Raw genomic sequence first — 288358 nt, forward strand, 5'->3', positions numbered from 1 at the left:
CACCAAAGGCACAAATCTTCGTCCTTTTCTCGCTCTGTGTTTCGAAAGAAAGATTCCTTGGAAATACTCCCTAGATCACTCCCATTGGTGGCGGAAGAAAGACTCCCTCGACCTCTCTTGTACAGAGTCCTGAGGAAGATTCCATGGACTAGTCACACACTGAGTAGCCGGAGAAAGAATCCCCAACGCTGTCGTAATGATTCCATGTAAAGATTCAGTGGGCCTTTCAAACACTGGGTCCAGAGAAAGATATCCTGGATCTCTCATGTACAGAGAAGAATTCTATGAATCTTTCACGCACTGAGTCCAGAGAAGGGTTTCATTGTCCCGTTACATGCGGAGTGTGTGAAGAAAGATTCCCTGGAGTCCGCGTAAAATGAGAATCTTTATTCTCTGGGCCATTTGAATACTGGGTTCATAGAAAGATTCCAGAGACCTCTCACACACTGAGTCCGGAGAAAGATTTCATGGATTTCTCATGATTAGGGCCCAGAGAGGGGTCTAAGAACCTTGCGCATACTGAGTTTTTGTAGTTAGGAGGGCAAGGTCAGAAGTCATTTAGCTAGGAGATAAGTACTTTATTCCATGTTAGGTCCTGAGGTTACAGTCACAGCAAGTAGGTCTTATTAGGGCTCCATTCTCCCTCCAGCTGTCATCAACTCCCAGGCTTCAACTTGCACATGGACACCAAGATTCCAGGCATCCTCACATTCTCACAGCATTCCCATTCCACACTCTACAACAGGCCCACTCTCTCCATGCAATCCAGACACAGAATGTCACTACAACATCCCTTTTCCTTACGCACAGGACAAAACAAACATACCACGTCACAACACCATTCTCTTTGCTTACACATGGAAAAGTTGTCAAACCAATGAAACAATGACCAAGTGACAACAAGCCAACTCACACACCTTCTTCATCTTCCACAAGCAATGCGCACATGCCCACAAGGACAGTACAATCCATCACACTCTCTCTCACACACAAAAGTGCAGCCTAGCACTTCAACACTCCCAACAACCACACACCAGCTAACCAAACCAGCATGACCAATTAGCCACATGGAAGAAGTCACCAAAATCTGCACTCAGCATGACGTACTCCAGAAGCCGTCCAAACATTAAACGTAACGTCTTCCAGATCCAGTGGGACAGCGTCCAGTATGTGCTGGCTGAAACGTCTGGAAACACAACATCTTAACACCTGGTAGGCTCCAGTACCTGCAGTCGCATAGACAAACAAGGCAATCACCAATGTACCCTGCCTGCAGCACCACACCCCTGCTAAATCCTCCCAATTATGTGGAAAGAATCCAGGTGCTTCAGTGAAGCAAAGAAGTGACCTAGAGAGTGAGCAAGAGAGGTACGTTTTGTATCTAGTTAACCTTTTAGTGCAGGATGATCTTCTTTTTTTTATTAGGAAAAATCTTAAATCCTGGCTCTTTTCCTCCCCTCTCTAGTTTCCTTCAATTTCATTTCATCACAATACTGTTTCTTACAGACATCCGCGCCAAGATGCCCAAGGGCATTCGTTGCCATTTATAAATGTTTATGAATATCAATTTGCGCAACATAGTGACTTGTCCAGACCAAATATCGATGAAACAAGCGGAATAGAAAACAAAGACGCACTATACCTCACACTGCTGTACTCTGCCTGGAGTCCCACACACCAGTCAAAACTTTCCAATCATGCACAGTTACGACTGGTCCAAGAACTCGCTTAAGCACAAATTGTAGCTTCAGGCCACAAGACTCTGGGTACTTGGCTTCCTTGCATTTAGTCTTGCAACACAGTGGTCCTGTTGCCCATTTCTCACACCACATGGTATTTATTCCTCAATGCAACTTTTCTTGACAGGGTACTACTCTGCCACACATTTGCACAACAGTGGGTACTCTCTCATGCATCCTCATGCTACGGGGTACTGCTCTTCCCCAATTTGACAAGATCAGCAACCGAGGTGCTACTCTTCCCCCAGCTGCACACCAAACCCCGTGTGTTGGTAGCACCATACAACACTCCTTCAGGCAAGGTACTCTGCTTCCCTGCTTTGCGTACTAGATTCCACACTACCAGGACGTGATTCCACAACACACATTTGGGAAATACATACAATTTCCACAGTTTTCTACCCAGACTCCACTTGTAACCCATGATGTACAACTTCACACCATGTATGTACATCTCACCAGATACTGTAATTACCAATTAAACTGCAAAGGTAGCAAGACTGTCAACAAAAAACATGACATTAAAAATCATCCTTCTCCCTTTATCATAAAAGGTCTTGTACACATGTTAACTTGATAAATATTCTTAAACCTCACGAAAGACTTTTTAGATCAGTGTTTCTAATATTGAAGTTACTTTCATCAAACTGTACTAAACACAAAAAGAAGCCTACCAGCATATTACAAGCATAACATAGTATAATAAAACAATAGTGCTGGGATCCTCCATACTCAGAGCCCACACTGAGCTTGACGCACGCATGCATAATTGCACGACGTTCTTTTCATTCACATCCATGTTGAAAGTAATTGTTCCACATTTCTCCCTTTTGTTTTTGGAAGTCCCTCATCCATGTCCATGACCTTGCTGAAGCACTCTTCTTCTTATTACTCCCTCTACTCGGGACACAATTACAAAGGCTGCTACCAGCTGATATTGCACATGGTGCCAAGTTCTCACTATCTCTGATGGCATTTCCTCACTACCTTCAAAAGTGCAGTTTGTGTTGGCACGCGCCAATTTTCCCTTTCACGCACTGACTGACATGAATTGGGAGACCCAGCCCCCTTGCTCAGGAGCTTATTTGACCCTTACTCGGGACACCAGATGATTGCGCACTGGCCACAAAGATCCCCCTGCGCTCAGCGCCTTTAACTATGTGTTGTAAGTAGGGTATTTATTTTTTTAACATTTCCGTCAGTATTTATCCATATTAATTTTTTGTCCATCTTATTGGTATTTATCCATATTTATTTTGTGTTTTGTGAATATATGGAGTTTTAAAATGGTATATTTCCACATTTATTTAACAGATGCACATACACTCATACTTTGCTGCCTGTCACATTTTAGCAAATTAAACAGCCAAATGTAGCAAAACACTACACCTACAGGTAATTATCAGCATTATTAATATAAATATATGTTAACATATGCCTCCATTTAGGGAAATCTCCACTTGTTTCTAACTTCCCATGCTGTCTATCTTCTCAGCTGTTGTCCTGGAAATTACGAAAAACAGCATGGAGAGTCGCCAAAAAGAATCACAATTTCCCACATTTTTCCGCTTTTAAAAATAAATACAGACATGAAACACATTGTTTTCTGTCTATATTTATCTGTAAAAATCTGTAAAAAAGGAAAACTGGGAGCCCTTGTAAGTAAGCAATACTTCTGTTAACAACTCACTGTGACACAGACTTGGTGCTGCTTCTTACCGTCTCATATTAGGGACCCGGGATACCCCTCGGGGTGATTAGCGTGCTCTACAAATACTGATTGATTGATGATGTGGACTGTTCATTGAGAGTCGTCACCGCAGTTTTCATGTGAGTCAGCTGTCTTCTTGTCCACTCCACCTGGAGCTTGCCCACCCTCCTCACTGGGCTCCTCCTGCCCGACAGCCCGGCTGACTCCACTGTTGATTTGGAGGGTTGGCCTCCCCAAACTATCTTTCCCTGGTCCCAGGGCCTCTCCCCATCACTAGACAGAGACATCCTTCTCTGTCAGGGCCAACAACCAACTTCCACCAGAGTCCCTCTGCATCTCTAGGCAGGTTCATATAATAGTTCATAGCCAAAATCGTTTAGTTGGAGAGCAGGGCCTTCATTCAATTGCCAGGAGTCACAAGGAGTTATCTTCATTATTTCATGTTTGACCCTTATTCTCCAGCAACAACAGGTAGGTCACGTCAGGCATCCATGCTCCCTCCTTCTGTGTCTATTTCCTAACCCACTCCACACCAGCATTTTATTATATCATTCATTTGCAGCATTCCAGACACCATCTCAGACATACAGGGAATGGGGACACACAGGATACTACATGAGTGCAGCGGAATATTCACTGAATCCCTCACTTTCCAAGTACAGAGATGGGTTCCCTCATCCTTTCAAATACTGAGCTCCTGGAGAAAAATCTCCCTTGATCTCCTGCAAACCAACCGAGAGGATATATCCTCATTTACTGACTCCAGAGGAAGATTCCCTGCTTCCATCACTGAGTGACTGGAGAAAGATTCCCTAGACTTCTCACACCCAAGGTACACTGAAAGACATTTTCGACCTTTTATATACTGAGTCACAAAAAACTTTCCTGAAATATTTGCATACTAACTGGCTAGAGAAAGATTACGTGGACACTTGCATACCAAGTCCAGAGAAAGATTCCCTGAATCTCTTGTATACTGAGTTCCTAAGCCTTTCACACAAAAAGTGCCTGGAAAAACATTTCCTAGAACTCTCGCATACTGAGTGCCTAGAGAAATATTCCCTGAGCCTCTCTCGTACGAATTTTAGAGAAAGATTACTTGAACACATATACAGGCAATTTATGGAGGAAGTTCCTGAACGTCTCACATAAAAAGTGTCTGGAAAAAGATTCCATGACCTGTCTGAGTGTCTGTAGAAAGAATTCCTGGATCTGTCACAGACCAAGTACAGAGAAAGCATCCCTGGACCTCTCACATTCTGAGTGTGTGCAGAAAGATTCCGTAAACCTCTCACAAATCGAGTCCAGACTGAGAAAGATTCCTTAAACCTGTCACATACTGAGTGGTTAAGGAGGGGATCATCTGTGTCACATACATGCTGATTGATTTGAAAGACACACGCACACGCACTAACATAGGCACAAATATTCTCTCTCCCAGAGCCTCTCACTTTCCCCAACCCCCGAGGTTAATTCCAGTAGGCACATGGGGGCTTCAAGGAGAAAGAAAGAGAGAGAGGTGGAAGTAAAGAGATTGGAAAGAGAGGAGAGAATGAGACAGAGTGGATGGACGGCAAGAGAGAAACAAAGTAAGAAAAGGAAGGGAGTGGGCAGAGCATTTCGGTCAGCACTGCTTTTGGTTCCCCTGTCTGGCCCTGCTATACAGTGGACAAAACCATTTCACGTAAAGGAAGCTTTCTTAGAAAGTTTGTGATGAGTACTTGAAGGGAGATCTCCCTTTATAGGCTCTATAAGGATGAGAGCTAGGGGAAAATAATGCCCCCCTGCAAAGAAGCACAAAACTATTTTAGGGAGTCCGTGTACCAAATCATGGTATTTGGCAAGATTGCGTTTTTTAACTGCCAATTCCAGTGTGGTGTTAGTTAAGTTAACATAAACACCCCGCACTGAGGTGAGAGTCCCTAGTTACAAAGGACCAGAACCTTGGTAGTTCTGCCTTGACCCTGCAAGGCAGCCTAGTATGCTGTTCCTGAACTGGGACATACAGATGGGACCGCCAATGCACAGCCATCATGCCCAGAACCAGGAACCTACAGCTCGGCTGATGAGCTTTGATGCTGCCAGCAACACTGATGCTGTGTCAGTACTAAAAGAGCTTTGCAAAACCAATAGGTCTTACGTTTGACATTAATATGCATCAGTAGCAAGATACTATGCAGCAGGGCCAAAGTAAAACGAAAAAAACGAAGCCAAAAAAAGTGGAATGACGTGGCTACAAAGGCTGTGTTACTTTGGAGATTCCATGACGCATGTGCACCTACTAAATAATGAAGCTGACATTTGTTTAGGTCAAGCCTACCAAACAGCACAATCTGTATGGCTGCAAAATACCTATTTTTGGCAACTGAGAACTTACAGGGGAATCCAGTCCACCTATTGCTTATTTTTGGTTGGCTTTATTGTCACTCATATTTGCCTTCTTATGTTATGTTATGTTATGTTATGTTAAATTGTGCTTATATAGCGCTCGGCTACTCTAACAGAGTGTCCCGGCGCTTTCCACAGGCAGCTCAAGTGTAGAACAACATAACAAGTAAAAGCTAACTCAAAGAAGAAAACACCCACTAAACAGAAAGATTAAAAAGCCAGGTCTTCAGATTTTTCCTAAATTGAAGCAGATTGGGGGTACTGCGTAGAGCCAACGGAAGCGAATTCCACAGCTGGGGGGCCTTAAGGCTAATTCACTGTCTTTCCTTTTCCCAGCTCATTTATCTTGTGTTTGCCCTCCAGTTCAGCGTAGTCTCTTTACCATCTCTCTCACTGACTGGTGTCTATCCTTCCACCTCTCTGCTCACTTTTAGGGAACTTTTTTTCTTTTTGGTTAAGTACTAAATGAGAGTGCAGTATTTTCCAGCTGTCTCCCTCGTGTGCTCCACCTTCCATCAACAAGTACCCCTCCAACCTGCGTTTGCATCTTTACCCGACACTAGTGCTTACCGAGAGTCACACCCCAAACACGACAATCATGTCATTGCCAAGAGAATACTTCATGTGTGGCAGTGCAAGATGAACTCAAGGTGTCCGAGTTTTGTCTCACATTGGTTATTTGTTTGATTTGAGAAATCTGCTACTGGATGTTACCTGTCTGGGAACTATTGACTTATGTTTCAGAGGTGTGCCCTGCTTACTGCTGTGCCTCAATGAGTCTTCGACTCTGAGCTGTGCAAGGGCCACATTGTTTGACACAATTGCCCCCTGGACCATCATCTTGCGCAGAAGATGAGATATTCTGGTCATCCCTGTTTTGATGATCTATTCTAAGACAACACACTCTTTCTGGCATTAGGTTAGCATGAGCGTGAGGCAGCAGAACTGATTGACAGTTGAAGTCTAGGAACTGGGCATAGATGGCTTCGAAAAAGATGGAAGTTCAGGATGGAAGATCCAGTGGTAATCTGCTGCCCCAAGCCTTTCCACTGCAAGCCCTCTGGGGATCATCTTCAGATCCCGCACTTGTAATGCACATACGATACACGTGAACCCAGTATTCCACCCATGAAGGACATCTTTAGGATCCTGCTCTGAGACCTTTGCCTTACACCTGGCTGTCTTTTGCGGCAACAGCATTGTGGAAAATGAAGCCATTCATAACGAAGCCATTCATTGGGCATTAAACTTTCTTACCAATGCGGAATCAGATGAAATGGAGCCAAATGCCACTCCAGATGAATGCTCACTGCTTGTATAAGCTAGAAAACCGTCTCAAGTGGAGGGCAGCTAGGGCTCTTTGCAATGCCAGCTAAAGATAAAGAAGGGTCCATTTCAGGTCAATACATGTAGCCCCTCCATTGCTATATCTGACCACAATAGAATGGCAGATGTGTGCTACACATATGCTATTAAATTAAAATAGCATTGAAACAAACAGTGAAACTAAGTCATAAAGTACTAGCACAGTGGGAGCATCCCTTGTAGGGAACAAAGCATAACATGAATGGCATGAGATGGCCTGTGCTGGTCATTGGCTCTTTGCCCTAGTCCACCTATTAAATAGGGACCCTTACTCATGTGACAACATCTATTTGCATACTTAAAGACAGACCTAACTGCTTCCTTCCTAATGCAGCTAAGGCTACAAATCTCCTTGGTGACATCAAATACTATTAGCCCTTTCGTGACCATACCTTTCCCCATAATTATGGGTTGCGAGTTGCTACTTGAATAGAAACCAATAAGGGCCTCGTACATTTGTGGCCTCCTTCCACAAAAGCTTCCAACATGCCTAAGCTGAGAGTTGCGGGTAACAAACTTTGAATCCTTGTAACTCCAGTGCTGTCTCCCATCCCTTCCAGGTTGGTGAATTGAGCACCATCACATTTGGTGACTGTAAGACATTTTGTGCACAGAGATCAGAAATGGCAGAGATGTTATCTGAAGTAAATATGAAAACACATTATTATTTATTGTCTCCCAATACGCTTCTTGGTGTCACTTATGTATGTGTATACACTTATTCTGATTTTGTAACTTTTGTTTTGTTAGGTGCAAAAGCTTGTGTTTCGTACTTGAATGGCATCATTGGTGGAAGCTCTGTCTTAAGTAAGCTGCTTGATGACAAAAAGGATGATGATAAGCTGAAGGAGGATTGAGACTTCATCCTGAGAAAATCGAGGAAACCACAGGCTATGTTCTCATTAAGAAGACACTGCGAATGAGTTGAATTTATCATCCCCCCCACCCACTATTATTATGAGAACCGGCCATTGACTGTAATAAAGTGTGAATTTACTATTCTAACTCCACCCAAGCATTGATAGTAGGGTAGGTTATAAAACGGACGAGGCAAATATAACTGCATTATTTTTTTTTTGATATACTCACTCAAAAGTACCTAAACACACTACTGGGACCGGTCCTCCTAACGCACCAGTCCACACAAAGATAGAGTTTGTCAGGTTCTCGCAGAGTTTGCCCACACTATGAGGACCGAACTGGTCTTCACAGCGTGGGTTATACATACATGCACACACAAGTGTTGCTTTGGAGATATCATGATGCATGTGCACCTACAAAATAATGAAGCTGCCCAGACCCAGGACGATGAGTTATAATGTACACCGGCTGCCTCTGCCTCTTCGGCCTTTGACCTTGACTAGTGTCAGTATTTTTCCTACAAACGCAGAACCGCTTGGATAACCAATATGGCTAGGGGGCCATTTCCAGGAACTAGTACCTACCTGAACATTTATGGCTATGTATAGTATCACCGAATAATTATTTACACGTTGATTATTGGCATTACAGTGAATGTATTTGCATTGAAATGTTTTCATTATTGCTTCACTTACAGTGGCCCCTGAGGAAGGGACAGGACGTCCCGAAATGCATTGAGCCAACAATCACCAATCGCCGGCAATTATGTTTATATGTTAACGAAAGTTATGTTGCATCGCATGTATTGACAGAAACAATCAATTGATTTATTGTAAAAGTCATGAAGTAATGACTTGATGCAACACAACCTAAATGTGTAATATGTGGAATAACAATTATCAATGAGGACCAGAATAATAACTCCATTGAGAAACAAATGATTACTTATACTTGTGTTTCTTTCTATCTAAAAAGTTTAATTTGTTTGTAACAATTTGCATATGTTGTTGAAATAATATTCATCACAGCTGTGCTCTCAGTCAGGTCTAGACAGCGAGTCTTGCACCTACATTCTTCAATTTAGACAACCTAGGAAAAGGCAGCCCTATGACACTGAGCAGCACGCAAAAGACAGAGTAATATCTGTTTTACTAAACGATTAGTTTGAGAACCATTTAAACCGATGTGCTAGTGACTATTTCTTCAGTAAAATGTAATCTGACTGGGCCGGGTCTTGTCCTGGAGCCTCCTGTTTGACCCTAAACTGTTCTTTCTCCATAGCACCGAAGGGATTGGCGGGAACTGCTACAAACAACATTTATAGTTTGTCGGCCTCACGCTTGCTAAACATTGCCCAACGTGGAAAGGGACTTCCCTGCCAAAAATGGGAGATCGCGGTCATTCAGGCATGGGCTGCCCACAGAAAGATAGGAAGATTTGGTCTGCTGGGCGACATACCGGGGCATAGATCTACCTCCCATGCCATCAACTGACCTTCTATAAATTTGGCCCTTACATCTATCTAACTGTTAAGATGCCCAAGATGAGTAGCTTTGTCGTCAGTATATATAGATCTAGATATACTGCGTTTAGTGAATTATGTGGTAGCCTGTGTCAAGATACAGTTGTCGGGCCGGCTGTTTTGCAGGCTAGTTTGATGTTTAAAAATAATTGGTACTTTCTAATCCGAATTGTATCTATAATGTATGCTTTGGGCTCCGCCCACCATGTGCCATGGAAACTTAATAAAAATTGTTATGAACAAAAAAATAACAAAGCTGCCATTTTTTTTAGCTCTTGCCTACCAAACAGCAAAAACGTGAATGGTTGCAAAATACCTATTATTCACACACTGAAAAGATACAGGGAAATACAGCCCACCTAATGCATATTAGTGGTTGGCTTTATTGTCACTCAAATTTGCTTTCTTCATATTCAATGTCTTTCCTTTTCCTAGCTCATTTATCTTGTGTTTGGCCCTCCAGTTCAGCGTAGTCTCTTTACCATCTCTCTGACTGACTGGTGTTTATCCTTTCACCTCTCTGCTCACTGTTAGGGAACTTCTTTTCATTTTGGTTAGGGACTCAATGAGAGTGCAGTATTTTCCAGCTGTCTCCCTCGTGTGCTCCACCTTTCATCACCAAGTACCTCTCCACCCTGCATTTGCATCTTTCCCCCTGATGCTAGTGCCTACAGAGAGTCACCCCCACACAAGAGAATCATGCCATGGCAAAGAGAATACATCATGTGTGGCAGTGCAAGATGAACTGAAGGAGTTTAAGTTTTATCCCACATTGGTGATTTGTTTAATTTGAGAAATCTGATACTGGATATTACCTGTCTGAGAAATATTGAACAGCAGTACCTTACGGTTCAGAGATGTGCCCTGTTTAGTGCTGTTCCAAAATGTGTCTTCTTCTCTGAGCTGTGAGAGAGCTACATTATTTGACACAGTTGGCCCCTGGACCATCATCTCGGGCAAAAAATGAGAGATTCTAGTCATCCATGTTTTGAATAATTATTTTAAGATGAAACACTCTTTCTGGCATCGTCTGAGCATGAGGCAGCATAACTGATTGATAGGTGGCGTCTAGGAACTGGGTGTAGAGGAGCTTTGGAAAAGATGGTGATCCAGTGGCAATCTGCTGCCCAAAGCCTTTCCACTACAAGCCCTCTGGTGAACATCTTCACACCCTGCACTCGTAATGCACATATGATACACGGTCCTGCTCTGAGACACATATCTTACTCTTAGCCGTCCATTGGGTGCAGCAGCCAGTAGCGGTCGCTGTACTGGACAAGCGGCAGGTCGAGCAGGATAGGGGTCAGAAGAGGCATAGGGGTCGCAGGTGTGAACAATACAAAAAAACAAAAAAACTTACCTGCAGCCGGCCACGTGGCGCTCTTCTGGTCCTCCTCTCCAGGCGGCACAGCTCCCAGAATGCCCTGTTGCCAATCCTGAAGCTGCTCTCATGCATGACAGCAGCTTCAGGATTTTCCTGAGCGCCCTCGATTTGTGCTCCAAGACTGACTGGGAGTCTGTGCCTGCCCTATCCAACCCCGCTGTGTTGCTAGGTTGGAGAGAGCTTTCACTGCGTATGACGGTTTGGACGGCCTGAGACAGCCGGCCAAACCGTCATGCACAGTGAAGGGAGTGCACCTACCACTACCCTCAGTGCCTGTTATGCCCCAGGCCCGCCCCTAAGACTCAGCAAGAAAGGGAAAAATTGTTATTATCGTTTTATATTTCATTTCTGTTAGAAAGGCGATTCCAGGGGAGACAGAAGATGTCTGACTGCTGCCCCGAAACCCACCTTTCCGTATGGAATTGGCCGAGCGCCGTCGAGAGGCCTCCTTGGCGAGGCTCCTCTCCTACTATCGTAACAGCCAAGCAATCACACCACCACAGAGAGACACCACACAAGAGTAGGTTTAAGAGTCTTTATATAAAGAATAAAGGCAAGATTCCGCAGCAATAGGTACAGGGGGATCGTGGGATCCCAACAAAGTCTCAATGTCCGGGGAAGGGGGTAGCGGGATAGTCTTGGTACCAACTGGTACTAGGAAACCCTGCGCACAGCTCTCAATCCTCGAGCTGGGGGGTGCCGGGAGCCGCGACAGCGTCAGCAGGGCTCCGAAGATGGTTCAGCTTGGTAGAGCCGCGACAGCGTCAGCAGGGCTCCGAAGATGGTTCAGCTTGGTAGAGCCGCGACAGCGTCAGCAGGGCTCGGCGGATGGTTCAGCTTGGTAGAGCCGCGACAGCGTCAGCAGGGCTCGGCGGATGGTTCAGCTTGTTAGAGCCGCGACAGCGTCAGCAGGGCTCGGCGGGTGGTTCAGCTTGGTAGAGCCGCGACAGCGTCAGCAGGGCTCGGCGGATGGTTCAGCTTGGTAGAGCCGCGACAGCGTCAGCAGGGCTCGGCGGATGGTTCAGCTTGGTAGAGCCGCGACAGCGTCAGCAGGGCTCAGAGGTTCCAGGTTCCAGAGTTCTTATCAGGATCAGCCGCGACGAGGTCAGCAGGGCTTCGACTCCCAGATACAACTGAACTCCTGATCCAGGGCTGGCCCAGATATAGGACTGGAGTCCTTTGATGTCCGGACCCTCGCGCCTGGGGGTCAGAGGGACCGGGATGAAGGTGTCCAGACACCCAGCAGGGGGGTGGAGCCAGCGCCCAGGGAGGCCGGAGGGCGATCGATACCAGGCGTCCGGGGACGGCTGGAGGGCCATCGAAACTCATCTCCTCCGGGATCTGTCAAGTGGCCACTTTACCACCTGGGTTGATCTTGGTGCCACGATGTTGGGGCTTGGCTGGGGCCGCGGCTGGGGTCGGGCCGAGGCCACGTGCTCGGGACGTGATGGGCCCAAGATGGAGTCGGCCCTGAGAGGGTGGCCCGGGGTGGTGACCGGACCTGCAGAGTTGGGGCGAGCCGGGTTCCAGAGGGGGAGAGCCAGGGTTTGCCAAGGGCGGCTCTCGTCGAGAGTTCGTTGCGGGTCGTGTCCGGCGGGGCGACAGCGGGTCGAGGGCGGGCCGATGTCGCCCAGGGTCCGCCATGCGGGAGGGGTAGGACCACGCCACGAGGCCGGGTCCAACACACGTCCCCTCCAGCTGAAGGCGGGGAGAGTCACCCATCTTCTTGGGGATTCTCCTCGTCGAGGCGGAAGAAGCGGGACAGGCCGTCAGCGTTGGCGTGGTCGTTGCCAGGGCGATGTTCCACAGTGAAGTCCATCCCCTGCAGGGAGATGGACCATCGCAGCAGCTTCGGGTTCTCGCCACGCATCTGCATCAGCCACCGCAGGGGCCGGTGGTCGGTCTGGACCCGGAAGTGGGTGCCGAAGAGGTAGGGCCGGAGTTTCTTTAGGGCCCACACGACGGCGAAGGCTTCTCTTTCTATGGTGCTCCACCGTTGTTCTCGAGCCAGCAGCCGCCGGCTGATGAAGGCCACCGGTTGGTCAACCCCCTAGGGGTTGACTTGCGACAGGACCGCCCCGATGCCGTGCTCAGAGGCGTCGGTTTGGACCACAAACTCGCGGCTGTAGTCGGGGGCCTGGAGCACAGGGGCGGTGCACATGGCAGTCTTTAGAGTCTCGAAGGCCGCTTGGCACTCGGGGGTCCAGTGCACCTTCTGTGGTAGTATTTTGGAGGTCAGTTCAGTGAGGGGCCCCACAATGCTCCCGTAGTCCTTTATGAAGCGCCGATAATATCCAGTGAGCCCCAGGAAGGCGCGGACTGCGGTCTGGGTGACCGGGGGCTCCCAGGCCACGATGGCGTCAATTTTGGGTTGGAGGGGAGCCACCTTGCCGCTCCCCACTTGGTGCCCCAGATAGGTCACGGACCCTTGGCCTATCTGGCACTTGCTTGCTTTCACTGTTAGTCCGGCCCGCTGGAGGGCCGTCAGGACCTCCCAGAGGTGTCTCAAGTGTTCGTTCCAGTGGAGGCTGTACACCGCAATATGGTCCAGGTATGCGGCACTGTACTCTTCTAACCCTGCTAGCACCCTATTCACCAGTCTCTGGAAGGTAGCGGGGGCGTTTTTCATGCCGAAGGGCATCACCTTGAATTGGAAGTGGCCATCGGGGGTCGAGAAGGCGGATCGTTCTTGGGCCCCGGGGGTGAGGCAGATCTGCCAATATCCGGCCGTGAGGTCGAAGGTGCTGAGGTATCTGGCGGCCCCCAGGCAATCGATCAGTTCATCCGCCCGGGGATGGGGTGGGCGTCGGCCCTGGTAACGGCATTCAGTCCCCGGTAGTCGACACAAAACCAGAGCTCTGGAGGGGCGCCGGGGGCGGCGGCTTTAGGGACCAGGACAACTGGACTGGCCCAGGGACTGTCTGAGGGCTCGACCACTCCCAGGGCTAGCATCTTGGCAACTTCGGACTGGATGCAGGCCCGGACCCGGTCGGGAACTCGGTAGGCCCGGTGTCGCACGGGCGGGCTGTCCCCGGTGTCGACATCGTGGACACACCACTGTGTGACCCCAGGAGTGAGCGAAAACAGGTCCGCAAACTGCCCCAACAGCTCTTGGCAGTCCTGGCGCTGTTCGGGGGTCAGGGCGGAGGAGAGGGGAACTCCCTCGACGGAGCCATCTTTCTCAGAGTACTTCAGGAGGTCGGGCAGGGGCTCGGAGTCGTCTTCGGCCCCATCATCCGTAGCTAGCAGCAGGCTCAGCTCCGTGCGGGCAAAGTGAGGCTTGAGCCGGTTGGCGTGCAGGGCCCGGAGGGGGTTCCTGGGGGACTCCATGTCCACCAGATAGGTGACGGGGCTCTTGCGCTCCACCACTTTGAAGGGCCCCATCCATTTGTCCTGGAGGGCACAGGGCTCGACCGGGGACATGACCCAGACTTGTTGACCCAGCTCGAACTCGATGGACGAGGCGTTCTGGTCATACCAGCGTTTCATCTCCTCCTGACTGGCCTCCAGATTGGCCTCGGCAAGTTCCTGGAACTTCCGAGTCTGGTTCCGGAGAGTCAGGAGGTACCGGTAGACGTCTGGCGGGGCATCTTGGACTGTATTCTCCCAGCCTTCTTTGACCAGGCTGAGGGGACCTCGGACAGGGTGTCCATACAATAGTTCAAAGGGGCTGAACCCCAGGGACTTCTGAGGTACCTCCCGATAGGCAAACAGGAGGCATGGTAGTAGGACGTCCCATTTGCGGCGGAGGGGTTCTTCTAGGCCCTTGATCATCCCCTTGAGGGTTCTGTTAAACCGCTCCACAAGTCCATTCCCTTGGGGGTGATACGGGGTGGTGAACTTATATGTGACCCTGCATTGTTGCCACAGGGACCGCATATACTTTGATATAAAGTTTGTGCCCCGATCACTCACGACCTCTCGGGGGAATCCCACTCGGGAGAAGATTCCCATTAGTGCTCGGCCCACCACGGGGCCGTTATGGTCTGGAGGGGGATGGTTTCTGGGTAGCGGGTGGCGTGGTCCACCAGGACGAGGATGAAGCGGTGTCCTTGTGAGGTGCGGGGGTCCAGGGGCCCCACGATATCGATCCCCACTCGCTCGAAGGGGGTTGTCACCACGGGAAAGGGTTGGAGCGGGGCCTTGGCTTTTCCCCCGCTCTTCCCGCTGGCTTGACAGGTCGGACAGGTCCTGCAGTGATTGCTCACATCGCTGCGCATCTTGGGCCAGTAGAAGTGGGTCACCAGGCGGCTGTATGTTTTGTCCTGCCCCAGGTGCCCGGCGAGGGGCACGTCGTGTGCAGGTTTAAGAGGAAGTCTCTGAATCGTAGGGGGACCACCAACACTCGGCTGGCCCCCAGTTCAGCAATTTTCTGTTCACTGTATAGGAGGTCGTGGTCCCAGTAGACCCAGTGGGACCCCAACGTGTCCCCGGCGGCTTGAGCTGCGGCTTGCTGCCGGGTCCCCTCGAGGGAGGGACAGGTCTTCTGTTCCTGCCGGAATTGTTCTCGGGTGGGACCACCTTCCTGGCGCCATTGGCTTAGTTCAGGGATGTCGCCGAGTTCGGCGATGTCTTCGCGGTTGGGCCCCGGTGGCCCGGGCTCATGGCCGGTTTCTTCATCGAGGGCGGGTGGCGGATGCGCGGGCCATTCCTGTTCTTCGGTCGGGGCGGCCTCCGCCGGCGCCGGGGCCCGGGCTGCCATGGATCGGGTTGTCACACAAACCCACTCGGGTAGTCCCAGCATCCCCAGATGCTCTCTCCGCTCGACTTGGGCCCAGGGAGAACTCTCGAGATCGTTTCCGAGGAGGCAGTCCACGGGGGCATCGTCCCGGACGGTTACCTTTAGCATGCCCGACACCCCTCCCCACTCAAAGGGGATGCGGGCCATCTGGCACAGGGTCTCGGAATTGTCGGCGGCCAGCACGGGGCACAGCACATTCGGTAGGATCTGTTCGGGGGTCACCAGGTGGCAGCGGACGGCTGTCACACTGGCTCCAGTGTCACGGAGTGCTTCGGTCCGGCACCCATTAATGTTGACCCACTGACGGTACTTTTGGGTGTTGCTCGGGAGTGGAGCCTGGGGAATCATGTCTCGCTCGCCCAGACAGACTAGGGCCATGGCAGCTGGCTCCCACTCGGTCTGGTCCTCGTTGTAGACCTCTTCTTCTTCCTCGCCTCCTTCTCCCAGGGCAGCTGCAGCGATCTGGCGGGTCGGCGGTCCGGCAACGCCGGTGCGCTGGTTCATTGGGCACTGGGGGTCACTGGCGAAATGACCTGGCCGCTGGCATCTGTGGCAGGTAAAGTTCGGGCGGGGCCCCGGTCGTGCTGAAGGGGGCCCTCTCCGGGTCAGGGACGGTGAAGTGTTGTTCTGGGGCGACCCCCGGGGTGGACTCCGGGGCGGCGCAGGCGGGAAGTCTCGGCTCCGGTTCTGGCCTCCTCCGCCGCCTCGCTGGCGGGGGTGTCCTTGCGTGTTCCGTCCGGATTCTCCTATCGGGGCCCGGGGGACCCGGGTGCTCACCCATCGATCGGCCTCGACGGCGAGTTTCCATTGCTCGGTCAGCTTGCTGTCGAGTAGATGCTGTCTGAGCTCGACAAAGCAGTTGTTGGAGTGGTGCTCCCATACAATGAGGTCGAACAGCTGTTCGTAGGTGGTCACTTTGCTGCCCTTTATCCACCCTTCTAGCGCTCTGCTATAAAAGTTCACGTACTCCACCCACGTAGTACCGGGGATCTTTTTACAGTCTCTGAATCTTTGCCGGTACATCTCAGGGGTGAGTCCATACCGGGTGAGCAGGGCGTCCTTCATGTGATCATAGGAGGACATCACGTCGTCGGCCAGGTCCAGCAGGGTGTCTCTTCCTTCGCTGACGAATCTCCCCCATAGACCGGCACCCCAATCTTTTCGGGGTATGCGGTGCGCTGCCATGGCGACTTCGTAGGCCTTAAACCACTGCTGGATGTCGTCATTTTTGTAGTACTCTTTGACGACATCCTTGGGGATGTTGACCTTCGGGTCGGCAGGAGGCCGGGGGTTTCGGAGCACCGCGGCGCCAGCTTCTTCGCTCTTGGCCTTGATCTCCAGCTCTTTGAGGCCACGCTCGTGTTCGAACGTGAGTTTCTTTTCTTCTAGTTCGCTCTGTCTCCGTCTTTCCTCCAGGTCTCCTTGCAGCCGTAGTTGCTCCAGGGCGATTTTCTTTTCCGCTAGCTGGAGTTCTCCGTCCAGCCGGAGTCGGGCGAGCTCCAACTCGTGGAGCCGGCTTCTCTCTCGTTCTCGGGCATCTTCGTGGGAGAGGCCCGGATCTCGGTTGGTGTTTCTTTCCTCTACGGGGGCTGCTGAGGTCCCCTGGTGCACGTCTGGGACCGGTTCACCTCCGGTCGGGGGTGGTGTCTCTCGGGCCTCCACCCATGTTTGCAGCGCTTCTTTAAAATCTTCCTTTGTACTTAGTCCGGTGGTAGCGATACCTAAGTTTTTGCAGAACTGTTTGAGTTCTTTATGTGTGTACTCCTCCAGTAGTTCCTTCTGGAACTCTGCGGTCGTTCCGGCTTTTTTATCGCTCATGGTTGCTGTCGTCTCTGTTAGTAGTGGGCGAGTTGCTCGCTGTACGATATGCGTCGGCTCGGATCCCGTCGCCTGCCACCAATGTTAGAAAGGCGATTCCAGGGGAGACAGAAGATGTCTGACTGCCACCCCGAAACCCACCTTTGCGTATGGAATTGGCCGAGCGCCGTCGAGAGGCCTCCTTGGCGAGGCTCCTCTCCTACTATCGTAACAGCCGAGCAATCACACCACCACAGAGAGACACCACACAAGAGTAGGTTTAAGAGTCTTTATATAAAGAATAAAGGCAAGATTCCGCAGCGATAGGTACAGGGGGATCATGGGATCCCAACAAAGTCTATATGTCCGGGGAAGGGGGTAGCGGGATAGTCTTGGTACCAACTGGTACTAGGAAACCCTGCGCACAGCTCTCAATCCTCGAGCTGGGGGGTGCCGGGAGCCGCGACAGCGTCAGCAGGGCTCCGAAGATGGTTCAGCTTGGTAGAGCCGCAACAGCGTCAGCAGGGCTCTGAAGATGGTTCAGCTTGGTAGAGCCGCGACAGCGTCAGCAGGGCTCGGCGGATGGTTCAGCTTGGTAGAGCCGCAACAGCGTCAGCAGGGCTCGGCGGATGGTTCAGCTTGGTAGAGCCGCGACAGCGTCAGCAGGACTCGGCGGGTGGTTCAGCTTGGTAGAGCCGCGACAGCGTCAGCAGGGCTCGGCGGATGGTTCAGCTTGGTAGAGCCGTGACAGCAGGGCTCGGCGGATGGTTCAGCTTGGTAGAGCCGCGACAGCGTCAGCAGGGCTCAGAGGTTCCAGGTTCCAGAGTTCTTATCAGGATCAGCCGCGACGAGGTCAGCAGGGCTTCGACTCCCAGATACAACTGAACTCCTGATCCAGGGCTGGGTCAGATATAGGACTGGAGTCCTTTGATGTCCGGACCCTCGCGCCTGGGGGTCAGAGGGACCGGGATAAAGGTGTCCAGACACCCAGCAGGGGGGTGGAGCCAGCGCCCAGGGAGGCCGGAGGGCGATCGATACCAGGCGTCCGGGGACGGCTGGAGGGCCATCGAAACTCTTCTCCTCCGGGATCTGTCAAGTGGCCACTCTACCACCTGGGTTGATCTTGGTGCCACGATGTGATGTCGGGGCTTCCCTGGGGCCGCGGCTGGGGTCGGGCCGAGGCCACGTGCTCGGGTTCGTGATGGGCCCAAGATGGAGTCGGCCTTGAGAGGGTGGCCCGGGGTGGTGACCGGACCTGCAGAGTTGGGGCGAGCCGGGTTCGCCGGGTTCCAGAGGGGGAGAGCCGGGGTTTGCCAAGGGCGGCTCTCGTCGAGAGTTCGTTGCGGGTGGTGTCCGGCGGGGCGACAGCGGGTCGAGGGCGGGCCGATGTCGCCCAGGGTCCGCCATGCGGGAGGGGTAGGACCACGCCACGAGGCCAGGTCCAACAATTTCCTGCCATTTTTGGGGGGGCAACACTCCTCTGACACAGCAGAGGAGTCGCCACTGTGGGAAATGAAGCCATTCATTGACCATTAAATTCCCTTACCAATGCAGAATCAAATGTAATGGAGCAAAATGCCACTCCAGATGAATGACTGACACATCAACCACCGAATGGTGGATCTGTGACCTGATATAAAATGGAAATGGCACTTCCCACTGAGCAATGAGTGAAGGATTGGTGCATTGCTCCACTGTAGGTATGCGAATGTGTGGGCTTTTGTAAGTGTGAATAACACTGCAACAAATCAGTGGCTGAAGGGGGCTGACCCAAAGAGAGAGAAATTAATTGATTCATTAGGCCAAGGTGCTGTCTCTAGCCCAGACCTAAAAATAAAGTTGGCTGAGACCCAAAAGTCACACAAATAATTCAGACTAAACGGGTTTCCTGTAGCTATGCAGTAACAGTTCCTGTTGTTTTGGATCACCCAACAGTCCATTTAGCACCTAGCTATGTCTTCTCTGGGACAATGCCCACCGCTCAGTGTTCCATTGCTCTTGAGCTCAGTTCGTGCTTTAAAAATACGAACATATACATGGATACACATATACTAGGCATGGGAGATCTGTTTTCGTGCTGGTCTTCGGTGTGCATGACAGCGGCCCATCGATGACTGCACAGTTGTGGGCCGTTTGACTGTACATCTGTTGTTTTATCCTAGCTCACTGAGTTAATCGCTGAGTCACTGCCAGTGTCAGCTAGTATTTAAGGTCAGTACAGGGGGAGGGGAAGAGGGAATTAAAAAAATGTAAACACCTGTTGACTCCACAGCCTCTCCTCCCTCTTCGTCTGCTTCCTGGCCAACAAGCACCCGGCTCCCAGGCTCCCCATAGCCAATCACAATGCTGCAATGCAGCGTTGGAATTGGTCTGAGCGCCGTGGTTAGGAGCTCAGCCAGGGAATGGGAGGCTGGGCAAGTTCTGAACCCAGGCTGTAATGCAGCCTGGTGCAGAACATGTAAAGTGCACATGAGGGTTTGGCCGGCCCAAGACGGCTGGCTAAAGCGTCTTACACACTTGGAGTGGGCAAACCACTCCTGCCCTGCTCTATAAGCAGAGCAGCCCCACACTGCCCTCACCCAGCTGAGCAAAGATGGAAATGAAAATTATAATAACAATGGGTTATTGTCATTTTATTTTTTCCTTGTTGGCCTTCTCAGTCGGGCAGCATTCCTCCGCCTTAGAGGAGAAACCGCCACTGGTCACTGCAACTATCAGCTGAGAAAGCCGTCACAAGGGCTGTTTGCAATGCCAGCTAAAGATAAAGAAGGGTTAATTTCAGGTCAACGCATGTGGCCCCCTTTGACTATATCAGGGTCATATTAGAATTGCAAACGTGTGCTACACATATGCTTTTAAAGTTAAATAACATTGAAACAAACAAATAGTATAACTAGGCCCTAAAGTACTAGCACAGTGTGAGCATCCCTTGTGGGGAACAAAGCATAACATGAATTCTCCCAGGGGTCGGAGACAACTTTCAGTTGAAAGGCATGAAATGGCCTGTGGCTGTCATTAGCTCTTTGCCCTGGTCTGCCTACTAATTAGGAACCCCTTACTCATGTGACAACATCTATCTGCATACTTAAAAGCAGGTCTAACTGCTTTGTTCCTGAAAGTCCTAGCCCCTTGATATACCACTGCAAAAAAATTGTTACCCAGAGATTTTCATTTGGATTTTTTTGTATCATCAAAGAAGTAATGTAGCTTGAGTAGACATTACTAAGCCAGGCTGAATTTTTCTGGCCGCATTTTTACAAATGACAAATGTGTTGCAGTGATGATGGTGTAATATTTCAGGAACCATGAGACCTATATACTTAATTTTGTTGTAAAAAAAGTTTTGGGGGTCATGTAGTCTTACAGAGACAGAAAATAACATCTCAGAGGAACCCTTCCACCATTTTCCAAAATGGCGGCTTTATAAGTATGTGTTTAGCTCTCATATTGGTAATTTAATTTAAAATTGTTTTGTTTCACGTTTTCCATTTATTCAAATTCATATACATGAGCGGAGCAGGTGGAAGCAGAGGATCTTTACTTCATGACAGAGTGTTGCTAACTACAAAATCTGAGAACTCCTTCAACAAAGAAAAGTGTGTGATATGCTAAACTAATCCAAAAGAAAAGCTAACATCAATTGCGGCTGGACAGAAAAGGGTTCAAGCTGCTGCAGAAAAACTGCAAGACAAAGTTCACAAAAGGTTGAAACTGATGGGTGTAGAGGATCAAATACTTTATCATTGTAACAACAAGTGCTATAAGTCGTATACAATGGAAAAAAGCCTGGAAAAAAAATTGTCAAAAAATAGCAGAAAAAAACAGTGAATCAAAACAAGAATCTGAGTCTTCTGAGAAAGCGACAACACCTAACCCGACTGCCCATCCAATTAGGAGATTGATGGCTACACCTCGTCCACCTCCAGAAACTAATCAGAAAGCAGATAATCTTCAATGTGTTATCTGTGATTTAGCCAGAGCAAGGGCCAACGGGATCGACGAAAGAACAAAGTATGTGAGTCTCAAAGGGTAAACATGTTTTTATCTGCAGCTAGTTTCTTCCAAGATGAGGTTGTCAGCCAAGTAGCTGATCTAAACAGAAAGGTGAATGGATTTGCTGTGGATTTGAATTCCCACCCGAACTGCATGTGCGCATACATTCAAAAATATGACTGTACAAGGAGTTACCAGCAGCAAAGTAACCTCCATCCTTCAGTTAAGTTTGCTCTTTTTGAAAAAGCAAATTACATTTTAAAGCCACTCTTGAGTGCTGGCAACGTGTTCACAATCAGTGATATCAGAGAAATAATGGTCAACATTGATGAAACTGTATTGATCCATAATAATATAATGAAAGTAAGATTTTTCTTGTGAGAATGTACAATAACAGAATTTGTTTCTGTCAATCTAACAAAATGAATGAGCCACTTATGGTGTTCTCAGCTGATTTGACTCCTAAAGTTCTTGCTACCAAAATAAGGTCACAGGATGCAGTAAAATCCAAAGCAACCATTTTAGGAAACATCCTGAAAGAATTAGATGTTAGCCTTAATGACCTATTTTGTGATGACCCACCTCCCCAAATCATGAGTCAACAAGAATGCTTGATGTTGTCTTAAAATTTTTACATCATTGTTTAATATCAGCAAAGCAAACCTGTTACAAACTAAAGTTCTTGTGTTCGGAACAGAAGTCGACAACATTGATGATGACTTTGAAGATATAAGCGAAGAAGTGCAAGACAATCCCATGAACTGACAAGCTTATGCTGTGCAAATGTACTGTCTTCCTAATCATGTTTGGTCAATTACATCAAAGGCAAAAAGAAAACTCTGCTACATATGATGACTGCCAATGCAATCTATGACAAGTGCAAAAGTAGAGAGCAAATCACTTACTGAATAGGACTGGTGTATTAGCAAGTTACAATGACATAGTACAGAGCAGAAACATGTTAGCAGCTCATGCTGTAAAATCTTGTGAATCCAAAAGCATACCACTTCCAAGTCATTTTACCATGAAAGGATTTACAATTGCTGCTCTTAATCATTTTGATTTTGAAGACAGCTCTTCTTTGTCTGGAACATCCAGCACACATAATAGTGATGGCACTATTATGTGTGCTGGATGTTCCAGACTGTCCCAATGAAGTAGCTGTTGGAAAACAAGCTGTGTCAACTGTAGGCATAAACAAACGAAGCTGCAAACTTATAAGCGAACTACCTTGCCAATGTGTGCAAAATCACTACAAGCCATCAACACGTTCCAGTCTACCAGAAATTTTCAAAGTGGCTGTGGACATGGATCTTCTTCTATCTGATGCTGTTGTCTGCAAAGCTGGTTTAACCAAATTAATCATTTTGCTTATTCAGTGTGTCTTGAAGGATGAAGAAAATACAGTCCCTCCGTGGACTGGAATTCATGCTCTGATCCCCCAGAATATCGTCCCACTGAAGAAGGTTGGGTTTTTACCAGTAATACCATCTCCAGTCACAAACTACGTTAAAGTACACACAGCTCTAAAAAATGCAAAAAATGTGTGTACTCAGCTTGAAGACCAGTCTATCCAGTGGCATAAAGAAAGTTGAGGGTGCTCTCAGGCCAGGGGCCTCTGCACAGTGCCAGAGAGAACACCCTGGAGCTTACAACCCCCCCTACCCCCTGCTGTCCACCCCCACACCGTGGGGGCTAATATTACGCCACTAAGTCTATCCTGCCAATTTTCTGTGACTAATGTGTTTTCCTTATTATAGCTGACATTTTTATGAGCAATGCAGTAGAATTTGATGATCGTCATCCAACGATTGTTTTTTTTGCAGATGACAAAAGTTGTGTTGCAGTGTGAAGGAAGTTACCTCAGTGGATGTGGCATAGACGATACACTTATTGAGGCTGAAATTTTAAGAAGCAAAACTGTGCAATCAGTATTGAGCGAAACTCATGTTCATTTGTTACAAGGTTTGCTCAGCATATCAAAGGCCATAAAAACAGTCTGTTGGAATTCTGTCTGGAACAAGAATGACAAATTAGGTATTGCATATCTTATCTCAGAAGTGAAAAAGGCACAGGGTGAACTTCACTCAAAAGACCTAATGCAAAGCCCGGCAATGTTCAGTACACTCAGTTCAAAATCAGAAAACCTAAAAACCAAGTTTGTAGAGTTTGTCAAAGAATGTTAAGAAAAGTGTGAAATTTGCAAGTCCTGGGAAAATGTTTTACACATGATAGCTTTAGTGAAAAACTTGGTGTATGCTGATCGGGAAGGAGCTGCACGTTAAGACTGTGGAGTCACTGATTACTGTGTTTCGCAAATTTGATTGCATAATCTACCTGGGATATGGGTTCTGGTATTTTAAAAGGGTGAAGAAGCTAGAGGTGGAAAAACCACACCTCTACAGAAAATGTATCCACAGACATTTTGTAGTGAAAGACAGGGAGAGAAGGTTCCATTCTGTGGCTCCAGATATGAAACTGAAACAGATGACTCAGAGATCACAGAAAAGATCCAAGGGAATTGTCGGTCAGACACGTATATGAATATGTTTCTTAATGGCAGCTAGTCTACCATGAAGTCCTTTCTATTTGCAATGTTTTCAGAGAGATAACAAATTCAAAATGAATGGACCATCGTGAAACTGTTCCTTAGCACAAACTTGTGGGAAAGAGAGGGGAACATTTTAACTCATTAACCGTGCCGCGAATTCCGCCGCGGTGCAGGAGTGGGCGGGGTTGTGTCGGCCAACGGACGTGCGCAGCACCAGCGAGGTAGTGCTTGCGACAGCCGTTGGCCGACGCGAACACGGAACGGGTTAATAAACATGTTGACAGCCTTCTTCATTTCATGCAGCAGCAAGGAAAACCCTTTGAAATGATGGAGCCTATGTGACTACACAACTTCGTGACCAAACAATATATGGATAATGATAGAAAGACATGTCTACTAGATGTCCTGGAACATGGTTCGAAATTATACGCAGAAATGAAGAGATTTTTATTGAAAGAGAAAAAGCTGTTTGACATAATCACTAAAGCTAAATGTCCATGCATTAATTGCCATAGTAAGAGTTTTGCCTAACCAGCCACTATAAAAGAGTTAAAAAAAAAAAACTTTTGCAAGCACATAGAGAGATGGATGTAGCAAAAGAAAGGTGAATTTGTCAAGGACATTCTGTTGCACAATCTTCTTTCAACAAACGCAGTATTGGATGGAGATGCTGCAACCAAACCAGTAAAGCACAAACTCATACAAGAGCTTCAATTAAACCTTTCACCTGAAGAATTTCAATTAAAAAAGGTGTCCTCATTGAAAACTGCTGTTGTTGTTAACTATATGTCAAAATTGCGAATGATCAAGATTTTATCCATGCAAAACATTGGAGAGGTCGTTCAGACTGTTCTACAGATATTAAAGTCAGTGCGCCCTTTGCAAGAACTGCACATTGTCTTCAACAGTTATCTTGAACTATCTGTCAAAGAATGTGAGAGAATCAGATGAATGTCTACAAGTGGAACAATTGACCTTGCCTGATAAAATTCAACAACTATCCATGTGCAACTTGATTAATTCTGGCCATTAACATCGAACACGATGAGCATGGAGATGATAACTCATCAAAACATTGCTGATGTTTCAGTGAACACTGAATTTCCAATTATTGCAAGTGGAATGATTGTCAATGAGAAGTTGGTGTCTGCAAAGATGTAATCAAAAGGTATGGGCCATATTGTTCAAGAACGTAACAGCAAATTGAAGAAAGCTGACCTTCATGTTGTGCTACATGTTGAGTGGGCTGTTCGAAATAGTTTCACTCGAGTCATTGTACTGTCAAATGACACAGATGTTATTATTGTGCTACTTAGATTTGTTGCAATGTTCAAAAGACAAGGATTGTGAGAGATATGGAACAGGCAGGGGAATACACTTAATCCTGCTTCATTTTCCGTTCAAAAAACTTGACACAGAGATGCCCAGTGTTCTTATCAAGACACATATTCTTACGGGTGATGACACTATGAGCAAAGTTGGAACAAAGCTTGGAGATTTAAGTGCTGAACCTGGCAAGTTTCTTAGAGGATTTGCATGAACAGAAGAAGAATGTGGCTTTAAAGATGTAGAAAAATACCTTGTGCGTGTGTGAAAAACAAATTCTGACTGTCACACGTTTGACTTCGGTACAGTGAGTTCAAGAGATTAGTCCCACTAGGTGACCTTCCACCGTAATCATATTCTGTACGTGGACATGTTAAAAGAGTGTTCTATTTAATCAGAAGATGTATAAATGTTTTGGATCATGCATATGTAGAGGAAGATCTGTGTAAGCTTGGTTGGAAAGATATTGAAGGGATGCCAAAACCTACACATTTTTGGAAATCCTCTATCCACAGAACTTACACGTACATGTACTTGCAAAACCTGTGCTACAAAAAGATGTCCCTGTCGATATGCTCTTCTCAATTGTTCAACATTCTGCAAACCTACCACGAGTAATTTCTGAAAAAAATAAAGTGAACTATGAAAATGTGTCTAAAATAGGAGTGATTCTTTTTTTTCACATTCAGATCATAAACATTGCTTGGTGTGTACATAAAAGGTTAAAAACATATTATTTATTTCATTTCAATATATGTCTCTTCTTACTCGGTTATAGCTGCCATTTTGGAAAATGGGGGAAGGGTTACTCTGAAGAGTTATTTTCTGTCTCAATAGGACTACTTGACCCCAAAACCTTTATTTTCACCCCTACAGTCACCCACAGACTACTCACTCACCCATACAGTTACTCATACACCCCTTCACTTACTCATACATATACTAACCCATGTACTCACTCACCTATACAGTGACTGACACAAACACATACTTTCCAATACAACCTCTCTCACACTCCCCAATACAGCCACTCACACACCCACTTACCCATACAACCACTTGCACACCCATACATGCACTCAATTACCCTCTCTGTCATCCATACATATACTTATATACCTGTTCAGTCACCCATACAGCCACTCATGCACCATCTCAATCACCATTTACAGCTACTGACACAACTGCACACTCACCCATACAGCTACCCATTCACCCTTACTGTCACTTACTCACCCACTCACTCTCCCATAGAGATTGTCACATAGCCACTCATTACTAATACACCCAAAGACTCACCCTCTCACTCACCCATGCAACAACTTATATACCCACCCACTCATGTATACAGTCTGTGACATACCCACTCATTATACACCACTTGCACACCCACTTAGTCACCCACACAGAAACTCCCACAGCCACTTAACTTGGTATATATGTGTGACACCTAGTTTCTTTTAGAAAATAGATGCAATCACTGGATGATGTCATCCGTGATGTCATTTGAGTTGTCATCAATGATGTCATGAGTGATGTCACTGACCATGTCATGAGTCATGTAATATGTTAGGTCATGAGCAGTGCATTGCGAGTGTAAGTTATCGTTCGCTCAGGTAACTATAACTGCTGAATTTCTATGGTTTTGTGTGGGTAAAATCTGATCCTAACTACAGCTTCCCTGTAACCTTTGTTTTTTTCAGTGAATTTTTAAGGTTTGTTTATTTCTATTTCCTAACTATAACATCCCTGTAACCCCAGTTTTTTTCAAGTAAATTTCTACGCTTTTTTAACTACTATTTTTTACAGATAAAGTCCTTGCAACCCTTGATTTTTTAGTGAATGTCACAGTTTTTCTTTAAATATAAATTGTACTGCAATTTCAGGTATAAGTTTAATTTAGTAATCTATATCTTTACAAGTTTATAAATAAATGTTGTCTTCACACGTTTACTGTTTTTACATTTTAAAATTAACAATTAACAAATTAACATAATTTATTAAACTTTTCACAAATGCAAAACACAAACTCTTTCTCAGTTTTCTATTCATTTTATGGATCCGTGGATCCGCCACAGTGCCACCACTAATCTGTCCACCCATTCACATTGAAAATCATAACCTAAATCAATGTGGTTTCTCATCTCTCTGGACATAGTCTTGGAGTCAAAGCTCCATCGTGATTTTGCCTTTATTCCAAAAGAATAGAGTTTAAAAGTTAAGAGAACAGAAAGAGCAAGACGAAGAAGAAGACTAAGCACCACTGAAGAATTCCTCCAACGTTTGGAAATATTGCCTATCCCTTCAGGAGAAAAGTAACTCCTTGCAAAATTTGTCTAATGCAATCTATGCAGCAAAAAACCTGTCGAGAGGTACTGTGAAGAAGTATTCACATGGCATATCCTCTGTTTCAAAACACATGAACACAATACATACAAGGACGTATCACAGGATGATAAGAAGGGAAGGTGGTGCATCATCTTCAGCAGTTGTACCATCTGTGGGACCCTTACCACCTGAGCAGATACTTACCATCCCCGCTGTTGCACCAAAACTGCAAAGCATGGTCACTCGTACCAAATGCCATATGCCAGTTACACTAAATATGTCATCTGTCGCCCAGTTTATGGATGCTGTCAAGAATCATAATTGTTAATATAGTTTCACCTCATCCTTATATCTTCCATTCCTCATTAAACACAAGTAGATATCTGGAAAGCTAGTATAGAATACATTTAATTTGAGATTACATACTATCAGATTACATACTATAAGTAAGTGCGTAGCAGTTTGAGTGGTTATGTCAGTATGTAAGAGGCTGTGTAAGTATCTGAGTATGGGTGTATAAATAGGTATATGAGTGACTGTATGGGTGGGTGACTGGGTGTGGAAGTGGTTGAGTGGATATGTGAGTGAGTGTATCAGTGGCTCTGTGGGTTGTCACTGGATATGTAAGTAGCTGTGTTGGTGTGTAACTAGGTGTGTTAGTGTCTGTATGGGTGTCTAAATGGGTACGTAAATTGCTGTATGCAGCCGCAGTCCCTGCAGGTAACAGCGGTGGGGCGGGAAAGCCAGGTAAGGGGGGATTTTGAAGGACGATGCAGAGGAATTTATTTTTATTTATTTAATTTTCCCTCTGCATCGTCCCTCAAAATCCCTCCTTACCTGGCCCCACAGCAGTTACCTGCACGGACAGCAGCTGGTAGTATGGATTGGTAACTGGCTGTGTTAGTGGATGTTTGCATGTGTAACTGTGTGCGCAAGTGGCTCTATTAGTGGTGGATATGTAAGTGCTCTGTGGGTGTGTGAATGTACACGTAAATGTCTCCTCTGTCGCTGTCGGGGTGTGTGAGTGTTGTATGGTTTTATGGATGAGAGACTGGGTGTATGGGTGTGTAAGTGACTGAATGCTAGGTACATGAATAGCTGTATAGATGTGTCAGTGGGTGTGACAGTGCCTGTATTAGTGTGTGAATGACTAAGTGGATGTATAGGTGAGTAAATTGGTGTCTGAATGGTTTTACGGGTGTATAACTGCGTGTCTGTCACTGTCTGAGTATATTATTGGTGGGTAAGTAAGTGCGTTTGTGGGAGTGTAACTGGGTAAGTGCCTCCCTAAGTGTGTGCAAATTACATAGTATTAAATTACATACTTTAAGTAAGCACCCACATTTAATTTCTAACACATTCATTCATACTGACTTAGTAAAATAACTATATGTTAGGTATAGCATTTCCTCTTACTCACTATATTTTTAGTTAATGTTCTCATCTAAGCTCCCTTCTATTTTGCCTTTACAGTAGTCTAGAAGCTACACATTTTCTTTCAGCTTATATAGACTCTTTTTTTTACATATAGTTTTTTCATAGTACAACCTAATTAAAACACCTGTAAAATCTCTTCAATGTTGTCCACCTTTTATTGTAATATCTGTTAACATCAGTTTTCCACTGCAAATCTCAAGTCAGAACTACAGCAATCTTCCTTCACTCTCAATAGAAAAATACCTAAAATGGCTAGCTTTACCCATGTGTTCTTACTCCTACTCCTGTACACAGACTTCCTTTCAACTTTCATTTTTGTCATACCACTTCTAAAAGGTCACTATTTTTAAACCTTTCTATGTTTCCAGTAAAAAAGTGCAATTTAGTAGTCTTTTTGCAGATCCACTGCTGCACGCTGAGCCCTGTGTAAATCTGCAGTGAATCCGCAGAGCCACACGAAAGCCTTAAAAAGCATTAATCTGCTCTTAATGCTTTTTATTTATGTTTCATTTTGTAAAATATTGACACATTCCCTACTCACAAATGTATGTACACCGCTCTGTTTTTCAGTTTTACACTGCAGTCTCTTGTGTTCCTTTCCCGCCCACATTCTTTTAGCTCTGTTTTTATAGAAACAATGTTTCCAATAGTCTTTGCTTACCAGAAGGTGAAAAGTTCACAAGACTTTCTCTAAACAGCATACTAGCTTCACCTTCACTGTAGCGCGTGTGGTTGACTGTTTGCAATTCTAAGCATATCCCAAACAACATATGTATTTTTTTTATTTTTCCAAACCAATCAAAGAGTTAGTTGCTTTTATTTCTTAAAGTCACTACCTAATTTTAGCTCCCTGTGCATCTCCATTATCCAATCAAATGTGTTCTTTTATATGTTACTTGTGCTACTCTTGCTTATCTCCAAAATAGTCAGAGTCTGGATTATGGGCCATAGTTTTGTGTGTTGGGCCAGAGAGAGTGCTAGAAAGAGTGGCATTGACAGGGACCTGGGTTTACCATATGTAGACATTACTTGTGTTGGACAGAGAGGGTTAAAGTGGAATCAATTTCTGACATTGTTTGAAAGCATTGCAGATTGCCAACATCAAGACCACATAATTATGCACTGTGGTGGCAGTGACCGAGGCACAATTACTGTGGTAGGACTGGAAAACCTAATGAAGGATACCCTTGGCAAATGTTGGAGAACACCAAGGCAGTCTGTGGGAAAAGTGTAATCAATTTACCAAAGACAAAGGTGGCAGTGGTCAACCCAATGTTAGCCACAGATGGAGAAAAACAGGAAACATGTCAATAACAGTGTATCTCCATTTCTCCAAGACCACAACATGGGCTCAATATACCGTAGCAACTTATGCTTTGACATGGACGGAATATATTGAAAAGACGGAGCCCATTTCACAAACACAGGCAACAGGGTGTTCCTCTACAACTTAAAAGACTGCATCCAGCTCTATGTGTAGTTATCATTTGCACACCATAAACACAAAGGATCTTTTCAGAGACAATCCTTTCGCTAAACACAAATACTTTTTCCTAATGTCTCACTCGGATCCGCTGATCCACTGTGGATCCTAGGTCAACTAAGGGGCCTGCTGACTATGTTGCAGGTGGATCCGCTATGGAACCGCTGATCCGTCACCAACCAAAAGCACACTTTCAATACAAAACAACAACACATTTCATACAGTGGGTGTATGAGCAGTTGTGTGGGTGGGCGTGTGAGTGCCTGTATAGGTATGTAGTGGCTGTGTGAGTTGTTCTCTGAGTGGATGTATCAGTTACTGTATGTATGTATGAGAGGGTGAGTAAGCGGCTGTATGATTGTGTAACTGGCTGTGTGAGTATCTATGGATGTGTGAGTGGTTTTCTGGGTCTCTGAGCGGGTGTATGAAATTAATGTGTGAGTGGGTATGAGGGTGTGTAAGTGAACATGTAAATGTGTGATGAATGGGTTTATGACTGGGTGTGTAATTGGCTGTGTGGGTCTCTGAGTGGTGTTTGAGTTGCTATATGGGTGTGTGAGTGGCTTTGTCAGCTGATTTCCTGAATGGGTGTGTGAGTGGTTGTGTAAGTGGCTGTGTGGGTCTGTGAGTGGCTGTATGAGTATGTACGTGGGTGTGTGAGTGCCTGTGTGGGTGCGTGAGTGGTTCTCTAGGTCTCTGAATACATGTATCAGTGATTATCTATGTGTGAGGGTGTGTGGGTGACTATATGGGTGTGTGAGTGGATGTGTGAGTGGGTGTGTGAATGGGTGTGTGAGTGGGTGCATGTGGATGTTGTTAATTGAGGTCTGGATTCCCAGATCTGCTGCGGATTCACACAGGGGCCAGGATGAGCGCCGCAGTGGACCTGCGTCTCCTCAAACACCTCAAAAATGTTTATGGCCAATTTCGTGCCTATGAGGGTTCCCTCACAGACCCCTCCATTGGTCGCATGGGATCAGGACACCTATATCCTGACTCCTTATAACCTATTTACACTTTATTCCCCCCAACCTGGAACCATGTCCCGAATGACAAAATGGCAGCAGCAACTTTTCTATCAGGTTGTGGCTAGACAGTCATGGCATTGCTGTTAGTGCTTATATCTGTGTGGTAAAGACATATGCATGGTAAAAACTTGTGTGGTAAAGGCATGCCTGGTTAAGACTTATGCGTGGTAATAGACATGTGGTAAAGGCATGCGTGGTAATGGCATGCGTGGTTCCGTCATTCATCCTTTTTAAAAGTATGTAGAGGAAGAGATGAGAGCATTCAGAACCCTCTCTCCTGATTTCACTGATGTTGCTGAAGGCAGTTATCCAATTCTCTGCATATTGCAGAGAAGCCTATCACATCGAGAAGTACATTAATAAAATGTGGCAAGAGAGGTGTTGAATAAATCACTCACAAACAGAGCCTGGGTTTATCAAATAACTTACCTAGAGTCACTCCTGGAAGCCATAGCAAGCCGTGTCCTGTCCAGATATGTGATCTGACAGTAAGGAGGATCTATGAAGTGGATCGCTTTTTCCTCTGCAACAGATCCCAGGCAGTCCGCATAGCCAACTTCTCCTCCAAGGAAATGAAACTGACCTGAGGGGTCCCCCAGGGCTCATCCCTCTTGCCCCTGCTCTTCAACTTGTATCTGCTACCATTGATCTGCTCCCTGCGCAAAAGAAAGGTCAAAACCTTTGACTCCTCCACCTCCTCAGTCTCCAATTTTCAATCCACTAGGAGCTCTATTAGTGAGTGGATGTACACAAATCAATTGTAACTATACCCTGACACAACCGAGCTGATCCTCACTGGAGGAACTGCCAACCTGTGGAACTCTAGCTTCTGGTCCCCGCTGCTGGGCAGCCCTCTATGACCAGCAGGCTCCGTAGAGAGCCTAGGAGTCATAATCAGTAACGATCTGTCCATGAAAGCCCAGATCAGCTCAGTGGTCTACCTGCTTTTTCCATCTACGCAGAATCTGCAAGATCAGCAGATTCTTAACCACTGAGGCCTTGACTCTAGTCACCTTAGCCATGGTAATCTCCTGAATTGATTATGCCAACTCTCTCTATGCTGGCATTCCTGTTTATCAACTCCATCGCCTGCAGCTGGTACATAACCAAGTGGCGAGGTTCATCTATCGTCAACCCAGACATCATCATGTCAGTCCTCTGATGAAGAACCTCCATTGGCTTCCGGTGGCTAAACACTGTGCCTTCAAGCTGGGCAGTACCATTTTTAAAGCCCTTATCAGGATCAGCCCAGCTGTCATCTCATCTAGGATTCAGTGCTATAACCCTTCTCGGGAATTACACTCATCCTATCTAAATCTGCTGACTACCCCCGCCTACAAACGGAAAAAACATGGAGGACTTAGCTTCTCAGTCTTGGCTCCACAATTTTGGAACTCGCTCCCCGTAGGGCTTAGGTTTGTGACTTCCTATACTCAGTTCAGAACATATCACAAGACCTTGCTATTCTCCCAGGCATATGAGTAAGCTAACTATCCTGTGGACGCCGCCTTCCCACCTGCTCTTAGCGCCATGAAACGCTTGGTGTACGCGTGCTTTACAAAACGTTTAACATAACATGGGCAAGATAGCAATGTGTGCATTTACATTTTCGATGCAGTCAAATAGTAGAGAATCCAAGCACTGTGACATGCAAATAAATGGGGAAAAGTGTATTTACAGCGTCTGTGTTTTGATAAAATATACAAAAAAACTGCCTAGCAAATAGAAAAATAAGCTCCAAAGCCATATGGAATATTTTATACATTATTTTATACTTATCACATAAAAAAAAGATACGCTCCCTTTAAAAAAAATTAAAGCGACAGGGTGAACAAATGAGAAAATTAGCAATTTAAAGACAGGAAGTCTAGCTATATTCATAAGATGAAAAATAGTGAATGCTTTTGCATGTTGAGGGGTAAGATGTGCATCATTTTATCAGGTTATATGTGGAAAGATGAAGGCCTGATTACTAGTGGGCTGTAAAATTCTTATACGTGCAAATACCTATATGTGCAGGAATCGAAACTCAGTAATGAGCAATCCACCCAGTAATTACTTTGTTATTTGGTGGATATTTTGGGGATCTTCTCAGGCAGGTGTTGGGTGGTGGGCACTTGTGAGCACAGAGGCTTTACAATCATGGTTCACTCAAATATTTTATAGCCTTATAGCCCGCCGTAGCGGGCTATACCGGCTATTAAAGGCCCGCTGCAGCATTAAAGACTTCAACAAGACAGCAGGTCTTTAATAGCTGGTATAGCCTTGCTATGAAGGGCTATAAGTCTATCAGAACATTCTGCCACTAGAGAGCAGAATGTTCAAACAAATTAAACAAAGGCTTCAGGAAGCGTGAGGGGATTGAAATCCAATAAACAAAGAGAGGAGTACCACCATAGAGAATCAAGAAATATTCCTAATGGGGTGTGTAAATGACAAAAGGAAAGAATTTATCCTTTTGTTAAAAACCCCTCACTCACCAACCTAGTGGTGACATGCTTCATCATCGGGGTCCACCCTGGTGGCCTAGTGTCACCAGGGTGTGCTACAACACCTGAATTACAGTGGAGCTGGTTGTGGGTGTAAGTGCAAAAAAAGGTGTGTTAAAAATTGTCCTGGTTTAACTTAGTGAGAAGATACATTTTATTTACAAGCAACTGGACAATGTTAAAAAAGTGTGGTGAGATACTAGGAGGGTAGTTACGACCAAACGTATCTCTGTATGTGATCTGGTCTACATGTTTCAACCTTAGATGGGATGTACCAGGTTTTCGTCAGGACCAAAACAAAGAAGTGGACGGTCTGCTCCCCTACAAGGCGCACCCAATCCTAAATCCTCGTTACCAAGTTAGCAAAAATCGCTACTGGTGAAGGCTCTAACCTCAGTGGGCGAGCATGTGAAGTAAAAATCAAAAGACTCCTATTCTAGTGTCTGTTGCATCGGAGGGCAGGGGGTGGTATCACCTCGTATAAAATGTATTAGTTTTGTCGTGGTGGAAGTGGCCAGTTACCTACATCCCTCCTCCGCTGCCCCGCTCAGGTTCCCTGAAGCCTTTGTTCACAGCCACAAAGAAGCATTGGAATGATGGAGCTCCGAGCCTATACCAGCCATTATAAGCCTAGAGCACTCCATTGTTTTCAATGGAGCTCCCAACATTCCAATGTTCTAATGTTTATTAGGGCAGTCATACCGTCATATGTATGGCTGTTAGGTATTTTTCCCACAATCTCATTCTACTCCCCTTTGGTTGCTTTGAATCTTCCATTCCCTAGGGATTATTCTGTGCCATGCATCTTCTTCTTGACCTGGCAGAAAATACAATGGTCAAGATAGTAAATGTGTCCTCTGATTCTTCACCCTCTTTTATTTTTCTCCCTTTTTCTCCTTCTTTGCTTGTGTTTTCTTATCTCACCACCCATACACTGTGTACTTGCCTAAACAGTGTATTGGTCTCCTAGTTCTTCTTACTGACTATATGGAAAATTTATACAAATGCAACTCAAACTGTCAAAAGTCAATTAAAAGGGCAAAAAGAGAATGGGGTAAGAACGGAACCAGCTTATTTGTTACTTAAGTTATTTAACCATACCTTGATCCGGAAGCAGGTGCTCCTCCGTGTTATTAACTGATATTGAATTCTCTCTATGGAGCAGGTTCCTTGAATATTACTGCTTCGACATCCTCAACAGTGCAAGAAACAGATCCAACGAAGGCCAACAGAAACAAGGCAAAAGCAAAAAAGTCTGTGAGGATAAAGAAGAAAGCAAACTGCAGAATTACTAAGAGGAAGTCCCATGGGAAAGGGCCTGCGAAAGTCTTACGCCTGCTGTGAGGCAGGCGTAACATATTGACGCATTTGTGTCCTAGAAGTGGTGCAGTGAAATCTTCTAGATGCTGGTGCATCACAAAAAGTGATGCACCCGCAGCGTAAAAAAGAGACGCACGGCCTCATAAATAAGGCCCTCAAATTTACCATCTAGTCGTAATGGCCATGAGTGCAATAATACACTTGTGGGCACACTCACAATACAAATTGATCAAGCAGTTAGACAGATTTAGAACCAAAACTTGCCATAAGAAGATAACGTAAAAATGGATGACATATGGTCTTACTTCCAGAGGAACTTAAATAAAAATAAACTAAGAAATGGCTCTAAACTTCCCTTTGAGCAATAAGCTGTCAATTATTTCTTGAAACCTGGCTGGATTAGAAATCTCAAAATTGCAGAACCTGACGAGATTTTTCGCAGCAATCATCTGTCTTCAAGCGATCTGGTCTGTAGCAAAATGTGTCATTGATGTCCCTTCCATAAGTGTTCGGGAATGTCATGTCAAGGGCGGCCTTGCTATCATCCTCACTGTTGAGCTACTGTGGGACTTATTATACAACTGCCGTGTAATAACATACATTGTATCAAAGTTACATTTCCCAAAGTAAGTGTTAATTCCGTAGACTTTCTACTCTTATTTAAGATTTATGTTCCCCCGACGCAGAATTCAATGTATTGATTTATAAGATACTTGATTTAATAGAGTCCATTTTCGAGTCAGAAGGAAATTCTCAAATGATAATAATGAGCAACTTTAACGCAAAGATCTCAAATGCTATGTTAAAAGCATATCAAAATAAGAACCTGGAAGAAGCCTGGTCCATTCCCAATACTGTTTTCGGCGAATGATAAAGGCTGACAAATGCAAAAGAATGCTAATGGAATCGCTAAACGGAATAAACGGCGTGATTTTAAATGGAAAAACAGATATTCCGACTGCCTTTAGCAGAATCTGGGTTTCTGGCTACTCCATTACTGATTATATCACATCCAGTCAAGACCAATGTCAGAAATTGCTGCTTCTTAATGCTGAGTTTGTTCAAGGCAGTGATCTACATATACATATAATCTCGACTTGCTCCTTCACAGAAGAAAACAGGGAGGCTCTCAAAGCCTATAAGCCGGGTCACATTACATGGAATTCTAATGACTTAACTAAGATAAATGCAGCAATCTTGCCACCACATTTTTTTCAATCTTTTGCAGAAAGAAATCTTATTCAGTCATTTGAAGAGACAAATATGAAAGCTGTCTACATGATTCAGAGGAGGTGTGCAACCCGCAAACACTCTGTAATTTCAAAAAAGAGTTCAAGGAAGCCAAACATTTTCAAAAATCCAATAAATTCATACAGCGCCAATTCATCTCTTTCTCAGACTCAAGAGGTAAAGAAATCCAAACCCTGCAAAAGAAAAGGAGGGAAGTACGCTCTTTAAATACCTAAAACATCACAGAGAAGAACTGGGAAGAATTACAGCAAGCGGCCCTACAAAAAACAGCAAAACCGTTTGGCAACTTATTTTCAAGTTCAAGTTCCCAGGCAGTAGGAAAAACATCTGCAATTCCCATCCCACAGCATGAATGGATTAAATATTTTTCTGAACTGTGTGGGAGTAATCGTGCCCCGTTGATTGGTGAGGAGGCCTCTAAGTCTACTCCTGAACTTGATTATCATATAACAGCTCCCAAGGAGAAACAGATAGAGTTGTAGATAAGGAAGGCGAGATCTTCTGCAGTGATGGGCCTTGATAAGATAAAATTACAGTGTGACCCTGGAGGGTGGAGTAGGCTCCTCACTCCGCTGTTTTCCTACAGTTATGCAATGGGCCAAATTCCAAGTTCATGCACTGGAAGTGTAGTAATCCCCCTTCACAACAAAAAGCTTTTGCCTTTCACCCTGCAGCTATCTTCAAATCACTCTTCTTGATGCATCAGGGAAGATCTTTGCCTCAAGTATTCTGGACCATCTCAAGGACTGGTCTTTGTCAGAGGGTGTGATACCTGAAGTCTAAGCGGGCTTTCGGCCAAAACACTCTATGACTGATAATATTGCACTAATGCAAACTGTAATTGATAAGTATGTGGTGACCAAATCACAGGTAGTTTACTGCAAGTTTGTTGACTTCTCTACTGCCTTTGATAGGGTTGATAAACCCACCCCATGGAGGGAACTAGTGAGATTGGGGATTCCTTTTGCCTTACTACGGTTAATCATTGCACTTCATACATCTTCTTAGTGCAAAGTCTTAAAAAGGGAGGACACGGGGTTGACTGCTAAGATTTTAATTCCAAATGGCCTGAAACAGATACAGTTTAGATCAAATTTTGTTTTCCTTTTTTTCTCAGTGATTTAACTGCCTTTTTTTTAACTCTTTTTATTAACAATCATCGATTCCAATCAGGAAATAGAGCACAGTATAATCATGCAGACAGTTCAATTAGGTACATAGACTTTTGGTAACAATATAACACATCACAGCCAGTGAGACAAATCAAGGAGAGTGCATCTCTTCAGAGGTTGGCTGCAGTGGTGGGGTACAGATGTCACCTCTATATTGGTTCCACTGCCCCCATATCCGGGTCCACTTCCTAGGGTAACCGCGGGCCACATAAATAGTTTTCTCACGGAACATACTCCAATCCATGTTAGTCTTCCAGCTGTTTAGCCATGGAGGGGTAACTGCCTCCCAAGCTTGGGCTGGGTTCCTTTTGGCCACCATAAAACTAAGCGTGGCCCATTGTGCTTGGTGCGTGTTCAAGTCTGTGGGCTCCCACACGTTAAGCAAGCACCTACGTGCCTCTAAGGGCAGTGGGACTCCCTGTCCCCATTACTCAGTGGATCTCCCTTCAATAGGACTGAACAATTGGACATTCCCAGATTATATGTAGGAACGTTTGCAGCTGACCACACCGCCTGCGACAGTCCCCCGTGGGTGCCCTGCCCATCAACACCAGTCTAGGTCCAGTCATGTATATTCTGTGCAGGATTTTAAGTTGGGCCAGGTGCAGTCTAGCAGAGATACCCACCACTCTGGGAGAGGACACTGCCTCCTGCCAGTCCCCATCATCTAGCTCTATACCGTCCGCCATCCATTTTTGCGGGAGCTGTGTGAGGGGGTCATCCATATTATGTATTTGTTTATTATAAATAAAGGAGATCGATTTCTCAGGGAGGTGCCCATCTAATTCCCTAGATTCCAATGGGGAGGACTCAGGGGGAGAGGAACCCACTGGGACAGCGGATCGCAAGGTGTGTCGTCTTTGTATGTAGCGAAAGCGTTCTGTGTTGGCTAGTTCATGTTGTTCTTGTAGGGATTTTAATGTCTCCCTTGTCCCACATGTCCTGGTTGTGGGAGATGCCTATCATATCCCATTTGTCGAAACCCTTCGTTTGCCATAGGTTTCCCAATTTGGCAGACTCCCAAAGGGAGGTGGCAAGTGTCAATTTATCCTCCCAGCCCAGAGATCTGGTGGCGGCACGCCAGATGGACACTGAGTGCACCTGTGGGGCCGGTTAAAGCTGGGCAAACTGGTTTGGAATATAGAATTCTGTTATAATTACCCCCCAGGAGTAGCCACCTGTCCATTCGATAGCCGGGGTCACCAGGGGTTCCATAGGTGCCGTGATTGATGACGGCCACGTGGGCAGCCGAATATTACTTCTTAATGTCAGGAAGGGCGATACCTCCGTCGTACCACTTCAAAGTCAGTTTACTGGAGGCTATTCGCAGTGGCCCATCCCACAGAAGCTCCCTCTGAAGTCGCTCAATTTCTTTGAAATAGGTGGGGGGAACGGCCTCTAATGAGTTCTGCAGGGCGTTGAGGAAGCGGGGGAAGGACATCATTTTAAAAAGGGCAGCCCCCCCAATAGTGACAATGGGAGAATTTGCCAACTTGCGATGTCTCTCTGCAAACGTGGAGAGGGGAAAGAGACTGTGACTGTAGCGGAGTACAGGATTCAAGGATACGAAGATCCCTAAATACTTGAACCCCGATGTACTGATTTTAATTGGGCAGTTGGAGGGCAGAGCGGGCACTCGCCCATGAAGTGAAAACAGGGGAGAGTTGGTCCAGTTGGTTTTGAATCCAGAATACCTCCCAAAGATTGCCCATATGTCCATTAGGACAATTAAAGATCTCCGAGGTTTGGTGAGATATAGTAGGATATCGTCGGCGTACAGAGATATCCTGTCTTCCCAGTCCACCGACCAGCGGAATCCTCAGATCATCAGATCCTGTCGGATCCAGGCCGCTAGTGGCTCTAGTGCCAAGGCATTTCCTGCCTTTTTTAGTGATATAGATAACATTCCTCAAAAAAACGTGCATCGAAATACATATGCTTTAATGTACACCAATGACTTGGCCATTTGTGACCTTACATCAATTGGTCTTCAGCAAAATCTATATGTGGTCTTTAAGTATGCTGAGGACAATTTCTTTAAAATAAATTTTGTGAAAACTAAGGCAGTACCTTTTAGAGGAAAGAGACAATATTGCCTCTCAGATGGAAGATCCATGGAGTTCTAACAACATACACATATCTAGGGAGGGTCTTTTTCCAGACCTTAGAAAGTACTTCACACTTCTTCCACATAGGGCTCAAGCCAACAGCTCACATAGGTGCCATAAACATAATTTATTGGTCTACGGGTAGGAGACAATTTAAAACTCTTTTAGAAATGTATCAAGGGAAGGTAATCTGAAAGCTCCTGAAGACTGAAACCTTTAAGGGAGAAGTAGGTTCTTATACTTTTAAGAAAAACCTTGAGAACACACTAGTGAATTTTCAATGCACTGTCGCCCAACTGCAATCATGGACGCCAGCACAATTAAAGTTCTTTCAGAAAAATATGTTGTCCAGATTACACTGTATACAGAATATAGTAAATTATCCCAGTTAGAAACGTATAAGCTCCACTCTGCCAACCTAACATTTAAGACTCATCAAGAATACCTGACGTTTATAATAGATCATAGCACTAGGCATGGTATAATTATGTTAAGGTTGGACGTCCTGCCATTATACAACTTTAAAAAGCATTGGTCTAACATAAGTGATAAGACTGGAACATGTGATGCTTGCAAGGGTGGGATCTAAGATATAAAGCATGTATTATGTTGCTGCCCCAGTAAGACAGTGCTGGAAGCGAGGAATCGTTTTTTAAATAAAGTTTGTTTAGAATTAATGATTTGGGTGCTTTACCAAAGTCACCTCCTGATGAATTTGTGTGTTATATTTGGAATACATTTGTAAACCATCTATGTACTAGGAGTAAATACATGTGGAGTTTTGTTATGTCTCTTATGAGTCTTTTTTTATTAATTATTTATGATTATATATCTGGTTGATCTCTGGTGAGATCTAAATCAATAACAACTAATTGATTGATAGAGTTTGAGTCATCACACAGGTTTTGCAGGGTTCTAAGAGCATTAGACAAGTCAGTCATCTTTGAAGGTGACATAATACTTTATTCTTTATGGATATTTAAGCAATTTAGAGTGACAGATTTTGTTGCTTCCTAAACAAAGACGTTACTGAAGACAAAGCCTTAGCAAAAGCTGGAGTATTGTTGCTAAGTGACACACATTGTAATGGAGTTTAAATAGGCCCAGAGGCAAATTGCAACATTTATTTTCTTTTTTTAGGTATATTGTTTGAGTCTTCATTATCTCAAATAATTAACTTTTTGACTACAAATTGAAATGCTTGGTATGTTGTTTACTAAGTTGGGGTTCCAACATATTTAAATTATTCATTTTCTAAAACAGAAACAGATATACATTTGCACTCAGACACCTGCATTCAAATTTGTCTTTTTTCCGGAGCATTATTAAATAGATACCAGATGTCAGTGAAAGCTATCCTGAGCTAGATTAAATAATCTCAAAGGTATTTATTAAAACGTGAGGCTTGCTTAGAATTTTTTTATTTAATTTAAATTGCAGACTATTTATTAGAAAACATACTTTTTTGTGTATGTGTTGTAGCGTCCTAATCAGTAGTCACTGAAGTGTCCTGTGAGCCACAATCAGAAGCACATCAGAATCATCTGTTGTCGTCATGTGTGCTACTCAGCGGTTTCCCCTGGGGTGTCCTCCAATCCTTGATACTCCTGTGGAGATGAATCAGGTGGATACTTTGACACCAAAATGCAGTTATACATTAACAAAAAATAAACTACTAGCTATACAGGCCGCCTTTTCAGAATGGAGACATCTATTGTAATCTAAGGTACAAGTAAATATTTATATAGATCGAATGTATGTCATTACATCACATACTAATACCATGCATGCCATTACTACGTGGGTATTACTACGCGATGTCAATGACAACGACATGCCATTACATCACAAATTTTTACCACGAGTATGCCTTTACCACGCATGCCATTACAACGCAAAGGCATGCGTGGTAAAGCTATACTCGTGGTTAAAGTTTGCATGGTAAGTGACAACCCTACCCCTACACAACCCCCGACCCCCAGTCCTCTCCCTACAATAACACTACACTACCCTGCACGACATCCCGACAATACCCTAAAACACTACACTACAACACTACCCTAAACCCTAAAACACTACACTACACAAACACTACAACACTAACCTAAACCCTAAAACACTACACTACACAAACACTACAACACTACCCTGAACCCTATTGCACTACACTACTCAAACACTACAACACTACCCTAAACCCTAAAGCAGTACACCACACAAACAGTACAACACTACCTTAAACCACTACACTACACAAACACTACAACACTACCCTAAACCCTAAAACACTACACTACACAAACACTACAATACTACCCTAAAACACTATACAAACACTACAACACTACCCACACTACTCCCACCCCTACACTACCGTAAACCCTAAAACACAACGACACTACCCTACCTTAAACCACTACCCACACTACTCCCACCCCTACACTACCCTAAACCCTAAAACCCTAAAACACTACAACACTACCCACACTACTCCCACCCCTACACTACCCCTATCCCTAAAACACTATGACACTACCCTACCTTAAACCACTACCCACACTACTCCCACCCCTACACTACCCCTAACCCTAAAACACTATGACACTACCCTACCCTAAACCACTACCCACACTACTCCCACTCCTACACTACCCTAAACCCTAAAACACTACAACACTACCCTAAACTACTAGCCCCACCCCAAGCACAATCAGTCTTACCTCTTTACTCGTGGTACCTCTCCAGCGTCTCCGTCTCTTCTATCGGTTCCTGCTTCCTGCTTCCAGGGGCGGTGCACATCGTTGTGAGGAAACAGCCTCAGTTTCCTCACAACGACGTGCACAGCCATTACATCGCGTGTGTTGTAAAAGCGCATGCGATGTAATGGTATGCGTAGTTTTACTATGCGTTGTAACATCGCATGAGTTGTAACACATGCGATGTAATAGCAGCACATAGTAAAAGTTGCGTTGTGATGGCTGTTCCCCATATAGAACATTGTAACTAATTCTTCAGATAGCTAAAACACAGCAGGACAAATTAGATGGTACTGTTTCTATCCAGAATAAAACAGTGTAATTCGATATGGACCAGGACAGTGAAATAAAATTAAATAGAAAGGCAGATACATTATCAAGAACTCCGACAAGAAAAATCCGAATTCTATTAACACAGAACGTTTAAATATTTCAGAAGATGGTGGAGACAAATTAGGGATGCCTAATCATGTAGCCAAATGTCCATCAATGTGTAATGTCCATTAAAAAAGTTAAGAAACAATTGATATTATGTCAAAATGTCATAATGCAGTGAAAGTTCTAATGGTAAAAAACAGACACGTTTCGCGAAGTATCCATTTCTTCAAGGTGAACGCCGTGCACTTATGATTACAAGCAAGACATACAGCTTGGAAATAACAATATAATCACTCTTGTAGCTGGTGCCTTCACCTGGTTTAATGCATTTAATTTTTTCTCTCGGCAATACGATTGACATAGTCTGGACATAGTTCCCATAACTCATATCATTAGCCAGTACAGTGATTTAATAAACATATAAATTAATTCACAACTGAATACAAATCAAAAATCGGAATATGACTCTTTGTGGTCCGTATTCACCTTCCCCCTTGGTATTCTCCAGTCCATTTGTCCATAATTATAGTGGACCTTGAATATTGGGTGGGGCAGTAAGGTCATTTTATCAAAAAAGCTTTTTAGCATTCCCAATGGAACATCCAGTAAATTCTGCAAATCTTGTCTTCCTGAGGCCGCTATTGCAGCCTCAGACCCATTCTCACAGACTACCCCTCTCTTTTGGCTACTGCACATTTAAACAATTATGTGTAACAGATCTGCACAAACACCTCCTAGACTCAATATCATTCTGACCAGCATTTCAATAGTGACTACCTCCGTTTAGTCAGCAGTCTTTTCTTTGTACCTACTCTGCCGCTGGCCGCGCGACGCGAAGGGGAGCTAAGCGAGACAGCATCTTAGTCCCACATTCCGCGCAAGCAAAACGGTGCGCGTCAGCTCCTGGCCGCCCCCTGTTTATGCGCGTCCAATGGGCGCTGGTCACCAGGTGAGAGGGGCGGCCCTTAGGGGGTTTAAAGTTTGCGCGGCAGCAAGGCTCGGGCTTTCCTGCCGTCGCGTTCCTGGCTGCTCTGCGCTGTTGCGTCGTGTGAATTCGTCGGTGTAAAGAAGGTATGTGGTCACTACTAAGCCTCCCCCCGTCCCTGGGCATGACCAGGTCGATGGGGCCCAGTGGTGCGACCACGGGGGGGTTGGTAGTGGCGGGCCGGGATCTGATTGAGCGGCGGGATAGGATGAGCGGCCGGATAGGATGTTTGATCCGGTTTCCTTGTCTTTCGGGCCTTGGCCTAGACTACATCGGGGAGGGTGCTTTGGATGGTGCTTTCTGTTCCGGGGCGGACGGGGGGGCCGTTGTGTGTTTCGGCCGTCTTCGCGGCCGCGTGTGTTGCCCCAACACCCTCCGCGGTCTCACACCCACCGTCACCGCGAGACCAAGATGTAAACATCATATCACCCCGGTGTGTTCCTTCTATTAGTATCTCGACTTCGCAGCCATCAGCTCTGCCCCGTAACAAGCTGTTCCATAACAGAAAACAGCAAATGAAGTTCCTATATCATTGGGTCCTTTAACACGGTTGATAAAGTCAATTGCTGGAAATAATAACAGATCCAGGCTTTGTATCAACGGCTGGTCGCGTCCAGGGAGACGAGTGTAGAGCGGGGTCGGGTAGTGACCGTGAAAGCGGGTGCGCGGGTTCGGGAATAATTGCAAAGGGCTGTCCAAAGCGCGTCGTGAAGCATGGTGTAATCGGCAACTGCCGCGAGTACCCGCCGCCATTGCCGACCACGAGGCAGGTCAAGTGGCAGTGTGCAGTTAAGGGCTGGATTAGCAGCGCGTGGGGATTCGGTGTATTCGGTGATTTTCAAAGCATTGAAAATAAAACATTGACACAGTATTAGTATTTGTTGTTGATACACTTGCATCTTGTACATACATGCAATGCCAACGCGTTGCTTGGAACGAGTGTAGAAATATCCGAAAAGTCTCACACGGTTCGATCCCCGGCTCCGGCGGCAGGCTGCCCAGCACCACGTGACTCCGGGCAACAGCCCGCTCAATCTCCCCGACGGCCCCCCAGCGCCCATAGACCCCCCTCGGGCCTAGAATGTGTGCACGAGGCTTTCCGCCATTAGTTGACTCTTGGAGCTAATCACCATTACATCGGTTTAGTGTTTTACGTTCGAAGTGTGTCACGGGTTAACTTCTTTCACTCAGTCGGGAGGAATGCTGGCAATATGTGGAAGCCTGAAATTAATGCTCCGAAGGCATTTTGACATTTTGTTGTGCTGGGCATTGAGGGGAGACCTGGCTAAATGATAAACTTAAAAGGTATTTGCACCTGTGGTGTTACCTCTGTTCATATTAGTCACATTAATCGGACTTTTCCATGCACCTTTTCTGCTTCTTGAATTTTCACACTGTCTTGTGTACAAATATGGAGACGATGTGGTCTGTCGGCTAGACTGCCGACTTTGGTGCTAGTAACCAAGGTTCGAGCCTCGGGGTCGCGTTCACATTTACAGCTCTTCGCTGCTCCTCGTAGAATGTCTGGCGCCACGTAAACGATGAGCTCTTCCCGAACTGGAATAATTATATTTCCGTTTGTCCATAATATACAGAAGTATTGACTTTGCTGATTATATTTCCTTGCTTCGAAGATCAAAATTGACCAAGGTTCATATTGTAATGTTCGAGCCCTTGGAAGGGTTTGTAAGAGCGTGTGGCCTGGTGGCGAGCAGGTCCGCATCGCTTTAAAGATGGAAGTGTATTCTGGCTGCAAGGCAGCTCAGTGTACAGCAAGAGGGGAAGCAGTGATCCTGGCTTTAATGACTATGGCCCATGGAAAGAAGTAGTGTCTTGAGTCCCATGGCTCTGGACGCCCAACTTTCCAGCCAATATGTACCCAGAGTTTGTCTACGCCAGAAATGTGTATAAGACTTTCAGGCCCCCTCTAGATTAAGCCTTCTGGAAAAGAGCATACAATTAGAGCACTTTCCTTTCGAGGGAACAACAGTGCCCTCTTTAATATACATTCGAGGTAACGAGAATTAGATATATGAATGGAGTATAGCGGCCAGATCGGTTGACCGCGAACTGGGCAACCGAGTGCGAGTCTCTGCAGGGACGCCAACGTCCTGCTATTATGGCCAAATCACTTAATATCCCGCGACTAACAAAATAAATGCGTCCTTGTCCAAATAAAGCGCATCTGGACCTTCGCGCGTTGTAGCTCTCAGAGAACACGGTGCTACCCTCACCGCCACCAATGTATCTATTTTCGGTAATAAAGCATAAATATGTAAATGCGTGTGTTTCTTACAATTGCGCGTATTGTTTGCCGTGGTTTCGGGGGTTGATGGCTGGATAGTTTTGGCGGGCACGCTCTCCATCTAGACCGGGGGCGTTCCACAGCCCCTATTTCCGTTATGCATTGTGCATAGTGTACACGTCACTCGGTGCTTTTGAGGGTTCGAGTTACTGGATGAAAATGGCTGATTGGTCACTCCCAGTTTTCATGATGACCCATGGAAGTGCCGATTCAGCGGAGCTGCGGGTTGTGTCGAGAGACATGTTTTTCCTGCACTGAGGGGTCTCTGTCCTGCAGGAGCCGCCCTCAAGTCCCAGCTGCACAGACTCCGTGTTTTGTGGCTGTTTTCTCTCCCGGCTATTATATTATGTTTGTCCTGCACCCAATTTTTGCCAACACAGGAGAACTTGCACATTGATTCCATTTGGACAGGCCGCATGGTGGTTGGGTCTATTGTAGGAACAGCTATGCCAGGGCCCTGTCCTGCGCTTTCAGACTCCTAGGCGCTGTATACAGTTTTTGAAGTGAAGCCTTACGAACTTCACAGCAATATTGTTTCCCCTAATTTTATATGTACAAAGACGAGGCCTTGCCACTTGTCAGATCACCATTAATTATATGTCAGCAAATTAGGGACCAAAATGGTTGAGTCGAGGTTCTCCAGGGGGTAGTCTACACGTGTCGCTGTCTATAGCCAGCATGACTACATGCTCTTTGCTGATTTTCCTATTTATTGATGTGGAGCTCATTTTAACTTAACAATGCTCCACATGTCCTACGAGCTGTAAATAAAATGTGCGGGGCTGCGCCTTTGCTCGGATGTACGTGATGGTGAATTTTTCCTGCTGTTCTTTTAAGACTCGTGTTCTGAGGAACAAGTTGCATATGTGCACCTACTACATTATTTATTTAGCCTGGTTGCATATGCACTCGGTGGAGTCGGATGTTATGTCTTAGCAAGAATAGGATACATTAAGAATTGTGCTAAAAAATAAGGAAGTCGGCAGGGTGCTAGTCTGTTGAATTCATTCACTTGGGGAATAGACAACAATTATTCGGAATATTAACACCATGGGATAAAGTCCACCTATTTGTCAGTCTGCATAGAATTAGTACAGTCAAAGCTTAAGGTAGTGGTACGGTTATTGGGCAATGAATACATGCACGTTTGTACATGGTACAGGCAGCTAATTCATGCCAAATTATATAACGTGGCGATTCGCTATAGCATAAAACGGACACTGCCGCGTAATTTTAAATGTATCATTGAGTGAGGGGACCGGGCTTTCATTCGGCGGAATTGTCTGCGAATGCATGCCATTGTTGCTTAGGCAGTTCGCTCTGGGCTGCCTTTGGCAAGCCTCTGTTCGGGAAGGGATAGCGGTCCCATGGTAGAGTACTACTTGCGTAAGCGCTTCAATGCCTGGCTAAGACACATAAGCGCTAGGTAAATGCAAAAAATGGGCCACAAGCGGCGGTCTCTCTCTTGATGCATGGCAGACCTCCGCATTGGCATCTTTACCGCACCGTTTCCGTCACCCTCTTCTTTCTTATTCCAGCTTCCAACGATTTCTTGGTCCCTTCCCCGATGCTTCTTATTTAGAGCCAACGTATTACCACAAGAAGTGAGATTATCAGATTTTAGCTGTACGTGGTGCATTGTCGTGGTAATGTTTTAGCGATCAAGCTAACAAAAAAAAAAAAAAAAAAACAATTTCTCATGCTAAACGCATCTTTCATAACCCAACTGAACATGGAAACAACGGCACAATTGCTGTAAGATTAGCTAGCCATAATTAATTGCAAGGTCGTAGTCATAGAATAACGACATATTCTTTTCCTGCGGATAAAACTCTTTTATAATATAATAGATAGCTCATTAAAGAGGCTGTCTGAGGGACACCCAGTTTTCCTCCTTACTTTACAGGTGGACTGCACAAAGTTGATGTAAGATGCTACCTTTATAATAAATGGACGTAAGATGCTTCCTTGAAACTTATTGAGGCTCTTTAACACGCAACTTGGCAGAACGAGGTGCTATACTGAGTCCATTGGACAGATGTGCTACCATCTTCAAATCCACTTGCATTGAATTCTTTCAAAGCCCAAAGCCCCTATCTGTTGTACAGTAGCATGAGGTGTTGACAAGTGGAAGCAGTCACAACCGCGGAGCCTACATTGGCTAAGGTTCATTTACAAACATATCCAAATCGCGCGATAGGGACCTAACTGGCACGTGTGCAAGTATCAAAGGCAAACAACAGGTGAGAAGCAGCAAACAGTGTGTTACGAGAGAAAAGTGGCATGGGCATGTCACAAAGGAGTTCGAAACGCAGGTACAAAGATAATACTGCAATAAATGGCAAACACTCCACAGGGACTTAAGAGAGGCATGCCTTTGACTTTGTTCACTCTACATATAGGCGCGGGCACTGTAAGATTGCCGGAGGTCGTTGCCTGTCACGTACTTACCCAATTAACAATTTGATTAGTACTAGGGTTATTCTTACTGCACTACTCTTCCCAAGCAGAAGATAGAGTGCCTTTAAGTACCATGCATTTATACATGGACAATGCAGGCGTAAGTGAGTAATTAAAGCAGTAGACGTGATGTATTACATTGACGGGGAAGGTTACAAGGTATAGGAGTCCCATAGCCTTCATAGTCCACAGGGCCATATTAGAAGGATTCCAGTTTGTGAGCGGCAAGTAACAAGCTACAACTAATACTAATCAGCCATCGGCACAGTATTGATGCGCTTCCACGGGAAGCAATAACGTCATGCCAGCGATATCTCCAACATTGTGTGATGCCTAGTGTGCTAGCACAAGGCATGTAAGATAGTCACCGTCATCGGGTCAATCAGCTTCGACTAGCGTCCACATGAAGGGTGGGAACAATGGCATGTTGGTCTATTACGACTGTAGAAACTGTGGGTGTATGTGATGAAGAATAAGGGGACGAGTTGAGCGGTGACACTAAATAGGGCTCGACAAACTACAATTGTCATTGGCGAGATGCGGCATGTTAATAAGTGACCTAGTCCAAATGCGGCAATACTGCATCTGGCTCCAAACAGGCTTTACCAGGGTAGCGAGTGGGGCATTGTGATCCCTGTTTCATTGCAGAGAACAGGATTGGTAGACAAAAGGGGGCAGGGCTGCTAATGAATGCTTTCTGTCCCCAGGCAGGAACCGCACTGGGAAATGACCCTACCCACACGGTTCCAAGTATCGCCTGAGGTAGCAGTCGGTAATTTAAGACCTCAGATGGCCGTAGGAGGTAGACTCAGTCAGGTTACTGTGTAACGAAAGTGACGAACATCCAATACACCTTATTGCAAGTCGTCTAGGATATAATGCATTGGTAATAGGGCAAATGCATGTGTGTCAGATGTGGGAAGGGGCAATCCATTCGAAACTCAGGCTCTTAGTGTAAGGCGCCAGTGACATGCGGAACACTGCCAGCTGAGGGGTATACAAACAACCCAGTGGGCCATAGCACGGACGTTACCCGAAGGCGTGAGCTCTTCTCGATAAGTACAGGAAACGACAGGTAATATGGCACAAAAGCAGACGCTAAGTTACATGAGGTAAAGTGATGGTGAGGCAAACAAAATACATGAGGTAGCAAACAGTGCATTACAGAAGGGACAAGTGATAAGTGTGCAGGTTACAAGAGCGTCAGGATACAGGTACAAGAGTCCCATATCCTTCTGAGTCCACAGTGCTATATTAGAAAGGATTCCAGTTGGTGTGCTGCATAAGTGGGTATTGACAGCGGTATACATGGTGTTCCAGGGGACGGCGAGGGTCACAAGGTACAGGAGTCCCATATCCTTTACAGTCCACGGTGGGGCGTTAGAAGGCTTCTAGTTTTATGAGCTGCAAGTAAAAAGCTACAACAATCACTGATCAGTCTTCTGCATGATACATGAGGGCTTTTCACGGCAGACATTAACGTATACATGCCATACCCATCCCTTTGGTTCCTGGGACCAATATCACCGGTCTTCTAGTAGCATCCATAAAAGATTGCAAATAACATGCAGAATGCAACAGAGAAGCTGGGCTAAGCAAGGATGTGCGGCTCCTCTTGTAGATATTGGCAGGTAAACAGCCCAGTGAAAAAACGGCAGGATTCACAAGAGGTGGAGGGCCCTGGGCCAGGTACACGAGTAAGAAGGCAGGGCGCCCCGAGCAGTGAATTATGGGTTATTCGGTCCCAAGGTGGCAAGATCATGTTGTGGTAACTAGTCCTGTGAGAGTGAGACCTGGCCTAAGAACAGTATCTACGCAATCCCCATTAGAGGCGCGGCTTGCGTAGCTAAGGGCGTGTCCACGCAGTCCTCACATGAGGTGCGGCTTATGTAACTAAGGGCGTGGCATAAGAACAGTATCTAAGCAATTCCCATTGAGGTGCGGCCTAGGTAACGGCGAGTCCTAGGAACGGTCCTAATAAATATCCAAAAGGGTGTGGTGGAGGATACTATGATAGGGGGGCACTAAACAGCGGCCGAAAGTAGCTAGGTGGGTGGGGGGCTCTGTCATCGACGGGGGCCTCCTCCAGAGCTGTGGCGGAGTACAGGGCGATCTGGAAGCAGATGGACAGTAGGGGTACCTCTGCGGCAGAAGGATACAGTCAATACCTCTGCCGGGCACAGTAGGGGTGCCTGAGCCAAGAACCTGGAGCCGAGGGGGTTCCAGGAAACAGCGTCGGCGCCCCGTTAGTCCTTCGGGCGGTCGGGGGGCCTGAACCGACCGGGGGTGTGCCTCATCGCTCCGCCCTGACAGGGGGGGCGGGAGTGAACGAAAGAAAGTGATAATGGACTGCACCGTCAGAGCATCGACTCGCCGTGCAAGAATGGCTCATTAGGCATGCGGGTCAGCGAGGGGCTGCCGCATTGGATCGCCCGTAAGATGACCCACCTTATTGCTACTTGTTGTGCAAAATAAACCTGCACCACTGCTTTCCCACAAACCTGTCTCATGAGTTTCCTTGGTATGTAAGTGGTATGGGGCGCAAAGTGGAGTAAGCGCTGGGAGTGTGGGCACTATGCCGCTGGCCGCGCGACGCGAAGGGGAGCTAAGCGAGACAGCATCTTAGTCCCACATTCCGCGCGAGCAAAACGGTGCGCGTCAGCTCCTGGCCGCCCCCTGTTTATGCGCGTCCAATGGGCGCGGGTCACCAGGTGAGAGGGGCGGCCCTTAGGGGGTTTAAAGTTTGCGCGGCAGCAAGGCTCGGTCTTTCCTGCCGTCGCGTTCCTGGCTGCTCTGCGCTGTTCCCTCCCTGGCCCAGACCCAGCAGCAGAGCGGCAGGCATGTTTTGAACTGTTAACGGTCTGTTTTGTGTTGCAGGCGAAGTCACAGGGCGATCTGGAAGCAGATGGACAGTAGGGGTACCTCTGCGGCAGAAGGATACAGTCAATACCTCTGCCGGGCACAGTAGGGGTGCCTGAGCCAAGAACCTGGAGCCGAGGGGGTTCCAGGAAACAGCGTCGGCACCCCGTTAGTCCTTTGGGCGGTCGGGGGGCCTGAACCGACCGGGGGTGTGCCTCATCGCTCCGCCCTGACAGGGGGGGCGGGAGTGAACGAAAGAAAGTGATAATGGACTGCACCGTCAGAGCATCGACTCGCCGTGCAAGAATGGCTCATTAGGCATGCGGGTCAGCGAGGGGCTGCCGCATTGGATCGCCCGTAAGATGACCCACCTTATTGCTACTTGTTGTGCAAAATAAACCTGCACCACTGCTTTCCCACAAACCTGTCTCATGAGTTTCCTTGGTATGTAAGTGTTATGGGGCGCAAAGTGGAGTAAGCGCTGGGAGTGTGGGCACTATACTGTGAGAGACTATTTCCTCGCTTTAAACCCTTTAGGGACCGCCACCTTTTCTCTCAATTGAACAAATGCTCAGGCTGACACTCTGAATTTCACAAAATTAACTTGACTTTCCATGCTCTCCAGTCCACATCACGAACCCTGCAGTCACACATCTGGAAATAAAATGTGTTGTTGCTCTGCTTTCTGACGCGTGGATTTTCCTGGCATACTTAATGCCTGCTTCAAACAGAATCTTCCTGTCCAATGTTCCAGAGGCCTTTTGGAAAGAGCTTACTTTCTCTGTCTCTGTATTCAGTTCAGTTCAGAAATCTTTATTCGGCTACATTCCAAGCCATAAAAGAATACATTATAAAAGACAAAGAATTTCTGATTTAGAAAAAAGTAAAGAATATAAACAATATTTCTTAAAAGGAAGAGAAAAAGCAATTTACAAATGTCCAGGTGAAAAATGCTCATGATATTCATATCACTGCCCTAGACACAACAATGAAGACAGAAAGAAACCACATTCTAGTGCCAAAGGTCAACATTTTTGAGAACATCAATAAATATATAGTGCAATGATAAAATGTAATACGGACTCATTTCCGAACAATTCTAAGTTGAACTGAAGTGGAGATATATCTATAAACCATCAAACAGATAAATTCATCCTTTAAAAGCTGAAGATAATGCACAGCTGCCTGGCATCTTCTTTTATTCAAATATTTTAAAAGTGGTATTAAAAAAATGCTCCTTGGATTAATGTAAAGATTGCAGACGAACTGAAAGTGCAACGTGCTCTGCTTTGAATGCAAATCACATGGGCATACCTACAATCCAGCATCTGTATATACATTTCATGGATATGAAACCAGTAAGTGTGAGGTTCCAAACCTAAACCTTATAAGATAATATAATTGAACATGGCTAAAGTAAAAAGAAAGGTAAGGCTCGGTCCCCATTGAACAAACCAAAAGTGAGTGGTCAAAAACCCTTCTTTTACCCATCTGCTGCATGTCTCTTTTCAAATACAAATGTGCCATGTATTCCTTCTTTAACTTGGCCCTTGGTATTTTAACAATATTTAATGGGTTGTAAAAGCAATGTGACAAACCCAGGTTCCTCAATTGGGCTTTAATATAGGAGAGCCAAGGGATTTTGCTTGCCCACTCTAGTTTTAAACAATCTGTAATAATAGCACGATTCAAAACTGTTTCTTCTTTTACCCAGATATTGTGAAACAATAAAAGAGGTGCTAGTTGTATTCGAAAGGATAGGGAAATTACGCCAAGTTCACTATGACACATGGTTGCTGGGGTGCTCTGTGGCAGTCAGCAAGCGTCTCAAAAACATGTTTTCCGCTCGCTGAACACCTAAACTACTGCATGAACCCCAGACTCCCGCGCCATATGAGGTAGCAGCGCACGTGCAAACCTTATAAATCTCAATTATTACGTTCAAAGGACGTGACCCTAGTTTTTTACTAAATCTAAAAATACCTTCCAGATTTTGATTACAACCCCTAATCCTTATCTCTATTAGCTGCCGCTATGTGCTTTTTGAGTCATAAGTAACTCCTAGGTAAGAAAAAGTGGGCACCTGAAGCAATTTCTCACTGCCAATAAAAACATGTCTTTACAGTGGTAGGATGTTTGTCCAGCATCATAATCTGAGATTTGGCAACATTAGTCTTAAGGCCAAGGTCACTCATAAAATTATTAAAACCAGTCAAAAGCCGTTGCAACCCCTCCCAGGTTCGAGACATTAAAACACAATCGTCTGCATATAATAGAGCCGGTAATAACCTTCGGCCTATTTGGGGTGCATCCATGTGCCCATTTATAATAGAAATTTCCAGACCATTTATGTACAGACAAAATAAAAATGGGGCAAGCACACAGCCCTGGCAGACTCCACGGCTCATTTTAATTGGAGCAGTGAGCTCCCCGCCTGATCCGTATCGGACCCTCCCAGTTACCTCCCAATGCATGGCAGCTATGAAATGCACAATTGATGGTTCTATGCCCATCCCCAATATCTTCTCCCAGAGCATTCCTCTCTGCACCTAGTCAAAGGCAGCTGTCAGGTCCATAAACCCTAAATAAAGGGAACCCGGCTGGGCTAGAGTATATTTGTCTATGACCCGGTGCTGATTAAGGCACTGTTAAACTGTCCCCAGGCCTCTCCTGAATCCATATTGAATGTCAGAGAGCTTACCATTCTCTAGTACCCAGGCCTCCAATCTTTCTAAGATTACTCTGCCCATGATCTTACAGGTGCAGTCAATCAAAGATATTGGCCAGTAACATTTTGGAACAGCCCTATTGCCCTTTTTAAAAATGGGGACTATTGTCACAGTTCTCCAGGAGTCAGGAGGTCCTTGAGCTGCATAACAACCTAGTATATTTGTTAATAATAGAAGCCACAGGGATGTGTTGGCCAGGAACAAGTCTGCGGGTATGCCGTCAGGGCCAGAAGTGGTACAAAAGGGGGTGGCACAAAAGGGGGTGGCGATGGACGGAGCACCCGAACCAATCAAACACTCACACCCAGTCAAAAGATCTGGGTTTAATCCATCACCGTTCTTTAGCCCACTCCGTCACCCCAGTTCAGACATGGCTATATGCAAATCAGTCTGACCCTGTGCCTCATGGGAACAGTCCAGCCCGAACTGCCAAGCCATGCCTTCCCTGGACAGGAAACAAGCTTCCGAGGACTGGTTTCTGGCATTGCAGCCTTTTACAGCCCGGCTTGCTTGAATCCAGTGGCAAAGTGAGCAAGGGACTCACATCTGAGCATACCCTGCCACACTTATGGCGGCCAAAAGCGGTACAAAAGGGGGTGGCGATGGACGGAGCATCCGAACCAATCAAACACTCACACCCAGTCAAAAGATCTGGGTTTAATCCATCACCGTTCTTTAGCCCACTCCGCCACCCCAGTTCAGACAAGGCTATATGCAAATCAGTCTGACCCTGTGCCTCATGGGAACAGTCCAGCCCGAACTGCCAAGCCATGCCTTCCCTGGTCCATTACCACCCCCTTTTGTACCGCGGTCAGGGCGAGAGGCCTTATTCCTCACCGTCTGACTTAAGGCCCTTTCTACCTCATCTAATGTCGGTGGTTCCATACTTAAAGCCCCCAAATTAATATTAATGCTAAAACAGGATCACTAATAGTTTTGTATAAATTTGAGAAATGCTCAACCCAAGTCTCAGGCATAATTGCCACGTCAATTTTGCCACTGTTATTCGCAATAAAGTAATCCTGGTTAACAGTTTGCCAAAAGACTTTAGAATCTTTGGTATGACAGGGTATGTGCCGTTGTTCCCAAGCTCCCAGCCTAATTCCTAGCTTGCATTTCTGTAAGGCCTGCCTATAGTCAAGGCATAACTGTTTTACCTCTATTAAATTTTGGGGGTTTATTTTCAATGTCTTAATTAGTTTGTTATGACAACGAATACAGTCGGCATTAAACCCTCTTTTGTTATTTCATGAACTAGGCTTAGAGTTCTTAATTAAAATGGCATTTACAGTCTGAGTTATTGCCATGAAAGATGTTACCATAACTGATGGATTTATAGTATATTCCAAGCAAGCTAGAACATGAGTCAAGTTTGCTGTAATAATTTGATGTAAAACCCGATCAGGATTAATAGTGGACCACTTCCTGAGTAGCCCTTTATTTTTATCATAAATTAGTGGGTCTGATCTGATAGATATGGATGGCACATCAGTTGCAGTCACCAACTCAAGAGAGATGGGATAGTGATCACTATAATGAATGTTGTGAATATTAAAAACCAGGGATGGGGATTTAAAATACTCAGAAAAAGAAATAAAATCAATTAATGTGCCATGGCCTCTCTGTATTCAGTGCCTCGTTTCTGTAATCTTTCCATTACAATGACAAAAGAGACAACATTTTGATTTTTAAAACCCTCCACAAACTTGGCTGTGAATTATATATTTTGTTTCAGACCCCTGAGGACCAAATGTCAGAGCAACCTGACGTTTGTGCACCCCTTGCTGAAACCTTGGTCAGTACTTGCTGTACCGACCAGGTATCTGACCAGAAGACAGTGCTCCTGGCTGCTCTCCACAAATCTCTGCTGCTTCTAAAATGGATCTCAGTCCAAATATTGCAATGTTTGTCTCAAAGCCATTGTCCTCCTGGGCTCCACATCACCTGCAGTCAATGAACACTCCAAAGCCTACTATACCAGAAGCACCCATGTAAAGCTCCAAAACCTTGCTGCTCACTAACTGACCTACACAAATGACCTCATCTTTCAGGAATGTATTCCAGCCCCGCTGTAAAGTGTTCTTTAACACTATTGCGGAGCGTGATGAAGTAATGTCTGTGCTAAGGCCCAACGTGGCTCTGGTCTGCCACCTGAATACTAGCCCAAAGGTATCCTGCTCATGAAGCTATTCCAAGAGATGCAGTAATTAATGCAGTTTGGATTTTTTGCTCGAAAGACTGATGCGGACTGCCTCTCTGATTGACTCCTCTTTTGCCCTAGTTAACCATGTTTCCTGTCTCACCATATCCTGTACAGACCCCAAGAACGAGAGGGATGTAACGGGGTATTCGCTGTAGTTACTTGCCAAGGGCACTGCTAACCTCAGTAATCCTTTTGAAGGACTCAATCTACTTGCTGCCCCTCCCAGCCCGAACCACAAACAAAAAAAACATCCGAGCACTGGATTCAGCCCACTCTTTTGTTTGCACCTCCATTCCAGGAATGCGCTGAACCGGGCAAAGTATAGGTAGGATTTTGCATACCCCATTGGGGGAACAGCGTTTACAACGCAACTTTTACCACGCAGTGCCTTTACGACGCAACTTTTACAATGCAAACCATTACAACGCATTGCACTGGGGGGCGCTCTAGGATAGGGAATAGGTTTAATTTACTATCCAACACCTTCCCTACTATCCACGGGGACTGGAGTTGGAATAGTAAATTAAACAATTCACTATCCAGCGCCCCAAAGCACTATGCGTTGTAAATGCTTGTGTTGTAAAAACCGTGTTGTAAAGGCATGCGTGGTAAAAGCATGCGTTGTAATGTCATACATCCACCCCATTGACAAACATCTATTATTGAAGAACTGCACTCCCAAAGAAAATTCCAATGGAAGTTAGCTTTCCGGATAAACTGACAACATTCTAAATGCAGCGCCCCACTGTCCATTCTTGTCACCAAACCTTCTCCGTTATTAACAGATGAATAGAATTCTGAAATAACATTTTGGAATATACACTGGTTCACCGAATTCCCCTCGAGGATTCTCTGATAACAGTACATTCTGAGTGATGCAGAACTCACTGTACTCTTTCAAAGGTACCACCCCTAAAGGGGAGAGCGTGAAATCTTACGCTGGAGGGGAAGCAAATGGTTCCATCTCTCTCCTCTGAGGGACTTTCTTCTGTACGTCTTTGACAACCCCACAATCATTTTCTTGCCAATTTCGAAATCCGATCATCAGAGCTCGACAGTGCCTCCTCCTCAAGAAGCAACAAATCTCTGTATGAAACAAGGAACAACCTGGCATCTTCCTTCTCTGTCTGACTCTTGCTAAGTGCAGCTATCACCAGAATCACAAGCCCCTCTCGCCCGTCGCACTGCATGTCTTCTTCACGAGAAGGAGACATACAAAGAACAAGTGTCAGTGGACCATCCAAGGTGCATATACACACAACAAACGTCAAAGCCTTCTTGGCTGCCATCGGAAGTTGAATCGGAGACAGGCATCGGCAGAGACAGCGAATGTCCCATTGAGCTGCAGCTGAAAGTTGAACTGGCCTTTTACATGTACCAGCAAAGACTGGTGCCGGGAGAGGCATCTGCATAAAAACGTACAGTCTGATTCACAAACTGCACTTTGTAGTACTTTTTGTAACAACTCAAACTAAAATTCACAAACTGATTGTAGAGTTTTACGACTCCACTCCCTATGCTTACGTGTGTGATGTTCTCTGACCCGACTACAAAATCTCCAGGTGCAGAGAACTCCGCACACATAAGTATTCGTAGTGCAGAGTTGTAAAACTCTGCACATAGTTTGTCAATTCTGAGAAAGTAGCAAACCTACTACTAAGTTTACGTTTATTTTATTAATCATGGCCAAAGTATATTACCACAGGCAATTAAGTAAGTGTCAGTGCATTCTGTCGTCACTTTGTATAATCCCGTACTAATCCCAGTTTTCACGAAGCTCAGACTTGCTTTAGTCCCTTCTCAGCTACCAGGTTCATAGTCGGTACATAATTCAAGGTGACAAAAACTCATGTGAGCAGGTATTGTGAGGGCAATGGAAGGAGTGGTTCCATCTGCTCCTTTTCTGGTGCTATTAGGTACACCTCCATTAAAGTGACAACAATGAAAGGAACCTTCAAAGCTTATTTAGAGGCTCTTGACGGCGATGTTTTCATCTCTAAAAAGAAAATGGCAATGTTGTTTAACAATTTAGGCCCACCTTGGTAAGTATTTTTTTAAAACAGCATTTACATGATGTAAAAATTAAATCTGGCTTTGATGGAGGTGAAGCAGGTGGATTAATATGGTAACAATTCAACAGATTCAATCACTATTCTACAAACACTGAACAACAGATTCTTTTAAAGTTTTTATTGACAGCGATTTATAACAAAACAATGCAGGCATGGCATCAATACATCAAAAAAGTAAAATTGCGAAATTATCATGTTAATTACATTTTTTACAAATAAACAAAGCAAAAGAGAAAAAGAAGAACACGGGAAAGAAACACAATAATACCCCTACATAGACAAGAAATCTTGAAAAGAATAATAAAAAACATCCAATCGTTTAATTTAATCCAATCATCAACCGGTGCCCAAATCCTAGATGCCATCTGTCGCCTCCTCTTACCCTTAAGGGAAAAAACTGAAAATTCAAGCCTATGAATAGCTAATAATCTAGCTCGCCAATTCGAGAAGGTCGGGCTTCAGAGGATAGCCATTGAGAGGTTATACATAACCGAATCTGGGACATAGATATAAACAATAAAGCTGATTCATAGCGCGTATTTCTAACGACTTCTCTGTTCCCAAGATCGCAACCAAATATCACCAATTCTGGAGTCAGAGTGCACCTAATCTTAAGCTTAGTATTAATAAAACAATCGATATCGGCCAGAAAACTAAAAAGGGACGGACAAGAATAAAACGTATGAATAATATCAGCCGCGAATAACCCACACATTGCACAAGAATCTCCTTTTCTACTACCCCATTTTGAAAGGTTTTCCGGTGTATAATATAAATCCAGCATTGCCATATAGCTTTGGGTTCTAAGGGTTCCAGAAACCATGACCTCACTAGCAAGCTCTAGCACTGGCGTTAAGTCAATGCCAGTCTTTCCAAGCTTCCCTTCCCATTTAGTACTCTGGGCTAGCAAATCATCAGGGAGAACTGACAGTAAATATTGATACACCATACCTATTCTACTTCTTTTCTGTATCAATTCTATGATAGGCAATTTGTCTGACATAGAAGGTACAGCCTTCAGATGTTTATAAACAAAACTTTGAATCTGTAAATATTTTTAAAAAATCACGTCCTTTATGAAAACATAAGGTAACACTTGCCCATCCCCAACTAAATCTCCTATTTACCCAGATGGTAAACACAGCTATGATAACCTTAAATCTGGTTCTTTTATAATAGCTTGGCTCCAGCACCTGCAACAAAATACCTTTGGCCGCTTACCCCAAACCTATCTCAAAAATAGTCGGACGATTACATAATGGCACTACAGCTTTATCTCCAAGTAGTGGTACTCCCAACGACTGAGCCATCACTGTCCAGTAATACAAAACAAGATTTGGTACCGACCAACCCCCACGATCCTGCGGAAGACACATCCACTTAGCTGCGCTGCGGGACCGTCTATACCCCCACAAAAACCTCTGACAAACCCTGTCCGCCTTAATCAAACTACTTTGAGAGAATTCTAGGGGAATAGTCCTAAATAAATATAAAAACTTAGGGAGTTTTAACATTTTAAGAACTGCATCGTCCACACAGAGAGAGGTGAAGATGATCTAACCGCTCTAGTTTAGTATTAGCAGCCTCTACAACCGGAAGAATGTTTAAATCCGGAATGGTTTCAATTGCAACAGTTATACAAACCCCTAAGTATGTGGCTTCTGTAACACTAAACAACAGATTCAATCAAAAAAAGAATGTGGTGTCGGAAAGGCACTTGTTTTTGCAGCAGTCCAACACCCAGGAGAACCTGCAAACAAATTTGTAACACTAGCTGTTAGCTGCAGCTATTGGAATTGTAGAGACAAAACTATTAGAGATTAAGTAATTGCAACAACCAACAGTAAAAAGGTCCTGGAGAGATTGTTCTCCACGGAAGATGCAACATTAGAGGCTGCATTGGAAATTGCACGTGGTATTGAACATTCGGACATGAGTATAAAAGAAATGTTTGTTACAGGGGGGTCAACACGTAATTAAATCAAAGCTGTGCATAGGAGTCCCCTTAATAATAAGGGGATGGGTCCGGATGTCATGTTAGACAAAAAGGAAATAGTTTCAACTGTCCAAGGAGTTAAATTGTTTTAGCTGTTACAGCAGGTCACATTTTTAGAAATGCCAAGACCTGTCCTGCCTGCTCACATGATTTCTTCAAACGGAACAGAAAGGCCCATTTTGCAAGGGCATGCAGAGCAAGTTTCCCACTCAAATGCCCAAATGTGAGGAATTCAGCTTTCAAGATAAGATACCAGATTTACCAGAAGATGAGACCTTTGTGTCGCTCCCTGGGGAGAAAGATAATATATTGATGGTTATGGAAAAACACACATTATTTTACTCTAAAAATCAATGATGTGAAGTTCAGGATTATGGACAACTCTTGATCACCAAAGACATTGATACGAGAAGAAGATTTAAGAGTGTTCCTAACATTACACTTAATAAATCGAGAATCAAGATTTTTACTAATGGGGTGGAATTGAGGTTAGACCCCGCCCTTACTGACCAACTGTTATGCAATAACAACGTGGAGTTGTTACACACAGTGGACTAAAATGATTGTCATTGTTCAAATAAATATCGAGATGTGTTCATGAATGATGTGGGTAAAGGTTTTACACCCAAAATTAGCCTTAACGTGGATGCCAGGGCTTGTGTGAGTAAGGTCAGGAAGGTACCTTTGTACATGAGAAGTGAATTGAAGAATGAATTACAGAAAATGTATGAAATGGATGTGATAGAAGAAACTGAGAGCTTTGAATGGTTGACCACTGTAGTTCTGGTTTGCAAACCAGACCACACACCCTGAGTGTGTCATTTTGGGCTGCCTCAGCAACCACGTCTCGGTTGATTAGCAACACCTAGACGTTATTGCAGAAATATTGGAGATACTGAAGAACGCTACCATGTTAATAACTTTCGATATGTCAGTGGCACATCATCATCAGCACAATGCCAGGAATCCCAACACTGAATGAATGACTTACATAATTTTATAAAGCGCGCAATTACCCTAGAGTGTTGGCTCTAAAAATAGATTACAGAACCTCCCACCAGATTGGAAAAGATAACTCTGGAGGCAGCTAAGCTGATAGCTTTGATAAAAAGCCAAGTCTTCAACTGCTTCCTAAATTGCAGCAGGGTAGGTTGGAAGGGTAGAATAGGAGGCAGAAAGTTCCAGAGTTTCCCTCCACAGATAGAGAACGTTCTTCCACCCCATCTTGCTTTGTTTATTCTCGGGATAGTGACCATTCGTGCTGAGCTAGATCTAAGGTTCTTGCTTGGAGTGTACCAAGAGAACCTTTTGTGAATGTAGATCGGACCGGCCCTATGGAGGGCTTTATATATCACACAGTGTCTTGAAAATGATCCTTTTTCTCACGAGAAGTCAGAGCTAACCATGCAGTGAATGGGATATAGGTGCAAACTTAAGAATTTTCAACAGCACTCTTGACGCTGCATTCTACAGAGACTGCAGTTTCCTTATGAGTGCACAAATATAGAGCAATGCAATAGTCCATCTTCGAGAAGATGAGAGGCATCATCACTGCCTTTTGGGAAACATCCTTTACAACGCAACTGTTACAACGCACTACCATTACGACGCAACCATTTCAACGCAAGTCATTACAACGCATTGCGCTGGATAGGGAATATGGACTGGAGTTGGAAGAGTAAATTAAACTATTCACTATCCAGCACCCACCAATGCAAGTCATTGTAACGACTTGCGTTGTAAAACTTGCGTTGTAAAGGCATGCGTTGTAATAACATGCGTTGTAATGACATACATCCCTGTCTTTTGCATATCAAAAGGAATAAACAAGAAGATTTTTTTGAGGACCATCAGCATAAAGAATCCCGAGGAGGTAATCAAATGTATTTCTTCTGAGAAGCATAACTTAGTGTCAAAGAGGAGTCCCAAATGTCTTGCTTTCTGAACCGGCACTGGTAGCGTGCCTAAATCCGAGGGCCACCATGACTCATTCCAGAAGGTGGTCTCATTTCCAATAAGAAAAACCTTGGTTTTTTTTCAGAGTTCAGCTTCCAACAGTTTCTTTGCATCCAGCTTACTACTTGGGACATGCAGCTGCAGAAATTACTTGCCTCCTTTTTATGTCCTAAGAGATAGACACCACTATCTGAGTGTCATCGGCGTAGGAGAATGCAGACATGCCATAGATAGGAATGAGATTGATAAGAGGGGTAACAAAAACATGAAAAAGCGTGGGGCTGATGGGGGACCCCTGGGGCACACAACAGGGGAGGGGGAAAGGGGTGGCGCTTGCGTCCCCCTTCTCTACCCGATGTTTTCTGTTACTTAGAAACAATATCAGCAGAGCTAGTGCAGAGATTCTAAAACCCAGCGAATTGAGCTGATTTATGAGGAGTGAGTGATGAACCTATCAAAAGCGGCAGAGAGATCTAATTAAATCAATGCAGCTTTGCCGCCTTTGTCGATTACCATTTTCAATTCCTCTGAGGCCGCTATCAGAGCCGATTCAGTACAGTGGTTTTGCTCTGAAACCATACTGTGAGGAATCTAGCAACTTGTTGGCATCTAAAAATGCTAATATTTCCTCATTCATTGCATTCTCTAATATTTTGGCAGGGAAAGGTACTACTGTTGTTCCATTTTGACAGAGATTTAACTGTTTTTAAAAGCTCCCTGGTTGAATTTTCAGCTGAGAGTATTTTTCCAGAGAAGTATTTAGTCTTTGATGCTTTGATTAGTGCCTTTTACTTTGCAAATAATTTTTTATACTTAGCTTTTTCTTCCGGACAGTATTCGCTCCTCCACTTGCACTCTTGAAGCCTGCACTTCGATTGAATGAATTTTAATTCTTGTGAGAGCCATGGGGCTGATGGATTTTTCGTGTGACCCTTTAATATTTTTTCACGTACCATTCTAAGGGCTGCTGTATCTAGTCAGTAAGTGTAGTTGATCGCTGTGTTATTCACATTGATATCTGGGACAGGGGTTGAATTAGAGAGGATGTCCTTCAGTGCCTCAACATTAAGATTTTTCCTTGGCCGGTACTTGATGGTTCTGGGTTTATTATTACATGGAGATTTGTTAAGGGGAACCTTGACTGAAAAAAGAATGGCCTTATGGTCTGACCATACTACCAGCTGGACTTTGTCCACTTTTAATTCCTGATCATTTGTAAATACTCCGTCCAGAGTGTGATTGGCAAGATGGGTGGGTTCCTCTATTAATTGATGTAAATCGAAACTCTTAAAAGGATCGACCAAATGATCAGTATACGAGTTGTTTAAAAGCTCAAGGTGAAAATTTGAATCACCCACAATCGTGAAGCTGGAGTAATTTACGCAGGATTCCATAAAGTCCTACATTTTTGGGATAAATTTGGCCCTGTAGCCTGGTGATCGATAGATAAGTAGTCCCTGAAAATTTGTAAGTTATTTAATTTTATGCAGAAGCTAAGTGCTTCACAGTCCAGATGGAATATGGGCTGAAAAATGGCATTAATTGAGCTGCAATACACAATTGCAATTCCCCCCATCTTTCTTGTCTGTTCTGTCCAGCCTTTCAATATTATAGCCCGTTTGGATGGCGATTTTGAGATCTGGGTCAGAGAAGCTATCTGCCCAGGTCTTTGTGAGAAAAGTAATATCTGGATTGTGTTGGATCATAAGATATGCAAATTTATATATTTTTTTAATAAGGGACCTTGAGTTGAGTAAAATACAGGAAAAAACCCTCCCCGAGACTTGCCTCTCTGTTGTCTTTACAGGGGCCACTGGGAGAACAGCATGGCCCTGCTGATCCTTGCAATCTTTCTTAAAAACAAAGTTACAAGCTCGACATTTGTAACAGTCTATACTAGAGCACCAATTGTGGTTCTTACAAAAACTAAATTTGCTAGTATTCCGTAGTGCCCATAGTGCCAATATCGGCCCAGCCCCAGACCTTTCATCATACAACACACCACTCCACCAATAACCGACACAACACAGTTTGATGGAGAAAGTTGTTGCAGTTTTATTAGCATATACATTATGCTCATGTTGGGTTATCTTACGGGTCGATCCAGAGCAGTCCGCCTCTCGCGACCCGCCCACCTGATGAGCCATAACCCCCCGGAGTGTTAACCGCGGGGGCGTTTGTCAGTTTCGGGGGAAGGCCTAACCCCTCCCCTCGGCGGACCTCTATTCCGCCCCTTGCTCACGCCCCCCCCTCGGGGGGCCGAGTGTAGTGGCAACCCCCGGTTGCTCAGGTCTACAACCTCCCGAAGGACTAACGGGGCGCTGTCGGTCCTCCAGGATCCATCACAGCGTGGATCTCCCTGGGGGATAATTCTGCTCTTGCACCCAACGGTGCTCCTGTAGAGGGTACCCCTCTGTACCTTTCTGCATTGGATCGCCCTGTAACTCCGCCATGGCTCTGGGTGTGGCCGCCGCCGCCCCAGAGTCCCCCCACCTACTAGCTTCCTATTAGTACAACCTGCTGCTCCTAGTGCTTTCCGCTATATCAACCCAAGATCGTCATATCAACTTCGGGTAAATGAACCCCGTCTACATCAAAGCACACAGTGCATTTGGCAAGTAGCAGCCGAGCATGATGAAACAAGTTCTCCTATGCTTCAGGCTACTCCCAAGTTGTCGGGCGACACTATCCACCTCTCATTGGCGCCAAGGACCTATTGCACTACAATTGCAATCACCGGCCTCCTTCATTTCATGCAAGGAAAAGTCTGCTCTCTTCCTCAGCACCGCCAAGCTGGCACGCAACCAAACTTCCTTCTCCCTTCTGCCGCCCTCCGGACAGGGAACTGAGCCAGTGATGTCCATGAACTTCACAGATAACTGCCAGCTGTGCTTTGCAGGTGTCCATCAAGTGTGCCACCCCCCAGACAGTTCCTATTCTGTACCGCTGGCTGACCAGCGACCAACAAGCCCCTATCAGGTAACAACGCCACTGCCACTGGTATGCTGTCCCTTGTCTAGCATGTGGCCTTACACCCTTACTTAGACCTACTGGGGACCTATTCTCCAACCAGGTCACGCCAGGCGGCTCATTCCCCTGCCGCCGACCCTACTGTATGCTAACCAACTCCTCGCATGTTTAGCCTCACTGGAAAGACATGTAACTTCCAACCCATGGGAACCTAATTGTAAGACCATCACCTCTCAACTATGTCTGCCAACTGCGTTCTGTTGTCGGCTTAAAACACTGTGTAGAGGATCTCCTCCTGTTTGACACTTGTACAAGACGTCCCCCTGTGCCTGGCCTTCAATGGACCATATGAAGCTTGTAACAAGCCACCTATACAACTGTACATATAAGTTGTGCCACTAAGAGAACTAATCCTTCCTCGCTCTTACTTCCTGGCATGTGCACACTGCCAAAGGAATCCTTACTATAGTACCTGAAAACAACTAAGTAGATACTATCTAGGTGAAAGCTTACCCGAACACCTAGCCACGGGCCCTCCACTGCGTGACAACCCCTGTTTGTTGATTTTAGCTGTTAGAATTGCCTGGCCCCTAACGAACCCTTCACGTAAAACCAGCTAAACCAAACGCTTACATGGCCAACTAAGTGCCAACATGTGTCCCATGAATTACAAGTTAGAGGCATGCTGTAACAGCCTGATCCAAAGTGGATGCAGAGCTGAGAGGTCTCAGTGGGATCAGCTTGGAGGAGGTATGTGCGTGGCTAATGCAGGCCCAAAATTCTGTGCAACCTGATAATGCCTCCCCATGGTGCCAAAGGGCCAGAGTAAAGGAAACTGGCAATGCTGTGGTGCGACTCGTGATCGTCTCAGCGTGGGCCAGGATGCAGCAGTTAATGTGAGGCGTCTGACGGCCCACTGATCTGCAGGGCTATCCAGCTTGTTCATGTAAAGTGCTGAATAATGCCTGGTATATAGCCGCTATGCCAATTGCCTCCCTGTAATTTAGAAAAGGAGCACTTCACTACTACAATCGAAATGCATAGTTGCCCAAGATGAAGAAGCCAAAGTTTAAAGCTTTCTTGCATAGCCAACCACGAACTAGCCACCCCCTTTAGAGCTACACGCGTAAAACTGCTATGTGTGACATTTCCATATACAGTGCACGTTGAGTGACATAGGAGGACTAAGAAAACACTTTCTTGCTAGTACACATCATTGAAGATGAGGGAGACCCAATGTCAGAATTGCGCCCCTCAGACCCGCAAGCATTGTAGGCAGACCAAGGTTATCAGGCTGCTTTTGTCAGACATTCCATAGCTTGGAGTGTGCATCTGTGAGGCAGTAACCTATGCACGCAACCTAGGGCGTAAAAGTGCCTGGTCTTAAATGAGACTGCGGAGCTCAAATGGAACAGAGTATCACAAAATTACACAGTCAGTCAGAACTACCTGGCCCCGTGAGACTGGAGATTATAAGAGAAGTCCTCCATGTACCCCACAATGAGGACCCGCCCAGTCGTCCACCATTCTACCTATGAGGTTACTTGTCCAGTCACCTCGGAGCTGTAGCCCGACAGGAAATAAGACTTTGTTGCTGTTTGGTCATTGCCTAATGTAGTTAAACAATAACTGTGGGTATCGGGGAAGAAAACAAAATTCCACTATCCTGAACTGATCCGCCTGTGCCAAGGGAGTAGTCCCAACAAGGGTTTATCAATGTGCTACAGGTATCAGAGCCCCCTCCCATCCGTCAGTGGATGGGGCCTCAGATGTTCAAACTACTAATAATTATTAGAGAACAAACGGCACAACAAACCATTAATGCACATGAGATGCATAATATGCCCAAATCCACCTGTTGTTGAGCTGAAAACACATTCCCATTTGCTTTCGCATTAAATGCATGCGAACACCCCCATTATTGTGCCGTAAAACACCTTGCCCAGACTCAAGTAGGAGAGAACATCCAGTTCTGCACAGGGCCGCCTAATAAGTCCCTGCTCCCAGTTACTATCCATGAATTACATCCATGAGTGAAACCAGCACGCGACCCACACCCCGTATAGTAATGACAACTGGGGAGAGCATGTGAATCCCCGACCCTAACACACTGTCCCAGGTGTGCTATGACCCTTATACCTGTTGATAATTTAGGTGGCCCCCCTGTGGGTGGGTGGGGTGGCTCTTGTGCGCGGTTCCTGCATTAGAGACAGAAAACATTGATTAAAATGTCCCCCCCGATCCACGCTTTGCATTCTCTGCAATGAGACATGGCCCTCAATGCCCCGCACGCTACCCAGGCCAGTTGTGGTTATGAGCACTAATTAGTCAGCATTCCCTGCACCCTTCCACAATAAAGTTGTCCTCTCTTAATAATTGAAGAAAATCCATTCATAAGCTAAACACTCCTCTCCTTGGCTCTGCAGGTGTCTACCCAAGTGTTCTGATGCCAAGAGAGGCTGCCCATGCTTGCAGTATTATCCCTCTAACTGAGTAGATCCTCTGTTGTCGCATGCGCCCGTCACCAACTTCTGGTAACACACCCCTTGCCACCTCTAACAGTCTCTTTAGATCCGAGGTTTGCACAGGTTGCCCCAATGCTTAAATAACGTTTGAATATTATGTTAGACTGACCGCCTTGCATGTACCTCACTTGTACTATATACGCCAATGTAATTGGCACCCAAGATCCATTCTCCTCTTGTAATGCCAAGTACAGACTTCTTTTACTATCAGCTCTTGTTGAAACTAGCTTCTTGTAACTTTGCGTAGCTAAGTATTGTGAACACATATGGGAGTATTGGTTCTGTCCCCCTTGAGACGCGTTCTGACCACCCTCGGGCAAAGTCCGTGTTCCCACGCCAGGCGCATAGAACTGCAGAGACCAGCAACAAGGTTCCTATCACCTCAAAAAACTACCACTTCTACTCTCTATCGGGCCTCTAGCTTGAAGCGAGGTCAGCCATTCTGCTTAAAAAGAAGTGATAAATCTATACCCGCTCCCCAAGAGTTCGGCTCCAAGGTGTTAAGAGGTCATGCACTAGTATCCTCATGCAAAGCCCAGTTCCTCCTGGTAGGCCCGCAAAGTTCTTGTTAAACTTTTAATTCATTGCTAGCATGGTTACCCCCGCACCAGCATATCATGCCAGGGATGATGGATAAAGACACTATTTCGAAACACCAGGACTACGCTCATAATGATAATGATGTTATTAACGAAGTAATTCTTAGGATATGCTGTATACAACCCACCTAGACAGAGTTTGTGTGGACCTTACACGCCATGCAGGGCAATGACGTAAAGTAAATTGCAACAAGACATGCCCCACCATCAGTTTACCACTTTGTACACGTGCCAAACTACAACACAGGTAGCTTAGATGGCTGCCATGCAGTGATCCACAACGTCCTCCTCTGACCGATACCTGCATGGAAATAGACAAAAGACATCCAAGCCCGCTGACCGTGCTCAAGAAACCCCTTGGTGTCGAGTTACCTTTAGCATGTAATCATATAATTGACACAACACTTCCCAATATGCATAGGATCCTAAGGCATGCCTAATGCCTAGACCTTAATAACACCAACTAAAACACGGTGAAGCATTCCATGTTCTCCTTAACAGCAATACTAATCCCAATGAGCATCAATGACCGCTGGAATAATATTACATTGGGGCAGCATCAAATGTGTTGCCCAGTGTAAGAAGCTCTCCCTAGTAGCAATAAACGCTATGTAATGAAATAACACTACAGTTAGAAGCTCCCGCCGTCTTACAGGTGTAGTGGCAGACGCATGAAGAAAAGAGTACTATTGCCCTCTCATGTCACCAATAAAAATTGCATTCTAAATTGTACATTGTCAGTCCCAAAAGTGGTTTCTCTATGTATCGTACTGCCATATATCTAATGCGGATAAAATTAAATGCGGATGAGGTGGGGGGGGTCCCATGTTCACCTGCTCAATTTGTTGATAACTGCTCACCTACCAGCAGCTAGGTTTGGAGCTCCTTGGGTATGTGTTGACCTTGGATTGGGTGAAAACACAAAGAAAGACTGGGGAAGCAAAAGGGAGATTCACTGTAGAAATAGCTTGTACGCGTAAATATGGTATGTATAGTATCCACTCCACAGGAGCATATATGTTTGCGCCAACTCAACGTATGTTGAACTCACCCATCAACTAACTCCTCCCTGGTTAACACACATGAGCTCCCTGACCTATATATACCGTGGTAGTAGCACAATACCTGTCCATAAAATTGCCCTTAAATATGCCTACTACTTACAATGGTATCAATGCTATTGCTAATATTTAACTTATATGTTGCTTAATGTTAAGAGTACTTTCGTCATCATGGCTAGACCCAAAAGAGTCAGGGCACTGAACCATATAACAGTTATGTTTATGAGAGAACTGTTACAGGAATAAACACACAAAATTAGCATTTAAAATTATTATTTAGAGTACTTCCGTCGATCACGAATATACCCCCAAGAGTCAGGGCACTGCACTATATAACCAGATACGTTACCTGAGTTGAATGTTACAGAGAAGAACAAGCAAAATTAGCATGCCATAGAGTTGAAGCAACACAGGCAGAAGGCACACAATCTCCAGCGCAGCAAGTACAGACTGTACAAGCCAAAGTAAGAATAAATATGCCAACATTTTCAATGACAAAGAACTTCCTGGCGAGCAATCCTGCAGCACTGTATCCATTAAATCCGGCCCACTGACCACAGTGGGACAAACCCAATTACCATGCGCTTCCCTTCATGATGTATGATCCTACAAACCCATCTTGATGAGGTCCTGCAGTAATAAAAATTGAAAGTAATCAATACCTCATACCCGCCCCCCCACCATCCCCCACTGCCCCGTTCCCTCCATGTTTGTTGACCTTCCTCTTGCCGCAATCCGTCTGAAAGACAAAACAACACATAAATTCCCCAAGCCCGCCCCCCCCACCAAGAACAAGGTCGCCCTTGAGGAGGAGGGAGGGGTAGGAGAGCGCGCTCGTCACAAGCAAGTGCGCCATCCAACAAGCGGTCATGCGCGACCCCAGAAGGCCAGCGGGTGATAATCACGCAACCTGGCGTGTGCTGCCTTCTCTTCCAGCTGTCCTGCAGTAAGACACAATAAAAAGCGTCAAATGCCCCCACAACCCCCCCCCCCCATCCCCTGTGCCTGGGTGAATAGGTGAATATAAAGTCCAACATCTCACGATTGTCAATATTGCCTCATTTAATGTAACGTTCGCCTATGTATATAGTCCACTTGCCATGCACGCGTGCATCCGCTGCGTTCCTATATAAAGCGCTCTGACACCATCGGGTAACGTCCGCGCTATGCAACAGCACAAATAAATAAATAAGCAGTCGCCGACCCATTAATAAAATTACATAACACATAAAGCATGCATCCAGGACAGGAAGTGAAAATTGTCCTAATGTAGCCCCTAACGTCCATACATCGCACCGGCTCCTGCGTGTCAACATCGCGCCAGGGTCACGGCAGGGCAAATTATGTCAAACCCTCAGCGCTGCTAACGAGGTGCTGCGAGTGGGGGGGGGAGCAAGCGCGAGACTAGCATGCATGCGCGCATGCGCGAAGGCGAGACTGGCCTCCGTCCAATATAACCCCCCAGAAAGTCCAGCGTGGGCCCCAACCACGAGGACAAAGGACCGGCGAGGCCACAGGTGCCGGAGTGGAGATCAAGTTTAGGAATTACGGAGAAACACTCCCGCCCGCTCGCCTAACGCGCAAGGCCCCCAGGAAACCCCGGCCCCTTCTCCCCACACGAACAAACAAAAGAGCAACAGACCCAGCTGCCTACCTCATCTCCCTCAATGCTGCCCTCCTCCACCCCGTAACAATAGAAGCAACGCGGCCCCCCAGAACGGACCCCCTCCCCCCCCCCGCACTCCCCTATGGAAAACCACATCCTTAACCCTGCAACCATTCCACAACGTCCCTCCTCACCTTAATAAAGAAAAGGCAACGGGCAGTCACCCGCTCTGGGTCCAGGCCGGGGGGGGGGCAAGGGTCAGCGCGAGGCAGCAGCCACCGAAGAGGGCGCTTGACCCTCGCCCCCTGGGCTAAATAGTCACCCCTCCCCCCCAAGACACAGGAAATAACATCAAGGGGGGACCAATGATCCCCCCAACCACTAGACCGCTCAGAGTCTGTGCCATCCTATGGCACTAAGGGTGGCCGCCCTCGGAGGTGGCCACCTTTGGTGTCCCGGGGCAGCTAATCAAAGCTCTTCTCTTGTGTATCTTACCGATGGAGAAGGGGCCCTGGCGCCGTCCGGGCACGGACAGGTGCAGACGAGCTTGCCTTTGGTGCACCAGCAGTGTGGCCGCTGCGCACATCCAATGGGCGCCCGGTCCTTCATCTAAATTTATTACCCGAGGTGCAGAAAACCTGGACCTCTAACCTCTAGGATGGCGACCAGTAAGGAAGCGTAAGTGGAACACCTCACTGTTGACTCTATCTGCACTAACGGGATGACACCCGCAACAGACCAGAAAGTCAAGGGGAGGTTGTCAGGTAAGTTACCCTTGTTTAAAAATGTAAAAATATGCGGGACTCCTGGTGGACATAAAAATATAGTACCAGGAATTTTAAAACAGTGGTTTTACTGACGGCTACTTAAACGTTCAGCCTACGTGTATTTACAGGTGAGAAATCCAGGGTCAAAAGTAGTAGTAGTAATAACTTAAAAAGAACATAACTCCTTACTGTGACTGTTGTCACCTGCGCGTCCAGTCCTTCATCTAAATTTATTGCCTAAGATGCAGAAAAGCTGGACCGCTAACCTCTAAGATGGTGGCCAGCGAGGAAGCGGAAGTGCAACACCTCACCGTTGGCTCTCTCTGCACAAATGGGACGGCACCCGCGGCGGACCGGAAAGTCAAGGGAAGGTTGTCAGGTAAGTTACCCTTGTTTAAAAATTTTAAAATACATGGTACCCCTAGTGGACATAAAAATATAGCACATGAATTTAAAAACTGTGGTTTTACTGAGGGCTACTTAAACAACCAGCCTACACGTATTTACAGGTGAGAAATCCTGGTGAAAAGTAGTAGTAAGAACTTAAAAAGAACTCGACTCCTTACTGTAAATGTTGTCCGCACTAAACATCTTTTGTCACCTCTGAAGGGGCTCATCACTATAAGAGTACACACTTCAGATTGGCTTCTACGTTAGTGGTTTTTCAAAGAGCTAAGGACATTATTTTCAAGGGAATGAGCAGAGTACCATTCTTCCAGGATGGTATTTTACCTCATAGATAAGAAGCAACAAAAGATTGGATGCCATACATAAGACATTACAAGAAAACGGAATGACATTGAGAAGGGAAAAGTGCAGATTTGCTATTGGAGGGGCAAACTATTCAGGACATAGCTTTTCTAGAGAAGGAGTAAAGCCAAAGTACAAGTCAATAAAAGCTATTGAAGAAGCCCCCCAATCCTCTAATAAAGATCAGTCAATATAATTCCTGGAACTAGCTGACTATTACTCATGTTTTGGTCTAAATTTGGCCAGTATTGTCACACCTTTGCGTGCCTTTCTAAAGAAGAATGTGTAATGAGGGTGGAGCGAAAAGTGCATGTCAGCATTCAAGAACTTAAAGGTTGACATTGTGAAGGCACACCCTTTGAAATCATGTCATCCGAGAGAGTAATATCATGACAGGTGAAGTGAGTGTGGCTTGGGGGCAGTATTGCTGGGAAGTGTGGGTGTGAAGGTATTGTAGCTTTTGCCTCCGGAGCTCTACTGATGGTGAAAGCAACATACACAGTTATAAATAAAAAGAAGCCCTCATCTTAATGTAGGGTGTTCAACAGTTTAAAAGTTATTTGTGAGAAGCAGTTTTTGAACTTCGTACCTAGTAAGCCGTTGATTAGCCTGTTTTGCACAGAAAGTGTTGGTCTAGGCATTGCAAAGTGGCAGCTCTGGCTTCAAGAATACTAAAGTAACTTAATGTAGTTCTTGGTGCAAAACAATTTTCAGCAGATTTCCTGTCTCCTTTACTTCTGTTGTGCAACATGCATGACAGTGAGCTTGATGAGGCACAGCTGGCCCTTGTAGGTACTGTTAGTGACGTAAACAAGGTATTGGATGTGCCTTGAAAGTGGATGTTTGTTTGGGACAGCTGAAAATGGATGGGAACTTAAAGATGATCCTAGAGTGTGCCAGGAAAGGTTGGCTGGCGCCCACAGACATCGGGCGAGATAGTCGCACATTGACATGTTATTATTATTATTATTATGCGTTCTTATATAGCGCTCGATTACCCGTAGGCATCTCGGCGCTTGCCTTGGGAACCCGTCCTGGCTTTTTTCCCTGTGAGATACCCGTACTAGGCATCCCCAAGGTGAAAGCCAGGCATCCCGCCGCGGGGGGGCCGTAGTGGAGATTAAGCAGCTAATGCCCAGAGCTGCAGAGTGTGAACCCGTGATTCGAGTAGGCACCGAAACGAGAATTATCGAGTCCGTGGATATTTGGGCTCAAGACCCTGCCGCGTCGGGAATTGAACCCTGGTCCCGGGTCTGACCTCTGCTTCAGGGTCTGCCTCCTCTAACCAGTGAGCCACATTTCTCCACATGTGACTGATGAGTTGTCGCCGATAAGGGTCTGGTTAGAAGAGCCGATTTGCTAGTTGTGCTTTGAGACATGCAAGACAGTTGGAATATGTGACTCATATTGGGATTCATACAATGAGAATATGTGAGGAATTTTGGTGGAGGGGTGTAGACAAGAAAACTGAGCATTGTGTCAGGGACTGTTGTGCGTCAGTGGTGAGTAATAAGTCACAGCCTCTAGCCAAGCCACCAGGGAAGGTAGTTGAGGTACCTGTAATATCGTGACCAAGGCCTGGGCATTAGGCAATGAGGACACTGGGATGCACGGTTGCAGTAGTGGCTAGCTCCGGACTGAGCCACGCCCAGAGCCCTGGGCTATTTATTATCTCCCGCACATTGTCCCGGCATACACCAAGCCAAACCATTAAGGTGCGTTACCAGGGGGGCGGTGGTCTAGCGGACCAACCCCCAGTACAATAGGAGACGTGGACTGTTCCACTGTCTCCACAACATTACATTCCTTCTTTACCAAGAGGGACATGTTAACTGAATATAAACACTAAACATAAATGCAAAATATACCAAAGGAAACGTGCAGTCCAGTACACACAACTTCTGGGGCGAAGTACAAAACGGGACAGTCTTACTTGGTATCCTTCTCGGCTGCTTACTCAGGCTGCGACCCACCCTACGGTCGCCGACTGGCCACTGGATACATAGTCTTTGTACTTCTGGGATGGCTTCGGACAGGGTTCGGAGGTGAAATCTGTTCTAGCTGTTCCACGGCTGCGGTGCTGGTGACTGTTCAAGTGGATTGTTGCAGGGGGCTGGCTTCCGGTCACATTCAGAATCCTGGTCTTGGGTCGACGCGGCTACCAGACTGGGGAAGGTGTCCACGGCGGCTGGTTGATCAGATCCGGATGCTTCACTGTCAGGACTTGAGAATCCATTGCAGGAAGCTTTGTTGCGCCCATCGGACACTGGGAAGTCACTGTCGTCATCAGATGGGACTCTTTTGAAGTTAAGACACATTGGGTTACTTTCTCTGGCCCTCTTTGGGCGGTCACCATGGTGCCCTTTACTTCTGTGACAGTCCAGGGTTGATGCTCGAAGGGCAAATGGAATTTTCCTCCGGGGTGACAATCTTGCACTAGCACCTGGTCACCCACAGCAATGGGGCTTTCTCTAGCGTGTCTCTTCAGGGACGCTGCTTTGTGGCGTTGGGTGTTTCGGCCCATACCGGATGGTGTGGAATGGTGTCTGCTACTGTCCGGCCAAACCACAGTCGACTTGGGGGTATGCCGATACTGCAGTGGGGGGGGTGAGCCAGTACTCCCTGAGGAACTGGTACACTGCCCGTTCAAGGTTGAGCCCATCGGCCAGAGTGATATGAATCGTTTTGTTCAATGTCCGCATTACCCGTTCTACTTTCCCATTGGCTTGGGGCCATCTCGGTGTGATTTTGTGGTGCTTTACTCATGTATTCGGCTATTTCCGCGCTGGTGAATGATGGTCCATTGTCGTTGTGGAGTTCACTGAAGAGCCCAGTTTAGGAATCACCTCCGCTGCAGATGTAGATGTAACAAACTCGACTTCTGGATACCTTGAGAAGTTGTCTACCACCACTAGCATGTACTTTCCTCCTCACAGACTGCCGAAGTCAGCACTCACCCTCTCCCATGGGACGCTCGGAGCTGCTTCAGTGATAACTGGTGCTGGTTTGCTTGGTAGGCTCGTGGCTAGGCATACAGGGCACTGCTGCACCACTGACTCTTTTTGTTAGTCCAGGCCTGGGAACCAAACTTTACTGCGGAGCCTGTTCTTCGATTTGACGATTCCCTGGTGGGCGCCATGTGCCAGAAGGGCTGCTTGTCTGGTTAGGCTCTCTGGTAGTACAAGGTGCGGGCCTCACAGCAGGCAGCCATCGGATGATACAGACAGTTAATGACAGACCTGGTGCAGGGACTTCAATGTTGCTGGGGACGTTGCGGTCTGTAGTGGTGACCTAGGAAACCACCTGGATAGCGATTTGGAGGCAGTCATCGTCTAGTGTGCTGCTATGACATCCTGCAGGGATATTGGGAGAGGCCGGGACATTTCTACCACCATCCGCATGTAACCTTCCATGGCTGATGCTTCAGCTGCTTCCGGAGGGGTGGCTGGCCGGGCGTGCCGCAACAAAAAGTCAGCTGGATTCCGGGTGTCAGGTCTGTATTCCACGGTGAGCTGGAACTCTTGTTGCTGCAGGGTCCATTTCTCGATTTGCGGGGAGGGTGAGACGAAGAGCCTTGGAACAGCGGGATCAATGGTTTGTGATCCGTGATGACTGTGAATGGATGGCCGTACAAGTATATGTGAAAGGGGCGGCATCCCCATAGGATTGCAATGGCTTCTTTCTCGATTTGAGAATACCGCTGCTCGGTAGGTGTAAGGGTCCGGCTTGCATAGGCGACAGGTGCCCACTCGCTACAGTCTTGTTGTTGCGCTAGGAAGCACGTAGGCCTGTGAGGCTGGCGTCGACTACTAGCTGGGAGTTGTGCTGTGGATCAAAGTAAACTAGAGTGGTATCCGCGGACAGGACAACCTTTGTTTGCTGGAATGCCTTTTCTTGCTCTGGACCCCATGTTCAGTTTGGTGGTGGTTCTGGTGAGATCTTGCAGAGGGCCAGTCAGATCCGAGAGGTTCCTAATGAAGCGTTCATAGTATGTGACCATATCTAAAAAGCTGCGGACTCCTGACACTGATGTGGGGGGACGGCGCCTCTTGGACATCTTTCACTTTGTCTGGGTCTGGCCCGATGCATTTGTCCGAGAATCGGTATCCAAAAAAACTGATGTCTCGCCGCAGCAATTCGCATTTCTCTCTGTGCAGGGTCAACCCAGAGTCGCAAAGGCGAGTGAACACAGCGTTCAGGCATAGGAGATGTTCTTCCAGGGAGGGAGCGTGCACTAAGATATCATCGCTCACGTTGAGCACCCCCTCCAGCCCTTGCAGGATGGTCTTGATGATGTTTTGGAATACTTCCGCCGCACTTGGGATTCCGAAGTTGTGGCGTGTGTAGAGCCAAAGACCGGCGTGGGTGGAGAAGGTAGTGATTGGGCGAGAGTCCGGGTGCAGAGGGATCTGATGGTACTCTGAGTGGAGGTCCATCTTTGAGAACCACTTGTACCACGCAAGTTCGCCAATGATGTCATCTACTGTGGGTGTCAGGTGGCGCTCACGTTTGATGGCGAGGTTCGGGATCCCTTGTCCACACAGATGCAGACCGCGTCGGGCTGCTTTGGCTTCTTCGCGACCACAATGGGGGGCACCCACGGGGTGGGAATGCGCACTAGTTCAATGATTCCAGCCGCTTCCAATAGATGGAGTTCTGCCTCAACCTTTGAGCAGAGATGGAAGGCAATCCTCCTGTGCCTGAGGGAAATCGGGGCCACAGAGTTGTCTATGTGCAGCTGGACTGCCGGGCCTTTGAGGCATCCAATCCCTTCGAAGAGAGGTGTGAACTCGGTCAGCAGGCGTTCCAGGTCGTGAGCCAGCACGGTGAAGGCAAAGTGGATGAGGCGAAGGTCCTGTGCAGTACGGCAGCTGAGTAGGAATCCCAACCCTTCTTGGGAGACGTAGATCTTGGACCATTGATGAATTTAGTCATGAGAGAGATTGGCTTGGAAGACGCCGCATATTATGAGCGGGGTGTGGGACTCAAATGCGTACACTTGGACGTTGGTGTTGCGGAGGGCTGGCAGGTTGGGCAAAAGCCTGTAGATGCTGGCAGCCATGAGGCTGATGGTTGCACCTGTGTCGATGAGCTCTGCTACCGGGTGGTCTTGCACGTTGATAGTGCACATGGGCGCTGCCTGCAGGGAGGCAGAGAGGGCGTGTAGCATGTGTACCACATGCACAGTCGCTGCCTCGTCTTTGTCCATGTCGCCGCTTGATGAGTCATCTGGGAGAGGCTCGAGTGCACGCACCTGGCGAGGTGGGCCATGCGGTTGCTGCTGTGGCTTCGAACGGCAGACCTTGGAAAAATGGTGCACGCACTGCAGGGTTTTCCTTGGGCTGGGCAAGCGCCATTGTGTGGGATTGGGCCGCCACACCATTTCTGTCTGGAGCTTTGGGTCGAGGATCTTCTGGGTTTTTGTCTGGGCTCACGGGTCTCAGTACGGACGGCGCAGACAGGTTCTTCTTTGACGGCCGCTGTAGCTTTGAGCTCCATGTGGGCTGCCCTGGCTTTGGATAGTTCCTTGGAGCATCCTAGGTTCAGGATGTCCCTCATCAGCATGTTGTGTTCCTGTAGGATGCGCTCGCGTAGCTTAGAGGAGGCGCAGCCTTGAATGAATTGCACCCGGATCTCATCATCCTCATCAGGCAGGGTGCATGTGCTGGCTAACTCCTTGAGATGGGCGTAGAATACGTCAACAGATTCATCAGGGAGCTGTTTCGCTTGACGGAGGAGGAAGCACTCGTAATCTGGATTGGCGTAGGACTCAAAATGAGCCGTGATGGCGTCGCGCATCATGGCATAGTTCCTTGGGGGCCCAGCTTTGCGGAGAGTCTTCGCAATTTTGTGGATTTCCGCTCCCCTAGGTGGAGGAGCATGGGTCTTTGCCATGGGGCAGGGATGTCCGCAGGGATGTCCGCAGCGTCAAAGAATGTCTCTAAACGCTCTACCCATGCCTTCCAACGCGCAGCTTGGGAGGGCGGCGGCCCGGTGATGGTAAAGGGCTCCAATGCCGGGATGGACGTCATGCTGGCCAGAAGGAGGGTAGCGGTAAAAGGGCGAAGAATGCACGCCTAACTAGTGCAGGAGGGCGTAGGCACTCCCAGGAGCATGGTGCGGCAGCTTGCCAGTTGTGCGGTAGGTGAGCGAGGATGTAGGCCAGCACAGGCAGCTGAGGACAGGCGTCTGGGGCCCAAGCAGTAGAGCGAGGGAAAGGAGCGTGTACAGCAGGTGGCCAAGTCTTTATTGATGCAGGCGGAGCATGGCTGGTCCTAAGCGTCAGCCCTAGGAGCAGGTGGAGGCGAAAGGAGGCACCAGGCGGGGGCAGAAGACCTCCTGGGCAGAGGCAGCCAGCAGCGGAAGGTCTCTGTCGAAGTACGACTGTGGTGTATGCCATGTGCTTCACAGGACCATTGACAGGCAGCTGGGTGCCAGGGGGCAGCAGGGCTGCGCAATGCGGCTTACCAGGGTCTGTGGCGGCGGTCAGCTTCGAACCTCCCCTTGCGGCATAGAGCGCCGCAGCGACATGCAGGCCGGATCTCGGGCCGCACGTGCGCGCACACCCTTCTTGGCCGACCGCGGGGATCCGGGCAGTGACGCTGGTAGAGGGCTATGGTGTGAAGACTTTTCTTATCTGCTTGTTTATTTAACAAGCAGATAAGAAAATTCTTCACCACAGCTGTGAAGCAGGCACGGAGAGCGGAGGCGCAGGGGGTCACAGGAAGTGCAGCTCTCCCCGCACCCACCCCTGCCGGGCTCTCCCTGCCAGCGTCTGCCAGCAGCCACTGTAACCACCCACCCTCATCTTCTTACTGCAGCACCCAGGGCGTGAAGGCCAGGCTGCAGCTTGGAGGGTTAACCCCTTAGGCAGAATTACTTTTTAGGCGCACAATAAAGCTGTGTGTACTAGGGGCTGCTCTGGTGAAAAAAGGTTCATTAAGGTGTGTGGTGAAGTGAAATTAATGTGATTTTCAAAAGACAGAGGCGAGCACAGCGGGAGAACGGGGTCGTGGACTTGAGAAAGTTTTCATTATTTTTTGCAAACTAAATAACTATGGAAGTAAACAGGTACAAGTACTTCGTGTCATATTTGTTAGAATAATAACGGTCACAGCCCCCTTCCCCCACCTCCATTCGTGTTTTCATTAAACGACCCCCGCTTCCCACTTGATTCATTCACCCTTTACACACTCCGGAATCATAGAAACTGACCGACAGGTCTGCTTCCGGCGTCATTGCAAATATTCAGTGGCAACAGAATCTAATGCGACATGCGCAGAAAGAGCAGCTTGAGGCCGTCCTATCTTGATAGAGGGGCGAAAGTCAGAAAGAAGCACATGCCCCTCGGACCCTGCTGCAGCACTGTCCAGCGCCTAGAGGCCCCTTCCTCCCAGAGATCCTGCCCCGGGCTCCTTCTACCAGTAGCAGGGTTGGAATATATCTGCATTCCACTGCAGATCCCAGTGCACAGATTCCAGTGCACAGATCCCAGTGCAGATTCCAGTGCACAGATCTCACTGCAGATTCCAGTGCACAGATCCCAGTGCACAGATCCCAGTGCACAGATCCTTGTGCAGATCCCAGTGCACAGAACCTAGTGAACAGATCCCAGTGCACAGATCCCAGTGTACTGATCCCAGTGCACAGATCCCAGTGCACAGATCCAAGTGTACTGATCCCAGTGCACAGAATCCAGTGCACAGATTCCAGTGCACAGATCTCAGTGCACAGATCATAGAGCACAGACCCCAGTGCACAAATCCCAGTGCAGAATCCAGTGCACAGATCCCAGTCCAGATTCTGGCGCACAGTACATTGCACTAAAGACTATCTAACAGGCAGAAAGTTCATGTTCCATGGTCTCTTTACAGGTGAAGGAACCCTTCCCACCTCAACAAGGGAACGTGTCCGAACTATCATATCCTCAACCACATGATTTTAACAAGCATTTGCAATGCAATAGGTCTCGCATTTACTCAAGTTTAAGCTATTGGCATTGTAAAAGACAATGCGTATTATTTTTGTTTTTAAATCATAAGTTAAAGGGATTGTCATTTACAATGCCGGTAGCTTAAACTCGCGTAAATGAGACTTATTGCATTGCAAATGCTTGTTTACATAGTGCTTGCCGACCATAGCTTACATAGTCCACGAAGACCACCAGAAAAACACAGGGGTGCTGAGATTCCAAAACAAGAATATCTACATCTGCACAGTAAAAACGGTGACAAAGTCAATAGGCCTGGCTTCCGTATTCTAAAAAGGGCTTTAGCTAGAATCACTAACAGAGAGCCCAACAGCAGACAAAGCTTCACCAACATCAAGGAACAGTGCAAGCCGCTCTCCCTCTCTCTCTCTCTCTCTCTCTCTCTCTCTCTCTCTCTGTCTCTCTCTCACACACGCACACACATTGAGTGTACACAAAGATAAACATACAACAGGTCTAACACATAGATTGGGGTTACAGAAAGCTCAGCCACAGTCGAATCAGAGGCCCCTGAAATATTTAAACGTTCCCCTTACGATGGAGCCACAAAGAGTGTTCAGAAAAATCCTTCATACTTTCATCCTCCCAATCCTATTTAGCGGAAGCAAGGTACCGGTAAATAAATTCATCTATCTACCGATGAAAAGATCATCCTTATAAAAATTTATTTGAAAGACTATCCTTAACTCGCTCTGTAAGTATTTACAATTTTTAAGTAGAGCCAACAGAAAACTTTCTAAGAATAGATTTTTGGGCCTGCTTATTAGCCAAAAGCGAATTAGATTAGGTGAAAAATAATCGTAGATATTTCTTTTTCTTTTCTAATGCCTCCCTCATGTCTTCTGGAAGCAAAATTCTAATCTCAAGCCTTATCAAGCTGGACTATTCATTTAATATTAACTTTAAAATCACTTGCGAATACACCGTAACTTTGGCTACTTCACATCCATTGCTATCACTCATAAAGGAAACAAACTTGGTGGGATATTCTCAAGAACGGTTGCTAATCATCGCTAAATTAGCTTAACGCAACCTTTCACATCGCAGTCTATCATGGGAAAATAACGCTGTGTTAACGTTGTATTCTAAACCCAGCAGGGACATGCAATAGTATCACGATAACGCGTCAAAGGACTTCGTTAAAATTAAAAAACACGAATGCGAAAAAAGCGGTAATGTCCCAAAGCGCCATACAAAAATCACCGAAAAGCAGCGACAGGCCAGCAATTCCCAAGCGTCATGTGGGAAAATGCACCATAAAAGCAGAGAAAAAAACTGTGAGAGGACAATGTACGAGTACAACCACACATCCGTAATTTAGTAAAAAATGTCCACTGTCCCACATCAAATAGGCATTTCCTCACAAACAGTCACAATGTACATTGTCATGCTGTATGTATGTAAACTGTGGCCCTGATGAAAGCCAAGGGACAAGTTGCCCGGTAGGCAGAAACATGTTGGCCCGAACTGCGACAGTCATTTGTTCCATACTGTCGTTTGCGCTGTAACTATTTTTTAATTAGGGGATGTGCCTGTTTTCTATTAAAGTGTTTGTTTAGACATATCACCCTATTTTAGACTCACCACTTTTTTGTATGTTGCACTGTTTTCTCATTACTTTTCACTAACTATCACAATCAGACCAACAATTGGAGGTTCAGTGTTCACTGTAGACCACATCCAGTACTTATTATGACTGTGTGGCATGAGGTCTAGATGATCGAAGGACCCGTCAGGTCACAGTGTGGACAGCCAAATGATAGGACCGATCACCTGGTTTGTTTGATGGTTACCCACAAACTATGCATACTGGATCTGGTTTGATCAGTTTTCCAATTGAGTCTTAGACATCACAACTCTTATTCCTTTTTTCTCACACATGTGTCTCTCGCTCTCTTTCTATCTTTTAGACATTGTTACATGGTGACTGTAGCACCAACTGACATAGAGATATATTTGCCAGTTCTTGCCAGCAAGATGCTTGGCCTTTAGACCTCCTAGGTTCCTGTTTGTTATTCATATGATGTTGCTGGGGAAATGAACCAGTAGTAGGTCTTTAAACTGTTCCCTTTGACCCTACTCTCCCTGTTTGTTTTTTGATTGTATGTAAACTTCGCCAGTGCGTAAACATACATGGAACACACTGTGGAACCAAATCTCCCCTGTACCTTGCAGAGGGACAATCAACACCTCCTGCAGAGCAGACCAGACATCACATCAGTGATGATGGAGACGACCCCAAGGACAACGACTACAACAAACACCAACGGTTCATGGACAACCACCGCACCTCACATCCAGTAGCAGGGCAGCCCAGCACCATCGAAGTGAGCCCACCCCCTGCACAGACCACACCGCAGAAAGCACCCACCACCACATATGGCACCCAGCACCTCACCGAAGAACACATGGCGTTCCAACGCAGTGTGTTAGACCGCCAGAAGGAGCTGGCTGAACAGGTGCGGTTGGGGTTCACCCTCATGGCAGTCAAACTAGATGCCATACGTGGGAGTCTAAGTCCCATCAGGGACCACGTACACACCCTAACGGACACCCACAGTCCACACCATGCCCTCCAACAATCCATGGCTGGCGTCGCTGAAGTCATGACTCAGAGACAACAACAACTGTCTAGTCAGAGTGGACACAGCTTTGTCATCCGTGATTTGGGAAACATAAGGAGGGTCATGGAGAACATGGAGTGGATGAGCGGATACAGGCGCAAAGAATGGCTACCACGGCTGCACATGAGAAAGCTGTAGATGGGAACTTCCATGCCCTGCCGATCCTCATCATGGGAGGGATGCCACAAGACATATGCGCTGATGAATGCTGCTGTTACTCCTACATCCACATCTCCGGCCCCTGATGTGTCCGAGTCACACAGTGCTGCAGACCAAACACCACCACCCACCTGTGAGGCACATGAAACGTCAGAGGACAAAGATGAGGATAAATCTGCCTTAGTGGTAAGAAGGAAGCAGTAGCACTCATCTCCGCCATATGGCTTGTTTCTGCTTGGTTCTGCCCTCTGCATCATGCCCTGGAATAACACCTACCACCATCCCCAGATACACTCTGCGACACTAACCTTGAACCTCGACATGGGCTGCCATATTTTGTTTGCTCAACAATAACACAGCAATCAGCCTGCAGACTGGAATCTTCTCCTTCTGAGTAACTTGTCAATCCCTGAAGGACTCTGGCTGGCCCTCCACGGGGCAACATTGTAAAGAGTTGTCTGCATGGCCCGGTACTAAGACAGCGTCAACACTCCACTGAACGTGAACAATACATACCAATACACACAGACGTGTCATGTCTATGATCAATAAAGTATATAAGCATGGACGAATGTAGGTGAGTGATTCCCCCCTTAAGTTCATGTTGCTCATGTTGTGGGACATGAGTCACAGGGTGCATCCCTATATCATGGAGGCACATATTTGAGCCCAAAAGAAGACATGTTGTCAATTGTAGGTCACAAATGTCAGCCTATATGTAATGATTTGTGACACACGTGAAACGCTGATGAGTGGGATTCCGTACTACCTTTGACACACAGAAATGGCATTTTGAATATGTGACACCCTAAACAGCCTCTCTGTACAGAGGTTACACACCCACCATCTATTTCAAAATTATGAGATTGTTAGCACTACATGTTGCACTTACACTCGTCAGAGTGCTGTGCTTGCACAGAGGAGTGACATGCACTCAGGGAATGTGTGTTGGAATGAATGTATTTGCACATTCTGTACCTGTGGTCATTTTGTACTGTCCCATGATTACAAAGGACTGTGACAATGTGACGTACTCATGTGAAGAAATTGGCAATGATGGTGTTCCTACGGGCTATTCCTGCTGCAGCTGCAGTGGGGTGTGGTCCACCTGCCTCATCTTCCTCATCATCGTCCGGTGGATCTGGGGAATTGGTGCGTACACATATGTTGTGCAACACACAACGTACAACGATCATCTTGCACACAATGTCTGGACTGTACAGGAGCCGTCCACCTGTGATGTCCAGGCACCTGAAACGTGACTTCAACAAGCCAAATGTGCGTTCCATGATGCCCCTGGTGCGTTTCTGGGCCGCATTGTACTGCCTCTGAGCCTGTGTGTTCGGTGATCAGAGGGGTGTCATCATCCAAGGGCAGAGTGCATATCCTTGGTCACCTGTGACAGTGCAGAGAGACATGAGTCAATAGTTGATTATGTATGGTGTGTTGGCAGGCTCACTGGTTCATTGGTGTGTGATATGTGTGACTTAGTGATTCCTGTTTGACATGCACAGCTTTTAGCAAATGAACTGCATCGAAGTGTATTACATAGACTCACTGCTGCTCCTCCCTCCCCCAAGACTATTTACTAGTGTGCGCAGCGCAGTTGCATCACTTGCACTCCTACAGCATTACATTGTCATACATGTCCACAAGCCTGACAACGACACTGTGATGTTGTGCGTTGAAGGTGGGCGGCCACCTATGTGTAGGCCCATAGTAAGGATAGGGCGGACACAGACGTAGAGTTCATGGCTGGCTGAACAAGCGATGAGGTTGAGGGTAGATCTTTGGCTTATGCTGTGGTAATAGCGACTCACACAACAGCTGGCATGTATGATCCCGGACACAAGCGGGCTTGCGCTCCCTCATTTACCCCTTCGACCGAGCCCGCACCCCGGGTGCGTGCTACATTGCAACATTGTCCATTGCAGGACGGGTGGCGCCAACACTACAACAGAGACACATGCATTAGTTACTTCCTGGAAAGGCCAAACTTAACCATGCCCAGTGCCCCGGGTTGAACAACCACACCCCTACTCTGGACTGTCGTACGCCAGTCCACTTCGCTTACGCATACAGGGGGGTATGACACAGCCACATGTCCCAGGTTTCCCCACTGCCTGAGGTGACATGGTTGCATCTGCTATACACCGCACAATGTAATGTGTTAGGGCCCAGGACCCTCATGCATACATAATGGCCACACAGACACACTTAGATCGTTTGTGGATTTGGCTACAGACACGTGCGCCCGGACACTTTTATGCCAGGGTCATATGTCCAGTGACACCTGTGCTGGATGGGTGTGGTGGGGTGAGTGTAAGCCAGCCCTCAGGGAGTGGTTGGTGCTGGCAACAACAACAGTGATCAGACAATTGGTAGTTCAAAGTTCAAACAGCAGGGGTCCATGACTGGAGCTGCACAGAGTTAGTGGCCCCGAATGACGTTGATTTGCGGTGCACTGATGTAGGGCCACAAGAGAGCTGAACGGGTCCTCGTCAAAGTCCAAGGTGAATGTTGTGGAGTGTTTCGGGGGACAGTGGAAGGTGTTCTTCCAGGGCATAATGCAAAGGGCAGAAACAAGCAATATGGAGGAGATGAATGCTACAGATTCATTCTCAACACCAAGTCAGTCTCAGCTACATGAGGATGAAGAAAACCCTCAGGCCATATACTCATACGCCACCAAAGTTCAACCAGTGAGTGTCCATTAATGTTGGGCCACAGACTTAGTGGCACCGGAGCGGAAAGGGTATGCAGTCTGCGATGAGGCCTGTACAATGATATAAACTCTGCCATAAATAAATCAAGAATAAGGGGCATATTATCAAGGACCAGTGTTAAAATTATCGCCGTTTCATCGGCAGGAAACTGCCGATAAAACGGCGATAATGGGCTTGATAATACGCCCTTGTTAATTCCCATAGAAGCCCATGTTAACATAAGAACATGGGCTTCTATGGGAATTAACAAGGGTTATTATCAAGCCCATTATCACCGTTTTATCTGCAGTTTCCTGCCGATAAAACGGCGATAATTTTAACACAGGTCCTTGATAATATTCCCCTAAGTTCCAAATGTGTGACCTACTCGACCGCAGTATGGGTTGGAGGCAGCGGTCAGCAGGGACCCACAGCCATGTGTTGTTGGCTTGCGATGCACAGAGTTAGTGGCACCAGAGCAGTTGTTGGTGCTGTTCGATCACCTCCGTAACGATGATCCTTTTTTCTCCGGACTGAACCACGTCTTCCTCTTACTCCTCTCCTTGCATAGAATGATATGAACTCTGCCATTGAGATATCAAGACTCAGTTCCAAATGTGTGACCTACTAGACCACGGTGTAGGCCGAAGGCAGCGGTGGGGTACGTCAACGAGTAAGGAGTGCTGGGGCCTGTGTAGCGGAGGCCACTGATGCTCTGTGGAGGCTGCCAAGGACGCAGGCCTCAGGCCTGGAGCTTGCACCGGCGCGTGGTTGGCCCTCTTTGACACACGCCGGTGTCGGCAGGTGGGCAGTGAGGCCTGGATGCGCAGCGGTGGGCAAGACGGGTCTGGGGAGCAGAGGCCCGGGGTGAAGCAGGTGCACAGGATCACAGGTAACACTGCTCATGGCGTCGGCCTCGTGGCGGGGTGAGAGGTGCTGCCCTGGCAGACACGATGACCATTCCAGTAGAGAACCACGCCCAGAGCTATGTGCTTTTCATTCATACCCCTACGCTGGCCTGGTGTACGCCTGGTCAGCCCACTACGCTGACGCTTACAGGTGGGACATAACAAGCTTCATTTCCGCGACCTTCCCACTGGCTGAGGTGACATGGTTGCGTTGACTGTCCACTATACTCCAAACACCAGCAGTATATGTGGACATGGATATGTCTGTGGTCTGCATACTGCAGTCTGGTCAGCACATCCACGCCGCACTTGGCATTGTGTACATTCTCATGCATGGGTCACTTGCCTCCTTTGCACATGCCTGGTTCCCAACTCTCCCCACCATCTGCTATTGTGTGGCTGCGGTTCCATGCCGTTGATGCACTGTGTACATGGCTAGCCCAGGTTACCACAGTAAGTTGTGCTGTCATGTCTGGTAGGTGGACATGTTGTTTGGCATGTTGTATGTGAGTTTGTAACTTGTGCATTCCCAGAGTTGTGAGTTGCATGATTGTGGAGTTGAGGTGTGTGGTGTGTTCATTTGGTACTTACCAACGAGCAAGGCATTGTCGTAGGTGCCATCCTGGAAGCGCTGGTTGATGATGGACAGTCGGAAGATGTAGGAATCATGCACACTGCCTGGGTTGTTGGTGACGACTTTGGTGAAGAGACACTGGTGGCCCACTATTGCCTGCACATTGATGAAATGCATGTGCTTCCTGTTGTGGTAATAGTGTGCAGTGTCGGCAGGGGGCACAAGTAGGACATGTGTGGAGTCAATTGCCCCCAACACGTGCGGGAAGCCAGCTATGGCGTGGAAGCCTTGCTTGGTCTCCAGCTGTTCCTGCACAATGTGTGGGAAGTAAAGGTGCTGGGGTACCAAGATGATGATGACATCCAAGACAGGTGTGAGGAACTTCAATAGGGCTGGCTGTGAGACTCCTCCGACTCTGGCAGTTGTTGATTGGAAGGTACCAGAGGCTGCCAGATGCAGCACAGCCAGCAGCTTTGTCTGCGGAGGGTTGCTGGTTGTCCGCTGTGTTGGTAATGTGGGCAATGATGATTAGGATGCGCAGGGATGTTGTCCCTTTGAGCCTGTAGTGGGCAATGACTTCCTCTGGTGCTAGGTATGTGAGGCTGGTGTGTTTTCTGAAGGTCCGTGGCTTGTTCTACGCTGCCTCAGTGGTAGTCCGGGGGGGTGATCCTGGGGGTGGTGGTGGTGGGTGTTGTGGCCCTCTTGAGGCTCCGAGCTGCATGATCAGTAACTCCATGGCATCTGTTGTTCTTCAGGTGATGCTCTGGGCTGGTCTCCCTTTTATGATGCAGGTTGTCGCCCGACTTTGCACCAGGTAAGAGCAGGTGTCAAATCCCTGCTGCTAACGCACCTTATCGCCTGTTTTTAGGGCGAGCTGATGTTGCATTCATGCGAAGCATGAATGCATCAGCTCGCCAACTTATGCTGCCCGTATTTAAGAGAGTGGACAGCTACCAGACGCGCGCTTTAACGAGGTCGGATTTCACCTCGGGAGCGAGCGTCTAAGCTGCGCTTGCGCAGACTAACTCGCTTCCCTAACTCGCTTCCCTCGCACGCATTAACGGTACAGATACAGCCATCCCCCACCCAACCCCGCTCACCGGGCACAAGCAGGGCTTCCACCACGGGGGGGGGCTGGCACCGTCAAAGTGCCCCGACGCCCCCCCCCCCGGCTCCTCTCGTCCTGTCCCTCCGTGTCAGACCAGACTCCGCAGCCCGCTCCGTTGTTTCTCCGCCCCTTCAGTGCGTGTCACGCCTCTCCTTTCTCCCGGCCGGAAATCCCTTTTGCGTGTCAGGCCTCGTTTTCGGAACTGAACTGCAATGCCGAGAGCTTGTTCCTCTTTGGGTGGTTGTCAGTTCTTGAGAGACAGCCTGATGTCAATGGGCAAGGAAGGTAATAGTGTAAGTCTTAGAAACCAGTTTCACATTGTTTTAGCCTTTCTGAATATATAAACCACATGTCCTCGGGACTCGCGCAGATGTACTAAGGACTTTAGCTAACACCGTGCCGCTTCTTGTTTCCGTCTGCCTCCCACAGCAGCACAGGCTCAGTGCTTTGGCAGCGGCTTGAGTCGCAATCAGCTATTGGCACCGGGAAGGGGATCCAGCCCACGATCGAGCCACGTCCGATGTTTAGCGCCACTGCTTGCAGGCCCCAGAGGTCAAGAGATGCCTCTTGTTTGCCTTTATTCACTGTGAAGGGAGGCGGCTGCCATGCACAACGGTCGCCTTCTCCTGGTCGGGTGACACCCGAGGGCTTCACTGAGCTGCTCAAGTCCTCTGCATAGCCTTCAGGATCATGTGGGGTATCAATGGGGCTCAGGGCCACCGGATCATGACAGGATTAAGTGGGGCCCAGCTGGAGTTCCGTGTGGGGACCAGAGGCGGCCGTGGCGCGGACCTGGTGAGGTAAGTTTTCAAGTTTTTTTACTTTATTTTTAAACACCCCCCGCACCCCACCCATCGCGTCCCCCCAACCCGCGAGCCGCGACTGTGTGCCCTCCTCCGAAGCCTTGCCAAATTCCTTGCGTGCTGCTCTCTCTCGTTTCGCTCACAGGCTTGAATCCTGGAAAGTTAGCTCAGCCTTTCATCATTCCAAGGTCTGTAAAATTAGTACAATGGAGTTGAATAGAAGAAGCAGTTATTTACAGCCCTGTGAAACTGTGAGACTATGTCAGCAAAACACTATTGAATAATTCTGCATTTTATTCTGCCTACGGGGAACATCATTCTGCCAAGCATTAAAAGAAAATAAATACGAAATGGGAATACGTTATTTTTCACGTAACTGTGAGACGATCAGCACCTCTATCGAGTTCTCCCCTGCTCCCAGACACACATTTTCCTTGTCCCCACGTCCACTTTCATTTTTAGCCCGTACCATTCTTCAGTCCCCTGATTTCTTATCTTTCCCTTCTCTCTCTGTTTTTTTCTGCTTCTCCTTATACCTCTTCTCCTTTTTTGACTTTTTTCTCTGTTGTAAATTCCTACTCACTTTCAACTCTCATTCTCTGTTCGGTTTATCTTTCTCCATCTCCACTCTGTCCCATATTTTTCATCCTTTTTATACGTCCTTCTCTACTTCCGTATTCCTCCGTAACCCTTAACCTTCATCTATTTTGACTGCCTCCACCCTTCGTTTCACAATGTATCTCATCTTTTTTCTCTACTGGTCCTCAGTCTTTTCATGAGTCGTCTTTCGCCTCTTTCCCCCACCTGCCCCTCGCATTTCATTCAACTCACCTTCCTCATCTCTATTGTCTCTGTGCTTCTGTTCACTCTACCCTAGCTTCTTTCTCTTATTTTCTCTACTACTCTTTTTCCTCTCTAGTCTTCACTGTACTTTTTTCTATCTCTTCCTTACTCCCCTCTTTTCCACATTTCTCCTCCCTCATTTCCCTTTATTTATTCTTTACGTCTTGTCCATGCCCTCCTTTATTTCACTCAATCCCTCTTCTTCCTCTTCCTTGCTTCCCTCTACTCTCTCTTCCCCATTTCTTCTTCTTTACTCACTTTTTCTGTACACCTCCCCCTTTCCTATTTTCCATTTTACTCCCACTTATCACTGCATACCCCTCATGTTCCTTTTCCCCGCCTCTTTTCACTCATATTGCTTTCTTTTCTATACACTTCCTCTTATTCCCCTCTTTTACACACACCCTCCATCTTTTCCTTTTCCCCTTCTTTCTTTATCTCTGTCCCCTACCTTGTTTCATTGTTCACTCGTTCCATTTCTCTCTGCCCTGTGGTTGTCAGGCAGCAGAGGCGTGTCATTATTACTTAATGGTGTCTGCTGGGTTTTAACTGCTCTCAATTGTGGAAAAGAGGTACTGTATGTGTGAGAACATGGGGCTTATTCACTGTATGCCATACTGTTGGGGTGCTCTGCCTGCTCTTGGTAATGTGAGAGGGATTTGCCTGTGTCTGTCAAAGAAGGTGGTTAATATGTACGTGAGGCACATCCTGCTTGCTCTTGGGCGTTTGTGTTTTTTCTTATCTGAGGGAGGCTGTAATATCGGATCATGTTTCAGCAGCGCTGCTTCCCCCATCAGTGTCCAGCTGCCCCTCTCGAGGCTTTCCTCTTACAGGCCAAGGACCCCCACTCCCAACAACAGTAATACATGAGTATTTTGCACTCTGTGCATGTTTTACTTAAAGCTTTTTAACTTCTAAAAAAGGTCATTTAGCCCAATAGACTCGGTGCCAGTGCTCTATAAAAACCTCTGTTAGGCAGCTGCCTCAGGGCACCACCTCAAAGGGCAAATGCAGAGTACCAGACTGCAATGAAGAAGTTTAAAAATTGCCCTGTTTCTTTGGAATAGGGAGCGCCCAAGTGGCAAACTAAACATTTTGCCGGTAGTTCTGGAAATACTTGCGGCAAGCGGACCAGATTGCACGTGTCAGGGCCTATTTTACCCAGGCCAAAGTTAAATGAAGTTAAGCAGCTGAGAGGGAAAGAAGTAGGCGCCCTGGCCAGTGATACCTAGCTATATGGTATATTGCATCTGAGTTTGATATGTATTCAGTGTTCTTTTTAATGTGTTCTGTTGGTGGTGTCTGCTGCCTAAAAGAACAGTTGTGCCAGCCTCAATTTAAAAGTAATAGTAACAACCCTAACATCTTCATGACTTGTACACACAAGTTCAGGTGCTCTATTTGTGCAGTTGTGTACCATTTCTGCCACTGTTTCCCAAACTGTGAGTCGCGGCCCACTGGTGGGTCACAAGCTGTTTTTTGTTGCTAAACAAAAGTCCAAGCAAAAAATAAAGATGTATTAAAATTTGGTGCCCCCCACCCCCAAATGTGTCTCTAGTTGCGCCTCTGACTCTGAGTGTCCCACAAAAGTGTGTAAAGTGAACGAGAAATATCCAATGCAAATAAGAGCCACTAATTATTTGGGAGACTCTGCAGGACCTGGTCTTTGGAAGAAGGGTCAGCGTTTCAGTTAGTGTTTCACTATGCTGGATATTTATTGCCATCACATAATCAAAGTTAAAAAAAAAAAGCATTTGCAATGCAATAGGTATCACATTTACACGAGTTTCAGCTATTGGTATTATAAATGACTGCGTTTTTTTAATTAAAAACATTAAAAAAAAAGGCATTGTCATTTACAATACGAGAGTTTAAGCTATTGGCACTGTAAATAACAATGACGTTTATTTATCTGTTTTCAAAACCAACACATAGATAAAAGGTTTGTCATTTACAATGCCAATAGCTCAAACTTTTGCAAATGCGAGACCTATTGCATTGCAAATGCTTGTTTTATCTTATCGCCGATCTGGCTGGTTGTTGAGAATAAAGCGGAGTGGTGTTTTCGCTGCTTTTTGCACAGGAACGCCTACTCTGCATATCATTAGCGTTAGTTGCCGGGGTCATCTGTAGTGATGTTTTTTGCGGCTGCTATTGCAGGTAAACTGGTAGTATCAGCTGTTAGCACCAGCTTGTGAATAGGGCGATAAATTTATCACCACTTTGGCTGCGGTAAAGTGCAGATAACTTGGCGATAAATCCTTGAGAATATGCCCCTTGGTGTCTTTGGTGTCGATCATGTTGAGAGAAGAAAAATACTTCCTCTGCAGCTAAATAGGCAACTTGTGACCCTAGCAGCTCGCCTTTCTGCTGAGCTGACCCTTTAGTCTCTTCCTCACATTAACCAACTGTGGAAATATGTCTGCCTGAGTACCACAACTGCACAGTGGCCAACTTTCACCTGACATTTTGACCAAAAGCAGCCGGCTAAGGTGGTAGCTTTGTTTGTTTTTTCTGCTTTGTTACCTCTGACGCATCAATGCAAATCACCCTTGCAACTGCTGCACCACAGTAAGCAGGCCTAGAGAGAATGACAAGCAGAAGAATAACAGCAAAAAAACTTTTATTTCCGGTATAAATCAGCGAGAATACAATGACAAATTAGAGATAATGAATTGCTCGAATTGTGCTGCTCTTCAGACTGCTTGATGCATACATGTTTTCAACCGCCATCATATCGTATTATTTCTTGATTTACTCCGCGTTACTCAGAGAATTCATATTTGTACACCAATATTGCTCACTACTCTGAAAACCGAAGTACAAGCCGCATTTAAAACGACAGCTTCAATTGCTGCAACAATCAATTAATTGAGAGGGAGAGAGGAATATAGGGCAGTGCGATGAAGGAGATAAATAGTTGTTTAATACAAGGCAACACACTTACCTCAGAAGGCAGCTGCTTCACCGTGTAAGTAAGTGCTGCAACTTTGGAATGTGAGGTGAACGTTTCTCAGCCGCAGCGGCGGTTCTGCCTCGCTCTGAGGCTGCATACTCTGGCTGAAGTCGGATGAAACTTCAAGTTTCCTCCAACTTGAACCTAACCAATCCTGCAGCTTCTCTCATGCTGTTTAACATGAGAGAAGCTGCAGGACAGCATGAGAGAAGCTGCAGGATTGGACGGAGCAGGCTAACTGAGCGCTCCATTTGTGACTGTTAACCAGCCTATGCAATCACCCAGCTGTTTAACACAGCTGCTATGGGTGTGGCAGAAGTGAGCATGTCAGGTTGGCCGGCGCAAGACGCTGGCCAAATCTTACATGCGCACTTTGCACTTGCCATGTCATCTCAGTTATCACCCCTGCCCCGTGCACTCGCCGGCAGAAAGCTGAGTAAGTAGTAGTACATGTTCATAATGTTAATGTATTTGTTCCTCCTTTAGAGTGGAGGAGCATTGCAGCAGGTGGGTCCACGCTCCTCCGCCCTAAAGAAGGAACCACCGCTGTAGGCTCTCCTAAAGCTTACTTTAGTGGATGGTTATGGAGGAAGGGAGTGTGAGATTTAATGTTGTCTATATGCACTACACTCTATGTAAGCACATGGGTGTCTCCTTTTGTATCATTGAGAGGAAGGGTTCCGGTTGCAGAGTCAAACAAGGAGTAGATGAACAGGAACCACATCACATTCATTTAGATCAAAGGAAGAGTAAGGGAGCAGAGAGGATGGACAACGATTTGGTTTATGGACATCAAAGAGAAACGTTAGAAAACTTGAATGCTTGAAAGATTTTGTAGAATAGTTACGAACCCCCTTGAACCCTTCCAGCCAGTGATTGATGGCAAATCATGGAGGGAGATCTGTTGGGTAATACATGTTGGTATGTATTGAAGAGTGAAGATGTGTTGGGTTTTAGTTTTATTTTCTTATGCTTGTCATTATTCATAATGATATTATTAGAATTTACTGAACGGGAGAGATGTGGTGTGTATCTCATGTTATTTTGATCTGTTTGTTGTTATTCATCATGTCATAATCTGTCACCTCTATTGTGTTACGTATGTCCTCCCTAAAGGATAGTAATCATCAAACTTTTTAATGCCAAGCCTTCCTCCCAGTAGAAAAAAAATCCTCAGGCCCCCTCAAAATTTTTCACAATTATTCTATTAAATTATATCTATTAAAAGTATCCACAGTGTGTGGCTTGGAGTGTTGAAGAATATTTAGTCTCCCCTTTTGACACATACTCCCAGCTAGGATATAAATGACAAAAGATGTTAGTGATGGCCCATTTAAGAGCATAATGCTTCTTTTGGCCAGAACCTGGAGCCCCCTAGGATCACCTGAGGGCCCGTCCCCCAGTTTGAAGACCCCTGCTGTAGGGAATATAGAACTCTGGTTGGAATGTCAGCATTCTCTGGGGTACCGTTGTTACCAGGAAGGAGAGCTGGCAGCAGTCTTACCTTGTTCTGCCTAAATATTGCAGAATAAATCCCTTCCATTTATTTACATATGTGCGAGGTCATCTTTGCATGTAGTCAATTGGCAATTCAGGCTTACGCTGGGACCACCATGCCATGTGGGCCACCAAGTACACCCCCTGCATGGGTATCTCAGCACCCCGCTGTTACAGAAACACTTTGACGGATCGAGAGCCAGGGTTTCATCACGGGACAGAAATGACCAGCCAGCTCTAACCCAGCACACAGCTCAGTTCACCCTTTGCTGAGGTATTGGCAAGCTGTTTAACTATGGGCAATGCTTTTATTTGTCTGTAGCTTATTTGTTCATTTTATTTGACATTGAGTTTTAGGGGGACAGATAAGGATTATGGCATCACAATAGATAATGCTTTTAAATAAGCAGTTCAATCTAAAGGTTGTAAGACGTTAAAGTGTCTCCTGACACGAAAGCAAAAGTATGGACATAAAATTCCAGACGGCTGTCTCTGATAATTCTGTATATGCAGAGGGGTACTTATACTGAGAGAAGATCTTAATCAGTTACGGAAGGGACCAAGGATAGGTGGCACCTGCAGCTCACAAACAGGGGACTTGTATCTTAGGGGTTGGTTGAGTGGTGTGGGCCTGGTCGACACAGGAGAGCAGGCCACAAACGGATTTTACATTGTATTCTGCTACTTATGGGCCACATGCATAACTAAATCTCTTCCTAGTTGCAGTGACGGCCGGCATGAGTCGCGGGTGGGGGGGCAGGGGGTTTGGGGGCAGCGGGTGTGGGGGCAGGGAGTTATGTGGGGAGGGGGTTGCGCTGGGAGGTTAATTTAAATTTTAAAAAACTTACCTTCGGCTTCGGTCCCACGTCAAGTTCAAGTTCAAGTTCAGGAATTTATATAGCGCGCTACTCACCCAGAGGGTCTCAAGGCGCTTGGGGAAGGGGATCATTATTTGTCGAATAGCCAGGTTTTAAGTTCTTTTCTGAAGGAGAAGTGGTTCTGTGTAAGGCGGAGGTGAGTGGGGAGTGAGTTCCAGGTTTTGGCCACCAAGTAGGAGAAGGATCTACCTCCCATGGTGGATCTTTGGATACGCGGAACTGCGGCGAGGCCTTGATTGGAGGATCTTAGTTGGCGGGTGGGTGTGTAGAATGATAGTCGAGTGTTGAGGCATTCGGGCCCTAGTTTGTAGAGGGCCTTGTGTGCGTGGGTGAGGAGACGGAATGTTATTCTCTTGTTGACGGGAAGCCAGTGGAGGTCTCTCAGGTGGCCGGTAATGTGATCTTGGCGAGGGATGTCCAAAATGAGTCTCGCTGATGCGTTGGAGTTTTTTTTGTAGTTTGGCTGTGATTCCGGCGTAGAGGGTGTTTCCGTAGTCTAATCGACTTGTAACCAGTGCGTGGGTGACAGTCTTTCTTGTCTCGGCGGGGATCCAGTGGAAGATTTTTTTGAGCATACGAAGTACGTTGAAGCAAGAGGATGAGACGGCGTTGACTTGTCTGGTCATCGAGAGGGAGGGGTCTAGGATGAAGCCAAGGTTACGTGCGTGGTCTGTGGGTATGGGTGCTGAGCCCAGATCCGAAGGCCACCATGAGTCGTCCCAGGCAGAGGGGATGATCCTAGGATGAGTACTTCCGTTTTGTCTGAGTTGAGTTTTAGGCGGCTGTTTTTCATCCATACGGCTACTTCTTTCATGCCTACGTGAAGATTGGTTTTGGCGGTGTTGGTGTCTTTGGTGAGGGAAAGGATCAGCTAGGTGTCATCTGCATATGAGATGATGTTAAGGTTGTGTTGTCGCGCGATGGAAGCGAGTGGACTCATGTAAACGTTGAAGAGGGTGGGACTGAGTGATGATCCTTGTGGTACACCGCAGATGACTTCGGTGTTCTCTGATTTGAATGGGGGAAGTCGGACTCTCTGAGTTCTCCCAGCTAGGAACGAGACGATCCAGTCCAAGGCTTTTCCTTTTATGCCGATGTTGCTGAGGCGTTGTATGAGGGTGCTGTGACAGACAGTGTCGAAGGCGGTGGAGAGGTCGAGTAGAATGAGGGCAACTGTTTCTCCGTTGTCCAGAAGTGTTCGGATGTCGTCTGTTGCTGCGATGAGGGCGGTTTCGGTACTGTGTTTGGCTCGGAAGCCGGATTGTGAGGAGTCGAGGGCGTTGTTGGATTCGAGGAAGGCGGCGAGTTGGCTATTTACGGCTTTCTCGATGACTTTGGCCGGGAATGGGAGGAGGGATATGGGGCGGTAGTTTTTGAGTTCAGAGGGGTCTGCTGTGGGTTTCTTCAGGAGGGCGCTGACTTCGGCATATTTCCAGCTTTCAGGGAAGGTAGCAGAGTTGAAGGAGCAGTTGATGACATCACGGAGATGGGGTGCGATGATGGAGTCTGCTTTGTTGAAGATGTGGTGGGGACATGGGTCGGTTGGCGAGCCAGAGTGGATGGAATTCATTAGGCGGATGGTGTCTTCTGTGGTGATTGGGTTCCAGGCGTTGAGATTGTTACAGGGCGGTTTAGGTTCAGAGGGGGGTGGAGAGGATTGGTCGTTGGAGCTGTTTTCGAAGCTGTTATGTATGTCGGCAATTTTGTTGTAGAAGAAGGAGGATAACGAATCGCAGAGGTCTTGGGAGGGAGTGATGTCGTTTGAGGCTGCGGTGGGGTTGGTGAATTCTTTGACGATGTTGAATAGTTCCTTGCTGTTATGGGCGTTGTTGTCGAGTCGATTCTTGAGTGCTGATTTCTTGGTGGATCGAATTAGCTGGTGGTGTTTGCGGGTGGCTGCCTTGAAGGTGGTTGGGTTTTTTCTCCATGTTTTCTCGAGAGTACGGCATAGTTTCTTGGATTTTTTAAGGTCGTCGTTGAACCAGGGGGAATTTTTGCTGTTTTGTTTGGTGTGATGGTTTTTCAGGGGTGCTAATTCATCAGCGCTGTGAGAGATCCATTGTTTGAATTTGATGGCAGCTTGGTTTGGGTCCGATGAGAGGGCGGGTTGGTTTTGGTTGAGCGATGTGAGGAGTTGGTCGGTGGTGATTTTGTTCCATTTTCTTCGGGGAATAGGTTGTGGGGGGTTGTGGGTCAAGGTGGTTATGTAGCTGAAGTGAACACAACTGTGGTCCGTCCAATGGAGAGCTGTGGTGCGATCGAAGGAGATGTGTTTGCTGGAAGTGAAGATAGGGTCGAGCGTATGTCCGGCTATATGGGTGGGGGTGTCAACAAGTTGTTTGAGGCCGAGATTGGCCAGATTGGCCAGAAGGGTGGTGGTGTTGCTGTCATTTTTCTTTTCCAGGTGGAAGTTGAGGTCCCCTAGTAGAATGTAGTTCATGGAGGCGAGGGCATGTGGACTGATGAAGTCAGTGATGTCATCATTGAATTGTTTACGTGTTCCTGGAGGCCTGTGGATGACGGTGCCTCTGAGTGTGGTCCTAGGGTCGGTGTGGATCTGGAAGTGGAGGTGTTCGGCGGTTGTGGGGTTATCGTCGGAGCTGGTCGTGATTCGCATGGTGTTCTTATGAACGATGGCGATGCCTCCTCCTGTTTGGACGGTGCGGTCTTTTCGGATGATCTTGTAGTTGTTCGGGATGGCTATGGCGATGTCGGGTGTTGATGATGCGTTCATCCATGTTTCAGTAAGGAAGGCGACGTCCGGTGATGTAGTGTCGAGTAGGTCCCAGAGTTCGATGGCGTGTCTGTGGACCGAGCGGGTGTTCAGCAGGATGCACTTCAGGTGGTTAGATTCAGAGCTATGTTTGGGGTTAGTGGATGTGGTATGGAATTTGATGCTAGTAAATTTGCAGTAGTGGCATGCGAAAGGGCCGTGAGTACGTCCCGGGGCAGATTCGTAGCATTGAGGTGTGCGTCCGGGGTTAAGGGCTAGGAGGGTGGCGGCGTCATACGTTCTACGGGTGGAGGGGATTTTGCGGGGGCCAGGGGGTCTGGCACTGGGCGCGGTCCAGGCGCGGACGGGCGTAGACAGGCTTACCTTTGGCGCACCTTCGGCGCGACCGCTGCACGTGAACGCTGCGCGCAAAAGCATCTGCACTTCTCCTTCTCTCTGGACTGCTCCTTGCAGGAAGCAGGAAGCCTCCCTCTCCTCCCCTAAGCCAATCACAATGCTGCAATGGCGTTGCAGCCTACATAGAGAAAATGCAGTGTGCAGTGAGAGAAGCAGAAACATAAAATGGTAGAAAGCAGTGGGGCGGTGTTCCTCTGCCTAGTTGGGTCCCAACACCTGGGACAGTTGAAGGAGCCTACCATTGGGCATGCTGTCCTATCCAATCACAATAACGCTTGAAGTCACATGCACTCCACACACAAGCTCTATCTGGAGGCTCAATGTCTATCTCAGGCGCCAGGGGTCTCCCACAGATCGATCGCAAGCTATCAGTAGCCCGCACGCTGCCTCTAAGTAGCTCACATATGATAACTGCTTGTCAGCTGGTTGGAGAATATGATGCCCAATTGCTAAGGCAGCACTTTAAAACACTCTCACTGCTTCTGTGAGGCCTTTGAAGCGGACAGTACAGGACGATGCAGCCCACCCTCTTCCAGGGGAGGTGGGTGACATTTGAAAGTGGTGGGCGCAAAGTGATTTGCATACTGCACCGTAGCGAGCGGGCGTAGCGTGCGAGCCCGAACCCCAAAATGGGGGTTTGGGGGGATAACCCCCCCCAAGAAAATTTTGAAAAAAAGGAAGAAAAATCGTGCATTTTCAAGCAAATTTGAGAAAGCAGAAAGGTTAATAAAGCAATTGTGAAAGTGCAGTTATTACATTAATAGATGGCATAACATAGGTAGCTGCTTATTCAGTATAACCACAGAGCTTCATACATTCCGTCCTATTATGCTCAGGTGCTGAATTCAGACTATAAGAGTTTCATGGAAATCTCAGCTCTAAGAGTAGAAGAAGTTGCACAGCAGTTGGGAAACAGCCTTCACAAAGCATTGGGAACCACGCCTTACCTTTACCACGTTTACAGTAAATAATGGAAATAATAAAATATTAACATATTTGTGTTTTTTAGTCACATGAAATGAGAAATGTTGCCCTGTCCAATGTATCAATACCAAAAACATGCACTTACCACTACCCTCATTTTCAGGCTACCAGACCTCTGTGTGATTTTGATAGCATTTAGAAGCTTAGCCCGGGATCTTAAATCTGGAAAAATATCCACTTTCTGCCAGTACTTTTGCCCAAGCCCAAGGTAGCCCTCTGTATTTGTCTACACCTTCTAAAATCAAATGCAAGGAGAATGTTCCTGTTTTTGTTCTCCTAACTGTTCTCAAAGTGGAACAGGTGATCTGAAATGCAAAATTTAGTGAGAACCCTAGTTGACAATTTACCAAAAGGTATGTAGTGCTTCTGTTATGGCATTGGAGACCTTGGACATCTATTTTAAAACTGGGCCTAGGTGGGTGGCAGGGAAAAACACAGAAAATGCTAACAGGTAAAGAAAAATACTAGCCAAAACTAAAACACACACAAACATCACTTAGAAACCGTCTCACTTTACTGCAAACTCCACCCCAGACCTTATCCCTCACTTAGTCGCTTTGTGACTGTTAGGCAATCCTTGATACCCCATGGTATCCCTGGGTCTTTTGAGGTGCATCCAGTATCCCAAGACATTTCTCTAGATATCCACACAAGATTAATTACAACACCGACCATTGACAGTACATTTCAACACCACAGCATATTTACTGAACTGAAATAATGTGTTTTTTGTGCAAGAATCATGTATTTTTTCAAGTCAATTATCAGCCCTTTGCCCTGCCGTGGTATTTAAGGTGGTACTTTTTCGGAGACAGGTGACTGTTCAGGGGCCAAATGTGGTGAGGCGTAAACTGATTTGCATACTGCAACATAGCGAGCGAGCGAGCCCGAAACCCATAAGGGGGTTTTGAAAAAAGAGAAGAAAAATCGTGCATTTTCAAGCAAATTTGAAAACTTACAAACTGCAAGTAACAAAAGGATCTCTCTGACAAAAGCAGTGACTCACTGACCTATTTACATCATATGCATGTTGTGATCTGCATCAGGTACATGTTCTTTGCAGCAGGCACATTAACCTTCTGCGCTGCCGCCTGCTGCCCTGTTCACTACTGGGACCACAAACATAGGCTAGCTTTGCCAGACTGCCAACGCACCTCCATATATAGGCCAACAACTGATTTTTCTATTTTTTGTTTTATATAGCGAAATAGACCCGAGACATCGGGTATCAGAGCGCTTTATATGAGCACCAGTTTTGTTACATTACCATTAATGCCTAAATAAACCTCACTTTACATGAATGTGTCTTATGAAGAGTCTTGGATAAATAGGGTGAATGAGCACAACACATAAGCGGCAACTTGCTTATTCATCTCAACCCCTTGGAACCCTACATGCCTTGCCCTTTCTTCCACCCTGCCGTCCATGCTGCAGCAACAAATGTCATTGAACCACTACCACATTGTCAACTTTGAATTACAAAATATGTTAGACTTTTTGATGTAACATTCTCAACAAGCAAGGCATTGTAAGCAGCTTGAAACAAGCATTTACAATGCAATAGTTTCGCCTTTGGAAAAGTTAGAGCTATTGGCATTGTAAATGACAAAATTTGTATATATGTGTTGGTTTTGAAAACAGATAAATAAATGGCATTGTCATTAGTTTAATCTCTGCAGTCACTCTGCAGTCCCTAGCACTCCATAGCACTCCCTAGTCACTCTGCACTCCCTAGCACTCTGCACTACCTAGCCCTCCCTAGTCACTCTGCACTCCCGAGCACTTTGCACTTTCTAGCACTCTGCACTCCCTAGCACTCCCTAGTCACTCTGCACTCCCTAGTCACTCTGCACTCCCTAGTCACTCTGCACTCCCCCGCACTCCCAAGCACTCTGCACTCCCTTGCACTCTGCACTCCCTTGCACTCTGCACTCCCTTGCACTCCCTAGCAGTCCCTAGTCACTCTGCACTCCCTAGCACTCCTGGTCTGGTGCAGCTCATACTTCTCACTGATGACACCACCCCTCCACAAGCTTTAGATCTTTTTTTTAAAGCTACAACAAATATTAGGTGTAATCCATTCACACAGTATTGCCGTATTCCTTACCAATCCACTTCATCACATAACTGTTACCACAAAACATTTCTGCACACCTCTAGTCTCCAATCTGCTAACGTTATAACAACCATTCAGTGGCACTGAGTGACCCTTTGCTCTTTTATGCGGAGCACCTCAAAGTGAAACTCATACGTGCTGCCTGGTATTGATTCACTTATCAAGCTGTCTGCGCCCATCCTATTCCAGTGTGACATTAGCACACACTCCACATCGGCGGGGAGAGGCGGATCGGGGGGGGATTGATGGGTGAAATAGCGAGTAAATGCATTTCAGTGGATGGGTGATTATATTGGTTTTGTGAATGGGTTTATGCGTAGATGGATGAGTGGGTACATGAGTGAGTGATTCGATAGGCGAATAAGCAGATAGGTGGATTAGTGGATCGAAGGATGGGTGAATGGGCTGATAGGTGGCTTAGTAGAAGCCTGAGTGGAAAAATGGAAGGGTTGATACATGGGTTGATGAATCAGTAACTGGGTGGATGAATGAGGTGAGTGGATGATTGAAATGGTGAGTGACTGTGCAGATTAACACCTGCATCAGACTTCTCACAAAGCTTTATCACAAGATCTTATACGTGTGTTCCGCAGCAGGAGAGCAGCAGGGTCAGTGGAGCCAAATCATATGGTGAACCCCCAAATCACAGCAGCCTAAATTTGTAAATGTTATGCCGGGTCACTCCTGGTAAGGAACTTTACTCTGCCTGTTGTTGCTTTGCAGAAGCAGTGCTGCACACTATAGCAGTCTCCTACTGTCTCTAGCCCCACCTCCGTCCAAGCAAGCAGTTGCTCCGGCCCAAATATCAAGCATGGAACTCCATGAGACAGGCTCACCAGTGGGAGGATAAGCGTGTATCTGGGGGTTTCCATCATTTTGGACATGCATCGTCGTTTCCATCATCTCAGGGATGCAGTCTGCAACAGAGGTAGGAAGGGGTCACCGTTGTGTAGTCCAGTATCTTTGCTAACAAAAATGTGGGATGTAAGCCGGGCACAGACAGAAACGTCCCCTCCGTATTCACTCCCTCCAATCATTGCGCTAGCCATTGCAGTTGGGAGGCTAATTGATACAATTCTAAATTCGGGACTTCCAGGCCCCCTTCCCTCACGGACGCTGCGCTGCAGTGTTTTCAGGGAAACCCTCTTCTGTCCTACTCCCGACATGAAATCTCTCACAAGTGAGTTTAGATGAGTAAACCATCTGTTTCCACACATCAAGGGGCATGATTGTTGCCCTCTGACCCCCCCCCTGTTTGACCCTCAAGCCCCAGCCGTGAATAGAATGAAATAGTGTGTCGCCGAGAATGAAAAATGGCATATTTTTCACAAACTGCCAGCCTCAATTTAGCGCAGAAGATCCACTGAAAAGTATACACATATACCTGTTATAATAACATTTTCAAAAATCCACAATATTAAATAAACGTGAACTGGTATGTAAACAGCCAGAGAATATTTTCATAAAATCAATGTTTTTATTCAAAGCCAAAACACACAAAAATGCAGGCCAATAACAGTCTCGTTAATTCTCTCCTAAATTTCTAAATTCTGGGCTAGCACAAAAAGTTAATCGTTCATCATGAGTTATAGCCCAGGCTGCAATAATCCGCAACAAGTTTAGTTCAGAGTTTCTGATCTGAAAAAAGGAAATTCAGGGCAAGCTGACAAAGCTGTTCGAAGTGTCACTTAATGTGAAGAGTTTATTTTCTGAGAACGCAGCACAGAGCGGCACCGAGGTCAGAGCATAATATGCCACAGCTGTCTCCTTTGTCAGTGCAAAGAAAATACTCCCAGTAAAGAAGGACGTTTCACATTCAGCCCTGCGTGCAGCATTTTAATGGGTTTTTAGCCAAAGGCTTCCTAGAGTAGGTTCCTCCATGATATTGGAGGTCACAATTGTTCAGGGAGGCACATACCATGGTATGATGCCGGTCATTCTATGACGATTATGGGAAAACTTCCCAAATGCATCTCATTCCAGAACAGTTGACACATTAGTGAGTACATTTTTAGGTTTTGACTAGCGATGCATGCGTACGAAGTACGCATGCGCTAGCAAAATCTAATGATATCCTCTAATCCTCTATGTGGGGTCGGGTATCTGCCCCCTCCTCCCATTGGCTAGCTCCATAAATGGAGGCTAGCCATTGGTAGAGGGCTCTGTCTGTCAATCCCAGACCAGATTCGGGGGCGTTCCCGAGAATTTTTCCCTTTTGGCTATGTCACGCGACGTCAGCCAAAAGCCAGGAACGCCCCCGAATCTGGTCCGGCATTGCCGGTGTTCCTGCCTTCCTGCCTATTGGTGGGATTTTAATCCTAGGGGAAGCCGATCGTGGTCTAAGGGGAGCCGGTTGGCGCGTGTGCCACTGCTGAGGGGCACGGTGAACGAAGCGCCGTTTTGCGACGCGAGTCTCGGAGGTGGGCCGGTGAGTAAAGGTCGTGGCCCTCCCCCCCCCCCCTTTTTAAAATGTGAAACCGGGCTCCCAGAATGCTGGCAAGAGGCGCATTCAAATTCGGCGAGGCTTAACGCTTGCCTGCCTCGCTGCACTGCCCGGCCGCTGATTTTAGAGTGCGGTCTTTCCATGTCTGGCACCTGTCGGTTCCCCTGCTTGTTGTGTTCCGGACAGCGACTTTGCGGTGAGTGCAGGGGTCAGTTTGCCCCGTCAGGGGCTTGTCTGGCGTCGGGTGCTGTTGCTTTCGTTCCCGTGTGGTTTCAGCGGCTGGTGAGTTTACAGTCGGCGATGGGGTGATACGATGCAGTCCGGGCGGGTGAATGTTAGGATGCAGAGGCACGCGGGGGTCTTGCGAGAATAGGAAATTGTGTTGTACAGTACCCTGCAGTCCGTGAGAAGTCACCTAATTCTTAATGTGTTTACAGCCCCCCCCCCGTTTGGTATGGTGAAGTGGAGAAGTGCATTGTGGGAATTTCAGGGAAGCAGTGTAGCGTCATAATGTTGTGAACGGGAGGTGCGCTGCATCGAGAATAGGAAATTGTGTTGTACAGTACCCTGCAGTCCGTGAGAAGTCACCTTAATTCTTAATGTGTTTACAGAACCCCCCCCCCCCCGGTTTGGTATGGTGAAGTGCATTGTGGGAATTTCAGGGAAGCACTGTAGCGCCATAATGTTGTGAACGGGAGGTGCGCTGCATCATTGACAAGGCGTCTCTTGCTCGTACGAGTCTCCTTCTGGTGCGATACGTAGCTCGAATTCGTTTGGTGGGAACATTGCCTGTCTTTCAAGTTTCACACGATTGTATCGGCGGAGGGCATTTCATAAAAACATTGTTTTGTGTAATTTTTCACATCCAATCTTGCAAGGACGTGCATTTAATTTGCTAGTTGTATGTCTGCGGCATTAAGGAGATGCGCATGACGTTTCGTGGTGATCTTCATTTATCAATTTTCAAATGTCAGGGAGATAAATTATTCCTCCCGGCTGAGAACTTTGAGGGGCTTTGGTGGCGGCGTACATGTCTTGTTGTTGCGTCTTTACTGCACATGGGATGCTCAAGTGGTGAGTGGGGCTTTAACTTTGTCGATTAATCAGGCACGCGGTTTTTACAACCAAAGCTACCTGTGTGTGATTGTGTAAACACCATTATCAAATAAACCTCTCTGTCTGGCAGACGCAGCAGTGTCCTCTCGGAGCGCGCGGATGATTGTGATGGGCGGCAGCTGCGCAATGGTCAAACAGGCCTCGTGCACACAGAAATCCTGCTCCGCCTGGCGGCGTGATTGCAAGTGAGATTATGTCTTGAGTAATGCCGGCCTCGGGCGCTGTGGGGCCGGCCGTCTTTGGGATGATGTTGTAGTGATCGCTCGCCCGGTATGCAATTATCCTCTTCCAAAGTAAACACTGACTATAGGTCCTCATTAGAAGCACCTCACCATTCCGCAGCCTATACTCGCCCTTGTGGCTTGCTCTTGCACAAGAGATTTCGTTGCCATCTTGTGATCCCTCACCAAGGGCAGACACACCTCTACCCTCCAGAGTGAGGTGCTCTGTACGCCACAGGCAGCTTCGCATCCAAACCGCCCCGGGCATTATCCCTCAGCGTCTGGTCCCCCCAGTTATTGTTGTTTCCTGGGTGTGACCTCGATTTCTTTGGCAGAAGCGGTACTTGAAATCCGTGTGTGTTAAAAGCTGACAAAATGAGGGCGGGAAAAGAGAGCGCGAGAGAGGGGACATTCTACGCAGGGGCTACTAGCGAGCATGTTCCGTTATTTATAGTGGGGAATAATTGTTTTAAGTGATAATTGTGCATATTTTTCCTTCTTGAGCTCAATTACAGCCCTGAAGCAACAGAGCTTCATAACGCTAATGTAAAATCCGTCTGATGTTTTGCATATCACTAAGACTTCGGGAAGAACCGATCAGCTGTTGAATATTTATGTGCCCAGAGCCTGTCTCTACAGCATCTTATTTTTACAATTTGGCAAGCTTTGTTTTACGGTATGAATCAGCAGGTCAGCCCGCTCTTGAATATACCAAGCAGAGATTAGTTTTGGAAGCTTTGGTAATTCTACTTTTATGAAATGCGCCTCTTCTGGCGATCACCTTGTCTTTACCCTCATTCTCCCAACTCTACACACATTATTTCAAGCCTCGAGCTTGGATTGGTCATGCTGTGCCGCTGAGGCTGTTATACAGTGTGTTGTTTTTTCCATGATCTCCTCACTCGTGTGTTGGGCATAGCTTTAGATTCACTCAAAGACTGGCAGCTCCACCATCCCATGAGGTGCCGGGCAAAGACCAATCATTGCCTTATGGTTAGAAGCGCTTCAAACTGGGAGTTTCTTCCCGAACATACAGGGATAGCACGCTGATGCTCTACTGTGCATTCTCGCAATTAATGAAATCATGAACTGTGTTTTTATGGGGGATGGTGCGGTGATTGAGGTTTTGGAGGGTGGCGATTTTGGAGTGAGCGACGGGACCGTGTTGGCGCCTTAATTCACTCGCGCTGGTCTTTTGGATGGGCGAGTATCGTTGTGGCCGTTGGCACATAATGATTTCATCTCAGAGTACCACACCAGGGCCTGAATATTAGCCGACTTGCGTTATTCATTCTAATTTTAAGTAATTGGTCTTAAGTCCGAGGGGGTGCTTTCTGAAGGCTGGGAGGGGATGTCTGAGGCTGGGAGGTGCTGGCTGGGGGTGCTGTCTGAAGGCTGGGGGTGTTTTCTGAAGTCTAGCTGGTGTTTCCCAGAGAAACATATACATGATGCTTGTGAGACGGAAGGCTGTGCCCCATTGAAACAGTTACCAGCAGTCTCTGCCCTTGTGTCCTTGTATGGCGAAAAACGACTTTAATTATACCTGGGTCGGAAAATGCATAAAACCTCATGTGTGAAGGTGCCTTTAGTCCAGGCTTGTCAGTAGTGTTTGTGGGGCTTAAGTGAAAAAAAACAAATGTCTAAGTCCAAGTTATTCAGTTTATGCAAGGTGCCAATAGCACCTCAATGAGAGCTAAAATGATGCAGTGTGTGTGGGGGGGCTCGCAGTGTGTGGGGGGGGCTCGCAGTGTGTGGGGGGGCTCGCAGTGTGTGGGGGGCTCTGTGTGGGTGTGTGTGGGGGGGCTCTGTGTGGGGGGGCTCTGTGTGGGTGTGTGTGTGGGGGGCTCTGTGTGGGTGTGTGTGGGGGGCTCTGTGTGGGTGTGTGTGTGGAGGGCTCTGTGTGTGTGTGTGTGTGTGGAGGGGGCTCTACGTGGGTGTTTGTGTGTGGCATTTGCGAGAGATTAAGCTATTGGCATTGTAAATGACAATGCCATTTATTTATGTTAAAAAAAAAATAGCAATGTCAAGAGCAATGCCAATAGCTCTAACTTTAACAAAGGCAAAACCATTGCATTGTAAATGCTTGTTTTAAGCTGCCCCCACTGCTAATGACAGCGAAAAGCCGTTAGCCATATTTAATCCTAAATAATGACAAATGCGAAAAGACAAGGTTTCACCATTTTATAAATCAGAAAAAAATGCAGTTAAAAAATAAATCTTGTTAAGGGATTTACACATACATAGTCGCCTGTAAACAGACGGTGTGTCTCCAGTGAAAGCATCACAGCCCTGCACCTATTCACAGTTCCCCCAGCTCAGGCCAGCTGTTCCAAAGTGATATCATAATGGCTCTTACCTGCTCGGCCCCTGTCTCCACGAATCACGATCAGAGCAGGCCCTGTACACACCAGCAGACACATCGAAACGCAATCTGTCTCCTCACGCATGCCCAGAAATTCTCTAATGTCAATGACAGTATATGAATATGTCTTCTATGCCACTTCTGTAGGGGTGTTAATGAAAGGGAGTCCATAGTCAGTAAGAGGAATATACTTGCACCACTCTGTCACTACTTTTCGTTTTGTAATATATATATATAACAATTCTTACAACGTGGTGTATTCTATGTCTTATGTAACAGTAATGCAAAATGAAAATATTACCTCACACTTTTCTCGCATCTTCCTTCCATGTGACCAGCATCCTGGAAGCCAGCCGCCTTCTGCTGTTTGCGTTCAGTTTAAGGTCAAGTTGAAGTCAACAGTACACGGAGAACAGCTTGTGAAATAAAGGGTGTATGGAGCGAGACTTTCCACGTCAATTCCATTTTTAATCACATCATCTCCGAAGAAGATACTGGAGTCCTGGACTAGTTATATAACGTGTGTAAGAGGCAGAGCTTTCCCCAGTAGAAAATCGACGCAGTAGCACAGGTTTCTGCTTGTTACTTTGAGGCCCTCCGACCACGCGATTATCTTCCTTGTCAGACAGGATCAGGATGTCCCACCCCCACCACGCGCGGCATCCAATGATGGATGCTGCGTGGTGGACCAGCCAATCCTGGCGCTGCATGCAGCGCCAGGATTGGCTAAGGGGTCACATTTGCTGCTCGCCCTGTCGCCCTTTGGAAACACGGGCTGTGGCAGCAAACAAGCCCCCCCTGGGTCCCGCTGGGGAACTTACAGTGCGCATGCTTGAGAAAGTTTCCAACTTTCCCAAGCATGGCACTGTAAGTTCCCCAGCGGGACTGTCACTGCGCACTACGGTCTGCTGCAGCCTGAGTGTGGACTGTCACTCAAGCTGCAGCAGGCCACCCCCCTGCGCAATTCCCGCCGGCGGCATTTATTTAGAAGACTGAAGACATACTGATAGAATTGCGGCCGGCGGCCGCGATGCGGGTCCAAGGTGGCTGGTGGGGCTATGCCCCTACACCCCAATGGACGCACCGCTGCTGCCCTCTTCTGAAAAGTTATTTCTTTACCTCTTTGTCTCTTTTCTTTTTCTCCTCTTCTTCCTTCTCTGCAGTGCGTAATTTGTGAATAAAAGAGTGCCGGTGCCCGAAGCTCTGCTTTGAAAGATATGTCCAGTGTAATAAAATGTGCGTGCTAAAAATACCAAAGCTGCATAGTCCTTGCCTCTTAAATCCACTAACAGACACGTCTTTCCTCTTTAAGTCACTCCTACAGGTTTCTACTTTCTTCTTTGTGACACTTTTCTGTCTTTTTCTTCCTCCGTCTGCGCTTTTAAAATTTCTCCTCTATAAACGTCTGATGCAGACAATAAAGTTCTGGTCCCCAAAAAGAATTTCTGGTGCCCCCGACTGGCAACCACTGGCTCAAATTAAGCGGTTCTTCTCTGTCTTTCTTTTCCTTGCTTTACTGCCTTTCTCTCATTCTTCAAAAATTAATTTTCTCCCCTTCATTCTTGGTCTCTCTTTTTTCTGTAGTTTTTCTTTTTTCTCTATTTTCTTTCTTGCTATTTTATTTCTCCCCTTTTCTTTCTGTCATGCATTCTTTAACTTTCTCTTTTCTTCCTCTCTTTCTTTCTGTCTTTATTTTTCTCTTGCTATTTTTCTCTACCTTTTATTTCTTTTCTCCTTTCTTCCCCTCCTTTCCTCATTGTCGCTACTGTCTTCTTTCTTCTCTGCTTTCATGCTTTGTTTCCCTTCCTATTTGCTCTTCCTTCTATTTTTCTGTCTTTATTTCTTCTCCATCTTCCTTCTCTTTTTCCTTTTCTCCTCTTGTTCTTGCTTTTTTTCCTTCTTTCCTCTCTTTTGTCACACCCCCTTTCTTTTTGTACTACTTTCGTTCTCTACTTCTTTATTTATTTAATTCTTTATCACCATGTGCATCCTCTTTGTGTATCTCATCCTTGTTGTATTTACTTTTAGTAACTGTTCCTTTTATTTTCTCCCTTCTTCCTTCACTTCTCCTTTCTTCTTCATGTCTGTCCATTCTGTTTAGCTTTTTTCTTCCACTCATGTTTTCCCTTCCTTGTTCTACTTTTTTGTGCCATTCCTTTCCATCCTTTTCGCTTTCATTATTTTTCTCACTCTTGCCTTCTTTCTTTTGACTTTGTCATGATCTTCCTTCTTTCTTTTACATCTTGCTTTTTCTTTCCTTCTTGCTTTCTATTTGTTCATTCATTTCACCTTTTCTTTCTTTTTTCTTCCTCTTTTTTCCGCATAATTTCTTTTTACAGTCATCTCTTTTCTCTGTTTATTTTTTTCTATGTTTCTCCCTCTTTTCTCTGTTTATTTTTCTCTTTTCTCCCTCTTTCTCTGTTTTTTTTAATTTCTTTTTTTATTTCCCGCCATTATCTGCGTCTTTCTTTCTTGGTCTCCTGTCTTTCTCACCTACTTTTTTCATTCACTCTGTCATTCTTCCCCTTCTCTTTTCATCTCCTGCTTTCTCATTCTCAGTTTGTCTCTCTTTCGAGCCCTCTCTTTGTTTCTCTTACTCTCCCTTCCAAGGTCTAAAGAGCAGAGTGACAAATCTGTCATTTTGTGGATCCCAAGTGTAAACCTTTTGAGATACAGCTCTTGTTCCAGTAATGCTGTATGCTCTCAGAAGCAAGGCTAGGGCTTTCAAGTCATTTAGCCATGTTGTAGCCATCTCAAATCATACATTAGGGAGCAGCTTTTCAATGATACGAAGCAGCTCTTGCTATAGGAAAGTATGGATACCCCTTTAATATAGCGAGGTAACAGACTTTATGGCCCACAGTGACCCAGTAGGGGTGGCGGGGGTTAAGCGTTTAGGGGTTCTACAGCCACAAACGTCCCACCGCCATCAAAACTTGGAGGGTTTTGCACTTAGATCACAAGTGCGTACCCTGGATTTGGATAGTGCTGGGTCTATTTTGTGAGGAAGAAACACAAGTACTACTCCTCAGCCAATAGGGCAGGTCAACTCCTAACATCCCAGCATAGAGTCCAGACCCAAAGGGAGAGGATCCACAAGATAAGAGTAAGGTGAGTTACTGCTGGAGTGTAGCTAGCTGCACAGAATATGCTCATATTGGTGGTAAAATACCCTCTTTCTTTGATCAATACCTTGACGACCCCATTGCCAAAAAGGATGTGATGGACAATAAAAAAACTTGAAATAGGCAAATCTCTGGACCCCAATGGATTTCCAGCTCTGTTTTAGAAAATGTTCAGTAATCTGCTAGCCTTGCTGCCAGTGAGACGCTTCTGTGAACTCTGAGGCTCAAGCACGGTCACGGGAAACAAGTTAGATGCTTCGGTCACAGAGATTCCTAAGCCATGGAAAGACCTTATCAAGTGTGTCTCTTCTGGGCCCATATCACTCCTCAATATTGGTATTAAACTTTTGACCGGTATTTTGGCGGCTCAGTTGACATATTTGTTGCCAGACACATTGAACCCAGATCAACCAGGCTCCATGTTAGGCTGTCAGAGCGCGCACCACACCAAAAAAATACTCCATATACTGAAGAATACACAGCAGATGTAACAAAATATCCTGCTGCTCTTGTAGAATGCTGAGAAGGTGTTTGACATGATGAGTTGGATGTGCCTATCTCAGGTTATCGTCACAATAGGCTTGGCCCTCACTTCATTTTTGGCTTCTTGGAAGCTTTTGGTTCCCAAAGTCCAATGGGGTCCGCTCAGCACATATTACCATTAAGCAGGGAACATGCCAGAGCTGCCACCTCTTCTCACTCTTCTTTACCGTTATGCTTGAAACAATGGCACACTGTATAAGTGGCAGGGAGACCATCAAGGGAATACAAATTGGTAAGGTCGCCCTTAAGTTGACAATGTGTTTTGACGAGGTCATGACATCGGTGAAGCACCAGTTGTTGTCAGTCCCGTCCATTTAAAAGAACTAGAGACTATCAGGGCTAACTTCAGATTCCAAATCAATCTTTCAAAGTATGAGGAGCTTCTACTACATCTACCCCAGTGCAATGTTACTCCTTATGCAAGTTTATCCTCATCTGGTGGATTTCAAGGTGGTCTCCTGTCTGGACATCTAATTAGCATCCTGTTGTGCTCTACTCCTACTTTCCACTTCTCAGAATACTGAAGCAAGACATTCAGAAATGGTGCTTACATTTCAGTCAAAATGAAGGTTCTCTCCCTACTGCTCTATTTCTTTCAAGAGAAGGCCTTACCTTTGGCCCCTTCGCTGATTAGGGAAATTCCAATTATTGATAAATAAATACAGAAATGATAACCTAGGGCTTGCCACTAGATTTCTGCGCCACTTGGTATCTAAGGGAGGGCTGCCACTTCTGTATTTACCGACCTACATCCAGCCTGAATAACTCAGATTCCTGGGCTAATGTGAGAAAATAGCAACAGTGAAACAGTGGTGTTTAGTCGGCCACCTCACTGCGGTGTTTCTCTGTTGTCCCATGGCTGCGGAGCTCTCAAAGGAGCCTGAGCATTTACTCCTCTCCCATCAACGGCATGACTGTTGCAACCTAGGGCAAACTGGGGACTCGTCTGAATTTCTCTTCATAGCCTTCCCTGTTTTCACCCATCTGTAACAAATCACAATTTATTTCGGTACAGGTGGGAATTACTTCTTTTTTTTTTTGTTTAAGAAATTTTTATTAAATATTTTAAATAAAATAACAATACATATGTTATAAAGTCATAAAAAACAAGCAAAATATATAAGGAGTACATAACATATGCATTAAGCGATAATCAGAATGATAAGAAGGATATAAAGAAAGGCGGGAGGGAGAAATAGGAAAAATAACAGCGAGAAAACAAGAAAGAAAGAAGGAAGAGAAGGAAAGGAAAGGAAAAGGGGAGGGAAGAAGGAAGAGAGGAGAAAATGAGATCATGTGGGAATAAATAGAAAGCACTTAAGAAGGAGAGTTGGAAGAAAGATAGGTGGTGAAAGGAAGCCAAAAAAGATCAGACTTAATTTTTAGGGGAATAGAGGAAGATGCAGCAATAGAGATCCTATGTTCATCGCAGATAAAGTTCCACCAAGTATGAACAGAAATCTTAGAATTATCTTTCCAACACAATAAAATGACTTTAAATGCAAGAGAAATCAACAGGTCCAACAATCTAGCAGAAGAAGATGTATATCAACATCAGTGGATAAAGATCCTAGAAAAACATTCTGTAAAGATAACGGAGCGGAACAAGAAAATATGCGCATACAAGACCTCCAAACTGCCTTCCAAAATGAAAGGACACGGGGACATTCATATAGTAGGTGTTTAAGTGTCCCAGTAGCGTTAGAACATGACCAACATAGTGCAGATGAAGTTTGGGGAAACTTATGAACATTAACAGGTGTAATAATGACTCTATGATAAATAAAAAACAAAGATTGAGTAATACGAGCAGCAATAGATGTCTTAAACAGTTTGGACCATATACGATCCCACAACAAAACAGAGAAGGTGGTATCTCGGTCCCTTTCCCATGCAGTCTCAACAGTTGATTTAGGACGATCTTTAGTATTTGAAGTCAAAATTGTATAAACAAGGGCAGCTTTAGGTTGATGACTGGAGAATAAAGGATATAGAGGAGTGGTAGGAACAAAAGATGGAAAAACATTGGGTAATGAGAGAGAGGCTAAGTGAGATTTAATGGCAGACGTAATAATGGTGTATTCATTTATAGATGAAGGAGACAAGTTAAATAACTTTTGCAATTCCAAAAACGGAAGGACAGAGCCATCAACAAAAAACTGATGAACAAATACAATAATCTTTTCTTTCCAGTGTTTGAAATAAAATGTTTTACCTTTATATCGAAGGAATTTGTTATACCACACAACTGATGCTAAACAACATTGCAAAGGGGATAGGTTAGAAGAAAATACATTAGATAGCACTGATTGGGAGTATTTTAAAATAGGGAATTTAGTCAAAAAAGAACAATTTGACATAAAAACAGTATGATGAAAGGAAAAGTCCTTCAGCAGAGAGCGTTCAAGGAGAACCCAGGTAGGTACCGGAGCATCATTAAAGTCATAGGCCAAAGAAAAGGCTTGTTTAATCAGGAAGGCTAAGTGATAAGTCTTAAAATTGGGGAAACGAATGCCACCCTCAGATTTAGGGCGCATCAGTTTATGCAGAGCTATACGCGGGTGTTTATTATTCCATAGGAATTTGGAGCAAAGAGCATTTATGCGGGAGAAGTATGAAAAGGGAATTTTAAAAGGAAGCATAGAGACAGTATATAAAACATGAGGAGTAATTATCATTTTAATCGTGTCCAATCGACCCCACCATGAGAGAAATAAGGGAGACTAACTTTGAAGAAGGGAATGGATTTTCTTTATGAGAAAATCAAAAGTAAGTTTAAGGGTTTCTTTCAAGGAAGGTGCGAACCAAATACCAAGGTAATTTAATTTTGGTGGGACACCATGCAAAGTCAGTATTATTAAACATGTATTGATAACATAACGCGTTAAGTGGGAGGACTTCCGTTTTGGAGAGATTCAATTTATAACCCGATATAGAGGAATACAATCGGACCTCCTCCAAAAAATGTGGAAGGGAGGATTCAGGGTCGGACATATAAACTAGTACATCATCTGCGTAAGCCGATAATTTAGTTTCAGTAGAAGGTAATTTAAAACCAGAAATCTTGGGATTAGAACGAATTCTTTCTAAAAAAAGGTTCAAGACACAAAATAAATAATAGGGGAGACAGGGGGCATCCTTGTTGAGTACCTCTAGATAAGGAAAAAAAAATTGAAAATTGATTGTTAACAAAAATACTGGCACGAGGTGAGGAATAAAGAAGCTTGACCAAGGAGATAAAAGAGGGACCAAAGCCAAACCATTATAAGGTATGGAACAGGAATTGCCAGTTGATACGGTCAAACGCTTTTTCCGCATCTAGGGAAAGCGCTGCCAGAGGGATTTTAAGTTTTTTACTGTGTGAAATGACATTGGAAAAAATACGAGCATTATCCGCAGCAAGTCTACCTTTGACAAAGCCTACCTGATCAGTTTTGATTAGACAAGGGATTAGGGAATCAAGGCGTAAAGCCAGAATTTTAGCAAATATTTTACAATCATAATTAATTAAAGATATTGGGCGATAATTTTTACACTGGGAATGATCTTTGTCAGGTTTGGGAATGATAATGATTAACGCATCCAAAAAGGATCCAGAAGCCTTCGCATCCAAAATAAACGAAGAGTTGTAAGAGTTTCAGAGTAAAAAAGGCATGGAAAGAGGAATACAATTCCATGGGAAGGCCATCCGGACCCGGTACTTTTGATTTTTTAAGCGAATTAATGGCCCGAGTTACTTCTTGGAGGGTAATTTCCTTTTCCAAGAGAGCAAATTCATCCGGAATGGATGGGGGAGAAGGCAGGCCTTCAAAAAAGGAAGTTAAATTAACATTAGAGGGATGCGTGTCATCAGTGTATAAGGATTGGTAATAATTATGAAATACTTCAGCAATATCCGCATCCGCCGAAACTAATTTATTTAGAGAATCGTTAAAAATTGGACCAACATTCTTACGTTCTGACTTTACTTTCAAATAGTTTGCTAGCATCTTCCCCGCTTTATTTTGGCCACCATGAAATTTGGACTTAATTTTAAGGAGAGTGTTACATGCTTCATTAGTAATAACCTTATTTAGTTCTGTTTTGGCAAAAATCAAATCTTGAAGGGAGGAGGAGGATTTAGAGGAGAAATACATATGTTCAAGGTTTTTTATTTTCTGAAGTTGTTCCTCATATTTGTTCCTATTAAGTTTCTTTTTCTTAGCAACATATGAAATAGTAAACGCTCTGAAAGCAGCCTTAAAGGCATCCGAGTTGTTAGGAATGGAAGTGTCAGAGGGATTATTAAAGGCGAAGAATTCGTTAAAAAACTCTACACTTTCCTTCATAAAAACCGAGTCAGATAAAAGAAAGGAGTTAAATTTCCAACGACTAAATTTGGAAGAAATAAGGGAGAGGTCAAGCGTAGTAGAAACAGGAGCATGGTCGGAAATAAATATGGAGCCTATTACAGAATTTTGAATGGAAGGGATTAATGATTTACTAACCATAATGTAGTCAATCCTAGAGCGGGTGTGATGCACATTAGAGAAAAAGGTATATTCCAACACATCAGGGTTACACAATTTCCATGAATCAAATAAAGGACGCGAGGCAATGGCAGATTGAAAACTCTTATGAGACTTATCGGGCTGAAATTTACTGGAAGATAATTGTTGTAAAAGTTTTTTTTAACTGAACTCGCAGTACATCTCCAAAAACGCATTGCTCCGGTAAAATTGGTTGCCTAGTAACTTGGAACTGACTCAAAATGGCCACCACGTAGCGTCGTTACATCACTTCCGTCTGGAATGATGACGTTGTTTCCTACACTTGTTTATCGTTCGTTTCCTCTTCCTGTGTGACGCTGACAAGTAATATCGATGGTTCCGTTCGGACGATGTCGCCAGGAGAGTTCTAACAGTGAGTAGGCTCGTGTTTCCCTGCTCGTGCGAAATTTCAAAAGACGCTAGACTTTGTTTGAATGTCTCTGTCTTTCCGATCGAGCTTTAGGTCAATTTTGAAAGATGCTTACACTCACTGCCGTGGTTCACTTTGTACTCGGTAACAATCTCAGTTCCTTTCGCACAGATTTACGTCTTTCCAATTTTAAAGCAATACAGTCACAACTCTATTTAAATGTGAAGTACAAGTAGGCAAAAACGGGAAGTTCCTCAAACTCACCAGTTGTTTGAGAAGGACGCAAATTTCTATTGTTATCTTGAAGGGTAGAGTTTCCTCTCTTTTCATTGGTTACTGTTCTTTTAGTTTCAGTCAAATACAAGGTGGGATGTCAAATAGGATTACCGTTCCTTGTTCACTGTTTCACTTCACTTGAAGTATCTTCTTTGTGTCTCTCGATTTAAAATTTTCTTCTCTTGAGAACAGTTTCTCTCAGCTTGACATTTTCTCTTCTTGGTAACTGCAACTGCTTCTTCCAGTTGGAAATTTAACCAAGTGAGCTTGCGTGGTTCTTCTCTCACCAGTGGAGTTTCTCTCCCTCTGTAGTTGTTCAGCTCCCTCTGCTCATCGTCGCCATGTGTTGTAAATGAATGAAGAGGCAGATAATGGAATAATGGATATTTATTATGTCCTACAGAGAATAACTGCTGTTCCCATCAGAAAGCTAGGGAGCTAACTGACTATGAAGAATCTAGACAAAGCACAGTAGAATATGACATCAAGAACATAGAATGTAAGTCTTAAAGCGATACAACAAAATATAAGTAGAGAGAATACAACAATAATCTATCTGAGAAAGGGTCTAACCATTGGTTAAAATCACCGGCAATAATAAAATCAGGGCAATCAATGGAGGAAATCAGGGTTTTAATATCATTCCAAAATTTAGGGTCAGGACGTACCGGACCATAAATATTTAGCAAAACCAGTGTCTTATTCTGGATAATCACCTTAGCCATTGCCCAACGTCCTTCATCGTCATTTTGAGTAGAAATAATCTGTACATTTAAAGCTTAGAGAAATAAAATAGCGACCCGCCCTTTTTTAAGGACAGCAGGAGAAAATACAACTTGGCCCACCCACTGCCTATTCAGCTTAAGAGATTCTACATCAGAACAATGCGTTTCTTGAAAGAAAACAACCTGCAAATTAAATTTAGATAAATGATACAATACCTTTTGACGCTTGACAGGATGACCAAGACCTCGTACGTTCCAGCAAACAAAATTACACACCATGGAGGGGAGAGGTGATGGGCGACACGTGAAGTGAACATAAGGTAAGGGAATAACTACGGAAAGTGGAACAACAAAGACAAAAAACACATGATGTGGGAGCTCCCAGAACACTCTCGGCACAAAAATACAATCGACTTCGATTAAAAAAACACACCATGAAGAAGAACAATCGAGGAAAAGACTGCTTAGGAAAAGAAGAACATAGAACATATGAGAGGAAGAAAAAACAACCAGGAAAAGGATAAAAAGGAGGAGAAATAGAAATAAGGGGAGAGAAAAGAAGCAGAGCAAATAGAAGAGAGAGAAGAGTAAGCAGATCAAGGCACAGTAGCCTGATCAAAGAAAAAGAGAACAACCGAAACATATGAGGCATGGATACACCAGATAGGGGACACGTCCCCACGAGCAACCAACAAAGGACATAAATAGAGAAAGAGAACAGAATGTAAGAGCTTAACCTCAAGAGTAAGAACAAAGACTAAAAGGAAGAGTCAAAAGAGGACGAAATGTAGATGAGAAGAGCTACAGTAAAGAAGAGAAGAGCAACAGTAGAAAATTCAGCATTGAGGAACGTTAGTTAGCACTGTCCATATTTGAAGGCGAGACACTCTGAAGGTATGAGTGGAGCTTTTGAGGATCATCAAATGAGGTGGTGCGACCATTATGTGTGATCTTGCAGAAACAAGGATGTAGGATGCCATACTGAATAGTGAGTTGTCGCATGAGAGGACGGAGATTCAGAAATTCCTTGCATCGGGCATTCGTCGCAGATGAAAGATCTTGTGAGATAAAGATGTTATGACCAGACCATTGAAGACGTCTTTTAGGCCTGGCGGCTTTCAGGACAGACATTAACTCCGTGAATTCAAGGAAAAGCATAATAATACCACGAGGTTTGGTAGAGTTAGAGTTTATGCGGCCCAGGCGATGAGCCCTCTGGATGTTAAGAGGGTGTGACTCAGGCTGGAGATTCGAAAGTTCCTGTAAAAATGTACGTAAGAAAGACACCATGTCAGGACCTTCCAAATTTTCTGGAACACCATAAACGCGTAGATTGTTCCTACGGTTGCGATTTTCCAAATCCTCCGTGTGTAGCTTAAGCTTATGGATTTCCTGTTCTAATAATGGAATTTTGACTGAGGCACCTTGAATATCACTAACTCTTTGCTCCAAGTTTAATACCTTGCTCTACATAAGAACCCAACGATCCTCAATCTGTTTAAGACGTTCATTAGTAGCGGTCATAAACGGTTGGAGACCTCGAACCTCCTCAAGGATGGAGTCCAGCACCGGGATTGATGAAGATTTTATGGGAGAAGGCGGATCATTTTTAGGTCTTTTAGTACCTGTTTGAGACAATTTTGGAGTATGGGAGTCATTAGCCATGTTTGCAATGAGAACTAAAACAAAGAGTACCACACAGGCTGGACAAGCAAGGTGGACACTGCCCAGGTTAGCACGATCCAAGAATAATAACAGGACGTCACTTAAAAGCGATCAATAAGGGCCCTGAAGTCGAGCAGCTGAAACGACGGAGGTTAAAGACAAAGTTCGCAAACCACATGCCCAGCCAAAAAAAAGGTTTCGAGGAGATATCTCAAGGAAAAGTCAGAATAGGGTATTAATAGAAATTATCCGCCTCCATAGGATGTATCATAGGAGTTAGTTCATGCAAGTAATAACCAAACAGGTAGAACAACATTAGCAATGATACTGTTGCGTGAGGAGATAACCAAGGGGACACTTCAAATCCAGTATTTCAAGCGTTTCCAAAATGGCGGCAAACATTCCTGTGAGGCATTCACAACTGAGGAGAAAAACTGAGTAATGGACAGCATTCAGCGCCGTTCAAATAATAAAAGTTATAGAAAAGCAGCAATGAAGGACAGAAGGGCAGCGCGGTGGTGCATTGTCGAGTTTAGGAACCTCTTATAAAAGTCGCAGAGTCAAAGCTGAAGGAAACACAGACGCGAGCTCAGCAGCCAAAATGGCGGCTGCTCGCGTCTTAGGGAAGAGAGAAGTTACCGTCGGCAATTAGAGACTCCACCGTTGCAGAAAATTGGCCGGAAACAACATCCTCATGGTCACTGGATGTTCCGCCGTAACTGCAGCCGTCTCAGTTCGTACGAAGACGAGAAAAACAGATCTCACGGCATCCGCAATAGAAGTCCGTAGCGGAGCTCACGGAGAAGCCGTCCTCACCAGCTGGCGCGCAAGCCACGCCCCCGTGGGAATTACTTCTGATGAAAGAACACAGATGTGTGATAGGGGACTCCCTACTTGTCAATGGAAAGATCAAGCTCTTTGAAGATGTTAAAAACACAATAGAGTTTGCCAGAGATTGAACACTTCCATTATTTGCAAGTGTGACATTGGGTCCTACAGCTTTAAGTCAGACCGGGTGCCTCGAAGATACTCCCTGACTTTGAGGGGTTGATTAAAGATGAAAGCCATGACTGTCACTTCATATCTACGTTTCATAAACCATTATTGGTGGCAGCACTGGCAGTGAGGTGCCTGTATCCGATGGGAAAAAGTGTTGGAATAAGATCAGTGACAACAACTGAACTAGGCTTTATAATGGGCACGTGCAGTGATCCACAATGTTAAGGTTCTGCCGTTCACTTTCTGATATTGGTTCCCCACATTGCAGGCCTGAAATTTAAAGGATACATTTCATGTGCACTTTTGCACTAATCAATTTTTCCAGGGTATATTTGATGTGCTTTGTCACATTTTACAGCATAAGAATTATTTTACTTCTATATTTGGTACACTGGATTTTAAAGGGACGGCTATCTTGGCGGTATATCACATGGTCCTAAGCATGGTCTTGGGTACTGTTGACATTTAAGACTGAAACACTGATGATTTTTCCACGTTGGCTCCAAAACTCTTCCCAGTACCTTCTTCATTACAAACAACACTTCATCAATGGCCAAGTACAATTTACACTGATTGATGCCACCTATGTATGTATGTATGGAAATAAATATAATATTCACGTAGAAGACATCAGTGAGTGCAATGGTTGTGACCCTGTGTACATATACACCATCAATGCTTCTAATTTAGTATTAAAAAAACACTTGTGAAAATAAATTATTCAATTCTGCTGTTGATCTGTACAGAACACACCTAGTTAAACTTATCAACAATTGAGTTTAGTCGGCGGATTCATTTGATACTAACCTCCTGGGGACGCCCTTTTTCATTTTGCCCACCTCGTTGCTGCGATCTTCGTGCTCAGCCCACGGGTGCTCTTTGCTGCTCCAACCTTGCTGCCCTGTTGACCCGTCTCCTCCTCGGCCGCGGACCGCGCACGAGGAGGAGAGGGCACAACACCCAGAGGGCAGCGCGGTCTCGCGAGAGGAGAGGAGCAGCTCCACCTGACCCCGGGACCGTAAAGACCAACGGGGGCTCCTGCGGCGAGGGACGCCCTTTTTCATTTTGCCCACCTTGTTGCTGCGATCTTCATGCTCAGCCCATGGGGGTTCTTTGCTGCTCCAGCCTTGCTGCCCTGTTGACCCGTCTCCTCCACGGCCGCGGACCGTGCACTGCCCGGACCACAACACCCAGAGGGTAGATTGGTCTCGCGAGAGGAGAGGAGCAGCCCCACCTAACCCCGGGACCTTAAAGACAAACAGGGGCTCCCACGGCGCGGGGCGCGCGTGGGCTTGCCCGGGCCAAGGGCAGGCCCACCCTTGCCCATCATCGGCTGGAAAAGGCCGGGCTGTGCCAGGACTCTTGGCTCTGCATTATCGTCTGGACCAACAGTAAAACGTTTGTTTTGTGGTAACTATTTATATTTTCAACAGACGAGTTAATTTTGAGTACTGGCTCTTAGTCATCCGGGATTTATAATCTGCTGGGCATTGTTTGTTGATTGACGGGGGGCTGAGGATTAACCAACTAATAGGCACTAAGTTTTTAGATTTTTAGGACGAATTTGTAGACCTTCTAGGGATACCGGTCTTGTATAAATATTTTGTATTATAATCTGTATTGTTCGAAGTGGTTACTGCTAACTAACTAAATCCTGTTAATCAGGAGCAAAGGAGGGGTAAGCTCTGTTTTGGTCCTTCCTGAGACAGAATTTACTTAGGGGCTACGAAAATGGGGAAAAGCAAACTACATACTACCCCCCCTGGTAAGAAATTGAAGCAGGCTAAAAACTCCAGTGCTTCTCTTATGAAGTACTTGTCTGGGGCGGTGGGAGCACTAGAAAAACAAATTTCCAATGTAGAAGAAGAGCTGAGTATAGAGTCGTTTGGCCCTACTGGTTTGAGTATTACCAATCTATCCTCCCATGGAAAATCTGAAGTGGCCGTAAACCCAACACTTGGGACACCAGATGATTTACAAAATGGCTGTGTACAATTAGGGAGCGATGAGATATCAATTATTGATACGAACGGCATTTCTTACCCCCTCTTAAAAGAGTGTGTGTATCTAAGAAACCCGCCATCATAGCTTTACCACCACAGATTCACGAACCTCCCCGAACATCTAATTAAGCAAACTAAACCATCGGGTAAGGAGTGCCCAGCTAACATCAAATTAAATGAACGCGCAAAAAGCACAAATAATAAGGGCATAAGTAAAGGCTCAGTTAGCACCGAAATGGGAGGAATTACGAAATCTATTGCCGATTTGACTACTTTTGTCAAAGACCCAATTAGCACTTTGGGAAATAGACTCGATTTAATCGATTCAAGTTTGGCTTCACTCATAGGGCACCTAAAGGATGTTAGTGTACAGAACCCTGAACCACGTAGCAACAGGGGGGTAGCTATAAATCACAATTATTCTTTACTAGATCGTCCTTCCACCTATGGTAAGCAAACAATTAGTGTGGAAAGAGCTAGTCACCACGAGGGATTGGCACCTGATAAGTCTAAATGTCCAAATGTACAGGAATCGAGGAGGGCTATAGCGAGAGGGAGCACAAATGACCCAATCCGCATAAATAGCAAAAACCCGCCTTCTATAGATAACCGTTCAAGATCAGCTAGAAGAATGACATATAATCAGGATAACAGTAATACTGCTGCCAGTTCGAATCTTCCACCTGCAGCAGCTCCGTATACTCTGATCCTGGCTAATGTACCATCAACCAACGAAGGTGACAGGGAAAATTGGGCAACGCTGAGAAATAAATCGTAACACTACCTAGGCGTAAAGACTGGCCTGACACAAGAGATGTTTAATGCCTTTAAAATGGTCAGACGCATGAGTTGGGTAGGCTCCAGCAAAAAGTTATTTAAAGGGGATTGTATAGTCCTATCCCTAGGCTCCCCCACTTTAGTTCAAGAAATTCTGACCTGGTCGGGTTTTAGTAGACTTACGACAGAGGGTATACATGTGCTGCCCTTGGGTTTTTTCTATCGGCCAAATCTGTCAGATAACTATAACATAGCTATGTCGGGCAGCCTTCATAACTTTCATAATAATCATACGAGATACAACCTACATGTCTCAAATAGGTTTGGCCCATTGTATTCACTGGAGGATGTGGATTGACAAATGATAGATACTGCTGTCCGTAAACCCGTAAATAGCGAAGGGTCTGTAGTTCCCCAAGGTGATGGTGAAGGGGTACGTGTTGCAGAATTCATGGAAGTAGAAGACATGAAATCGTCTGAGGTTTCTTCAGCATTTGTACCCTCCCTGCCTTGTTACGACAGTTTGAAAATAACAAATCATTCAAGCATATTTAAAACGGGTGATACTTTGTCAATAGGACCTGAAGTTCAGGGGTATGACACCCAAGTGATTAAGCAAGGAGGACATGACTCAGTAACAGCTGGGAGCAAGAATAGAAGTGTGAGTTCTACTATAGAGTCAAGGAAGGGCAAAGATGGGGAGGGGAGAGTGGGGCGATAGGACCTCAATCCAAGCATGTCGGGGGTCAGGTGAGAATAGCCTATTGGAACATCTCTGGGCTTCAATCCAAGGTTAATAACCCAGTTTGGACGGATTTCACCAAGGATTTTGACATCATATGTCTACAGGAGACCTTGCTTTTGGAAGAAATACATCTTGATGGCTATAAAACATTCCATACCCCGGCATGCAGTTCAACTCACGGGAGGCACAAAGGGGGGATTTTTATGTACATCTCCAACTTACTGGGGGTGTTACGGATAAAAATGTTAAAATCAACTAGTTACTATCACATTGTTGTCATTGACATTTTATCATTGGTGGAGATGGTCGTCATTAATTTCTACAATAATATAGATAGGGATGATGTCCCCGATGTATTATCCGGGCTTAATGAGGAAATCAAGAGGCTAAGTGATACATCAGGGAAGGATTCAATCTTAATCTGGCGTGGGGATTTTAATACCAACGTATGTACACAGCCTTCGTGCGGGTTTGGGGACCCGGATGAAGAGGATTTAGGTCAAATGGCTCACTTCATACATTCAACAGTGGGTGAAAGTTTCAACTAAGTCATGGCAATGCATGATCTTGGGTTTGCCAATAGGTTGTGTGCTCCACCTACTGATTTTAGCCCACATTTGTAGGTTGCGGCCATAGTACACTGATCGATTTCATCATTCTTCCAAATCGATATGCAACATGGGTGGAGGAGTTTATCACCCACCCAATTGGGATTAGTGACCATCTTCCTTTAAGCATTAATATCTTATTGCCTGACAAAGCTACGGTTTCTGTGGTACAGAGTTTAGCCTGGACTTAACGCTGCGTGCTGGGTCAACAGAACAGATACTCAATATGCTGGGCTAAGAGTGACCCTGTGGTCACGAGTTCTAAAATAATGCTACAGGCAAAACCCCCAATAACCAAGTGTTTACAAGAAGAGATCTCCCCTAGTGAGTTATTGAGTGCCTTTTCCCAAGTTACAGGGATAATCCAAAACATTTTAAAACGTCCATGCAGGAACCAAAAAAATGTAAAAACTGGTTGGTTTGATTCGCACTGCACTAAAACTTATTCTCTATTAAAATCTGCCCTATGAGGAACGAGGTACGAGGAAATTAGGGGGCTTAGGAAGGAATACAGCTTAGCTAGAAATAAGCGAAAGAAGGATATCAAGGAACAAGCCTGGACAAACCTATATGAAGCATCCTTACGGCGGGATTGCTCCCTTTTTTGGGAGGCAGTGAAGGCCCCTTTTTTCTCGACTGGCGGGGGAGCAAGGATCGAGGTGACAATAAGCGAAGATTCTTGGGTCGATTTTTTTCTCCTCCGTTTACGGTTCTGGGGGCAGTGTCACTGATGCAGTTAACGAGCAAGTAGTACAACATGAACACACAAATTTTTCGCCAATTGATATCCATTTTACGTACGAGGAATTACAAGTGGCTTTAAAAGAGAGCAAAGGAGGTAAGGCTCCAGGGCCGGATGGGACTCCGATCGACCTGTATTAACACAGGATCGAGTTATGGTCTCCACTATTAACACGAGTATTGGAGGCCAGTTGTGAAAGGGGTTTTATTAAATCTTGGTCAGAGTCCATAATTATTCCCATTTTTGAAAAAGGAGACCGGGAAAACCCGGCATGTTACAGACCTATCTCCTTGCTCGACTCCCTTATGAAAGTAGCAGGTAGAGTCATATTGAATAGACTGCAACAATGGGCAGAAGACAAAAAGGTCCTAAGTCCGGTTCAGTATGGATTCAGGGAGGGGAGGGGTACTGTTGAGCAGGTCCTCAATTTTACTATGCTACACGGAAAATACACCCAGGCTAAGCAAGGCAACTTATTTGCGGTATTGTTTGACCTTACCGCGGCTTTTGACGGCGTAGACCACAATAGACTATGGCAGATTCTAGAAGGATTAAAAGTAGAGCTACCCCTTATATAATTTTTGAGACAATTATATGCGGGGGCTTCTGACAAGGTGAGGTTCGGATTAAACGGGGAAAGTACTAAGCCTTTTAATATAAAAAAAGGTGTAAGACAAGACTGCGTACTTGCCCCGTTCCTCTTCAGTTTATATACCAATGAACTGGAGGAGGCATTGGTGGCCAGTGTGAGAGACTCACCGCTAGTCAACAACAACAACATCATCTCACTTTTATATGCAGACGATGCAGTTTTAACGCCTTAACTGCGGCCGTTATTTTGGCGTTGTGCTGGCGTTCTGAAAGGTGGGCGGGGCCACGTCGACCGTTGGCCGATGGCAGTACTAGCGAGGTAGTGCTGCCATCGGCCAACGGCCGACTACAGCACGCAACGGGTTAATGGCCAGAACCCAGCTTGGTCTTCAGAGGGCCCTTAGCACTTACATTGTTTTTTTAGATAACAGGGGTTTGCAGCTCAATGTCAAGAAAACATTTGTCATGTCTTGCGGTAAGGGTAAGAGTAGATCCTGAACTCTTGTAGCTGGGGCAGACAAAATCGAACCTACAAAAACTTTCTCCTATCTCAGGATTTTTTTGAAGGACTCAGGCTCTTGGGGACCAGCAATAAAGAACAGGGCCTTACTATTTAAGAGGTCGACGGCGGCTGTGATGATTTTTGACAAAAAGACGGGCAAGAGACCGCCGGAAATTTTATTGAAGATTTATCAGGCAAAGTGTGTCAGTGTGGCTACATACGGAGCAGGGGTTTGGGGATTCCATGATATTTTACCAATTCAAGTAGTAGAGAATGCTTTTTTAAGATTTATTTTAGCCGTTCCCCAAAGTGCACCAGTTTTTAATTGTCATAGCGAACTGGGGATCCGCTATATTACAGATGTTATAAAAATGCAACCGATGCTATTATGGCATAAAGTTTGGACATCACCAGATCTAGGATTGAACCTGGACATAATTAAAGATTCTATAGGTCTAGACCAGAGGAGAAAGATCCTATGGTTGAATTACATCTGTAATCTCTCAAATGATTTGGGTAGGCCAGAATTTTTTAGTAACCCTGATTCCTTACTTAATATTTCTAGAAATGATCTTAAAGCATTATGTATTAACCATTTTGAAATGATACGATTGGGGCTGGAGCTAAGTAAAAAATCAGTGATGAAACATCAACTTACTTTGGTTTCTACCACCATCCAGCCATATTTAGTGTGGTGTTTAAGAGGATATGACAGGTATATTTTGACCAGGTTTAGATTTGATTGTTTTTTTTCGCCTGGTCACATTCCAGAACACCAATGATTGGTCCAGAACGCTTATTAAATGTCCGTGTGATAATTCATCAAATGAATCCTTATTACACGTGATCTTTTTTTGTAAATTTTACGCTATTGAACGTGCCAGATGGATTAAACCCTTTTTAAAGCAGGGTTTATGGCGGCAATGCCAACCCGTCCTTCTATCATTGCAATTATTGGATGATGAGTATTGTGTAGGAACCATGTTGGCTTTTTTAAAAAGTATTTTGAGAAAAAGAAAATGTATTAGTTGTTTTTAACTTAAGTATTTTTGTATATTTGTGATGATTTGCTGCTTTTATGGTTTTATTAATTTGTGAAATCGAATAAAGCATTTTCTAATCTAATCAACTAACCTCATATTTTTCTTGCTTTGGGAGCTTCCTTAGCACTTACATGGGACAAAATCAAGCAGGTCCCATGCTGGGGTGGAAGGGAAATGTGGGTCAATGGGCCCCTTCAACACCTAGTGTAGCCTTGTCAGAAGTCGGGCGGGTACTGGCAAGAAATCTTTCATGAGATAGAAGAGATGCATGAGGAGCAAATGCCTACAGACCATAAATGGTGCCTAGAGACCCTAAATGGTCCTTTTAGGCTTACCATCTAAGGGGACATGGTCTTACAAATTCGAAATGTGGTAAACAGTTCACTTTTGCTAGAACCTTTGCAATATAGTCCATCCTTGCCTTATGGGGTAAACATGTGAACCCACAGCTGGGGACTAGGGAAATCAGCTGTAGGTGCACTTTAACCATGAACAAAAGTACATTGACACTGGAACACAGGCTTAAATTTCTTGAGTCAGACTTGTCGCCTTTCATGTTGTGAATGCCAAAAGAAATCAGAAAACTCACTTGCCCTCCATATCTTAAAGTGCTATACATTATCCTTTCAATTTCACATAGTCCGTGTGGAAGTTTGTTGTTGAAATGTCCCTCTGTTGTTGAAACTCTTAGAGGCCTCCATATGTGCAATAACTTTTGTGTGTGGCTGGACATAGCGCCATAAGTGGGAGGAGGTTCGGCATGTTTTTTCCCAAGGATTTGGCGTTTCAAGAGTATCCTAAAAAAACATTGGACCTATTTGCAAAGGTATTTTTATTAAGGTGGGCTTACAGTGAAAATTAGCTCATTTACACCAGCCAAAAATTCACAAAATGTTTCTTGCCAGCTATAAATGTACAAGTACTCTGCAGTGGTAACTTCCATGCTAGGGGGGTGGGGAATTGATATTACAAGGTGTGATTAGCGTTGGAAGTGTACATGCAGATTTGTGGACATTCACAAACTGCATGAAGACCCCCTTCCAGTCTGGAAATGGGTGTAAAGTTACTCCATCTAATGGCTACAGTAATTTTCCTTCTATAAGGAGAACGAGATCTGCTCAACCCTAGATTTGTTGGTGTGTAGGGGACGTCCTTTCAAATGAAAAAAATGTTTTCTTTGTAGGGGGAAAAAAGCAACTTCAAAAGATTTGCATTTGTACAGTGGTTTCCATCCCCCCTGTGCCTGTACCGAAATCAATGGTATGTAGATTTTCGCGCAAGGGTAAAAGAAACCCTTTGGAAATTAATAATCACATTCTCAATTGAATGTTTGGAAAACGACACCCAGTACATACTTCAAATACTTGTAAAGTGAAAAAACACGTAAAAGTATGTTTAGGTGGAGATGTAAATCCATGCCTGAAGATGATCTGATTTGCACCATACATAACATGTTTGTACGCTGAATAAAGCTCCTCCTTTTGGTCCAAATAATATAATATTGGGTATTTAACATGAAATAGAATACAACCTTGGAGCTTGGCCATGTTAAATAAAAAACAAATGACACATGTGCTGTGCATGAATCTGTGGACATGCATCGTATGGTTAAATGCAACAATTTAATTTTATTTAGGTTAGATGAAAGTGCATGCATTTACGTTTTAATTGTTCACAACGGATGAACCAGTATTTGATTGTCTTCTCTTTGTCAAACTCTGTGTGAGAGAAAAGATTAAGATTCAAATCGAGATTACAAATTTCAGACTGGAATGATGGATTGGAATGAAGGAGACTAGAGATAGAAAGGAAAAGCGAGAAAGAGCTAGAAATGTAGTAGTGGCAGGGTGAGGGTTATAAAGAAGACTGATAGAGAGTGATTATGAACTATTATTATTGGTGAAGACTATATAGCCGCCAGGCCTTTGGCTAAATAGTAGAGTATTTTTATTTATATTAAAAAAGTCAGCAACTCATTATAGTTGACAGGCTTCATTCCAGTCTCATGGCAGAAGGAACAAAAACAGATCTGAAAGAAATTGAATCTATGTACCTAGCCAATGTTAATTAAGTTTTTGTCAGATTCCTTCCTAGTTATGTTCGGCAAGTAAATAATTAGTATGACAAAATGACTGTGTGGTTGATAATGACATTGGTACCCAATCCTAACTAACCCCTATAAAAAGAAGTGTAAGAACAGTGGAATAACCTGATTTCCAAATGTGAAACTTAAAAGGCAACCACTGTCTTTAAAAACCTATGGGGATAGTTGATATCCATCCTGTTATTTAAAAATGTTTTAACAAATCTGATAGTACTGATTTTATACAGACAGTAATAAGACTAAAAAAATATATCCACTAGGGGCCGTATTACAAGTTTAAGTGTAATTTATCACTCATGATAAAGGGGGGGAGCCTTGCCTTACTTGCCGTGAGGGGAACGGCCCTTTGCTGTACCGGGTCCCGCACTCCAGCGCCAGCATCCACGCCGTGAGGGGAACGGCTGTCTGCCACACCGGGTCCCGCACTCCAGCGCCAGCACCACCGCCGCCGCGAGGGCTGGGACTTTAATCCCCAGGTGCCCGGGCGGCAGTGGCGCGAGAGTGACGACACCAGAGCGCCCTGAGGCGCGTAAAGGGAGAGGAGCGCCGAGCGCTCATTGGGAGCCTTGCCTTACTTGCCGTGAGGGGAACGGCCCTTTCTTGTACCGGGTCCCACACTCCAGCGCCAGCATCCACGCCGTGAGGGGAACGGCTGTCTGCCACACCGGGTCCCGCACTCCAGCGCCAGCACCACCGCCGCCGGGAGGGCTGGGACTTCAATCCCAAGGTGCCCCGGCGGCAGTGACGCGAGAGTGACGACACCAGAGCGCCCGGAGGCGCGTAAAGGGAGAGGAACGCCTCTTGCCCGCGAGTCGCGCGCGGGAGCGCCCGGGAGAAGCCCGGGACAAGGGCGGGGCAGTCTGTGCAGTCCGGGCAGACCGAGGCAGGGCAGGGCCACCCCCCTTGGTCGTGAATACACCTGAGAAGTAAGCATCTGGACATATATTCATGACTGCTCCTTCTTGTTTTTAAAATTACCATTGTTTCATAGCATAGAAAGGAAGTGCTTTGTAAGGACATAGTTATCATTACGTCTGCCGCTGTGATTCTAACGGCACAAAAGTTCTTGGAGTTTATACTCTGTTATTACTAATGGCTAAGAACAAATCAACCATGGACAATTATTTAGTTCAAATGGTCAGCAAGATTAATAATGATAGAAGGAAATCACTGGGTCGGGAAGATCTGCCTGTGATAATTACTACACCCCCTGGTGCCAATAGTGGTTTGATTTTGGCCTCTCCTCCTATTTCTGATGTTCCTACTGGTGTCCCACTAGTGGAAATTCCGACAGTATTAGTTGTAGATCAGGACGTACCAGATCAGGATTTACAAGATGATTCCATGGACGCGTGACCACGGTGCTCTCCAGTTAAGAGAGCGGTAAGGAAATGCAGGAAAACACAGACTAAGCGGGGAGGAACACAACATAAGAAAACACTTGAAACAGTGCAGAGGAGCACCATTGGTCACAAGGAAACCATGACTATTATCAGTAACACCAGTATGAATTCTGACCTTCTGGACCATATAGCCAAGATGCTTGAGGCTAAATTAGAAACTGTTGTTAAGCCTTTAGTGGCAAAAATAGATCTTCTGACAGCTGAAGTGACTAGATTGGGAGGTCTTCTAACCCGGTCAACTAGTAATGAGAACTTGAAACCAAGGGAAAGGGACATTCTACCTAATAATGCTGTACAGAAGCCATTGGTGGGGAGGGTAAGCACGGCTAATGTTAGGGAGACGGGCCGATCGGATGGTCAGACAACACAGACTAAAGTGGTCCCAATGAATATAGGGGGGTCACCAGCTCAACCGAGGAAAGTACGCCCAATTAATCTCCCACCAGATTGTGAACCATACGTTGTCGTACTTTCAAATGTCCCACCCTTAGACACTTCACAGCCCAATTTCAGCCAGGAATCACACCATTCGCTTCAACATAAAACCGTTTAGTGGCTGAATAAGAACTGTGGATTCCCGATAAACTATTCAGACCAGATATTAACAACGAGACGGGTACCCTGGATTGGTAATGGCAGGAAAACTTGTAGGGGAGAATGTATTGTTATCAATTTTAGACACCCCCAACACGTTGCGACTGTGCTACTTAGAGCAGCATCCCTGAAACGGGGTGAGAATAGTGTGGGTGTGCATCCCTTGGGATACTTTTATAGCCATTTAGCTAAGGGTTCATTGCATAATACAAGAAGTGGGCATCCAAATTCTAGTACAAGCCCAAACTTTGAGATCCCAACTCATAACAGATATCATGCATTGAGTAGTTTGGATCAGAACGATTGACTCTTGTCAGTTGGTAGTCTTGGTTTGGGGGCATCTCCTAATACTCAGGTTGGGAAGTCACATACAAATAATCTAGAGTTTGAGCAATTACAGATAGTGGTGCCCACTTTGTTTAATAATGACAGCCCTAGACTTGGTCCTGCTTTGATGGCAGTGGTGAGCGATCAGATTCCTAAAGGTGCTGGGGATAGTAATGGCAGCCCAGGAGATGTATGATCATGCCGTACCAGTAGTACTGAGCTTGAGGGTAATATCACTGGAAACATTCCAATGGAAGGAATAAGTACTGCAACTATTCCCCTAGATAGTATATCTATACAAGATACATTGTTGAATGCAGCCCCACTTAGTCCTAAGGAAAATCTACCCGTAAGATTAATATCATGGAATATAGCAGGTTTAGACCTGGTCTGGTGCACCTACATTAAGGATTATGATGTCATCCTCCTCCAGGAGACTTGGGCCTTAGATATCCCGCACAGGCTCGGGTATAAAACTTTTCACTGTGACGCAATTCCATCAGTAAGAGGGAGAGCGTCGGGGGGGCTCGTGATCTAGGTAAGAGTCAATTTAGAAATAGAAGTTACTCAATTGCCTATTCCTTCCCCGGATTTATTGGGATTAAAGATGGTGACAAGAAAAAAGGAATCTGTATATCTAATAAATATATATAATAGACCACATCCACTTAATAAGGAATCAAAGGTAGTAGAGCTACTGGATTCCTTTTTAGATACACTAGGACCAAATGCGCTAGTGGTAGTAGGGGGGGATCTCAACTGTAAATATGAACCAGTGCTGGGTCTCGATAACCTACTGGATGAACAGGATATAGCAAATGATACCCCGATTTTGGATTCCACTGGGTTAGTTAAATGCACCGTAGCAGCAACTCAAATTTTACAGTTGACCGTGGGGCATGACCTAAGGGCATGTAATGGCCGCTTACAATCTGATAGACCAGCAGCCCCAACCTTTTGTAAAGGTAATTGTAAGTCACATATAGATTTTATATTGGTCTCTCTGAGTGTATGGTATTTAATTATTGACTTTAAAATAGATATCAGGACAGAGAGTTACCATTTTCCACTTCAACTATGGTTAAACCCTCAGCCTTTTATATCTAAACCAGCTGAAGAGGTTGCATCGAATAATTCTTTCGGGGAACTGCAGCTATCAAATAACAGACGTGCTCTGAGATGGCCTTATATCCTGGCTAAAGATTCGACGATGCTAAATATTTACAATACTTTCTCTGATACTATTGCATCTTGCCAGGAGCCCCTATTAGGCACCCAGGGTGTGTTAGACCTACAATATCAACTGGTAGATGCTCTAACTCCCTTTTTGAGCAAAATTTGTAAAAGGGATAAGAACCCAAATGAAAGTCGTTTAGAGTTAGCTAATCCTTGGTACAATAAAGAATGTCGTCTAGCAAAGTCCCACTTTATTCAGGCTGTTAAAACTAAGAAATCCCAGTGCATAAGAGAAAGTAGGTATGCATATAATAAAACCCTGACTCAAGCGAAAAAAGCGTGGGATGATACATTATGGGATGATCTACTAACTGCAGCTAAATTGAGAGATCAGAGTACCTTTTGGAATTTAATATTAAAGGGGAATAGAAAGGGTAGATCATCTAAGGATATTTACCTAGACAAAAAAACATGGTGTGACCATTTTACTAAACTCTATTCACATGACGAAGAGGGGTTGCCCATACAAGTCCAAGAGAGCAACTTAGCACCGAGTATTGTTCCTTTACGATTTAGTATAGAGGAGACCATGCAGGCATTACAGGCCTTCAAAGCAGGCAAAGCCCCAGGACCTGATAAGATCCCCGGCGACTTATTAAAGCATGATGTGGAAGTATGGGGGCCTTATATTAACTTTTTATGTAACTCTATAGTGGCTGGAACACCGATTCCTGATAGTTGGAAAGGGGCAGAAATTGTAACAATTTTTTAAAAAAGGGATCGTTATGACCCAGGCAATTATCGCCCAATTAGTTTAATCGATCTTTTACAGAAGGTTTTTGCCAGACACATTTTAAATAGACTTTTAGAATGGATAGAGGAGACTCAGACATTGACCAAATATCAAGGAGGGTTTAGGTCAAAAACCAGCACGGTGGACCAAGTATTTAGATTCACGTGCATCTGCTGGAATTATATTAATATAAGAAAGGGCAGCCTGTATGTGGCGTTTATAGATCTGAGGGCCGCCTTCGACCTTGTCCCACGTAATCTCCTGTGGACCACACTAAGAAATATGGGGGTTCCCGGTGAGCTACTCCAAGAAATCATCAGACTACACACTGGGAACTATGCCAAAGTCAGATGGGGGGAGGGAGGTGAAGTATCAAAGCCCATTCCTGTGAGTCGTGGCTTGCGCCAAGGCTGTGTGCTGGCGCCTACGCTCTTCTCACTATATGTTAATGACATACCTACATATTTGAGGGACTGCAATCATGACTCCCCGAAGCTAGGAGATGAGGCAATCACGGCACTTCTTTTTGCCGATGATACTCATCTCTCAGAGTCTGACGGGTCTCCAAAATCTGGTGACCAAATTCTATGGTTACTGTGTAGAGAAGGGGTTAGAAATAAATTCGTTTAAAACGAAATATATGTCCATAAACCCGCAAAAGTCCTTTAGGAAGAATTTGGCCTTAAATAATCAAAAATTGGAGTATGTGGAGAGCTTTAATTATCTAGGTATTATGTTGGACAGTACCCTTTCATGGAAGGGGCATCTGGTAAAAAGTAGATTGTCTTTCAAACAAAATTCGATGCCTATACTAAAAGTGCACAGCGCAAGTCATTCTAAAGCTATCACGCCGGCACTTGAAGTATTTATGGTAAAGGCCCAATCAGCGGCACTTTATGGTGCTGAGGTTTGGGGGCATTGTTGTAAAAGCAACTTTGAACGGGAAGAAAATCACTTCATACGTAGGCTGTTAAAAATACCAACTAGAACTCCCGTAGTTCCAGTGTTTTTGGATATTGATCTCAAACGGACACATTATCAAGCAATCTTAAGGCCATTGTTGTATTGGGTGAGGCTCTGGACAACCCCGGAGCTGTGTAATTATCAAAGTGGATTGTTAGAAGTTATTCAGATTGATGAGTACAAGAAAATTGCATGGTTAAAACATATTTCATTTTAGTGTATTAGGTTAGGGTAATCACATTACAGGGAAGAGCCTCAGAATATGACACCCCCGTGTAAAAAACTTCTAAAGTCCACTTTCTGGGCTTATGTCAATGGTGAGCTACTTCATAGTTCATCAATTGGCATATTGACCCAGAAATTCCTGAACGTAAAGGATAATGCTGCATTTGAACCGAGATAGGACCACCACTAGCAAAAACGTTATATTTGCAATTTAGATATGGAGTGCTCCAGAGGAATGCAAATACCTGCAGATGGGGGGTAAAAATGATAGCGGTTTTTGTATTCTCTGCTCTCAAAAGGCAAAAGAAGATGACGTCCATCTAATGATTTTTTGTGCGGTCTACAAGTCACCTAGAGACCGTTGGATCAGACCCCTCTGTAAAAACATGGGTGTTAGATCCTATAAAGAAGCAGAGCGTATAATTAAGTCTAATACCTCTCAACTGGTAGTGGTTTGTATAAGCAGGTTTCTATTCAACGTCTACCTCATTAGAAAACAGCTTGGCTACAAGCTGTAATGTAATAATGGGGTCCGTAGCCTTCTTCACTCTGCATAAGTTACCATAGATAGCACTGATTTTTTCTTTTAAACATGGTTTTTAAAGGTTTTAATCTGGCTTTTAAAATTATGATTTTTTTTTTTTTATCTAAATGATAAAGTGGGATCTTGATTTTAATGTGGTATTTTTACTGATATGGATTAATTGTTCGATTGCCCCGTTTCATTTATTGTAACCTGAGTATGTGATTAACTGCTGGTATAGGGTACTGTATATAATGTGCTGTAAATGTTTTTCTTTTGTACTTCCTGCTTTTATGGCTATATTAGCCGAAATAAAGTTGAAACAAGTAACAAGTATTATTATTGGTGAAGACTATATAGCCGCCAGGCCTTTGGCTAAATAGTAGAGAATTTTTACTATTTGGCCAGCAGTCTTTAAAAAAGTCAGCAACTCATTATAATTGACAGGCTTCATTCCAGTCTCATGGCAGAAGGAACAAAAACAGATCTGAAAGAAATTGAATCTATGTACCTAGCCAATGTTAATTAAGTTTTTGTCAGATTCCTTCCTAGTTATGTTCGGAAAGTAAATAATTAGTATGACAAAATGACTGTGTGGTTGATAATGACATTGGTACCCAATCCTAACTAACCCCTATAAAAAGAAGTGTAAGAACAGTGGAACAACCTGATTTCCAAATGTGAAACTTAAAAGGCAACCACTGTCTTTAAAAACCTATGGGGATAGTTGATATCCATCCTGTTATTTAAAAATGTTTTAACAAATCTGGTAGTACTGATTTTATGCAGCCAGTAACAAGACTAAAGAAATATATCCACTAGGGGCCTGATTACAAGCTTAAGTGTAATTTATCACTCATGATAAATACCAATATCACGGGGTACGTTATTTATAGGGTGCTATATATAACACCTATTACGATTTATTGGGAATAACATACAGATTTTGGTGTTTAAGGCACCAAAATCTGCTTGGCATAATAAATACCGTACCCATTTCACCTGTTAAATTTCGGCAGGTTTGAGGCATTTAACGCAACTGATAATTATCAGATGCATCGACTACCTTTTAACTAGTAATTCCGATTCTTGCATAAACAGGGGTTAACGCACAGGTCGGATTATAATGAGCAACTCATGATCAGGTCCTTAGATGCACCGTGGTTGAGTCTCAGCATCTCTAACATTTTCTGCAAGTAAATAAGATGCATGCAGTCTTTAACCCCTTAATTGCTGCCGTCGGCCAACGGTCGTCACGGCCACTACCTCCCCAGTGCTGCGCACGACCGTTGGACGTCCATTCAGCACTAGTTCCAATGGACAGCGCAGCACTGGGGAGGTTTATTTACAAGCTCTAAAGGGGTTAACAGGCTGTTTTCAGTGTCCCACAAACTGACGATAAAATGATTCTTCAATTTCTACTCTGGTGCTGTAGTACTTGAGGTATTAACTAGGAATATATTAGTGAAACTTATAGAAGCATCTGAAATATTCTCAGAATAATTTTCGTGATAGATTGCGGTTAAAGTATTAAAGGGTTGCGATTATTTGATTATCTCATTGCATTCCCAAGATCAGAAAGTTTATTTAACTTAATGGGAGGAAAGTCCTCTTCATCACTGGAAGTGCTATACCATCATACCTTGTTAGTAGTTCTGGCTATTCCTATGTCATAACAGCCCCAAAAGCATACTAAACAATCATGCCTGTCCCATGTAAGTTCTCCATCATTTTGCTTTTCTGTTTGATGGGGCTCTGATGACTAAGGACATCCAAATTTTACCTATTCTGAGTTAGATTGACTACTAACTGATCATCCCCGGCTATACAGTGACATGTCCTAGTAGCAGCAGATTAATACTGCATTAGCATAAGACTTTTACCCTGTGTTGCTCACAAGAGACTGTGGTCTCTTGCCTTCGTCATGTGTGGAAGGTCAGTATGTGTTGATTACTAATACTGAGTGTTGGAAATGTGCTCCTTTTGCAGGGTCACCTCAGATTTTCTTGGTGTTTTTGCGGAACCCTATTTTTTCTGGCTATAGCCCTCTGTGACTTTACCCCTGCTAACCGGCATTAAAATATTTGTGCTCCGGGGGCGTGGCCAGGCACCGAAGATGGCGGACGCGTCTTACTAATGCTCCGTACCACATGCCCTGATTATCCTGGGCATCCTGCTTCTGAGGAGCTCTATTTGGCCCCAGTGCACGTCTGCCATGGCGGGCCGAACCTGTGCCGCCGGAGAAGAATTGCCCGGGCCCTGAACTCACTCTGCGGCGGCCCTGGGCATTGCAGCCTGCTGCGCTGGGGAGATCTGGGCCTGGCAGCGTGGCCGCGCTGCTGCCCGTACGGGATGACTCTGCTGCTGGCACGGTAATTCTGAAGCCACCTGGCACCACCAACTCCTGCCCTAGTGGTGCTGTGGGCTGCGGGGGGCACCTCGCGCTCTCTGCGGTCCGGTGGCAGCAGTGACTGGAGGGCGGCTCGCGTGAGATGTCCGTATCCGGCAAGGCGGGCTGAGGCAATGGGGGATGCCAGTGCAGTGCTGGAGTGAGGACTGCACCACTGAGGTAGGCCTGCAAGGGGAGCTAGGGGTGCCTTCTGGTGGCAGTGGGTGACCATGGGGGTCGATCGGACCTAGGACCCCCTGCCTGATCGCCGTGCTCCTGCGGGCCAGACAGCTGGGGTGAGTCACGTGGCCGGCCGGGCCTAGGGCTCCTGCGGAGGTTGCTTGCAGGGGGAGATCTACCTGGGCGCGTGCTGCGGCCCCTGCAGGTTTCTTGGTATTGCGGCGCCCGTGTGAGTTGGGGGATCGCAAGGGTCGGTCGGGCCTAGGGGCCCTCATCTGCACGTGGCTGGGACTGAGTGGCTGTACTTACTGTGGCTCTGGTGAGGTGGTTGTGCTTGTATCCTGCTACCGCTGGACTTCATATTGGCACACAGTGCAGTCATTGTCTGCTGTGACGGTGGTGGCCTTTCCGGGACCAGGCCTTCTGACGTGGCGGCTGGTGCAGACCGCGCTAGAGCTGCTGGGTGTAACCTGCGCCCCTGAGGTGGGCCTGCGGGGATCGCCTGAGGTGCCTACTGGTGGCGGTGGAGGACCACGGGGTCGATAGGGCCTAGGGCCCCCTGCCTGATTGCAGTGCAGCAGCTCCTGCGAGCAGGGTAGCCGGTGTGGGTCACGGGGGGCAGCCAGACCTAGGGCTCCTGAGGAGGCTATTTGCGGGGGGAGACCCCACTACCTGGGCGCTTGCTGCGGCCCATGCAGGTTTCCTGGTGGTGCAGTGCCCGTGTGAGGTGGGGGTGCACGGAGGTCGGTCGGGTTGAGGGGCCCTCGTCTGCACGAGACTGGGCTGAGTGGCTGCACTTGCTGTGGCTCTGGAGAGATGGTCGTGTCTGTGCCCTGCTGCCCCTGGAATTAATATTGGCGCACAGTGTCCCCTTCCTACTGCAGTGGTCGTTGTCTGCTGTGCCGGTGGTGACCCTTTTCGGGGCCTAGCCTTCTGGCGCGGCGGCTGATGCGGATCGCGGCGCTCTCCTGTGAAGTCACATTCTGCCAACGGTGCCCTGAGGGCAGCGGGTTCCGGGGATTCAGCATCCGTCCCCCCCGGATTCCACTCCTTGGCGGTGCGTTTCTTATGACCAGGTGGACACATGAGACTGACCGAGGGGGCTGGCTTTGTTGCCCGTCGGGTCCAGGGCCCAGCTTCGGACTGGGATTGCGGGCTCCTCCCTACTGTGAGTTGGTCCACCCACTATGCTGTCTGCGGAGGTCCTTCTCTGTGACTCAGGCACCCGGAGCGGAGATGGGGAAACACCACCTCTGAGGCGCACGCCTACAGGTGGGCTGAGGAGCAGTGGGGCCCAACACACGTCATTCGCATTAAAACCTCGTATTCTCCTGCTTCCCCATCTGACAGAGTGTTCGCAGTGGCAACCAACTGTGTAATACCAGGGGTGGGGCCCTCTCTCGCAGGTGGAGATCGGGCTGAGGGCCATCTCACCTATCCCGCTTTACTGACTATCGACCCGAGCATCGGCCCGCAGACGCATCTACTCTTCCCAGGACTGACTTGGGAGTTCCTTGGCTGAGAATGCTGTGAGGGGGGCCTAATTTTTTGGATGAAGCCTGGGCTCACTGAAAGCTCGAGGGCGCGCATTGTTGTCTAAGGTCAAGCTGCGCTGTGGAGGGTCCGATCCTAGTCGCGGACGAGGCCTCTGAGTTGGAGGAATCACGGAAACTTGCCAGCCCTGCCTTGCTTCCTATGAAGAGCACTCAGCAGATCGTCATGGGCCGCTTGCGCAACAACCCCTCTCGCGATGCGCCTCCTGGGGGCCAGGCTGGGACATCGCACACGACCGCCCGGGGCAACAGCGGAGATGAACCCACCTGACATTGCCACCAAACTAGACTCTGTACTGGCAGAAGTGGAGCGCATCGGCAATGCCCTGGACCTGACCCGCACATCCTTAGAGGGACACATGGACACTATTACCTCAGACTTTACACTTCTCCGGGCCGACCAACACAAACTCTCAGACCGAGTACGTGATGCGGAGGCCACACTGGCAGACCTCTGACCCAGATCCCAGAATTGCTTCTCCGCACTTCAAGATCTACTGGATCGGGTTTGCACCCTGGAGGACGAGGTGGACGACGCGGAGGGTAGATCACGCAGAAATAATGTGGGCGTAGTCAATCTTCCTGAGTGAGCGGAGGGGTGGGACCTGGAGACCTTCAGAGAGGCCTGGATGAAGGAGCTCATGCCCCCCGGATCGCTCTCCCCACAGTTCGTAGTAGAGCGAGCCCACCAAATACATGTCCGCAGACCCCCTCCTGGGGCGCACCCTCGCCTCTTCCTGTTTAGAGCCATGAAATTTAGAGACAGAAATGCTATTCTGCGGGAACTGGGCAAGCATCCCGGCCCTAAGGTGCAAAACTTATGTGTTTCTCTCTTTCCTGATTACACGGCTCAAGTACAGAGGAGGCGAGCCACCTTCGCGGCAGTAAAACAACAGCTCCGGGACCTGGACCTCCGCTATTCCTTGCTCTTCCCGGCCCGCCTGTGAGTTATCAGAGAGGGCACTACAAAATACTTTGACTCCCCCACTGAGGCATGGGAATGGCTCGAGGAGCAGGGGTTGGCGACGGCACCCAAATCATCTGATGAGTCCCGGCCTCGGGAATGCCCCAGCGGGAGTAGGTGCAGACGGGTAAAGGCCAGGAGTGTGAGACATGCAGTGACCATCCCCAGCCCCGACCAAATCAGATTGGAACGTCAGGGGGCCCTGCGGGTGACGGCAGCCCTCCAGATCGGCATCCCCTGGTGACTCTGCTGCCACTCAGCTGGGGTCTGGAGCCCCTGAAACCACGCCGGAATGGTCCTTGGACGCAGATTTTCCCCCACTCTGGAGTGTCACCCCACAAACTGCGGATGGCATTATCTGATGTTAACTTTGTATTCATGTTGGACTATCGCACTACTTCAGCACTTGTTTGTTTCATTCTGGAAGTTGCTTGATGCCCCCCCTTTTTCCCACACACTCCCTTGGGGCATTTAGCAGGGACAGGCCTCACATTGTTTATTTCTTCTTTCAGGTCATCTTCACCCCCGAGCCCCCGGCATTAGTTGTCTTGGGCCTTATATGCATGCTAAAACACTATGGTAAAACAGGAAATGTTTCTTCTTGTACCCGTTTTTGAGATGCTCTACCTCCTGTTTTATTGGCGATAACTGAAGGGGAAGGACTATACATTGCCTCCTCTTATTCAATGGTCTACCTTCCCCCCATAGTCGTACGACCACGATAGTTCCGATGCATGTCTTGGAATGATAGTTTCGGCAGGTCCTCACGTTGGGGTTTCGCTCTCTTCCTGTTGCAAAGTTTCGTATTACCCCCACCTTCTTATTTTTCTTCCTCTGTAAGAGTCACCGCCCCTACAGACCAGCCGCCTCCCCGTCCTCGGGAGTCCTTCACACTGGAAGCCCTACAGTGCCACAATGGGCACACTGACCATAATAACCCCGATAATCGACCTTAACGTCCTAACTTGGAATATTAATAGCATCCAGACACCTTCTAAGCACTATGCCATCTATGCCTATTTACAGTGTCACAAGACGAGTGTTGCACTTTTACAGGAAACGCACCAAGCAGCCGCGAAAGCTACGCGCTTGCGCCGGCGTTGGCGTGGTCAGATATACAGCACCAATTACTCGTCCATAGCTAGAGGGGTGATGATATGGATTAAGGCTGGGGTCCAGTGGGAAGAAACGGAAGTTCTGACAGACCCAATGGGGCGGTACGTCCTGATAGGAGGCAGGCTGAACGGCCAAACGATTCTGCTGAGCTCCTTACATGCCCCCAACGTTGCTCAGGGCACCTTTTTGAGAGACATTACTTCGATGGAGGGACGTCCCGTGGCTCCTGGGTGGGGATTTTAATGCAGTACTTGATGTTTCCCTTGACCGTTCCTTCCCCCCCCCCTTACTAGTACTACGGCTTCCTCCAAGGCTCACCTTTTAAATACATGGCTAGAACACTGGGCCCTTTCAGATGTTTGGCAGGAACATCACCCTCGTTCCAGGGTTTACTTCTTCTATTCCCTAGTCCATAAGCTACAAGTATGCCTCGACCGAATACTCGTATCTGCAGCCCTCCCCCCCTTGATACAAGCGTGGGATTATCTTGGTCGGACACACTTCGACCATAACCTCTTGTTGATGCACTTGGCCTGGGAGGCGCCACCCCCACCGGTTCCGACCTGGCGCCTGCAGACTACAGCCCTGGAGGACCCCCTCTTCTGAAGCTCTCTGGAGACAGTAATAGCTAACTATTTTGCGATTAATACCGGCTCCATAGACTCGATCCTCACTGAATGGGAGGCCTTTAAGGTGGTGGTTAGGGGCCATTGTCTGGGACAGACTTGAAGTATTCGCAGACAACTAGACACCTCATTGACCCACATTGAGGGGCGGTTACTCCTACCCGAGTCGCAAGTTGTTACCAACCCAGGAAGACAGCGACACCTTGATGCTGCCCACGCCAAGCGGGTGACACTTTTAGACCGCCTGCACTGCCATAACCATTTAGCACACTCGATCCACACCTACTCGACCGCGGACAAAGCTGGGAGGCTACTGGCCTATTTGATTAGACAGGAACACCCCCAGCGCCCCATACATTTCTTACTTGACGAACTCGGTCGGGAACGTAGCACCCAGGGAGACATTCACGCACTGATGACTGAGCACTACACTTGTCTGTATGACACTCTACTGACAGGTAACGCCCATGACATGGGATCCTTCCTGGACACAGTGGAGTTACCCACTCTGACGGTAGATCAGTCCCTGGAGCTGGACTCCCCTATAGTGGAAGACAAAGTGCGGGACGAATTACATGCCTTGTCCTCGGGTAAAACTCCAGGGCCGGACGGTCTTCCAACAGAATTTTTCAAAGCCTACGCGGAACATTTGGTACTGCAGCTACAATCGATATTTCTGGAGGCAATCTCAGAAGGGACCTTGCCCCCCACAATGCGTACCGCTAATGTGGTGTCTTTGTTGAAACCTGGTAAGGACCCCACATCGCCTAGTTCCTACCGACCGATTGCTATATTAAATTCGGATTATAAGATCCTGGCAAAGGTCCTGGCCAATCGACTGGCTCAGTTAGTCCCTGATCAGGTACACTCTGACCAGAATGGCTTTGATCCACAGCGCAACACGGCCCTGAACCTACGCCGCTACTTTCGAGTGGTGGAATATGCCCCAACCGCCTGGCTGCATTCCAGTTGTATGGTATTAGATATCGGGAAAGCCTTGGACTCGCTGACCTGGAACTTCCTATTTGCTGACCTGGTTCGTTTTGGAGCCGACCCCTACTTCCTCAGCTTAGTCCAATTGTTATATTGTGATCCGTCGGTTCGGGTTGGGAGGGGCCCATATATTTCCAATTCGAGTACGGCGTGGGACCCGGCAGGGATGCCCATTATCCCCGCTACTATTTGCGTTAGCGGTGGAGCCGCTGGCGGCTCATATCCGCACGCATGTTGATATGGGGATAGAACTAGGCGATGGCATTCACACTATTTTGCTCTACGCCAATGACCTGTTAATAAGCTCCAGGGATCTTCATGATATTCCCCCTTCCCTTGATCGAGCCCTTAGCCATTTTGCGCGAGCCTCCGGGCTGAGAGTCAACCCGACAAAGTCCATACTCTCCCCGTTCCTGGGGGATACGCCGGATCCAGGCTACACACTCGGGGGGGCACCGATGGTCTGGTGCACCGACCCTTTTTGTTACTTAGGAGTTTCCGAAAGAATCTCCCGTTGGCAATCTCTGGTAGAGTCGCACTGGTTAAAATGGTGGTCCTTCCCCGCCTTCTTTATTATTTTGCACACTGCCCCTCATCATCTCTCCCCCTTCTTTAAGCAGTGGGAAAGAGTAGTATGAGATTTCATATGGGGGACTTCACATCATAGGGTGTCCATGGGAAAGCTTTATCTGCCTGCTGAGCTGGGCGGACTCGCGGTGCCCAACTTTGAGCGTTACTACCTGGTGGATGTCCTCCCGTTATCTACTAGACACGAACTCTCTGCGACCCCCGCTACTACTAAAAACCCTACTTCAGATTTTCCATCCCTGCTCCACATTTAAGCCTCCAGATATTTACCACCTCACTGTAGCACACAGATGCTTTCGAAGGTGCCTTTTCCTCATTAGAGTTCCGTACGCCCCTGCCATCCCGCTTTTGGGAACTCCAAGGGGGACACCTACACAACGGCAGTGGAGTTACATCACTGGACCTCGGAGGGAATACAAGACGTGGGGGACCTCTTCTAAGAAGATGCTCTTATTCCATTCCAGGACCTCAGAGTAAGGGAAATTTACCTCCTGGGCAGTTCTTATTACACAGCGCACTCACAGCCTCATTAGCGTCCAAATGGGGAGCGCTTGCCCTGGAGCCTCCCATACATCATACTTTGCAGTACCTTCACGTGATGGGGAGAGGGAGACAACTTACGCGGTGGTTCGCGTCCTCACTTCGACAACACACGGAAACAGATCTCACTCGCCTTCGGCTTCACTGGGAGGAAGTCCTGGGTAGAGCGTTTACCGATAGGGAATGGCTAGCTGCCCGTAGCGGTCCGACACACGCATCCCACGGAATCAACGGTTCCGACAGATACAATTTTTCATACTGCACCAAGCCTACCTTACCCCAGCCCAAATAAACAAGTACTTCTTCGGCATAGATGCGGCTTGCCCTCGCTGCCGGAAATTGGATGCTGACTTGATACATATGCGTTGGGGATGCTCGGTCCTGACTGACTACTGGCGCACCGTGACAACTACCCTCATAAGCTGCACAGCCCGCACCATTCCCCCGACATGAGAAACCCATGTACTGCACCTCTTTAGCAGAAACAAGAAATATAGAGCTGCCACACGGTTTCTTGACCTAGGCCTAATAACAGCCAAGTGCCTGTTCACCAAACGCTGGAAATCCCCCCTACCGCCTCACCCTCTTGCTGGACACCGATCCTTCTCCAACTGGGCGAGGGCGGAGGGTGCGGTGCTACGCAGAGAGGATCTGCTTGGCATTCGTCTGTTCCCCCTGGCACCTCAATGGGATGCGAGGCTCTCCACGCTCTCGGGGGCAGACACAGACACGGGATCCCTGCCTGCATCACAGAGGACTATCATTCAGGGTGCCCCCCCCTCCACTGACGCGACTCCGGACTGACGCCAACACCCAGACTGCCAATACCCTTCTGCCACAGAACCCTGTTGCGACTGAGACTTAGAGGTGTTTGAGCTCCTCCAGCGAATTTAGCCATGGCAGCAGGTCTTGTGCAACTATATCCTATCCTTCGTTCGGTTTTGTTGCCCTCATTTTGTTGTGCCCTATGTCCCCGGTTACGTTTGAACTGCACTGCTCCTACATTACTCGCACATTACTCGATGCCGCGATTTGTCAGCACTACTCTGTCTTTCTTGGGATATTGCCACAAGCTTTGATGTAATTAATGTGCACTGAATTTTCATCATTATGTAGTTATCAACCCGACTGTATCCTGTCACTGGCAATCTATTTTCTTCCCCCTTTGTCCACCTGTTGCATAAGTGATGCCCTACCTATAAGCCTTGCTACTTACATTTTTCACATACTACCCAATGCCGTACCTAGTCAGCACCACTCCGCCTTTCTTGGGACATTGCCACATGCTTGGATGTAATTAATGCACCCTGAATTTTCATTGCCATGTTGTAATCAAAGTGTACCAAGCCGCTGGCAATTCATTTTCTCCCACCCCCTTTTCTTTTCTCATCTGTTACATGAGTGCCATTCTGACCGTATGTTTTATTGACCAATGTGCAAAAACAAACAAAAAAAGTTAATAAAAATGATTTAAACAAAAAAAAGATTGTGCTCCTTCGTTCGATATGGTAAAATTGGTATACACCTGATTAGTTTATTTAATTTACCTATAAGTCCCTCGTATATGTTACCAAGCGAACCTAGGGCCTGTAGATTAAATGCTAGCAGTGGACTGCAGCACTCGTTGTGCCATTCACTGTATCAGCCAGTGTTATCTTAATGATTTTGAGGCCCTGGGCAAACAATATTTTGGGGATCCCTATTTGGAACAACTCTGAATGTTGTTAAGTGTTTCTTGCAAATTCAAGACCTACGTTGTCTAGAAATTTTTAATTATACATTAAAGATTAGGATACCAAAATACACAGTAGCAAGCCAGAGAGAAAGTTCACTGTCCTGGGGGGATTTGAAACGTGTGTGCCTTGGACAATTGCTCACTTTGCCCATGCCTTAAAATGTTTCTGGTAGTTGCACCTTAAAGCATGTTTTCAGGCCTACCATTATAGCTTGCTGTGCAGCTTTAAAACTGTAAATTCGGCCTGTCAACGTAACCCATTCTGACATGAATAATCCTTCCTTTTAAATTTTTATGTCACAACTAAGTAGGGTGCATAGTATTTAAAAGTAGGATATGTAAATTGTAATGTTAAAATGTGTCTTGCCCCTCACAGCTATTTTTACTGTAGCAAGGCTGGCTTTTCCATAGGAAAGCATTGGAATGCAATATTAAATACTAATGCTATTGCTCAGAAATCAGACTAGCTAGCAAAATAATTATCAACTATTTTTCGTACATTTTATAAATGTGTTCTAAATATTACAGAAAAGTAACTTTTAAGAAGTTACCTTTGCCCTGCCTGAAGTTGCTGGCAGCTAATTCTGCATTTTGCTCTGCTACTTTGGAAGGACAGCAATTAGTGTTTAAATAGACATAAATTAGGCGTGGACCTGCTACCAGAAGCAAACAATTGGCTGATCTTAAAAGGCAGAGGTGACCTATCTGAACCTGACAAAATATGCGGGAGGTGGGACTGAGAGAATCCTTTTTGACATTGAATTATCAAGTATTGCCTGAATGCCCTATGCTGTTTGACAGGCCCGCTGGGCATTTTCATATGACACGTGGGCCACACTTCAAAGAGGGCACTAGTGGAGCAGACACTAGGATTATCATAGTACATTCATCATGTATACCCCCGTCCTCAAATACCAGGTTTGGTGTGGCCAAAGACTTCAGCTATCTTGAAAATGCCCTTAGTGGAAGGGGGGGGGGTTATCCCTATTGGTTAGTGCGCCCCCGGGAGTCATTCCCACCCAGTAGCTTGTGACAGGCACAAATGTGCCTTCTCCACCCACCAACTTAAGAACATTCCTGGACCTGTGGAAGATCCGAATAGAACTGAAACTGTTGTCTGAGACCTGAGAACAGCCATTTAGCTGGCCTTCTCTGCTGCAACCTTACCTCCATGACTTTACAACTTGCCCTCAGAGTTTTGCAGACCACTCATTGGGTACGGAAGCTAACACTGTTGGACTTAGTTCCCAGTGTTAACAAGGCAAGCAATCAGAGCCTTTTGTTATTGAGACTTTGTCCACAGGCCATCTAAACCCATCTATCTAAAACCTCTTTGACCACCCCTTCTGCGTGTCAGAGCCTTCTTATAATCCCAAATTTCCCTTTCTTGTTTGCCGTAGCTCTTCGTCCCCACTATTAGCTACTAACCATTGTGCTGATTTTAGCCTCTCAGTCTCGTGAACTCTTGCCTCCATCTTTTATAGATCACATTTATTTTCACCCATCCCCCTTCAAAACAGGCACCTTCCCAGACGACTGGAAGCGCGCAGAAGTCAGACCCCTGCTCAAGAAGCCCACAGCTGACCCCACCGACCTCAAGAGCTATCTGCCTATCTTGCTCCTCCCATTCACAGCCAAAGTTGCAGAGAACACAGTCAACAGGAAACTGACACGATTCATTGAAGAGAACGCAGTCCTCGGCCCGTCCCAATCCGGATTCCGAAGTAGCCCCAGTACAGTGACCGCCCTACTCGCCGCCACAGATGACATCTTCACCCTCCTAGACCAAGGCCACTCCGCAGCCCTTATCCTACTCGACCTATCAGCGGCCTTCTACGCCGTCTCCCACCTCATACTAGTCGCCCGACTACACGATGCAGGCATACAAGGAACAGCCCTGGACTGGATCTGATCATTCCTCAGCAGAAGAAGCCAAAGGATCACACTCCCACCCTTCCTCTCCCACCCCAATAAGCCCCACCCTTTTCAAAATCTACATACCCACTCTTGCAGCCATCGTCCGACAACACGGCCTCAACATCGTATCCTACGCCGGCGACACCCAGCTCATCTTCTCCCTCCCCAAAGACCCCACCACAGCCAAACCCAACTTCCAGAAAGGATGCAAGACGCTGCAGTCTGGATGACCAACAGCTGCCTGAAGATCAACAGCAAGAAGACAGAAGTCTTCGTCCTTGGTACCGCTCCTCCTGCATGGGACAGTACCGGGTGGCCGACCGCCCTCGGAAGCCCACCTACTCCCTCAGACCACGCCAAGAACCTCGGCATCGTACTCGACTCATCACTCACCATGAACCAACAGGTCAAGGCCGTCATCTCCAGCTGCTTCAACACCCTCCGCATCCGCCGCAAACCTTCAAGTGGATTCCTCCTGAGTCAAGGAAGACAGTCACCCATGCACTGATCACCAGCAGACTGGACTATGGAAACTCACTCTCCGCCGGCATCAACATGTCCATACTCTGCAAACTCCAAACAATACAAAACACCGCCATCAGACTCGCCCTTGGTATCCCCCGACACAAACACATCAGCCAACACCTACGAAGTCTTCACTGGCTTCCCGTGGAGAAAAGAGTCACTTTCAAAATCCTCACTCACGCCTACAAATGCCTACACAACACGGACCCAAATACCTCAACAACAGAATCAACTTCCACGCACTCAAAAGAAACCTCCGATCTTCCAACCTTGCACTGGCCGAAACCCCGCCCATCCACAGAGCCCGAGCCAGAACAGGCGGAAGATTCTATTCTCACATTGGAGCCAAGACCTGGAATGAGCTACCGGCAGACATCAGACACGCCCCCTCCCTGAACACCTTCAGAAAGACCCTCAAGAACTCGCTCTTTGGCTAAACAGATCTGCGGAACCCCCCTCCCCCTCAGCGCCTTGAGACCCTCACCGGTGAGTAGCGTGCTTATAATTCCCTGATTGATACCTGTTTGTCAAGTGTATGCCCCTCTGATCCACCCTCTGCCCTCGAATAGTCTATTTTGCTGGCATCAGACAGCATATGCTATCGCTCAGAGCTCAAAGTGTTAGTTCTGGCTTTTCATTCACTTTGCATGCTCTTGTTTTTCAGCAAGGTTTTTTAAGTGGATTGGGCAATTTGGGGGCTTCTAGGGGTTGACAGCATACGAAGCATGCATAAGAACCATTTACATGAGGGATATCCTAATAATTATGGCCTATGCTCCTCCTCACAGTCTTCTTACTTATTTCTTCCATCTCCTCCTGGTCTTTTCCATGTCTTTTGGTCTTGGCCATTCTGGTTCTTTACCAAGTTATCCTTTTCTGGGTTGTTTTGGCCCTCCAAGTCCTCCTCCACAGCCTGGACCTCCTAGAAAACCTGGTACTGGTTCCTGAATTGGATGCTTCTGTCTAGTCCTGCCTGGCCCTGGACTTCTTTGCCGTGTTCGTTCTTGCAACTTCCTGGTACTGGCCCTTCCTGTGCCTTCTAGTGCTTGTTCCATTTGCCCTGGTCCTACTAATCCTCCCGACTTCATCCTGCTCATCTACTGGGCCCTTCTCCACCTGGTGTTCTCGACCTAGCCTTGCTGGGCTCGACACTTTTTTTCCTCCTAGTTAGTGCCAATCTGAGCCCCTTTGCCCTGGTCCCAGTGCTTATGATCCACCTGGTACTGCACCCGCTCTCCACAAACTCCCCTATTTCCAGGTCTTCTTCCCGGTAGGCCAGCACCAACTTCCCTTACTCATTCCTCACAGCTCTTTTGTACCATTTGGACTTGTCCCATTGCCTATTTTTAGGTCGCGCCCCAGTCAGCACGCATGCGCTGCCCTGGTGATCTGATGTAGTGGATTATGGCAGCGAAGCAACACCCACTCTCCGCCAAGATTTTTCATTGGCTTGTGTTTTTGTCCTTCGTAAATGCTGGCTTCTTATTTCTTAATAGGTTTGTTAATCCCTCCTTAGTACTACCTTGTCTTCAAATGTACCCTCCCATGGTGACTGGCCCTTTTACTTTGGCGGCTTCACAGTACTGATGTTTAGTCTTGTAGGCACTATTTTCTTTAATGAGTTTCTCCTGCAGGCACGACATGCCGCTGCTCCAGCTGGTTTTATCTAGCACTGTACACCTAAGGGCTGCGCACATTTCTTTAGCAACTCGCCATATTAACATTGGTTTTGTTTAAACACACCCATGCCGCGCTTTTACTTTGTCAGCCACAGGCCTTTATTTATAGGCTCGCTGTATTTACATAAACAAAGAATTTCTTTTTTAAAGCGAACCATTCCGCGCTTGTACTTTTCACATTAATGGCGGGTGGGCACGGTAGATTGCCGTGCTGAAACGATTTGGGAAAAGGGATGTCGGGGTAGACGCCGGAGGCCTCACAATGTTAAGAAGCCAAGCGACGAGGAGAAATAGGTAATGGGTAGTCTATTGTGCTCTCTGCACTATGTGTAGTTCACTTTCGGGTTGGTCCTGACATCTGTGTGAGCTTGACGCTGTGAAAATGATTTTAAGTAGCTGGCGTGTTTTATTTGGTTTGTTCAGGCAGATAGTTTGTCTCTGTTGTTTTGTCAGGAGAACATTGAGTGGACTTTGTGTGTTTCTCTCTGTAACACACCGTGGAGCTCCAGGCCTGTGTGGAATGTGATGGAGTGTGAGTGTTTTCTGGGAATCAAGAGTTAGACGTTCAGCCGCAGGCAGATGCTAAAGTGCGACTATCTGCTACTCTTGGTTGGGCGTTCACTATTCCCGTACTAACTAATATTAGGACTTACACATATTTTAAACCGTGCAAATTTTACTTCTTCATGCTACACACAAGAGTTCACTATGCAACGTAGCGGCCACATTATATATTTATTTATTCCATTGTGGTTTGCTTTTCAAATGAAGAGCCTTCTGCTCATCTCTTTAGGAATGGATTGTGCTGTCTCTGCTGGCATCTTCAAAGAGCATACACTGTATATTTCAGAGGCATAAAATAAGTTCTTTATACCACGAAGAAACTCAGCTTTCTGCTATCGTTTAAACGTGCCTGCAAATGCAACTAACTGTAATAAGGGTGCTCTAATGTGCAAACAAACATATTTCAAGGATATCATTTTTTCATTTGAGACTTATTTGTACTTCAAGGCAAATAAACAGTTGCACGTTTACCTGGGAAAGAGTGTTTGAAAGCCTACTTCCTTCCTAAAATTATAAACTTTGAAACTTTGAATGACAGTATTAAGATTTGCAAATGGCTCTTGTGTAAAAACATTGGGCTTGTACATGTAGTTAGATGGAAAGAATAACTGTGATAAATACATTTTTGTAAAGTAAATCCTGGCAAAAGTGAAATCAAATCATGATAAAAAGGCAAGTATAATATACAGATTTTTAAATCATGTGGAATGCAAAGGTTAAAATAAATAGAAGTTAGATGCACCTCTGATATAATTCAGGTTTCCCACAGATTTTACTTGACATTTTTGGGTTATGTTTGAAACCGAACATAGACTGTGGTATAGGCTCTACGGCCACAGGGTTGAGACAATATCGGAAATGAAAGTTTAAAAGTGAACATTTTTATCAATCTAGATTTTACTGTATTTTGAGAGGCCAACCTTGCTGTCAGTACAACACGAGGGCGCAGGGATGTAGTAAATAGACTGTATATTTGCTGGTGAAAGAAACACCAGTCACACAAGTCCCTCCAGGTAGTTCTGCAAAGTTGCCATCTTGCTATGCTTGAATGTTGGAATGTGGAGTTGTTATTACATAGGTTTACATGGTTCATTTTGAGAGTGAGTACCTCTCTTGCTGGTGGCCATCTTGCTTCTCTATGAGCATAAAAGAGTCATGGCAACTACTGTATTGAACAGGGACTAAAAGTAAAAGCTTGACACATTCAATCATGTCCACACATTGACATCTAGGGTAGCATATCTGCCTGCAATGCAGTCTGTTGTAACGTCTGCTATATTTTACGCTTTGGTTTTCCCAGTGGCTTCACCTCCTCGAGACAAGGTATTGACCTTCACCCACTAACAATTGGTGGTAGTGGTTAAAGTTGGAGCTCACATACCTTTTTGGATTGAGCCTGAGTCATGCGCTGCGAGACTGCTGTAGTGGAGTATGAAAGCGAAGCCTGCCCACTCTCCGCCAATATTTTTCATTTGCTTGTGTCTTTGTCTTTCGAAAATGCTGACTTCTTATTCCTTAACAGGCTTGTTTGTCCCTCCTTAGTACCATCTTGTCTTCACTTGTTCCCTCCAATGGCGACTGGCCCTTTTACTTTGGCAGTTATACAGTGCGTGTTATTTACTCTTGTAAGCCAGTCCAATGGCAGATTTTCCTCCAGATCCGAGAAGCATCAGCGGCCTCACACAGGAAGCATAACATCTGTATAATGCCATTATTTTTTATCACACCTCTGACCCAGAGCACTTAACAGCGGCCAAAATTTAATCGGGGGCCTGAAGTACCCGATCACGCTTTGCTAAAAATGTTTCTGCTGCTGCCTTGGTTTTCATTGTTGATGTGTGAATTTAGGCCAAGAATGCCGAAGAGTGGTTATTATATTAATGCAATCTCTATAGGCCTCTGTCACATCTCTTGGCTTTTGGTGAAAGCTGCGACTGCCATACAATATCAAGCATTTGCAATGCAATGGGTCTCGCATTTGCAAGGGTTTCAGCTATTGGCATTGTAAATGACAATGCCTTTCATTTATGCGTTGTTTTTTAAAACAGATAAATAAAAGGCAACTTCATTTACAATGCCAATTGCTTAAGCTGTCCCAAATGCGAGTCCTATTGCATTGCAAATGCTTTTTTTTTTAAATACCACCATGCATCCGTTGACCACTGTACTCTTCCTCCTGAGGAGGTCTCCAGACCTACCCATGCCGTCATGGAGGAGGTCTCACCAGATCTTCCCCCGTCCACTGATGAGGGGGCCTTACCATACCTTCCTCTCTCTTGGCTAGTGAAGTTCAACGCCTCTTTAAGGGTTGCCACCAGAGACCATGCCATCGCTTCCCCTCGGGGTGGGTGAGCCTCACTAGACTCTCCTGAGTTCAGAGCAGGGCTTACACCTGGAACTAAAACAAACTTAGTGAAGTCTGCAATTCTGGTGCTCCCCCATAACCCCTGCCTGTCGCCTCTCCTCCCCGGAACACACACCGAGATCCTCTTGTCCAACTCACAGTCCCTGAACTCTGGGTTCTACTATTACTCCCATATCTCCTCATTTGGGCTACCTATCGTTCCCCTGCATCCTGATCCCACTCGCTCTCCTCCACCGTAGGCCACCTGTTGTGTGCACCCTGCTAGCCTTACCCTGCCCCCTCCAACCACTGCGTGTTCCAGCAACTGCTTGTGGCAGCAGTGCTCTGCCTCATGACTCATCCATGAGGTAAACCATCATATTCTGCCCTGCGGCCACTTCCCCCACTCCTCATCGGGTTTGGGGCATTCTGTGTGTGGCAACAGCGAGCAGGACTAAACAGCTTGCACCATGTTTTCAAATGCCCTGTGTCCCGGCAAATGTCAGCCCGTCTTTTTCTTCCTTTGCACATTCACTTAAAAGATCTTCGCGGAATGCCTTATGTAGAAGGTGTAGTGTCGATTCAACCTTCCCTTCAGACTTTGACAACCCTCCGTGTCTAAAACCACCTCAAACACTGCCGCCTTCACCTGCTTGCTACAAGCCACTGTGTCACTTCACCATAAAATGGTGGCGGGTAGCCCAATATGCCCGGATTTATAAGGTGGTTACACTCCTGTTAACATAGGTCAAAATCCTGTTACAATCATCTGGATTGTACCACATGCCCAAGAATCCCGGGGGTATATCCCCCCTGGTTGCCTGCCTCCCAAAGCGGCTGGCAACAGCTGCCCTAATCTTGTTTGTGGTTGCCCTGCTCCTTGTGAAGGAAGACCCGGACCCTGCGTTCACGCCAGACAGCGTGAGCGCGTATATAAAGGTGGGCAGAGCAACGCTAGGAAGTCCGCGCGTAACGGATATGCTGTGTGTGTGTGTGTGCGTGTCATTATTGCCGCGGCCGCAGCGCCTGCAGAGCATACAGTTGTCCGAGTGGGTGCCCCCCTCCGGATGTAACACTGCCGACTTCATGCCTGTTGGTGCTACCTACTGAGTGGTGCTGCACCGCAGTCTGAGGCACTGCTGCGGCAGGAGCTTTTCCCAGACGCTGGAGCAGCGCCGGGGCAAGCACAACTAGGCCGCTTCGCCCCAGCACCTAGCATCAACCACGCAAGGCGCTCTACGTCCACGCCACCACTGGTGAGTCGCGCATAACGCAGGAGAAGGCCAAACAAACCGGCCCTGACGCGGCTCAGCCTGCCCACATGCGTCAAGACCACGCTCATAAGCAGACAACGCAAGGCCCAGAGTACTCATACTACCACCAGGCGCATCACGGCCGCTCACCAGGGTACAGCACCCCCGCTGTGACGCCCAGATGCACTCACCACTGCCACCATGGGAGACCAAGACAATGGCGCGCAAGCCCCAGCAACAGCACCGATGCACACCCCCCCTCAGGCGTCCTACCACCCTTCAGAGAATTGGCAGACCCTGTCAAGGCAGCACCAATGTGGCAAACCTGGCTCGGCCACCTGGAAAATTATTTTATTTCCCCCAGGGAAACAGACAGTGCGGTGAAGAGCTCACTGCTTCTCCACTATGCAGGAGAGGAGATCTACCTACTTTTCAAGCATCTCCCTAACACAGGGCCCCCCAGAACTGCGCAGCAGTGGTCGCTGCCCTAAATGCATATTTTGACCCCCAGATGAACCCAGACTTTGAACATTTCAAGCTGAGGCAAGCCAAGCAAAGAGAGGGGGAGTCAGATGATTCTTTTCATGCATGGCTAAGAGAATTTGCCGGTACTCACCTCGTGGGGGACAGAGCCGCAGAGGAGATCAGAGCGCAACTGATTCTCGGAATCCGCAGCAAGGTCCTGCGACTGTGCCAGTGCGGTCTGAAGACACTGAAATCCCAATTGACATCCACATCATCAACCAGGAGGCAGATACACTGTTGAGCAGCCATGCAGCAGAAGACCTGAGACTAGTGATATTTGCCAGAAGTGTACAAGCGGACCAGACCAAAGAACTCCTCAGCCAGTTTGAAAACTTGATCAAGGGACTAGTACGCATCAAGAGGGCCCCCATCAAACTACACATAGACCCGACTGTCACGCCAACTGTGCTACGGCACAGGAGAGTTCCCTTCCACCTCCGACCGCTAGTGGAAGAAGAGCTGCAGAAGCTGGAAGACCAAGGGGTCATAGAGAAGGTGTCAGGGCCCATGCCATGGGTGTCCCCAATGGTGATCGCAGAAAAGCCTTGCCAACTGGGGAAGATCAGACTCTGCATCGATATGCGCCTTCCCAACAAGGCCATTCAACACGAATGCCACATAACGCTGACCTTGGATGACATTGTGGCCGACTTGAACGGTTCCAGATGGTTTTCAAAGCTGGACCTGAATGCCGGTTATCATCAGCTAGTGCTAGCAAAAGAGAGTCGATACATAACCACGTTCAGCACACATCTACAATGCCGAAGGTACAAACGCCTGAATTTCGGCATATCTTCCGGTCGGTCTACCTGGGGTGTTGAAATTGAGTGACAACATTCTCATCCACTCACAGACGGCTGAAGAGCAACGCGGAAGAGACTCCAGGACCACGGGGTCACCCTGCATAAGGAGAAGTGCCTGCTGTTCCACCAAAATATAGAGTTCTTTGGCTACACGTTCACACAGGAGGGCATACAAGTCGACCCGCAGAAATCCCAAGCCCTCAAGAATGCATCAGCCCCTCTCACTGTGGCTGAAGTCCACAACTTCTTGGGGATGGCTACGTTCTGTGGTTGCTTCATCCCGGATCTAGCCACCATCGCAGAGCCACTCCGAAACCTCACCCGAGCGGACACCATGTGGCAATGGGGCCCAGTTGCAGGGACGGCATTCCAAGCTGCCAAGAATGCTCTCCATGATCACACCACACTGGTGTACTTCAACCCTGCCAGGTGAACAGAAATACTCGTGGACGCCAGCCCCGTAGGCCTTGGGGCAGTCTTCACTCAGGAACAAGAGCCAGGGCTATGGGCCGCTCTAGCATATGCCAGCAAAGCACTCTAACCGACTGTTAGAAATGGGGGTCTCTAGTTGGCAGGTTTAGGTACCACTGTCCAAATAGGTACCCTTGCTTCTAATCAGGGTAAGGAGGAAACCCTCTGAGATAACCCCTGCTCACCCTCTAGGTAGCTTGGCACGAGCAGTCTAGGCTAACCAGAGGCAATGTGTAAAGTATTTGAACCAACACTCAAAGTAACACAGTGAAAACACAACAAACTGACTCCACAACAGTTTAGAAAAATAAAGGTATTTAATCTAAACTACACAAGACCAAAACGACAAAAATCCAACATACACAGTTCAAGAATATGGTTTCAAAAGAGTTCTTAAGGTTGCGATAAAGTTCTTTAGATTGCGATAAGAATAATCCACAGTTGCGTGAAAAGTTCACAGTTGCGTCACGTTTAGCTCACACGACCTTTAGTTGCGACAAAGTTCCAAAAGCAGAAGCTGGTGCGGTGGAAAACAAGCGATGCGTTGCTCCTGAGACCCTGGGGAGGCGATGCGACAGCCCCGCTGCAGCAGCGGGCGTGTTGCGACGAATCCGGTCTGTATGGGGAGGAAGGCCACTTGTATGGATTCCGGTGCGTAGGTTCCGTAGGAAGTTTGTTCTTGCAAAGGCACGATGCGACGATCTTTGGAGGTGCGGAGATCTCTGGGGCGACGATGCGTGGACCAGCGGTGATCTTCTCTCTCGCAGCTCCTCGATGCGTTGACATCGGCGATGACTCTCGCAGCGACGTGATGCGGTCCGCAAGCAGGCGGTGCGGCGATCTCACCCAGCGACGACAGGCTCTGCGATGACACTCGCAGCGATGTTAGATTTCCGGCACCGATCGGGTGCATCCCGCAAACGAAGGATGCGACAGCTCTGACAGCGGCACCAGGCGCTGTGACGATCTTGACCTTCGTAGCGGCAGGAATTTCCTCGCACTGTCAGGGATGCGCTCCACAGGGATGCAATAACTTTTCTGTAGCAAATTCTCTCAAGCTTAGTTTCCAGCTTCCCAACACAGGTACAACTTCCAGAGGCACCACACATGGGCCAAGCACTTCAGGAAGAACAGAACTCTCTCAGTAGAGCTCAGGGAAGCTGGGGGTGAAGTCCTTTTGTTCCTGGGACTTCAGAAGAGGGAGCCAGCTCTTCTCAGGCCCTTGGAGATTCCTTCAAGCAAGGGGACACAGCACAAAGCAAAGTCCTTCCCCTCTCCTTGGCAGCAAAGCAAGAGCAGGGCAATCCAGCAGAGCAACAGCTGGACAATCTTCCTTCTTCGGTTTCAGCTTTCTCCTTGGCAGTTGTTCCTTCCTGATTCCAGGATGATCTAATTTTCTGTTGTCAGGGGTCCTGTACTTATACCCCTAAAAGTCTTTGTTCTCTTTGTGCAAGTGGGCCCTGAGCCCGGTCTGAACCAGTTCTGGGTGTTTCTTGAGTACTTTGTTTTCCTGGCTTCTCCTTTCCTTTCCGAGTGAGGGGCAGGGTCGTCCGCCGCCCAGCAGGAGGTTGAGCCAGCATTGTGGAAGGCAGGCACAGCCCTATTCAGGCCCAGGTGCTAGCTCCTCCCACCACTCAAGTTGCAAATGCAGTCATTCAGCCTAGGGCTGACTCAGCCAGCCTCCTGGGGAATCCCCAGCCCCTGTCACTCTCAAACCAGACAGTCAATACACAAACAGGAAAAGGCACACAGAAAGGGCAGACAAGAGAACAGCAACTTTCTAAAAGTGCTGTTCTCAAACACAGGATTCAAAAACATTTCCTAAAAGATGTGTTATTAAATTCTGAGTTCAGGGATACTAGACTCTTATGTCCTATCTTGTTCCTATGGGAAGATATGCTGGTAGCCACTGTAGCCAGCATCCCCCATGATAGCCTATGGAGCAAGATAGCCTTGCAGTAGTGAAAAACGAAAATGGCTGTAATTCACTACCAGAGCATGTCAAATGCACAAGTACATGCTCTACCTTTCACATACATTGCACCCTGCCCAGGGGGGTACCCTGGGCCTCCCATAGGAGTGACCAATGTGCACAAAAAGGAGGAGTTGGCCTAACGGCTAGGGCGCTCGACCTCGGACCTGGGGATCTGGGTTCGAGTCTCGGTAACGACGCCAAAACCTCCTGTGATTCTGGGCAAATCACTTAATCTCCGCGTGCCTAAAATGAATGTGTGTCCGTCCTCATGTAACGTAACTGGTGCTATGTAAAACGCTCCGATACCTGATTCGGTTCGGGTCTAGTTCGCGCTATATAAAACTCTGCAAAATAAATAAATAAATGAATAAATAAATAAATAAAAGGAAAGGGTTAGGCCCGGTCAGTGGGGACACTGACCAGGCGGACATGGCAGTTCACAGACAGCACACAGGCACCGCGGTGGCAGGCCTGAGACACCATTTTAGGGCTACTCTTGTGGGTGGCACAATCAGTGCTGCAGGCCCACTAGTAGCATTTGTCATCACCAGCCCTGGCACACCCATTGCACTTTACTAGGGACTTCTTGGTGATACAAATATGCCAATCATGTATATCCAATCATAACAACAATTTACACAGAGAGCATATGCACTTTAGTACTGATCAGCAGTGGTAAAGTGCGCAGAGTCCTATTGCCAACAGCCACGGGTCAGGAAAAATAAGGGAGGAAGAAGCAACAAGTTTGGGGATGACCCTGCAAGAAGGGCCAGTTCCAACACAACCCCCTTCCAGCCTAAAGCCAGGGTAGACCAAACAATACCTCAATGGGATTCCCTGCTTAAGGCGATAGAACATGGAAACTGGCCCAAACAGCAGGGCTCAATTCCTTTCTACGCCGACCTGAACGTAGTTGGATCACTCTACCCATACTCTCAGGGTCCACCATGCCAATCCATGTGGAACCCTTCTCCTCTTCTGTGGACACCATCTGTGCAGTACCTAAACTTAACTTTCTCACAGGAGTGTCCCAACAGACAGACAGCAAGCCACAGTGACCACCGCCAGTGATTAGGGATGAGACCCAGGCCTTATGCCTCTAAGGGCTCTCAAACCCCTGTGGCGTCAAGGGGTGGGGGGCAGTAGCCCCAGGTGCTTGGCACCCTTTGTCCACTCCCTCTCTTGTCAGGTCAGGTCTGACACTCTGGCACTGACTCACCAGTCCCGGCCCTGTATCCGGCGGCTGGACAGGAGGCTGAGGTGGGCTTCTCCACACCCGGTCCTCCTCTTCCTTGGGGCTCTGTACCCTCAAACCTGGAGCGGTACCCCCTTCTAGAATAGTCAGGGCACCTGTGGCAGGTGTCCTGCACCATTCACCCACCAGTTCAGGGATTCTATCCTGCAACTGGTATTCCAGGTCAGGGGGGACACCCCGGACCTGGCCCACAAACCTAGGCTCCAAAGCCTCCAGGTCAGACCACACCTGAACCTGGCTTCCCTACCCAGGTACCAACCCCTGCGATGGAACACTTGCCTGGCGCACTAGGACTTCACCCACAGATATGCCCACACTGGTACACAGTACCCACCTGGTCAACACAACGGTGTGGCCCAGTCCACCCCCAGGGTGAGACTCCTGCCCTCCTTCTAGGGGCAACCCTGTCCACCAAGACAACCAAGAACACAACTTTCCTACCAGTTCAGGACCTCCCTCCAGCGACCAACTGGGCGACTCAGGTTGTACCGGGGTCAGAGGCAAGGACTCCCTCCCTCTGCACCCCCTTCCAGAGCGCTGCACCCTCCCTACTGGAGGGGTACCCCTGGGAACCATATTGGTCAAGGCACTGGTTACAGATGTCCTTCCTTCCAGGTCAGGCAGATCCTGAACCTGGTCTCCCAACCCAGGGACCACAACCTGCGGTTGTGCTCTTGCCTGGCACACCAGGACTTCTGGAGACTCGCACAGTACCCCCTTGAGGGTGACACACAACTCATGTGTCCTGTGACAGTCCGCCTGACGCAGATATCCCGACCCCTGTCCACCTGACAGTGCGTGAAGATCCCCCAGGACAGAAGTGGTGTCACCATGGTCACTCCTGGGAGACTCAGCACTTCTGTCTGGTCCCTGACCCACTGGTTCTCCCACTGGGGACTCCTTTCCCCTCTCACCCCTCAGTTTGGACTTCTGTACCCTCCCAACTGGAGTGGTACTGCCAGACACCAGTGTGGAAAATTAGTGCGTTTTGGTGAACATTATCTGCGCCATCTTGCCTCTTCCCCTGATGCCACACTTTTGTCGTGCGCGCCCGCCATTTTAAGATGCCCCGATCAGAACAAACCCTTTTTGCATGCCGCTGGCCCCTGACATAGCCCTTTGCCTTCACTAAGCCTGCACGCTGACCACCCCCTGCTTGCACCTGCCTTGAGTCATAAACCCCTCTTCGGCGCTGCTCTGCCCCCGGCCCTCATCCTGTTCCCAGCGCGACACCTCCCTGCTTTCCTTTCATGATCTCCGGCCCTTAGATGCAAACCCCCTTTTTCCCCGTGTGCCCGTTTTGTCCTCCCCGTTCCCAAGCCGACACCCAGCTCTGCCAATACCATCCTTGCCCCTCCCTGTACAATAGAAAGCTTCCCCCATCAAAGAATCCCCGGGTTGATCAAAGCCCCCCCCCACCCCATGAGATCCGATCAGACTCCCCTCATTCCGTGAATCGGCGGATTATCCAGCTGCGCGATGCTCATCACCTGTTGTGACTAGGGTGGGGACTTTAACTGTAAATGTGTGTGGGAACGGGCCCAAAGGGGAGTTCCGAGAATGTCTTTTCCGCACATCAAAGCTTTAAACATGTATGTGTAATCTGCAATAAAGTCATAAATGTGGATATAAGAGGCCAGGCCTCAGAAATACAGTTAGAGCACCTCAGAACGATACCTTCTGTCCGTTTCGTTGTGTTCTCCTCCGGAGAGAATAAAAAAACCTTGTTTCCTGCTTTCCAGTCTCCAGCGCCTGCCTCTTCATTGATTTAAATAACTAGAGGGTCACAGAGGCAATACCGCCGGGCAAATATCGATTGTCCCCGACCCGATTGAACTTTTTACAATTGGCGTCCCAAGCGTGGGGCCCATCAGCGACTCGTGGATCCAGTGGGAGAGGTCCCGACGACAGAGTGAACGACTGCAACGATCGGGAGAGCTCTTGCCCAATAGACCCTCGTCTGGCAGCCGATCATCCGAACTTCACTAGTTCCGAACAGACCTCTCTCGAGTGATCTACGGTCCTGACTGGGAACCATCAGGAGTGCCGTGAGAAATACGAGAAAAAGAGGACGATCGGGCGCTGGATTCGGAAGACAAGAAACTGTCCACATGGTCCGGGTAAGGTCGTGTTGCCACGACAAGTTGCGAAAGAATTTGTTTTGATTGCTTGATTGTTCAAAAATACTAGTATTGCCTTGTTTATTTTTATTTAGAGATTCACTGTCTGCAAACGGAGAAGCAACAGGCTCTCTCTCCCTTTGCAAGCAGTGGAGGATAAGTAGGGTAGCAGCCGTGCTTGTTCTTTTTTCTCCCCCACTCAATAATTGCTTGAAACTGAACTGTTGTTCACAAACTATTGTTTCCTGGAGATTCTCTGTCTGCAAGCAGGGAAGAGACCATCCTTTTTGCAGATAGTGAAAAGGGTAGGTAACGCAGATCTTTGCGGTCCTACTCATTCTCCCCATTGTTATTTTGTTGGTCTTTTGGTTTTTTTGGATCCATGAGGTATTCACTACCTGCAAACAACGTAGAATAGAAGTATTCTGTCTAGTCTTTGCACCTAGTGATAAGATAGGCAGTGCTGACTTTTTAGTCCCTCGTTACGAGCCGTCATGTCTGTCTTCTCCCCATTGATAAATAGCCTGTTCAGCCCGGACCGGGTGTTAGAGGTGGACCATATGGCTCCACTAGAAGGCACCCCTAATAAGGACATGTTCATAAACTATGGGTTAGTCACCATAGCTTATAATAAATTATGGCACAGGTATACCGAAGATAGCCAAGACAAACAGTGGCCACTGGCAGGATCCTTTGACCTTGATAAAATAGAAACGTTAGAAATAGCCCTTCGAAATAATAAGACGACGCCAATTATGCTCGACAGTCTCGGTATGTGGCGCAGAGAGGCTACGAAACGACAGAGAAAAAACGAGGATAAACCAAGTAGGGAAATATACCGACAGGACAACCCCAGGACACCGCTACCCACAACTTATCCCCCGACACTATACAAAGGACGACCAGACTTAGGATCAGACCAATGCGCTTTTTGTAGGTATGTCGGACACTGGAAAGCCCAATGCCCGACTCTACTGAGCGTAAGTAAAGGCAAAGGGCCGACAAGAACGACAGACCGACAGTACGAGAAAAGGCGCGAGACAGAGAAGAACCCGACTTACATAGACAGACCAGACAGAACCACCACGTTGGATTATGCCCGATGGCACAGATTTCGCCAGGAAAATCTCAGCGGCATGATCAAGTTCTCCTAGGTCGGGCAATGTCAAGACGGGAACCCAGCCTCGTTTAAAATTCACAGACGGAAAGAGATAATTATGACCAATAACTGTTTTTATATTTGTCTTGGGTCTTTGTATGTCGTACTTGTACTGTCCCCCGTCTGAGTTCGTGTGTATGTAATGTACAAATCTGCGTCATCCCTCTACACGTATTTCCGTGTTACTCGACCCCTGTTAGCAGAAACTTAGCATAAAAGCAACCTGGAAAGAAAGAAATGATAAAACAAAATCCGTAGACCATTAATAAACTTGAACTTTTAATTTAACACAACACACAAGGAATAATAACGATAAACTGTAGAAAATGAAAGTCAAACAGAACATTCGCCCCCCCCCATTCTGGAACCTTCCAAAGTAGGGCAGGGTTACGGCTACGCCCAACCAACGGCAACCCATATAAGGCGGGCCCCGCCGCCAACTCTTGGTCAGGAAATCTTAACGTATGGGGGAGCCGGAGGAGAGACAGGAGCCCGCAGCCTGGGCATTTGCAGGTAGTCCCGCCACGTGTCTCCTTGGCCGGCCGCAACGGGCCTGGAAAGACTAAGGTAGTCCCGCCACATGTCAAGAGGAGAGCGAGGCACCTCTTCCTTTTCTCTTCCGTCACAGCCGCAGCAGTCCTGGACGGCGGGATGTCCTGCACGTACCTCCACAACAATTTGTCCAAGTTGGGCTGGGAGGGAGAGGCGACGCGGACGAGCCTCTCCCACCTCCACCGGTAGGAGGTTTCCCAGCCCCCAGCCCGGCGCCGAACACCCCCAGTCAGGCGATGGTGCCCATACTTCCACAGCACCGGACACACCATGGTGGCACCCCAGTACTTGCGCAGCACCGAACACACAATGGTGGCACCCCAGTATTTGCGCAGCACCGAACGTACAATGGTGGCACTTGGGGAACACCGGATGTGGAGAGGCCTTCATGCGGGGCGATGAAAAGAAGCGGCATGAAGTGCACCGGGAGAAGGAGACGATGTGAACGAGTCTCCCTCGCCCCCCCCCAGGTGGGGGCATCACAGCTGCACCCCAGCTGAACGTCCCGCTCTCACAAAACAGGGACCTCTTCCTTTCACTCCGAAGGGTCTCTTCCATTCTTGCAAACTCGACGAGAGTGGCCCCTGTAGGGCCTCAAAATGGCGTCTGGATCCGCTGGAAGGCGGGCCCCGGCCACTAGAGTAACTTTGGCCAGCCATACAACTCGAACATTTGTCCCATGGAGCACGAGCCCCCATCTCCGACAGCATCTCCGCAGCCTTGAAGATCATACAAAGGTCCCCGGCGGAGCCTTCGGCCTTTGCAGGTTTCCGGTAAGGGACGGCTGCTTCGATCGCCAACGAAACAAACATGACATTGCCACACCTTCTGTTAGCGTGAATTCTAGAACTGCCGAAAAGGACTCTGGTCCAAACTGCCAGTAATGGAAACATTTCCCCCTGATGCTGCTTCCGGACTGTGCCGGCCCCGCCCAAAATGGCGCTGGTATCAATCGGAACTTACGAACACCTCGTGGTGTTCCTTCGCACTAATATAAACTTGATGTTCTGAGATTTTTGTGATCCTTTGTACACTTGGCTAGAAAAGACAAGGAGAGCTCACTCGACGAACAGTATGAAAGAATCCCCATTACAAATGTTGATTACAAATGTACAATGTATTATATTTTTATAACTGATGTAACCCTCATTTACGATGCACACGTACGGTATGCATATAGGAAATCTGATTACAACTGTTATGATTATGTTTCTAAATTATGAAAATATATGCCCCCGAACCCCCAGCCAATTAATAGACGTTTTAGTCTCTTACAAATGAATGAGTAAAGCTTTCCGATGTTTTTATTGTTGCAAACGACACCCCCCCCACTGCACGCACTTTAGCCATTGCCACGACCGACCAAATACGACCACACCCTCCTAATCCATATGCTGAAATGAATTTGCAAAATAAAGTCTTTGAAACTATGGACGGGTATTGCATGCTTTATTTTAAAACAATATGGGATGGGTAGGAAAGTTCTTTTTCTGTGCACCCTACTCTGCTCTCTCTTTAAGGTTAAAGGAAGATGGTTGCCCAGCCCTGGAGGACGGATCGGATCGACAACACGACACTCCGTCTTAAAAGTACGCGACTGACTCATGAACTCTCGCGTAGAGGAAGACCGTGACTTCCAAGGATGGGTAAAACGAATGGTGTAAATGAGGGAATGTAAAAGGAGGGTGAAATGAAATAATGTAAATATTGTAAAGCACAACGTTCCAAAGTAGCAGGGACCCAAGAACCGAAGAACTTTAGAACGCCACGGCGTTGAAAGAGGTTTAAGGATCCCGATAGTGAGATATATCCTTTGACTAGATACCTCGCACTAGGACCCTCTGGTTTCCTTTTTATGTTTCCCCGCACACGCCCTACATGAACACACTACCCCCCCCGACTCCGAAAACCATATCCCCGGGGACCCTGCCCCAAGGAGGAAAGAAGAGTAAAAGGTAAGTAAAGGACTTATGAATCCATGTATTTGAATGCGCGCGAATGCTGTCTCCCCCACCCCCCCCCCTTTTTCCTCCCTCTGCAGGTTACATCAGAGATTACAGCCAAGGTGTGGCGAAGATCTGAGACCTTGCCATGTCTAAATACGCGAAACGGACTAGCGCCGCAGGGTGGTGTCTAAGCACGCCTGCAAACTACTCACGTATCGAACAAACCCGAAAAATTAGCACAACCTGATAAAAAGTGATCACCCTTAAACCAGACCGGACGAATGAACCCACGTTACGTATGATGCGAAACTATGAGGGAATGTGTGTGTGTGTGACTGAGGCGTTGACCCAACTGGTCAAAGGACCGAGAATGCGAGAAAGTGCGACAAAATGGTACCTCCTTTTTCTTCTTTCCTTTTCTCAAAGCACGTCCCCTCTACCCTGTCTAATGCTCAAACTGCATGATTACAAGATTCTAACGCGGACTCGTGAATACCCTTTACTGTGTAATGCACTAAATAGCCTTTCTTGAATGCACTGCCGCCCTCTCTGTTGCACGTGTACTATTTAGCCTGCCGTTGCACTCTTTCTCTCTCTCTCTCTCTCTCTCTCTCTCCCTCTCTCTCTCTCTCTCCCTCTCTCCCTCTCTCTCTCTCTCTCTCTCTCTCTCTCTCTCTCTCTCTCTCTCTCTCTCACTCTCTCTCTCTATTTTTTGCACTACCACTCTTCCGAGTGGTTAGCCCCGAAATTGGCAGATTGCCACCCCTAGCACACCACCTAATTGGCTTCAAATACCGTCAGTATTTGCACAAACATTTGTCTTTAAATACAATCACCCTGAGGCCGCGTCATTACCTCTCCTTTTCCGCTAGAAATCAATGAACCCAGGTTGGGCCGTAAGGGAAAGGACAGGTAAGACGACAGAGGTTCCCTAATCTGGCCCGAAATAAGGGAACTACATGTCAACGGCTCCTATAGTATAAAACAAGGACCTCAGAATACGCGACCCTCCCCTCCCCGAATCGTCGCAATACCCAAACCAGAAAAACGATCACCCCCGTTACCTCCCCTGTCTATGTCCCTGGTTGTTTCCCATAAAACCCCTGTCCTTCCTAGTTAAGTAACCGGGCTGTAAAAGGTTACGTAGGACCCAGAATGATGTTTTACAAGGTTAACAGACTAGACCAAGGTAAAGAAATCATCAAAATGAACCCCGCAGTAGTTGAAAAACAGGATGCACCGATAGAAAGGAAATGTTTAGCCATGTTCGTCTCTCAGCAAAATACCTGTGTAGTACCATGTTGACGACTCACTGTACCCTTTTGTAAATGTGAAACTCTAGAGAACGGCATATCTTTGCCAGATTTGTCTCCCGAAGGTGGGTTACCATCAGATGAACCGTCATGCCTGTAATAAATGATTATGAAGGAAAGTCATAGTAAATCCAGCAGGTCCGCCACCGGTCATTCATATGCCAGTTGTGGACGTTAAATATAACGGACATTTTCATTCTTTGCCTGGAGCTGGGAGAGAAATAGACTTTTTGATTATCTTCATCCGCAAATTTTCTAAAAGACTGTCTTTTCAAACTTGTTTAAGGGTACTGCCGTTGGAGGAGAGAAGGACCGGATGTGGGAGCACGAGGCCTGACTGCAGACTAAGGGACTCCTGCGACATTAGCCAAGGCGAAACCACGACTGAAAAGAGCTGCAGGACGAGGCACTGTTTTCGACAGCATGAAAGGAAAGGGTCGACCTGATGCCCCTGCTCGACGTCCAGTGCCTGTCGACAAGTCCCCGCTCTCTGAATTCCGTCACACGCCCGCCTATTTGAAGTCTCTCGTTCCCCTAGTTTGTTCCTAATTTGGCCTTGCTCCATCCCCCTTTTTCCTCTGACCTACCCTATGGACTGTTTTGAACGCTCTTCTTCCATCGGAACTTTCTGACAATCACCTCAAAGGACACAGGGCGAAAAGGACCTTTCCGACCAGAAACGCGAGGAAAGGGTCGTGCCCTGCAACGCAGAACTTAGATCAGAGCTGGACTTGTAGCTCCACCGCCGGTGCTCAACAGCGCCAACGAAAGACCACAAAGAACAATGAGAACTCGTAAACTTCGAACATTTGACATCCTCAATCACCGTTTTTTTGCCTCATTTCTCTCCCAGCCGCCATTGTATTGATCCTGCTCCAAACCGAATCTGAAATATGTATTAACCTGCCAGTTCACGTTATGATATGTACTTGCTGCTCGCCGTTTTTTGTATTTCATTCCTATGACTTTCCTGCTGAACAAATTTATCAAAGTTTATCAAATAGGTGCACCTCCTAAAAACTAGAAACCTCAAAATGTATTGTTTACAACTCTTTTTCTAGGGTTCCTACCGGTTTCTTTCTCATGCCCACCACAATAGACCCGAGTAGAAAATGAACCAGCAAGATGTCTTGAATATGTTAAAGGGAGGACTGTGGAAAATTAGTGCGTTTTGGTGAACATTATCTGCGCCATCTTGCCTCTTCCCCTGATGCCACACTTTTGTCGTGCGCGCCCGCCATTTTAAGATGCCCCGATCAGAACAAACCCTTTTTGCATGCCGCTGGCCCCTGACATAGCCCTTTGCCTTCACTAAGCCTGCACGCTGACCACCCCCTGCTTGCACCTGCCTTGAGTCATAAACCCCTCTTCGGCGCTGCTCTGCCCCCGGCCCTCATCCTGTTCCCAGCGCGACACCTCCCTGCTTTCCTTTCATGATCTCCGGCCCTTAGATGCAAACCCCCTTTTTCCCCGTGTGCCCGTTTTGTCCTCCCCGTTCCCAAGCCGACACCCAGCTCTGCCAATACCATCCTTGCCCCTCCCTGTACAATAGAAAGCTTCCCCCATCAAAGAATCCCCGGGTTGATCAAAGCCCCCCCCCCACCCCATGAGATCCGATCAGACTCCCCTCATTCCGTGAATCGGCGGATTATCCAGCTGCGCGATGCTCATCACCTGTTGTGACTAGGGTGGGGACTTTAACTGTAAATGTGTGTGGGAACGGGCCCAAAGGGGAGTTCCGAGAATGTCTTTTCCGCACATCAAAGCTTTAAACATGTATGTGTAATCTGCAATAAAGTCATAAATGTGGATATAAGAGGCCAGGCCTCAGAAATACAGTTAGAGCACCTCAGAACGATACCTTCTGTCCGTTTCGTTGTGTTCTCCTCCGGAGAGAATAAAAAAACCTTGTTTCCTGCTTTCCAGTCTCCAGCGCCTGCCTCTTCATTGATTTAAATAACTAGAGGGTCACAGAGGCAATACCGCCGGGCAAATATCGATTGTCCCCGACCCGATTGAACTTTTTACACCAGAACTGATGGAGGCCTGGTTACAGGCACTCCCCATTCAACAGACACTAGGATATCCTCCTCAAATGGCCTACAAGTGCAGTCTAGGTCCCCAACCTGGTGTTTCCTCAAGGAACCCTCCAGGCCCTGCGACTGGGTTTCGGGCACCGTGAGACACACCGTCCCACGTTCATTCCTTCTCCACTGAGACCGGACATGAACCCCTACACCCCTCCCACTACAATGGGACCTAACCGGGCTACACTGAACCTCTTCTATCTCACAGGTCTGGAAGATATCTAAGCCACTCCTTTTGGGATCACTCCCCAATGCCTCCTCAGACTCTCTGGAATTTACCAAGAGGTCTGCCTCTAACGCAAGCTCTCTGGGATCAGAGAACTCACACTCCACCGGGTATTGGCATACCTCTGAAAAATAGGGACATAAAATATGCTCTCCAACAAATGAATCACACAGCCCCCCACAGTTGTTAACCAAGCTACCCTTTGCCTCACCCTCCAGTGCCTCACACAAGTCCCCACACCACTCTCCTGAGACTGGCAAGACAGTATCTGACTGTCTCTGTCACACATCCCACACTCTTCTGGCTGGTCTTCACACACACACACCAAGGTTTCTACCACGGGGGAACCCCTCTCCCTGTACCTCTCTTCTAGAGTAAGTAGAGCGTCCCTCCCACACTAGGAATATGGTCCCCAGTGCCAGTCTCCCAATCTACTTCAGGGACACTGCACTCCACTGGAACTACATCATAAACCTGAACCCCCTGGTGTATGTCGACTCCCTCAAGTCAGGCGCCACATCTCTGGGTGTTTGTACCTCTCTCTCCGCACTAGATATCATAATCATGCTGCCACCATCTGAGCTGGACTCCACCTCCAACTCAGCAAAGCTCCTTCCTTGAGCGTCCCATTATTCTTTCTGGGCTAAGGCCCACCGGATCATAGCTTCCTTGCTTAGCCGGTCTAATTCTCTGCACCTTTGCTCAGTAGCATGGAGCCACTCATCTTTCTCTTCCTCACTGTCAGAGAAGTCCTCCTCCTCAGAATCATCGGCTAATGTTGCTTCCCAAATTCTGGCCTCATGGGAATACAGGCATGCCTCAAGATCCCTCCTTGTGGAACCTTTCTCCAGGGGCAGCCCGCTCTTCTTGCAAAAGCCTTTTATCTCCTCTTGCACAGATGCACAGGTGGAAAAAGTTGACTTCCATTTTGGCAGGATTTTACAGGTGCAACACTAGCCAGAGTCTCAATATCCAAAAAATACTTCCAGGAGGACACCGGAAAAAACAAACAGTATGTGGTGGCGTAGTGGTCTGCACTCACTAGTGATGTACACCAATCACTGTGGGGCTAGTACAAATACAAGTTCAAATCCCCACCACTGACCAACAATGTTAGAAATGGGGGACTCTAGTTGGCAGGGGTAGGTACCACTGTCCAAATAGGTACCCTTGCTTCTAGTCAGGGTAAGGAGGAAACCCTCTGAGATAACCCCTGCTCACCCTCTAGGTAGCTTGGCACGAGCAGTCTAGGCTAACCAGAGGCAATGTGTGAAAGTATTTGAACCAACACTTACAGTAACACAGTGAAAACACCACAAACTGACTCCACAACAGTTTAGAAAAATAAAGGTATTTAATCTAAACTACACAAGACCAAAATGACAAAAATCCAACATACACAGTTCAAGAATATGGTTTCAAAAGAGTTCTTAAGGTTGCGATAAAGTTCTTTAGGTTGCGATAAAAATAATCCACAGTTGCGTGAAAAGTTCACAGTTGCGTCACGTTTAGCTCACAGTACCTTTAGTTGCGACAAAGTTCCAAAAGCAGAAGCTGGTGCGGTGGAAAACAAGCGATGCGTTGCTCCTGAGACCCTGGGGAGGCGATGCGACAGCCCCGCTGCAGCAGCGGGCGTGTTGCGACGAATCCGGTCTGTATGGGGAGGAAGTCCACTTGTATGGATTCCGGTGCGTAGGTTCCGTAGGAAGTTTGTTCTTGCAAAGGCACGATGCGACGATCTTTGGAGGTGCGGTGATCTCCGGGGGGACAATGCGCGGACCAGCGGTGATCTTCTCTCTCGCAGCTCCTCCATGCGTTGACTTCGGCGATGACTCTCGCAGCGATGTGATGCGGTCCGCAAGCAGGCGGTGCGGCGATCTCACCCAGCGACGACAGGCTTTGCGACGACACTCACAGCGATGTTAGATTTCCCGCACCGATCGGGTGCGTCCCGCAAACGAAGGATGCGAGGGCTCTGACAGCGGCACCAGGCGCTGCGACGATCTCGACCTTCATAGCGGCAGGAATTTCCTCGCACTGTCGGGGAAGCGCTCCGCAGCTATGCGATACCTTTTCTGTAGCAAAGTCTCTCAAGCTTAGTTTCCAGCTACCCAACACAGGTACAACTTCCAGAGGCACCACACATGGGCCAAGCACTCCAGGAAGGACATAACTCTCTCAGTAGAGCTCAGGGGAAGCTGGGGGTGAAGTCTTTTTGTTCCTGGGACTTCAGACAGGGAGCCAGCTCTTCTCAGGCCCTTGGAGATTCCTTCAAGCAAGGGGACACAGCACAAAGCAAAGTCCTTCCCCTCTCCTTGGCAGCAAAGCAACAGCAGGGCAATCCAGCAGAGCAACAGCTGGACAATCTTCCTTCTTCGGTTTCAGCTTTCTCCTTGGCAGAGGTTCCTTCTTGATTCCAGGATGATCTAATTTTCTGTTGTCAGGGGTCCTGTACTTATACCCCTAAAAGTCTTTGTTCTCTTTGTGCAAGTGTGCCCTGAGCCCGGTCTGAACCAGTTCTGGGTGTTTCTTGAGCACTTTGTTTTCCTGGCTTCTCCTTTCCGAGTGAGGGGCAGGGTCATTAGCCGCCCAGCAGGAGGTGGAGCCAGCATTGTGGAAGGCAGGCACAGCCCTATTCAGGCCCAGGTGCTAGCTCCTCCCACCACTCAAGTTTCAAATGCAGTCATTCAGCCTAGGGCTGACTCAGCCAGCCTCCTGGGGAATCCACAGCCCCTGTCACTCTCAAACCAGACAGTCAATACACAAGCAGGCCAAGGCACACAGAAAGGGCAGACAAGAGAACAGCAACTTTCTAAAAGTGCTGTTCTCAAACACAGGATTCAAAAACATTTCCTAAAAGATGTGTTATTAATTTCTGACTTCAGGGATACTAGACTCTTATGTCCTATCTTGTTCCTATGGGAAGATATGCTGGTAGTCACTGTAGCCAGCATCCCCCATGATAGCCTATGGAGCAAGATAGCCTTGCAGTAGTGAAAAACGAAAATGGCTGTAAATCACTACCAGAGCAATTCACATGCACAAGTACATGCTCTACCTTTCACATACACTGCACCCTGCCCAGGGGGGGTACCCTGGGCCTTCCATAGGGGTGACCAATGTGCACAAAAAGGGAAGGGTTAGGCCCGGTCAGTGGGGACACTGACCAGGCGGCATGGCATTTCACAGACTGCACACAGGCACCGCGGTGGCAGGCCTGAGACATCATTTTAGGACTACTCATGTGGGTGGCACAATCAGTGCTGCAGGCCCACTAGTAGCTTTTGTCATCAATGGGGAAATACTGGCACCCTCCCAGGAGCATATCATGAATGAAACTCACCAGACATAGCAGGTTGCTCAGAAACAAAGTGAACTTTATTAAATGGTACCAAAAGCATGCATCATTGCTAATCAGCAAGGAAGAAGTCAGATCTGCCACCTTAGGGGCTCTCAGACCGCTTCTTCCCAGAGTGACAAGTTTCTAGGTATTATATACTGTATGCAATGCCATGTCAGCGGAACTTAGAATAAGGCACCAAGCCAAATATGGCTGACATGGATGTGCAATGTCTGCACCATGCAAAACAGCCAGATATGGGCAGACCAGAAAGGCAGGCTCTGCACTGTGTAACATTTGCATATCATGTAGTCAAGACAAGCAAGGTGACCTGTAAGGGTGTACAGAATAGCTTGTTGAAGCTTGTCCAGTCAAGGTCAGATAGGAAGCCATTTTGAGCTCCAGGCCTCATGTTAATGTGATCTTATATACTCATGAACTCTTTGGAAGTACATGCAAATGAATTTATATGGATATTCATATATATTTTGTAACAATCCCCCCTTTTGGATATACCTATCCAACATTAATGTAACACCAAAATATATATATGTCTATATATGTAGGAAACATTAGTTACATATCTTTGAATGGCATTACACAGTCTTTGCATAAAATGCATAATTATTTTTCTCTGTGCAATGCATAGTGCTAAAGTGTCACTCAGTTCCTGGGAACTTTTTGCAATTGTCAGTAATTTAAAGGAACGCAGTGAGCGGTCGTCTTCTTCTCGTCCTGGTCCGCAGTCGTCTTGTTCAGGGGCTGTGTCACAGACCTGCCCTGCGTTGTCCTCTTCAGTCTATTTTTCTGCAGGTGCAGGTGCAGACCATCATGTGTACTTCACTCAACAGCATCAGTAAATGTAGATGTTGTGTCCCTGACACTTTATGATGGGCCCTCATGGATCGTGGAAATGGTCTGGTCTGTCCTCTTCTTGACTGCTGTGTTGCTCAGGTCCTCTGGTGACAGATGGTCATCTCTTTCTGGTACCGTCCTCTCAGGCATTGGGGCGCTGCCTTGCATCTTCTCCCCTCAATCCATTCATGGCGTTTGTTCACCGTCTGTTGTCCAGTCCACCTAGAACTAAAAGAAACAGCTTTTATTTTTCTTGCAATGACCATGTATCCATAATCACTTTAGAAGTCCTTGCCACATTGCAGGCAGTCCTAAATTCAGAGCACCAGGCCCTTTCAGGAATGTTCCCTCAGTTGCTTTTACTAATAATTTATTTCTTTATTTTTATTTTTATTTTGGAGTTAATTTACTCCTCCTGGCCTCAAGTTGTAGGGTGGTCTGGGGTATGCATGTTATACTTTATTCCCAGATATAACCTCTTCAGCATAAATGTAGTCACTAAGGGATCCCCTTTTATCGCTATTTATGCCCTAGTGGGTCCTAACCTTGGAGAGATGGCTTTACTGAAGTACTGCGCCCCAGTTGCTGCATTATTCTTCCCTGTTGGATACACCTCCATTCATTTTGAAAACATATCCACCCACACCAGCAAATATTAAAATCCATTCACTGGGAAGCAACATGCATCTGCGCATTCATCCTCTCTTGTGCAATATCAGATGTTCCCATACACTGGGAAGCAACTTGCATCTGCACATTCATCCTCCCTTGTGCAATATCAGAGGGTCCCTGCTCCAGTCTTGTAAGGGAAGTAACATACTGCGTAGGGACACAGGCTTCTATCTCATCCTGGTAGGCCTATACTCTCTTCATTATTCAGCTCACATCCATCATCAATCCTCCCTCTATGTTCATCTATTGTTGCAGACCATTGTGCTTCCTTTACATTAGCTTACAACAATTGTCTCTGAATGAGCTGTATTTTTGGAATGCTTTGTTCATTAGTCCCATCTGCACTGGCTGTAACATGCTTTCATTTAATGCTGTGTCAGCAATGGCATCATATTTGGCTAACGTAGTATTAGCTCCTATGTAGTCTTCATATTTTATTACCGCTATCCTAGTGTACAATAGTATTGCTTTTAACAAGATCCTTAATAAAGGACCATTTTTAATAAGGTGCCCTGTTTCTGTTATGAATCTGTGATATTTCCACAGCTGGCCACAAATAAGAACTGCAAAGCATAATGTGAGTCAGTTTAAATGTTAACAGTTTTACCCTTGACTAGTATTCATGCTTTTGTCACAGCAAACAGCTCATCTTATTGGGTAGATGTTCCAAGAAGCAGAGCTGCACTTCAGCTATTGCTATGGCATACCCTGCTCTGTAATTAGTGTCTATCGCTATGGCATACCCTGCTCTGTAATCAGTGTCTATCAGTCTGCTGGAGGAACCATCAGTGTACCGCTCCTATAGTCTACCTTTTTTAATGGTGTCTAATCTTGGCGTGGTGCCCTTTTCTACAATCTCAACACCGACCTACTTGGGGGTCTTATCTGTTTCTAAGAGAATGGATCTAATCAGAATAACTTATTACAGGTAATACTTTTGACAAATTAACAGGTGGGCATTTTACATGGTGCCATTATAACCTGTGTGCCTGCTAGCAGAAAAATGTTGTGTCGATCCAGACAGCAACCACTGCACCAAATATGGCACCTAGACAATACAGGTATAGTCCAACACAATGAGAGCCATCCTCTCCACCATCACAGCTGCTGACCCCTAGTCACTGCTGAAAGCAAAGTCACATAGTTGTGTCCCACAGGCCTTTCTTTTCCAGCTGTGTCAGCACATCATTGGCAGCATCACTTCATTTGCAATGTTATTTTGCTCTGAAACAGAGATGGAAAGGCAGTTTGTAGTGAGGCAGTCCAGCAGTCCCCATGAAGTTGCAGTACACAATGTCTCTTTCAATTTCTTGAAACAGTTTGCAAGTTCATTTTGTAACAGTCATAGCATCTGCATTCATTATCCATTGGTGGCAGTAGTTCATCATCCCCAGGAAGGACATCATTCCTTTCTTGGTGGGCAGGAGCTGAATGCCCTGATACAATTTAATTATGTCAGGTGATATGCTGCGGGTACCTTGGAATATCACAAAACCCAGGTAAGTCATCTCTTTTTGGCAGCACTGGCATTTTGACAATGAGGCTTCTCTTCTCTCCCGGAGGTAGCTCAGCAGAGCTACAGTGTCTTTTGTCACAGGCTTTCACAGGCCTCAAGTGATGGAGAGGTCACAAGGAGGTCATCAGCTTACTGCAAGACAATGTACCGCCTTCCAGGCATAGGTGGCCAAGTCTCTCTTTACTGCCTGCGCATTGACATTGGGACTCACAGTGAACATAGTGGATTGGGTATCTCAGTATGATGGCAAAGATTTTTCCACCCAGTGGATGGACTTTAATGCTAAAACCCACTGAGGAGAGAAAAATACTCTGCCTCTAAAGGTATAAATATTAATATTGTACTGGTGTCAGGCACAACAGGCTCTAAGGGGACCACAAGTTCAAGGTAATCACTTTATGGGGACAGCATTTTTTCACCAGCCTCTCTTTTTTTTTTTTTGTTGAACTTTTTATTTATTTATTTTAAATATCACTTTGTAGTGAGGGCATTATATCCTTCGGTATCAAGTTTGCGCTATATAAAACTTTATAATAAATACATTTATCCAAAACCTCCCCGTTCCCTATATCTATAAACTTCTTGTTAGTTATGTGTACATCCATCCATTTCCTTTTCAAATGTAACAAACTGCAGTCTAACAGCATCATTCATCATCTCTCAACACATCCATACGTGCACTACAGAGGTTGTATACAACAGAGAATCCTTACTGAAGCTGTAAGCAGTACTTGCCCTGATCTAACCTATCATTAGGCATTTGTGAATAAATTCCATTTATTAAAAAAAAATATATATATACTGTTGCAAAATTATATTTATTTATATTAACGTTGGGAAATGTATCCCTTTATCTCCCACATTAGTGGAAACACCTTCCACTTTAGTGGAACCATGATATTCTCCTTGGGCATGTCTGATATCTTCATCCTGATACACTGTGCAACAATAAAACTGATACCATACTCTTATCTACTCTCTGGTATTTACGCTGCACCCCTTGATAATGTTATTCAGTGGAATAAACCCACCCTGTATATCTCCTGCAAATTTATTATTTCTCAAAAAACAGTTATATCCCCATCTGCTCCTAAAACAATGTAATTTATCCTTTAGCTAATGGTACCTAAACAGATCTTTGGTGTCCACTGTGGTTCCAGGAAGGCTAATGTGATATCCCTAATATCATTACCATGCATTGAGAATTAATTTGGACCCTAATTTCCCTAGGCACATTATATATTTAGACATCATTAGAGCAAAATGTACATGTACCTGTAGTGTTGTACCCTACAATGGTAGAATCAGAATTTTTTATTAATTTAAAGGAATTTTAAGTTGTTTAAACTACTCTTCAACATTACAAGCAGTGCATTTGCTTAACACTTATTTGCTGTAGGCCAAAATAGAAACAAATCTACTGAAAATGTATATGTTCCCCCTTCAATCAAACACATCCCTGTGCACACACACACAGTGGCTAACCTCAGCAAAAAATGCTCAAAACTCCCTGCGTGGACAGACTTCACAATACATGTACAGGACTGCAGACACTTCTGAAAAGTATTTCTTTTAATAAAAGCACCTACAGCAGGAAAATCCCAAACTGCTAATTTTACAGGCATTCTAGTGGGTACATTTTCTTCAAGATCCAAACTATGCAACATCAGCTCTAATAAGCATGGTCAGCTTATTTACACAGACTAGCTAATAAAGCAATGTAGACTACTTATCCTCTCATTAAAACATCAGACTGGATGGGCAGTGACATAGCATATATATATTCATTTTATCAATGCTAACACTTTTTAAAACCTTATTACTGAATAGCCAATTAAATGTCTCATAGCTATTTCATAGACAGTTTAGACAGGCTCAAAAGATATTGAGAAAAGGAGAGAGCAACCACATTTTTTCTGACCCTTAATATCCAACAGCATTTCACCCTAGCATCAGTGCATATAGTGCTTCGTTTGGCCAAAAACAAAGTACGCAAACTTCTCAGTCTCTCCCTGCGCTGCCATCTCCTCTTTCAAAGTTTTTTTTAAGAGGTCAAAATGTCAAAGTCACCCCTTGCTCTTGAGCCCTTTTAGGCTTCTAAATGTGGACCTCAACCTTTTAACCCATAGCAGCTGTCTGTTCCAAGGCTTTCCCAATGTGTGTCATTTCTTTAAAGAACTTCTCCAGAAGCAAGACTGAGGGTCCGTGCCTCCGTGGTGATATTTTTTAAAAGGTTCGATCACATTTGAAAGTATCTCTCGAGAAGCATGGCTGAAAATCCTGTATGCTGACAAATGAAAGGTAGGGTACAGTTTTATTCCTTATCATTTATTCATTTTCTTAAATTTGCTCAAAGACTCAGCCTTCTCAATGCCATAGTGCGCCCAGAATCCTTGTGCATAAAAGTAAAAGATTGCATAAAGGCTTGCAATGTCGTTCTCATGTGTGTACGGCTACCCATTGCTTTACTTTGTAAGTGCCCTAATATTCAGTAATACTGTCATTGCTAGAGAAACTTAATATTCACCCTTTTAATTTGGTGTAAGCACAAAAGCTTTCACTGAAACATAGAAACTTTCTTTCACCCTTTAGAAATAAACAATTATTTACTATGAGATCCACAAATATGAAAAAGCACGATAGGAAGTCCTGACTTGTATTCTTTCTCTTTTATCCACAATAATCAATTTCTATTTTAAAACTTTTCAAGAGTGCTGCAACATTTTGCATCTATTTTTAATATTTGTTATGTCCTAGTTTTATAAAAACACACAAATTCGTTTTTTTTTCTGTGAGGCCTACTTTTTCTATTTACATGACCTTTTTCTAGGAAAAGTTAGTTTTAACATTTATCATGTAACAATTAGTATGAAAGATAAACTGAGCGAACCAGTCTGTTTCTAGCAAACCACTCGCCCACACTCCTACAAATCTATTCCTGCCTGACTTTTTCTGCCCTTTTTGACACGTCCTGGGTTAACAGCTGCCAAGAAGCCTCAAATTCTGACTGCACCACTGACTGTGGTTCCAGTATAAATTTGTGCACACATTTTAAAGTTTAGTAATATGAGGCTATGTATAATGATCCCAGAATGCTCTCTTATTATATGCAAATAATTGTAGACGCTTGAAAGCAAATGATGGTCGGAAATTGACTTGTTTGGGCATAGCTTTTTTTTGTAAACCCATATCAGTGTTGCAGCTGCTGGGCCCTCACTATTCAAACAAGCATTGGTAAAATCAAAAATCGTTTTTGGTCTTATAAATTACACATTGCCACAGGAATTCTGTGCACTGTACAAAACTACTTTGTGGGTCAATTTGCTCCTTGTGAAAGAGCAGAATACAGTCACTCACAGTGATGCCAGCTGATAGAGAGAGAGTGACAGGCATAATTTTAATATACACAAAATGTCATGGGTAACGCCAGGCCTAATTAAAAGCCCACTTATTAAACAAAGTCTCAAAAAGTGCATGCATGGTGTTTATCCTTGCATATATAGGCCAAGAAATAGTACCCCTAGAAAATATTTGTGAACTGCATTTTTCCATGAGCAACTCTGCATGTGTACATTTGCTCATGTGAAAATCTAAATGTTTCCAAGTTCACTTTTCCTTCAACCACTTTTTCCTAACACTGGAAGAACTTTTATGTCTGCCACTGTCAAGAATACATTTCCAACCCCTCTCATTATGAGGATATTTTAGAAGAATTGGTGCAAACTCTTAAACATGCAAGTCACTAAGTTTGCACAGACTCAAAAGGGCATTCCAACCCTACTTTGTACTTGCTTCACTGTCCATATTACTTTACTTCATATTCTTACCTTCATTTGAATTTTTCTCTCCTGACGGTTTTTTAAACAGCTTTCTAGTGCGCTTACCATGATTTTCATCTGAGATCCTGTCTTGTGATGTCTGCTTTGTACTTACAATGTGCGCTTACACCCTGAAAGATAAATTCTAAATGTCTCCTACAAAGGAAAGTGTTAGGGTAATTTCCCTCTCTCATGCACTAATGCGTCTAATTTATTTATATAAATCATGAAACATAGATATTCAGTACTGAAGATCAATACCCTATTCAAATGCAGTCATTCATCCATGACATTACTATGCATATTTCAAAATTATTCACTGTGTTCCGGTGCAACCAGCAATCAGAAGCTCCACTCACTATATTCTGGGAGTGTTTCTTTTTGTCGGTAACATTAATACCCCCTCCTAGCAGAGCTCTCCTGAAATGGATTTTTATAAAACTCCCAAAGAGTCTAGCCATTTGTCAATATTTATTGACATAAAGTAACTTAGTTACTTATCAGTCACCTGCTTCACTACTTCTTATATGTGTAGGTGCACATACATTATTCTCTAACCCAGGCTCTCCTGCGGTGTATCCACATACCAATTAGTTTATTGATACAGAGAAAACTTTAAAAACATTCTCTACAGTCCCGTGTCTATTTTAAATGCCAGTCAATGTCCCTTTGTATTAATACTATGAGTTAAATACATATTTGAAAGACTGAAAGGTCACTTGCAGCAAGGCAAGTTAGTTATTTAACTTACATCACAGTCCTCCAATATGTCCCACTTCTGACACCATTCTGATGGGGAAATACTGGCACCCTCCCAGGAGCATATCATGAATGAAACTCACCAGACATAGCAGGTTGCTCAGAAACAAAGTGAACTTTATTAAATGGTACCAAAAGCATGCATCATTGCTAATCAGCAAGGAAGAAGTCAGATCTGCCACCTTAGGGGCTCTCAGACCGCTTCTTCCCAGAGTGACAAGTTTCTAGGTATTATATACTATATGCAATGCCATGTCAGCAGAACTTAGAATAAGGCACCAAGCCAAATATGGCTGACATGGATGTGCAATGTCTGCACCATGCAAAACAGCCAGATATGGGCAGACCAGAAAGGCAGGCTCTGCACTGTGTAACATTTGCATATCATGTAGTCAAGACAAGCAAGGTGACCTGTAAGGGTGTACAGAATAGCTTGTTGAAGCTTGTCCAGTCAAGGTCAGATAGGAAGCCATTTTGAGCTCCAGGCCTCATGTTAATGTGATCTTATATACTCATGAACTCTTTGGAAGTACATGCAAATGAATTTATATGGATATTCATATATATTTTGTAACAGTCATCACCAGCCCTGGCAGACCCAGTGAACTTTACTAGGGACTTCTTGGTGATACAAATATGCCAATCATGTATATCCAATCATAATAACAATTTACACAGAGAGCATATGCACTTTAACACTGATCAGCAGTGGTAAAGTGCGCAGAGTCCTATTGCCAACAGCCACGGGTCAGGAAAAGTAAAGGAGGAAGAAGCAAAAAGTTTGGGGATGACCCTGCAAGAAGCGCCAGTTCCAACACCGACCAAGAAGCGATATGCTCAGATCGAGAGGGAGGCCCTGGCAATCCGCTGTGCCTGCAGATGGGAAACAACCTTTACAACACAAATTTTTCATCGCACTACCATTACAACGCAGTCATTACATTACAACATCCTTTACATCGCATGCCATTACAACGCAACCATTACATCGCATGTCACTACAACGCATACCATTACAACCCATGTCATTACAACACAGTCATTACAACGCATACCATTACAACACATAGTATCCTTACACTATCCAACACTTACCCTACTGTTGCACCCCCTGGAGTTAAAATAGTACATTTTACCCCTACACTAGCCAACACTTAACCTACTGTTGCACCCCCTGGAGTTAGAATAGTAATTTTTCCCCTTATACTATCCAACACTTACCCTAATGTTGCACCCCCTGGAGTTAGAATAGTAATTTTTACCCCTATACTATACAATACTTACCATAAATGCAATGTAATGGTATGCGTTGTAAAGGTATGCGTTGTAAAGGTAGTATGCGATGTAATGGAATGCGTTGTAAAGGTAGTTTCTTAAAATGTGATGTGGTGTCATGCGATGTAATGGAATGCGTTGTAAAGGATGTTGCGAGATGAAAAATGCGTTGCAAAGGCATGTGTTGTAAAAGTAGGCGTTGTAACGTCATACAACCCTGCAGACATTTCCACTTATACATATTCGGGCACCCGTTTACTGTCATCACGGATCACCAACCCCTGGTGCTGTTATTCAAAGGCTCAGCACCCCACCCAACACCACGTATCGAATGGTGGGCCATCGGACTCCAGCACTATGAAATGGACGTAGCCTATCGGCCCGGCGCCAAGAACCCTGCCGACTTCCTCTCGAGACTCCCAGACACAACGGAAGTGGGGCAGGATGAACCAAGCGCTGACGCCACTGAAGCCCACCTGAACATGATTTCCGCGTTCACATGCCCTCGAGCGTTGACCCTCGAAGAAGTGGCAGCGGCAGCGGAAGAAGACCCTGTCATCGCCAAAGTCCAGGCCGCCATCCAAGAAGGGCAGTGGCGTCAATTGTTACACTCAGCCAACTCGTGGGCAGGCCCCTAAAAAGAAAGCCTGATACACATGTGGAGAGTCAGGAATGAGCTGAGCCTCACAAAGGAGGAATCCTACTCAGAGGGCCGTGCATCGTCATCCCTGCGTCCTTTTAACTACGAGCAACACAACTTGCCCATGGAGGGCACCAAGGAGTGGAGAAGATGAAGGCTCGCATGCAGGAGAAGGTCTGGTTCCCGAGGATGGATGCCCGTGTGGAAGAGACAGTCCGGAGATGCCCCTCCTGTCAGGTGACGAGTGGGCCCGAGAGAAACGTACCCATTCACATGGAGGAACACGGGCAAAGTCCCTTGGAGAAGCTGAGCTTAGATTTCGGGAGCTTCCCGGACAGCCGAGTCACCCAAGTCGTAATAGACAGCTACTCACAATACCCGGTGGTGGAGGTCATCACCTTGACAGCCTTCTCACATATAGGCCCCGCTCTAGAAAAGATATTCGCCATGTTCGGATGGCCAGAAGAACTCCACAGTGACAACAGACCCCCATTCCAGGGACACTAATACCGTGAGTTCCTACAACACCACAGCATCTGGCACAGGCGAATCACCCCGCAATGGCCACAGGCCAACGGGGAAATCGAACGATTTATGAGAACAATTAACAAAGATCTTTGCATTGCAGTAGCAGAGCAAGTGATCCAGAACAGCAGTTGCAAAGGTTCCTGCGGAAATACCAGATCATCCCTCACAGCTCTACCCGTCAAGTGCCCTGGCCGCTCATGTTCAATGAAAATCGCCAGGGTGGCCTCCCCACAGCACTGAGGGTGGACCCCTCCCCCATTAGACAAAGAGGGCGCCCTCAGGCGAAGAGAAAAGCACAACAACACTGCCAGCCAGGAGAGGGGTGTCCTGTCAGCTGTGTCAAGGGGATACTGTCATCATAAGGGACCGGAGGCCAGGAGGAAAATTCCGGACCCGATATGAGCCTGGTTACTGGACAGTTGTCGAGGTGAAGGGGACCATGGTGACAGTCGAAAAGAAGGGGGAAACCGTGGCCCACAACATCTCATTGTTCAAACAAGTAGTCAACCCTTCCCATTACACTGATGTCACTGCCAACCCCGTAGAACTCAGCACCAACCAAGAAGCGCCCCTAGAGGCAGAGGTCGGCCATCCAGGACCACCGCTGCAACCTGGAAGTCCGGAGGCAAACCAAGAGCCCCCGGAGTCATCCCGGTACCTGCACCCAGCGCCAGCCGGGGCCAATCCAGGTATGCTCTGAGAGACAACCCCCAGCTGAGCAATCACCTGAGAGACTTTGCCTGCCAGGTAAGTGAACTGTGAGACTCTTGAGAACTTGTCAAGGACTCATTTGAGATGGGATGTAACAGTCAGCACGCTAGTGGTTGCCACCAGCGCGCGCCGGAAGCCGCGCCCCTGCGTTCATGCCGGACGGCATGAGCGCATATATAAAGGTGGACGGAGTTGCACTAGGCAGTCCGCGTGTAACGGAGATACTGTGTGTGGGCGTGTCATTATTGCTGCGGCTGCAGCGCTCTGCAGAGCATCCAGTTGTCTGGGTGGGTCCCCCCACCCCCTCCTCCACGGTGGGTCTCCCTCCCCCCCCCACCGGATGTAACACTCCTGAGGAGGCCTGACAGAGAACTCTGAGACTGGCCAAACACACACTGCCACAAACTTCCACATGATGAGAGGTGATCTATCTCCCTATTAAAAGAATCCACAGCTCCTCCAGCCTCCCACTGACCTTGCACATAAAGTGAAAAAGTAAACCGGGGTACAGAGTGCTGGACACACCACACACTGCCAGCAGCGTTGCACAGATTCAATGGGCACTAAAGTCAGCAATGAAATGGGGCCTCCATGTCCCCTAGTTTGGTAGTGAAACAGAGCCACAATAGAGTGGAAGAGGGCCCCCTAACAGCGGCGGTGCGTCCATTGGGGCGCTGGGGCGTTGCCCCACTAATGCAAAGTAATACTCCTGTACGTGACGTACACAGGTGTATTACTTGAAATCGATCACTGACGATCACCGCCGGGCGACGCCCGAGCAATCATCAACAAGGGGGGGGGGGTGGTGACGTGACAAGGGGGGGGGGGTGATGTCGGATGTAGCGCACTTAGTGCGCATGCTCAGCTCAGTTCTGGGGTGGTTAGTTTTTTGACCAGCCCGCGGCGCACATGTGCATTAGCCTGCAGATTAGAAGAGCGTGGGTTGCTTCATGGCGCAGCCCCCGGTCTCCTAATGGGCGGGTGTGTACCCCTGCCCAAGCCAATCCTGGCGCTGGTGGGGCAGCGTCTGGAGTCTGGATTGGCTTAGTCACAGCGAGGCACGGGATTTGGGAAGCGTAAGCCATTAACTGTAGCCATAGTCGGACACTCGGACTGCGACACGACGACACGACACACACCTCGTGTTCTGGTGCGAGGGCCGAGGCTGCCTGCTACTACTGCTCGTTGTGGCCGAGACTCACTGCTGGCCGAGACTTCACCACATAATAAGGTAAGTACTTCCAAAGTGAGCTGATGCTTGATGTTAATCCATTAGATGAGATGTAGTCTTGGAGTTTGTTTAAAAGTCTTAGTAATCCAGTCCTCTTGCATGAGATTAATAGAGCACCGTGACCGTCTGCATAAAATAGAAACAGGATCAGGGTGCACGTCAGGGTACAAGCGTTATCTCAAAGGGCGGAGAACTGCTTGGCGGGAGCACCGAAACCTCAAGCTATCCTTGCACTGTGGCCGCTGAAAGGCAGGGTGTGTTTAAACTATTCCACCAGCCAGGCTGTGTGACCCAGACAATATCTCTTAAGTTGTCCAGTCTGGCTTGTACTATGCGGCCAAATGATTGCTCGCAGGTGCGTATCTTAAAAAAGAAAAGGTCACCGTGTGTCTGTTAGCCAGAGATTACTGTTTGTGGGTTGCTGATCGCTGAAAATGTGCAACATGCTCGCCCAAAAAAAACACAATCCATGTATTCCTTTAACGTAAAAACATCAACGTTTCCCCAAAAGTAACTTTTGTGTCCAGAAGAGGTCACTCAGTCACTTTCCACTCTCGCCTAGAAAGTACCAGCCAAGGACGTTTCCGGTTCATCGGGTCAAATCACTCATTCTGTCAAGCATACATTAAAATGCACAAGACGCATTTTCCACAATAATAACGCACAGGTATCTCATGTACCTTAAAAAAAAATGCTTGCACTTCACTTCCCTGCAGGAAAAAAACAATCATTGGAATTGCAATAGGTCTCGCATTAGGAAAGTTTGAGCTATTGGTCTTAGAAATGACATTTTTTTTATTTATGTGTTGTTTTTTAAAATAGCTAAATTAATAGCTTTGTCATTTACAATGCCAATAGTTATAACTTTCGCAAATGTGACACCTATAGCATTTGTAATGCAACATGTTTTGTATTTACGTGACTTAGATGTATTGATATTACAAATAACATAGGCTTTTAATTTTTTTAAATAATTAATACTTAAATAAAAGTGATTGTAATTTATAATGGCAATAGCTTAAACTTTTGTAAATAAGTTTTGTGAAGATTATGTTCAGTGAATTTTATTGTGACGAAAATCCAAGAACAGAAGTGAAATATTAACATCTTTTTGTGACATTTGTAATAAAGCTTGAAACATTGAGAGAACATATTAGAACCAGTTGTTGTTGAATGGTTGCACAGATTGATGCTGTGATGGTCCTGAGTGATGCTGTGATGGCGGATAATGATACTGTGGTGGTGCTGAGAGATGCTGTGGTGGTGGAGAGGATTTCATGCGCAAGGGAAGAAGCGAGCTATATTCCCATGAACCATTGCGCTGCCTAGAGTGGAAACTGGGGTGCAACATTGGACCGTAGAGGCACTGTATAAATACTGTTTTTTACCTGCAGTGACCTATGCATTGTTTAGAACAGAAATAAAGTTGTAAGCCATCAGGTTTTAAATAAGTTTGCCCATCTGAGAACTGGCAGACTGCTGCTGAAATCAAAGTTACTGAAAGACGTGGTGGTTTGGGCGCAGCTTTTGTTATGGCAAGTAAAATATTGCAGGAAGTAGGCATTTCAGGTTTTAATTTCGTTTGGCCACGTGAAATCAAAGTTACTGAAAGACGTGGTGGTTTGGGCGCAGCTTTTGTTATGGCAAGTAAAATATTGCAGGAAGTAGGCATTTCAGGTTTTAATTTCGTTTGGCCACGTGAAATCAAAGTTACTGAAAGATGTGGTGGTTTGGGCGCAGCTTTTGTTATGGCAAGTAAAATATTGCAGGAAGTAGGCATTTCAGGTTTTAATTTCGTTTGGCCACGTGAAATCAAAGTTACTGAAAGACGTGGTGGTTTGGGCGCAGCTTTTGTTATGGCAAGTAAAATATTGCAGGAAGTAGGCATTTCAGGTTTTAATTTCGTTTGGCCACGTGCGTACTGGCAAAACTTGTGTTGTGCATTATTGTTACTGAAAGACGTGGTGGTTTGTACGCAGCTAATGTTATGGCAAGTAAAGCATTGCAGGAAGCAGGCAATGTCATCTTTTAATTCAATTTGCCTATGTGTTTACTGGCAGACTCCTGCTGAAATTAAGCCTGACACTAAAAATAACAAAGATATAACATAGGCAACCCCGTGGTAGAGAGGAGTTCACGCACAAGGGAAGAAGCGAGGTACATTTCCATGGATGAGTGAAAGTACGGCCGGCCGGCCGTGAATAATTAGGGGAGGAGAAGAGCGCACGCTGGGGGAAGCTTTGGGAGGGAGGCTGAAATACACTGATGTACCCGGGGGCGGGGGGCGCATTCCTTTGCAGTGTGAAGCAGGGGGCGGGGGCATTGTTTAGACCAGAAATAAAGTTGCAAACCATTAGGTTTAAATTCAGTTTGCCCATGTACATACCGGCAGACTCCTGCTAAAATTAAGCCCCTTGTATGGGCATGCGTTAAGTCCCTGGATTGAAGTAAGGGTTAAACGCAGGCCACAGGTGAGGACCGCTGACACTAAAAATAACAATGGTGAAGCACAGGCAACCCGGTGGTGGAGAGGATTTCACGCGCAAGGAAAGAAGCGAGCTATATTCCCATGAACCATTGCGCTGCCGAGAGTGGAAACTGGGGTGCAACATTGGACCATAGAGGCACTGTATAAATACTATCTTTTACCTGCAGTGACCTATGCATTGTTTAGAACAGAAATAAAGTTGTAAGCCATCAGGTTTTAAATAAGTTTCCCCATCTGAGAACTGGCAGACTGCTGCTGAAATCAAAGTTACTGAAAGACGTGGTGGTTTGGGCGCAGCTTTTGTTATGGCAAGTAAAATATTGCAGGAAGTAGGCATTTCAGGTTTTAATTTCGTTTGGCCAAGTGAAATCAAAGTTACTGAAAGACTTGGTGGTTTGGGCGCAGCTTTTGTTATGGCAAGTAAAATATTGCAGGAAGTAGGCATTTCAGGTTTTAATTTCGTTTGGCCACGTGAAATCAAAGTTACTGAAAGACGTGGTGGTTTGGGCGCAGCTTTTGTTATGGCAAGTAAAATATTGCAGGAAGTAGGCATTTCAGGTTTTAATTTCGTTTGGCCACGTGCGTACTGGCAAAACTTGTGTTGTGCATTATTGTTACTGAAAGACGTGGTGGTTTGTTCGCAGCTGTTGTTATGACAAGTAAAGCATTGCAGGAAGCAGGCAATGTCATCTTTTAATTCAATTTGCCTATGTGTTTACTGGCAGACTCCTGCTGAAATTAAGCCTGACACTAAAAATAACAAAGATATAACATAGGCAACCCCGTGGTAGAGAGGAGTTCACGCACAAGGGAAGAAGCGAGGTACATTTCCATGGATGAGTGAAAGTATGGCCGGCCGGCCGTGAATAATTAGGGGAGGAGAAGAGCGCACGCTGGGGGAAGCTTTGGGAGGGAGGCTGAAATACACTGATGTACCCGGGGGCGGGGGTCGCATTCCTTTGCAGTGTGAAGCAGGGGGCGGGGCATTGTTTAGACCAGAAATAAAGTTGCAAACCATTAGGTTTAAATTCAGTTTGCCCATGTACATACCGGCAGACTCCTGATAAAATTAAGCCCCTTGCATGGGCATGCGTTAAGTCCCTGGATTGAAGTAAGGGTTAAACGCAGGCCACAGGTGAGGACCGCTGACACTAAAAATAACAGTGGTGAAGCACAGGCAACCCGGTGGTGGAGAGGATTTCACGCGCAAGGAAAGAAGCGAGCTATATTCCCATGAACCATTGCGCTGCCGAGAGTTGAAACTGGGGTGCAACATTGGACCATAGAGGCACTGTATATATACTATTTTTTACCTGCAGTGACCTATGCATTGTTTAGAACAGAAATAAAGTTGTAAGCCATCAGGTTTTAAATAAGTTTCCCCATCTGAGAACTGGCAGACTGCTGCTGAAATCAAAGTTACTGAAAGACGTGGTGGTTTGGGCGCAGCTTTTGCTATGGCAAGTAAAATATTGCAGGAAGTAGGCATTTCAGGTTTTAATTTCGTTTGGCCACGTGAAATCAAAGTTACTGAAAGATGTGGTGGTTTGGGCGCAGCTTTTGTTATGGCAAGTAAAATATTGCAGGAAGTAGGCATTTCAGGTTTTAATTTCGTTTGGCCACGTGCGTACTGGCAAAGCTTGTGTTGTGCATTATTGTTACTGAAAGACGTGGTGGTTTGTACGCAGCTGTTGTTATGGCAAGTAAAGCATTGCAGGAAGCAGGCAATGTCATCTTTTAATTCAGTTTGCCTATGTGTGTACTGGCAGACTCCTGCTGAAATTAAGCCTGACACTAAAAATAACAAAGATATAACATAGGCAACCCCGTGGTAGAGAGGAGTTCACGCACAAGGGAAGAAGCGAGGTACATTTCCATGGATGAGTGAAAGTACGGCCGGAAAGCCGTGAATAATTAGGGGAGGAGAAGAGCGCACGCTGGGGGAAGCTTTGGGAGGGAGGCTGGTGGCTTTGATGCAGCAAGGGGCGGAGCGGATCCCTTTGAAGAGCTGCTGGAGGCACCAAGCTGGGGAACAGATGGCTGGCTTTGATGTGCACGCGCGTTTTATGTCAATGCGCTTGCGCATTGAGCTTGCTTTTCATGGGCACTTCATGAAATCGCCAGTTTAGTTAAACTATGGATAAGCCCCTATATTCTCGCAAGCTCAATGCGCAAGCACATTGACAGGCGAGACCTAATACCTCGTGTGAGACGTTTGTCATCCGAGTTTACTGCTCACAATAATGGAGTGATCACAATCACTGAAAGTTTCCTCCAAAAGCTTTTGCACTGTCCCGCTCCAGCCTACCAAGTGACTGCGGTACCGTTTCCGGCTTTTAAACCATGATTGTTGGCTCCTAAACTGTCTCTAGAGTCCCGGAACAGTCTGGACCCAATCCAGCTACCCTGAGGCGGAGTAGAGGAGGTGAGCACTCCGGCAAAGCACTAGAAATAACTTTCACTGGGCTCAGTGAAACGGGTATATTAATGGCCGGCGCTTTGATTGTGCACTTTAGAGAGCGCCGAGCAACGTTAACAAAATTCTCATGTTAGCGTTGCTCGGCGCCCTCTAAAGTGCACAATCACAGCGCCGGCCACTCTTTTCAACATGCCTTGTTGTTGGCATAACGTTTCTCGGCTCTCTAATGTGCATAAACATAGATACATCTAAAGTCATGATAATGAGAAGAATGTTTTTTTTAAAAAACAGGAGCTTGGAGTATAAATTGCACAGTAGTTTAAAGAGTAACTCAAAAAACAAGTATCTGGGCGTTATCATTGAAAGTCGTGAAACATTTTTCCCACAGAAACTGCTGATAAAAGCATTTCACACAAAAATCGGAAATACAACATTAGACCCAATGATAAAAGTTATATGTGCCAAATTATTGCCAACCATTACATATAAGTCTGAAGCAATGTTAGGAAGAGAGACCACACTCTTGGATTAACTTGTCATCAATATCTATAGCTGCGTTTTTGGCTTTCAAAGCATAGCTCTCGTGCCCAGATAAGGCTGGAATTTTGCCTAGCAAAACAATCCATCGAAAGCCAAGGAACATTTGTGAAAACCTGTTTTAAACTAACAGCAGCCAAAAAGAATACTTTAGAACACCAATTATAGATGGAGATTTCAAACTTGAGTAAAAAGTCAATTGTTTATCTTTCTCTTAACATGTCTCTTACTGACTTGAATATCGAGAACTTGTGGTCTACCCCACTCTCATTCCCTACGTTCAAAATAATGCTAATCAAAGGTATTTAACAACAGTCATAGGTGGAGGACAAGCAGCTTCTGTCAAGACGGACACAAGTGTGGATGATTCTAAATGACTGCATGAAGATAGACGTCCAGTCAGTCCTGAGTTGTTCTTTCTCAGATTGTGAAATATAAATGTCTCCGTGTACAGATGGGAGGGCTGCCAATAATTGAATGCATTCCAAAAATGTACAGACCCCCATGCTTGAAAGCATAGCAATAAGAAAAGTGTTATCCATATAGTGTGTTTATGCCCAGAGTGATCACCTTTTAAAACACCAGGCTTCACTCATTTTTTTTTTGTTTGAATATGTTTATTGCATTTTCTTTTTTTATCATATCACAACCATATACATATGTGAAAATTGTATACTTATGCCGTAGTACAGTAGAGAAGGCCGAGGTCATTACGGATGCCCATATACATAAAGAAATAAATTCTGGAAGAGCACCTGTAAAGCAAGCGAGGCAAAAAAGGTATGTCAACATCGTAAGCTACTGGCATAACAACAAAAGAGAAAAAGAAAAGGGAAGGCAACATTGAGTTGCGTGGTTGGCGGAAAAAGCAAACGTCAGTCTCCAATATCTCATCAGAAACTTGTTCGGTTGAAAGCATAAACTATGCCTTGGCAGTATCTCAAAGTGAGCAATGTATATTGGCAATGTACTACATATCCAAAGCTTTTAGGGCGAAAACCAACAGATAACAAGAACAATCTGAAAAGGTGAGGAAACTAGAGACTGGACGATGTGTCATGGTAAGAGTGTGTGTGTGTTTGATGTTCTCGGGTCAGGCGGGTGGGGACAGGCATGTACCATGTTATTTCAATAATGAGGATACGGTCACAAGACCCACCAAATGCGCAGCGGGGGGGGGGGAGAGGAGGTTCAGGGGGATGGAAGGGGAGCGCAAGGGGGGGAGGCACTAACGCCTAAACAATGCCGCTTTGCAGGCACACCTGATGGTAGGCCGTCAGGGTACTACTATCCCAGTCGAGAGCTATTGGATACATGCGGAGCCCCGCTGTCTCGTCCCGATGGAGCGCTGTGCTTTCCGCCCTGGCCCAATTGTCAAACGAATCACACCATTGGAGCGGTTGGGGGGGGTATGTTATTCTTCCAGCGCTTGGTGATGAGTCGCTTAGCAGTGATCAGCCCTAAATCCCAGAACCGCTCGCGGACCTTTGTCTGTTTTGTTCTTTTGAACAACCCCAGTAGGCATGCCTCCCATGTGAGCGGCAGGCTGCCTCCCATTGATTTCGCCAAGGTATCCAACACTGTAGCCCAGTAGAAGTGTAGAGAGGGGCATGCCCAGAGTGTATGTAAAAGCGGTGCATCTACCAGTCCGCATCTGGGGCACGCTGATGTTGTTAAACCAAAGTATCTATTGATCTTGTCCGGGGATAGATAGGCGCGGTGCACAATGTAATATTGTATAACTTTAAATCGGGCGTTGCGTGGTATGTTCAACGTCCCGGCTAGTATCTGTGCCCACTCCTTGTCTGTCCAGTCCCGGCCTCTGTCAACAGTCCACTTGTCTCGCAGTCGCTGTGACGAGAACTGTGTGTGTATATGTAGTGCTTGGGCGAGCCAATGTATCACGTGAGAGCCGTTCACCATCACGTGCAGATATTGAATTAGGAGATGTGTCGGAGGCTCCTCCGTTAGTGCACCCCAGGCTCGCGTCAGTGTATGGAGGAGCGTCGCATGTGTCAAAATTGTCCAGCCGGTAGTCCCGTGCCAGGGCTGCAAAAGGTAGCAGAGCGCCATCCTCAAAACCAGGCTTCACTCATGCAGGCAAGCAGTGATTGCATGTTTACAGGTCGCACGTTTACCTTTGGCAGTGGGGTTTGTAAAGTTCATGGGTCTTGTAAAAGAAAATGATGGAGGCCTCCAATGCAAATGCAACATGATTCTCTAGTAGGGTTTGGGTCTTTCTACCTGCTTGTAGTATTGTGAGAGAGGCTGAATTCAGTGATTTCCTAATTATAGATAAAGTTATTCATGTTTCAGCATGCACCTTGCAATTTTGTGAGTTTTATCTTATGAATTAATTCAGCTGCTAAAAATGTATTTTGTAATGAACTTGTAAAATTGGGTTTTCTTCTTTCCCAATTTTGAATAATTTTAACCTTTGTGCAGATGACATTACTCTGCTGTAAAATCAGGCTTGATCCTGTAATTTTTTTTTTTATTGTATCTTTTTAGACTGGCTTTCCTATTGTGGATGTATTTAATTTAGGTAACGTTAACACGAGCAATTCAATAACTCATTAAATGCAACACAAAAACGTTTTTGCAATGCTCTTCTGTTATAGCAGCAGGGCCGGCCCTAAGCATGTGCAAAGTGTGCACCTGCACAGGGCCGCCAAACCCCAGGGGCCGCCACGACCAGGACTGCCAAGTATCACGCATCTTAATTTCGTCCCTCTGCTGTGCCAGTGCTGAAGTATTGGCCACACCAGGCTGCTAGAGCGAGCCTGTGACCTGAGCCCACTCTACTTCCTGTAGATTTGCCGGCTCGGGCGTTGCCACCAGCACAGGCTCAGTCAGTTAACAGATAATTGCTGTGCCTAATAACGAGACTGTGAAACCTGCCGAGCGGGGCCGCCTACCCTCAGAGGTTGCTTGATTATTGGGAATTGTTGGGCTCAGGAGCTGACTGTTGTAACCAGAGCTGAGACCTGCTAAATCCATTTCCTGTGGTCTGCACTAGTTCCAGCTTGCTAGTAGCAGTCAATGTATCCAGCCAAGTGAAAAGGTAGCGCGCCTTCCCGTGTTGCTATTTTTCAGTATCTGGCGCCACCCCACCCACTCCCTATTAGGCCGCCTAGGACAATTATCTGCCGAGGATCACATGGGCATTATTATCTTGAATTGGCGAACTCTGCTAGAGTGGGACCGCTGGCGCCTGTCAGGTCACGTTTCAGGGTCCGGACTCAGGCAGGCATCAATCACTACGGTTTTTTCCCCCTAATTTCCTGCCAATTGACAGCTCCTGGGCCCCAGGAGCTGCTGCCGATCTGCAGAAGTTTGATTGTCCTCCCAGTGACCTCGACTCTTAAGGGCAGCCACGGCAGCAGGATGGTGTAGCACAGAGTTGTGACACTCTCAGCTTTACTTTCCTCGAAGTGCAGGGGCCTCCTTTTCCGAAAGTTTTAAGCTGGTTCGAGTTCTAAGGTAGGAAACATGTTTTCTTTAATAATAGAGTATTGCTTGTTGAAGCTGTTGTCTTGAAGTTGTGGTGCAGGGTCCCCTAAGTGTTCAGTTAGTTTGGTTTCATTTTTATTTCTTTCAGTCAGTGCAGAGGCTCGATCTTTCTTTCTATTTGTAAGTGGTTGCAGCCATTGCTGGAACCGATTACTTTAGTTTTACAGGTGATGTGCTTTCACAAATAATAAAAAACACCTTCTGCTGAATCCCCGTCAGCTGTTATTAATTTTATCCCTGCGTAGTACTGAATGCAGCCTATTCGGAGAAGTGACCCGGGAATTTCAGGGCCATGGGGCCGCCAGGAGAGTATCACTGTGCGGCCCCTCACTGAACTTCAGGACAGCGGCAGCCCAATCACTGTGTGGGGGCCATGGGCCGGGCGGCAATTAGTCCTGGAATCACAGCCTCACCTGAGCTCAGCCTGCCGCAGCCTGCAGTGCTGCAGCCAGCCCCAGCAGGCCAGAGTGGGGTGCTGCCTAGAAGTGCCACCCATCTGCAGCCTCCGAACACACAAACCTTAGGACTCATCTGCGACCAGGCAGTGGCCCAAGTAGGTATCATGTCGATATTTCTGGTCCTGGTGCTCCATTTCCCTTATGCTCCATTATTTCCCACTATGATGCCCATTAACTGTTTATTGCCCTCGCTGGTGGTGCCATATTATTGTCGTGTCTGGTTACCCTCACAGACGCCTTGCCATTGTTCTCTTTTAGGCCTTATTAGCACCTGTGATGACATTATAGCCCCTCTGATTCGCTCCTCTGCCCTCTCGATGCGCTATTACTACCCAATCTGAAGCACCACTTTTATTCTCTCGGGCGCCCGTTATTGTTTTATGTAGTTGGCTGTTATTCCTGCCACTGATGCTCTGTTATTGACACCTGAGGCCCTATCATTGTCTTTGCTGATGCCATGTTAGGCCCCCTGATGCCCTCTTAACGCCCCTTCTGAGGCAGTATTATTGCCCTGTTCGAAGTAGTTTGATTTCCTTATGTATTGCCCTGTTATTTACCCTTTCCATGGTCTATTATTGTCCAGTCATCCAGAGATGACCTCTGTCTGCCTTCTACTCTCGGCACAGCACTTCCCAGAAAAGAAGACGCCTTGCCTTCTACTGCCTGCATAGAGTCCCCCCCTCAGAGATGACCCCTTGCCATCTACGCCTTGCATGGCATGGTGTGCCCAATGGGGGTGATGCTCTGAAGACTATCAGATTTTGTGCACTTGATCCTCTTCAGATTAATGCAGTGGGCGTGTGTGGACAAATCTACCTGGCTGGGTGGGAATATAATGATGCTCTCCAGTTGACAAAAAGGGCGCCTTGGCAGATCTTTCGAGTGAGTGTTGCCGGGGACTGCGTGGTAATGGCATTTTGTTTGCTTTGATACTTGCACAAGTGCCACCATTGCCTTTGCCTACGAACGTAACGTTTGTTCTTGTGCTCGAGTGTCTACCATATATTGCTGTATTATACCTCCTCTAATTATACTTTGTTTTCTCTCAAGCAGGCTTCACTTTAAAATAGTTTATTGCAGGGGATTAGACTGAAGACACCTAGATCTTTGTGTACCAAACAAATTCCAAAGCATTGTAGCTGTAAGATCACTTTGGTGGTGAATACACTTGCTGGCGACTGGCGAGATCTGTGTGCAGATTAGTTACAGGCCGGCCTCAGTCACTCATACAAAGTATAAAGAGACAGAGTTAAATGTGATGTCCCAGCTGCAAAGTGAAGCATGCACCATGCAGGTCACAGATGCGCCCAGTCCCTTATGTCGTGTGTCACAATGCCCTCCTCCTCCTAAATTGTATCATTCTGAGACGAATTCGGAAGGGTAGGAGCAGCCGCAGGTACTGGTCAATCATCTAACAACTTTTCTGGACGTATTATTAAAACGCCTTCCTGAGCTCCGCCCCGTCCGGACCCCCTCTTCCGGGGCCCCCACCAACGCTCCCTGCACAGGACCACCATGAGCCTAGAACCGGCCCTGATAGCAGTGTACAACAAGCACGCACCCATGTCACCTGCTGTGTCGATTTAAAAGATATGGTCCCCATAGACAATAACGTTAGTTTGTATTTTCCCAAAGGTGTTTGTTTCATTTTACTTTTAGTTTTGAACAGTTATTTGGAGCAGTGCTGTTCTGTGTTTGCTTTTGACTTTCTTCAAGTTGGCAATATTCGAATTTGCTTGTTCGGGCTCGCTCGCTACGCTCGCTCGCTACGGTGCTCTATGAAATTAATTTTCCGCCTCACCACTTAAAAATGTCACCAGCCGCCACTGCCCCCTAATAGCCTTGGCCCCGGTGGCACTGCACCGCCTGCACTACAGTTAATCGTTATGCTCTATCTTGCAGATTGCCTTAGTTGAAACAGAAATGTGACATGGTCTGGGACTACCGGCCACCCCCCTCCGTAAACACACTGACTGCATTACTTAAATCAACCATTCAACAAAGGGGTCCTTGGAAGTCAGGGGTCAGGGCCCCCCTGGCCGTATTTATTAAAATATGAAAACAAAATTAAATTTTAATAAAATAAACATTTTTGACAATTATTAAATGCACATTCCAGAACATTAGATTAACATCCATATTTGACATGGTATGATGGGCTAACCTTAACAAATATCTAGTACAGCGTGTTTCCTAACCTAATCTAACATCCTGAAAATTAAAAATGCATTCTAATAATTAAGTCGTACGGCAAGGTCGCTAACCGGTGTCAGATCCTTTTACAGCTACGCTCTCACGTTCGAGATGCGCATGCGCAACCCAGGGCACGTTTCACCCATGTGCGCTCCCTGAACTCCATTTAACCATAACAGGAGGGCCCTGACACTTGCGCACCTTGATGACGTAATAGTGTCTGTGAGGGGTGGCTACCAGCCTGAGGAAAGCGTAGACTCCCTCCCCCGCACCCTTCTAAGTAATGGATATCATATCCTGCCCCTGAAGTTCTGGAAGAGACCAATGGCCCCTCCCGACGGGCGGCCCCTTTCGTGAATGGGCCCGCCCCCCCCCCCCCAAGGACCTTAAAAATGCTGCTCACCGATTATGACCTTACCGCCAGACCCACATAATAAATACGACATTGCTATACTAAGAGGGAAAAAAGGCCTAAGGAGAAAATTTAGTTAACACACAGTAAAGCACAAAAACATATACATATGTACATTTTCCTGTAACGGGGAAAAAGGCCTAAGGAGAAAATCAATTAAAACCACAGCAAAGCAAAACACATCTACATCTGTACATTCCTCCTGTAAACGGGAAAAAAGGCCTAACGAAGCAAGCATGTTATTCCTATGACCCTGCACATCGCTAGACAGTATACCTACCATTGACTGTACCCTAGTTCCGCTAATAAAGGGGATGGAGGGTGGGGAAAAATTACACAGCCCCACGGTGGGGCGAGGAGCGGGCCTGGGAGCGCGGGCACAAAGAGGCCGCTTCCCGCGCTCCCCAGGCTTTTAACCCTTTCGCCGCCGCGGCCCCGCCCCCTAGCCCCGGAAATGCACAACTACTTCCGGGGCGAGGGCGGGGGGCGAGCCACAACGAAAGGGACCGGGATATGGGAGGGGCCGGGCCCCGCCATGCCTGCGTGGGGGCCGATTGGCCCCCCCCTTTTCTCATGGTCTGGGACTACCGGCCACCCCCCCTCCGTAAACACACTGACTGCATTACTTAAATCAACCATTCAACAAAGGGGTCTTTGGAAGTCAGGGGTCAGGGCCCCCTGGCCGTATTTATTAAAATATGAAAACAAAATTAAATTTTAATAAAATAAATTTTTTTGACAATTATTAAATGCACATTTCAGAACATTAGATTAACATCCATATTTGACATGGTATGATGGGCTAACCTTAACAAATATCTAGTACAGCGTGTTTCCTAACCGAATCTAACATCCTGAAAATTACAAATGCATTCTAATAATTAAGTCGTACGGCAAGGTCGCTAACCGGTGTCAGATCCTTTTACAGCTACGCTCTCACGTTCGAGATGCGCATGCGCAACCCAGGGCACGTTTCACCCACGTGCGCTCCCTGAACTCCATTTAACCATAACAGGAGGGCCCTGACACTTGCGCACCTTGATGACGTAATAGTGTCTGTGAGGGGTGGCTACCAGCCTGAGGAAAGCGTAGACTCCCTCCCCCGCACCCTTCTAAGTAATGGATATCATATCCTGCCCCTGAAGTTCTGGGAGAGACCAATGGCCCCTCCCGACGGGCGGCCCCTTTCGTGAATGGGCCCGCCCCCCCTAAGGACCTTAAAAATGCTGCTCACCGATTATGACCTTACCGCCACAGGCCAGTGTAGTTGACCAACTATCTGGCCTCCCCCTGAACCATCCTGTATAAAGGTCATAACCTCCCTGCAAAGACCTCAACCCATGCCAAGATATTCCTTATAAAAAGGGCATTCCCTGCCTCTGTTAAATGGACCCCGTCCCGCAGGTAGAAGCGCTCTCCCCAGATGCACCCGTGAGGTATGGTCTGTAGGACCGGAGTTCTAAATAACTTGTCCAGCTTGTTGTTGATTCTCTTTACCGAGTTATTCAACGCGCTGACTGAGTCCCCTCCTCTCCATTGCATTCTCGGTATCAGCTGTGACCATACTATCACGCTTCCCGGTAACCGCTTGGCCAGCCAGCCTGCTGCTGATATGATCTCTTCCAGGAGGACCCTTCTACCCAGACCTGTCAAATCATTCCCCCCCAGATGAAGGATCACCGCCAAAGGAGGTGCAGTATGTCTTCTTAATAAATCCGACATATATTCCCTGAACTGGCTGAGGCGAAGCCCCCCCCTGCCATGGAAGGAGACCGTGCACCCCCCGCTCTCCACCCTCCGTTTACCCGATCCTGCAAGGAAAATAGGATTAGCACGCTTGACATGCGAATGTCCCACAACCCACACTACCACTGTCTTCTGGTTGTCCTCCTGGCACTTCCGTGGTGTTGTTGAGTTGATGTGATGATCCATGGCTAGTTTCCGTCTTGCGTCGCAGGCCCGAGAAACTGTAAATAACCAGACAAAAAACGGCAGATGTTAGAAAGACTCCAAATGGCGACAGCTCTCACAACATGTGCAACCGCACGTACCGTTTATAGGCATTAGAGGACCACCTCCCAATCTTTTGCACACTAGATGTGTTCAACCCCCTGGCCGTTGCTTCTGTGGATGCCCCTATCCGGAAGGAGTGCGTACCAAACTCTTTGTGGTTATAACCAGCCCTGGCCATACTCATGGCTAACACCCTCTGGAACTGAAATCTGGTCAAAGGTGTACCATCCCTATGCATCAGTAAAGGCCCCAAACACTCTTGTGGCCGCTGTCTTATCAGTTCCTCCACGTGTGTCACCGGACAGCAGGGATTGCTCTGTGCCCGGTGTAACACCAAGCTTTGACCCCTAGCTTCCTGGTCAGTTTTTGATTTCCTGATAATAATCCACATTGCGTCACTCCTTATGCTGACATCATGCAGCTGGAGGCCGCCTACCCTATCACATTTGTTGGCCGCCACCAGTTCGCTTACCCTGAAGGCCCCATAAAAAGCTAACGAGAATGCCGCTTTAAAGAGGCCCACCTCGGACGCAGAGCTACATGTGTCAGGCAGAGCGAGGAGAACTGCAGACAAGCGTTCAAAACCTATTGGTTTCCTAGAATCTGTGGGAGGTGCCTGCAGGCGCCGCCATCCCTTCAACGCCTTCTGAGCTAGGAAGCTGTTTGTAGGATCCCTCACCCCTTTTGCACGTGCGAAAAAGGAGATTGCCGCCTTGTGCCTGCTGGCTGTTGCCGCCTTGCGCCCCTCTTTGTGTAAGGTGCTCATGTACCTATTGAAGCTAGCTTCCTTAGTCCACCCACTCTCCCAGTCCTGGCCCAGAAAGTGACAGTAAGACCTGAATGCCCCTTCGTAAGCTGTCCTTGTCTTGGGTGCTAGGCTGGCTGCCACGAGGTCATGTAGTTGGGGGCACCAATCTGCCAGAGACTCGGCGGGAAATGGGCCGGGGCTGCCTCCGCCTCCGGCAAGTGATCCCTGAACACCTGCATCTTAAAACGAGAAAGGGCATCAGCTGCATTGTTCAACACCCCTGGGACATGTCTCGCCCTGAAAAGTATATTCAATGACATGCAACACAACACAATCTCTTTCATCAGGCGCAGTATGAATGGGCACCTTGCAGCCTGTTTGTTGATGCATTCCACCACTGTCATATTATCTGACCAGAAAATTACAGATCGGTTGGCCAAATCCTCGGGCCACACTTTCAGTGCCACCCAGATTGGGAAGAGCTCGAGGAAACCAATGTTTATCGTCAGCCCGTTCTCCACCCACCAGGCGGGCCACTTCTGTGCCACCCATTTTTTACCAAGGATTGCACCAAACCCTACACTGCCCGCCGCATCAGTCCATAAGCCCAGATCCTCCGAGGACAGCGTGGGTGCACCCCACAGCACTCTGCCATTGAAGTCCTCCAGGAATGCGATCCATATGCGCATATCCTGGCGAACCTCAGCAGATAGCCGTGTCCGGTGATGTTTTTTCCGAAGACCCTTCATGGCCTGCGCAATTGAGCGTGAAAAAGGGCGTGCCATGGGTATTACCCGCAATGTAAAGTTTAACTGACCCACTGTCTGTTGCAACATTTGTAGAGTAACTTCCTTAGCCTGTATGCATAGTCCTAGGGTATTCTTGAATTTTTGTATCTTCTCTCTTGGTAGTCTGAAACATCCCTCCACTGAATCCAGTTCAATTCCTAAAAATTCTAAGCATGTTACAGGCCCCACCGTCTTTCCCTGCGCCAAAGGGACCCCGAAAGAGCGCATGAGCACGCAAAATTCCTGCAATGCTGATGCACACTCCCGTGAGCCCGCCGGACCCAGGAAAAGAAAATCGTCCAGTTAGTGCATTAACCACTGGTGACCCGTACATTGCCTCAGAGCCCATTCCAGGAAAGAACTGAACTGTTCGAAATATGCACATGAAATGGAGCAGCCCATGGGCATACACTTGTCCATGTAGTATTTCCCTTCAAAGGAGAAACCTAAAAGGCGCTGGTCTTCCGGGTGAACAGGGAGCAGTCTAAAGGCTGACTCAATATCTGATTTGGCCATCAATGCCCCCGCGCCCAAGCCCCTCAGCATGTCCGCCGCCTGATCAAAAGATGCATATTTAACGCTGCAAATTGATTCATCAATAGCATCATTCAAGGATAGGCCCTTCGGTGCAGACAGGTTGTGGATGAGCCTATACTCCCCTTTCTCCTTCTTTGGTACCACCCCCAAGGGCGAGCATACAAAATTCTGAGTAGGAATGGTATGAAAAGGTCCCGCTACCCTACCTAAACGCAACTCTTTTTCTATTTTGGTCGCCACCAGCGTGGGATTGGAAAGTACTGACAGCTGATTTCTGCACTGTGGTTTCCCGACATAACCTCCAGCTGGAATTCGGAAACCATGGGTGAAACCCTCTTGCAACAGTCTCGCAGAAGTGTGGTTAGGGTACCTGTTAAGCCATGGGATCATCGCCGACAAGAGAATAGGTGAATGTGCTAAACGGGATGGATCTTGTTATTCTGGTTTCTTCCTTCCCCTATTACCAGACCCATTCCCTTTATTCCGGCATGTCGCCTCTGGGTGGGAAGGGTGTCCGCATAGATTACACGCGTGCCTGAACTTACAAGTGCCCGGTGCCCTGTTGCATGTCTTTCTGTTGAAGTCCCAGCATACCCCTTTTGTACCTCCTTTTCCTCTGGTTTTTTGGCTTGTCTCACCACCCTGCGCTGCTCGAAAGGGCTGCTGGAATGGCTGTTGTGGCCTGGGAGAATAACTTTTGCCCCAGGCAGTGCTAGTGCTCGCGCCCTGCCCCTTCTCAAATTGCGAATGCCAAGAAATAGAATCCACCTTGTCCCATGCCAAAGACTTATTGTGCTCCCTAGATTTTCTGAAAGCTATATCATATTCTTTCCAAACATCTCCCACATGGTTCTCATGGTACATTGTGATCCTACTCTGATAGCAGCTCATAACAGATTGCATTCCTGGAAAACGTTCACCAATTACTGCACTGTACACCGCAAAGGCCCTTACCCAATTGATGATGTTTTCTTCCACCCTAAATTTGTACAATTTTGTTCTCCATTCACTAGGCAACATCATATCCTTCTGTGATTTTGCATATTCCCATTCCCTGTTGTCTATCAGTAATGAGAAAATATTAACGTATTTGTCAGCCCAAATCATCTCTTTCACACTTTGTGACACATGTTGTGCTAGACATTCCCCCCTGGATGGCATCGCGCCCTCGCCCAGCAGTGGCAGTGCAATTCCCTTACCATCGCCGTTGAGTAACGTCGCTTCCACGGTCTTGGCTGGACCTCCATTGTTCGCTGGACCTGTTTGGGGAGAAACTGGTGCAGGTGGTGTGCTGCCCCGACCACTAGCCAACAATATCTGCGTAACCAATGTTTGCTGTTCTGCTGTGAGGTTCGTGTTGGCCGGCAGCGCTCCCCCACCTAACCAGGGCAGGACTGCTGCTATCTGGGCTGCCAGTTCTGTAGGCACTGGACCTGACGCGGGCAGAGAATTTGGGACCGCACTCGGTACCGGGCCCCCCACGGGGACCGGGGTGGGCGGTGGCGCCACTGGCGCTACCGGTGCCGCTACTGGAATGGCCGGCACTACTGGCACCGCCACTGGCAGCTGAGGTACAGGCGCCGGGACGCCCAAAGGGGCCTGAGGTGGCGGGATAGGTGCAGCTGGGTGTACATTGGGAGTTGGGCTCAGTGGACTACCCCCCATCCTCTTAGTTCTTTCCCGCTTGGGTGGTGTCGCACATACGCCCCTTGGTTTGGGAGGCACTATCGTCCGCCTAGGTCTTCCAGATGGGCCGGCCTGAGCATCTACCCGCGCTCCCAATTCCGCCACGGTCTTACCCAACTTGTCAACCTTCCCCAGTCGCTTATCCATTGCAGACATTCTGCGCATCATTTTTTGAAACATTAAACCAACATTCGCATTCCCGTGCCCCCGTCTTGCAGACATAATGCTCTTCCCTTAGGGCCGCGCAAAATTTCACTTATGAGCACACCGTGCTCCGTACCTGACCCAGTTGAAAGGCGCCGCGCTGAGATCCACAAGACAGAGATCCTCGACTTTGCCCCCCTGAAAATAGAAACTACGTTAAATTTCCAGTTGTGCTCTAATTGACTTATTTACTTGACTGCCCACACACTGTTGAAATTCATAATGATATAACGCTCTTCACCACAGACAGTAATCATAAAATACCCTCAAAAGTATATTCAGACACTCCCCTACGTGCAGCCCATGCTCACCCGGTAGCCTGCAATAAAGTAGAGCCCCTATAGAATTAAAGCAACCTTAAAAAAATTTTGATTACATAAATTCGCTGTTTGTGAAACACCGAACCGATCATATACTCATTTTAAGGTATCAGAGCCCTTTACATAGCACCAGTTGCCTTACATGAAGACACGTTCACCTGAATAATTACTCTATAAAGCAGAGCCCTCATAGAATTAAAAAACAACATTAAACTTTTTATGACATAAATTCGCTGTTTGTGCAACACCCCACTGATCACATACTTATTTTAAGTTATCAGAGCACTTTACATAGCACCAGTTGCCTTGCATGAAAACACGGCTTCTCAAAACACTTTTACACGTTGGAAACCTTCTCTGGTCTCCCATCCACTCTCTGCCCTAGCTGTCCCTGCTTAGCTTTTGCAAAACCAAACTTGCCCGGTAAAGAGAAAGGCAGAGCCGAGCCCGCCCCGAGTTCGTTGCAGGCAAATTATGTAAACAACGGCTCTCAATCTTCCCCTCCCCAACAGATCGCGCACACTACTCACGTATTTTCCGTTTTTAAATATTTATCGTGAGCTGGGTAGAAGCGCTCAAAGCCGCTTATCTCCGTTCGTTGTGGCCGGTGCTTCAGCTCGCTACCGTGCCCCGCCCGCCCCGCAGAATACCTTTTATCTCTGCATTCAAGGGTCCCTTTTAGGTGTCCTGGACCTGCCGCTCGCCGGTGCGCTCTCCACGGCCGCCTCGCTGGATCCACAGGATTCCTCCGCTACGCCCGATCACCGGACCCTTGCAGCTACCGCTCCACGTCTGCTCCGGTCTTGCTGCTAACTCCTCGAGGCAGACCTAAAACGACAAAATTGAGAAAAATTACACAGCCCCACGGTGGGGCGAGGAGCGGGCCTGGGAGCGCGGGCACAAAGAGGCCGCTTCCCGCGCTCCCCAGGCTTTTAACCCTTTCGCCGCCGCTGCCCCGCCCCCTCGCCCCGGAAATGCACAACTACTTCCGGGGCGAGGGCGGGGGGGCGAGCCACAACGAAAGGGACCGGGATATGGGAGGGGCCGGGCCCCGCCATGCCTGCGTGGGGGCCGATTGGCCCCCCCTTTTCTAGCGATACAGAAAAGGGGGTGGTGATGAACAGAGTGTCTGAATTAAGCAGACCACTCTTACCCAGTCCAAAGATCAGGGCTTGATCCATCACCGTTATTTATCTCACTGCCCCATCCCAGCTCAGAACCTGGCTATATGCAAATTAGTCTGTCCCTGGCCCAGTGCATCATGGGAACAGGGCAGACCAAACTACCAAGCCAATTCTTCACCAGAAAGGAGACAAGCTACCGGGGACCGGTTTCTGGCATTTCAGCCTCTTCGGCCCGGCTTGCTTGAATCCTGATGGAGCAGTGAGAAAGGGACTCATGTCTGAGTATACCCTGCCACACCTATAGTGGCCAAAAACGATACAGAAAAGGGGGTGGTGATGAACAGAGTGTCTGAATTAAGCAGACCACTCTTACCCAGTCCAAAGATCAGGGCTTGATCCATCACCGTTATTTATCTCACTGCCCCATCCCAGCTCAGAACCTGGCTATATGCAAATTAGTCTGTCCCTGGCCCAGTGCATCATGGGAACAGGGCAGACCAAACTACCAAGCCAATTCTTCACCAGAAAGGAGACAAGCTACCGGGGACCGGTTTCTGGCATTTCAGCCTCTTCGGCCCGGCTTGCTTGACTCCTGATGGAGCAGTGAGAAAGGGACTCATGTCTGAGTATACCCTGCCACACCTATAGTGGCCAAAAACGATACAGAAAAGGGGGTGGTGATGAACAGAGTGTCTGAATTAAGCAGACCACTCTTACCCAGTCCAAAGATCAGGGCTTGATCCATCACCGTTATTTATCTCACTGCCCCATCCCAGCTCAGAACCTGGCTATATGCAAATTAGTCTGTCCCTGGCCCAGTGCATCATGGGAACAGGGCAGACCAAACTACCAAGCCAATTCTTCACCAGAAAGGAGACAAGCTACCGGGGACCGGTTTCTGGCATTTCAGCCTCTTCGGCCCGGCTTGCTTGAATCCTGATTGAGCAGTGAGAAAGGGACTCATGTCTGAGTATACCCTGCCACACCTATAGTGGCCAAAAACGATACAGAAAAGGGGGTGGTGATGAACAGAGTGTCTGAATTAAGCAGACCACTCTTACCCAGTCCAAAGATCAGGGCTTGATCCATCACCGTTATTTATCTCACTGCCCCATCCCAGCTCAGAACCTGGCTATATGCAAATTAGTCTGTCCCTGGCCCAGTGCATCATGGGAACAGGGCAGACCAAACTACCAAGCCAATTCTTCACCAGAAAGGAGACAAGCTACCGGGGACCGGTTTCTGGCATTTCAGCCTCTTCGGCCCGGCTTGCTTGAATCCTGATGGAGCAGTGAGAAAGGGACTCATGTCTGAGTATACCCTGCCACACCTATAGTGGCCAAAAACGATACAGAAAAGGGGGTGGTGATGAACAGAGTGTCTGAATTAAGCAGACCACTCTTACCCAGTCCAAAGATCAGGGCTTGATCCATCACCGTTATTTATCTCACTGCCCCATCCCAGCTCAGAACCTGGCTATATGCAAATTAGTCTGTCCCTGGCCCAGTGCATCATGGGAACAGGGCAGACCAAACTACCAAGCCAATTCTTCACCAGAAAGGAGACAAGCTACCGGGGACCGGTTTCTGGCATTTCAGCCTCTTCGGCCCGGCTTGCTTGAATCCTGATGGAGCAGTGAGAAAGGGACTCATGTCTGAGTATACCCTGCCACACCTATAGTGGCCAAAAACGATACAGAAAAGGGGGTGGTGATGAACAGAGTGTCTGAATTAAGCAGACCACAGCCAGGTTCTGAAACTGGGATGGTGCAATGAGCTAAAAAACGGTGTTGGATCTAGCCCTGATCTCTTGACTGGGTGAGAGTACTCTGCTTAATTCAGAGACTCTGTCCATCACCACCCCTTGTTGTAAATAATTTTGTCCACCCTAAGCGTGGAAGGGTATACTCAGATGTGAGTCCCTTGCTCATTGCACCATCAGGATTCAAGCAAGCCGGGCCGAAGACGCCTGAAATGGCAGAAACCGGTCCCCGGAAGCTTTTTTCCTTCCCAGTGTAAGAATTGGCTTTTGTAGTCTGGTCTGCCCTGTTCCCATGATGCACTGGGCCAGGGACAGACTAATTTGCATACAGCCAGGTTCTGAAACTGGGATGGTGCAATGAGCTAAAAAACGGTGTTGGATCTAGCCCTGATCTCTTGACTGGGTGAGAGTACTCTGCTTAATTCAGAGACTCTGTCCATCACCACCCCTTGTTGTAAATAATTTTGTCCACCCTAAGCGTGGAAGGGTATACTCAGATGTGAGTCCCTTGCTCATTGCACCATCAGGATTCAAGCAAGCCGGGCCGAAGACGCCTGAAATGGCAGAAACCGGTCCCCGGAAGCTTTTTTCCTTCCCAGTGTAAGAATTGGCTTTTGTAGTCTGGTCTGCCCTGTTCCCATGATGCACTGGGCCAGGGACAGACTAATTTGCATACAGCCAGGTTCTGAAACTGGGATGGTGCAATGAGCTAAAAAACGGTGTTGGATCTAGCCCTGATCTCTTGACTGGGTGAGAGTACTCTGCTTAATTCAGAGACTCTGTCCATCACCACCCCTTGTTGTAAATAATTTTGTCCACCCTAAGCGTGGAAGGGTATACTCAGATGTGAGTCCCTTGCTCATTGCACCATCAGGATTCAAGCAAGCCGGGCCGAAGACGCCTGAAATGGCAGAAACCGGTCCCCGGAAGCTTTTTTCCTTCCCAGTGTAAGAATTGGCTTTTGTAGTCTGGTCTGCCCTGTTCCCATGATGCACTGGGCCAGGGACAGACTAATTTGCATACAGCCAGGTTCTGAAACTGGGATGGTGCAATGAGCTAAAAAACGGTGTTGGATCTAGCCCTGATCTCTTGACTGGGTGAGAGTACTCTGCTTAATTCAGAGACTCTGTCCATCACCACCCCTTGTTGTAAATAATTTTGTCCACCCTAAGCGTGGAAGGGTATACTCAGATGTGAGTCCCTTGCTCATTGCACCATCAGGATTCAAGCAAGCCGGGCCGAAGACGCCTGAAATGGCAGAAACCGGTCCCCGGAAGCTTTTTTCCTTCCCAGTGTAAGAATTGGCTTTTGTAGTCTGGTCTGCCCTGTTCCCATGATGCACTGGGCCAGGGACAGACTAATTTGCATACAGCCAGGTTCTGAAACTGGGATGGTGCAATGAGCTAAAAAACGGTGTTGGATCTAGCCCTGATCTCTTGACTGGGTGAGAGTACTCTGCTTAATTCAGAGACTCTGTCCATCACCACCCCTTGTTGTAAATAATTTTGTCCACCCTAAGCGTGGAAGGGTATACTTAGATGTGAGTCCCTTGCTCATTGCACCATCAGGATTCAAGCAAGCCGGGCCGAAGACGCCTGAAATGGCAGAAACCGGTCCCCGGAAGCTTTTTTCCTTCCCAGTGTAAGAATTGGCTTTTGTAGTCTGGTCTGCCCTGTTCCCATGATGCACTGGGCCAGGGACAGACTAATTTGCATACAGCCAGGTTCTGAAACTGGGATGGTGCAATGAGCTAAAAAACGGTGTTGGATCTAGCCCTGATCTCTTGACTGGGTGAGAGTACTCTGCTTAATTCAGAGACTCTGTCCATCACCACCCCTTGTTGTAAATAATTTTGTCCACCCTAAGCGTGGAAGGGTATACTCAGATGTGAGTCCCTTGCTCATTGCACCATCAGGATTCAAGCAAGCCGGGCCGAAGACGCCTGAAATGGCAGAAACCGGTCCCCGGAAGCTTTTTTCCTTCCCAGTGTAAGAATTGGCTTTTGTAGTCTGGTCTGCCCTGTTCCCATGATGCACTGGGCCAGGGACAGACTAATTTGCATACAGCCAGGTTCTGAAACTGGGATGGTGCAATGAGCTAAAAAACGGTGTTGGATCTAGCCCTGATCTCTTGACTGGGTGAGAGTACTCTGCTTAATTCAGAGACTCTGTCCATCACCACCCCTTGTTGTAAATAATTTGTCCACCCTAAGCGTGGAAGGGTATACTCAGATGTGAGTCCCTTGCTCATTGCACCATCAGGATTCAAGCAAGCCGGGCCGAAGACGCCTGAAATGGCAGAAACCGGTCCCCGGAAGCTTTTTCCTTCCCAGTGTAAGAATTGGCTTTTGTAGTCTGGTCTGCCCTGTTCCCATGATGCACTGGGCCAGGGACAGACTAATTTGCATACAGCCAGGTTCTGAAACTGGGATGGTGCAATGAGCTAAAAAACGGTGTTGGATCTAGCCCTGATCTCTTGACTGGGTGAGAGTACTCTGCTTAATTCAGAGACTCTGTCCATCACCACCCCTTGTTGTAAATAATTTTGTCCACCCTAAGCGTGGAAGGGTATACTCAGATGTGAGTCCCTTGCTCATTGCACCATCAGGATTCAAGCAAGCCGGGCCGAAGACGCCTGAAATGGCAGAAACCGGTCCCCGGAAGCTTTTTTCCTTCCCAGTGTAAGAATTGGCTTTTGTAGTCTGGTCTGCCCTGTTCCCATGATGCACTGGGCCAGGGACAGACTAATTTGCATACAGCCAGGTTCTGAAACTGGGATGGTGCAATGAGCTAAAAAACGGTGTTGGATCTAGCCCTGATCTCTTGACTGGGTGAGAGTACTCTGCTTAATTCAGAGACTCTGTCCATCACCACCCCTTGTTGTAAATAATTTTGTCCACCCTAAGCGTGGAAGGGTATACTCAGATGTGAGTCCCTTGCTCATTGCACCATCAGGATTCAAGCAAGCCGGGCCGAAGACGCCTGAATTGGCAGAAACCGGTCCCCGGAAGCTTTTTTCCTTCCCAGTGTAAGAATTGGCTTTTGTAGTCTGGTCTGCCCTGTTCCCATGATGCACTGGGCCAGGGACAGACTAATTTGCATACAGCCAGGTTCTGAAACTGGGATGGTGCAATGAGCTAAAAAACGGTGTTGGATCTAGCCCTGATCTCTTGACTGGGTGAGAGTACTCTGCTTAATTCAGAGACTCTGTCCATCACCACCCCTTGTTGTAAATAATTTTGTCCACCCTAAGCGTGGAAGGGTATACTCAGATGTGAGTCCCTTGCTCATTGCACCATCAGGATTCAAGCAAGCCGGGCCGAAGACGCCTGAAATGGCAGAAACCGGTCCCCGGAAGCTTTTTTCCTTCCCAGTGTAAGAATTGGCTTTTGTAGTCTGGTCTGCCCTGTTCCCATGATGCACTGGGCCAGGGACAGACTAATTTGCATACAGCCAGGTTCTGAAACTGGGATGGTGCAATGAGCTAAAAAACGGTGTTGGATCTAGCCCTGATCTCTTGACTGGGTGAGAGTACTCTGCTTAATTCAGAGACTCTGTCCATCACCACCCCTTGTTGTAAATAATTTTGTCCACCCTAAGCGTGGAAGGGTATACTCAGATGTGAGTCCCTTGCTCATTGCACCATCAGGATTCAAGCAAGCGGGGCCGAAGACGCCTGAAATGGCAGAAACCGGTCCCCGGAAGCTTTTTTCCTTCCCAGTGTAAGAATTGGCTTTTGTAGTCTGGTCTGCCCTGTTCCCATGATGCACTGGGCCAGGGACAGACTAATTTGCATACAGCCAGGTTCTGAAACTGGGATGGTGCAATGAGCTAAAAAACGGTGTTGGATCTAGCCCTGATCTCTTGACTGGGTGAGAGTACTCTGCTTAATTCAGAGACTCTGTCCATCACCACCCCTTGTTGTAAATAATTTTGTCCACCCTAAGCGTGGAAGGGTATACTCAGATGTGAGTCCCTTGCTCATTGCACCATCAGGATTCAAGCAAGCCGGGCCGAAGACGCCTGAAATGGCAGAAACCGGTCCCCGGAAGCTTTTTTCCTTCCCAGTGTAAGAATTGGCTTTTGTAGTCTGGTCTGCCCTGTTCCCATGATGCACTGGGCCAGGGACAGACTAATTTGCATACAGCCAGGTTCTGAAACTGGGATGGTGCAATGAGCTAAAAAACGGTGTTGGATCTAGCCCTGATCTCTTGACTGGGTGAGAGTACTCTGCTTAATTCAGAGACTCTGTCCATCACCACCCCTTGTTGTAAATAATTTTGTCCACCCTAAGCGTGGAAGGGTATACTCAGATGTGAGTCCCTTGCTCATTGCACCATCAGGATTCAAGCAAGCCGTGCCGAAGACGCCTGAAATGGCAGAAACCGGTCCCCGGAAGCTTTTTTCCTTCCCAGTGTAAGAATTGGCTTTTGTAGTCTGGTCTGCCCTGTTCCCATGATGCACTGGGCCAGGGACAGACTAATTTGCATACAGCCAGGTTCTGAAACTGGGATGGTGCAATGAGCTAAAAAACGGTGTTGGATCTAGCCCTGATCTCTTGACTGGGTGAGAGTACTCTGCTTAATTCAGAGACTCTGTCCATCACCACCCCTTGTTGTAAATAATTTTGTCCACCCTAAGCGTGGAAGGGTATACTCAGATGTGAGTCCCTTGCTCATTGCACCATCAGGATTCAAGCAAGCCGGGCCGAAGACGCCTGAAATGGCAGAAACCGGTCCCCGGAAGCTTTTTTCCTTCCCAGTGTAAGAATTGGCTTTTGTAGTTTGGTCTGCCCTGTTCCCATGATGCACTGGGCCAGGGACAGACTAATTTGCATACAGCCAGGTTCTGAAACTGGGATGGTGCAATGAGCTAAAAAACGGTGTTGGATCTAGCCCTGATCTCTTGACTGGGTGAGAGTACTCTGCTTAATTCAGAGACTCTGTCCATCACCACCCCTTGTTGTAAATAATTTTGTCCACCCTAAGCGTGGAAGGGTATACTCAGATGTGAGTCCCTTGCTCATTGCACCATCAGGATTCAAGCAAGCCGGGCCGAAGACGCCTGAAATGGCAGAAACCGGTCCCCGGAAGCTTTTTTCCTTCCCAGTGTAAGAATTGGCTTTTGTAGTCTGGTCTGCCCTGTTCCCATGATGCACTGGGCCAGGGACAGACTAATTTGCATACAGCCAGGTTCTGAAACTGGGATGGTGCAATGAGCTAAAAAACGGTGTTGGATCTAGCCCTGATCTCTTGACTGGGTGAGAGTACTCTGCTTAATTCAGAGACTCTGTCCATCACCACCCCTTGTTGTAAATAATTTTGTCCACCCTAAGCGTGGAAGGGTATACTCAGATGTGAGTCCCTTGCTCATTGCACCATCAGGATTCAAGCAAGCCGGGCCGAAGACGCCTGAAATGGCAGAAACCGGTCCCCGGAAGCTTTTTTCCTTCCCAGTGTAAGAATTGGCTTTTGTAGTCTGGTCTGCCCTGTTCCCATGATGCACTGGGCCAGGGACAGACTAATTTGCATACAGCCAGGTTCTGAAACTGGGATGGTGCAATGAGCTAAAAAACGGTGTTGGATCTAGCCCTGATCTCTTGACTGGGTGAGAGTACTCTGCTTAATTCAGAGACTCTGTCCATCACCACCCCTTGTTGTAAATAATTTTGTCCACCCTAAGCGTGGAAGGGTATACTCAGATGTGAGTCCCTTGCTCATTGCACCATCAGGATTCAAGCAAGCCGGGCCGAAGACGCCTGAAATGGCAGAAACCGGTCCCCGGAAGCTTTTTTCCTTCCCAGTGTAAGAATTGGCTTTTGTAGTCTGGTCTGCCCTGTTCCCATGATGCACTGGGCCAGGGACAGACTAATTTGCATACAGCCAGGTTCTGAAACTGGGATGGTGCAATGAGCTAAAAAACGGTGTTGGATCTAGCCCTGATCTCTTGACTGGGTGAGAGTACTCTGCTTAATTCAGAGACTCTGTCCATCACCACCCCTTGTTGTAAATAATTTTGTCCACCCTAAGCGTGGAAGGGTATACTCAGATGTGAGTCCCTTGCTCATTGCACCATCAGGATTCAAGCAAGCCGGGCCGAAGACGCCTGAAATGGCAGAAACCGGTCCCCGGAAGCTTTTTTCCTTCCCAGTGTAAGAATTGGCTTTTGTAGTCTGGTCTGCCCTGTTCCCATGATGCACTGGGCCAGGGACAGACTAATTTGCATACAGCCAGGTTCTGAAACTGGGATGGTGCAATGAGCTAAAAAACGGTGTTGGATCTAGCCCTGATCTCTTGACTGGGTGAGAGTACTCTGCTTAATTCAGAGACTCTGTCCATCACCACCCCTTGTTGTAAATAATTTTGTCCACCCTAAGCGTGGAAGGGTATACTCAGATGTGAGTCCCTTGCTCATTGCACCATCAGGATTCAAGCAAGCCGGGCCGAAGACGCCTGAAATGGCAGAAACCGGTCCCCGGAAGCTTTTTTCCTTCCCAGTGTAAGAATTGGCTTTTGTAGTCTGGTCTGCCCTGTTCCCATGATGCACTGGGCCAGGGACAGACTAATTTGCATACAGCCAGCTTCTGAAACTGGGATGGTGCAATGAGCTAAAAAACGGTGTTGGATCTAGCCCTGATCTCTTGACTGGGTGAGAGTACTCTGCTTAATTCAGAGACTCTGTCCATCACCACCCCTTGTTGTAAATAATTTTGTCCACCCTAAGCGTGGAAGGGTATACTCAGATGTGAGTCCCTTGCTCATTGCACCATCAGGATTCAAGCAAGCCGGGCCGAAGACGCCTGAAATGGCAGAAACCGGTCCCCGGAAGCTTTTTTCCTTCCCAGTGTAAGAATTGGCTTTTGTAGTCTGGTCTGCCCTGTTCCCATGATGCACTGGGCCAGGGACAGACTAATTTGCATACAGCCAGGTTCTGAAACTGGGATGGTGCAATGAGCTAAAAAACGGTGTTGGATCTAGCCCTGATCTCTTGACTGGGTGAGAGTACTCTGCTTAATTCAGAGACTCTGTCCATCACCACCCCTTGTTGTAAATAATTTTGTCCACCCTAAGCGTGGAAGGGTATACTCAGATGTGAGTCCCTTGCTCATTGCACCATCAGGATTCAAGCAAGCCGGGCCGAAGACGCCTGAAATGGCAGAAACCGGTCCCCGGAAGCTTTTTTCCTTCCCAGTGTAAGAATTGGCTTTTGTAGTCTGGTCTGCCCTGTTCCCATGATGCACTGGGCCAGGGACAGACTAATTTGCATGCAGCCAGGTTCTGAAACTGGGATGGTGCAATGAGCTAAAAAACGGTGTTGGATCTAGCCCTGATCTCTTGACTGGGTGAGAGTACTCTGCTTAATTCAGAGACTCTGTCCATCACCACCCCTTGTTGTAAATAATTTTGTCCACCCTAAGCGTGGAAGGGTATACTCAGATGTGAGTCCCTTGCTCATTGCACCATCAGGATTCAAGCAAGCCGGGCCGAAGGTGCCTGAAATGGCAGAAACCGATCCCCGGAAGCTTTTTTCCTTCCCAGTGTAAGAATTGGCTTTTGTAGTCTGGTCTGCCCTGTTCCCATGATGCACTGGGCCAGGGACAGACTAATTTGCATACAGCCAGGTTCTGAAACTGGGATGGTGCAATGAGCTAAAAAACGGTGTTGGATCTAGCCCTGATCTCTTGACTGGGTGAGAGTACTCTGCTTAATTCAGAGACTCTGTCCATCACCACCCCTTGTTGTAAATAATTTTGTCCACCCTAAGCGTGGAAGGGTATACTCAGATGTGAGTCCCTTGCTCATTGCACCATCAGGATTCAAGCAAGCCGGGCCGAAGACGCCTGAAATGGCAGAAACCGGTCCCCGGAAGCTTTTTTCCTTCCCAGTGTAAGAATTGGCTTTTGTAGTCTGGTCTGCCCTGTTCCCATGATGCACTGGGCCAGGGACAGACTAATTTGCATACAGCCAGGTTCTGAAACTGGAATGGTGCAATGAGCTAAAAAACGGTGTTGGATCTAGCCCTGATCTCTTGACTGGGTGAGAGTACTCTGCTTAATTCAGAGACTCTGTCCATCACCACCCCTTGTTGTAAATAATTTTGTCCACCCTAAGCGTGGAAGGGTATACTCAGATGTGAGTCCCTTGCTCATTGCACCATCAGGATTCAAGCAAGCCGGGCCGAAGACGCCTGAAATGGCAGAAACCGGTCCCCGGAAGCTTTTTTCCTTCCCAGTGTAAGAATTGGCTTTTGTAGTCTGGTCTGCCCTGTTCCCATGATGCACTGGGCCAGGGACAGACTAATTTGCATACAGCCAGGTTCTGAAACTGGGATGGTGCAATGAGCTAAAAAACGGTGTTGGATCTAGCCCTGATCTCTTGACTGGGTGAGAGTACTCTGCTTAATTCAGAGACTCTGTCCATCACCACCCCTTGTTGTAAATAATTTTGTCCACCCTAAGCGTGGAAGGGTATACTCAGATGTGAGTCCCTTGCTCATTGCACCATCAGGATTCAAGCAAGCCGGGCCGAAGACGCCTGAAATGGCAGAAACCGGTCCCCGGAAGCTTTTTTCCTTCCCAGTGTAAGAATTGGCTTTTGTAGTCTGGTCTGCCCTGTTCCCATGATGCACTGGGCCAGGGACAGACTAATTTGCATACAGCCAGGTTCTGAAACTGGGATGGTGCAATGAGCTAAAAAACGGTGTTGGATCTAGCCCTGATCTCTTGACTGGGTGAGAGTACTCTGCTTAATTCAGAGACTCTGTCCATCACCACCCCTTGTTGTAAATAATTTTGTCCACCCTAAGCGTGGAAGGGTATACTCAGATGTGAGTCCCTTGCTCATTGCACCATCAGGATTCAAGCAAGCCGGGCCGAAGACGCCTGAAATGGCAGAAACCGGTCCCCGGAAGCTTTTTTCCTTCCCAGTGTAAGAATTGGCTTTTGTAGTCTGGTCTGCCCTGTTCCCATGATGCACTGGGCCAGGGACAGACTAATTTGCATACAGCCAGGTTCTGAAACTGGGATGGTGCAATGAGCTAAAAAACGGTGTTGGATCTAGCCCTGATCTCTTGACTGGGTGAGAGTACTCTGCTTAATTCAGAGACTCTGTCCATCACCACCCCTTGTTGTAAATAATTTTGTCCCCCCTTTTCTAGAGCAAGCTCAGGGTAAATGTAAACAAGCACCAGCCTGAGCCGAGAGCCACCCCGGGCCCCGTCCATCCCTCAGACCCCTCCCCCCCCCCCCAAACAACCACCACCGCCACACGCACAACGAAAAGATGGCCACGTACCCATACCAAGACAATACAAGCTAAAATACCAAACGTGAAAGACTCGTGTCGTGTCTGACGAACGTTAACACCTTGCGTGTCAACAATAAAGAAAATGATTTGGAAAGATGGAACAGTGAGCAGCGGGGAAACGAAACCTATCGCTTGGGCGCTGAAAGTAAACGAAAGAATCCGCTGTGTGCTGCCGGCGGGGGAAAGGCGGGTGCTGGGGGAAGGAACCATACATAAAAAGACATCCTCCCTACGCAGCATCCAGTGACCGCATCTACACCGTCCCTGTACTGAGGTAAGTCGTGCCCGCCAGGCACTCTCTTCAGCTCTTTCCTGCCGCCGCCGACGCTTCTTCTTCATTGACTGACCTGCCGCGAGCCAGGCTGCGTCACAGCGGTGCTGCCTTCAAAGCGGATGTTTCTAATTAAGTCCACGGGAGAAAATAGGGGGAATGGGAGTTAGCACCCTTCACACGAGGACGGTATGCGAGATAGGCAGTCTTAATTCACGACTACCTGTATTCCTGTCAGACGCGTGGTAAAAAAGAAGAAAATATTCCATAACTATTTTGTTGGTCTTTCTTCTACAGGTACCTGCATTATACAATATAATGCAGACACCTTAAAGGAAAAATAAATGCACGTTAATCTAGATGACATTTATTGTTCTGGTGGGAATGCTCTCTTGTTCAATCATAGTTTAAACACACAGAGTACACACACTGACTAAGAAAAGTTTAATCCTGTTTAAAATAAGATGCCCAAAAATATGGCAAAAGATTATGTTTAAGTTTTTACAGTCCTTTCAGAACTTATATATTTAGAAATAGACAGTGACTGTTCTTGTTGCAAACCTTTTTTGTAGTTTTCCATTAAAAAGTCGCATTCGAGAACTGCTAACACCCCTACAGCATTTCTCCTCCAAAAATGTCTTTGACGCCATGAATCTTCATATGATTCTATCAATTAAACGTTATATTCGCTCCCATCCAACCTTTAAGTTGTTCGATTAAAAGGTAACGGACACTCTGAAGAGAAAGTTTGTTTCCTCTTCACCTGTCTGCCCCCCCTCCCCCCCCCCCCACTCCGCGCAGTGCGCACACACACACTCACTTCTCAGTACAGGAGATCCTCTTGTTGTCTTTTCCTGATCGCAATACCAGCCCCGTCGAATTATTAAAGGTCACCTGGAAAGTCTGTGTGACAAAATGGGGAATTACCAGGGGAACTGCCTGTTGATGTTTCAGTGTTGTTCTGAACTCCCCTTGCTACATAATCCCTTCTGTTTGCCACTTGTCTGGTTTTGTATTGAACAACAAATATTATATGTACCAGTATATATATTTTTGAGCGTGTGGTCTCAAACTTGTTTTTATCTATATATTGAGTACCCTTTTGAATATTTTTCTAATATTTCTTATATGGGCTTCTTTCTCATGTTTTTCTATTGATTTTCTAAGTATGTATAGTTTTTATTTCTTCTGAAAAGCTTAATTCACTGTTATTGATTGTGTGTGAAATTGATATTTTCATAATACCTTGTTCCTTTATAGGGCTACGTTTAGGGCGTTGTGGTCAGACGGAAGATTCTAAGGCTCTGTTGGGTTCATCTGGAGATCCTGAAGGCTCTTTCTTTTTCTGAACAGGTTGTGGAGCGCAGTCAACACTCGCCATGAGGAACCAGTGGAAGACCATTGTGATGCTGCTTCTCGTCTCTTCCAGCTCCCTGGTGGTCGGTAGGTGCCACTCACACACTTGCATAATTGCTCCAAATATTAGTGGGCGAGATCAGTTTTACTGCGGTTAACACAGAACATCCCCTTTTCTCCTAGCATTTCTGCTTGTGTGTTTCACCTATCCCATTTGTCATTCAGGTCTGAAGTGGAGTGGATATTATGAAAATGGTTTGATAGATATTTGGAGTGGATATTATGAAAATGGTTTCATAGATATTTTAAAAACTATTTGATAGAGGAAAATAACATAACAGATTCAGATAACTAACCAGCAATTCGCACATTTTCTGCTTCATAATATTCTTGAAGTGATTGCAGTTTTAACAGCAGTCATTAATCATTTGGCGGACAATGTTGTTGCTGTGTTTATGCCACTCTGTGAAACCCTTAAGAACTCTGGGATCCTCGTTCTCTTGTATGCTGATGATACACAGACTCATCTCAAAGTCTCATCGCCAGACAACATAACCCTTCCTCCAACCCTTTGGCAAGAATTCAGACAGGGATGTGAAATCAAACCTTCCTGCACCAACATGAATAGAATCCTTTTCTGCCCTGGAGTGCTAACCCAACATTGCTCAGAATGCCAAGTCGCTTGGCCTCATCCTCAACAATCAGGTCAACCTCCAGAGTTGAATCACGCCCATGGGCGAGCGACCAGTTCCAACTAAGGCTGTTCTAGGGGATCACACAGCTAATTCTGGAACAGAGCTTAAATTCAGTTATTGTTTTTCTCTAGAATAGACTGTGGGAACTCACTCCTTTCAGGCTTCCCCAAAGCACACTTAGCTTTGCTCAGAACAGTTCTTCATTCTGCAGCCCACTTTGATCCTGGCCGCAAGGAAGTTAACCACATCACACCTATCCTGCTGTCCCACCAATGGCTTCTATTGCGGCGAGAGCTCATTTCAAAACTTCCTGTACCACACACAAGGTCTTGAATCCTTCTTTGCCCACCTTCTTTGCAGCAGTAGTTTAAATTTCAGGTGCAAAACAGGGTTTAAGAAACGCACAATACCATCTCTTCGAGTTTCCCACCTTCAAACGAGAATGCTATATGAACCAATCATTCTCGGGAAGCATCTAAAAACTCCCTTCCACTGGCCCTCTGTATGACCACTTGCTGGGCTACCTTTAAAAAGCAACTTAAGACCCCTATTTGAAAGACACTTGGGCTAAATCTATGACCCCCCACACATTCTCAAATGCCTGCATTTTTCTCTTTTCCTGTGATGTATATCAAATATATTCCTTTGATGATTGTTTGTAATTGTACTCTTGCTTAGCTCTATGATGCCCCTGGGCCATGTCTGTGCTATATAAAATCACAAAAACATTAATAAATGAACCTGCAAGTTTAGATGCTGAGACAGGGGCTACCTCTGGAATGTAAAGTTGCATGTGCTCAGCTTAAGTGGAACATGCTTAACGGCAGACATCATTGTGCAGTGCCGTGTATTTTTAAGGCACTTGACCCAGCACCATAGAGTTGGCCTAGGCCCCCAGCTGACATGAGACAATAGACATTACTTGTGGTCCGAGGAGACTGGACAGGAGGTGAGAGGAGCGGATGGGCATTCCAGTGAACAACGGTGTAGAAGCAGCATGATGGAACACGAGCATACCCTGAAATTTGGAATAAATCAGCGAAGAGGTTTCTGTTGATTAAGAGCAGATTAGTGGTATATCTGTGTCTGTGCCATCTGATCCCCTGGCCCTCAGAACTCTACAAAGAACTGTCCATAGGGTCTGGTCGATAAGGGGAGATAATGCATCACTGCCAGGATACAAACTTAACATAAGCACACCAGAAGCATTACCTCCTCGGGAGACGAAATTGAAGACCAATCCCTATACAGTGCAAAATGAGTTTATTAAGATAAAGCAATATGATAATGCATACGATATAACAACAATGCATATAAAGGTTACATACAGTATACAAAAAAACATTTTAAAAATTAAATTGACATTCATATAAGGCATGAAATAAGGATACACTTATGAGTTATAAGTAATATAACAATGTACCATGAAAAGCAGTAATATAAAGGAAGTAACATATGTTATAAAAATTTGCTAGGATAAACAAAAACAGTATAATGAGACTGTACTATAACAACATGAAGGAAGCCATGGAGGTTTAGCCACTTGTTGTTGTAAAGGAGTACAAGACAGAGAACATCTGGCACTCAAGTCAATGAATAGCGTAACAGGAGCCCATAAGTCCAAATGTTTTGACGCTAGATGTAACGGATATACAAATGTTGTGTCTAGTCTATGATTATAGCAAATAGCATACCACCACGCTTGATATGATAGTTTGGTAAAACCTTTCCAATTTTTAGTTATCTGTTGGAAGGCCACTGTTAATAAGAGGACTATTATCTTTACATTGGAATCGCAGTCCTTCCAAATATTAGCCAGGCTACCCAGGAAAATATGCAAGATGGAAAAAGGGTGACTGGAATCAAAAATTAAATTAATTTGAGACCATACCTTTTTCCAAAAAGTCTGAAAAAGGTTGCATTTAAAGAGCATATGAAAAAAGTCTGCCTGTGGTGAAGAACAAGTCCAACAATTATCTGGGAGAGCAGAGTGTCTTGCACTGAGAACAAGTGGAGAAATTAAGAGCCTGTTATATATGAAGAAAAGTGTTTGAGTGGTGTTTGCAGCTCTAGAGGACCTCCGTATTTTGAGCCATATTTTATCCCAAAACTCCACAGACCATAAGTTGTTAAGTCATTCTCCCACAGTATCTCTGTCTTGGTTTTGGCTCTTGGAGAAGGTGAACTATTTAGGAGTTTATATATAGTAGAGGCCCTGGTGCCATGAAGGAAGAGGGATCGAAGTGTAACTGTATGGACAGAATCAGGACAAGAGTTATGTTGGGAGTGTGTAAATTGTATATGCGCAGATTGAATGGCCTGTATGAGGAGGAGATACTTAGAACGAAAATTTGAGGGTAGACCAAAAAAAGCACTAGCTTGTGGAAAAGACATGATCTAATCTTGATTATATAATTGACGCACCCAAATCAGACCCTGTCGTCTCCAGGATTTCCAAAAAACAGGTTTATTATTAATTAAAATGTGAATATTGTGCCATATGGGGTTATCAAAAAAGGAGGTCAAAGAGGCAGGCGGGATGATTTTGGAAGTGTGCTTAATTATGGGAGTAGATACTGCGGCTTGCGTATGAAGGAGAGATATTTTAGGAAAGAGAATGGAGAGATAAAAGATTGTTCCAGTGTAGCCCAGAGAGGATAATTTACAGGGGAGTCAGAGAGCCACTGAGATGCTTGACGTTGTAAAAAGGATTTATGATAAACAGGAAAATTAGGGAAATTCTTTCCACCCTCTGCTTTTGGACGAATTAGTTTTGAAATGGACATTCGCAATTTCTTATTACTCCACAAAAAGGAAGATAAAATAGAATTAATCTTTTTGAAATATTTGACAGGGATAGACACTGGAATATTGGAAATTGTATAGAGGACTATAGGAGAGAGCATCATTTTGATGGTATCTAGCAGTCCCCACCAGGATAAGTATAATGGATGCCATCTCGTAGTTAAAGAGGACAATCTTTGTATGCAATTTCCATACACCGAAATATTGTTCCTGAGATAGACAAAGTAAATTGTAAGCCTAAATATTTAAGGTATTGAGAACTCCATGAGAACCCTGAGGTAACATAGTCAGCCTTAAAAGTGTATTTGGTGAGGGGTAAAATCTCGCATTTATCTTTGTTCAATTTATATCCCGAAATGTGGGAAAAGGAATCAACTTCTTCCAAAAAAGCAGGAAGAGAAGCTTGAGGTTGTGATAAGAATACTAGGCTGCCATCTTAACACTAGTCTCCTTGAAGTTAAAGCCATGAATATTATCATTTTGGCGAATCCTTAACAAAAAAGGTTCCAAAGCAAGGTTAAAAAGAAAAGGAGAAAGTGGACAGCCCTGTCGGACACCTCTACCAAGGGAAAAATAGGGTGAAATGCCACCATTCGCTGAAACCGCTGCTCTCGGATTGGAATAGAACATAGAAAAAGGGCAGACATTTTTGGGCCAAAACCGAACCACTCAAGTGTTCGAAAAAGATAGGGCCATTCAACCCTGTCGAATGCCTGTTCAGCATCTAAAGCTATGGCTGCCAAGGATTGAGAAAAATGTGAGGCTTTGGAAAGAATGTTAAAAAAATAAACGAGTATTATCTGTAATGAGCCTGCCCTTAACAAATCCTGATTGTTCTGTTCCCAACAGCTCATGCAACTGAGATTTGAGGCGAAGAGCCAAGGCCTTTGAAAAGATTTTGTGGTCTATATTGACCAAAGAGATGGGTCGATAATTTTTACAATGTCGAGGATCTTTACCCTCCTTAGGGATAAGACAAATAAGGGCATCTGAAAAAGAGCCAGATTGTAAGAAGGAATGTATGAGGCTTTGTAATTCAGGAATGAGTAGATGAGCAAAGTGAGTAAAACATTCTACAATGAAGCCATCCGGGCCAGGCTTTGTCTTTTTTGAGTGTTTTTAAGGCAGAAAGGAGTTCTTTCTGTGTAAGGTCTGTTTCCAATGGTGAGAGATCTGGACGATCGTTAGACGCGCGTCGAATTGTGGACAGAAATTGAGAAATGGAATGATCAGAAGTGAGAGTCTCAGAAGTATATAATGATTTATAGAAATGGAGACATCCGTTTAAAATGTCGTCATCTTTAAGTTTTAATGTATGATCTCAACCAAAAATAGAGTTTATATTAAGCTTATTTTGTTTGACCCTTACATAGTTAGCCAATAATTTTCCAGCTTTATTCTGGCCTCCATAAAACTTTGCACTGGACTTTAACAGATCATTTGAAGCATTGCTGGTTGTGTCTTGATTAAATTGGAATTTGGTTTTAATAAGTTCAGATAGACAATCTTTCGACTTAGAGGAGTAATATGAATGTTCTAGTTTCATAATTTTGGATAACAGAGCTTTGGTGGATTGCTGTGCCTTCTTCCGTTTTGCTGATATGAATCTTATGACAAAGTCTCTGGCTGAAGCTTTAAATGCATACCATATTAAATGAAAAGGAATGGTATCTGAATGATTGAAGAGAAAATATTCATTAAAGAAAGAGACAAAAGACGATGTGAAAACCGGGTCTAAAAGTAGAGTGTTGTTAAAGCGCCATTTCCGAGACAATTTGGGTTTGTGTAAGACATCCAGACGTATTGTGATAGGAGCATGGTCAGATATCAAAATAGAACCAATATCTGCTGTCATAAGTGATTGAGAAATGTTGTGAAAAATAAAAAAGTAGTCTAGTCGTGACTAAGTGTGGTGCATCAGTGAATAAAAGGAATACTCCTTCAGAGTGGGGTTGCAGAGTCTCCATGCATCTACGAGCTTATGTTGTTAAACTATTTGTGTGAAAAGTTTATGAGACATAAAAGGGATAAAAGGAGTTGACGAATTCTGATCTAAAAAAGAATCAAAGACTTCATTGCAGTCACCTGCCAGAATAAAATTATCGTCATAACATTGTGTAATGTGTTGGGTCAAAGAAGTCCAAAAAGAGGCGTCACCATTTGTGGGTGCATAAATGTTCAATAAAGAGATCGGAGCATTATCCACTTTAAATTTAGCAAATACCCATCTACCTAATTGATCTGCAGATTGTGATATTATTTTGACCGACAGGGACTTACGAAAAAGTATGAGGACTCCATTGCGTTTGCCATCACCCTGGGAGAAGAGGACCTCTCCCAGCCAACCTCTTTTCAACTTTGCAGACTCATCAACTGATAAGTGTGATTCCTGTAAACATCCAATATCCGTTTCTAATTTAGCTAAGTGTGTAAGAACTCTCTGTCGCTTAATGGGAGAATGTAAACCTCTGACATTCCATGACACAATTTTTAAAGGCATAAAAGAAAATTGTAAACATGCATAAAAAGCCAATAAGGCACAAACCTTGAGCAAGTTAAACCATAGTTAACAACTAACCAACTGTATGTAAATTGGAACAGCTGAAATTGAAAAGGATAAATGGGGAAAAGAAAGATGAAGCTCAGAAATATGAATAGGCATTGAGATAAGGTACATGGAAGAAAAAAGAAAGAAAGAAGAAAGAAAATGACAGAGAGGAACGAAAAATCAAATGCAATAGAAGACTTACATGAAATCCAAAACATATGAGGGATGGAGGGGTGGAAGGCCACACGGGACAATGACGTGTCCAAAAACCATGCGGGAAAGGCGGGGGAGGGAAACTGAACCATCGGATTTTAGAACATGAGGGAAGGAGCGATATGCGGGAAACAACCTGTAAAGAGAGGAAATAGTTAAAATGTATAATAAGAACAAAGATAATGAAAAATTTGCTAAATGTACATATTAAAAGGCTATATATGGAATGCACTGGAAAGTAACAACCTAGGCGGGAGAATTTTTTTCAAAAAATTGCCTACCCAATGGCCACAGGACAAAAAATGTAAAAAAGTGCAGTTTCCAATAAAGTAGTACTATCTATATATATACTAAATAAATTTTATTTTTAAGCAAACCAATATAAAAAATGCATATATTTCAATACAATAAAATTACAGTTCATAAAAAACAAATTAACAATAAAAAACACATAATGTTTTCTTTTACAAATTACGAAAGATGGTGTGTCTAGTTGTATGTCAACGCGTTTCGGCGTCCAGCGCCTTTATCAAGACAGAAGACACTTTTCTGCAGCTGTAAAATGCTCACAACAAGTTAAAAAAGGTTGTTGATGCTTTATTCTGCTTAGATTCTGTAAAGTGGTTTAAGGATTCACGCAATATTGTCAGCCAAATTCTGCATAATAGCTTTAGCTTTATAACTCGATAAACCTTCTGGAAATAAGAAGGAAAATATTCTGATTTTAAGGTAACCAGTATTCTACCGCCTCCACAGGATATGATGAGTCGCACTGGGTAAAAAGTTCAAACTTTCAATTGCACCTATTTGTTTAACTAATTCGGTTGATATATGTTTAAATGCTTCTCACGTTGTCCCTGTTATTTCAATCGTCGGGTTGTCTTGTTCCCGTTTCAAAGAAAACCAGCTCGATATCTATTCTGATTGATGCCTGTAGGCGATTATTCTGGCTCTGCTAGAAGGGCGTTGCCTCGCTGCTAACAACGGCCTGAACGGATGGGTGTTTGAGTTTTGTCTATATCCGGTGATATTTTTCGGAGTTGCGCGTGGAGGCGGTAGTCTTCACTGGACGGATTTCTCAAAGTGTCTTTTTTTTAGACACTTTGAGAAATCCGTCCAGTGAAGACTACCGCCTCCACGCGCAACTCCGAAAAATATCACCGGATATAGACAAAACTCAAACACCCATCCGTTCAGGCCGTTGTTAGCAGCGAGGCAACGCCCTTCTAGCAGAGCCAGAATAATCGCCTACAGGCATCAATCAGAATAGATATCGAGCTGGTTTTCTTTGAAACGGGAACAAGACAACCCGACGATTGAAATAACAGGGACAACGTGAGAAGCATTTAAACATATATCAACCGAATTAGTTAAACAAATAGGTGCAATTGAAAGTTTGAACTTTTTACCCAGTGCGACTCATCATATCCTGTGGAGGCGGTAGAATACTGGTTACCTTAAAATCAGAATATTTTCCTTCTTATTTCCAGAAGGTTTATCGAGTTATAAAGCTAAAGCTATTATGCAGAATTTGGCTGACAATATTGCGTGAATCCTTAAACCACTTTACAGAATCTAAGCAGAATAAAGCATCAACAACCTTTTTTAACTTGTTGTGAGCATTTTACAGCTGCAGAAAAGTGTCTTCTGTCTTGATAAAGGCGCTGGACGCCGAAACGCGTTGACATACAACTAGACACACCATCTTTCGTAATTTGTAAAAGAAAACATTATGTGTTTTTTATTGTTAATTTGTTTTTTATGAACTGTAATTTTATTGTATTGAAATATATGCATTTTTTATATTGGTTTGCTTAAAAATAAAATTTATTTAGTATATATATAGATAGTACTACTTTATTGGAAACTGCACTTTTTTACATTTTTTGTCCTGTGGCCATTGGGTAGGCAATTTTTTGAAAAAAATTCTCCCGCCTAGGTTGTTACTTTCCAGTGTTTATTTCCCTGACCTAGGGGTACATGTTCTATTTGTGTAAACAGGGAGCCCTTGTTTGATGCAAGTGTATATATGGAATGCAAACAAATCTAAACATTAGATCCAAAAGAGACTATTTGGAGCTCGATGGTGGAGCAATATAGTCACCTTGAAAAGGCAGGGATGGAACAATCCATACCGTGCCCCTATAAAGAGTAAATGTGGCCTCAGTGCTAAAAATTCCTTGCGACGATCCGCAGTTGGCTTGGCATAATCTTGAGAAAAATATATAGAATTTCCTGACCAAGTAATGCGATTTATAGCTCGAGCCACAGATAGAATTTTCAACAGATCAGTGTACTCCAGAAGATACAGGATCACTCCTCTTGGTTTTCTTGTGGAGGATGAGGACGATGCATTTGCTATTGGACCCAACCGATGAGCTCTCTGAATATTTAGAATAGTACTCTCTGGTAGATGTAGAAGCTTTGGGATAAAAGATTTTTAAAAAGCAATTGGGTCGGAGCCTTCTGTTCCTTCAGGTAGACCATAAATACGGAGATTATTTCTCGAATTTCTGTTTTCCAAATTTTCTATTTGCTTGTGTAGTGTCGAGACCTGAGAGCATAGAGAGTCCACTCTGCATGTGGAAGAATTGAGTGAGAGAACATTTTGCTCCAGTGTAATGACCCGATCATCTACACTTGACCATTTATCAGCGAGTTCCTAAAGTTTAGAACTATGTTCCTCAACGAACGGGCGTAGGGCCCTGATTTCCTCTAACAAAAGGTCCACTGTGACCGAAGTAGATCGTTTAGGGGGAGAGGGAGGGTCTTTTTTCAATCGAAGTAACTGGAGATGTCGACGCACTTTTAGGTGAAGTATTAGTTGAGTCCTCCATGGATAAGCACTGATAACGTGAACCATTATGGACTAGAAATCTGCAAGAAGATGAGTTTGACTTATATTAGTCCTTAGGTAGACTTCCCATAGAGTAAGAGGATAATCTGTTAAGTAAAATATTGGTTACAGTGAAGTTACAACTCACAATGTTTCAAATAGAATCACCAAAGCCAAAAAAAAGTTAGGAGGCAGCTAAAAAGGTGCAAAGTACATGAGAAACGAGAAGATTACAGCAGCATGGTATTCACATGGTCATCAATGAATGATACACACACATCAGTAAAATAAGGTGAGAAGAGCGTTATATAGAAGTCAATCTATATCATGAGGAGACATCCTAAATAAACAACTCAAGTGTATGCCATGAAATTATTCAGGAGTGTCATAGATAATGTATATCATGCAGAACTACAATTTGAACAGGCTATATATAACTATCAAAGCGAGAAATAATTGTGACAAAATAATACCAGAGCAAATTTTTAAACTGAGCGGTGAAAACTAAATAGTCAAATGTTCTGAGGAGAGTACATCTGGCGCATCATACCAAGTTGGTAAGTAGACGATAACCTTGGAGGAGGATAAGAGTAAAATAAACACTGCAAGGCCACTGGTAACATATCACACCAGAAGGGAGGTTAAAATGCTCCAAGGAGGTATTCAGGCGCTAGTTTCCAAGTGTGAGAAAGTCGCATTGGAACGGTGCTCCGTCGGCGGCAAGTGACAAAATCGTGCTCGCTGAGGAAATAAGTCCACAATGCACACTGCTTGTGATAAAATGACACTTGCTTGCGTGGACAAGAAAAAACTGAATAAAAGTGCTCAGGAGCAATGCAGGAGCGCTGGCCTCAGAGTGAAGGAAGCCGCATTGGAGTGACGCTCCGTCGGTGGCAAATATCAAAATGGCGATCACTGGATGAATAGAGCCAGCATACACCCTGCTCGCAGATAATAATAAAAAAGAAAAACTTACATGCGTGAAAAGAGTGTAAAATAGAGGCAAGGAGAGACCATGGCAGCTGCAATGCAGGAGCTTTCACTGGAGACGCCACGAAGTGTATCCCAGAAGCGCCGCGTTAGAGCAGAGCTCCATCAGCGGTCAGCGTGAAATGGCGGCCATGAAGTCAGGAGAGCTGCGCCGCAACTCACTGACAGAAGAAAGGTGCCGAAAAGTCCTTAGAGCGCCTCTGAGTGAGATTCCATCGTCGCATCAGGGTCTCCCCCGCCTCATCTCTCAGCTTGGCCCCCGTAGGTGAAGAGGAAAGTCACGTCGGATCCGTCTCTGCAGCCGCCTCCTGGGAGAGCTAAAGAACCGCCGCCATCTCTTCGGGCGTTAGCCACGCCCCCCGAAGACCAATCCCTATAGCGGCTTTAGGTGGCAGAATCAAAGTGTACGTCACCTGGGAATCGAGATGACTTTGTCACAATACCGTTAAAATCTTATGTTGAAGTTAACGTATTGTAGGGTGACCAGATTTTGAGAAGCAATAACCGGAACAGGTCAGACATAAAAGTAGGACTAAAGACTTAAGTCTCATTTTTATATCTGGCCTGTCTCGTTTTTGTGTAGTTTTGTAAATCTGTATATATATATATATATATATATATATATATATATATATATACACACACCCCAACACACACATGAAAGGCTACAAATTACATCAGACATGGCTTGACCTCCAACCTGCATCCTCCTCCCCACGCTGTCTATATGCTGGGGACAGGCAGCGAACCTTTTCTGTGCTGTCTGCCAAGAAAAGATCAATAAATGATTTCAATTATTTCAGACTTCACGGGCGCCTGTGGAAGGAATACCTTCAATTCTCCTTCCCAGGATGACCTGACCGTTGTCCCAAAAACCGAAACATAAGTTTAAAATTACCAAAAGCGTCGGGATTCCGGTACTGTCTGGGGAAATCTGGGATGTCTGGTCACCCTACCATATTGCCATTTTAGGAGCAAATTTCCATTTGCTTTGATAATAGGATTAAGGTAGGGGGCACAACTCAGAAGTAGTTGGTTCCGCGAATTGCATCAGGTGAAAATTGGACAAACCGCAGAAGCACATAGTGCACAAGCCCTGATTTACCCACATTGGTATGTGGAATAACATGTACTGTTAGCATGTTATTCCCCATTCCAAGGTAGCCAACATGCAATTGGGCACAAATTGTGCACTCACCTAGTCACAAACCTTGCCTATTCTCAGATTAGCGGGTGTGTGCAGGCTGGTTGTGATCAAGCCCTAAGTGGACAGTGATGATAAACGTCCAGTTTTCAGTCATGAGCAAGTATTTTTCTGTGTTTCGTTTTTAGAGTCGAAGGAGGAGGAGGAAGAAAGCAGTTGGTCTTCGTCATCGCTTCCTTACATCGCTGCGGGTGCAGGTAAGGTGTTACCCCTATTCTCTTTCTGCAGGTAGCCTGTCATGACGTTCTAGGCCAACACTGCACAATGGAGGCGCCAAGGAGCAACATGTTGGTGGTTTATGTAGGATTTTACTATTAATACGGTCATCTGAGTTTTGAGTGGCAAAGGTGCTCCTTTTACTCACAGGATCCTGGCAATGTCTACGGGTGCAAAGCCAAAGAAGGAGTCAGATAACCAGAGTATGAGACCGGTGGGGTAACTGTAGGTGCCTGAAGGGGATTCATGCGTAAGGAAGACTCAGCTACTAAAGGACTAGTTAGTAAAACCTTCTGCGGGGGTTGAAATTAGACCACAAGACCAAGGAGCCGCAGAGGACCAGGGAGCCGTGAAATCTATAAAGTGCCATTTATTTTTTTGCAAGTTGTGATTTTGGCACCCGGAGATCACAGATGACAAGGAGAAACAATCAAATGGTGGAACTTTGAGACAAAGACTACAGGGTAGGCAAACGTCTGTATTTTGTGCCAAAGCTTTAATCTTAGAACAAAGCTAATGAACACTTATACCAATGGAGAAAGAGGTGATGCATAATTGCTCCTTCTGTATTCAAACACAAATTCCCTCTAACTTCCACCTTTCCAGCACAGGTTCTGTAGAGGTTGACTGGGGTGCATTGGCATCTCTAAGTAGGTGTCCATCATTGGTAGAATGAACGTGCAGAGGAGCTGTAGATCAGAGGGGAGCTAGGTTGACAGGTAGTCATATGTTTAGGCTGGAATGATGGAGAATTTGGGCACTTTGACATAGTTCATTGTTAAGGAGAGTGACTTTGATTGCTCGTGTAACATGTGTCTCTGTCTCTTCTTCTGCACAGTGATGGGTGCTGTTGCTGCCCCTGCTGCATTGACAGCAGCTGGATTTACAGCAGCTGGTATAGCAGCCGGGTCCTTGGGAGCTGGGATGATGAAGTTGACAGCCCTCGCCTACGGTGGTGGAGTGCCGGCTGGATCCGCAGTCGCCATGCTGCAGAGTGCGGGTAAGAGAAGCACAGTGTGAACTGGTGGAACCTTCAAGTGTATGAGGCACCCTCACTTAGATCTGAGAGCTTACCATGGCTTTATTGTTGCTCTCATTTGCGTGTTTCTAATTGGAAGTCTTGCCTTCCTCTTCTTGTGTGTGCTTCTCCCCTGGTGCATGCCCTCTTTACACTCCTATTGATCAGCTAACTTGTATACTTTCACTGCTCACATATAGGGATATTTTTTTCTCTTTCATTCAGCAATCCTTGAGAGTCCATGTGTTTTTTCTGTTTGCTGCTTTCCACTTCATATACCCGACCCACACGCTGTGTTACTCCAATCTTGTTTGTAAAAGTGGCGTAATTAGACCGTGGCGGTCCCTGCCTTTGCCGCCCCACGGCGACCACATGGAAGAGCGAAGGGGTGGAGGGCGATGTCCCCAAAACTCGTGCCACCCAGGGCGGAACGCCGACCCCCACCCCACCTTGCTATGCCACTGGTTTGTAAAGCAGCACAGCAACAGGGATATTTGTGTTGCTGGGCGATAGCTAAATAGTAGACTTTGCCAGCCGCAGTTGGTAATGGGTGTACCTGCAGGGCGGTGACGTGGGGAGGGGCTGGGTGGGGGGTAGTAATCTATGGATTATGGAGCTTTACAGGTATTTTATCATATCAATAAATAAAACGAATTTTGTTGCGCGCACTGCATCGCATTTGGTGATGCAGTGCACGCAACAATTTTTTTTTCTTTATTTATATGTTTACTTACCTGTAAAGCTCCATAATCCATACAATACTACCCCCACCCTGCCCCTCCCCACGTCACCGTCCAGCAGGTACACCCACTACAGACTGCGGCTGGACTTTGTCATATAACTTATTCGGCACACACAGGCCTTTATATTCCTCTGGAAAAGGCCAACTGCTGCACTCATTCAGATGGTGTCTGCAGCAGAAGGTGTGCTTAACATCATACTTCTCCTTGAGGCCCATAAACCTACACCATGGACTACTGAAGATGCCACATGTCTGAATCGTGTGCAAACTAAGGGCCTAATTTTGAGTTTGGCATATCGGTCACTCTCTTACAAACGTGACAGATATCCCATCTGTCATATTACTTGTGCCATTGGATAGAATTATGGCTCCCGGTTTTATGGTATTTATGGTCTGAACATTTCCATCTGTATTTATTCATATTAATTTTTTGGCCATCTTATTAGTATTTTTGCATATTTTTTTTCTGTTTTGTGACTAAATTAAGTCAGAACTTGTATTTTCCACATTTATTTAACTGATAAATAAGAATTCATACTTTGATGCACTTCCCGTGTTAACACATTAAATCACCAAATATGATAAAACAATACACCTATATGCAAATATTAGCTTTATACAGTAAATATATGTTGAGATAAGCATTGATTTAAGGAAATCTCAACCCGTTTTTTGGACTCCCAATGCTGTCAATCTGCTCAGCTGTTGGCCTGGAATTCACGAATGACAGCATGAAAAGTCGCTCCAAAGATGCCCAGGGGCAGATATACAAGCCCCTTGCAACACTTTTGCGCCGCCAATGCATGACTTTTGTGACACAGCCGCGGCGTAAATGTTGCGGCCCATTTACAACGTGACGTATCTATGGAGATGCATCGTGTTGCAAAGCCCTGAAAAACATTATACCTGCGTCAGCTATAATGTATGCAGGGTGGGCGTTCCCACGCAAAAAGCCATGTAGAAGTAACGCAGTAAAATCTACAAGATTTTACTGCGTCACTCTACGCCCTCACTGCGTCAAAATCCCTATGCCTGCTCAGACCAGGCGTAAGGAATGATGCAGGGCTTTTCGAATGGGACTCATCCATCTATTGTGGCGCATTGCTGGAGTTGCATCCCTTTCATGAGCAACTCCAGCAATGCGTCACTTTTGCGCCAACGGATGTGTCAGAATTTGTGACGCATCTGTTAATCCTTGCGCCATGGAGAACTGTATTGTAAATACAGCGCATCCATAGTGGCGCAGGACATTCGGCGCTGAAGCAAGGAACCTGACGCATCTATGCAGATGCGTTAGTTTCTTGGCAATCTGACCCCCAATTTTTTGTATTTTTCTGCTTCTAAAAATAAATACAAAAAGGAAACATGTTGTTTAATGTCTTTAATTTTCTGTAAAAATTGGATTTGTGAAAATGTAAAACTGGGAGCCTTGAATGGGAAACATCCTTTACAACGCAACTTTTACCACGCAGTGCCTTTACGACACAGCGTTTACAACGCAAACCATTACAACGTATTGCGCTGGGGGGCGCTCTAGGATAGGGAATAAGTTTAATTTACTATCCAACAACTTCCCTAGTGTCCACGGGGACTGGAGTTGGAATAGTAAATTAAACTATTCACTATCCAGCACCCCAAAGCTCTATGCGTTGTAAAGGTTTGCGTTGTAAAAACCGCGTCGTAAAGGTATGCGATGTAAAAGCATGCGTTGTAATGTCATACATCCGCCTTGGATATAAGGCATTTATAAGGCGGACATTTGTGACAAAGTAACCCGTACCCCAGACTCCAAATCAGGGCCTAAATTAGGCATTGACAAGCGTTTCCCTATACATTCTGACACTTCCTCTATTCTTAATAAAATTCTGTTCAGATTTTCTTGAGTGAAAAGTATTTGATAAATAAACCACTGCATGTATAAAGAGTGAAAACATTTAATTCAATGACCAGATTTGAGATACCATATTATGTTTGCTTTCTCCAGTTTGAAAAAAACATGTTTTCTTTTACATTTTTTAAAACAACACTTTACAGACAAACATTAGCAAAGCCAACAGACTGCTTCTCTGGTTGTAAAGGCGCAACTTATTGGCTTTGCCAATGCTTGTTCTTGTAGGCCACCTGGATTTGGCTGAACCTTGTAAACATATGTAATTACTGTGAGAAACAGCTCCTTTTTCAATCAGTGCTGTTCACCATCACCCCTTATTAGTTCCGCTTTCTATGACGTCAACTCTTCCACTAACGCACGTCACTTGCTCCAGAGCCCTTTAGTGCTTCTTTGATAAGAGAATCCATTCCGTTTCAGGAGCAACAGCTGGAGGGGCCTACGTCAGTGCTGCTGTTGGGGGAGCTGCTGGATATGTGTATGAAAAGGTGACAGGCAAGTCGGAGAAGAAGGAGAAAAATTAAGTTGCCTATTTTAATCTTCTCAAGGTAATTCTGCAATGGGGAAACCTGGGTGGGAATCCGAAGAATGCCAGTGGGCTGTGTGGCTCTGCATCTTTTACTCTTGCTTTCTAGTCAGTTGCAATCAGAAGCCGTGAGATCCCTCTTAAGAGCACATTCTGGATAATGTTTTAAATGGCTCAACACCGGGCCATGTATGGGCAGTGTTTTTAATATAACACAACTATTTACACGTTTGTGTAATGATATGGTATTTCATTGCAATAACATACATAACCTTTTGGAAAAGTTTTCCGCTAAAAACTCACAACCCAGGAGCACGGTCTGTGGCATTAGCTTTAAAGCCGATGGTTTTAGAAAGTTTGGCCTGAAAAAGGTCTAAACCCTTTTTAGGTCGAGGACCGAAAGGCTGCGCTTGCCCAGTCTCAGGTCGGAGATTTAATGATTTGGAGTATGGGGGCTTGAACCCGCCTCTCTCCTCCTCTCTCCTCCATTGGCTGGCTTCCTAAACGGAGGCCAGCCATTGGAGGAGACAGGCGTCACTCCAATAAAGCCCCGTCTCTTTCGGATTCTGGGGCGTGTTTTTGGCGTTCTTTCCACCTGTGACGCCAAAACACGCCCCCGAATCCGAAATTGTTCAGATGTTTGCGGCCGCCATTTTGCGTTTTTCTTGCTGCTGCGTGTATTGGCCCCCACCCCCGACCACAGAACCACCTTTGTGCTGCGCGCCCCCCGTGAAAGAGGCAATTGAGCCCCCGTGTTTGCACAGAATCCCTATAAGGCCCGTTGTTTGCCTTTGCCACCTTCTTCCCGTTCCCTCCTCTTCCTCCTCCGACCATTGGCTGCGGGTGGGGGGCCATGCCAAGGCTCCTGCGGCTGGCTGCTCCAGCACGAAGGTAGTCGGACGAGTTCTGGGAAGGGGACGGGGTGCTGGGATCCGTGATCTGTTCAGCCTCCGCGCCACCACAAATCTTTCTGGTACCCCTCGGGTTTGCCTCCCCCTGTCCCCAGCCCTCCCCTCCCATGAGCCCCCTTCCTGCTCCTTCTCCCTATCATGGTAGGCAATCACAGCAGCTTCAGCGGGGACCGTCCCGGACTCTCTCCCAGCTCCAAGACCGGTTAAGTTGCAAAATGGTCCTACAAGCCGTGGGGAAGGTCTTGAGGTAAGCCGTTTTGTCTGCGGGAAGGCTTTTCTGTCCGACTGAATTAGCGATATGTTAGGCAATGGTGTTCGTGGGGCATGCTTGATTGAGATGTAAGAGGCAAATGTATGAATGAGGCAATTCTCAGAGCATTGAATAGATCTTATTGAAAAATACTGTGAGCTAGAGGTGCTTTTGGCAATTAATGGAGTTCTAAAGATATGTTTTAATCCGAGGAATACTATGTCATATTTACCTCCGTAACGGGCCATGTTGGTCTGTTGGGGATACTAATGGAGCCCAGTGTGGCGGGACGTTCATGAATGTGCTGGGTCTATGGGGCGATATTATGCATGTGAATGATGGCCATAAGATCCATAGATGTGAACACTCAGGGAGTTTGGAATTAACTCTTTCTCCCAGCCTCGCAGACGGAAACATAAATATGTGTGTGTCTGTGTGTGTGTGCGCGTGTGTGTCTGTGTGAGCGTGCCTGGGCGTGTGTGTGCATCTGTGTATGTGTACAGGCCTGAAAGGCCCGCTGTTTGCCTTTGCCACCTTCTTCCCGTTCCCTCCTCTTCCTCCTCCGACCATTGGCTGTGGGCGGGGGGCCTGGCCAGGGCTCCTGCGGCTGGCTGCTCCAGCATGAAGGTAGTCGGATGAGTTCTGGGAAGGGGACGGGGTGCTGGGATCCGTGATCTGTTCAGCCTCCGCGCCACCACAAATCTTTCTGGTACCCCTCGGGTTTGCCTCCCCTGTCCCCAGCCCTCCCCTCCCACGAGCCCCCTTCAAGCTCCTTCTCCCTATCATGGTAGGCGATCACAGCAGCTTCAGCGGGGACCGTCCCGGACTCTCTCCCAGCTCCAAGACCGGGTTAAGTTGAAATGGTCCTACAAGCCGTGGGGAAGGTCTTGAGGTAAGCTGTTTTGTCTGCAGGAAGGCTTTTCTGTCCGACTGAACTAGCGATCTGTTAGGCAATGGTGTTCGTGGGGCATGCTTGATTGAGATGTAAGAGGCAAATGTATGAATGAGGCAATTCTCAGAGCATTGAATAGATCTTATTGAAAAATACGGTGAGCTAGAGGTGCCTTTGGCAATTAATGGAGTTCTAAAGATATGTTTTAATCAGAGGAATACTATGTCATATTTACTTCCGTAACGAGCCATGTTGGTCTGTTGGGGATATTAATGGAGCCCAGTGTGGCGGGACGTTCATGATTGTGCTGGGTCTATGGGGCGATATTATGCATGTGAATGATGGCCATAAGATCCATAGATGTGAACACTCAGGGAGTTTGGAATTAACTCTTTTCCCAGCCTCGCAGACGGAAACCTGAATGTGTGTGTGTGTGTGTGTGTGCGCGTGTGTGTCTGTGTGAGCGTGCCTGGGCGTGTGTGTGCATCTGTGTATGTGTACATGCCTGTGTGTGGTTGCCTTTGTATGTGAATGCATGTCTGTGTGTGTGGGCGTGCCTGTGTGTGCGCATCTGTGTATGTGTGTGTGCCTGTGTGTATGTTTGCGCATCTGTGTGGGTGCGTGCCTGGGCGTGTGTGCGTATCAGTGTGTGCATCTGTGTGTGCGTGCCTGGGCATGTGTGCGCATCTCTGTGTGTGTGTACATCTGTGTGTGTGCATGCCTGGTCGTGTGTGCACATCTGTGTGTGTGTGCATCTCTGTGTGTGTGCGCGCATGCCTGGGCGTGTGTGCGCATCTGTGTATGTGTGTTTGCCTCTGTGTGTGCGTTTGCCTGTGTATGTAAAAGCATTTGTGCGTGAGTGTGTGTGCAAGTGGGTGTGCGTGCGTGTCCAGGGCAATGCAATCCTTCAATTCTTTCAAGATTAACATAAAAAAATGAATGTTCTGTTTGTACCACATGTGCAGTTATCAGAATGAAATGACTGCAGATGTGGCCAGGCCTCACCTCCACATGGGGTTCTGATTAGGTCTTTCCCGCCAGCCTGAAGTGTTTTTACAGTTAGGCGGAGCTCACCTTCTTGCCGGGCCTGGGCTCGGCGGCGTTGAATATGTGCGGTGTTATCTAGGAGTCTCCCCTAATCCTGCAAAATGAGTAAAGTGGGCTGCAGTAGTGTTGGGGTGCAGAGAGAATGGAGGACAAATAGAAGAACTTTGAGTTAGAAGTTTTAGGTAATTCACAGAAATATGCACATAAATGTTCCCTTCTCTCCCCCTCCGACCTCCGATTCCTTGCCCCCTCGCTGTGCTTGCTTCCCTGCCCCCTCGCTGTGCTTGCTTCCCTGCCCCCTGGCTGTGCTGGCTTCCCTGCCCCCTGGCTGTGCTTGCTCCCCTGCCCCCTGGCTGTGCTTGCTCCCCTGCCCCCTGGCTGTGCTTGCTCCAGTTCCCCCTGGCTGTGCTTGCTCCCCTGCCCCCTGGCTGTGCTTGCTCCCTTGCCCCCTGGCTGTGCTTGCTTCCCTGCCCCATGGCTGTGCTTGCTTCCCTGCCCCCTGGCTGTGCTTGCTTCCCTGCCCCCAGGCTGTGCTTGCTTCCCTGCCCCCTGGCTGTGCTTGCTTCCCTGCCCCCTGGCTGTGCTTGCTCCCCCGCCCCCTGGCTGTGCTTGCTTCCCTGGCTGTGCTTGCTTCCCTGGCTGTGCTTGCTTCCCTGGCTGTGCTTGCTTCCCTGCCCCCTCGCTGTGCTTGCTCTCCTGTGTGTGTATGTGGCTCTGTGTGTGTATGTGGCTCTGTGTGTGTGTGTGGCTCTGTGTGTGTGTGGGTCTGTGTGTGGGGGGGCTCTGTGTGTGTGTGTGGGGCTCTGTGGGTGTGTGTGTGTGGGGCTCTGTGTGTGTGTGGGGCTCTGTGTGTATGTGTGTGTGGGGCTCTGTGGGTGGCTCTGTATGTGTGTGTGGGTGGCTTTGTGTGTGTGGCTCTGTGTGGGTGTAAATGCAATAGGTCATGCATTTGCAAGCGATTAACCTATTGGCATTGTAAATGACAATGACATTTATTTAACGATTAAGCTATTGGCAATGTTAATGACAATGCCATTTATTTAAGATAAAAATAAATAAAAAATAAATGTCATGAGCAATGCCAATAGCTCTACCTTTAATAATGCCAAGACCATTGCATTGTAAATGCTTGTTAGACATAATTCTGAGACGCACAGGTAAGAGGGGAAGAGGCGTTGCGCCGTGGCCAGGGCGACTGACGCTGGACGCTGGGGATCACGGTCCGATCCCCGGCTCCACCACGCGACTCTGGGCAATAGCTCGCTTAATCTTCCCAACGGCCCCCAGCGCCGAGATACCCCTTCGGGGGTGATTCGTGCGCTATACATGTACTGGATTTACATTTACAGTTGCGTAAGTACTGGATTTACATTTACAGTTGCGTTCTTTGTAGCCTGTGATGGTAGAAGCTCAAGGATTGTTAGGTTTTCCATGGATGCAGAGCTCTTCAAATTATGGGTCACAGCAAAGCCATAGTGAGGGCCCGCTAAAGCTTCCTGTCGAATGACATGTAGAGGCTGGTCAGGCGAATGCTGTGACTTGGTCACGATGTGGCTTTAGGTATGAGGAAGGTTATTGACCTGTGCATGCTCCGGTTGGCTCCCTTAGGTGTCAGTGTTACACACCGCTTAATAGGGGCAGGATAACTGGAGGTTTCCATGGCGACCAGTGATTTGATGCTGGTGTTCAGTGGGGCATTTGGAAGCAAAGTGTCTTCTGGAATGAAAGGTGACAGGGCAGTTGGTGCTTTAGCCTTGTTGTTCATAGGAACGCCATGCCGGCGATGGTTCATCGTAGTGAGGGGATAGGACAGTGACCGAATGGTAGTCAGAAAAGCTTGGCTTAAACACCCCAGCACCACCCCGAGTCACTGGCTAGTGTTCCTCTTGGGGGTCATAACCATTCACCCCTCAGTGGATGCTACCTGGATTTGGGAGTCAGAGTAAATGGACAAACATGTTGAGTCACCACATTAAGACCACAAACCTGACAGATAGGCCTGAACGCCAGTCAGTTCCCAACTTTATGCTGGGTGGATACTGACGTGAAGACAACACTAATTCAGACGACACTAATTCTGGGCATTATCTTCGCAAAGGAGTCATGGCTATCTATTTCAGCTCTGTACAAAACTACACAATGCATACATTCCTTAATAAGTACCGTACTGAGGTGGTGATGCTGCAGGGATTGGGTTTAGAAAAGTGTTCAACAACATGTGCAGTTAGGCTAACAAAGTGGAGAACTACTGTGAGCCCTAAAGGGAAATCACTACAGTGAGAGAGGGAGAGTTGTCTTCAAAGGCATGGCATCCTCCAGCCAGCGATGATGCGGTTACTCTGATAGGATAAGGGCTATGAGGGAAGCCTCTAAGACTAGGACTAGGACAGCTTGTGTCACTGAATGTAAGTAGATCTCAAGGAACAGGGAATTAGGACCAACATCCCACTCTCCGGACCCTCACAGGTGAAAAAGCTGGCAGGGCCTCATTTGCCGGCAATCACCAAATAAGGGCCTATATATGTATAGATATCAAAAAGGGTAGTTCTAGAAGTTCTAGGTTGATTCCATCTCTTTGAAAACAATTTCTTGAATTGCCCTCTTCGAAGCGGCACGCATTTGTAAACGACTGAAGCTGACTCTACACTGTCCAAAAGATTTATGTGGAAAAAGGTCTACATAGATTGGAGCTCATGGGACACTGCATGCACCACACATCACCCTTTCATCCATGGCTCATATTATGCTTTCAGCTTACCGGTCCTCATGTCTCTCAGATTGACAGAGAGCAACACCCTATCCTGGGGATCTCATTGGTCCCAGGAGGAACATGTGGCTTGGAAGGTCCACAGGCAGGAATTGTTACGTTATGTTTTTTGGAATGAGTTATGCTTACATCTAACGCTGTGCAATTAATATTAGTCCACTGGGATACCACTTGAGATCGCTGTTGCACTACATAAATCTTTATTTTACACATTCAGAGAGTTGATTGAATATGGAATTTGTAATTTTTACCTATCCCTTTTTGAAGGAAGGGTTATTTGACCCTTCAACATGCATATACTCAGTAATAATATCTTGTAAAAATATATCCAAATTGTTTGATTTAACCGGAACGAGTATTTTTAGTAGTATTACCAAATATTTAGCTTGTGACCCAAGAGGGAGGGTAATCACAGATAGTTATAGACAGGAGCCGCGTGGCAGAGTCCGCAGCGATAATGCCTTAGGACATTTAGCATCCTGCATGTGGGTTGTGAACCTGGTAATGTTAATATTGATGCAATATACAATATCTTTGTACATGATGAGTGTAAATTGGCACATTTTGCTTTCAATCTACTATATACTAGATGACTGTCCTCACCTACTCCCATCTTTTCTAGGTTGGTTGAGCAATCCCAATAACCCTGTTGCCCTAAAGTGAAAATCTGATGGAACAAACGTCACAGCAGGAAGCAGCTGGACAATCGATTATTGAAGCAAGGAACTCATTACCTTCACATCTTTGGAATGTCTTACCAGAGGGCCTACTTTGAAAGAATTGTAATATAAAAACCTTTGCAATGTCTCCATCATATACCGATATTGTTACAGAAATTCTGCCTGTACGTTCTCTTCTGAAGATTGCCCTTCCCCTAGAGAATGGAGGACTTTTCATTACCACTGACATAAATCAGGTCTATAGTCTTTAGGCTAAAGTTTGTCTTTACTTAATGTAATCATTTTATGGAATTGTCAATTAAATCATTACAACCACCAATAAACTCCTTGTTTTCTGTTGCAAATTAAACACAAGTATAACAAGCATTTACAATGCAATAGGTCTCGCATTAATTAAGTTTGAGCTATTGGCATTGCTAAATATTGCAACACCAATTGCAACAAAAGTCTATAAATTGTAGGCCATTTTTATTTTTTATTTTGTAGCAATGGTGGTATGCTGCGCTTTAAATGAATATGTTTAAAAGTAAAGTGCACCATACTGCTATTGTTACAATAGTTCATTGTGGATACGTTAACAATTGATGTGTGCACTGATGGCTGGTGGTGTGTGTGTCTGTAGAAATCCTTTTACTCATCCATCCATCCTTTCTCTCATCCATTCACCCTTTCACTCCTTCACTCATCTATCCATCCTTTTGTCCATCTACCCGCCCTTTCACTCACTCATCCAGCCTTACATCCACCCTTTCACTCATCCGTCCATCCATTCACCCTTTCACTTATCACTTATCAATTCATCATTCCATCCATCATTTCACTCATCCATCCATTCACTCGCCCATTATCAACCCTTTCACTCATCCAACTCATCCAACCATCCAACATTTCAATCATCCATACAGCTATCCACCCACCCATCCCTTCACTTACTTGCGCACTTACCTTTTCACATGAATTATGAGCTGAGCCGTCGTCTGCAGAGTTGCAGACAGAAGAGACCCATCAAGAACTCCACCCTCGCTGTAGTTCCTAAAGTAAGGAGTGGGGTGGGGCAGAGTTCACTATGCCCCTGCACATAGGCAATCTGAAAAAGTGGAAGGCATGAGTCATGCATGATGCACAGTGCCTGGACATGGGGCGACTGTGACATGGTGTTGTTTCCAGAGCTTTAAGTGGGATGAAAAAACTAAGGGGGTCTCTCTAAAAGGTTGTTTATGTAATTAAGGGCGTGATTTAAAACACCTAAGCTAAAAATCTGTGCTCGACTGGTATTTTTGTTGCTTCTGTCATTGCATCCAGATATATAATACAAGAAGTTACGTTACACCTAGAACAAGTATCATTACACCTACAACAAGCCAGGACTATTGGCTTTGTCAATGGTTGTTAGTTGCATAAAATAAAATAGCAACAACCAGGGCTTCCTTGAATATAGCAACAACCAGGGCTTCCTTGAATATAGCAACAAACAGGGCTTCCTTGAATATAACAGTCCGTTCTAAAATGATGAGACTCTGAAAGAATTATAATCCTTTCCTTTGAACTTGTTTCAATGCCTTCCATCGATTAACTGGATTCTCAGGTAGCAGCAGCATGGGCGTTTTTGCACTTCCAGGTGACAGAATGCTCTGCCCTAGACCAAGGCTGGAGGAGGCCACCACATGCTGTGCCAGCCCAGACTGACCCATTGTCATTCTGTATGTGGCAATCAGTCGCATACAGAATGACAATGGGCGGGGTGGGCCTGCTCTTGTGCTCAGAGGTGTGCGAGGCGCCCCATCAGGGAGATGAGGCCCTTCACAGGGGAACAGCTCTGTTCCCTGAAAAACCCAAAATTACAGACACAAGGCGTCCGTAAATGGGATCCTCATGGACAACAGACGTGAGGTCCAATTTACGGGCGGTCCGTGAAATTTACGGGCGGTTGGTCACCCTATCCGCAATGCTCAAGTGCACCACTCCGGTTCCTTGGTGTCTCCGTCCTGCTCCGAAAGTGACAAGAGCAGTGTCATATATAAGCTCCACCCCTGCACACTAATGTTAGTTCTTTTTTCTGTGCCCTTTGACACGGATCTAGAGCGCTGCTCCCCACTTCTTCAGGTCTTTTTTAACAATTTCAAAACCTTTTTCAGTGTGCTAGCGAACATTGTTCCTATTGAAAACGACAGGATTCAAATAATGTTGAGACAGAAGAAAGCAGATGTTCCTGTATGAGCAGTGCCTACGGTGCTTTGGCTCCGGGCACGAATGTTAGTCATGTGAAAAGCGGTAAAAATCATGGGAAATGCATGAATATCGCTGTAAAATCAGCGATATTCATGCATTATCGTGACAATGCTCTTAGCCATGTTATCCACCTTCCATTGGATAACATGGCTAAGAACTGCTCTGGGCAGGCGTTAGCTTTTGGAGATAATCGCGTGTTTGTCGGCTTCTGGTCTCTGGCAGAGAGCCAGAGCCACATCAATGATCTGGAGCATCAGGCAATTCGTCTGGCCCTGAAAGCCTTTCTACCGTTAATCAAAGGGAGACTAGTTCAGGTGCTCATGGACAACACAGCCTCCTACAAGCACAGCAAGGTGTGGTCCTGGATGCTGTGGCAGGAGGCATTTTGCCTTTGGAGCTTGCAGGACCCAAATAACATCTTCCTGATTGCCAAACACGACAGGCTCTCTGAATGCCAGAATGGACAAGCTGAGCAAGTGTCATCTGGTGGACTACAAGTGGTGTTTCATCCTGAGGTGCCACAGGGGGAAGCATGTGCCCTGGGTAGAACTATTCTCCACCATCGAAAATGTGCAATTCCAACAATTCTGTGCACTGGTGTTTCCTCCAAGGCACTCATTGGGAGGTGCATTCTGGCTGGAATGGACAGAAGAGCTCCTGTAAACATTTCCACCGCTACCTTTACTACCTTAGAGTTCTGAGGAAGATCATCATTCTTATCACCTGCGACGCCGTGCAGTGGCCACAGTCAAAGGTTATTTGCCAGCCCTTCTGGCCTTTCTGTTTTTATCTCACCAACTGTCTTTAAGTCACCAGTTGTGATGTATTTTATAAAAGGTTTGACTCAAGTCTCTACTCAAACAATTATACCCCAATGGCATCTGAACTTGGTCTTGATGTTTCTCCTATGCACGCCCTTTGACCCTACGCACAGCTGTTCTTTAAGACTATTAACACAAAAGACCACCTTCCTCATTGCTAATATTTCAGTGCGGCGTACCAGCACTTTTGGGCCACCCCCATACACCATCCTTTTCCCCAACAACCGGATAGCGATGAGTGGGGAGGTCTGCCTACCGAAGGTCATGACTACCTTCCATATTGGCCAATCGATTACTCTGCCAGTGTTTTTGTGCCAACTCACGCCTCAAAGGAGGAGGAGAGACTTCATCAGTTAGAGCCTAGGAGGGCTCTGAACTTTTACATTTATCGCTAAAATGGCCATCGTGTGTATGATCGCCTCTTTATCAGTTTGTTGGTGCAAAGAGATGAAAGGCAGTGCAGCAGAGGATCCTGTGAAGGTGCATAGTCCTTTGTATTAAAATGTGCTATACACTGCCCATGAAGCCACCCACCAAAGGCCAGAGGGCACATTACAGGAGAGCCAAACCCCCTCAAGGGCTTTTGCGAGATAGGTATCTCTTCTAGACCTCTGCCAGGCTTTGACATGGGAACTGGTGCATAGGTTAACGAAGTACTACTGCCTTGACTGTCAAGTCCAGTGTGAAGGTCACTTCGCCTGCTTGTTTCTGCAGGACATTTTATTCTGAGCCCACTCCCCAGGCCCTCCACCTTCTGGAGCTACTGCCATGCTATTCATACTAAAGGTGAGGTATCTGTGGCTAGAAGCAGCTGTCAGAAGAAAACGTTACTTGCCTTTAGGGACACTCTTTCTGGTGGATATTTTATCTAACCATCGATTTGCACCGATTTTTTTCTGTGAAGTGGCCTCTTTACCATCTAAAAAGGTCTCAAATTATGACAGAACACTTTCTCAGATAATTTGTTCTACAGTGCACGTCTGTGAGCTCAGACGAAGAAAGATACAAAGAACTATCATCATTACTCACGGGTGACCCTTAAATACAGCTCCACTCTGTCACTTATGGGGTGAAATGGAGTCACCGCAGATCCACACAGCGCCATCTACTGTCATGTGAGAGCATTGCTGGAGAATTCTTCACATCCCGTCTGGCTCCTGTGGATATTCTTCTATTTGAGTGAATGTTTTACATTTGATCGCAAGTGTGCTGTGGTACCACTAATGACTATAAAGGTGTACACTTGTGTGAGCATTCTGTAAACTATTGCAAAGCCATTTCGCCCTCCCACCACATCCCTCTCATGACAGGACCTCCTACGGCAGATGAATACAGTTTCCTTCACCCAGACGCTTGCATCCTCAACTCTGATTTTGTGACATGGTTTGGGGAACATCATTTACCATGCATTCAAATCCACTCAGTGCCTTTACAAGGCGGGCACTGCAATGAATGCAGCGTTACTACGCATTCCTTTAGCACGCAAGTCATTACAATGACTTGCTTTAGGGAACGCAGTGATCAATCAATCAATCATAGCATTTGTATAGCGCGCTACTCACCCGGAAGGGTCTCAAGGCGCTTGGGGGAGGGGTCCGCTACTGCTCGAACAGCCAGGTCTTGAGTTGTTTCCTGAAGGCGAGGTGGTCCTGTGTCAGTCGGAGGTGGATGGGGAGGGAGTTCCATGTCTTGGCTGCCAGGTAGGAGAAGGATCTTCCTCCGACGGTGGCTCTTCGGATGCGTGGTTCGGCGGCGAGGGCGAGGCTTGTAGAACGTAGCTGGCGGGTGGGCGTGTAGAAGGTCAGGCGGTCGTTGAGGTACTTGGGCCCAGGTCGTGGAGAGACTTGTGTGCGTGGGTAAGGAGCCTGAACGGGATCCTTTTGCTGACTGGGAGCCAGTGCAGTTCCCTCAGGTGGCCGGAGATGTGGCTGCGTCAGGGATGTCCAAGATGAGTCGGGCGGAGGCGTTCTGTATGCGCTGGTGTCTTTTCTGTAGTTTGGCTGTGGTTCCCGCGTAGAGGGTGTTCCCGTAGTCCAGTCGGCTGGTGACGTGTGCCTGGGTGACCGTCTTCCTGGTTTCGGTCGGGATCCAGCGGAAGATCTTTCCGAGCATACGCAGGGTGTTGAAGCACGATGAGGAGACGACGTTGACTTGTCTGGTCATCGAGAGGGAAGAGTCCAGGATGAAGCCCAGGTTGCGTGCGTGGTCTGTTGGCTTGGGAGCGGTGCCAAGGGCGGGAGGCCACCAGGAGTCGTCCCAGGCGGAGGGCGATGGTCACAGGATGAGGGCTTCGGTCTTGTCTGAGTTCAGTTTCAGGCGGCTGTTCTTCATCCACTCGGCGACGTCTTTCATCCCTTCGTGTAGGCTCGTTCTGGCGGTGGCGGGGTCGTTGGTGAGGGAGAGGATCAGCTGGGTGTCGTCGGCGTAGGAGATGATGTTGAGGCTGTGTTGGCGTGTGATGGCTGCGAGAGGGCTCATGTAGACGTTGAAGAGGGTTGGGCTGAGCGATGATCCTTGCGGTACGCCGCAGATGACTTTGTGTTGGGTTTTAAGTCCAACACCTTCCATACTTATACATAGGCTGAAGTTGGAATAGTAAATTATACTATTCCTAAGTCCTGCGCTTCCCTAAAGCAAGTCATTGTAATGACTTGCGTGCTAAAGGAACAAATGGTAATGATGCAGTTGTTCTTTAGACTGCGATGTTAAGGCACACGTGGTTTACGCATGCGTGGTTCTGTCATACAACCCATGGCAATGTTGAAGCACTCCCATTACTTACTTGGAAAATCATTCTCGCACTAGGCCATGAATGTAAGACAGGGTAAGGTATATTTGTGTAATCAAACAGAATTAGAAACATCCTTCATAACAGATATGATTTAAAATAATGACCATATCAAGTAGGCTCAGTAAAAATATACTTATTCGGCTCAAGGGTCTATAATGAGGGAAACAGTCGGAACACTGCGGTCTTAACCATGCGTGTTCCAACTACGCAAGCTCAACCAAGCTTACCTTAACCACACATATGCCTTACCCGTGCATATGCGCGGTTAAGGCAGTGAGAAGTCTAGCTGCTGGCTGCTGGGGACGGAAGCAGGAAGACCTCGCCAGGAAGAGATCCACAGAGAGGTAAGTGGGGCTGGGCTGTAGTTTTCTGGGCTGGGGGTCAAGGGTAGTTTTCTGGGCTGGGAGGTTGGGGTCGTTTTCAGGGCTGGGTGGTTTAGGGCTAGTTTTTGGGGCTGGGGGTGGAGTAGGAGGTACTTTTCAGGGCTGGAGGGGCCAGGGGTCGTTTCCAGGCCTGGGGGGTGGGGGGGACTGGGTAGTTTTCAGGGCTGGGGAAGGGTCGGAGTAGTTTTCATGACTGGGGGAGGGTCGGGTAGTTTTTTTTAATTAGGGTTTAGGGTATTAGGCCTAAGGGCAGTGGAAGGGGTTGGGGTAGTTTTAGGGACAGCGGGAGGGTGGAGGGGGTTGGGATAGTGTTTGCTACGGGACAGGGTTTTAGGCCGCAGGGCAGATGGAGTGGAATGGGTAGTTGGGGTCGTTTTTAGAGCTTAGGGGAGGGCAGGGCAGTTTTTAGGGTTTGGGGGTCGAGTAGTTATTTAAAATAGGGGTTTGGGTTTTAAGTCTAAGGGCAGTGGAAGGAGTTGGGGTAGTTGTAGGGACAGCGCAAGGGGGTGGGAGAGGGTCAAGGTAGTGTTTAAGTGTTAGGGACAAGGGGCTTGGGAGAGGGTCGGAGTATTTGGACCTCAGGGCGGGGAGAGGGATGGGGGATTTGTTTGTTGCCTAGGGCTGGGGAAGTCGCAACCCTAGCCACACATAACCCTTTACCATTCATGCCTTTACCACAAAATTACGTGGTAAAGGTATGCGTGATAAAGGAATGCATGGTTAAGAAGCATTTGTGGTTTAGGCTGCGTGATAGAGGCACGCGTGGTTTAGCCAGTGGTGCCTCTATCATACAACCCTATAATGATCATACCAGACACCTTTTAATTAACCACCGCAGATGGCATATTTTGAAATAATTTAAAAAAATCTGAAAATTAAGAATGTTGACCTAATAATCAGGCAGAATTACACACAATTTGCATATTTGGCATAATAAAGCCTAACCTGCTGCCAAGGGCAATACCGCTTACTAAAGGCCGAGGATGAGGGCTGATTCCGGTCCAGCTCAACACAGCCCCAGCACATGAGTGACTTTGTCCCTGTCTAAAGTCCGTTTATAGTTTCTAACTTGCATCTGATTCTGCAACGACTGTACTGGGCCTTCAGAGATTCTGGCATCAGACTGACTTTCATCATCCACACCATTCCAGCCTTTTACAGGAGTATCTGACATGTGAATGATCCTAGCTAGTCTTCTGTAAAATTCAGTCCCCTTCAGTTGCCATCAATAAAACTTAGCAAGAAACTAACCACTCAGAAAGTCAGATACTTAGGGAGCCTCCTGGCAAACTGCTTGGCTAGCCCCTGGGGGAGGGGGCGGGTGCTAGTGGAAAGCATCACTTCCTTCTCACCGCTGCTGCTTTTGTTGCAGGGGGGCCGATATTGCAACTATGCTGCAAAACAGGCTCCCAGAAACAAAAAAACAGCCCCCAGGGGCACAAAACTGTCCCCCACCCTGGCAGCCCACCGGGGAAATGCCCTGTGCCTGCTACTGCCAGTCCATCCCTGGCCTCCTCCCCTTTTTCAATCCGATAAGGTCGTTGGATTGTAGGCCGACTGTCCCTCCTGCTGGGCAGAATGACAATGTATCACAATTTAGGACTCTTGTGTATTACATAGAAGGTTCTTTACCACAGCTATTGCATTCACACAAACTTTCTCTCTGTCTGGTAAGTAAATGATTAGTGCGTATTACCTTAGGTGAAAGTGCTGTCAACTTCTTTCCATAATGGATCAGACGCATTGAACCTTCAGATTGTCTCAAAAGATTCTCCCCAAGCTCCTATAGAAACACACAACATATAATGCTCAGCAGCCGAGTGCAGGAGGTTCTCACAGAAACTCTGAGCAATGGAAAGGAAGAAGGGACAATGTGGCCAACAGCCCCTATCTGAAGAAAACAAGATCGATGGCGGGGGTGTGTCTGGGTGACCATCAGGAGGTAGAGGTCCATCTTAGGGCTTCATGGCCTGTCCATAACAACCTGTGGTGGCGCCTTATCTATGGCCAGGGGGCTACCCTGAATACTGTTCCTGAGGCCAAATGTGCACAGTGGATCAGGGGGTGGGGGCAGCCATGAAGCAGAAAAGACTTCAGGATCCAGAGATTGGAAGTCTGGAAATATGATGCAAGGATGCACAGTTGCCACTTGAGCAGTGGTAGTTTCAGGAAATAGTGTTGAGAGCACTGAAAACTGGGTGGAGTGCAATTAATTCATTGTTGGGGCGATTTGTGTGAGCAGTGTGCAAGGTAAAGCCACACAAATCGCTCCAACACTCAGTTCATTCCACTCCACCTATTTTAGTTTGACCATTTGATCAGTTTGACCTGGCTAACTTTTTATTTAATGTAAAGTAGTTACATTATTTCTTTAGCAGTTTTGCAGTTTTCAGGTTTGAGGGGCCCTGCACTACAGCTCCAAGACTGCAGGATGGATTATTTTTTGCTGCCTGTTCCCATAAGCATGTTGTTAACATTGGATAAACAGGTTGTCCACAAACAGCCAATGTTGTGAAGTTCATTTACACTCACTGCCAATTCTAAGGGAATTTCAAAGGCACTGTAAGACCGAAATAAAGTCGTCCATCCTCTGAAGAAATGAACAGCAATACTCTGCATACCAAACCCTCTGATATTGTGGATTAATGCAGTCACTGTCCTGCAGAACTGATGTACTCTTGCAGACAGACGCTGGGAGGGGTCATCATCCCTTAGGTCCAGTAAGTTGTATAGTCACTTTAAGCCAAAGGACAAAGTGCTCAACATCATCAGGTAGAAGGAACCGCATAAATCTGTGGTCATGGACGCTTTAGTGCTGTGAGGGACCACCAGTACTTAAGTGGTGATAATGTGACACAACTGTACTTAGCATTTTATACACCTGTCCATGGCAGGCATTCACCTGGTGGACTTTTGGTGTGGTGATTGAATAGGTGAATTTATGATCCTCTAGCCCCAAAGAAATGTCCACAACATTTCCTAGCAATGAAACGTTGGCCGCCTGTTGCACACTCTTGAGAGCATGTATTTTTGGTTATAATTATGCGCCAAGGTCTCTGTTATTAAAGCGTTACAACAGTCCCTTGGACACATTTTACATTTTACGGTCATGAGACCTTGCAAGAAGAGAACAACACTCTAACACTGGGGCCCAGCACAATTAGCAGGAGGGACGGGTACAGAAATCCACACTATATCCCTGGGCCGCATAACTAAACGCATTTTGTGTGCCTTTCATGCATGTGTGGTAAATAAATAAATAATACCTCTCTTTTTAAATGCATAAATGAATAACAGATAGCTCAATAAAATAAGAGTCAAGATTCGAGGTAGTAGGAGTTTGCAGGTTTATTACAGCATAAAGGACAGGAACAGGACAACCTGCACAGGAATAGGATGGCAGCGCTGCCGGGGGCAGAATCGGGACAAGGAGGCACTTTTCAATAACAGTGCACGATCATATATACATAACGCAAACACATAGCATTACATTGCAATAGGCGTAGCAGTGGGTGTGGTCAATAGCAGTCGCGAAAGATAAGGGTGAAAGTAGGTGTAACAGAGGCGTATACATAGACATGTGATGCAAACGTAACAGAATATGTCATGAATGGGGCGGAAACATGGAGGGGGGTACCTAAGGAGCCGGGACCTCTGACCTAATGGTGCGCGCAAACTGGCGATGACGTGTTACTAGGAGAAGCTGGGGGCTTCGAACTCTGTGCTAGGAGCAGAGACTGAAGTCTGGAGAGTCAGGGCGACATGTACCTAAGCAGTATCTAGTATCTGATGTTTAGAGAACATGTTGATATGAACTAAGAGTCAGGAGGGGAGAGGCTAACGGACTCTAAGACTGGAGCATGCATTATTCTATATGTAGTGCGTGATGAAGAATATTAAATGACCATTAAAATGCAGTATTTCTCTAACGTGGAGACGTAAAGGCTAGACAATGACGGAAACTATTGATGCAGTTCAGTAGCTTTAGGAATGCAGAGAAGGAGGACTGAACTGATAACTGGAATCATAACATACTCTTGGCAGACTCAGAGGCAGAGCCAGGCTGAGCCGGGCACTGCGAGGCAGGAAGTAAGTGAAGGGTCGAGGATACAGGTGGGGGCTGTATCGCTCCTCAGCGAGGCGTCAGGAGACAGGAGACAGGAGCTGAATCTGGTGTCCAGGCCCTTCTGAGGCCTAGAAACGGGGACTTTACAATGGAATAACGTGCACACTGAGAAACGTGGCAACGTAACTTCACATGGGCCTGATATTCGTAGTATTCACGAGAACTGGAAACTGGCATACTAGAGGTGGACACAACTGTAGTTGCGTCTTTAATCGAACATAGGGAATACATATGCATATTAATCATGTACAGATAACATATGATGGATGACGCGTAGGGACACAGAACATGGCAAAATTTACTTTTCCACATTCCCTCCTTGTCACTACGTTTCCATCAGGAAACATCAATATTCATGATACCATCTATCATTTCATACAGTATCATTTGCTCGTCTCGAATTTTCTGGGAACGTGTTTTAGAACGGGGCTTGGGACTAGGAATACAAGAGGTAGCACAAATGCCGCAAATCGCAGGGCCACATTGTATACAGAGGCAGCAGCTGAATATGATCGCTACTGCAATACCTAGAAAGGACAAGACTTTCCATCCCCAAGCGGAAATTATATTCCAGAACCAACCGGACCATGTCCAGGTGCCTGGATCTTGGTGTAACAGATGGGCAATTTTATGGAGTCTGGTTATAGCTGAATAAACAGACGGCGCGTTATTTGGAATGAAAATGCAGCAACTAGATCCGATGACTCTACAGGCCCCGCCCCTATCGGCCAATATGACGTCAAGGACGAGACGATTCTGTAAAACGACAAATCTCATAGCAGATTGCTCTTCAGTTAAGTTACCTAGAGCAGAGGCAGTCTCATTGACTACTACTTCAAGGGTTCTGGTTAACCTACGGATTAGCTTACTATTCTGGATAGGTCCTATAAAGAAGAAGAAACCTCTATTGAAATCTGTATACTGTTCTAGAGCAGTTTCAGTATAATCGACAATGGGGGACTCCCTTCTATGTCTAAGGTGTACTAGATGTGTGTTTCTATGATAATCAGATGGGGCTAGGAAAACTGGTGGCAGTAAGAAGGCAATGTAACAGGTTCCCTCCCAATCGAGGGGCAGACGAACATATGCGGTCTGACCACAAATAAAATAAGAATGGCGTGAAGCTTTGAAAATAGATTTCCCACTGTCACTATATTTGACAATAGTAGTACAATCACTATGTCCTACATGTACGGAACCATTATTTCTAACACATAATTCGCCTTTGACTGGTAGTACTGAAATAGCAGGTAAGTCTGGAGTGGAATCAGACTGAACATTCAGGACCATGAAATTTGAAGAATAATTACCTAAGTTGTAAACTTCGTTTTCTAGATCTAACCCTGTTCTGTGGGGAAGACCTTGCTTGTCTGGGAAACATGTACTGTTAAGAAAAGACATATCTGTTGAGGATGACGTTAACGTGGACCATGCTCCACACGAACCATTATGTGAAAATGGATAAGGAAAAAGTGGCAGAACTCCCTTCGGTGTCTGGAAAGGGGGGAGTCGACCACACACCCAACAATTTGTGGCATTGCTGGTCTGGTGTGAATAATGTAACATGCGGATGAAAGAATTATTACGCATAGCGAGGCGGTAAGAGAGTTCATGAGGAGGCAGATCACTAAACGTGTGCTCTACTGTAGCATTAGAAGACTCATTTATATGAGAAACTGGAAAATACAGGTAAAATGCATAACTGGTGCAGGAAATCATAATACTGAGAAATAATATGAAACATAGAAAAACGATACATCGGATTGAGTTTTGACTAACTCTCTCACTATGGGGGTCTATTTTATACATGTCAGAAACAGTCTAACCGTTTCACCTAGGGGAGGACTTAGACAATCAAACTGGCTGACTTATTTTACTAGACCTTAACTTGAGTTTATACTCCTGTTGCAGAGTTTCCTCTAACAGGGAGGGTGCAGTAACATTGTCTTTTGCGGGACAGTCCTTAAGAATAGTACTTTGGAAGTCCTTAGAATCCTGGGAAATGTTCTTTGAGACTGGCTTCAATCCATAAAATTTCTTTATATGCGAAAGATGCACCCAGCCTTTGCGTCCCTCCAACTTCACGGCTGTACGGGTGGCCAGGAGGACCTGTCGGGGCTCCTTCCAGCGAGGCTCCAGCGGACTTGAGCGGTCGAAATTACGCACTAGGACCATGGATCCTGGAACGATTTCATGCGGTGCCACCTCGGTATTGTCTGGAAATGCGGCAGCAACCTGTGAACGACAAGAGTTGAGGGCAGACATCAAGGAAGCTAGGTAATCTGTCAGCATATTACTTGAAACATCGGTAATACTTCGGGGTCTAGGAGTACCCCACATATTTGGGGGGCGGCCGAATACGACCTCGTACGGGGACAGACCTGATCTGGAATGTGCGACCATGCGCATGTAGAACAGAGCAACTGGCAGAGCTACTAGCCAGTCTACACCTTTCTCTTGACAGACTTTTGCAATACGGATTTTCAAAGTCTGATTATGTCTCTCTACGAGACCGGCTGCTTCAGGATGGCGTACACAATGGAACTTCCACTGGTATCCTAACAATAGGGAAACGTGCTTCATGAGTTCAGATGAGAATGGCTGGCCGTTGTCAGAATATACGACTCTAGGGAGTCCGTAACGGGGGAAGAACTCACGAACCAACTGCTTGGCAGTGGTCGCGGCTGTGTAATCTGGGACTGGATATGCCTCCGTCCACCTGGACAAAGCGCATACAACTACAAGGACATACTTGAAACCTCGACATCGCTCCATCTGAATGTAATCCATCTGGAGGACTTCAAAAGGGTGGTCAGGGGGCTGGAATCCACCTTGTTCCACCGGGACACTTTTACCTGGATTAAACTGGCAACATATCATACAGGTACGGACTTTCTGCTTGGCTGCAGCTCGTAAATGCTTGTTGAACCAAATATTCTGGATACTGTCTAACATAGCTTTTTCTCCTAAATGTGCTGGACTATGTGCGGTATTAATAATGACTTGAACCATAGAGTCGGGGAGAAACCATGTGGCTCTACCCTTTGTTACCCATCCCTGACCTGTCTGGACCCCTCCTTGTTCAGACCATTTCTTGATTTCATCGGGAGTAGCATGTAACTGGATATCTATGACATCTTGAGTAGGGTCTTTAACTGTCATACATGTAGTCGGATCTGGAATGTGTGTCGGTGTCTTATTTACTGGAATGTCTGGTGTCTGAGCTGTAAGCTTGGCTGTGCGATCTGCTAGATCATTACCCTGGGAAATAATGTCAGTAACTTTCGTATGTGCTTTGCATTTCATGATAGCAATGGATGTCGGTAAATGTATTGCATCTAACAGAGCCTGAATGAGGAGACCATGCTGAATCTTGGTTCCATGAGAAGTCATGAAACCTCTCTCCTGCCAGAGCACTCCGAAGTCGTGTACAACTCCAAATGCGTAACGTGAATCCGTGTAAACATTAACTTTCAGGTTCTTGGCGTGTATGCAGGCTTGTGTCAGAGCAACTAGCTCTGCTGCTTGAGCAGACAGGGTGTCAATACGGTGGGTTTCAATAACTTCAGTGTCAGTAGTCACTGCATACGCGGCCACTAGTTCTCCTGTATTAGTTCTCATGCATGAACCATCCACATAAAGTGTCAGGTCGGGATCTGGTAATGGAATATCTGTCAGATCTTGTCTTGGCTTGGTCATGATATTAACTATTTCCACACAGTCGTGTGTGGCAGAATTCGAAATAACTGATGGTAATAGTGTAGCAGGATTTAAAACGTTGCAGCGTCTGATTTCTATGTGTGGCTGGAACAGTGTCAATTCATAACCTGTTAAACGTGCAATTGTCAAGTGCTGAGTTTGTGTTCGGTTTAAAAGAACTTCCACGGAGTGTGGAACTTGTACTGTCAGGGAATGTCCTAAGACTATGGAATCACTTTGTCTGATAGCTAGTGCTGTGGCTGCAACTGACTTGAGGCACGCAGGCAGAGCCTGGGCTACAGGATCTAATGTGCTCGAAAAATAAGCACAGGGCTTGTATTGTCCTGCTTGATCTTGTGTGAGGACAGATAATGCTGTACCTTCACGTTCTGTGACGAAAAGTGTAAAAGACTTACTGTAGTTCGGTGTTGCTAGAACCGGGGCTTGACATAGGGCTTTCTTTAACTCATTGAAACTGAGTGTATGTTCAGATGTCCAAGGGAGGACAGTCGATACGGCTACCTCCTGTGTCGTTAACTGTATCAGTGGCTTGGCTAGAAATGCATACTGAGGAATCCATTGTCTGCAATAAGAAGTAAGGCCGATAAAAGCACGTACCTCCTTCTGGGTCTTGGGCTGGGGAAGACTCGCTATTAACTGGATACGGTCTGGTGTCAACTGCCTACCCCTCTTGGACAGTAAGTGTCCTAAGTAGACCACTTGCTGGACACAGAATTGAAGCTTCGAAGGGGACACCTTGTGTCCCATCTCGGCAAGGAAATACAAGACTGTAAGTGATGCTCGCTCGCAAGCACATTCAGAACGGGCTGTGATCAGTAGATCATCGACATACTGGAGCAGGGCAGTGTCAGTTGGCATGTGAATGTTGTCTAGATGTCTCTTGAGTGCTTGACTGTAAATACTAGGACTTTCTGTGAAACCTTGAGGAGCGCGTGTGAACATATAGCTCCTTCCATTTAAACAAAATCCGAAAAGGAACTGGCTGTCTGGATGAATGGGGACACTAAAAAACGCGTTCTTGAGGTCTATGACTGTAAAAAATGAGGCTTCGGAATCAATGGCTGTCAATAGGGAAGAGATATCTGGGACAACTGGATACTGGGGAATAATACATTTATTAAGTTCTCGGAGATCAATCACTAAACGATATACTGGAGGTGCATTTGGATCAGTACGTTTCATGACTGGAATGACCGGAGAATTACATACATTGGAGTCAGTTTCTACAACTACTCCTTGAGCCATGAGCTCGTCAATAATTTTGGATAAGGCTGCTACCGCCTCAGGTGGCAATCTGTACTGTCTGATTCGTGGCAGGACTACACCTGGCTTGAGAGTCACACGATGGGGTGTGATTTGCATAAAGCCAACATCAGTTGGACCTTGCGCCCATAGATGCTGCGGAACATTGGACAATCTTGGATCAAAATCTCGTAATACATAGTGACCCTTGAAGTCACGTAGGAACAATCGTATTCCCTCTGGGGAACAGCATATAACTGCACCTAACTCTTTCAGTGTCTTAATGCCTAATAGATTCTCTGGACATGACTTAGTAAGTAACAGATCAGTAGTGCGGGACAATGGACCTACTTCTAGAGTAACTGGCTTTGAAATTTCATTTACGATAGGTTTTCCTGAAAATCCAAGGGAAACATTTCTTGAGCCTGAGAGCGGAGCCCCTGGAACTTCGGCGTGACTTATAGTGGTCCTACTTGCCCCTGTATCAATCAGAAACCTTCTATCTTTCCCTAATACTTGACTATGAACATAGGGACCTTCTTGATCTACAGGTATCTCGATGAGAGGCAAGCCTACCTCCCTCTCTAGGCTGTTTCATGAATATGGCTGATACTCTGGATACTCAGACTGTGCATACTGGTACATCTGCTGTGTAACATGCTGTGTTGCAGCGATAGGCTGCGGAGCTGTAACTGTCTGTGGTGCATTCTGTGACTGCGGAGTCTGTGAAACTTGTTCTTGTCTAGGCGGACGTGGTCTTTCTTTAGTCTTACCGGTAGCTATGTTGTGTTTCAGAACTGCACACTCGTTTACAAAATGACCTGGCTGTTTACAATAATTGCAGTTCCCTTTAACGGGAGCTGCAGGATGACTGGCTTGATTCGGACCCCTCTTCTGACTGTCTTGAGGAACAGATTGTGCAACTAGTACTTTCATTTTCGTGTCTTTCATACGTTTTCTCTCGTGATCTTGTTCTTCTCTGATTCTATTCTGGTGATATTGGAGCATCTGTAACATCTGGGACGGGGTATTAGCTTGCCAGGTACTTTCGACTTTCAAAACTCGATTTTTAATTTGTGGACTTGAATTCTCGACTAGTTTAGTAACAAAAAGATGAGGGTATGACTCGCTACTTGTCTTGAGGCCACTGTTTATGGTAAAACATTTCTCAAATCTGGAATAATAATCACTAATATCTTCGTCTTGTTTCTGTTTACAGGCTGAGATTGCATCCCAGTCTTCCTTTCTAGTTGTCAATAATCTGGGTAAAACTTGTATTAACAATTCTGGTAATTCTTTACATTTATCTCCAAGACCGGTACCTGGTACTCGTGCCTTGTCTTCGGCTTCTAGAACTGTCCAATCGATCTTTTTCTCTCCCACCTCCCATTCTTTTTCCTTGAGTTTCTCATATACCCCTGCGGGCAATAAGACTTTTAACATTTTAATGATATCTGGATACGTGTATTCTCCCATACGGAGCATGTCTTTTAATTCTCGGTGGAACCCTGCTGGATCTTTATCATGACAGGGAATTAACTTTTTCATCTCTAAGAGTTCCATCTTTGTGATCGGGGTGTAAACAAACACTCGTTGCATTTCACCACCGTCTGTCTTAACTGGATGTACTTCTCTTAACGGATTCTGTCTGTCTATGTAAAAGGGTTTACTTTCTGGGGGTGAGACATGAACAAAATGCGGGTTCAAAAACGTTCTATATTTGTGGCGCTGTTCTAGAATGACACTAATTAAATCGGTACCTAAACCTTTCCATTTATACTGGAGTAACTCATTCAGGACATCGTGTAACGGACCTGGATCAGAATGTTGACCCTCATACAATGTAATGAGGTGCTGGATCATATACATACCCGCCAGTCGTTGCTCGGCTGGGGGCAATTTCAGAAACATTTGTGCCACTATTTCGTCTGGAAAAGTGGTAGAATCAGTAATCCATCGGACTGCTGATCGGACTAGTTCTTGTTCATGCATAGTACTTAACTCACTATAACCGATTCGCGATTTCAGAATGTGATCGGTAGCTTGAAATACTTGTTCTAGAGAACCTTGTTCTGGTGCTGGATGGTGAAAAATTGACTTGTGTTCTAGGCGCAAATGGCGGTCTGGAAATCTAGATTTTCCTACATACGCTATTCTGTCGGGATTCTCGTCCTCTACCTCTTCAGTATCAGAGTTACTTTCTTTCTCGCTTACTTGTGCTGCTTTACGTTGTTCGTGTATCCTTATTATTTCTTTACGAATCTTCTTATACATACTCTCTATACTACTGATGGTTCTGTGCTTACCCTCGGCTATATTATCACTCCACTTTGTCAGGGTTCTCATTTCGGCTTGATCTTTGGTCGGATAATCTTGTTCTCGTATTAGACAATTAATCAGAAACTTTAATAGCATGAGCTGGACTTCAGCTTTTCTTTGGCACATGACATCACTAATACTTTCTGGATCATTCCCGGTACGGATGAAACGATATACTCTGTCTAGATCTTCTTTCATATCTGGTAGGGTGACTAGATACTCGGTCACCTTTCTTACGCGTAATGAATATAAAACCATACTATCCTCGCCTGGGACTGGATCATAGCCACATTCATTAAGGGCTTTTCTTATTTCTGCAACAGACTGATGCCTGGGCGTACGCTGTGATGCTTGTGCATGTAATTCGGCTAACGTTAAACGCTTGTGTGGCGGCGGGGTTTGAGGAGTACCTCCCCCTGCGGCCCCTAAACTAGAGTCGTCTACTGATGCTCTTCGTCCTGGCAGAGTGGGAAATGGAAATGCAGGCTGGACTTGTATAGCGGGCTGGACCGGGGGTACCGTAACAGGTACTCCGGTGTCTGGAGGAGCAGGAAGTGCCTGATTTACAGGGACTGGCGGAACAGGATTTGCATATTCTGGGACTGTGTCGTCCAAATAGGACGAAATGAAAATATCAGCTGCGGTCGGTTTGTGACGTAGCTTGGTCGGAACTAATGGTGGCGGGAAATTGCTGGATGCCTCCGGGGTCGCTTGTGGCAAGCCCTCGGCAAGAAGAGGATACATACCCTTAATAAGAGCATGCCTCTGTCTGTCTGACTGTTCGGTTTTGACTCGTTCACCTATCTCGATTAATTCCCTTTCTTGGGCTCGTTCTAAGGATTCTCTACTTAATTCTGACTTTCTGATTTCTTTTTCGGTTCTTTTATGAGATTCTTTGCGCCATAACTCAATGGCATCTTTCTGTGACTGTCTGGCTTTCTTTTTCCATAATGCTTCTTCTACTCTCATGATGCACTCGGCATCCCATGTACCCGATACGGGCCATCTATACTTTTCCTCTAACTGTTTGGTATACTCTACCCATAAATCTAGATACAATATGGCGCTTATGCCATGCTTCTGATACATAAAATGACCTGGACTGTCCCTAGGCGGGACAGGAACTGCTGCTTCTAGCAGACCTTTTCTGGTTTTTAACTGACGCAGTTTTGAAAAGAGCGGCATGACTGATCTATAACCTGGACACAACACAATACACAATAAAACACGATAATTACTTCGCACTCATACCACGACATTAAAATACATGAATAACATTCAGAATAACAGTTCGAACAGAATACTACCTGGAATACGGGAAACAGAATACATGAATTTTCTCGAGAACAGAACTGACTAGAGCAGAAACCAGATGCACTGCTGAAACAGTACGAAACTTACCGGTCTCATACAGAGACACGTCAGGACCCGCATCCACCGAAGTGGACACTTCGTTTGTGGGTCTGTGTACCACCAACCCACGGACCAGAGTCAATTAGATTGACCCTGTCTAGATACTACCCCAGCAACGGTACTCACCGGGCAGCAAGAACGGAAGGCCTCGGACTGGGCTGGACTGCTTCGACGCCAGACAGACGAACTTCGGACTTCTGTTACGGGTGGGCCTCCGGATACCTCGGACCTTGGACTCTCGGCTTGGGCTCTGGTCGGGACTCGCCGCGTTCCTCCACCGCCTCGTCTGGATGCTGGACCGCCACCTCCGTCTCCTCCGTGGGCCTGAGGGATACTTGAAGCAGAAATATCTGCACGTGCACGGTATGGTTCCGTCACGGCTGCAGAGGGTCAGGGGGCCGGCGTGGCTTCACCGGCGCGTGGGGAAAGGGCAAGTCCCTGTTCGGGCGCCATTATGTGGTAAATAAATAAATAATACCTCTCTTTTTAAATGCATAAATGAATAACAGATAGCTCAATAAAATAAGAGTCAAGATTCGAGGTAGTAGGAGTTTGCAGGTTTATTACAGCATAAAGGACAGGAACAGGACAACCTGCACAGGAATAGGATGGCAGCGCTGCCGGGGGCAGAATCGGGACAAGGAGGCACTTTTCAATAACAGTGCACGATCATATATACATAACGCAAACACATAGCATTACATTGCAATAGGCGTAGCAGTGGGTGTGGTCAATAGCAGTCGCGAAAGATAAGGGTGAAAGTAGGTGTAACAGAGGCGTATACATAGACATGTGATGCAAACGTAACAGAATATGTCATGAATGGGGCGGAAACATGGAGGGGGGTACCTAAGGAGCCGGGACCTCTGACCTAATGGTGCGCGCAAACTGGCGATGACGTGTTACTAGGAGAAGCTGGGGGCTTCGAACTCTGTGCTAGGAGCAGAGACTGAAGTCTGGAGAGTCAGGGCGACATGTACCTAAGCAGTATCTAGTATCTGATGTTTAGAGAACATGTTGATATGAACTAAGAGTCAGGAGGGGAGAGGCTAACGGACTCTAAGACTGGAGCATGCATTATTCTATATGTAGTGCGTGATGAAGAATATTAAATGACCATTAAAATGCAGTATTTCTCTAACGTGTAGACGTAAAGGCTAGACAATGACGGAAACTATTGATGCAGTTCAGTAGCTTTAGGAATGCAGAGAAGGAGGACTGAACTGATAACTGGAATCATAACATACTCTTGGCAGACTCAGAGGCAGAGCCAGGCTGAGCCGGGCACTGCGAGGCAGGAAGTAAGTGAAGGGTCGAGGATACAGGTGGGGGCTGTATCGCTCCTCAGCGAGGCGTCAGGAGACAGGAGACAGGAGCTGAATCTGGTGTCCAGGCCCTTCTGAGGCCTAGAAACGGGGACTTTACAATGGAATAACGTGCACACTGAGAAACGTGGCAACGTAACTTCACATGGGCCTGATATTCGTAGTATTCACGAGAACTGGAAACTGGCATACTAGAGGTGGACACAACTGTAGTTGCGTCTTTAATCGAACATAGGGAATACATATGCATATTAATCATGTACAGATAACATATGATGGATGACGCGTAGGGACACAGAACATGGCAAAATTTACTTTTCCACACATGTGAGCACACTTCTGACGAAAGGATCTGCCAGTTGGAACTGCTAAACAACAGGCACAAGGTGGTTCGTGAGGTGTTCCCTACTCCCTTTTTTAGCACCTGTGGTTTTCGCTTCACTGACTAAGTAGCCACCCGGATGTACCTAATGTTTTTGGCCATTAGTCCTACCTGGATTGTAGTTGTTGCAGGGATGAGACTAAAAATAACTAATGTAGGGAGCTGAAAATAAGGGTTCGTTGTTTGTTAAGAATGGAATAGAACCACCGTATCCCAACGTTACCCCTCAATCTATGGAGCCCCAAAGAGACATCCCTACAATACAAGGTCTACAAAACTCCACTGTTTATATGTTTTATCTTTTCCATTCAGCCATGATACATATTGGTGCTGCCTGGAAGTTTGCTCTTTGTTCGGAATAGCTACCTCTCGGAAAGATCAAGGGGCATATTAGCAAGAATGTCGTTAAAATTATCGCCGTTTTAGTGGCAGGAAACTGCTGCTAAAATGGCGAAAATTGGCTTGCTCTGTGATGCAGAGTAGGTGTTCCCGTGAAAAAAGCCGCAACAACACCACACATCAACATTCACAAAAACCAGGCGGATCTGCAATAAGAACACAAAACACGTGATAAGGCGCATTAGCAGCAGGAAATTTACACCTGCTCTGACCTGGTGTAAATTGGACCACAGCCTGCGCCACAAAAAGGAGCACAGCCCACAGCCACACATGAAGACGAACAGAAGCCATGGAGCAACTGAACATGCAGCAAGGACACCCAAGAGGGCCACAACACCCAACGACACCACCCCCAGGACCACCCCTCCCTGGCACCCCCCGACCAAAGACATGCCACATCAGCTACACAGAAACGTACAAAATAATCCGCCTGATGTCGCACAATCACAACTGGTGACATGCATGTGTCGCCACAGAAATAAGCATCACACATTCACTTTCGAAGCAAACAATGAAACTTTATTGAAATCAACACAGAAATTAAATGAAGACACATGGCGGCTCCCCTCAACACAATCCGTAGGTCACAGACTGCAAGAAAAAAAACATGAGAAGGTGTGTCCTGCGCACATTAAAGGACAGAGAGAGAGAGAAGAAGAGAGGGAGAGAGAGAGAGAGAGAAAGAGAGAGAAGAGGAGAGGGTAGAGAAAGAGAGAGAAGAAGAGAGGGAGAGAGAGAGAGCGAAGAAGAGAGGGGGAGAGAGAGAGAGAAAAAGAGAGGGGGGAGAGAGAGAGAGAAGAGGGGGCGAGAGAGAGAGAGAGAGAGAGAGAGAGAGAGAGAGAGAGAGAAGAGTCTGGGAGAGAGAGAGAAGACAAGAGGGGGAGAGAGAGAAAGAGAAGAAGAGAGGGGGAGAGCGAGAGAGAGAGTGAGAAGAAGAGGGGGAGAGAGAGAGAAGAAGAGAGGGGGAGAGACAGAGAAAGAGAAGAAGAGAGGGGGAGAGAGGGGAGAGAGAGAGAGAGAAGAAGAGAGGCATAGAGAGAGAGAGAAGAAGGGAGGAGAGAGAGAGAGAGAGAGAGAGAGAGAGAGAGAGAGAGAGAGAGAGAGAGAGAAGAAGAGGGGTGGAGAGAGAGAGAGAAGAAGAGGGGTGGAGAGAGAGAGAGAAGAGAGGGGAAGAGAGAGAGCCGACCCTGCGCACCCAGGCCACACTGCTCACAGTTGCCACTGGTGTGTCTCCAACCAATTGCCGGTACGTATAGCAGTACACCGGGTCACACATCTGACACAGAGCCGTCATCTCAAACAGAGTCCAGAGACATGACTGGCACAGTACACACACTTGCACAAGACAACATCGCCCGCCCACCCATGCACGCCCAAGCAGAGGCATCCCAGCCCGTCCCTCCACCCATCGGAGCATGCCTGCCCATGCACACCCGGGCCTCCCTGCTCACCTTCCGCCACCGGCATGTAGACTGCAGGGCCCGCCACATGCCACTGCAAACCACATGCTTGCCACCAGGTCTCACGTCTGGTCCTGAGACTTTATTACACCATTCAATAGGACAAACCAGGGCACCCAGAAATATCATAGCCTGCACAGCCGCTCAGCCCAATGGGTGCCACTAACTCTGTGATCCCGAAGCGAGGCCACGTCGCGGTAGGCCCGTGTAGCCCGCTGGCGCAGCCTACACTGCGGTCTAGCAAGGCACACAAATACTGAGCAGTCTGGACCACCAGGATGGGGCATCATCGCAGGCTGCACACCCTCTCAGCAGCTCAAGGTGCCAATGACTCAGTGCACCCAAAGTCACCGTACCGTGGTGGGGTGCTTGTGCCGGCTGCAATGCAGTGTGTGCCACAAACCCTGTTCAATCCCAGTCAGCGGTGGGAGGCCCATGCCGGCCTCAAGGCCTTGGGTCGTCATCCAGTCACCACTGGCAGAGGGGTATGTGACGCCGTCGGCCCCTTATATTTGCGGGGCCAGATGGCCTGTGACGCATGTGCTGGGTGGGTGCGGTGTACATGCAAACCTGCCCTCAGGGAGTGGCTGTGACATGCTGACAACTAGACCAGTGACCTGCACACCAACAGCAAGAACGCCTGAGAAGGGTAGCAATGAGGATCCCCTGGGAGCGGGATGACAAGTACTGCGGAAGAGGAAGGGTACAGTCCGCTGTCTGGTTGCCCTGTCATTGTTTATCAAACAAGATGCGGCAGGGGCAATGATGAATTTTGGCCGCCGATTTGGCCGTTGGTCCCCGGAGCAAATGATGATCCTATATAATTCAGTCTGTTGCTCTAAGGTGTTATACGGTGCGGAAATCTGGGGAATCGCCAATCCCGAAAATTTGCAGGTGGAGGAGAACAAATATATGAGGAGGCTCCTCAAGGTCCCGCAGGGTGTCCCCGCGTATATTGCTCATGAAGAATTGGGTGAGGCCTTTATAGAGGATAAGTTACAGGTCAGACCCCTGTTAGCCTGGTTAAAGATCTGGGAGAACCCGGAGGCAACATTGACCAGGCAAATAATTAAGGACTGCCTTGATAGGGATAAAGGTATGGACATTCCCAGGCTGAAATATCTGAAATCTGTACTGGGTAAAATAGGCTCTAAAGATCTCTTCCCCGACCCGACCGGTAGAGCAGGTCGGGACAAGGATAGAGTGAGGAAGAGGTTTATCATCTATAAAACCACCTCTGGAGAAGATAGAGAATGGGGCAAACAGTCAGTCAGAGTATACGCCCAAGTGAGATCTAATGATGGAATGGAACCATACTTAGCCCTAATCCACAACGCTCATGATAGATTTTTATTGACACGTTTTAGGCTCAACCTTTTCGACTATTTATTAGCCGAACCAGCAGGTTTTACTAACTTTGCTGAGCCAAAGGGACCCTGCGGCTGCGATCAACGATCTCCGCAGGATACCCTTCATTTTGTATTATTGTGCCCTTTATATTCACTGCCCAGGCGCCTGTACCTAATTAGTCTCCTGAAAAAACTTAAATTCAGGCATGCTAAGGTCACCCTTTTATACCTGCAAATGGCCCAAGATCCCCTGACCTTGCTCTCTATTACGAGCTTTCTCAGATTAGCATTCAAACTGAGAGGGACGAGAGGTTTGGCCGGGGGGAACGGGGATTAAGGGGGAAGAATGAAATGAATTGTGATTAATTGTAAAGAAAGTCCCGGTAGCTTCGCTTTATAGTCTGTTTTGCTTTATTTTTCTCATTCTTTTCTATCCCGCTGTAAAGTAAATAATGCATGTATTTTTAGAATTTTAAACTGTACTTTTATGGTGTCTTGTATAACATCGAATAAAGATAAAAAAATAAAATTAAAAAAAGATGCGGCAGTCCATGTCGTAGTCCAAGGTGAGTGCATCGGAGTGTATCGGGGGTCAGTGGAAGGTCATGAGGCCATGTGCGGGACCAAGCAGAAACAGGCCAGGTGGCGGAAATGAATGCTACAGAGTCCTTCTGATCACAGGCACATCCACGTACTCGTCCTCGGATGTGTGCTCTGCCCCACCTGTGGGTGTTGCAGTACTGGCTGAGGCACTGTGTGCCACTGCCACATCAGGGGCCGGAGGAGGATTGTCGGCCACACTGTGTGCCACTGACACGTCAGGGGCCGGAGAAGGATTGTCGGCGCACTGTGTGGCAGTGACACGTCAGGGGCCGGATTGGATAGGCCTGCCGCACTGGGAGGCACTGACACACCAGGGAGCGGAGCTGTGGATGGTGTTGGGCCACCAGCTTTCATCATTGCCACGCCTTGTGGCAGCAATGCCATGATGAGGATCTGCAGAGCATGGTAGATCCCAGCTGCATTCCGCTGATGTGCAGCGGTGGCTGCCATCCTCTCCGCCGCCATCCGCACCCTGTCCCCCATGAGCCGCCGCATGTGTGCCAGCTCACGACTTGTATCGCTGGAGCCACTCTGAGTGGACAGGTGTTCTTCTCTCTGAGTCATGACTTCAGCAATGTCAGTCAGGGCACATTGGATACCATGGAGCGGGGTTGCACACCCAAGGATGGCATCCAGTTTGATAGACATGAGTTCGAACCCCACCGCACCTGCTCAGCTGTCTCACTCTGGCCATCCAGCACATGGCTTTGGAAGGCCATGTGTCGTTCCTGGGGGTCTTGGGAGAGTGCCGGGGCTGTGGGTTCCTCCTGCTGGATGGTTTGGGTAGCGGGTGGGGTCTCCTCGAGGCAGCTGGGCTGCCCTGATCCTGGAGGTGAGTGGCGGATGAGGTCAATGATGTCTTGGATGGTTTGGGTGTTGATGCTGGTGTTGTCCTCCTTGTCATCAGTGAAGAGTGGCTGGGACTCTGCAATGTGAAGGGGAGATGGTGAATTACAATGTGTCCACATGTATGTAACCGCATGGTACATGTTGACATTCAGACAGCATGACATTGTACATTGTGACAGTCAGTGTGATATGGGCGAGGACCCAGAGTCATTGTGGGTGTGCACTGTGCTCTGCTTGATTGTGCATGTGTGCCATTGTGGCCATCGCCACCCGTCCCCCCAGTACCTGGTGGTCACTCACCATGTTGCGGTTGTGTTGTGTCCTGTCAAGCAGTGTCCGACCCCCGACTCCGGCCACAGTCTCCACACTGATGACTGTCGATACCAGCTCCTCCATGTCATCAGAACGAGCTGTGGTGCTGGGCCCCGACCTCCAGTCTGCGTTTCTGCCTTCTGGTTGGAGGAGAGTTTCTCCTTGGTCCTCTGCTTGATGTCATTCCATCGCCTCTTGACCTTTTTCATTGTCCTCTTGTGATCTCCGACGGCATTCACCTTGTCCACGATGTCCCACCAATATTCCATTTTTGGTGCCCAATGACACGTTGGAGGAGACAAATTGATTGTGTTCCATCACCTCCGTGACCATAATCCTGTTTGCCTATGAACTGATCTTCGTCTTCCTCTTCCTCTTGTCCTTGCCCTTCCCTGTCCCCGAGGTCTCAGGCTGGTCATCTGGGGTGCTTGTGGGGTTGCACTGGTCCTCTGCACCTGCTCCAGCTGCCTCCATGGTGCTTGGGTGTTGGTCAGTTTGTGTTTGTGTGTTTTTTCTACTTTCATGGTGATTTTTCCCGCTGCCAGCTGTGTGCTGCAGGCCTGGTGCTGCTTAGCGCTGTTTCGTCATCGTGTTTTGGCCCATCGCAGGATTTTTTGCATTGGGGTTTGTGTTTTTATCGCCGTCGAGGTGGTTGTATTATGTACATTGGCCGCAGTGTCGGCAAACTATTGCATGTTACCGCCGCGTTGTGAATTCTATGAGTTGTTTTCCCGCGATAGGCTGCGATGTTGAAAGTTACGTTACGCTACTCTTGCGATAGTTATCCCACGTTCTCGTGAATATAACCCCTTGTTTATTACGACAGGTGTTAGACACACCACAATACTACGAAGTCCCCATACAAGACATACCTCCCAGATAATACTCACAATCCAACGTTCTGAACTGCACCTCCAGTTCACCTGCTTCACTAAGCAGGATTCTCCAGGTTCAAGATCTAATTATCCCCTAATTAGCCTCCTAATTAGCACTACTTATCACTATTTTGCCATTACCCTCAATTTCCACCCAAAACTGTTGACTCTCTACCCCTAATTAATTAAGGAGGATCGATATGCAGGACAGGGAGAACCCTGTGTTTAAGCACTCAGTCACAAAACATCAAGAAAACAAGGATTTTCTAGTTTTCAGTATTTGTTGATGTATTTAAATGTTAGCATCTTTACAGAAAGGACGGGTCATTGCAGTTAGGAATTAACATAAAACCAAAAAGATAATACATGCACATTTTTAATGTTTGAATATGTTTTATTGCTTTAAAAAAAATACAAAAGTCTTAAACATTGTAGGGGGTTGACATTTCATAATCAGGTACAGTGATGTATATATCAACATCACATGAGACCTTTGTTGTGGCAGCACAATTGCACACAGTGTGGCACAGTTAGTGGTGTCCCATGACACAATGAACATGTTTATAGTCATTCTGAAGGGCTGTGGCCATGGTTTTCTCAGTGTGTCGGAACTGCTTGCAAAGTTCCTACTGCACGGCGTATGACATGTGGCATTGGCATAGGACCTAGGGGCACATTATCAAGAACTGCGATAAAATTATCGCCGCGTTAGCGTAAGGAAACTGCCGCTAAAGCGGCGATAATGGGCTTGATAATATACTCTTGTGAATTCCCATAGCAGCCCAGGTTCTGGTGTTAACCTGGGCTGCTATGGGAATTCACAAGGGCAAATTATCAAGCCCATTATCGCCGCTTTAGCGGCAGATTCCTGCCACTAGAGCGGCGATAATTGTATCGCCGTTCTTGATAATATGCCCCCAGATTTGTTGTGAAATTATCAGTATTATGAGACATCAAGGAATCGAAGGGGGAGGAGAAAAACTAAGGGACAACTCTGCCCATCTACTATCTCCCAGGCCCACCACTTCTCCCTTATTGCTCCCCCAAAAATATGCAACAGTGTGTATATTGCCCACATGCTAGTCCAGCAAATCTTGGGCTGTGTGAGCGACTAGCATGTTGTTTTCGACTGAGTTTGCATTTGTATGAAGCTAGGCTAGGACTCTGCCTCTGCCTCTCCTGTTCTCACTACATGATCAGAATTATCTGAGTCTTTGTTTTGTTCCTGTTGAAAATCATGTAATATAGTGTCCCAATTAGCAGCACTAGGGATCTTACATAACCCTAAGGTGTCTTGTTTGTGTAGCGCAGTACTGTCACCCTGGGCCAATACTTGGAGTGACTGTCTCCAGGCTATCAGAGGAGGAGGCTCAGGTGACTTCCAGTGCCTGCTGATTTAAGTGTTTGACCACCAGTAGCCCCAAGTCAAGGAAGCAGGAAGTGATCTTCAGTCTACTGCTCCTACGAAATAGCCCCAAGATGCACGTCTGCCAAACACAGGGCAATACTCGTCCTGTGCAAGCGGCCATTTGGGTCATTACGTATTGCCATTAAGTTGTAAGAAGTGGCATGCCCACAACATGTGAAGGAGGTCAGCGTCTAGGAGGTGATGCCTGGGGCAAAGGGCATTGGCACAACTAAAGTATCTGTTTATCTTGGCAGGAGTGAGGTAAGCTTGCTGAACTATACAGTACTGAATGAGGAGGAAGCAGGCGATCCAAGGAATGCACACTGGGCTCTTTAATATGGCGACCCACTCTTTGTGCTAAGGTGGGCCAAATTGTCTTGCCCAAGATGTGAGGGGCGCTGCCATGTGCTGGTGCAAGGAAGCCAAGAACCATCAAGTGAGGTGCCGACCTGTCCCTATAAAGGGCAGATATTGGACGATAAGATGTGTTGGTGTTCCCTAGACATGTCTACCCACCTGTTACATAACGCAGTGAATATCAAAGCATGAAGGGGGAAGTGGTCCAGTGGTATTCTTTCCTCTTCCACTAATGCATCATAAGGCTTCTGTGCGCTGTCCCAATAGAAATCCCACAGGGTGTGTAGGCCAGTCTCCAGCAAAGCGGACAGCCCCATAGGCGAGGTAGTGGTACCACCCCTTAGTGTGCCCAGCAGGGGCAACGCTGGTGCATATGGGGTAGTGGAGCATGAGATGTGCAGGCTACGTGGATAGCACCTATATGCAACCTCTAATGGTAACGCCTTAAATGGCCATCCTCGGATGCAAGGGCGAAAAGTTTGGAGTATCGACATTAGGGTCCAGGAGGAGATAGCATGGCTGTGTCTGGGAGCTGCAACCCACCCACTGGCCACCCACTGGAGCTGAGCATTGTTTCAAATTTGGTACGGCAAGCCTGCCCTGATTAGTGGGTAGATACAGTTTAGAGAGTGCCACCCCACAGCGAGATTTGTTCCAAATGAATTTCTCATAGTTCCCTCAAATGAGTGGAAGAAGGGAGCTGGAATATATTGGGGCAGGTTAGTAAAAAAGTAGAGTAGGTGGGATAGGACGACCATTTTGAGTAGAGATATGCGGCCCATGGCACACAGTGGGAACGTGTTCCAGAACGACATCTGAGATCTGATGGCGGCTGTCACTTTCATGAAATTACCCTCTAACAGATCCATAGGCTGATGGTACACTCTGCCCCTAGATATCGAACAGTGTTGACATGACACATCACTGGAACACCATTAAGGACAAAGGTGGGGCCAGGATATTAAGGGGTTAATGGAAATAAGCACAACTTGGCCCAGTTAACCCTCAGTCCAGAAGGGGCAATATAGTCATTGTCATTGAGCATCCAGGCTAGTATATCGGGCACCGGTCGCATGTCTCGCATATACAGGAGAAGGTCATCGGTATACAAAGAACTTGTGTGGATTCCATCGCCCAGTTGAATGTCCCAGTCTGCACCATGAACCCGAATAGCTGCAGCAAGTGGTTCAATAGCTAAGGAGAAAAGTAGTAGAGATAACGGGAAACCTTGGCAGGTGCTCCTGCCTCTCGGGATAGGGTCTGAAATAAAAGAGTCTGTTTCGACTCTGGCCACCGGCGCAGTATAAAGCAGTTTGATTAAGCAAAGGAAGCGAGCCTCAATTCAATAAGGATACAGAGTGCTAAACAGAAAGTTCCACTCCAGTGAAGCGAAGGTCTTGCAGCACACATAAAAACATCAAAAACAAGGAGAAAGAAAGCATTTTTTCTCGTTTCACCCGATTAAGACCAGGTTTTCCCTGGTCTTAATTTTGGCATTGCCCCATATCTACGCCACCCTTGTAAATATGGAAAAACAACAGTTGATGGACAGAATGCAGAACATTGTCATACATTCACCCCAGTACAGAGATCTGGGCCTAAATCCATCGTTTTTGTGCTCATGACACCACCCCAGTTCAGACATGGCCATATGCAAATCAGCCTTGACCCTGTGCCTCATGGGAACAGTCCAGCCCGAACTGCCAATCCATGTCTTCCCTGGACCGGAATCAAGCATTCTAGGACCGGTTTCTGGCTATCAGCCGTCTTCAGCCAGGATAGCTTGACTCCAGTGGCGTGGAGAGCACGGGACTCACGTCTGAGCATACCCGTCCCACTCGGGAAGACAAATGCAAAAACAAAAGTTGATGGACAGAATGCAGAACAATGTCATACATTCACCCCAGTACAGAGATCTGAGCCTAAATCCATCATTTTCTTGCTCACCACACCACCCCAGTTCAGACATGGCCATATGCAAATCAGCCTTGACCCTGTGCCTCATGGGAACAGTCCAGCATGAACTGCCAAGGCATGTCTTCCCTGGACCAATTGTTGTTTTTGCACCCTTGTAAATAAGGGGCAGCATCAAAATCAATGGGTGTTGCGGTGGAATGCCCACTACAATACCCATTACCCATCCCTTTCACACTAAGTATAGCGTGAAATGGTGCCTTATTTGCAAGGCAGAGTTAAGCCACATTAAGTGGTGTCACACTGCCTTGTTAATAAGGCAAAGCCCATATCGCCACAGGAACGTTGAAAAAAGTGACAATCCTCTGGTGACAGGGCCTTCTAAATATGCCCCTAAGGGTGCCAGAGGGTCTGCTATGATTCTGGCTAAGTTTTTGTAGTCAGAGTTGAGGAATGCTAAGGGTTGATTGAAACCTAAGTCAGTGGCGTCTCTTTCAGGTTTAGGTAGGTAGATCAGTAGGGCCTCCCATAATGATGCAGGAAGGGAGGAGGTGGAGAGGGAAACCTCGTAGAGGGTGAGCAGTTGAGGAGCCAGTTCAGGGGCATAGGCTTGTAGTATTCAGCTGGTAGGCCATCTAGCCCCAGAGATTTGCCTGTTGCTAGGGACCCAATGGCTTTACAAATTTCAGAGAGTACTATTGGCTTGTCCAGTTCTTAATGCTGCTCAGGCGTGATGATGGACAGACAGAGCATAGAGAAGAATACCTCAAGATGATCTGGACCGGGGTCCATGACTGACTGGTAGAGGGAGACGCAGTGCAGTGTAAGTTTCCCTTGTATTTCGTCCTGAGTGTGTAGAAGCTGCCCTGCAGAGGATCGTAAAGAAAAAAATAGGGTGCCTGGGTTGATCCTGACAAATCAGCTATGCCAGAAGCAGCCTGGGGTGATCCGCTGTTGTATGGGTGCGGGATGAGTGTGCTGTGCAGTTTAGACATTATAGCCGTCCCAGCAGTGAGATATGTTCATGTCACGCCTCAACCAGTCGGCGGGTATACGTCGGGTCAGTTACTGAGCGTGTCTCAAGTCTAAGGAGCGTGCATTTGATACGTGTATTGTCACCATCGAATTGCTTGCGAAGTATCCATTTCAGCCCCAATCAGTGTCCTCTGATGGTTGCAATTAAGGCATCTCACTCAGGCAACCTATTAGTGGCAGTGTTGTTAAGCTCAAAATAGTCTGCTGTGGCGTTGCCTAGAGATGCACGGAAGGATGGGTCTTCTAATGCCATGGGTTGTAGGCACCAGATGGGTATGACTGGAATGCTATTGTCCCAGGCAATTTGCAGGAACTGAGGGTTGTGGTCTGAATGTGTGCACCCCAGATCATTTGTTTGCAGGATAATTAGGAGGAGGTTGATTGTCCCCACTATCCTGTCTAGTCTAACATGCAGTGAGTGTGGTGAGTAGTGAAAGGAGCACACAAGCGTGTAAGGGTTGCGGGTGCGCCATATATCTACAAGTTGCCAGTGCAGGAGCCAATCGCCCAGTGCCTGGCCGTTAGATGTGGCTAACAAGATAGGGGGAAGGAGCAATCCAGGTTTTTGTCTAGAACAGAGTTAAAGTCCCTTCCCAGAAGCCATAGGATCCCACTCCAACAGGACAGTGTGTTAGCTATTGCGTGCAGAAACGAGGCCTGATTAGTGTTAGGAGCATATTTTGACCACGGCAAGAGGTGACAGGCATCTATTCAGCCATGTATGAACACATACTAGCCATCGGCATCAACCTTGACCTCATCTGCTACGAATGGAGCCCCTGGCTTCACCCAGACCAATACACCTCTGGCATAGGAGAAGCAATCAGTGACAAATACTTGTCTGCACCACAGTCACTTGAGTTTCCAGGCCTCAACCTATGTCACGTGCTTCTCCTGCAGAAGTGCAATGTGAGTGGATCTGTATTTCAGATAGAAATATATATGGCATGGTGGCACAAGGGCGTGTGCATGCCCCTCACATTCTAGTTGATAATGTTAGTGTGGGTCATGTGGGTACTGGTCCATGGCCCTGCCTGGTTAACCCACGTGAGGCAGCGGTCCATGCCGGGTGCAATGGTGTTGGTGGGGGGGAGCGACAAGGGAAATCAAGCCAATTTGGCAATCAGTCTTAACTGCGGTAGAAAGAGAAAGCAGAACATGCAACATTATCAGAGCAGATGAACAACAGGAATCAGCCCAAACAGCCAAACCGTGAATGGCATTTAACAGCCTTGGAGGGTTGCTAAAGGAAGTGTTGGAAAATGGTGCAAAAACCAAGGTTGGAGCACCCCACACAACAGGATAGGGGGATACCAACTATGGTGGTGTATACATATGTGAGGTATACACCCGTTACAACGGATCTTTTACTCCGCAGACCCATTACAACGCGACCATTACTCCGCATACCATTACAACGCATTGCGCTGGGGGGCGCTCTAGGATAGGGAATACGTATAATTTACTATCCAACACCTTCCCTAGGGTCCACGGGGACTGGAGTTAGAATAGTAAATTATACTTACCACTATCCAGCGCCCCAAGGCGCTATGCGTTGTAACGGTATGCGGAGTAAAAGTCGCGTTGTAATGGTCTGCGGAGTAAAAGTATGCGTTATAACGTCATACATCCATATGTGATAGCAGTGCAGCATAGTATAGGGAATACCTGCGTGCTAGAAGAGACGGTGCACCCCTGAAGGCCAGGCCATCATCAGCTGAAATGGAAGAGAAATGAGTGCATACATAAGCAACACAGAACAGTTATTATAAAATGTCAAACAGATTGGATGAGGCTGGAAACAATCTTCAAAGGTTCATATTAGGTCTAGAGCAGTTTGGGGAGTCACATCTGGCAGTGCTATTGAATCTGTCCTAGAAGGCCAGGTGGTGTAGGAGCTATCCTCACTGAAGGGTTTCATGGAGGACGCATCAGAGTTTGGGCACGGGCATAGCCTCGCATTACGAACACCATCTGCATAGCCTGAGGACTCTCCTTGATTATCTGCTTCAGATTCGGCGCAGAGCCAGATTGTGAAGGCCGGCGTTTCTTTCTGCGGCCCCTCCAGAGACTGCTTCCCATAGTGTCCCAAGGTTGCGCCTCCGTGTTGGGTAGGGGGCAAGCCCAGCGGACTCCATCCAGTCCCAGACTTCCTTCGCTGAATTAAAGAAAGGTGTGGCCCCCTCCGTCACAAACGGAGATGGGCAGGGAACAAAAGTGAGTAGTGTATGTCCAGCTCGTAGAGACGCCACTTGACTTTGAGAAAAGAGCTCCTTTGGTGCTGAACAGCCATTGTATAGTCAGGAAAGACATGATAAAGGTGCTGTCCACTTTTACCTGCTGATGATTACGAGACTCACCCAGGATGGAGTCGCGGTCTCTGTAGTTAAGCAGGCAGAATCTAAATGGTCTGGGGTTAGCTCCTGGTGGAGAGCTGTGAGCCAACATCAGATGAGCTCACTGCATAGAAAAGAAGTAAAAGAGCGCCGCATCGGAGAGCAGGGAACGGAATTAGATCCCAGCATTGATCACTGTTTCTAGGCCTTCCACTGCTTCCGGAAGACTCACCATCTGTATGTTGTTCCTCCTAAAGTGGCGTTCCACATCCTCTTCTCTGCATTCAAGGGGGTGCACCATATCCATCAAGGCCTGCAACATTGAGGCTGGTACGAGTGTTGTCGGTCGGAGTTCAGCCAGTGTATGCTCGATGCCATGTACTTTGTTCTCCAGCATGGGGTGATCCCCATGTGGTAGGGTAAAGTACGCCGTCACTTTATCAATTCTGATTTCAAGCAACATGCGCTTTTGGTCAAGGGAGGTTCCGATCTTACCCCGAGGCTGGGTTCCCAAGCTTGGACAACCCATGGCAACTGACTCGTGTCGAGCATCAGAGGGGTCTCAGGTCGGGCGATACACACAAGGGGCACCACCCCGTACTCCGCTGTGGGGTCTCCAGTGGTGTATTATATGGTATATGGTGCCCGTTAGGGTTTGGAGTCTGTGCCAGGAGGGTTCATCTGCTGTTTCTACCCTGGTGCTCAGGGTGTCGGTGGTACCACCACAAGTCAGGGCCTGCTTGTGTGCACCTTAGTGTGCTATGGGGTGCAATCAGCCCTGGTCCCAGTTGTTAGAGAAAAATAGCAAAATCACTAAAAGGCAGTAATTTTCCCTGTGCCAAAAATGAATGCATTGGATTTTATGCAGGGCTTGAAGTGGGATGAAAAAACAGGGGGATCTCTCAAAATGGCGTGTCCGATGTAATTGGGGCATGGCTTAAAACACGCAAGCTAAAAATCTGTGCTTAGCGTAGTGTGCTGCCTGACTGGCAATTTGCAGTTTTTGTATCATTGCCTCCAGATACATGATACAAGAAGTAACATTACACCTATAACAAGCCAGGGCTATTGGCTTTGCCATGAACGAGCATCAAGGAGCTGTATGCAAACTGTAAGGCATGTCTTTGGTCCTTTTTCCCCTCAAGCTTTCTTCATTTCACAGTTGCTTAAAAAGTGTTCATTTGGGTAATAATGAAGTCTTATCTGCACATGCAACCACTGCATTATGTTTTAAAGCCAGACTTTGTTTTTATCCCAACCACGTACTCTTAACGTATAATGCCTAACAGTATGGATGGTATGTGACTCCTAAACTTTGTAACACTGATTACTTAATATATAAACCTTGTGTACATTGATTAACACACTTGTACGATTCATTGTCTATGTATAATATGTTTGTCTGTAGTAAAGTAATTTGATACCCTACATTAGGATTAACAGCGCTAAAAAGAATTTAATACAAAAATTAATTAGTGAGTGGTATGTACGTCATTGGTGTAATTACTCATACAGACGTACATTGGGCATTCTTAAAGGCCCCCTCGTGTAAAGTGCATTGTGGGGGATCGGTATAAAGCAGATGCACAGGCTCATGAGATTGCCCAGGTCAGCAGTGGTTTGACAGCGGGACAGTCCAAAAGATGAAGTGGAATCGATTGGGATGGAACAAGAGAAGTAATGACAGTGTCAACAGAGTTGAGAGAGTGTTCAGATGTTGAGGGGAGGATGTTGCCGAAAGTACTGGGAAATTGGGTCTTTTAGACCCCAAGCAAACACATTGGTTTCATGCCAAGACTGGGAGCTTTACTCTAGTTTTTGCTGCAGCACGTAGCCAGCAACACTGGTACTGTATCACTTTCAGTGCCTGATTATGTGGTCATGGTGAAGGACTCTGTAGTGGAGAGCAGAGAAGGGAATTGGTCAGAGCAAGGGACTGTCTCGTTTGTGGCCTCTTCCTGACATTTTAACTGAAGGGTGTGAGCCTGTCATCTTACTGTAGTGACTCTGGCAGCTGTCAAACAAGACTTTTCTCCTTCTAGTCTTTAAGTTTTTACCCCGTCTCTTCATATTTAAGCACAATAGTTAGTAGTCTGCCACAATGTGTATTTTTATTGGTGTCCCATACTGTCATGAATCCCTTCTAAAAAGAAGCTTTTTGTTGAAATGTCTTCATATAAATCGATATAATGGAAAGCTTGCAAGACAAGTCCTACAGGAATTACTTTAACACAAGGGTTGTGTCATAAAACATAAATCATTGTCATGCAAGCCAACATTTTAGAAGAGTAAAGTGAAAGATTTTTAAAAAATGATCGGGAAGCAATTCCAGGCGGAAGACAGCCAAAATAAACCAAAGTTTGGCTTAAAAAATTGGGGGTCTCGCGTCTGAATGAATGAATGACTACACATTTGTATAGCGCATGGCTACCCGAAGGCATCCCAGCGCTTCCAAGACCCATTCATTCCCAGAAGCTTTAGGCAAACAGGAAGGTTTTTAACATCTTCCTGAACCTAAGATGGTTTGCTTCCAGTCTGACGGCATCAAGAAGATTGTTCGAAAGCTTTGTGGCCTGTAAGGAAAAGCGTCTGCCGCCCATGCAAACTCTCTTTGTCTTGGGGATTGCCAGTAAGTTCTTGTTATTAGATCTTAGGGTCTGGCAGGTATGATAGGATGGGTTGGATCAGGGGGGGGCCCGCCTTGGTCACAGCTTTATAAACAATGATCAAATCCTTGAACTCAATTCTTTGTTGCACTGGCAGCCAGTAAAGTTGGCGCAGTGCTGGTCTATTGGCATTTATCCATTGTGTGGTGTTACTTCTGCAAGATCCATTCTGTGTTATTTATTTGGAGCCACACTGCTGAAATACCCCGTTCTTAGAATTCTTTTAGACTGATTATAATCTGCTCTTGTATATTCATTAATGTCAGGTTGAGTGTGGATTTGTGATTACAGAAGTGCCAATTAAAAGGTGACAGTGGACATTGGTCTTCAAAATTAGTGTTGTTAATAGATTTTGTGCATGATTGCAGACATTCATTGGACTCTATTGTACCTTCTCTAACTAAATGTATACTGAATATACTTTAGACTTATCCTTAAAATGTTTTCTGAACGCTATTTGCGCATAACATGAGAGTTGCAACTTTGGGCTGGTTTTTGGGCTGATACTGCTCTGGGTTGGGCTGAATTTGGGCTTATACTTGGACAGCTTTGGGCTTCATATGGTTCTCAAAATCTGGCAACACTGGGCTCCGGTGTGATTCTCTACAGCGACTGCAGAAATATGGGTTCCTCTGTAGAGGAGACGCGGAGAGTAAAGGAGGCCAGCAGTGTGACAGAACCAGAACTCCTGCGTTACCTCCAGGACTGCTTGTTAGTTGGGGCAAGTGTAGCACACCACGGGGCCCCGGGTCTTGGGCACATCAACGGGCAGGAGGAGTGGGGCGCCCTCCACTCACCGCACCTCAGCTCTGACCGACAGCCTGTTCCGCAGACAGGAAGGGAGCTGGCTAGGGCCTGGCGGCCATTTCCAGTCAGTCACTTTGCGGCAGCAGGCCTCGAGGAGGGGCTCTGCAATATGACGCTAGCCACTATCAGACAGCGTGGCAGAAACAGCAGCAGCTGCAGGGTACCTCTGATGTCAAAGCAGGGGGCACTGGTACGTTGGATGTGTGATGGTAGCTAGGATTAACGCTCGATAAGGAGCAGCAGTGCGGAACTTCCCTAGGATGTGTCCGCCATCTTGGCACTGCTAGCCACGCCCCAAAGATAATACATGCAGTAATACAATGTGCCTTAAAGAAACTAGTAAGCACCCCACATCTGTCAACCAATCAAATAATAGTAAATAAGCTCTAAATACAGAATGAATCACACTCCAGCCCTCTTTAAGCAGCAAACAGAAAGATTGCAAATGCCAAGGCTGCCTAGTAGAGTAGGAAAATGAGAAAAATCGGGCTCTTCCCCAGAAAGCATATATTTTTATGATGTTCTACACAAAGAAATCACGCAATGTTTATAGCACGTTACATAAAAGCAAAAGTGAAATGTATGTATGTGAGGGCTAGCCGGGCCTAGCAGCTGCTACCCCTGATTTACCATTCTTACCTCCAGCTCTAGCCTTGCTCCTGCTGTGCTCATAGGTCATGAACAGGAACAGAAGTAAACAAGGCTCCAGCAGGACCTGGTAACTTAACTTCCTCCTATTCTCATTTCTTGCCCCCCACCTAGTTTTTAGCAGCAAATTTTAGCCTCTGAAGTGAGTGGTCAAAGGTTGTCTGATGCCACTTCTACTATCCCAAGCATTTTAGCTGAATGGCGTCCAGGAACTTTGTTTGTTCTTCTTAGCCGAACCGAGGCTCAATCTTGCAGGCACTTGGGGAAGGGCGGCAACAGCTGCCATCTTGGTTATGGCTGTCCTGGCCTGAGAGAGAACTTCAAGGCTGGGCAAAAACACACGGGCGCCATTTTCAGGTATTATGAGAGCAGATCTGACTCCCTGATAAACGTTGCCCCAACCCCTCAGGCCTCCCTGCGACCTCCACCAGCAAGTGAAACAGTCAGCAGGGATACAGAGTGATGGGCAAGCCACGCACTGCCAGTGGCAGAACAAGGACGGAATGGGTTTGGGAGTGAAAGAGAGACATACTTGGCAGCAGAATCCCGCCCGCAGCAAGGGCCCTGGTGCCAGAGGTAAGCCGTTCCCCCCTGCCCCCCCTCAACCCCCCCCAACACCACCACCACTCTCAACACACAATTAAAGAAGAACGCAACATACCAAGACACCAATAGACGTCAGAAACTCCAAAGCGGTTAGACCTGTCTGTAAGGATCGTGAAACCGTGCACGCACAGTTTAGTGTGGTGGTGGCATGCACGGTATTTGCATCATGCCACAAATCACCAAACAAAACTGTGAGCAGCCGAGAAACTGAACCCATTGTTTGGGCGCGGCGGGTAAATGAAGGAATCCTGGGTGTGTTGACGGCTTCAGCACTGTGTGTGTGTGCGTGGAGGGCGGGGAGGGTGGTCCTATAACAAGACTTCCACCCTCACGCAGCATCCACAGTGCTTAGCCCGCTCCGCCCGGATCTACGCCGTCCCTCGACTGAGGTAAGTCGTGCCTCCTCCTGCCGCTTCAGCACTCTCGCCTGCCGCCTTCGACGTCTCTCTCTTGACTGTCCTGTCTCGAGCCGGGCTACGTCACACGGCGGTACTGCACACTTCACAGGTGGATTCTGGGTAGGTGCAGGGTCAGTGTGTGCAGGCAGGGAGTGGGCACTCGTCTGCAGGGCCTACCTCTCTCAGCCTCCGGAGTTCCCAAGGAGGATGAGAGAGCCAGGAACAGCGCTGGTGGCCCCGATGAGACAATCGTTGTGGGCGCCCCCCTCCCATGACCTCCTCTTTGGATTCCCTCACCACCACAGGCCAAAAGTGCCCCTCATCTCTCCAGTCCATAGCCCCTCTCCAACACACATTCCATCTGGTTTAAAGCCCTGGTAAAGGCTGGCTTTACTTATAATGATGGATATCTATACAAACGAACCCTTTTTAGCAGCATTAGGAATAGATAATGAAAGACTGGGGGGGACAAAACATAAGGTCCTAACTTTTTTAATGCAGTTTACATAATGCTCTTCGACGTCAAATCGTAACAGTCACTGTTCTATATTAGGGTTGTCTTATGAACTGCAGTAGCAACAGGATCTCTGTCAGTGGCGGCTGCTACCTGGAAGCAGCAGTGGGTTGGGACGGTGGGGGAAGGTGAGGGGGGGGGGGGCGGTATCGGTAAAAAAAAACACTTACCTCCCAGCTAGCCTTTTGGCCAGCCGCCGACTCCCCTGCGTCCTCTACCTAGCATCTTGCGGGAAACAGGAAGCACCAGGGCTCAAATGCTCCCACCAGCCAATGCATGGAGAACATATCTGCGCATGACTGTTTGGCCGGCCCAAGATGGCCGGCTAAACACTCATGCTCACATAGGGTGTGCAAACCACCCCTTGCTCTGAGAGCAGCCGCACCCTCACAAAGACGCCACAACGGGTAAAAATAAAATGCTAATAACCTCGAGTTACTATCATCTCTGTGACAAAAGCAGTAATCCACTCAGCTATCCAATTAGAATACAGTTCTGTGATCTGCACGGTACATGTTCCTTGCAGCAGGCATGTTAACCCTCTGCACTGCTTCATGACAAGTCAAAACTGCCCCTAGACAAACCTCTGATCGCCCTCTCTAGCAGGAAAATTAATCACAAGAGTTATCTTGACATGTTTATTGCTGCCTGAAAGCTGGATGAACAAGGAACTCTGCAGCAGGTGTTTTTAAATCATAAGTTATTCCTAAACACAGAGACCCTCCCCCTCAGGTGAGGCCCTTCTCCCAAGGCAGTGCCCACTCCGGGTCACCGCTCACAACGCCTTAAAGCCGGCCATGAGAGAACAAGTGGTTTTGGAGTGCGAGCCATTTGAAATAAATGCAGATTAAATATTTTTAAAGAGCGAGGTATGCTTTCAGAGCAGGTATTTCCACTGAAGTACAAGGGAGGCCTTTGCTTGTTTTGTGTGGGGAACATGAGTGTAAGGGGGATAGCACCCTAAAGATGAGGGTTGTCTGTGACGTAGGCAGTCTTTATTCACAAATATACCTGTAATCCTGGGCTGAGCCATACGCGATTAAAAGAACAAAATATTCCATAACTATTTTGTTGGCCTTTCTTCTACAGGGAACTGCATTAATATACAGCACACACCTTAAATGAAACAAATGCAAGTTAAGTTAAATGAATCTGTGTGAAATGTATTGTTCCGGCGGGAAAGCTCTCTTGGGTAATGTGATAGCTTCAGATGTCACTGTGTATAACCGGAGGGTCACTGATTTGAATCCTGGTTGGTGCACTCAGGAGTGATGAGTATTTTTCCTTGATTGTCTCAGCTATCAGCCTAACAGTAAATAAAAATTGCAATTAAAAGCATTATTCATAAACTCTTAAAGCATATATCGTGCAATCAAATAACAGCATGGCGGCATAGAGCACATTCGTGCTGACACCTATATTCTCAACTGCTGGAAACAATATCATAATAAAACATGGACAAGAGAGGATAAACTGGGAACAGAGAAGCATGAGCCCCTCACAAGTGCTGCTTTGATGAAAACAATTAATTGATACATCAGCACTGAACAAGGCTGATGTATCAGGTCAACAAGAGAATCACCTTCCGGCTCCTCACCCACACACACAAAGCCCTACACAACCAAGGACCAGGATACCTCAACAGCCGCCTCAACTTCTACGCTCCCAAACGCCAGCTTCGTTCGACCAGCCACGCCCTCGCCGCCGTCCCCCGCATCCGAAGAGCCACCACAGGAGGAAGGTCCTTCTCCTACCTGGCTGCCAAGACTTGGAACTCCCTTCCGACCCACCTCCGCCTGACCCAGGACCACCTCGCCTTCAGGAAGCAGCTCAAGACCTGGCTGTTCGAGCAGTAGCGGACCCCCCCCCCCCCAGCGCCTTGAGACCCTCCGGGTGAGTAGTGCGCTATATAAATGCTCTGACTGATTGATTGATTGATTGATATTAAAATGCATGTGCGAGTGAGCGTTAGGTGGAGACCACAGAGAGCAAAAGACCTCCACAAGGCAATTGACATCTCACTGCAAGATACAGAATACAAAAATCAATTGTAGGGAAGTGGGATTTTGTTGCAGTAACCCCCCCCCCACACTTTTTGCCTGATACCTGATGTAGGAAGATGGATACCTGACTATGGTTACCCCAGATTTATTGCCTAGTGTTTAGCTGGTTTTCGACTTAGTTGGCCTGGGATCCTGCTAATCAGGGTCCCAGGCTATCCGCTCTCACTGTAAAAAGGACTCCATGTACTTTAGGTACATCTCCAATTGGACATTGGGTCCCCTTATGAGCCCCTGTACAGTGTACTATAGGTACCCAGGGCATAGGTGCATCCAAGGCCTACCAGGGGCTGCAGCATGTATTATGCCACCCCTGGCTGGCCACTCACATTGACACAACTGGCTGATCACTCAGCTGGGGCAAGGTCGTGTAATCACCCCTTGCTTAGGTGTAGTATCCCTATACCTACCTTTACATATAGACACATATATACCTATAAGTCACTCCTATGGCAGGCCTTAACAATCCTGGAGGCAGAGTGCTTGGTTTTATGTGAGATGAGGCTCTGGCATGAGCTGAGCCTGTCTGCAGCTTTCCGAACCATGTCCTTATAGCTGTTCTATGATATAGCCATACCATATACTCTTAAGTGCATTATCATCCTCGCGGTTGAATGCTAACTTTGGTTTGGCTTTATCAAAACATGTCGTGTAAGGTGTCATATGCTTTGGAATTCTACCCCCTCGCCAGTTCTGGTGACGGGGGTAGCATTCCACCCTTCTAGAGGGAGAAGACATGTTGTTCCTACTAATCCCGGTTAAAGTTAACCAGAGCCTCAGCATCACAAAATGGATGCTGCTGCCACAGACACGAGTCTGACCTCCTGCTGCTGGGAGTCCTTCCAGCGAGGGAGGCTTGGACAATAGGTTTCCTGTCTTGGGAGTTGCTAGCACCACCCCGGACAGGCTATAGTGTATTGGGGCAGGGAGGGCTGAATGAAATGAGACACTGCCTGGGGCACACAAGGTGTCCCATGCATAGCCCGGTTCAAACCAGTTGCTGGGGCATTCCAGTCCCAGCTCTGGCGCGAAACTGGACAAAGGGAAAGGGGTGTAACCACCCCCTTCCCTGGTCCTACCCATAGGAGGGACCTAGCAGGTAATCCAGCCCCTTAGATTAGTGTATAGGTAAGAGCTGAGTCTAGAGACTTTAGATTTATCCTGACTGAAACTTGAAACGAAACTTTGGACCTTCGACGTTCTACTTGAAGATAGAAGACTGAAGAATCTCCATTGTGGTCAAGGAGTGACCACCCTGCACAAAGAGGCACCATCAAGCGATCAACGGTTTGCTTTGTCGTCGCTCCCACCGGAGCCCGAACACAGAGCCTGACAAGACCCGGACTTCCAGACTTCCTTCAGCCCGATCCACAGCCACAGCAAAGCTGAGACCCGTGGAGGCGACGCGAGACGTGGGACCGGCCATCTTGGAAAGCCAGCGAATTGCTTTCTGTGCAACTTCTGAGGCACCCTCGAAGTTGTGCATTGGGGATTGAGAAGCCCCAGCCTGAGCATCATCTGCACCAAAGATCATCCCTCCACACTCCACGAGTGCTGCGTGGGGCCCTTTTGCATTTTCCTGCTCGACACGTCTGTCCGGTCACTTGCCCGTTGGCTAGTGGCCTCCGTGACGACGAACCTTTGAATTTCCACCACTGGTCTGGTTGCTCCAGGCTGGCCTTTGCTTCCCTGAAAAGGAAAAGCTCATCAGACCTTGCTGGTCCGATCCAGAAGCCGGCTTCGATTCCTGCGTGGGTTGCCTTATCCAAGGCTTGTTGACTCCAATCCAGAAGCTGACACCGCTGACAGTGAGATCCTTCGTGGGACAGTCCGTGCCCAGCTCCTGGTTGTCATCGACACCTCCTGGTCCACGTGGCTGCAGAGACAAGCTTCATGACATCACCTGATTGCTCCGGGACATCGCCTGGTTCCTTCCTGGTTCCTTCCTGGTCACTGGCTAGTGACCCAGACTCTGTCCCCTCTGCTTTCAGGTACTCTTCATCCTCGATCCGCCCTTGGATCCAACCGGACACTTCTCTCCTGGTCGCCTGCAGCATCTTTCTCCAAGGCTCCATAGGATTCAGCGACGAAACCCGACATACTTTGACACCTATGCACCCGCTTCCTGTGGGTGAGGTAACGCGAGTACCCCGGTGCTCCTGTGGGTATTAACTATCCTAGTGTCCCAGTTTCAAGTAGCTTTCTCCTAGTCCATCCTGAAGTGACCTAAAAGAACTAGTTTCCATTTCTTTCTTTCCCATTCTAACTCTATGGTAACTCGCGTGTGTGTAAAGACACTGCACACGCCTCCCGTGGGCCTCCTACTTCCTATCCTTTGGTAGTACAGTGTAGCCCCAGCGATTCCCTAGGCCTATCCTTTGTTCGGGACATGGTTCTTATACCACTATTTTAGTATATGGTTTGACGTGCCCCTAGGGTGCTACTGTATATTGTGCAACTTATTGTATGATAATTAAGTATCTTGTTATGTGCTTGTGCCTCTGACCTCATAAAGAGGTCAGAGGCGTTGTGTTAGAAATAAATACATATATATTTTATATATAACCTGTGTGGTGTCCTTTCATTTGGTATTAAAGGGATTACATATGGTAAAGCAGCTGGCTTCACATGCCCTCTTGAGTTTAGCCTAAGACTGCTTTGTCCATGCTACCAATAGGATAGCTGGTCTATAAGGTTGACTTTACAACCATCACCATAAGGGTTGTTTGGACTGATACAGGGTGCCCATTAGAATAGTGGACATCACATATCAGGCCAACTTCTCACACCTGATGCACTTTTCCTTGGTGTGCCTTGGGTCCCTGCCAGTCAGGTACCCAGGGCCTGTGTTCCTTCCCTAAAAACTGCACTAAAGCCTAAACCCTATTAAAGCCTAAACCCAATTGGCATCTCGGGCCACATGTCAGCCCCTGGTAAATGGTACCTTAGGTACCTAGGGCACTGTGACCAGAGAAGACCCCCAAGGGCTGCAGCACTTATTGTGCCACCCTTAGGTGCCCTGTACACTGACACACATACACTGCCTTGGCAGGCTGACTGTCTTGGTACAGAACTAAATAGAGAGTCGACATGACACACATCCCTGTGTGCCATGCCCACAAACACACTGCCCTGGCATACATCAGTCACCCCTCTAGCTGGGTGCACTATGCCAGTGGTGTGGACACAGGTGCATGAGTCCTGTGCCCCTACAGTACCCAGGGCCCTTCCTGGGCACTGTAAGTGCAGTGATGCCATTAAGAGTATATGGTACTGGGAGGTTGTCATTACGAACTCCACAGCACCATAATGGCTACACTGAAGACTGAGAAGTTTGGTATCAAACTTCTCAGTACATTAAACCCACACCGATGCCAGTGTGGCATGTAATGTAAAAAGCACTACAGAGGGCATCTTAGAAATGCCCCCTGAAACCTAACCAACTACCTGTGTCCTGACTGAGAGGCTGCCTAGGCTGCCACACAGCAGATATGTTGCTGGACCCCTGGGTCGAGAGCCACCCGCTCTCCTGGGCCTGCAACAATGCACACCCTGGGACGAGGTGCTAGGTCTCCTCCCCCAGGATGGGCAGGGGGAGCTTCAAAGGCATGCCACCTTTTTGGGCTTCTCCAGGCCCTTTGCTGTACTCAGCAACTGGCCCTCACCGGTTCTGACCCCCACTTTGGTGGGAAGACAGGCATGAAAAACAAAGGAAGTGTAGGGGGTATGCCAGCCTCGGTCAACCCCACCCCTCAGGTGGGGGAGGCGAGGTGAAGCACAACTCCGGGATCCCGCCAACTTGAGGATGGGGAGCCCTACCCAATCAGAGCTATGCACCTGCCCCCCTCTCACAGGAGAGGAGCAGGATAGGGGGCGTACTCACCCCAGGACAGGGACCTATTGGTCCCTGCCCTTGCCCTACCTGTAACGCCCCAAAATTAGTATTTAGGGGCACCCTGAACCTTCCTTCCTCAGATTCGGATTTGAAAATAAGAAAGAAGATCAAGAAGAAGAAGACCTGCCGTGCAGCTGCTAACAAAAGGACAATACCAACTGACTTGGCCCCAGCCCTACAGGCCTGTTGATCCTTGAACCAGCTCCTGATAAATCCTGGCGTCTTCTGCGGACAGCAACCTTGAAAACCCCGGAGGACCTGCCTGCCTTGAACCTCTTAAAGACTGGGACTCCCATGAGCAGTGGTTCTGCTCAAACAACAATACACCTGGTGCCAGCCAGGAACCGCGAATGCAGGCACACTCTGCACCCGCCGAACCCGGCCTTTGCCTGAGTGGACAAAGACCCTGAGGACGTCCCCCCGGCGATAGTGACCTGGAATCCAGTGCCCAAGGACCCTCATTGACGACCCAAATGACACCTGCAGCCTCACAGCAAGTGACCCCCAACCGCGACCAGCAGAGGGTAAGTATTCCCTTTGTCAAAAGACACCCCTGCACCCGGTGCCCCACAGCCCCCTGTGCCCAACTCCTGGGTGCCAACCTATCATCCAAGATCCCAACTCAAAGTGTTGGTTGCTCCTGAAGAATCCCCGTCCCGAGCTTGCAGCCTTTGTTCATCTCCCAAGATCTCCACTGAATAACATTAAGCGCCCGACGGCTCAAAAGCACCCTGCCCCCAGCCGCCCGAGTGCCCCTGGCAGTGCAACCTTTGTCCTAACCTACTCCCCCATTTGCCCTGAGCAAGTGACCAGGAGCCCAGCTCCCACAGCCGCGTGGCCTGCTTGCCAGCAGGCACCAACCGAAGGCCCCCTGCCTCTCATTGGATAACATTGGGCCTAACTACCCCTGCTGCACCCGGCTGCCCCTGTGCTGCTGAGGGTGTACCAACTGTACCTACCTGACCCTGGGAGACCCCTGAGTCTACGTCCAGAACATTAACTCTGCCAGTCGACTACTTACCCAAAAGCCAATAACTCACTTTTCTTCCATAGGGTAACATTGACTGGTTTCACTTGGAAATTCTTTTAAGTGTGGAGTTTTGAAACTTTTAAATATTTATCTAAAATAAGCCGAACAACAAATTCTGATTTACTCACCTGTTATCAGGAATGAACCCAGTGCTGCATCTGTTAGCCCAGCACGGACCCTGAAAAGTAATTTTAACCGTACTTACCAGTAACATGAATTTCCTTCCATAGGAATCCATTGTATGGTTTTTACCAGAAAAGTTTCTAAGTGTCGATTTTCAAAAACTACAAATATTCCTTAAAAATCACCTGTATGACTTAAACGCATTCTTTCAATTGTTTACAGGAGAGGCACCAGGGCTAAGAAAAAGTAACAATAAAACTACTTACCTGCTGAGTGAAATTCCTCCCATAGGATAACATTGGTGATTCTATGTGAAAACGTTTCTAAGTGTCAACTTTTAAAAATACAATAATATTCCTTAAAAATCACTACTGTAACCAAAACACTTTTACTTAATTGCTTACAGGAGATGTCCCAGGATTGCATCTAGGATCCAGTCCTGGGGTTAGAAAAGTAATCTATAAAGTAACTAATTGCATTTACCTAGATATTCCCATTGAGCTCAATATTGCATTGTGTTTAAAATTATGTTGCCTATTGCAACAACTGTAACTATTGTATATTGCCTATTTGAAAAGTATTTACCTAAAGTAACTCATTCTGAGAAAGTATATTTTGATACCTTGTTGGTTCTAAAAATAAAACAACTATATATTTTGATACAAAACAATTGGCCTAGAGTTCAGTTCTTGAGTGTGTGAGACCATTTGCTGACTGAGTGTGTATAACAAATGCTTTACACTGTCCTCTGATACTGCCTTACTGCTCGACCAAGCTACCACTTTAGAGAGTAAGGTTATATCTAACTTTAGCCTCTGCCAAACCTCTGGTGACTGTGGACTCTGTACACACTGTACCTTACTTTGGCCCAGTATATACAGAGCCACTTTCTTACATCAATAAAATACAAACTCGGACAGGTCTTCAACTTTCAACACGGAGCAGTAGTCCCAATGGGTTTTGACGACATTCTACCAAAGGTAGTAGGGCGTAGAAACATTAAAAGAATACAGGTCCTCATTTATGAAAACTGTTGCATCGCTGCATGAAAACAGTGATGCAACAATTTTCACTGAGCCCGCCCTGCGACACCATGGATGCGACGTATTTAATGTATGGCGCTCCATGTCACAAGGAGTTACAAATACGTCAGTATTACTGACGTATCTCTAGGCACAAAAGTGAAGCATTGCAGGGGTGTGTCCGAAAACAGAGGCAACTCTAGCAATATGTTCTTTCACATGGGGCAAGCCCACCAGGCATAAGATATTGACGCAGTAGCGTCCTAGTAGTATAGCAGTGAAATGTGATAGAATTCCCCTGTGCCATTTTTACGACCATTTATTGCAGGGAAACGCCCACCCTGGATACATTATACCTAGAGCAGGTATTATTTAGCGCAGGCTTTTGCAAAGTCATGCATCTACTTAGATTCGTCACTATGTAAATATGGCGCAACGTGGTGCATTATTTACGCTGCTGCAGCGTCACAAAATGTGACACAATGAAGGAGCAAAAGTGTCGCAAGGGGCTTGTAAATCTGCCACACAATATATAAAAACACACCAGGAGGCACATTCAAAAGGATATCAGCCATTGTAGATGCTTTAGGTAAAATCAGTCAAGTCAGGTATCCAGACAAAAAGTAAAAATGTCCTACTAAAACTGCTTGTGCTGGGAAGCATGGAGAACACAGTGGGTCATTTCATTGATGCAATGCCTAAAACTACAGCCAACTCTTTCAGACATGGCCAAGCACCCCATAAATATGATGCTACAGAGTTGCGAACATACTCATCATCAGTCCTAAGCGGTACAAAAGGGGGTGGTGATGGACGGAGCATCTGAACCAATCAAACACTCACACCCAGTCAACAGATCTGGGTTTAATCCATCACCATTCTTTAGCCCACTCTGCCACCCCAGTTCAGACATGGCCATATGCAAATCAGTCTGACCCTGTGCCTCATGGGAATAGTCCAGCCCGAACTGCCAAGCCATGCCTTCCCTGGACCGGAAACAAGCTTCCTAGGACCGGTTTCTAGCATTACAGTCGTCTTCAGCCAGGCTTGCTTGAATGCAATGGCAAAGTGAGCAAGGGACTCACGTCTGAGCATACACTGCCAACTTATGGCGAACAAAGCGGTACAAAAGGGGGTGGTGATGGACGGAGCATCTGAACCAATCAAACACTCACACCCAGTCAAAAGATCTGGGTTTAATCCATCACCATTCTTTAGCCCACTCTGCCACCCCAGTTCAGACATGGCCAAAAAGAAAATCAGTCTGACCCTGTGCCTCATGGGAACAGTCCATCCCGAACTGCCAAGCCATGCCTTCCCTGGACCGGAAACAAGCTTCCTAGGACCGGTTTCTGGCATTACAGCCGTCTTCAGCCAGGCTTGCTTGAATCCAGTGGCAAAGTGAGCAAGGGACTCACGTCTGAGCATACCCTGCCAATTTATGGCGACAAAGCGGTACAAAAGGGGGTGGTGATGGACGGAGCATCTGAACCAATCAAACACTCACACCCAGTCAACAGATCTGGGTTTAATCCATCACCATTCTGGCAGGGTATGCTCAGACGTGAGTCCCTTGCTCACTTTGCCACTGGATTCAAGCAAGCCTGGCTGAAGACAGCTGTAATGCCAGAAACCGGTCCTAGGAAGCTTGTTTCCAGTCCAGGTAAGGCATGGCTTGGCAGTTCGGGCTGGATTGTTCCCATGAGGCACCGGGTCAGACTGATTTGCATATGGCCATGTCTGAACTGGGGTGGCAGAGTGGGCTAAAGAACAGTGATGGATTAAACCCAGATCTGTTGACTGGGTGTGAGTGTTTGATTGGTTCAGATGCTCCGCCCATCACCACCCCCTTTTGTACCGCTTTGTTCGCCATAAGTTGGCAGGGTATGCTCAGACATGAGTCCCTTGCTCACTGTGCCATTGAATTCAAGCAAGCCTGGCTGGAGACGGCTGTAATGCCAGAAACTGGTCCTAGGAAGCTTGTTTCCGGTCCAGGGAAGGCATGGCTTGGCACTTCGGGCTGGACTGTTTCCCTGAGGCACAGGGTCAGACTGATTTGCATATGGCCATGTCTGAACTGGGGTGGCAGAGTGGGCTAA

General features: G+C 46.6%; 2 protein-coding genes across 2 annotated transcripts in view; both read left to right on the plus strand.

Moving 5' to 3' along the window:
• The window catches only part of LOC144823778 (uncharacterized), a 164188-nt gene extending 154347 nt beyond the window's left edge, over positions 1-9841 (plus strand). Inside the window, exon 6 of the mRNA XM_078682605.1 lies at positions 7954-9841. Within this exon, the coding sequence (XP_078538731.1) occupies positions 7954-8060 (107 nt within the window). The 3' untranslated portion in view covers positions 8061-9841. The remainder of the gene's footprint in view (positions 1-7953) is intronic.
• Positions 9842-72468: 62627 nt separating this feature from the next.
• LOC144823780 (uncharacterized) lies at positions 72469-239220 on the plus strand. The gene is made up of 6 exons (XM_078682607.1): positions 72469-72600; positions 216612-216701; positions 228034-228102; positions 228960-229121; positions 232190-232317; positions 238785-239220. The coding sequence occupies exons 1-5, from the start codon at positions 72495-72497 to the stop codon at positions 232291-232293; spliced, it is 531 nt and encodes a 176-aa protein (XP_078538733.1). The 5' UTR covers positions 72469-72494; the 3' UTR covers positions 232294-232317; positions 238785-239220.
• The last annotated feature ends 49138 nt before the right edge of the window (positions 239221-288358 follow it).

The sequence above is a fragment of the Lissotriton helveticus genome, chromosome 3_1 (assembly GCF_964261635.1).
Source record: "Lissotriton helveticus chromosome 3_1, aLisHel1.1, whole genome shotgun sequence".
Classification (NCBI taxonomy): Eukaryota; Metazoa; Chordata; class Amphibia; order Caudata; family Salamandridae; genus Lissotriton; species Lissotriton helveticus.

Bases quoted from the DNA above. Each gene is read 5' to 3' on its own strand.
- LOC144823780 (XM_078682607.1), top strand. From the start codon at position 72,495: ATGGTGGCCAGCGAGGAAGCGGAAGTGCAACACCTCACCGTTGGCTCT. The intron at 72,601-216,611 runs GTAAGTTACCCT...TTTTCTGAACAG, and splicing joins AGTCAAGGGAAGGTTGTCAG to GTTGTGGAGCGCAGTCAACA. The intron at 228,103-228,959 runs GTAAGGTGTTAC...TCTTCTGCACAG, and splicing joins TTACATCGCTGCGGGTGCAG to TGATGGGTGCTGTTGCTGCC.